Source organism: Rhinopithecus roxellana, chromosome 8 (assembly GCF_007565055.1).
Source record: "Rhinopithecus roxellana isolate Shanxi Qingling chromosome 8, ASM756505v1, whole genome shotgun sequence".
NCBI lineage: Eukaryota > Metazoa > Chordata > Mammalia > Primates > Cercopithecidae > Rhinopithecus > Rhinopithecus roxellana.
In genome coordinates this window covers 15,182,405-15,458,193 of record NC_044556.1, presented here as the reverse complement: position 1 = coordinate 15,458,193, position 275,789 = coordinate 15,182,405, and the positions used below count along the sequence as shown (strand labels likewise).

The following is a 275,789-nucleotide window of genomic DNA, read 5'->3' as shown; positions in this document are numbered from 1 at the left end:
ACCCGGTCTCAAACAAATAAACAAACAAAAACAGAAAAGAAGAAAGAGAAGGAGAGGAGAGGAGAGGAGAGGAGAGGAGAGGAGAGGAAAGGAAAGTGGATCTTGCAATGTTGCTCTGGCTGGTCTCAAACTTCTGGCCTCAAACAGTCCTCCTGCCTCAGCCTCCACAGTAGTTAAGATTATAAGCGTGGGCCGGGCGCGGTGGCTCAAGCCTGTAATCCCAGCACTTTGGGAGGCCGAGACGGGCGGATCATGAGGTCAGGAGATCGAGACCATCCTGGCTAACACGGTGAAACCCCGTCTCTACTAAAAAATACAAAAAACTAGCCGGGCGAGGTGGTGGCGCCTGTAGTCCCAGCTACTCGGGAGGCTGAGGCAGGAGAATGGCGGGAACCCGGGAGGCGGAGCTTGCAGTGAGCTGAGATCCGGCCACTGCACTCCAGCCTGGGTGACAGAGCAAGACTCCGTCTCAAAAAAAAAAAAAAAAAAAAAAAAAAAAAAAAAAAAAAGATTATAAGCGTGAGCCACCACACCCAGCCTCTCAGGCTTTCTTATCTCCCACCTGGGGAGGGAGGGAGTGGGGAGTGGGGAGAGGAAGTGGGGAGAAGAGAGAACAGAGGAGGTAGCAGGGAGAGGTGTGTGGGAGATGGAGAAAATATGGGGGGAGTCAGGGTGAGGGAAGAGAAGATGGAGAAGATGGTGAGGGAAAGGGATGGGGGACCTGGAAGGGGTTGATGGGAAGACAGGAAGAATTAGGGGAAATGGGAGGAAATGGTGGGAGAGACGGGAAGGAGAGATGGGATTGGAAAGTGAAGATGGAGAAGGGGACAGACAGAAAAAGAAAGAGGTCAGGTGTGGTGGCTCACGCCAGCTATCCCAGCACTTTGGCAGGCCAAGACAGAAGGATCACTTCAGTTCAGGAGTTTGAGACCAGCCTGGTGACATGGTGAGATCCCAGCTCTCCTTTAAACATACAAAGTAAATAAAAATAAATTTTAAAAAAGAGGGCGGGGCGCTGTGGCTCACGCCTGTAATCCCAACATTTTGGGAGGCTGAGGCAGGGGGAATCACCTGAGGTCGGGAGTTGAAGACCAGCCTGACCAACATGGAGAAACCCTTTCTCTACTAAAAGTACAAAATTAGCTGGGCATGGTGGTACATGCCTGTGATCCCAGCTACTCCAGAGGCTGAGGCAGGAGAATCGCTTCAACCTGGGAGGCAGACGTTGCAGTGAGCCAAGATCGTGCCATTGCACTCCAGCCTGGGCAACAAAACCAAGACTCCGTCTCAAAAGAAAAAAAAGAAGAAGAAGAAGAAAGAAAGAGACAGGAAGATGGGCCACATGGGAGAAAGAAGCTGAGGAAGGGGCAGCTAGCTACCCAGACCTAAAGGTGTGGCTGGGGGAGTGTCCCGCCTCCTTAGATGATGGGGCGTGGGGGCACCTGGATGCGGTCGGAGTAGTTATCCAGCAGTAGGACCCCCGAGCTCGTCACTTTCTTGGTCTCCACCATGGTCTTCAGGTCAGCCAGGAGGGTCATGTGCTTGGACATGTCCGTGGCCAGCACCTGCGGGCAAGGGGGCGTCACTGGCGCTGCTGACGTCCGCCCACCAGACTGACCCAGGCCTCCGAAGTTTTCACCAGGTAGAAGCCGCCCGCTCTGTCCAGGTTGAGGGTTCCTCTGGGACTCAGACCCACTCCTCCCCAAAGCCCTCGATTCCAAGGCTTCCTTTCCCGCTCCGTCCCGCCCCAGCCCCGCCCACCATATCGATGACCATCTTGCGTAGGCTCTGCCGCTGGCGCTTGCTGAGGTTCTGGAAGATGTCGCAGTTGTCCTCCTGCAGCAGCTTGAAGCCCACGGCCAGGTGGTGATTCTCGAGCACCGACTCATCGTTGTACATGAGCGCCAGCTCCGAATCTGCAGCCCAGCCCGGAGGTCAGGGGAGGGCCAACGTGTGCAGCCCCAACCGCAGGAATGCCAACTCCGCCCCCAACTAGCTAACCCCTCCTCAGCCCGGACAGCCTCGCCTCCAGCCCAGTCAGCTCTACCCCAGCCGGGCCATCACCTTTCCAGTCCAGCAAGCCCCACCCCCAGCCCTGCCAGCACCGCCCCGAGACCCGCCAGCCCCGCCTGCAGCCTAGTCAGTTCCGCCCCAAGCCTGGCCAGCCCCGCCTCCAACTCAGCAAACCCCGCCCCCGGCGAGGGCCACTCACTGGTGTTGATGAGGAACTGGTTGGAGACCCCAGGGTGATCTACATCGTGTATGGCAGCCGCGAAGAGGGCGGCGAGAATCTCCAGGTCCGTGAACACTGCCTGGGAGAGAGAAACGGACGTTAGAATAACAGAGTTGAAGCCATGCATGGTGGTAAGCGCCTGTAGTCTCAGCTACTTAGGAGGCTGAGATGGGAGGATCACTTGAGCCTAGGATTTCAGGGCCAGAAGTTCAAGGCCATCCTGGGCAACTTAGCGAGACCCTGTCTCAAATTTAAATTTTTTTTTTTTGAGACAGAGTTCCGCTCTTGTCGCCCAGGTTGGAATGCAGTGGCATGATCTTGGCTTACTGCAACCTCCCCATCCTGGGTTCAAGCGACTCTCCTGTTTCAGCCTCCCGAGTAGCTGGGATTACAGGCGCCCACCACCACGCCCGGCTAATTTTTAAAATATTTCTTATAGAGACAGGGTTTCACCATGTTGGCCATTTCTGACCTCAGGTGATTCACCTGCACTGGCCTCCCAAAGTGCAGGGATTACAGGTGTGAGCCACCTTGCCTGACCTCCCCAATTTTTTTTTTTTTTTGAGATGGGGTCTCGCTTTGTTGCCCAGGCTGGAGTGCAGTGGCGTGACCTTGGCTCACCGCAACCTGCACCTACTGGGTTCCAGCGATTTCCTGTCTCAGCCTCCGGAGTAGCTGGGATTACAGGTGTGCCCTACCGCGCCCGGCTAATTTTTGTATTTTTAGTAGAGACGGGGTTTCACCATGTTGGTCAGGCTGGTCTTGAACTCCTGACCTCAGGTGATCCACCTATCTTGGCCTCCCAAAGTGCTGGGATTGCAGGTGTAAGCACTGCACCTGGCCTAAAACTTTTTTTTTTTTTAAATAAATAAGATTTTTGGCCAGGCACAGTGGCTCACGCCTGTACTCCCAGCACTTTGGGAGGCCAACGCAGGTCAGGAGTTTGAGACTAGCCTGTCCAACTTGGCGAAACCCTGTCTCCACTAAAAATATTTTTAAAAACTTAGCCAGGCATGGTGGTGGGTGCCTGTAATCCCAGCTACACAGGACTGAGGGAGGAGAATCACTTGAACCCGGGAGACAGAGGTTGCAGTGAGTTGGGATCGTGCCACTGCACTCTAGCCTAGGCGGCAGAGCGAGACTCTGTCTCAAAAAAAAAAAAAAAAAAAAAAAAAAAAAAAGAGAAAGGAACAGGGTCAAAAAGAGATGGAAGTCAGAGAACCAGGGTCAGAGAGACACACAGGAGGCTGAAGAGGCAGTCACAAAGACAGACGGGGACAGGGAGACAGGGCAGTCACTCACATCTAGCGCAGGCGTGGCCAGCAGTACGTGGGTGGACTGCAGTACGTCGGCAGCGTGCAGGCTGTTATGGTAGGCTACGTCAGCGTGGTAGTGATCCTCCAGCGTCAGCATGTATGTCACCATCGTGTCCACAGGGATGCGGAATTTCTTCAGCAGGTCCCGCTCCTGAGAGCAGGCAGGGGCAGGGTGGTGACCTCTGCTGGCCCCCAGCGCCCCACTCTGAGCCTCTCACCTGGGCCCACTCCCAGCTGTCCCCATCACCTGGAATATCATGTACATGATGCAGGTGAGCGAGCGGCCTCCGGCGTAATCTGACACGCAAAAGATGTTCAGGCCCCACTTGTTCAGGTTCTCCAGTTCCTGGTGGAGACGGAGGCCAGAGGTCAGTAGCCTGTAAGACTCAGGGCCCTGGAGAATATTTCCTAGGAGTTTGAAGCCTTGGTCTGAAGGAAGCACCATTATTGCTCACCCAGTGGGTGATAGGTTCAACAGCACAGAATGTACTGCCCTCGTCCTACTGGGCTGCAAAATAACGAAAGCAATCACAGCCACTATCTTTTGAGCACTTATGATCTGCCAAGTATTGCTCTAAGTACTTGATCTCATTTGGCAGGTGAAGGCACCAAGACTCAGAGAAGCAATGTGACTTTTCCAAGATCATGCAGCTCATAAGTGGCAAAGCTAGGATGGGAAGCCAGCACGACTGGCCCCCAGCACAGCTCAACCTCTTAGCTAAGCTGTTCACGAGCCCCAGAGGAGAAAGGAAGAAGGGCTTATTTTCCATGTCTCTCCAGAATCCAGAAAACAGCTAGCACATAGTAGCTGCTTAATAAACACCAGTTGGCCAGGTGCAGTGGCTCACACTTGTAATCCCAGCACTTTGTGAGGCTAAGGCAGGTGGCTCACTTGAGGCCAGGAGTTTGAGACCAGCCTGGTCAACATGGTGAAACCCCATTTCTACTAAAAATACAAAAATTAGCCAGGTGTGGTGGCACATGCCTTTAGTCCCAGCTACTCAGGAGGGTGAGGCAGGAAAAGTGCTTGAACCCAGGGAGGTGGAGGTTGCTGTGAGCCGAGATCATGCTACTGTACTCCAGCCTAGGCGACACAGCAAGCCTCTATCTCAAAATAAATAAATAAAAATAAATAACTAAACGCCAGGTGACTGAATGGAAGATTCACTGGAGGAGGTGGCTCAAAGAGGGTTACAATAAGCCTCAGCTGAGTGAGCCACCAAAGATGGATCACTTCCATTGCCACTGTCTCCTGGAAGAGATAGGAGTGAAACCCGGGTCTGGACCGTTGGGGACACTATGGGGGCGCAGTCTGGATCAGTGTTACTGGTCTGTACACCGATCCCCCTGCAGCTGGGAGTGTTGCCTGCTACGGCTCACAGCTGCCCACTTTTCCAGAAGACTAGTCCCAACAGGAGCTACATGGAAGAGGTGATACGTCCACCCCTGGGGACGGCCCCCAGGCAATGAATGATACAGAGGTACAAAGCGCCAGCATGCTTGCCTCAAGAAGGGCTCAAACCCTCACCCCAGGCTCTGCTTCTAGGAAACCTGGTCTAAGACATAACCCAACGCCCAGTCTTTCTCGGGGTCCCAGGAGACTACCCCCTCCAGCCCTGCCCCTACTGAGCCCCCACCCACTTGGGCCAGGAGCTCTTCTTGATTGGTCTTCACCCCAAATCGGGGAATGTTAGAGTTGTTCAGGCTGTTACTATGCATCAACTTTTTCACCCCTGTGATTTGGGACATGGGCTGTAAGTGTGGTACAGGGGGCGGGGGTGGCTGGGAGGGTCTTGGTCGAGGCGCTTGCTGTTTTTCTCGTTCCTTCATTGTGGGTGATGGGATCTCCACTTCATTCTGTTTGTCTGCAGAAGATGGGAAGCAGGAACAAGTGTGAATACCCCCTCCACCCCTGGAGGCTCCCTTATCCTTCAGCCCTCTACCACGTACCAGGAAGGCTCACCTGAAAGGGCAGAACCCTTCCAGTTGTGATGCCGTTGGCTACTCAGAGTCAGGAAACCAGAGGGGATGTGGGAAATCTTCCGGGAGGTGGTGGGCTGGAGTAGGGGCCCAGGGCTCTGGGATGGCCCCAGTCTGATCATCAGATTTGGATGGAGAGTGGCATGGGAAGTCAGGAAGTGAAGTGGGGATGCCAGGGAGAACTGCTGCCTACCCCGAAAACCCAGGGAACCTTTTTGGGTGGGGAAGACCCTAGCATGGGGGCCAATAGTGCTGACGCAGGGGGTGGCATCACTGGAAAGAGAGAGGGAAGGGTGGTGTCTGGCTCCATGTCCCTGCCCCCCACCGTCCACCTTGGCACCAGTCTGCCTAGGGGACAGCCCCAGGAGCCCTTTTCCTGAGCTCTCAGGGGCTCCCAGAGCTCAGCCAAGGTCACCCATTGTGACCTGGAGCTAGCTGGTCAATGACAGGGCCTAATACGGGTCATTTGCATGCTATGCTCCCATTGGGTGGATCCTCAGAACTCAGAGACACACCCCTCCATCACTGGTGGGAGCACTGGAAACCCCGAACACTTTTTTTCTTGAGACAGAGTCTACCTCTGTCGCCCAGGCTGGAGTGCAGTGGCACGATCTCTGGCTCACTGCAGCCTCCACCTCCCAGGTTCAAGCGATTCTCCTGCCTCAGCCTCCCGAGTAGCTGGGATGACAGGCGCCCGCTACCACGCTCGGCTAATTTTTATATTTTTAGTAGAGATGGGGTTTCATCATGTTGGCCAGACTGGTCTTGAACTCCTGACCTCAAGTGATCCGCCTGCCTCAGCCTCCCAACGTGTTGGGATTACAGGCATGAGCCACCGCGCCCAGCCCCAACACTTTTCTTGAGCTTGTCTGGGCAGTTCCTGAATTTGGGGGCCTTTGGGGTATGGTGATAAACTGTGAGGATTAAATTATCTTGAGTTTGGGGGCACATCTTTAACTTGAGCATTTTGAGGAACCCATGAACTTAAGGGTTCCAGTGAATCTGGGGTATTCTGGTGCATTTGGGGTTCCACTGAATTAGGAATCTTACAGGTGTTCGTTTTTTCGAGACAGGATCTCAGCTCTGTCGCTCAGGCTGGAGTGCAGTGGCACAATCATGTCTCACTGCAGCCTTGAACTCCTGGGCTCAAGTGATCCTCCTGCCTCAGCCTCCCAAGTAGCTGGGACCACAGGCACACACCATGTCCAACTAATTTTTTATTTTATTTATTTATTTATTTATTTATTTATTTTTTGAGACGGAGTCTTGCTGTGTCGCCCAGGCTGGAGTGCAGTGGCGCCATCTCGGCTCACTGCAAGCTCTATCTCCTGGGTTCACGCCATTCTCCTGCCTCAGCCTCTCGAGTGGCTGGGACTACAGGCGCCCGCCACCACGCCTGGCTAATTTTTTGTATTTTTAGTAGAGACGGGGTTTCACCATGTTAGCCAGGATGGTCTCGATCTCCTGACCTCGTGATCTGCCTGCCTCCGCCTCCCAAAGTGCTGGGATTACAGGCGTGAGCCACCGCGCCCAGCCTATTTTATTATTATTATTATTTTAGATGTAGTCTCACTCTGTCACCTAGGCTGGAGTGCACTGATGCAATCTCAGCTCACTGTAGCCTCCACCTCCCAGGTTCAAGCAATTCTCCTGCCTCAGCCTCCTGAGTAGCTGAGATTACAGGCATGCGCCAACACTTCCAGCTAATTTTTGTATTTTTAGTAGAGACAGTGTTTTACCATGTTGGTCAGGCTGTTCTTGAACTCCTGACCTCGTGATCTGCTCACCTTGGCCTTCCAAAATGCTGGGATTACAGGTGTGAGCCACTGCGCCTGGCCTAGTTTTTAATTTTTTTGCAGAGACAGGTTCTCACTATGTTGCCCAGGCTGGTCTTGAACTTCTGGGCTTAAGCGATCCTCTTGCCTCAGCCTCCCAAAGCCCTGGGATTACACGCGTGAGCTGCCTCTTACAGGTTTTTTTTTTGTTGTTTTTTTTTGTTTTTTTGTTTTTTTTGAGACGGAGTCTTGCTCTGTCGCCCGGACTGGAGTGCAGTGGCCGGATCTCAGCTCACTGCAAGCTCTGCCTCCCAGGTTTACGCCATTCTCCTGCTTCAGCCTCTGGAGTAGCTGGGACTACAGGCGCCCGCCACCTCGCCCGGCTAGTTTTTTGTATTTTTAGTAGAGACGGGGTTTCACCGTGTTAGCCAGGATGGTCTCGATCTCCTGACCTCGTGATCCGCCCGTCTCGGCCTCCCAAAGTGCTGGGATTACAGGCTTGAGCCACTGCGCCCGGCCTACAGGTTCTTAAGCTTGATAATCTTCTATGGATTAGGGTTCTAAAATTTTGGGAGTCTACTGAATTGGTGGGGTCATACCAAGTTTGGAGATCCTATTGAATTTGGGGGGTTTTTCAGTTTGGAGGTTTGCTAAAGTTTGGGGGCCTTTTGTGGACTCGGAAGCACAGAACTTCCCTTAAGTTTGAGAACTCTACTGAGTTTGGGCATCTCTCTTGAGTTTGGGCACATCTAGTGAGTGTAGAAGGGAGTTAATCCAAGTTTGGAAATTCTATTGAATTTAGGGTTCTACTCAGTTCGGGAGGCTTTCCAGTTTGGGGGCTTTTTTTTTGTTTAGTTTTTGAGACAGAGTCTCACTCTGTCGCCCAGGCTGGAGTGCAGCAGTGGCGTGATCTTGGCTCACTGCAACCTCTGCCTCCTGGGTTCAAGTGAGTGTCTAAAACAAAGAGGTTTTTGTTTGTTTTGAGATGGAGTCTCACCCTACTGCCCAGGCTGGAATGCAGTGGCATGATCTTGGCTCACTGCAACCTCTTGCCTCCTGGGTTCAAGTGATTCTCTTGCCTCAGCCTCCCAAGTAGCTGAGATTACAGGCACACACCACCATGCCCAGCTAATGTTTTTGTTTGTTTGTTTGTTTGTTTTTGAGACAGAATTTCACTCTTATTGCCTAGGCTAGAGTGCAATGGAATGATCTCGGCTCACTGCAACCTCCACCCGCTGGGTTCAAGTGATTCTCCTGCCTGAGCCTCCTGAGCTGCTGCGATTACAGGCACCCGCCACCATGCCTGGCTAATTTTTTGTATTTTAGTAGAGATGGGGTTTCACCATGTTGGCCAGGTGGGTCTCAAACTGCTGATGTCAAGTGATCCGCCCGCCTCAGCCTCTCAAAGTGTTAGGATAACAGGCTTGAGCCACCGTGCCCGGCGCTTGGAGGCTTTTTAAAGTTTAGAAGGGTTTTCAGCTCACGGATGATTTCAAATATTGGGTTCTATAGAAGTTGGGGGTCTCACAGAGTTTGAAGGCATCAGGAATGTGAGGGCTGTTGGATAGGGTAACTTTGACCTTTGGGGAGTTGAGTCCGAGTCCCTAGGAAAATGTGACCAACAGGACCCAGGGTCAGAGGTAGACCCCTCTCTACCCCAAGTGTCCCCCCTCCAATCCCATGTGCTTCCCCTCACTCACCCAGGAATGTTGTGGAAATGTACTCTGAGACCTGGTTTCCTGACCTGCTCATTTCTGACAGGTGTGTGAGTTCACGGTTCAACATCCTCTTGAACTAAGGTAAAGAAGTCAACAAGGAAGAAATGATGGGGGAAGCACAGTGGTGGGGAGGGTGTCAGTCCTTCCCAAGAATGCTTAAAGACCCCATGAGTCCCTCCTATTTTTCTGCTCAGCCAACAGAGGCCCTATAGACTGCTGGGGGGTGGGGTCAGCCCTTCCTCTTCTCCCAGCTCTGGATGGAGGTCCCCAGGTTTGGGGAATCATGATCAGCATAACCCTCCCTGCCTTAGGAAAGAGGGGCTCCCCTCCCCATTTCCCCCAAGGAGGAGCCACAGGGGCACCTGTGGAAGGGAGGGGCTCCTGCCTAACAGAGAACCAATGGGGAAGCAGGAGAATCCCGTCGCCATGGCGATGGGAGTCTCCTTAGCAACTCCCCCTCCAACCAGCTGCTGAGCTGGGGAAAAGGGGGGCAAGCCGGAGGCCCCTTAACCCTTGCCTTCCCAGAGCTGCCCCCGACCCAAGTCTTCCCAGACATGGACCCCAATCCTGGGGGTCCTGGCTCCTGGCCCCCAGCTCAGTTTGGAAAAAGGGAACGTGGTAACCAAGCTCTGGGGGACAAAAAGGTTTAGCCGGGGCTGGGGAGAATGGTGAGCTGAGGAAATCCCAGTTTGATCACCCAGGGGAGGGGGAGGGGCTTCCCATCCCAGCCCCCTCTCCCCCAACCCCAGAGAGGTAGATAGATGCACGGATGAACAGAGTATACCCAAAATCAGGCTTGGAGGAACCTCCTGGTCCCCCCATGCCACTCTGCACAGGCCTCTGCTGTGACATTGTACACAGAGGAGAAAGGGCATTGGCTCCCCACCCCCAAGCTCTGCCACAGCACCCCAAAAACAGGAGCAGACTCTGTCCAGGGAAGCAGGAGGGACACTTGGCAGGAGGGGTGAGCCTGTATGGCCCATGCTGGGACAGGGAGCTCCCTCCTCCCAGTGCCACCCAGAGACCCTGGGTACAGAGACACACACATCCACACAAGATGGACCCACAAAATATCACACAACCACACACACAATCGCAGGCTTTTGGTCCTACACAGCGTCACACAACCCAGACACACAGATCAAAGGGCATGCAAAATAAGACAGTCACTGACATTTGGGGTCACATGTCCCCAAAATATCAGGCAGCTCTGGGCTCAGACACACAGCCCAACACACAACACCACAGTCAGAGCTAGATTATCTTAGACAGGGCCACACTGTGACCCAGGCAAACAAGCCTGCACTCAGGCAGACACACCATCGCAGACACACACACACATCCAGGCACTGACACAGTCACACCCAGTGAGGGACCTGCAGTCCACCCCCAGGGAGAGTCACACACCCCCAGCTGCCCGCCATCCACGCCCAGCCCTGGGCCACACAGAGACAGTCACAAGGCTTCATCTCCAGGCCACACACGTGCACAGCTTCACACACAAGCCCACACCAGGGGCCCGGTTCGCCAGGATGCCTGCCCACCCACTACCCTGCACTCTCCTACCTGGTCCCACCAGCCCACCAGCCACGGCTTGGAGCAGGTCTCGCAGAAGAAATCCACCAAGGGCATCTTGGAGACTTAGCCCGCCTGGGGCTGCTGCACACAGAGGCTGGGCTTGGGGAGTCCCGGGGTTAAAAACCACCGGGGAAGGGGTGCTGGGCAGGTGGGTAGTGGAAGGGGGAGCCGCGGAGGGGCCTGGGCCGGCCCAGCAGGGCTGGGGGCTCCCTTCCCCTCCGCGCTCCCAGCGGCGGCGCTGGTTACATGGTCCGCTAGCCCTGGGCCCCAATGGGCCCCCCCGTGGCAGTGGGTGGAGGCGGTGAGGGGTCCGTGCCCATGGGAGGGGGGCAGGGCAAGGGTCCCAGGAGGAGGCTGCGGAGCTCAGTGTGTGCACCCGTGTGTGTGCGTGTGTGCTCACTGCAGCACTGGCAGGCTGCATGGGATGTCAGGTGGTGCTGGGGGTGGGGGGGCGTTAAAGGGGCATCAGAGACCATGGGCCTCAGCCAGAACCTAGGTGGGCTGTCCACATCAGGACCTGTCCCCTCCATGGACACACCCAGAGATAGAAACACACACCCACTTTACACTCACAAACGTACAAACACCCTGAGACACACCTTCCAGGGACACCCACACACATCCAGGCACTTGACACTTGAATACACACAGATTACCCAAATGCTTTCTGTTGTACACTTACAGCACACACACACACACACACACACACACACACACACACACACAAACCCGGAGACAATCACAACTGATATCCAACACATATACAGGTGCACAGTTAAGCATATAGCAAACGCCTTCAGACACACCCCATCCAAGGGCACAGACCCACATCCAGACCTACATCCAGACCCACACCTAGGGACAGACACCGAGATGCCAGCCACAATTTATTTATTTATTTTTTTTTTGAGATGGAGTTTCACTCTTGTTGCCCAGGCTGGAGTGCAATGGCACGATCTTGGCTCACTGCAACCTCCGCCTTCCGGGTTCAAGCGATTCTCCTGTCTCAGCCTCTCCAGTAGCTGGGATTACAGGCACCCTCCACCACACCCGGCTAATTCTGTATTTTTAGAAGAGATGGGGTTTTTCCATGTCTCTAACTCCCGACCTCAGGTGATCCACCTGCCTTGGCCTCCCCAGCCAGCCACACTTACAGACATACACTAAACACACCCACAGACACACTTTCCAACCATTGCAAATATCCACTGTCCTTGGACACAAACATAGCCCAACAAATCCATAAGGAAATACACTCACAGATGCAGAAATACACACACACACACACATACACACACACACCATTGCAGAAACACCCTCAGACCCATATCCAGAGACACAGCTACATTTCAGATGCTTGATCCACCCTCAGAGACACAATCGCCCTCGGACTGGTATGTTCCCATACAAGCCTCCACCCACTGCTGTAAGCACCCCCCAACAAAGACACTCCCACCTACAGATCATTTCTTGATAGACACCCGCCCACAAGGGCTGCTACCACTCTCTCCAACTCCAGGAAGCATCATTCACACATACTGCCCGCTTCCTGAACGGTGTCCCTTGCAGTTCTGCAGTGCATGGTCTGCACAACTGTACATGGGAGCCTTGCAGTCACCCCTGCAGCCCTGCAAACACACACACATTCACAAACACATAGAGCCACACATTCAGTTTCCCATCTGGTCCAACTGTCTCCTGCAGACATGCGCACCCCTCTGGCAGAACCCCACACACCTATAGCCCTGCATAATCACCCATGCACACCTATACAACCTCCACAGGTACACACTGGCGTGCCACTCTTCAGAATCTATTGCCAACACACGTGCACTGCAAATGCGTAGCCAATAGACCAGCAGCTACACAGACCTACAGCCACAGATACACCCCTGCAGACCATAAAAGCATAAACCCCCCCAATGGAAACGGTCACCTATTGATATATGTACAACCAGACGGACACACCCCACCCCACAACACACACCAGGCTCTTCCAGCCCTGGGGAAAGTCAGAATCTACAGGAGCTTCAAGCCTTGAAGCTGCCATCCAGGGATTGGCCCCACCCAGGGACTGACCCCATACCATAGGCCCTACCCAGAGATTGGCCCCACCCTCATGAGCCACGCCCAGTAGTAGGCCTCGCCTACAGGCCCAACCTAGTGGTTGGCTCCACCCATAGGGCCCATCTCCACCAGACCCCGCCTAGGGATTGGCCCTGCCCTAATCAGCCACACCCTGTAGCTATCTCCTCCCACAGACACAACCTAGTGGCTGGCTCCATTCGCAGGCCGCACCCACTGCTCGCATTCAGTGGTTGGCTCTACCCACTGGCCCCGCCCCCGCCAGCCCCGCCCAGGGGTTCTGCCCACCACCTGCACACCTTGTGCGAGGCCATCTCGCTGACAGAGCGATAAGTTTGCATGGTCTCCAGCTGCTCCAGACACCAGTCCAGCTCTTCCAGCGTCTCCCGGGCCAACTGCTGACACGTTTCTTCTAAGGAAGGGGCAGCCAGGGTAGTGACTGAGAAGGTCTGTAGGCAGAAGCCCAGAGGCCCCAGCCCGCGGTGAAGGGGTTCGCCAGGTGAGTGGACTGCTGGGTGGGGAAGGGGCTGAGGGACCCCCACTGGGGCAGCAAGAGGGACCCCTTCCCACCCCTCTGGGCTTAGCTACCTGACAGCGTGGCCTTGCAGACAGGCGTGGGGCCGCCCAGCGGGGACCGCCTGCAAAAAAAAAAATGGGGCTGCAAGGTCAGCCTGGGTCCCCCCCACCAGGTCCCTGCCTCCCGCTTTCCATGAACAGTGCCAATTTTCATTTGTCTGAATGCTCACCGTGTCCTAGAGAGGCTGCCATGTACTCTGCCTGCAGCCTCAATGAGCCCCAGAAAAATCCATTGTATAGATGTGGAAACTGAGGCTCAAGGAGGTGAAACAGCTTCTTCAAGACCACGTGGCTGATCTGCTTTAAGATCAGGTCCTGGGTTTCCAAGATCTCTGCTCTCTTGACTAACTCCCTACAAATCCTCCAAGCCCCTAAGGATGTCTCTATCTACCACCCCTAGAAGGACTGGCAGCTCTCAGCCACATCTCTTGCCCTAAAACAATGAAGATCCACTCCTATGTATTCTGCCCTTACGTGCAGGGTAATATTCTAGCACTTTCTAGATATCATCTCCTCTCCTCACAGCAGTTATCTAAAGGAGGCATTGCAATCCCCACTCTTATTTATCTATTTTTTGAACCAGGGTCTTGCTCTGTCACCCAGGTAGAAGTGCAGTAGTGGGAACACGGCTCACTGCAGCCTCAACCTGCTGGGCTCAAAATGATCCTCCTGCCTTAGCTTCCTGTGTAGGTGGGAACCACAGGCACATGCCACCATGCTGGGCTATTTTTTGTTTGTTTGTTTGTTTTTGTAGAGACAGGGTCTTAGTTTGTTTCCCCCAGGCTGGTCTTGAACTCCTGAATTCAAGTGATCCTCCTGCCTTGACCTCCCAAGGTGCTGGGATTATGGGCATGAGCCAACACGCTTGGCTGTGATCATCACTTTACAGAGGGGCAACAGAAGCACCATGGAATGCCATTTGCCCAGCAACTTGGTGTCAAGGCCCAGGGTGGGCCTGGGGACTGTGGCTGTGGCCTCGCCACCGTGCATCCAGACCCCTAAATCTTTATTTATACAAACCTCTGGGCTGGGCCCGGTGGCTCACGCCTGTAATCCTAGCACTTTGGGAGGCTGAGGTGGGTGGATCACCTGAGGTCTGGAGTTTGAGACCAGCCTGACCAACATGGTAAAACCCCAAGTCTACTAAAAGTACAAAAATTAGCCCGGTGTGGTGGTGCATGCCTGTAATCCCAGCTACCCAAGAGGCTGAGGCAGGAAAATCACTTGAACCCGGGAGGCAGAGGTTGCAGTGAGCCGAGGTCACGCCACTGCACTCCAGCCTGGGTGACAGAGTGAGACTTGATCTCAAAACAAACAAACAAACAAACAAAAAACAATAACAACAAAAACACCTGTGTCTTAGGTGCTTGAGCTGCAATGGCTCTCTGGCTCTCTGGGAGCTGTTGTCCGAACAGAGGTTCAGAGAGGTCACCTGCCCACCCGAGGTCACACAGCAGCGCTGAGAGCAAAACCTGGGTATGCTTCACCTTATGATCACAGCTGTTGCAGCCCAGCCTTCACTTACTTGTTATTGGGAACGGGCACATTGGTCAGGAGTGAGAAGTTGCTACGGACGCTCCGGAGGCTGGCCAGCACCTGGGATAGGGAGCGACAGTGAGGACTGGGGTCCCCCCAGAGAGGGAGTAGGGCTGGGCCCTGTCCCCAAGTGTGGCAGAGCATTGGAGCCCCTTCTCTCCTTAACCATTTGGGAAGAGGTCTCACCTGAGCAAACGGTGTTACGATGAGGTCTTCAGCGTGCCTGTGATTGAGGACAGAGGCAGGTCAGGGGTCCGCAGAGTATCAACTCTCTGGGGTAGATGCCCTGTGAGGCTGGACCCAGGGAGGCTGAGCGGGAGGGAGGGGACTCTGTGGGACCTAGGGAAAGAACACTTGTCCTGCATAAGGGTGGACATGTGTCCAGAGCTGATCGTGGAAGAAATGGCAGTCAAGGAGGGTGGCTCAGGTAGGTCGGGGGAGAAGAGACAAAGTGGAAAAGGGCAGAGGGGAGAGGTGAATATGGTTGGGATTTTGTTTTGTTTTGTTTTGTTTTTTAGACAGAGTCTTACTCTGTCACCCAGGCTGGAGTGTGGTGGCGTGATCTCAGCTCATTGCAACCTCCGCCTCCCAGGTTCAAGCGATTCTCCTGTCTCAGCCTCCCAAGAAGCTGAGATCACAGGCATGTGCCATCTTGCCCCACTAATTTTTGTATTTTTAGTAGAGATGGGGTTTCACCATGTTGGCCAGGATGGTCTCCAACTCCTGGCCTGGAACAATCTGCCCACTTTGGCCTCCCAAAGTGCTGGGATTACAGGCATGAGCCACTGTGCCTGACCTTTTTATTTATTTTTTATTTTAAAGAGATGACGGCCAGGCGCGGTGGCTCAAGCCTCTAATCCCAGCACTTTGGGAGGCCGAGACGGGCGGATCACGAGGTCAGGAGATCGAGACCATCCTGGCTAACACAGTGAAACCCTGTCTCTACTAAAAAAAAAAAATACAAAAAACTAGACGGGCGAGGTGGCGGGCGCCTGTAGTCCCAGCTACTCCGGAGGCTGAGGCAGGAGAATGGCATAAACCCGGGAGGCGGAGCTTGCAGTGAGCTGAGATCCGGCCACTGCACTCCAGCCTGGGCGACACAGCGAGACTCCGTCTCAAAAAAAAAAAAAAAACATAATAAATAAAAAAATAAAATAAAGAGATGACATCTTATCCTGGCCAACATGGTGAAACCCTGTCTCTACTAAAAATACAAAAATTAGTTGGGCATGGTGACGCACGCCTGTAGTCTCAGCTACTTGGGAGGCTGAGGCAGAAGAATCACTTGAACCCGGGAGGCAGAGGTTGCAGTGAGCCAAGATTGTGCCACTGCACTCCAGCGTGGTGACAGAGCGAGATTTCATCTCAAAAACAAAAAAAGAGATGAAGTCTTGCCATGTTGGCCAGGCTGGTCTCAGACTCCTGAGCTCAAGCAATCCTTCTGCCTCAGCCTCCAAACGTGCTAGGATTATGAGTGTGAGCTTCCAAGCCTGACCTGAGGTGAATATGTTGCAAGGGCGGGGCTTGATGAGGGAGCAGTGAACAGGAAGGGGACCAAGGGGGCTGAGGTGTGCACAGCAATGGCTGGGGGCAAAGCCTGGAGGAACCCAGTGAGAGAGGAAGAGGCAGAGCAGGTTCAGGGGGAGCTCACACCTCAACAACTGTCACGATAAGAGGGGTTAGCTCAGGAAAACCTGGGGGAAGGGCGGGGGGTGGGTCAGGTGAGATGCACACACTGTGGGAGGACGCAGTGGGTGGGCACTCACACCTTTCTGGCTGGACACGCTATAAAATAACTGAGGGCAGGCGGGGTGGCTCATGCCTGCAATCCCAGCACTTTGGGAGGCTGAGGTGGGAGGATCACTTGAGCCCAGGAGTTTGAGACCAGTCTAGGCAACATAGTGAGACCTGATCACTATTTTAATATATTTTTTAAAAAAGGAACTGAGGCCGGGCGTGGTGGCTCACACCTGTAATCCCAGCACTCTGGGAGGCCGAGGCAGGTGAATCACCTGAGGTCAGGAGTTTGAGACCAGCCTGGCCAACATAGTGGTGAATCACCTGAGGTCAGGAGTTTGAGACCAGCCTGGCCAACATAGTGAAACGCTGTCTCTACTAAAAATACAAAATTAGCCAGGTATGATGGCGGGTGCCTGTAATCCCAGCTACTGGGGAGGCTGAGGCAGGAGAATCACTTGAACCCAGGAGGCGGAGGTTGCAGTGAGCTGAGATCGCACCACTGCACTCCAGCCTGGACAACAGAGCGAGACTCCGTCAAAAAAAAAAAAAAAAAGAGGAACTGAGTCCTTTATAGCAGAGGCAGGGGGCTGCTTACCCTTCACTGGGGAGGACAGGTTGGGGGTGTTGAGCAGGATAGGGGTGGGAAGGGCAGCTTCCAGCAGGATGAGGCCTGGGGGAACTGGCATGTGGGCAGGGGGATGCTCACGCCTCGCTGGTGACTGATGAGTTCCGGGACATGGTCTTGGGTGACATGTCATAGTCGCTGTCTGAGCGGTACAAGAAGGACTCCCGGCGCTGGCTGGTGGCCGCCCCGGCATGTAGCACGAGTCCTGGGCTCGCCTGCGAGTCCAGGGGGCTGCGGCCGGGAGGTGGTGTCGGCCCATTCTCTGCCTCGAAGCTGCAGGGGATAGGTGAGAAGAAGGGTCAGGAAGCTGAAACGCTGTGACGTTTAAGAGGAATGAGGAGGGCAGCCATGGTGGCTCATGCCTCACGCCTGTAATCCCAGCACTTTGGGAGGCCAAGGGGGGCAGATCACTTGAGGTCAGGAGTTCAAGACCAGACTGGCCAACATGATGAAACTCTGTCTCCACTGAAAATACAAAAATTAGCCAGGCATGGTGGCAGGTGTCTGTAATCCCAGTTACTTGGAAGGCTGAGGCATGAGAATCGCTTGAACCTAGGAAGTGGAGGTTGCAGTGAGCCAAGATCGCGCCACTGCACTCCAGCCTGGGTGACAGAGCAAGACACCGTCTCGAAGGAAAAAAAGGAGTGGGAGGGAATGAGGAGACCAAGGGAATTCCTGGCAAAGATTCAGGTGGAGAATTTTTTTTTTTTTTTTTTGAGACATGGTCTCGCTCTGTGGCCCAGGCTGGAGTAGTGCAGTGGCACGATCTTGGCTCACTGCAACCTCCACCTCCTGAATTCAAGTGGTTCTTGTGCCTCAGCCTCCTGAGTAGCTGGGATTACAGACACGCACCACCACGCCTGGCTAATTTTTGTCTTTTTAGTAGAGACGGAGTTCCACCATGTTGGCCAGACTGGTCTCAAACTCCTGGCCTCACGTGATCCTCCCTCCTTGGCCTCCCAAAGTGCTGGAATTACAGGCCTGGGCCATTGCGCCCAACCAAGTGGAGGATGTTAAAGAAAGACAGATACCCCAGCTACTCGGGAGGCTGAGGCAGGAGAATGGCATGAACCCAGGGGGCAGAGCTTGCAGTGAGCCGAGATTGCGCCATGCACTCCAGCCTAGGCGACAGAGTGAGACTCCGTCTCAAAAAAAAAAAAAAAAAAAAGAAGAAAGACTGATACCCTAAAAGAGATGGGAGACACAGAATGGCAAAGATGAAACTTGTTGCGCACCGGCATGCACCGGTGCACCCATCTCCACTGCTGTGGTGGGGACACCCCAAGGTCAAAATTTATGGGATCATTCACTCTTTCCTTTGCACCTCAAATCAGCCTTGCTGCCAAAATCTGTCCAGAATCTGTCTACTTCTCACCCACTCCTTGGCCAGCTCCCCTCATCCCTAGCCAGGACTGGTTGCATTCACCTCTGCCCTGGTACCCACGTCCTGTTTTCAACCCCTAGTCTTTCTTCAATGGCTGCCAGGGGGAGCTTGGAAACACCTGAATGAGGTTAAGTCCTACCTCTGCTAAGAACCTTCTATGGGCCGGGCGCAGTGGCTCAAGCCTGTAATCCCAGCACTTTGGGAGGCCGAGACGGGCGGATCACGAGGTCAGGAGATCAAGACCATCCTGGCTAACACGGTGAAACCCCGTCTCTACTAAAAAAATACAAAAAAAGGCCGGGCGCGGTGGCTCACGCCTGTAATCCCAGCACTTTGGGAGGCCGAGGCGGGCGGATCACAAGGTCAGGTGATCGAGACCACGGTGAAACCCCGTCTCTACTAAAAATACAAAAAAAAAGCCGGGCGCCGTGGCGGGCACCTGTAGTCCCAGCTACTCGGGAGGCTGAGGCAGGAGAATGGCGGGAACCCGGAAGGCGGAGCTTGCAGTGAGCTGAGATAGCGCCACTGCACTCCAGCCTGGTGGACAGAGCCAGACTCCGTCTCAAAAAAAAAAAAAAAAAAAATACAAAAAAAAAAATAGCTGGGCGTGGTGGCGGGCGCCTGTAGTCCCAGCTACTCAGGAGGCTGAGGCAGGAGAATGGCGTGAACCCGGGAGGCGGAGATTGCAGTGAGCTGAGATCGCGCCACTGCACTCCAGCCAGGGCGACAGAGCCAGACTCCGTCTCAAAAAAAAAAAAAAAGAAAAAGAACCTTCTATGGATCCCACCTTACTCTGGGCAAAATCCGAAGTCCTCAATGCAGCTCACAGTTTTTGTTCCATGACTTCCCCTTCCCCCCTCACTAATTCTGCTCCAGCCACAATGGCCTCCTCACTATTCCTTAAAAATCTCACACAGGCCAGGCGAGGTGGCTTACGCCTGTAACCCCAGCACTTTGGGAGGCCGAGGTGGGCGGATCACTAGAGGTCAGGAGTTCTTGACCAGCCTGGCTAACATGGCAAAACCCCATCTCTAATAAAAATACAAAAATTAGCCAGGTGTGGTGGTGGGTGCCTGTAATCCCAGCTACTTGAGAGGCTGAGGCAGGAGAATCGCTTGAGCCCAGGAGGTGGAGGTTGCAGTGAGGGCCGAGATCTCGCCACTGCATTCCAGCCTGGGCAACAGAGCAAGACTCCATCTCAAAAAAAAAAAAAAAAAAAAAAAAAAACTCAGACACAGTCCTGCCTCAGGGCCTTTGCACAGGCTATTTCTCCAGCCCAGATTTGCAGCGGCTCCTCCTTCCCTCCTTCAGGCCTCTGCTCAAATGTCACCACCACAGAGAAGCCTCCCCTGACCAACCCAGCTAAAATTTTAACCATAACATATTTTTTTCTTTTTTTCGAGACAGACTTTCACTCTTGTTGCCCAGGGTGGAGTGCAATGGTGCAATCTCAGCTCACCGCAACCTCCGCCTCCTGGGTTCAAGCGATTCTCTGGCCTCAGCCTCCCTAGTAGCTGGGATTACAGGCATGCGCCACCACACCTGGTTAATTTTGTATTTTTAGTAGAGACGGGGTTTCACCGTGTTGGTCAGGCTGGTCTCGAACTCCTGACTCAGGTGATCCACCCGCCTTGGCCTCCCAAAGTGCTGGGATTACAGGAGTGATCCACGGCGCCCAGCCTATTTTGTGTTTTTAGTAGAGATGGGGTTTCTCCATGTTGGTCAGGCTGGTCTCGAACTCCCAGCCTCAGATGATCCGCCCGCCTCAGCCTCACAAAATGCTGTGATTACAGGTGTGAGCCACCGCGCCTGGCCCAATACTTTCCATTTCTCTTCCTTAAAACACACACACACAAACTAAAATCACACTACTTACTTGACATAAACTATATTTAATTTATCTTTTTTTTTTTTTTGAGACAGTCTTGCTCTGTCACGCAGACTGGAGTGCGGTGGTGGGATCTTGGCTCATTGCAACCTCCACCTCTTGGGTTCAAGCAATTCTCCTGCCTCAGCCTCCCGAGTAGCTGGGATTACAGGCACCTGCCACCACACCTGGCTAATTTTTGTATTTTTAGTAGAGACAGGATTTTACCATGTTCACCAGGCTGGTCTTGAACTCCAGACCTCAAGTAATCCACCCACCTCGGCCTCCCAAAGTGCTGGGGTTACAGGCATGAACCACCGCGCCTAGCCTAGTGTTTTCCTGAGACGAAGTCTTGCTCTATCGCCCAGGCCGGAGTCCTATAGGGCAATCACAGCTCACTGCAGCCTCAATCTCCTGGGCTCAAGCTATCTTCCACCTCAGTCTCCCATGTAGCTGGGACTACAGGTGTATACCAGAAAGCTCAGCTAATTTTTTTTTTTTTTGGTGAGACAGGGTCTCATTCTGTTGCCCAGGCTGGAGTGCAATGGCACAATCTCAGCTCAATGCAACCTCCACCTCCCTGGCTTAAGAGATCCTCCCACCTCAGCCTCCCAAGCAGCTGGGTCTACAGGTACATGCCACCACCCCCAGATAAATTTTGTTATTTTTTGTAGAGATGGGGGTCTCGCCATGTTGTCCAGGTAGGTCTGGAATACCTGGGTTCAAGCAATGCGCTCACCTTGGCCTCCCAAAGTGCTACAATTACAGGTATGAGCCACTGCGCCCAGCCCACGGCTAATTTTTTTGTAGAGACTGGGGGGGTCTCACTATGTTGCCCAGACTGGACTCTAACTCCTGGGCTTGAGGGATCCTCCTGCCTTGGTCTCCCAAAGTGCTGGGAACACAGGCATGAGCCACCATGCCTGGCTAGAGCAGGGATTTTTATCTACTTTGTTCGCTCTGTCCTCAGGGCTGAGGAGATGGCCTGGCACACTGTAAATGCCTAGTAAATGTTTATTAAGCTGGGCACGGTGGCTCACGCCTGTAATCCCAACACTTTGGGAGGCTGAGGTGGGTGGATCACCTGAGGTCAGGAGTTTAAGACCAGCCTGGTCAACTTGGTGAAACCCTACCTCTACTAAAAATACAAAAAATTAGTTGGGCGTGGTGACGCACACCTGTAGTCCCAGCTACTGGGGAGTCTGAGGCAGGAGAATTGCATGAACCTGGGAGGCAGAGGATACAGTCAGCCGAGATCGCACCACTGCACTCCAGCCTGGGCAACAGAGAGGGACTCCGTCTCAGAAAAAATAAAAATAAAAAATATATAAATTAGCCGGGTGCGGTGGCTCACGCCTATAATCCAATCCCAGCACTGTGGGAGGCCGAAGCGGGCAGATTAGGAGGTTAGGAGATCGAGACCATCCTGGCTAACACGGTGAGACCCCGTCTCTACTAAAAATACAAAAAATTAGCACTCGAGATGGCACCACTGCACTCCAGCCTGGGCAACAGAACGAGACTCCATCTCAGAAAAAAAAAAAAACAAAAAAACAGTTCATTGAGTGAATCATTGAACATATGAATAAATGGCTACATGAACTAGATTGCACCATGCTGGGGGCGGGACGGGCCTCTCTGAAGAAGTGACATCTCAGAAAGGCCTGAAGGATGAGAAGGAGCCAGCCACGAGTTAGGAGGTAGGAAGTAGGAAAAATCAAACCAGGCAGAGGGAACTGCAAGTGCAAAGGCCCTGAGGCAGGATATGATTTTTTTGCTGGTGTGGCTGGAATGGAAATACAGTAACAAGAACACAGCTGTAGAGAGGACAGAAACCCTCCCTTTCCAGTTGTTTGTCTCCTGATTATTGAGTTTTAAGGATTCACTACATATTCTGTTTTTTATTTGTTTTATTTATTTATGTTTTAACAGGGAGTCTCCCTCTGTAGCCCAGGCTGGAGTGCAGTGGCGCGATCTTGGCTCACTGCAACCTCTGGTTCCTGGGTTCAAGCGGCTCTCCTGCCTCAGTCTCCCCAAGTAGCTGCGATTACAGGCACACGCCACCATGCCCAACTAATTTTTGTATGTTTAGTAGAGACAGGCTTTCACCATGTTGGCCAGGCTGGTCCTGAGCTCCTGGCCCCAAATTATTCACCTGCCTCGGCCTCCCAAAGCACTGGGATTACAGGCGTGAGCCAGCGCGGCTGGCCCATTATATATTCTGGATACAAATCCCTTATCATGTATTTTTCTCCAAGTTTGCAGCTTATCATTTAGTGATGGCGTCTCATTCTGTTGCCCAGGCTGGAGTGCAGTGGCACCATCATAGCTCATTGCAACCTCCTGGGCTCTAGCAATCCCCCGACCTCAGCCTCCCGAGTAGCTGGGACTATAGGCATGTGCCACCACACCCAGATAATTTTTGAATTTTTTGTAGTAATAGGTAATATGTAATAACAGTAATATGTAATATTACTAATACTACATATATTAGTAATATGTAAAAATAGTAATATGTAATATGTAATATTACTATTACGTATATTAGTAACTTGTAATATGTAATAATAGTAATATTATAATATGTAATAACAGTAATAAGGTAATATGTAATTAGTAATTATAGTAATAAGGTAATATGTAATAAGAGTAATAATAATATGTTGCCCAGGATAGTTTGTAACTCCTGGGCTCAAGAGATCCTCCCGCTTTGGCCTCCCACAGTGCTGGGATTACAGACATGAGACACTATGCCTAACTCAAAACGTGTCTTCTTATACATTTTTGTTTTGCTTTGTGTTGTTTTTGAGACAGGATTTCACTCTGTCGCCCAATCTGGAGTGCAGTGGCGTGATCTCGGTTCACTGCAACCTCTGCCTTCTGGGTTCAAGCGATTCTCCTGCCTCAGCCTCCTGGGTAGCTGGGATTACAGGTATGCACCAGCACGTCTGGCTAATTTTTGTATTTTTAGTAGAGTCAGCGTTTCACTGTGTTGGCCAGGCTGGTTTCAAACTCCTGGTCTCAAGTGATCTGCCCATCTCAGCCTCCCAAAGTGCTGGGATTCTAGGCACCCGGCAGGCCTAAGAGATTTCAAACTTATTTCTTAGTAGAGAGACCATTCCAGTAAAGTCTTATGGTGACTCTCCATAGGCTGACCTAGAAAGGGGAAGCAGGGGGCTCCTATCCTCTCTGCCTCTCCACTTGTACCCAGTCAGAACACAGCCTGAAATCTACCTACCAGTCTAACCCCAGAGACTATGCAATGGGGAAAGAACTCTTTTGAAAACGGTGGTGCTGGGAAAACTGAAGAGTAACATACAGAAATTAACTCAAGGCTGGGCGCAGTGGCTCATCTGTAATCCCAGCATTTTGGGAGGCCGAGGCGGGCGGATCACCTGAGGTCAGGAGTTCAAGACCAACCTGGCTAACATGGTGAAAACTTGTCTCTACTAAAAATTCAAAAATTAGCCAGGCATGGTGGCGGGCCCCTGTAATCCCAGCTACTTAGGAGGCTGAGGCATGAGAATGGTGTGAACCCGGGAGGCAGAGCTTGCAGTGAGCTGAGATAATGCCACTGCACTCCAGCCTGGGCGACAGAGCAAAACTCTGTCTCAAAAAATAATAATAATAAAAATAAATAAATAAAATAATTAGCCGGGCGTGGTGGCTCTCACCACCTGTAATCCCACCTACTAGGAAGCTGAGGTGGGAGAATCACTTAAACCCAGGAGGCAGAGACTGCAGTGAGCCGACATTGTGCCACTGCACACCAGACTGGGCAACAGAGTGAGACCCTGTCTCAAAATAATAAATAATAAATAATTGGACATAATAGACAAAGGACTTAAATAGGCATTTCTGCAGAAAAGATATTCAAACAGTCAATAAGCACATAAAAAAAATCCTTAACATCACTCATCAGGGAAATGCAAATCGAAAGAAAGAGATACGAGCCCGGCGAGGTGGCTCATGCCTGTAATCCCAGCACTTTGGGAGGCAAGGTGAGTGGATCACTTGAGGTCAGGAGTTCGAGACCAGCCTGGCCAACATGCCGAAACCCTGTCTCTACTAGAAATACAAAAATTAGCTGGGTGTGGTGGTGGGTGCCTGTAATCCCAGGTACTCGGGAGGCTGAGGAAGGAGAATTGCTTGAACCCAGGTGACGGAGGCTGCAGTGAACCGAGATTGAGCCACTGCACTCCAGCCTGGGTGACAGAGCAAGACTCCGTCTCAAAAAAGATAAAAAGGAGATACCATGTCACGCCTATTAGGATGGTTCCTGAAGGGACTTTTACTTTTGAAGATCTTGGGGTTCCTCTATCCCCTGCATGCAACGCCAAGGAGGGTATTTTGGGGACAGCTGTGTCCTGAGCCACCTTCTCTCCAGGATGCCACTTGTAACTGGCCTTTACCCGTGTCCTGTTTGCCAATTGCTCTCCCCTCCAGAGAGCTGGTCTCTTCACTCCAAGAGAAGGGACTGTGGAGCCAGGAGGCACTCCTACCTCCATCCACCCCATCACTTAGCCTCTGACCTGCCTCCTGGGCCTCAGATTTGAGTTCCAGAGAGAGACCTTGTTGAAAGCCTGGACTCTTCGCATCCCTGAGGTCACATTGCTTCTTCTCTCACCTGCTGCACTAACCCTTCCGATCAGGTCTCTCTGCTGCTCTGATTCCTCCCCACTCACAAACAATCCATTCCTACCTGCTGTTGAGAGAACCACTGTAACCCCAATCAAAAACAGGTATAATCCCAGCATTTTGGGAGGCCGAGGCGGGCGGATTACCTGAGGTCTGGAGTTCAAGACCAGCCGGGCCAACATGGTGAAACCCCATCTCTACTAAAAATACAAAAATCAGCTGGACATGGTGGCAGGCGCCTGTAGTCCCAGCTACTCAGGAGGCTGAAGCAGGAGAATCGCTTGAACCCTGGAGACAGAGGTTGCAGTGAACCGAGATGGCGCCACTGCACTCCAGCCTGGCCAACGGAGCGAGACTCTGTGTCAAAAACCGACCAACCAAACAAACGAAAAACCCTCAAAACAAACAAACGGGTAGAATCACCACACAACCCAGCAATCCCACTCCTAGGTCTATCCCCAGAAGAATTGAAAGCAGGGATCTCAAGCAGATACATGTACAACCCGTGTTCACAGCAGCATAATTCACCATGGCCAAAAGGTAGAAGTGACTGATGTGTCCATCAACAGATGAATGCATCAACAAAATGTATTATATCCATTCAATGGAATAGAATTCAGCCTTAAAAAGGAAGGGAATTCTGACACAGGCTACAACATGGATGAATCTTGAAAACATGCTCAGTGACCCAGCACTTTGGGACGATGAGGCGGGCAGATCACCTGAGGTTGGGAGTTCGAGACCAGCCTGACCAAACTGGAGAAACCCCATCTCTACTAAAAATACAAAATTAGCTGGGCGTGGTGGCGCATGCCTGTAATCCCAGCTACTCAGGAGGCTGAGGCAGGAGAATGGCTTGAACCTGGGAGGCGGAGGTTGCGGTGAGCCGAGATTGGGCCACTGCACTCCAGTCTGGGCAACAAGCGCGAAACTCTGTCTCAAAAAAAAAAAAAAAAAGAAAAAAAAAAAGAAAACATTATGCTCAGTAAAATAAGCCGGTCAGAAAAAGACAAATAGTGTGCAGGAAATTCCACTTACATGAGGGCCCTGGAGTACTCAAACTCGGAGACAGAAAGTAGAAGAGTGGGCGCCAGGGGCTGGGGAAGTTAGGGAAATGGTGTGTTTGTGCTTAAAGTTTCAGTCTGAGAACATTAAAAATTCCTGGCCAGGTGCGGTGGCTCACGCCTGTAATCCCAGCACTGTGGGAGGCAGAGGCAGGCGGATCACAAGGTCAGGAGAGTGAGACCATCCTGACCAACATGATGAAACCCGGTCTGTAATAAAAATATAAAAATTAGCTGGGTGTGGTGGTGCGTGCCTGTAATCCCAGCTACTTGGGAGGCTGAAGCAGGAGAATCGCTTGAACCTGGGAGGTGAAGTTTACAGTGAGCCAATATTGCGCCACTGCACTCCAGCCTGGGTGACAGAGCGAGACTCAGTCACAAAAAAAAAAAAAGAAAGAAAAAAAAAGTCTTGGAGGCTGGGTGAGGTGGCTCGCACCTGTAATCCAGCACTTTGGAAGGCCCACACAGGAGGATCGCTTGAGCCCAGGAGTTCGACACCAGCCTGGGAAATGTGGCAAGGACCCATCTCTACAAAAAATGAAAAAAATTAGCAAGGCATGATGGTGTGTGCCTGTGGTCCCAGTTCTCAGGAGGCTGAGGTGGGACGATCACCTGAGCCCTGGAGTTTGAGACTGCAGTGAGCAGTGATAGTGCCACTGTATTCCAGTCTGGGAGATAGAGTGAGACCCTGTTTCAAGAAAAAAAAAAAAAAAAGTCCTGGAGATGGACAGTGGTGATGGTTGCACAACAATGTGAATGTAATTAATGCCACTGAACTATACACTCAAAAATGGATAAAATGGGCCAAGCAGGATGGCTCATGCCTAAACTCCCAGCACTTTGAGAAGCTGAGGTGGGAGGATCACTTAAGGCCAGGAGTTTGAGACCAGCCTGGGCAACATAGCAAGACCCTAACTCTACAAAAAATTAAGAAGTTAGCTGAGCATGGTGGTGCATGCTTATAGTCCCAGCTACTCAAGAGGCTGATGCAAGATGATTGCTCGAGACCAGGATTTTGAGGCTGCAGTGAACTGTGATCGTACCACTGCACTCCAGCCTGGGCGATACAGTGAGACCCTATCTCAAAAAAAAAAAAAAAAAAAAGAGGCCAGGCACAGTGGCTCATGTCTGTAATCCCAGCACTTTGGGAGGTCAAGGTGGGCGGATCATGAGGTCAGGAGTTCAAGACCAGTCTGACCAACATGGTGAAATCTCATCTCTACTAAAAATACAAAAATTAGGCGGGCGTGCTGGCGGGAGCCTGTGGTCCCAGCTACTTGGGAGGCTGAGGCACAGGAGAATCGCTTGGACCCAGGAGGCGGAGATTGCAGTGAGCCAAGATTGAGCCACTGCACTCCAGCCTGGGTGACAGAGCGAGTCTCCATCTCAAAAAAACAAAACAATAACAACAACAACAAAAAAACCCACTCTTAAGGTGAGATAATCATAGATCATCAGTTTGGGCCTTTGATGATAATGTCTATTTATTTATTTATTTATTTTTGAGATGGAGTCTCGCTCTCTCGCCCAGGCTGGAGTGCAGTGATGCAATCTCAGCTCACCGCAACCTCTGCCGCCCGGGTCAAGCGATTCTCCTGACTCAGTCTCTCGAGTAGCTGGGATTACAGGCGTGCGCCACTACACCTGGCTAATTTTTGTATTTTTAGTAGAGATGGGTTTCACCATGTTGGCCAGGCTGGTCTTGAACTCCTGAACTCAGGTGATCCACCCACCTCAGCCTCCCAAAGTGCTGGGATTATAGGCGTGAGCCACCACTCCAGCCGATAATGTCCATTTATTGAGCATCTGCTGTGTCCTAGGTGCCAGGTTAGATCCTTTCAGGCATAGAGTAATAATAACAAGACATTTATTGAATGCTTGCTGTGTGCCTGACACTACGAAAGTGCTTTATGGCCGGGCGCAGTGGCTCACGCCTGTAATCCCAGCACTTTGGGAGGCCGAGGCAGGCAGATCACTTGAGGTCAGGAGTTCGAGACCAGCCTGGCCAACATGGGGAAACCCCGTCTCTACTAAAAATACAAAAGTTAGCCAGGTGTGGTGGCGGGGCGCTTGTAATCCCAGCTACTTGGGAGTCTGAGGCAGAAGAATTGCTTGAACCCAGGAGGTGGAGATTGCAGTGAGCTGAGATCGTACCACTGTACTCCAGCCTGGGCGACAGAGTGAGACTCCATCTCAAGAAAGAAAAAAAAAACCAAACTTATGTGAAGGCCACATTCTAGGCATTGTGCTATACTGTAACATGCATTAATGCTCCATTTCCCAGACAAAGAAACTGAGGCCGGGTACGGTGGTTCATGCCTATAATCCTAGCACTTTGGGAGGCCAAGGCGGATGGATCACTTGGGGCCAGGAATTTGAGATCAGCCTGTCCACCAAAGAGAAACCCCGTATCAACTAAATATACAAAAAAATTAGCTGGGCTCTGGTGGCATACACCTGTAATCCCAGCTACTCAGGAGGCTGAGGCTCGAGAATTGCTTGAACCAGGGAGGCAGAGGTTGCAGTGGGCCAACACCGCTCCACTGCACTCCAGTCTGGGTGACAGAGCGAGACCCTGTCAAAAGAAAAGGAAAGAAAGGAAAGAAAGGAAAGGAAAGGAAAGAAGGAAGGAAGGAAGGAAGGAGGAAAAGGAAAGGAAGAAACTGAGGCACAGAAAGGATGAATGCCATGGGTATTAGTAGCAGAGCATGGATTTCTTTTAAAATTTGTTTATTTTATAGAGATGAGGGTGTTGCTATGCTACCCAGGCTGGTCTCGAACTCCTGGGCTCAAGCCATCCTCCCACCTCAGCCTCCCAAAGTGCTGGGATTACAGGCATGAGCCACCACACCCGGCCTAGAACATGGATTTGAACCCAGGCAGCTTAGCTACAAAGCTGCGTCGAGTGTCTTACCCCGGGGCTCACAGAGCAGGCAGGTCTGGTGTCTCCCCTGGCTCCCCGTGCTGTTCCACCTGACTCACTTGTAGGTGGTGCCAGGCAGCCTTTATGGAAAGGCCTGGCATTTGCTTTGTGAAGGTCACACAGAGGTTGAGGGCGGGTACTGGTGTGTGTCTCCCAGGCAGGCGCGTGGTGCCAGGTGACACAGCTGTTTGGGGGGCTGAGTATGTAAGAGTCTGGGGGAGAGGGAGGTCTGTGTGCCCCTGGGCATCGCACGTAGACATCTCTGTGGCATCGCATATCTGCCTGTGTGAGCAGGAGCTGGGTGCTCATGGGTGCCTGTGTGCATCTCTGTGTCTTTATCTGTGTATTTCTCAGTCTGGGTGACTTCATGAGACCATGTTGCACTGATACTGTGACAGTCCCTGACCCTTGTGTGGGCATGAGGTACGTTCCTGTGTGTATCTCGTGCAGGTGGGAGTCCAGCTTGCAGGAACACGTGTGGGCCCTGGGTGTGTATTTTGGTGAGAGTGTGTCTCACTCTCACAGAGAGTTCCTCACTGTGGAGGAACGCAGTGTAGACGAGGATGTGTGAGGGGTGGGCCAGGGTTGCTGTGGTCTGTGTGTCACCTGTGTGCGGCTATGAGTCAACTGCAGGGTCCTCTTGGTGCAGCCAGAAGACCCACACCTAGTACGGTAAACACCAGGCGACCCGGATTGCCCTGTGTGTGGCCCTGTGTGCGTGTCTGTGTTAGAGACAATGAAGCAGGAAAGCAAGAACAAGGCTAGAAACCCACAGCCCCAGCTCAGTCCAGCCTATTTTAAACACCCTCCATGCATCCCAGAATCTCCCCGCCCCACCCCCAACCCAGCTTGGTTTACAGCGGGGCAGCTCCAGCATGAGAGGGGGTGGGGAAGGTAAGGCTGGAGACACTGAGCCAGGCAGGGACTTAGGGACCTGGTTCTAGGCCAGTGGCCTGGGAGTGGAGCCCAGGTGACGCTGGACACCCATATTTGCAGTCAAAGTGAATGCCAGAAGCCCAGGTTTAGGGGCACAAAGAGGGTGATGAGTCCTACCTTGGATAGGCAGGAATGGACCCAGCACCCACTTTGGGGGCCACCATCTTCAAGAAGCCCTCAGCAGCACCCCAGGCCTTTAGGGCCAGGAAAGGGGGTGGGGCCCCAGCCAGATCCTGGAAGCCACTTAGGGGACTCACCCAAGTAGACTCAGCACCCCCACCCCCCCAGCACAGCCAGTGCCCTTCAGTATTAAAAGAGAAGACTGACTGGCCACGGGTCACCCACCTGACAGATCTGCCCTGAGGGTGCCGACGGGTATCCTCATCGCTGAAGGAGAAGTGGGTCAGGGACTCGGGGCCCGTGGGGGGCAGTGCCAGGGCAGGGGGCCGGGGCCGGGCCCGGGGCGCTGCACCGGAGCGCATGGGAGCCAAGCGCTGTCGTCGGGGCGCGCATGGGGACGGCGGCAGGGCGGTGTGGCGCGCGCTGCTGGCCAGGCCCAAGGTGTCTGCGGCCTCCACTGCCGGCACCGCCTCCACGCCTCTGGTGACCCCCCCAGGGACAGCCCCGGGCGGTCGGGCGTTCCCGCGTCTGCACGGGGGAGGGGAGCGCACGGGCGCTCTGTCTGCCTCCCCCTGCAGGGGTTCTGCGGAATCGGACGCACACTTCCCCCCCCCCCCCCCCCCCCCGTCTCCTCCCTCCTAGGCCTCTGGGGTGCCCCGGGGCTCCGGTTTCCCGGCTCCAGGCCCGCCCTCCTGCCACCGCCTCCGGCCCCGCCTTTCCCCCCTCCCCGCCCTGACGTCGAGCTGGGCCCGCTCGAGGTCTCTGATCGCCATGCGCCCCCGGGGAAACGGGACTCGTTCCGAGTGTGGGGCCGGGTGACACAAACCCAGGGGAGGGGAAGGGGCAGCTCAAGTGTGGGGAGGAGAGACTAAACAGAGACAGAAGAGACAGAAGTGGAGACAGAGATGCAGGACGCAGAGAGAGAGACCCGGAGAGAGGGAATGATTTCCCTGCACACACCCTGGGGACCCCACGCGGGGCTCCCAAAGGCCCCGGCCCCTCCTCCTCTTCTGTCCCCGCCCCATTTCGTTCCTGGGGCCAGTCGCTGGACCCGGTCCTGCCCCGCCGTGCCCTCCTTCGGTCTGTGCCTCAATTGCACACGTAAAGTAGGTGGAGGAGCGGGAGGCAGAGGACCCGGAGAAGCCCCCAGGGCCAGCCAGTGCCCAACTCCGGGCTGCCAACTTCTGCCTCCAGGATATAAGGACATTATAAAGCCAGACCGGATGTGGCCTCGGGGCCTGTCACCCCCAGACTTCCCGCCCCCGCAGCCCACCCCGTCTGGCCAGAAAGGGAACTTCCATTTGCCCTCCGTGGCCCGGTACAAGGAGTGACACCGAGCCTCACCAAACGGCCACCCCCAGAGGGCACAACTGGCCCCATTTCACAGGCCAGTAGACTGAGGCTGACAGAACTGAATACATATCCCCAGGATGAACACATGAGCTGGATGGCAGGTCGCCCTCACTCCTCCAAAGCATGACCGCAGCTTCAGGTTTGCACAGGAAGTGGGAGGGATGCAACATTTATTAAACTTCTACTGCATGCCCTATCAGAGGTCTCCACGGCAACCCTCGCGGGCAGGGATGATTTTGATCGCTGCTATGTGACAGAAGAGGAAAGTGAGGCTGTAGAGAGTGAGCCAAGAACCCCAGACCTCGGCGCGCGCCAGGTGGCCAGGGGCGACTTGAACCCACGGCCACCAGCGCTGCACTTACCCAGCCCCAGCCCACGCCTGGCGGCTCAAATCCTGGAAGCTGCGGAGAAGCCGAAGGCGCCTGCGGAAAGTTGGGGACGGGCTGGCGAAGAAGACCGGCGAGGAGGGCGGCGAACGCGGGCGGCGGGGCGCGCGCGGGGCCAGGGGCTCGGGCAGGAACGCTTCGTCCTCAGCCGCCACCGCCACCGGGAAGGCCACCAGCTGCAGCTCCGGGATGCGGCCTAGGCCGCGCGGCCGTGCCATGGCCGCAGGGCGGCCCCCCCTCGGCGGGCGCTGGGGAGCTGCACCGCCCACCCCGCGAGGCCCACGCAGGCCGCCTGCCCAGCCCCGGGCCCGCGGGCCCTACCCCGCCCTATTGCCTCGGCCCTTCCGGCTTCGCGCTGGAGCCGCCCCCAAGGCGGGGCGGGTCTGGGGCGCCCGCACGGCTTTGGCAGGGACTCCCCCGCAGACCCCAAAGCCGCCCGCATTGGCTCTGATGTCCTCACAATCGCCGGACGCGTCCCCACAAACACCAGGGACACCCCCAAATCTCTGGGGACGCTCCTGCAAACTCCCCGTGGTGTTGACAGGACCCACAAGCCCCAGGAGCCACACCACAGTCCCTCAGAATCCCAAGGAGCACCCTCACTGTCCCTGAGACAACCCCACACAAGAAGTCCAGGGGTACCCCCAAATCCCGAGGCTTCTCAGCACAACTTAGAGGTGTTCTGAGACACCCTCATAGACCCTGGGGCACTCTCACAGCTCCCCAGATGCCCCCATAATCCTAGCAGTGTCCTCACTGTTTCTGAGACATGCCGCAAGCCCCAGGAGTGCCCCAAGAATCCCAGGGTGCACCCACAAATGCCAGGGATACCCCCAAATCTCTGGGGGCGCTTCCACAAACTCCCTGACAGTGGTGCTCTGAGAGCCCAGGGAAAACCCTTCAGATCCCAGAACCCTCACCACAGTTCCTCAGATGTGGCAAAATTCCTCCAGAGCTCCCCATCATCCCCAACGCTCATCATCCCATCATGCATAGACCCTCCCCCGAGTACCCCCAGAATCCCCCACACCCACAGAACCATTTTCATAGACCAAATATAGGTTCCCCCCAAATCCTAGAGTCCTCCACAGACCCCAGGAACACCTCCACAGTCCCTTAGATGTCCCTTAATCCCTGAATGGTTCTACAGCATCCCTGAGATGCCCCCACAAGTGCTGAGACCCCAAGACAACCTCGGGAATGCCTTCAGACTCAGGGAATGCCCTAGTAACCATGGAGATGCCAGCAAAATCTGGGGTGCCCCAATAGACCCCAGGGACACAACTAGATTCCTCTCCAGCTCCTAAGACAGTCTCACACCCTAGAACAGAATCCCAAGATGCACCCCGCAGTCCTTGGGGACAACCTAGAATGCCACCCACAGGTCCTGAGATGTGTCTTACAACTTTTTTTTTTTTTTTTTTTTGAGACGGAGTCTCACTCTGTTGCCCAGGCTGGAGTGCAGTGGCACGATCTTGGCTCACTGCAACAAGTGATTCTCCTGCCTCAGCCTCCCGAGTAACTGGGATTACAGGCGTCTGCCTCTGTGCCCGGCTAATTTTTTTTTTTTTTTTTTGTATTTTTAGTACAGACAGGGTTTCACTATCTTGGCCAGGCTGGTCTTGAACTCCCGATCTCGTGATCCACTCGACTCAGCCTCCCAAAGTGCTGGGATTACAGGTGTGAGCCACCTCAACTGGCCGTGTCTTACAACTCTTAAGACACCCCTAGAAGCTGGGCGTGGTGGCTCATGCCTGTAATCCCAGCACTTTGAGAGGTGAAGGCGGGAGGATCACTTGAGCCCAGGAGTTCGAGACCAGCCTGGGTGACATGGCAAGACCTCATCTCTACAAAAAAAAATTACAAAAATTAGCCAGGCATAGTGGGATGAGCCTGTGGTCCCAGCTACTTTGGAGGCTGAGGTGGGAAGATCACCTGAGCCAAAAGGTTGAGGTTGCAGTGAGTTATGATGGCGCCACTGCACCATCTTGAGACAGTGAGACCCTGTCTCAAGAAAAATAAAAATAAAAGGCGGTGCATTTCTATTTTCTTGCTTTCTATCTTTTTTTTTTTTTTGAGACAGTGTTACCCAGACGGGAGTGCAGTGGCACGATCTTGGCTCACTACAACCTCTGCTTCCCAGGTTCAAAGGATTCTCATGCCTCAGCCTCCCAAGTAGCTGGGATTACAGGTGTGTGCCACAATGCCTGGCTAATTTTTTTTTAATTTTTTATTTTTTTGTAGCTTTAGTAGAAATGGGGTTTCACCATGTTGGCCAGGTTGGTCTCGAATTCCTGGCCTCAAGTGATCTACCCGTGTGAGCCACCACACCCCAGCAGTGCATCTCTATTTTCGAGTCCACTTCTGTGAAATATCTTTTTTTCTCTAGTGTTGGCTCTGATGCCATGGGGCCCAGAGTGAGGAGGCCTGGGCTTGCGTGTGGCCTCTGGCACTTATTAGCCATTTGATCTTGGGCTAGTCACTTCATTTCATTGAGCCTCAGTTTCCCCAGTTGTAAAATGGTTATAATACTACACTCACCCCATGAATGGACACATAAAAGGCTCAGAAAAGTGTCTGAACCCAGTAAGCACTCACTTAATATGAGCTACAGTTATTATCATTATTTGACAAATATTTACTGAGGGTTTATAATATGCATGTCACTATACTAGCCAGAGGATATAGACGATGATGATAATGACCATGATGGTGATGATAGCAACTAATCCTTTAGAAAGCTTCCTGCGCATCCAGTGCCTCTAGCTATGATCTCTCTCTCTCCTCTCTCTCTTTTGAGACAGGATCTCACTCTGTCATCCAGGCTGGAATGCAGTGGCGCACTCATAGCTCACTACAGTCTCAACTTCCTGGGGTGAAGTGATCCTTCAACCTCAGCTTCCCAAGTAGCTCAGTAGCTGAGTACCATGTGTGCCACCATGTCCGGCTAATTTTTTTTTTTTTTTTTTTTTTTTTGAGATGCAGTCTTGCTCTTTTTGCCCAGGCTGGAGTGCAATGGCGCGATCTTGGCTTACCACAACCTCCGCCTCCCAGGTTCAACCAATTCTCCTGCCTCAGCCTCCCAAGTAGCTGGGATTACAGGCATGCGCCACCATGCCTGGCTAATTTTATATTTTTTTAGTAGAGACAGGGTTTCTCTGTGTTGGTCAGGCTGGTTTTGAACTCCCGACCTCGGGTGATCCGCCTGCCTCGACCTCACAAAGTTGCTGGGATTACAGGCGTGAGCCACCGCGCCCAGCCATGCCTGGCTAATTTTTTGTATTTTTTCTAGAGATGGGGTTTTCCCATGTTGCCCAGGCTGGTCTTGAGCTCCTGGACTCAGGTGATCTCCTGCCTTGGCCTCCTAAAGTGCTGGGATTACAGACGTGAGCCACCACACCTAGTCTTATGATCCCATTTAATCCCCACAAAATACCCACCAGACACCTAACAGGTGATATTCTTTTTTTTTTTTTTTTGTCAGTGATATGATATTGGCTCACTGCAACCTCCACCTCCCAGGCTCAAATGATCCACCCCTTCTCAGCCTCCCAAAGTGTGTTGGGCATGAGCCACTATGCCGGTCCCAGAAATGCATTTTTGTTCACTGACCAGTTAAGGTTTCAGTGCACTTAGCTTCCCTGAACTGTTTTGCCAATTCATCAGACCAGCCCTTGGGAATACAGTTCTTACTAGGCCCATTTCAGAGACGGGGAAGCCGAGGCCCAGAGAGGAGTGACTTGGCCAGGGTCTCCCAATCTAGAAAGATCAGAGCTGGCTTATGGACCCAGATGTCTGGCCTCAGAGACAGGACTTTTAGCCATGAGGCTACACAAGCGCTTTATGGATGAGTTTCCTTCCAGCCCAATGTTGCCTGTCCCGTCCTAGGAAGCCAGATGTAAACTGAGGCCTAAAGCCAACCTTGATCATGGTCTCATGGTCTATGAGTCCTTACACGAGCTTCCTGTCACCTCACTCCCTTCTTTTCTTCTACTCCCTCCTCGCTCACTCTGCCTCAGACACACTTGCCTCCAACGTATCAGACACACTCCCACCACAGGACCTCTGCATTGGCTCTTCCCTCTGGTTGGCACCCTCTTCCATCAGATACCCATGTAGCAAACTCCCTCAATTTTTTTTTTTTTTTTTTGAGATGGAGTCTTGCTCTGTCACCCAGGCTGGAGTGCAATGGCACGGTCTTGGCTCACTGCAACCTCCACTTCCTGGGTTCAAGCAGTTTTCCTCCCTCAGCCTCCGAGTAGCTGGGATTACAGGCGCCCGCCACCGCGCCTGGCTAATTTTTGTATTTTTAGTAGAGACGGGGTTTCACCATCCTGGCCAGACTGGTGTTGAACTCATGACCTCATGATCCACACACCTCGGCTTCCCAAAGTGCTGGGATTACATTTTATTTGGGTCTCTGTTCAAATGTCATCTCCCCAGAGAGGCCCTCCCTGACCTCAGGATCCCTCTTTTTTCCATATCCTGTGCGCCACTACCACCTGACTAATGTGACCATCTTGAATGATCATACAGCTTTACTTGCTATTTCTTCTTTTTCCTTTTTGAGACAGAGTCTGGCTCTGTCGCCCAGGCTAGAGTGAAGTGGCCCAATCTCGGCTCACTGCAATCTCCGCCTCCTGGGTTCATGCAATCCTCCCACCTCAGCTTCCCAAGTAGCTGGGATTGCAGGCGTGCACCCAGCTAATTTTTGTATTTTTAGTAGAGACAGGGTTTTGCCATGTTTTGGCCAGGCTGGTCTCGAACTCCTGGCCTCAAGTGATCCAACTGCCTCGGCCTCCCAAAGTGCTGGGATTGCAGGCCTGAGCCACTGCGCCCGGCCCTTACTATTTTTGCTTCACCCTCTAGTCTGACAATTTCAGGAAAGCAGGGATTGTGTCTATGGCAAAGGTGTCCAATCTTTTGGCATCCCTGGACCATACTGAAAGAAGAAGAATTGTCTTGGGCCACACATAAATACACTAACACTAACAATAGCTAATGAGCAAAACAAAAACAAACAAAAACAAAAAACAAAAAAAATGAACAAAATAATCTCATTGTTTTAAGAAAGTTTACGAATTTGTGTTGGGCCGAATTCAAAGCCATCTTGGGCCACAGGCTGGACAAACTTGGTCTACAGCATTCTCAGCCACAGTTCTGAAGGCGCTTAGCGTTTGTGGAATGAACGAATCTGCTAGAAATGAGGAGACTGAGGCTCTGACAGGTGAAGGTCACACAGCGAGTACAGGACAAAAGCTGGATTATTTTATTTTATTTTATTTTGTTCTTTTTGTAGAGACAGGGTCTCACTATGTTGCCCAGGCTGGTCTCAAACTCCCAGCCTCAGGCAATCCTCCCATTTCAGCCTCCCAAAGTGCTGGGTGTGAGCCACTTCACCTGGCCAAAAGCAGATTTGAACTCTTTTCTTTCCTTCCCTTCCTTTCTTCCTTCCTTCCTTTTTATTTTGACAGGGTCTCATTCTCTCGCTCAGACTGGAGGGCAGTGGCCCGATCTCAGCTCACCGCAACCTCTGCCTTCCAGGCTCAACCGATTCGATTCTCCTGCCTCAGCCTCCTGAGTAGCTGGGATTACAGCTACTCGGTGTGCGCCACTACCACCTGGCTAATTTTTGTATTTTTAGTAGAGACAGGGTTTCACCATGTTGGTCAGGCTGGTCTCAATCTTCTGACCTCAAATAATCCAACCGCCTCAGTCTCCCAAAGTGCTGGGATTACAGGCGTGAGCCACCGCATCCAGCCAGATTTGAACTCTTTCATACTCCACAATGAAAAGAATGGGCTCAGATGTCCCCACAATTCTGTTCTCACCCTGCCAAACTGTGGCTCTCCCAGGTCCAAAGCCCAAGCTTTCCTAAAGTCATAAGAGCCTGCAGTCAATCTGTTACCACTGAAATATGGGGCACCCTCCCCGCCAGCCGGGCTTGCGGTTTGGGGGACGCCCCCTTTCTCTCTGCTGATGTCATTTGAGGAAGTACTTTCTCAGAACACCAGCTCCTGGCTGCCCAGCACCTACGTCAAACATATCAGCCTCACCACAGCCCTGGGGGTGGACAGTTCTTATTTTTCAGCCCCGTTTGACTGATGAGGAAACTGAGGCTCAGAGAGGCACAATCACTGGCCCCAAGTCACACAGCGAGTCAGCAGGCAGGGCTGCCATGTGAATGTTACTCAGAGGTCTGGAGTCGATGAGATCTGTTTTTTTTTTTGTTTTTTTTTGTTTTGTTTGTTTGTTTGTTTGTTTTGCTTTTTTTTTTTTTGAGACGGAGTCTCGCTCTGTTGCCAGGCTGGAGTGTAGTGGTGCCATCTCGGCTCACTGTAACCTCCGCCTCCCGGTTTCAAGCGATTCTCCTGCCTCAGCCTCCCAAGTAGCTAGGATTACAGACCCGTGCTACCACACCCGGCTAATTTTTGTATTTGTAGTAGAAACGGGGTTTCACCATGTTGGCCAGGATGATCTTGAACTCCTGACCTCGTTCGTGATCCGCCCGCCTCGGTCTCCCAAAGTGCTGAGATTACAGGCGTGAGCCACCGCGCCCGGCCAAGATCTGGTTTTTAAGTCCCATTCTCACCTTCCTCGCTGTGTGACCTTGGATAAGTCCCATGGTCTCTTTTTCCCGGGCAGAAGCGCAGAGCCAAGGATGCTGGAGTTCATCAGCCTGCCGGGCAAGCGAGCGGAGGCGGGACGGGAACTCCACCACTGCAACTTTTCGGCCAGGTTCCTCCCCTGTCCTCCAGGCGGCAGTCCCCGCAGCGTGTGGCTGGGGCTGGCGCATGGGGAAAGCTGCCTGGTCCCAAGACCGGGAGGGCGAGGACCCCACACGCAGCCTGCGGTCAGCCGGCCTGGCGCCCGCTCTCCAGGACGCTCAATAAGCATGAAATAATAATACTGGGCGCCGCGACGGTGACGGCGACTTTGCTTTGCTCCGGGACTGGCGGCGTCCCTGGGGCAGGTCCGCGCTCGGAGTGCACACCGAGGCTGTGCCTTCCTCGTCGTCCGGCAGAGGGCGCGCGGGGAGACCCGCTCTCAACCCACATGCAGGGACTTGGGAGCGCCAGGGACAAGGGGGAGGCGAGGACCGAAGTGGAGACAGAGACCAGCGACCAGACGGAGACCCCAGCTCGGCTGCCTCCACCTGCTCCTGGGGCCACGCTGTGCCCCCACCTTGATGGGGAGTGTTTTAGGGCCCAGGGAGGGAGGACGCGGGGTCTGTATGTTGGCCCCGTCCCCAGTTCAGACAGCTTCCCACCTCCCCCCCACCAAAGTCCTCCTCTTCCTCCCTCTCCATCTGCCTCTTGACAGATTGTGGCTGTGCCGTGACTCAGCCATCTCATACATCCTCAGGGGAGGTTTGGATGACATCTCGGGTTGCGGGGGGCAGTGCCCTCTCTCTGGGGATTCCTTTGACCCAAATGGGGGAGCTCACTGGACTCTTCTTGTGGTAGCTGGATGAACTCCAATGTGGGGAGCACCGAATCCTGTGTGTGCCCTGCTGAAATCCCCTGTTTGAAGAAATGTCCGTTCTAAGCATTGAGGTTGCCATCAGAGACATTTCTCCTTCTCCCTGGGGAGGGGGAAGGACCCTGGCACCGATGCCAGCTACAGCCCACCCATCAAGTCCCAGCTTTGGACCTCAGCACAGACACTGAAGGGTGCACAGGCCCAAAGTGAAACAGAAACTGGAGTCTACGTGGGGATGTGGTTAAGGTTCCTGTTTTTTCTACTTACCCTGGAGAAATGGGATCCACCCAGGTCCCCCCTCCTTAGTCCAGCTCCCTGAATGGAGATCTACTCATTATGTTAAGTCCTTTACACACATTCCCAAGCTCACAGAACCCTCAAACTGACCCCCACACGGCAGTGCCAACAGCAGCCCCACTTTACAGACTGGAAAATTGAGGCTCAGAGAGGGCAAGACACTTATACAAAGATGCACAGGAATCGGGCAGACCCGCGTTGCAATTTCAGCTCCCCCATCTCCCGGTCGTGTGAGCTTGGGTGAGAAAGAGAAAAGGTTTAGCTGGGCGCAGTGGCTCATGCCTGTAATCCCAGCACTTTGGGAGGCTGAGGTGGGCAGATCACCTGAGGTCAGGAGTTTGAGACCAGCCTGGCCAACATGGTGAAACTTCATCTCTACTAAAAATACAAAAATTAGTCGGGTGTGGTGGCGGGCTCCTGTAATCCCAGCTACTCAGGAGGCTGAGGCAGGAGAATCGCTTGAATCCAGGAGGCAGAGGTTGCAGTGAGCCGAGATCACGCCACTGCACTCCAGCCTGGGTGACAGAGCAAGACTCCATCAAAAAAAAAAAAAAAAAAAAAAAGGGGGGGGGAGACAGAAAGCGTTTTGTCTCTAGGCCCCAGTTTCCCCATATGCCAGCAGGAATACCCTGCTGGAATACCCAGGCACTGGGGATGAGGATGCATGGAAAAGTCCCTGGCATGGAGCCTGAGGGTGACCCACTGCGAGATGGATACCCACCAAAATAATGATGATTATTACCGCTCAGCCACTGTCCCCTAAGACTCAGCACCCCAGAGACCAGACCAGGCTAGGAGGAGTCTCTGGAGCCTTGCAAAGAAATGGGGCCCGAGGCCGGGTGCGGTGGCTCAAGCCTGTAATCCCAGCACTTTGGGAGGCCGAGATGGGCGGATCACGAGGTCAGGAGATGGAGACCATCCTGGCTAACACGGTGAAACCCCGTCCCTACTAAAAACTACAAAAAACTAGCCGGGCGAGGTAGCGGCGCCTGTAGTCCCAGCTACCCTGGAGGCTGAGGCAGGAGAATGGCGTGAACCCGGGAGGCAGAGCTTGCAGTGAGCTGAGATCCGGCCACAGCACTCCAGCCCGGGTGACAGAGCAAGACTCCGTCTCAAAAAAAAAAAAAAAAAAAGAAATGGGGCCCGAATCCTACTGCATTTCACTCGCCCCTTGGTGTCTTAGGACAGTGACGTGTGCCAGTTTGGCCCCTTGCCCCCGGTTTTAGCATTTTCTGTTGATTCCAGCTTTCTCTTCCTTCAGCCTCTCTCCAGTTCCCTTTGGGAAATATTAGCCCATATGTACTGGACCCACGACACTTGCTTCCTGGTGGGTACAGGGGTGCAGGGGGACTGGGGCTTGGGGGTGACCAGAACAGAGGTGGGGGTGGCCTGGAGAGCTGCAATGACTGCTGAAGACCCCCAAAGAGACTTAGGAAGAGTAGGGCTACATCTTAGAGGGGCCTCACTCAGGAACTCCAGGGATAAGAAGCCCGAATCTGACTGTCTTGGTGATATCCCCACCAGTGGGGCATCCAGGTAGAGCACACCAGCAAAGCTGTCAGTTGCACACATCGCTGGAGCACACGCAATCAGACCCTGGAGCACGATCAGAGCAGGAACAATAACTAAGAACACCAGGTGGTTAGAGGACACCAGTTCTTAGGATACACCAGGCAGAGGGAACACAGGCCACATGTCAGAGCACCGATGCTCAGACGTGAGCACCTGGCGAAGACTAACACAGCCACGGTGTTTCAATCGCAGTGTCCAAGGAGCACAGACTGTTCCACGAACTCAATCACATTGTTCTCCAAGTGTAAACACCCCAGTGCCACAATCACTGCATGCCAAAAATGACACTGTCACAATCATTGTCCCTAGACCACCGACACCACTGCACAATCACTGTCCTAGGAGCAGAAACAGTCACTCTGTCCCAATCACTGCATCCCATGAGGCCAGTCACCCTGTGACACTCACAGCATTCCTGAAGCATACACAGTCACTGTCACAAACCCTGTCCCAGAAACACACAGTCACACTACCCTGGAAATACAGTCATACTGTCACAATTACACTGTCCCTGGAGGACACATAGTCATTGTGTCACCATCACAAGACCCCAGAAGCTCACGCAGAGCACACAACTGAGGCAGCCACAGCCGGTCATACCCGGACAGTTGGAGCAAACGCAGGTCAGTCGGAGGATACCGTCAGAGAAGACCAAGCTCAACACACACACCCTCACTATGCTGTCACCTCTGCAGTCGGGGACTCCTTCCCTCTGTGCTGGGACTGTGCCCCCCCTCCACTGTTTCCTGCCTCTGAACAGCTACTGAACCCTAACACTCTTGCCCTGAGAGGGAAACTCCAACCTAACACAAGGCTCCCAAAACAGTGTTCCCCCAAGAGGCACCCTCTGGACTTCTGACCCCAGCTGTTGCAGGAAGAGTCCACTAACATCCCCGCAATAGAGTCCTCCACCCCGTAGAACCCTGAGAGCACCCGACCCTGAACTAAAGATCCTGGTCCTAGCAGGCACCCCCTTACAGAGTGCCCCAAAGGTACCCCAAACACTGCGAATCTAGCCCTCAGAATAGTGGCCCCAGGAAGGTCCCTCCAAGTGGTTCCCAGCCTAGCCGGTGTCCTGCACTGTCACTAAGAATACAGACCCCTAAAGGTGCAGCCCCCTTCCCCAACCCAGACCTCGTTAACACCACGCGCAGCATGGCGCCCCCTAAATGGACCCCAGGATGGGCTTCAGCAGGAAGCCGTAGCGCGGGCAACCAGCGGCCAGGTCCTAGACGCCCCCGCAGCCGAACTCCCTCCGCCCCCGCCAGCCAAGCCGACCCCACCCGCATCCTAGCGCCCCCTGCGGCCGGCGGCTCGAGTTGCCTCCTCCCTGCGCGCCCATCGGTTCCGCGCGCATCCGCCAAGGGGAGTCTTACCGCCTGCTGCTGCCTCCGCCCGCGCCGCCGCTGCCGGTGCCAGTGCCATGGAAGGACGAGGGCCAGGACATGCGGGTCGTGCGCAGGCCGGGCCGGTCGCTGGTGTCCATGGCATCGGCGCGCTCTATGGGCCGGTGAGGCGGCCGCTCCGGCTCCGCGCGCTCCGCGCTGTCGGAGTAGCCGCGCTGCTGGATACGGATGGGGGTCCGAGGCTGCCGCCACAGGTGCTGAGGGGGAGGCTTCAGGGTGGCCTGGCCCTCCCGGGGCCCGGGCAGTGACAGAGACAGGCTCCTTTCCGAGGGGACGGTCGGGGGCTCCATGGCGCCGGCCCCCACTTGCGCCCCGGAGGGCCCTGGCCCTTCCAACCTACACCCCCCTCAGCTGCGCTCAAGCCAGCGAGCCCAGGGCCCCGCGGGTGCGCCCGGCCGCGGTAGGGCCATGGCGCCCCGGGGACAGACCCGGGGGCGCTGCGGGCCAATCGCCCCCGGGCCGGGCTCTGCGGCTTCCTCTCGGCGCCTGGAGCTCTGCTCAGTGCCGGGCGGCGCTCTCCGCGCTCCGCGCCCCGCTCGGCGCCAGCCCCGGCTCCTCCGCCCCGTCCCGCCCCTCCCCGCCCCCCGCCCGCAGCGGCTGTCAGCGCCGCCCCACTCCTCCTCCGTCCGGGCCAGTGGGGGGCAGCTACCTAAGGAGGGGGGGCCCTTCCCGCCCACGCAGATCCCCACTCCGGGGTGGGAGGGAGCGCTGAAACTCAGCTCTCTTCAAAGCACCCTGCTTGGCCGCGGCGCGCACGGGCACGAATGAGTTAAACGGTTAATCCGATCTGGAAGAAGACACCGGACTGGTTGCCAGAGTGTCAGTCAGCCGGTCCATCATGGTGAGGGCGGAGTCCGGTGCTGGCGTGTCCTCGCCGCTACCCCTGGCCGGGGGTAGTTTTTGAGGAGTGGTCCTGGTGCCACCGGCGCGGTGCCTGCAGCGGGCGGCGGCAGAGTGTGTGGGATCTCCTGTCTGTGCGTCGGAGGATAGTGATGGTGCGGGCCCGGGGTGGGATGTGCGCGCACGTGGCGTCTTCCAAGGGTTGTCTGTGTTTTCAGTGTTGGCTGGAAGTGTGTGTGCGCACGTGGTTGACTGCTGTTGTCTGCCCGTTTCTCTGGATTTGGCCGTGTGTATAATTGTGTGTGTCTGTGGATGAAGGATGTGTGCGCACATGTGCTACCTATTTGGAGGATGTGCATCCCTACGTGGTCTTTTTTCAGGTGGCCTGGGGACTGTGAATGTGTTCTCAAGCGCTTGGATGCGTCTGTGGTCGGTGTGTGCTTGCGGAGTTGTGCACGCGATTCGGCCTCTGTCGTCTGACTGTAGTGTCGGAGGGCGTCTATGTATGTTAGTGTGTGCGTGTACGTGTGCGTGCGTGTGTGTGTGGTCGGCCTGGGGCCTCTTTGGGGTGTTTCTGGGGTGTGTCCCATTGGTTCCCTTGCGGCTCCAGGAGGACACCCTATGGCGGATACCCCAGCTGCCCGCCCACCGCTCTATACATCGCTGCCTCTTCTAAAGCGCTTCTGCGGGAGGTAAACTGAGGAAGGTCCCAGGGAGCCGCGGAGCGCACCCCCGTGCCCTTTTCAGGCGAGTAAACAGGCGAGCCTCCTCCCTGCGGCCCCCGCCAGCAGAGCCCCCCTTCCGGCACCTAAATCGGGAGTCGCCGTGACTCACGCTCCCGCCTCCCCCAGCGCCGCGCCGCGCCGAGCGAGTGAACAGAGAGCGAGCGGGATCCGAGTGCGCCCCCATCCCCCTCAACCCCCCCAAGGCTGGCTGCTGGGCGGGGGGAGTGCAAGCGCCCGCGTGTCCCACCCCCACCCCCAACGCCGATAAGAGCTTGAACGCGAAACTGCTCTGCTGCGCGACCCAGAGACCAGACCCCTGCCCCCGTGCGCCCCCTCACACGGGCTCCCCAGGGCAGGCGATGCCGTCTGCCACCGCCCTCCCCCCGCGCCCTTCTCTTAATTGAAAAAAAAAAAAAAAAAAAAAAAAAAGACTGTCCGTCTTCAACCCCCACAGCCACTTTTCTCCCCGCCAGAGGGGGCTCCCGAGGTGGGCGAACGCCGAGCAAAAACCGCCCCCCCATCAGCAGCCACGGGGTATCCCAAGGGCCAGAACTGTGTCCCCCACTTCTCTCAGGAACACCCCCCGCCATTACATACTCAAAACGGCTTCTAGGGAATTTGCAGGGGCTGCGAGTTCTCCCCAGATCATATTTGAGAGTCCTGGGCTGGGCCAAATTCTTGGCAGGGGAAAGCTGTAACGTTGGTTAGAGATGTGGAGGGGGGGTGCGTAATGTGAGGTTGGTGGGAATGTCAGGCCACAGCTGGGGTTGCAGAAGAATGAGGAAACGAGGAACGGTGATCCGAGCCGGGGGGATAAACTGATCTGGACCTGAGGCTACTGGGATGGGCGTGGGGAGGTATAATTAAGCAGCTCCAGGGGCGAGTGACAGTCACTTGCTCTCCGTGTCTGGAAATGAACCTTGGACCATGAGGGAAACAGAGACCCTGGAACTCTTCAGTTGAGTAGATGGGGGTGGGGGTAGATTGGAACTACCGAGAACGGTGACCAGAGGAGAGCATGGGGGCAGGGGCCGGCCAGAAGCCAGGACCAGCTCAGCTGTCTGACTTTCCAGCTCATTCTTGAGCCGAGAAGGGGGTTGAGTACTCTGGGAAACTGGTTGGGTACCTGGAAGGTCCCCAGATGAGAACCAGCAAGAGGTGCTGTGTGAACCCAGAGCTCGCAGATATTTCTCACATCTCCCCAGGAGAAAGAAAAATGCCAGTCCAGACCCCTTCCAAGACTCCACCATCCCCTTCAAGGCGGAGAAAAACCTGATCCTCCCAGCTGGGGACACGAAAGCCCGTGCACAGCCGCCTGATCAACCTGCCCCAGCTCTGTGAATATGGGTGCATCTTGGGGGCTGGAGACATGACACCCCTTTCCTCAGTCCTGCCCCTTGCTGACTCAGGCAGCTGGAAAATGAAAGAAGGGTTTCCTAGAGCTTGCGAAGGGTGCCTTGGAGGAGGGGTGTCACAGCCCGCCACAGTACAAGTTGCAGCTAGTTTTGCAAACGACAGGGAGCGTGGAGATCGGGAAGGCCTGGTGGCTGGACCTAGCCCAGTTGGCACTGTGCCTCCCCAACCCAACTCCCACTCTGCTCCCTCTCCTACCTACCTGTCGTTCTCCGCCCTGGTGATGGAAATCCGCGGTGGGATCCGCAGCGGCAGCGTGGTGGGCCGTGGCGGCAGAGGGACCCTAGGGTCCGAGGGCTCAGGCTGGGCCCAGCCCAGGCCAGGACCGGACGAGAGGCGGCGGCGAGGGCGACGCAGGTCGGCCCCCAGCATGTTGGCATGGCTGGATTCGGGGGTCTCCCTCGGCCTCTGGGGAGGGATAAAGTGGAATAGGGGCATGGCCTGGCTGGGAAGCTCTGAGCCCCTCTCCCCAAGAACACCCCTACCTAGCTGTCTAAGGGAGTAGTTAATGGGGGTATAGGCTCCCCTTCACGTGTGAGCCACTCGCTGACCCCTCCCACAAAGGGTGCTCTACCATCTCTTAAGTCTGAGAGTGCCCTTCTCAGCCATAATTTTTGTGGGGTCCCCTCTCGATGCCCCAGCCTTGGGGGTCTGTCACATCTAGACATTCTCTTAAGTGTGAGACCTCTCTAACACATCACCTTTTTAGGGTCTCTTCCCAACCTCCACATCTAAGAGGGCCCCTCTTGGTCTTAATGTCAATGCCCCCCTCCCCTCCCTCACATCTGAGACTCTCAAGACCTTACCACCCCTAGTGCCCCCTCCCACCACCTCGCCAAAATCCTCTCCTCATTTGAGAAGCCTCTGCCTTCTGTCCCTGGGCCGGCTGAGAGCCTCTTAATCTGGGCAGCAGGAGAAAAATGGAATCAAGGAGTAAACTGAGGCACAAGGGGACCAAACTCCTCACAGCTTGGAGGTAGTGAAGCCACGTTCAGGAAATAGCCGTGGTCACTAGAGGGCGCTAGTCTCCCCCAGGGGCGAAGCCCCGCCCCTAACCCAAGCGCCTCTTCTCGCACCTCGTCCCCGGTCCCTGCCACGGACAGGGCACTGCGACTCCTCTTCATCTTGCCAACCTAGCGCGCCGTTGGGGCTGCGGTGGCCATGTTGGCAGGGCCAGGGCCTCCTGCAAGACCAAGTCAAACGCATCTGCCATCAGTGCCCCGGGGCTCCCCCTGCCGGCCGGGCCTAGAACCCGCCCCCGCGCCTTGCCTATTGCCCCTCCTGGGACGTGACGTCAGCGGGTGATTGACGCACCACCAATGGGTGACGTCGCCCGTCCGTTGCCAGGGCGACAGCTGACGCACGGCTGGGCTCCTGACAGCGTCAATGCCCGGGTTGGCCACTGGGGGGCCGAGAGCCTCCGGGCCCGGGTCGCCCCAGCCCCCACCCTTTCTCCCGCGGGGGCTTCCCCGGCTCGGGGATCCCGCAGAAAAAACTGGGAGCTCCCAGAGCTGGCCGCGTGCGGCGCGTGGTCCGAGCCGGGGGCCGGAGGAAGCGTCTCCTCCGAGCTGTTGGGCTTTTAAGCCTTAAACCCGAAATAGCTCCGATGTGCGGGGGCCGGGCGCGGAGAGACGGCGGCTTGGGCACAGATGGGGGACGCACAGGCAGAGGCGCGTGGAGACAGACAGGGACGTGTGGAAATAGAAACAGACAGACAGGGACACAGACGCCGTTCCCGAAGACGGGTGCGCTCTGCAGCCACCGATCCTTATCTGAAATGCTTGGGGGAGGGAGAGGCCGGCTTACTTTACCTTGGCACCCAGGCGCTGAAGATTGTTGCTGTTTGGCCATGGGTCAGTGTCTTAAACTCTGTGAGCCTCAGTTTCTCTTCTGTGAAATGGGATGATATTCTCTATAGGGTCCATGTGAAAATGAAATGAGATCAAATCATATTGAACAGAATAGTGTCTGGCACTCAGTAAATGTTTAATAAATGGTAACATCTGACCCCGTGGGAGCCTGTTAGAACTGGATTCACATCATGATCTTTCTCTACCCAGAGCCCTCAATGGCTCTTACCTCACTCAGAGGAAAAGTCAAAGTCCTCACGTGGCCCACACAGTCCTGCTAGATATGCCCAGTCACCTCCCTGCCCTCAGCTCCAGCCACACTGGTCTAGCTGTCTCTGGACACAGCAAGCATGCTGGTGCCTCAGGCCCTTTGCATTTCCAATTCTCTCCACCTGGAACTCTTCCCCCAAATATCGGCAGGTTGGCTAGGCGTGGTGGCTCAGGCCTGTAATCCCAGCACTATGGAAGGCCAAAGCAGGTGGATCACTTGAGGTTAGGAGTTCGAGACCAGCCCGGCCAACACAGTGAAACCCCATCTCTACTAAAAATATAAAAATCAGCCGGGCATGGTGGCAGGCGCCTGTAATTCCACCTACTCGTGAGGGTGAGGCAGGAGACTCGTTTGAGCCGGGGAGGCGGAGGTTGCAGTGAGCTGAGATCAGGCCACTGCACTCCAGCCTGGGCAACAGATCGAGACTACATCTCAAAAAAAAAAAAAAAAAAAAAATCCGTAGGTTCCTTACCTCTTTTAGGTCTTTGTTTACATCTCATCCTTTCAGGCATTTCTTTCTTTCTTGCTCCACCCCCACTTAAAATTATAATACAACCTCCTAGGACTTCTGGTCCCCCTTTTCCTGCTCTTCCCCCTCATACCACACTATGTAATTTATTTATTACATTTATTGTCTGTGTCTCCTCACACTGGAATATTAATTGCAGGAGGGCACGAAACTTTAATTATGATATTAATAATAATGAAGTATTATTCGTTACTATCTCCCAAGTGTCCTGAACAGAATCCGGAACATAATAGGCTTTTAATAACCTGTTCAGTGTCAGGTTATTATTGAGAACCTGATAGTGTCATGTTCCTGACAGTTCTACTATGTACTAGCTGGTTTGTCACCTACTTTGGTTCTTTTGTTTTTGTTTTTTAAATAGAGACTGGGGTCTCACTATGTTACCCAGGCTGGTCTCAAACTCCTGAGCTCAAACTAAAGCTCAAACTCAAAGTGCTGGAATTACAGGTGGGAGCCACCACACCCAGCCTAGTTCTTATCTCTTTATTTTTAAATATTTACTTATTCATTTGAGACAGGGTCTCACTCTGTTGCCCAGGCTGGAGTGCAGTGGCACCATTGCACAGCTAGCTCACTGCAGCCTTGACCTCCCAGGTTCAAGCTATCCTCCCACCTCAGCCTCCAGATTAGCAGCTGGTACTACAGGCACTTGCCATCATGCCTGGCTAATTTTTATTTTTGTTGTTTTGTAGAGATGGGGTCTTGCCATGTTGTTCAGGCTAGTCTCAAACTCCTGAGCTGAAGCGCTCCTTGCGCCTCAGCCTCCCAAAGTGCTGGGATTACAGGCATGAGCCACTATACCCAGTCTGGTTCTTATTTCTTTTTCTTGCCTTATTGCCTGACTAGCACTTCAGTTCAATGTAAATTAATGGAAATGAATGTAAACATCATTTCTTCAACCTAGCCTTTAGCACCTGGTGGGCCTTCAACAGGCATTTGTTGAACAAATGGATGAATGTATGAAGATAGCTTAAAGGTCACCTCCATTTTTCAGCCAGACTGCTCCAGTCCATGTTCTGTGCCCCCACTGCAGGTTTTTCTACCCCCATTAAAGCACTCACCACTCTGATTGTAACCTGTATTCTCCAGCAAACAGAGCAAGAAATGGTACCCATTCATTGTGGCCCCCAGCCTTGACCTCCTGGGCTAAAGCAATCCTCCCACCTCAGCCTCCTGAGTAGCTGGGATCACAGGCACACACCACCACGCCCGGCTAATTTTTTTGTATTATTAGTAGAGACAGGGTTTCACTATGTTGGTCAGGCTGGTCTCAAATTCCTGACCTCATGATCCACCTGCCTCGACCTCCCAAAGTGCTGGAATTACAGGTGTGAGCCACCACTCCTGGCCTTAATTTTTGTATTTTTTGTAGAGATGGAGTTTCACCATGTTGCCTAGCCTGGTCTGGAACTCCTGGGCTCAAGCAACCTCCCACCTCAACCTCCCAAAGTGCTGGGATTACAAGCATGGGCCACCATGTCCGGCCTAAAAAGTAAACATGTTTTAATAAGAAAAAGAAAAAGAAGCTGCAGCAAGTTACCCAGAAGAGATCTAGCTAAAATTATTGATGAAGGTGGCTACAATCAACAACAAATTGTTCAGTGTAGACAAAATAGTCTTTTTTTCTTTTTTCTTTTCTTTTCTTTTTTTTTTGAGATGGAGTCTCACTCTATCGCCCAGGCTGGAGTGCAGTGTCGTGATCTTGGCTCACTGCAAGCTCTGCCTCCTGTTCTCCTGCCTCAGCCTCCCAAGTAGCTGGGACTACAGGCACCTGCCACCACATCCAGCTAATTTTTTGTATTTTCAGTAGAGACGGGGTTTCACCGTGTTAGTCAGGGTGGTGTTGATCTCCTGACCTCATGATCCACCTGCCTCAGCCCCCCAAAGTGCTGGGATTACAGGTGTGAGCCACCACGCCCGGTTTTTTGTTTTTTGTTTTTTTCTGAGACAGTCAGGGGGATGGGAAGAGCCTGTTGTTAAGGCCGGAGTGCAATGGTGAGATCGTGGCTCACTGCAACCTCCGCCTCCTGGGTCAAGCGAGTTTCATGCCTCAGCCTCCGGAGTAGCTGGATTACAGATGCGTGCCACCATGTCCAAGTAATTTTTTGTATTTTTATAGAGACGGGGTTTCACCATATTGCTCAGTCTGGTCTCGCGCTCCTAGGATTATAGGTGTGAACCACGGCGCCCGCCCAACAAAATAGTCTTCTATTGGAAGTAGACGCCAGCTAGGACTTTCACCCTAGAGAGAAGTGAAGTCAATGACTGGCTTCAAAGGACAGGCTGACTCTTGGTAAGGGCTAATGCAGCTGGTGGCTTTCAGTTGAAACCAATGCTTATTTACTATTCTGAAAATCCTGGAGACCTCAAGAATGATGTTAAGTGTACTAGGCCTCTGTGCTATAAGTAGAACAACAAAGCCTGGGTGACAGCACATCTGTTTACTGAATATTTTAAGCCGACAGCTGAGACTTCCTGTGCAGAAGAAAGGTTCATTTCAAAATATGGCTGCTCATTGTCAATGCAACTGGTCACTCAAGAGCTCTGATGGAGATGTACAGGAGATATATTCATGCCTGCTAACACAACATCCATTCTGCAGCCCATTGATCAAGGAGTACATTTCACTTTCAAGTATTATTATTATTATCTTATTTATTTATTTATTTATTTTAAGACTGAGTCTCTTTTTGTCACTCAGGCTAGAGTGCAATGGTGCCATCTCGGCTCACTGCAACCTCTGCCTCCCGGGTTCGAGAGATTCTCCTGCCTCAGCCTCTCAAGTAGCTGGGATTACAGGTGCCCACCACCACGCTAGGCTAATTTTTGTATTTTTAGTAGAGACGGGGTTTTACCATGTTGGCCAGGCTGATCGTGAACTCCTGACCTCAAGTGATCCACCTGCCTCGGCCTCCCAAAATGTTGGAATTACAGGCATGAGTCACCGTGCCCGACTGTTCTCCTATTTTTAAAAATTGCCACAACCACCCCAACCTTCAGCAACCACCACGCTAATTAGTCAGAAGCCATCAACATTGAGGTAGGCCCCTCCACCAGGAAAAAGATTATGACTTGCCAAAGGCTCAGATGATGGTTAGTGTTTCTTAGAAATAAAGATTTTTTTTGGTTTTGGTTTTGTTTTTTTTTGAAACGGGGTCTCACTCTATCGCCCAGACTGGAGTACAGAGGCGTGATCTCGGCTTACTGCAACGTCCACCTCCTGGGTTTAAACAATTCTCCTGCCTCAGCCTCTGGAGTAGCTGGGACTACAGGTGCGCACCACCACGCCCGGCTAATTTTTGTATTTTTTTGGTAGAGATGGGGTTTCACCGTGTTGGCCAGGCTGGTCTCAAACCCTTGGGCTCAAGTGATCTGCCTGCCTCAGCCAAAGTGCTAGGATTATAAGCGTGAGCCACCACACCTGGGCAGCAATAAAGTTTATTGGTTTTTTTTTGGTGTTTTTTTTTTTTTTTTTTTGAGGCGGAGTCTCGCTCTGTCGCCCGGACTGGAGTGCAGTGGCCGGATCTCAGCTCACTGCAAGCTCCGCCTCCCGGGTTCACGCCATTCTCCTGCCTCAGCCTCCTGAGTAGCTGGGACTACAGGCGCCCGCCACCTCGCCCGGCTAGTTTTTGTATTTTTTAGTAGAGACGGGGTTTCACCGTGTTAGCCAGGATGGTCTCGATCTCCTGACCTCGTGATCCGCCCGTCTCGGCCTCCCAAAGTGCTGGGATTACAGGCTTGAGCCACCGCGCCTGGCCTTTTTTTTTTTTTTTTTTTTTTTTTTTTTTTTTTTTTTTGAGATGGAGTCTCGCTCTGTCGCCAGGCTGGAGTGCAGTGGCGCTATCTTGGCTCACCGCAACCTCCACCTCCTGGGTTCACACCATTCTCCTGCCTCAGCCTCCCAAGTAGCTGGGACTACAGGCACCTGCCATCACGCCTGGCTAATTTGTTGTATTTTCAGAGAGACGGGGTTTCACTGTGTTAGCCAGGATGGTCTCGATCTCCTGACCTCATGATCCGCCCGTCTCGGCCTCCTGAAGTGCTGGGATTATAGGTGTGAGCCACTGCCTGGCCTAGCAATAAAGTTTTTAAGTTTTTTTTTTTTTTTCTGCTTTTGAGACAGGGTCTCACTCTGTTGCACAGGCTGGAGTGCAGTGCTGTGATCATAACACACTGCAGCCTCGTCCTCCTGGGCTCAAGCGATCCTCTCACCTCAGCCTCCCAAGTAGCTGGGACCACAAGTGAGCACCAACATGCCCGGCCAATTTTTAAAAATTTTTTTGTGGGGTCGGGCGCGGTGGCTCAAGCCTGTAATCCCAGCACTTTGGGAGGCCGAGAAGGGCGGATCACGAGGTCAGGAGATCAAGACCATCCTGGCTAACACGGTGAAACCCCGTCTCTACTAAAAACTACAAAAATCTAGCCGGGCGAGGTGGCGGGCGCCTATAGTTCCAGCTACTCCGGAGGCTGAGGCAGGAGAATGGCGGGAACCGGGAGGCGGAGCTTGCAGTGAGCTGAGATCCGGCCACTGCACTCCAGCCCCGGCGATAGAGCGAGACTCCGTCTCAAAAAAAAAAAAAAAAAAAAAAAAAAAAAAAAAAAAATTTGTGGAAACGAGGTCTCACTGTGTTGCCCAAGCTAATAAAGTATTTTATTTTATTTTATTTTATTTTATTTTATTTTATTTTATTTTATTTTTTGAGACAGAGTCTCGCTCTGTCGCCCAGGCTGGAGTGCAGTGGCCAGATCTCAGCTCACTGCAAGCTCCGCCTCCCGGGTTCACGCCATTCTCCTGCCTCAGCCTCCTGAGTAGCTGGGAGTATAGGCGTCCGCCACCTCGCCTGGCTAGTTTTTTGTATTTTTTAGTGGAGACGGGGTTTCACCGTGTTAGCCAGGATGGTCTCGATCTCCTGACCTCGTGATCCGCCCGTCTCGGCCTCCCAAAGTGCTGGGATTACAGGCTTGAGCCACCGCGCCCGGCCTAATAAAGTATTTTAAAATTAAGGTGTATGCATTGCTGTTTTAGACATAATGCTGTTGCATTATGTCTATATTGTATATAGTCTATATTGTCTATAATGTATATATTGCATATGCACATATGGTATAGTGTCAAAATAACTTTTACATGCACTAGGAAGCCAAAAATTCTGTGTATCACTTTATTGTGATACTCGCTTTATTGCGGTAGTCTAGAACTGAACTCACAGTATCTCTCAGCTCTGCCTGTATAATTTTGAGCAAATTACTCAGCCTCTCTGGCCCTCAGTTTTGTCATCTATAAGATAGGAATAATATTCACACCCATCTGATGGGGTTGTTGTGAGGATGAAGTGAAGTAATGCATGTGAATTTATTTCTGTTCCCTTTTTAAAAAAAAATTTGTTTATTGAGACAGTCTCTCTCTGTTGACAGGCTGGACTGCAGTGGCACAATCTCGGCTCACTGCAACCTCCGCCTCCTGAGTTCAAATGATTCTCCTGCCTCAGTCTCCCAAGTAGCTGGGACTACAGGCACACACCACCACACCCAGCTAATTTTTGTACTTTCAGTAGAGACAGGGTTTCACCATGTTGGCCAGGATAGTCTCGATCTCTTGACCTCGTGATCCGCCCACCTCGGCCTCCCAAAATGCTGGGATTACAGGCATGAGCCACAGCGCCCGACCTGTCTTCATTTTGTTAAGAGACAAGGGTCTTACTCTGTTGCCCAGGCTGGAGTGCAGTGACGATATCACTCGTCACTGCAGCCTTGAATGCCTGGGCTCAAGTGATCCTCTGGCCTCGGTCTCCCAAGTAGCTGGGACTACAGGCGAGCACCACCACGCCCAGCTAATTCTTAAATTTTTTGTAGAGTGGGGGTCTTGCCGTGTTGCCCAGGCAGGTCTGGAACTCCCTGGCTCAGGCGATCCTCCCGCTTCAGTCTTCCAAAGTACTGAGACTACAGGCATGAGCCACAATGTCCGGCTGTTCTTCAAACACCTAGAACATATTCAGACCTCAAATATCCTAATGCTCTTCCTATCCCCCGACTCTGCTTGCGTTTTCTTTGCCTTAGACTTATACTTTTTTTTTGAGACGGAGTTTAGCTCTTGTGACCCAGGCTGGAGTGCAATGGCACGATCTTGACTCACTGCAACCTCCGCCTCCAGGGTTCAAATGATTCTCCTGCCTCAGCCTCCTAAGTAGCTGGAATTACAGGCGCCTGCCACTATGCCCAGCTAATTTTTGCATTTTCAGTAGAGACAGGGTTTCACTGTGTTGGCCAGGCTGGTCTCAAACTCCTGGCCTCAAGCAATTCCCCTCCCTTAGCTTCTCAAAGTGTTGGGATTACAGGTGTGAGCCACTGCTCCCGGCCTATTGTTTGTAATTTTGAAGAGGAATCCTGTGTGTGCATTTTCCCTAGGCTCTGCAAATTCTGTTGCCAGCCTCGAGGATTTGTGAAATGAAAAAAGCAATGAAGAAGGCGATGTTGGAGGAGTCCAGCCGGCCAGGCGAGAGAGGCAGAGTCATGCCCCTTACTGCTGTCAGGACACTAGTGCACATTTGCGGCAATCAGCCCTGGCGGCAGCCCAGGCGAGGGAGGCAGGGCCCAGGAGTGCTCAGGGTAGAGGATGCTGCTAAACCTGCCTTCTCCTCCCCTGGACAGCAGGCTGCTGGGGAGGGGGGTCCAGATGGCAGCACAGGCTGCTCTGGACAGCTGGCATCAAGCTCAGGCCGCCAGAGTCCTTTTCCCCCAACCATGTTGTCAGCACCATCAGCTACCAGCCCAGCCTGGGAGCCACTGGCCTGGCCTGGCAGAGGAGAGCTGATGTCACCCAGCATGACATCCTGCCCACTCCCCACTTCCTTCAACAGAAGGATGTGGCGATGTGCAGCGAATAACAGGGAAGTGAGAATAAAAGCCCCTGCCCACGCTGTGGCCCTGAATATTCACGGCTGCCCAAGCTCCATGCTCAAAGCTGACGCAGGTCTTACTTAGAAGGATTGTGAAGGGCTCCAGGCATGTGTGCACGTGTGTGCAAATACATGCATATATGTGCATGAACTTCATACCTGTCTGTGCCTGTGCAACTGGGCTAGTGGAACTTTCTGTGAGTCTAAGTGTTGCGTAGTTGAAACTAAATTGTACCCGCAGGAATCTATGTGTCAGGGCAATACCACATCGGTCTATGTGAATAAGAGGTTGGCTGTGCCTGTGTGACTGTAATATGAATGTGTAGGTGTGTGGGGGTGTCACTGTGTGAAGATGTAGAGGAAAACAATATTTCACAGTGCCTAGAAATGCAGGTTCCGGGGGCTGGGCGCAGTGGCTCACGCCCATATTCCCAGCACTTTGGGAGGCCAAGGCAGGGGAATCACTTGAGGCCAGCAGTTTGAGACCAGCGTGGGCAACATAGCGACACCCCATCTCTTTTCTTTTCTTTTTTGAGGTAGGGTCTCCTGCTGTTGCTCAGGTTGGTATGCAGTGGTGCGATCATAGCTCACTGCAGCCTCCAACTCTCGGAGACCCCATCTTTAAAATAAAATGAAAAAAAAATTAGCCAGGCATGGTGGTAGGTGCCTGTAATACCAGCTACTCAGGAGGCTGAGGCAGGAGGATTGCTTGAGCCCAGGAGTTTGAGGCTGCAAGTGAGCTGCGATTGCCACTGCACTCCAGTCTGGGTGACAGAACAAGATCCTGTCTGTAAAAAGAATGGAAGGCTGGGTACAGTGGCTCATGCCTGTAATCTCAGCACTTTGGGAGGCCAAGGCGGTCGGATCTCCTGAAGCTGGGAGTTCTCGACCAGCCTGGCGAACATGGTGAAACCCCATCTCTACTAAGAACCAGCCTGGCCAACATGGTGAAACCCCATCTCTACTAAGAACACAAAAAATTTGCTGGGTGTGGTGGCACGTGCATGTAATCCCAGCTACTCAGGAGACTGAGGCGGGAGAAGCACTTGAATCTGGGAGGCAGAGGTTGCAGTTAGGCAAGATCGAGCCACTGCACTCCAGCCTGGACTCTGTCTCAATTAAAAAAAAAAGAAAGGCCGGGCGCGGTGGCTCAAGTCTGTAATCCCAGCACTTTGGGAGGCCGAGACGGGCGGATCACGAGGTCAGGAGATCGAGACCATCCTGGCTAACACGGTGAAACCCCGTCTCTACTAAAAAAATACAAAAAATTAGCCAGGCGAGGTGGCAGACGCCTATAGTTCCAGCTACTCGGGAGGCTGAGGCAGAATGGCGTAAACCCGGGAGGCAGAGCTTGCAGTGAGCTGGGATCCGGTCACTGCACTCCAGCCTGGGCGACAGAGCGAGACTCCGTCTCAAAAAAAAAAAAAAAAAAAAAGAAAAAGAAAAAGACAAGAAAAAAAAAAAGAAAGGAAGAAAGAAAAAAGAGTTCATGTCCTTTGCAGGGACATGGATGAAGCTGGAAACCATTATTCTCAGCAAACTAACACAAGAACAGAAAACCAAACACCGCATGTTCTCACTCATAGGTGGGAGTTGAACAATGACAACACATGGACACAGGGAGGGGAACATCACACACCAGGCCCTTTGTTGGGGGCTGGAGGGCTAGGGGAGGTATAACATTAGGAGAAATACCTAATGTAGATGACAGGTTGATGGGTGCCGCAAACCACCGTAGCACGTGTATACATGTGTAACAAACCTGCACGTTCTGTACATGTATCCCAGAACTTAAAGTATAATAAATACATTAATTAGCTAAAAAAAAGGAAGAAAGAAAAAAGAAATGCAAGTTCCAGGTTTAAATCTCTACTCAGCCACTCAGTACCCATGGCCACTTGCCTGTGTTGTGTAGCAGTGGGATTCTGTTTGCCTGGGTTTGAGTGTGTGTGTGCTGAATTCAACTCCCTCCAGGAAGTCTTTCTAAATACCCAAACACGCCCTCTATTTCCATCAGTGTCTTAATCACAATGTGTCATTACATCTTTTTGATCATGTTATTTCATTTCAGTTTCCTCCACTAAATATCAGCTCCACTGGGGCAGGGAGTTTTGTTCTGTTAATCACTGTGTCCCTGGCACCTGGTACATAGTAGGTGCTGAATAAATATTGAATAGATGAAAGCAGTGCTGTGTCTATATGCTATGTGGGGAAGAGTGGGCACTGGCTGGACACCAGGAGTTCCTGGGGTGCCCAGTGCTCAGTTCTGGTCTCTGTCCCAGTTGTTCACAACACTTGTTTTAACCATCTTCTTCTTCTTCTTTTTTTTTTTTTTTTGGTGAGACAGAGTCTCACTCTGTCTCCCAGGCTGAAGTGCAGTGACTTGATCATGGCTCACTGCAGCCTCGACCTCCTGGGCTCAAGCGATCCTCCCACCTCAGCCTCCCAAGTATCTTGGATTATAGATGTGAGCCATTGTGCTGGGCCCGTCTTCAATGTTATAGAAATGTTGGCCGGGCGCGGTGGCTCAAGCCTGTAATCCCAGCACTTTGGGAGGCCGAGACGGGCGGATCACGAAGTCAGAAGATTGAGACCATCCTGGCTAACCCGGTGAAACCCTGTCTCTACTAAAAAATACAAAAAAAAAAAAAAAAAAACTAGCTGGGCGAGGTGGCAGGCACTTGTAGTCCCAGCTACTCAGGAGGCTGAGGCAGGAGAATGGCGTGAACCCGGGAGGCGGAGCTTGCAGTGAGCTGAGATCTGGCCACTGCGCTTCAGCCTGGGTGACAGAGAGAGACACCGTCTCAAAAAAAAAAAAAAAAAAAAAAAAAAAAAGAAATGTTGACATTCTGGGACTCAGTGTCTCCTGTATCAAATTCAAGGGAGTGGGGGTGGACTGGTTTATGCTAAGCCTTCTTCCTAATCTACAGTTCTAGAATCTAGTCTTAATCTAATCCCCTCTTTAATTCATTTAAGTTTTTTTTTTTTTTGAGACAGTTTCGCTCTCCTCACCCAGGCTGGAGTTCAATGGCACTATCTCAGCTCACTGTAACCCCCGCCTCCCGGGTTCAAGCCATTCTCCTGCCTCAGCATCCTGAATAGCTGGGACTACAGGCACGTGCCACCATGCCCAGCTAAGGATTTATTTTTTGTTTTTATTTTTATTTTTTAGAGACGAGTGTTGCTGGGATCCTCCAGCCAGGCTCCCAAGTAGCTGGGACTACAGGCTCACACCAGGGTGCCAGGCTCATTCAACATTTATTGAGCACCTATTGTGTGCCAGCCACTGTTCTAGACCTAATCCTACCCTCATGGAGCTCAGACCCAAGGAGGAAGGCAGGCAGGATCCAGAAGTCTTATTTAATCTGTTTTGTGTTTTTGTTTTTTTTGAGATGGAGTCTCACTCTGTCACCAAGCTGGAGCGCAGTGGTGTGATCTTTGCTCACTGCAACCTCCGCCTCCCGGTTTTAAGCAATTCTCCTGCCTCAGCCTCCGGGGTAGCTGGGATTACAGGCGCCTGCCACCATGCCCAGCTAATTTTTGTATTTTTAGTGGACATGGGGTTTCACCATGTTGGCCAGGCTGGTCTCGAACTCCTGACTTCAAGTGATCCGCCCGCCTCGGCCTCCCAAAGTGCTGGGATTACAGGCGTGAGCCACTGCGCCCAGCTCCCTCATTAATCTTGAGTGCATTTCCCCCTAGGCTCTCTCTGTCCGAGGACAGAATTTTAGTCTTCACAGTAGGAAATCACCCGTGGGGATTTATATGTTTATACAGGACTCCTGCTCCCTCACCAGCGGGGAGCAGGGACCCCTGCTGGGTTGGTTGGTTGCTGCTGCCCCAAAGCCTGGTCACAGTGCCCAACACATGGTAAGTAGACACTTGGTAAAGAGATGTAAAATGAGCTAATAAACAAAACGATGGCGCAAAAGCAGGCTCTGCAAGCACGATTTCGCGGAATCTTACGTGTGTGTCATTACCCACTTTGCAGAGGAGGAAATTGAGACTCAGGAAGGCAAAGCCGCCTGCCGGGCCCCATCGCAGCTCAGTGCTATGTGGTTATGGGATGTAGCAGAAGAAGCAAGCGTAGCCCCAAAAAGCGTTCCCAATTCCCGCAACCCCCCCTACACCACAGGCAGGAGAGACATAGCAGGGTTTGCACCGATGGGGGTGGGGTAGGGACCGGGGACAGAGGGACAGTGCAAAGCAACTTAGGGGTCTCTCTCCTTCTCAGTCCCCAGGGCTGGAGGTGCTGTGCTGGCAGATTAGGAAATGCTTGGCGTTGATGGGGAAGCTTCCGGCGCCCTATCCCCGGTTCTGGAAGCTGAGGCTCCGGGAACGCTGTTTTGCTGAAGCTGGGCAGCTCCAGTCTCCAGAGCCAGAAGAGACCCCCGCGCCGATCCGGGAATCCCTGACATCTCGGATTCTCTCCAAACACCCCCATGCTGATGACCGGGCCGAAGCCTTAAAGGGCATACGGTGGGGGTGGGGGTACGGCTTTCTTGGGGAGCCGGGGAACCCCCTACAGTCCTGGCCCCCTCCCACCATGGCACCAGGACCCCCTCCCCACCGCAGCTCGCAGCCCCAAGCTTACCTTGCGGGGGGCTGGGGAGGGGATGCCCCGCCCTCTCTGGCCTGGGGGCGGGAGGGGACGGGAGTGTCCAGACCCTTTGTTTGCTGGTGTGTGTGTGTGTGCGATTGTGAGAGCCGCCGGGGTGTGGGTCCGTGCGCACGCGTGCCCGGGCCGTGACGGCCACTGATGTGCTGGACTGCCAGGGTAGGGGGGAAGAGGGAGCGGGAGGAGATGGGGACTCCCCCGCCCCTGCCCGCCCACTCGCGGGTTTGAATGAAGCGCGAGGGGGAGGGGCGGCAGCGGGAGGGCGTTTTTGTCCGATGGCCCCGCCCCCTCCATGCACGGGGGAATCCCCCCCAATCTGGAGACTTTCGCTCGCTCTCACCGGGCACCGCCTGCGACGTCAGCTCCAGGGGAGACTGGGAAGAGGCGCCCCTCACCCGAGTGACTGGAGCTCCTCCTATCCAGCCTGACCCCCGACGGAGCACCCTTTAATCTAAGATAATCCTAGCCCGAGACTGCAACACGGCCTATTATCCTGGTATAAAAGCGCGGATTGGGATGCGTGGAAGTGTGAGGCCGGGGCCCTGCATGCTTAGAGTAATGGAGTCCTTAGAGCCCCGGCGGAGGAAGGGTACCCCCAGACAAACGGGGAGGGACTATGCGTGGCCCCAGACTGTGACGACAAGGAAAGCCCCCTTCCTCCGCTCCAAGATTCCCCCACCAAGCGCGGGACCAGGAATACGCGTCGTAGGCTAGACTCTAGCGACACCCAGCGGTCACGCGGGGTGGGGCGCTGAGACCCGTTATGGGGGGTCCGGGTGATTCCAAAGTGTGTGTGTGTGTGTGTGTATGTGCGCGCGCGCGCGAGTCCTTGCTGCTAATGGCCGGAGCTGGAGGACGAGGAGAAGGCTGTTGCCGAGGCGGGGAAACCCCAGGTCCCAAGGCAGAGCCACAATCTCCCCTCCATGTTTAACCCCTCAAGGGGAGGGCCATACCACCCCCGATTTAGACACCCCCAGGACAGGTCCAGTCCTCCTCGGGCTGAGAAAGTCCCAGGAGTCGTCAGGCGCCCCTCTCCAGCGCAGGCTTAGGTCCCCTTTTACGAAGGGCAGAGGGAGGGCCTTCCCGCCGTGTCCCTACCCCTTGCAGACGTCACTGCGGCGTAGATGAGGGGACAGTCCTCTCAGTCTCATCAACCGTCCCCTCCCTGCCACCCCAAACGCCCACCGTGGAGAGGCGGGAGATGAGGGGGGCTAGGAGTTGAAGCGCCCACTCGTATGCCCCCAGGAGACCTAGCGGAGCCCCTGCGTCCGATGAGGTGGAGTCTCTGCGGGAACTCCAGGGGGCTGGAACACTTGCGCAGGGCCCTTTAAGGCAGAATGGGTAGCCCGTGCCGCTGCCGCGGTTACTAGGGATGTGACGTCACGCATGGGCGGGATTTCCCGCACTCGGGCGGAAGCGGAAGGGGCGGGGCTCCGCGCACCAAGTCTCCAGCGCCGCCGCCGTCGCCGCCAACAGAGCCGTAGCGCGCTGGGCCGTCAAGGCAAGATGGTGGACTACAGCGTGTGGGACCACATTGAGGTGTCTGATGATGAAGACGAGACGCACCCCAACATCGACACGGCTAGCCTCTTCCGCTGGCGGCATCAGGTAAGGCGCGCGCGCCCATCCCTTTCCCTACTCCCGGACCCCGCTCCAGAGTTGTGATCCGCGATGCTGCCCAGGGACCCCACTGTTCACACCTAGGATTCTCACCCCCTCAGTCTGGACTTTCAGGAGCCTCTCTTCAACTCCAGGACCCCAGTACCGCTGAGACCCTGAGTCCCTGCTCGGGATCCCCCCCTCACCCCCTGCTCCGATTTTTGCGTGGGATTCCTTATTTACCCTCTAGAACTTCTTCATAGTCTGGACTCCCCTAGACGAGTCTCCCTAATTCTGTTTGGCAGTTAACATTTACACCCAGAACTCTGCCTCAAAGTTTGGACCCCAAATTCTTCTAGGTGATCCCTCATCTATTCGGGTATCCACTCCCTATCTGGGATCTCACGTCGCCCTCCCCCACCTTCGTAGTTTGACCCCCAATACTTTGGTCTGTCCTGGGATCTGCTTTCCGGGATCTTGATCCGGGGTTCCCATTCAGATCCGGAGTCGCCACTCCTTTTCTAAACGGTACAAGGAACTCTGTGCTACTCTGATATTCCTGTCCCTGCCCACACCCAGGACCCCCTTCCTGGAGTGTAGACCCGTCCCCCTTCAGGATCCTTAGTCTCACCGAGGACTTGGGTTTTGGAACCTGGTTCCCCTCTGGATCTAACTACCAGCTCCACCCCGACGGAGCCTCACATTCCAGCCTCTCCTTTGGCCTCCGGTAGACCCATTTCCCATTAGACCAGGAAATCCTGCCCACGTGGCTTCCGGCCCAGCCAGAGCCCCTGCCCCTACTTGGTATTGCAGACCCTGTCACCACCCATCTCCCAGACTGGCTTCCTGTATGAGCCTTGGCCAGCATTGGAAACTCCCATAACTCAAGCCCAGGACCCCAAACCCACCCCACCTTGTGTCCCCAACCTGATAGCTACTCTGTGACCCAAATTGTCCCTGCTCTTATCCAGGGACTCCTGGTCTGATTCTAAATTCACTACCCCTTCTGTCTGACCACAACAGAACCCCCAAATCCAGACACCAGAATCCCAAGTCTGGGTGATCCATGTCCTACCACCCCCTCAGTGCTCACAAGCCAATGGGGGTGACTAAGACTTAAAGGTATAACCTCCTGCTACCCCAAATCAGTGTGCCTGCATCACATATCAGTGTCTGTTGTACTTTTTTTTTTTTTTTTGAGATGGATTGTCGCCCAGGTTGGAGTGCAGTGACACAATCTTGGCTCACTGCAACCTCTGCCTCCCGGGTTCAAGCAATTCTCCTGCCTCAGCCTCCTGAATAGCTGGGATTACAGGCATGCGCCACCACACCTGGCTAATTTTGTATCTTTAGTAGAGATGGGGTTTCTCCATGGTGGTCAGGCTGGTCTCCAACTCCCGACCTCAGGCGATCCACCCGCCTCGGCCTCCCAGAGTGCTGGGATTACAGGTGTGAGCCACTGCACCCAGCCGTGTTGTACTCTTAAACTAAGGGCATATACCTCTCAGAACCTTCTAGTGAGGATCTCTTACCTCACCCTCCCATAGGACAACTCCCCATCGTTTATCCAAAAACAACTAGAAGGTCCCTTCCCTATCATTTCGGAATACTCCGGAATACGGCATTAGTCTCTTTATGTAGCTCCCAGTCCCACCTCCAGACCTATTCCTTAAATCCTGAGTCTCCTGGGTAGTGTACCTGCCAAGCGAGCCACTGGAGTGTGGGAAGAAAGTTCTAGCGCTTCTATTTCTTGCCGTGTGTAACATTTTATTATGAAATATTTAAGACTTCCACAAAGCTCCAAAGACTATTCTTGGGAAGACCTATTTCTGTCACATAAAGAGGTTAATCTTTACTACTGTGGAGAATGGTTTGGTCCTGCCGAGTGGGAGGGCCCCCCTCCTGCAGCGTAGTGTACCTGCCACACCCTCCTCCCTCTGGCACGGAGCTTTTCCTGTCCTACCGCCGAGAACCCGGTGGTTGTAGTGGCATGTAAGGGTGGCAGGGGGCTTCAGCGTCTCCAGCACAGGTTCAAGGACAGGCAAGCTTGCGTTCCAGTCCTAGTCCTGCCTCTTGCTGCTGCTTTCTTTCTTTGATGTGGCAAGACTCAGGCCTCCCTGAGCCCGTATGAAACCTGGGATACTATGATCCCACTTCCCTGAGACCTTTGTAAGAATAAATTAAGACTGGGTCGGGAAAACTTGGGGCAGTTTTGGAAGGAAGCATTGTAGAGGGGAAGGAGAGATCGCTGTGGTTCTGAGCACAGGCCTGACTAGGTTCAAATCTCAGCTGTGTCTGTATCACTCACATGCTGCGTGACTGCCAGGGAATTGTTTGATTGCTGTGTGCCTGAGCACCCAAGAATCTGAATGATGTCCACCCCATAGGGTTGTTGTAAGGGTTACCTTATTCGTTTAATGTTTGTAATCCTTTTGGGGCGGTAGCTATTATCATCATCATTTAAATAATTTTTGTGAATGGTTAAAAAGAAATTCCATAGCCACATGTGATGGCACATGCCTATAGTCCTAGCTACTCAGGAGGCTAAAGCAGAAGGATCATTTGAGCCCAGAAGTTCAAGTCCAGCCTGAGCAACATAGCAAGACCTTGTCTGTCTTTCTTTTTTCTTTTTTTAAATTTTGTTTTGTTTGTTTTTTTGGTTTTTTTTTTTCAAGACAGGGTCTTGCTTTGTCACCCAGGCTGGAGTGCAGTGGTGCCATCTTGGCTCACTACAACTTCTGCCTCCCGGGCTCAAGTGATCCTCCTACTTCTGCCTCCTGAGTAGCTGGGACCACAGGTGCACACCACCATTCCTGGTTGATTTTTGTACTTTTGGTAGAGACAGGGTTTCACCATGTTGCCCAGGCTGGTCTCACACTCCTGAGCTCAGGCGATCCACCCACCTCAGCCTCACAAAGTGCCGGGATTGTAGGTGTGAGCCACCAAGCCTGGCCTAAGACCTTGTCTTTTCAAAAAAAAAAAAAAAAAAAAAATTCCAAAGGTTCCGGAAGGGGACAAATGAATCCCTTTTCCCAGCCCCAGCTCGCCGACTCTCCTGCCCAGAGACAGCTGCTGTTAATGGTTTCTTCTAATGAGTTGTATGACATTGAGATTTCGTGAGCCTCAGTTTCCCTAACTGTAAGGCAGGAGGGTAGTGACACCTGTGGGCCCTGCTTACTGGGGTGGCTTCTCTCCTGCTCAGCCTGCTATAGCCCCTCCCCAATGGGAGGTGTAAAGCCCAGGCTGGGCAGGCTGCTGCCCCCACCAACTCCTAGAGGCCTTTTTTAGCTGCGGCCTCCCTGGCGGCTGTTCAGAGGACACAGGGGAGACTGATGGCTGCCCAGCAGTGGCTTGCAGGGTGGCAGGCAGGCTCCAGGGTGACACAGGCTCATCGTGGAGGAAGGGAGTTGCAGAGGCCACAGCTGCTTTTTTTTTTTCTTTTTTTTAAGACGGAGTCTCACTCTATTGCCCAGACTGGAGTACAGTGGTGCCCTCTCGGCTCACTGCAACCTCCACCTCCTGGGTTCAAGCAATTCTCCTGCCTCAGCCTCCTGAGTAGCTGGGACTACAGGTGCGTGCCACCATGCCTGGCTACTTTTTCTATTTTTTTTAGTAGAGACTGCGTTTCACCATGTTGGCCAGGCTGGTCCCGAACTCCTGACCTCATGATCTGCCCGCCTGGCTTCCCAAAGTGTTGGGATTACAGGCGTGAGCCACCCTGCCCAGCAACTTTTTTTTTTTTTTTTAAAGAGATGGAATCTCACTGTGTTGCTCAGGCTGGTCTCGAATTCCTGAGCTCAAGTGATCCTCCCACCTCGGCCTCCCAAAGTGCTAGGATAATAGGCATGGGCCACTGTGCCAGCCTGCAGCTGCAGTTTATCTCATGAGGTGTAGCTTTTTTTTTTTTTGAGACAGGGTCATGCTCTGTCACCCAGGCTGGAGTGCACTGGCGCAATCTTGGTTCACTGCAACTTCTGCCTCAGGTTCAAGCGATTCTGCCTCAGCCCCTGGAGTAGCTGGGATTGCAGGTGCTTGCCACCACGCCCGGCTACTTTTTGTATTCTTAGTAGAGATGGGGTTTCACCATGTTGGCCAGGCTGGTTTCAAACTCCTGACCTCAGGTGATCCACCCGCCTCAGCCTCCCAAAGTGCTGGGATTACAGGCGTGAGCCACCACGCCCAGCCTGTAGGCCTTCTTGACCCCTTATTCATATGGGGGAATCCGAGGCTCAGGCTGGCTGTGTCAGTCCCGTGGGGTATTAGAATAGGGGCCAGGTCTGCCTGGCCCTGCCCTAGAACCTGGGGACACAGCCTCAGATAAGGCACAGAAATGAGTCAGCAGACCATTCAGGTGGCAGTGACAAGGACGGAGATGGTAACAGTGGGACACGCCTACTGAGAGCTGTTTTGGAAGCATTTTCCGTAGAGTTATTCAGTCCTCACGGTGATCCTGTGAGACTCCGTTTCACAGAGGGGAAGACCAAGGCCGGGAGAGGTTTCAATGACATGGCCAAAGTTCCATCTCCCATCAGTGGCACAGCTGGGTGCTGTGACCATGTAGTAACAACCACTCCCAGTTATTGAGCGTGTGCTCTGGGCCAGAAATTAAACTAAGCATTTGAGGACATTTCCTTTTTAAAGCCCCAGAGTGCTCCTCAGAGAGAGAGAGAGAGATTGTCCCCTGACACAGATGGTAATGACCCTGGCCAGCACAGGAAGGGTGCATGCTGAGGGCCCGCATGGCTTGGGACATTTTACTTTAATCATCTTGTTAGTTTCTTCCGATACGAGCTTGTGCAGTCAGCATTGTTGACTGTTTGACAAGATGAGGAAACTGAGGTTCCAGGAGGTTAGGGGATGGCCCAAGGATACCCAGCCAGTACAAGGTGGCTGTGGGCTAGGACCCAGGGGCCGGTGCCCCAAGGCTGTCCTCCAGCACCCTCACCATGTCATCAGATGGTCACAGGAGGTCCTTTGGGGATCAGTGGTGCCCCAGGCAGGGAACATTGGGGAAGGCTCTGTCGAAGCTGAGTTTTGGGTGCAAAGCAGGTAAGGGAACCGCACATGCAGAGGCCAAGAGGCAAGAGAAAGCCCATGCTTTCCGGGAACCATGAGGGCCAGCATCTGCCTGGGACCCAGGACCAGGATGCCAGGATCAGAAATCCCATCTGAATTCAGACCCCCCAAGACGTGGTAGTGGGGAGGACTCTGGTCACATGGTCAAATGCGTGGGTTTCACTGGCCTCCCTGGCAGCAGCTGTGCCTGGATTGGAGAGGGACAGCAATTGAAGGTGGTGGCATGTTTCCGGGTTTGATCAGCGGCTCTGGATAGAGCAGCCCCCACTGAGGTGCAGGAGGGGTGATGGTGGAGCCATGCAGGGGTCTCCGGAGAGTCCTGAATGATCCGATGGGGACCCAGATGGAGGTCTGAGCGAGGTAGGGAGTGAGGCAGGGACCAGGAGCCTGAGGAGAAAGGAATCAGGAGAAAGGAATGCCTGGGGAGTGACATCTGGGGCTTGGGTGAGCGGGAAGCAGGTAGACACTAAGCTGGGGCTCAGGAGGGCATGCTGGGCTGGAGACAGAGCTAAGGGGGCCTAGGCAGTGATCCTGGAGCAAGGTTATGGGTGGAACAAAGAAACATCTAGAAGGGGCCCTGGTACAGTGGCTCATGCCTGTAATCTCAGTAATTTGGGAGGCCAAGGTGGGTGGATCACTTGAGGTCAGGAGTTCCAGACCAGCCTGACCAACATGGAGAAACCTGGTCTCTACTAAAAATATAAAATTACCCTGGTGTGGTGGCGCATGCCTGTAATCCCAGCTACTCAGAAGGCTGAGGCAGGAAAATCTCTTGAACACGGGAGGCAGAGGTTGCAGTGAGCCAAGATTGTACCACTGCACTCCAGCCTGGGCGACTCCGTCTAAAAAAAAACAAAAAAAAACCAATAGCCGGGCATGGTGGTTTGTGTGCACCTGTAGTCCTAGCTAGTTGGGAGGCTGAGGCAGGAGGATCTCTTGAGCCTGGGAGGTCAAGGCTGCAGTGAACCATGATTGCACCACTGCACTCTAGTCTGCATGACAACAAGACCTTGTTCAAACAAAACCAAACAAAATAAAAACCAAAAAACAAGCATTTGCTGAGCCCCTGCTTTGCGCCAGGCCAAGTTCCTGGTTCTGGAGACAAAATGGCAAACACATTCCCACATTTAGAGAGCCGGGGGGGGGAGGCAGTACCCAAAACGTGATAAATAATTGTCATATGATGTGAGTGGTGGCTGGTGTTGAGGCAGGGAATTCCAGACGGGGGCAGCGGGAGGTTGCCATCATCAGGAAGGTGGTTGGGGAAGGAGTCCTTGCTAAGGCAACATGGAGCCCAGATGGCGCGGGTGCCATAGAGTCAGCTGTGGGGGGATCTGAGGGAAGATCATTCCAAGTAGTTGGAACAGCCAGTGTGAAGGCCTTGAAGTTCAAGAAAAAAGCACGCTCTGCAGAGCACAGTGGCTCCTGCCTGTAGTCCCAGCACTTTGGGAGGCCGAGGCGGAGGAATCACTTGAACCCAGGACTTCAAGACCGGTCTGGGCAACATGGCGAAACCCCATCTTTACTGCAAATACAAAAATTAGCTGGGTGTGGTGGTGCACACCTGTAGTCCCAGCTACTCGGGAGGCGAGGTGGGAGGATTGCCTGAGCCCAGGGAGGTCGAGGCTGCAGTAAGTCGTCATTGGGCCACTGCACTCTGACCTGGGCGACAGAGTGAGACCCTGTTTTGTTTTGTTTTGTTTTCTAAAAGAAAAAAAAATGGTCTCAAGAAAAGGTGAGAAAAGTGAGGGGCCAGTGTGGCTGGAAGGAAGAGTTACCAGGGGAGGTGCTGGGGCAGATTGTGTAGGGCCTACCTAGGCTGTGGTGACAACTTGGGCTCTGCTCTGAGTGAGATGGGAGCCGCCAGGGTTCTCAGCAGAGGACGGAGGGACCTGACCCCACCTGGGTGTGCGCCGGCACCTGTGGGGGCAGGGGCGGAAGCTGGGAGACCAGGGCACGGGAGGTGGAGGCATACTTTTTCCCAGGGCCATCTCTGGTGCGGGGATTGGGTATGGGGCTGGGGGTAAGGGACAGGCCGCTCCCCAGAGTTGATAGGCCGCCCTTGCCCGCAGGCCCGGGTGGAGCGCATGGAGCAGTTCCAGAAGGAGAAGGAGGAACTGGACAGGGGCTGCCGCGAGTGCAAGCGCAAGGTGGCCGAATGCCAGAGGAAGCTGAAGGAGCTGGAGGTGGCTGAGGGCGGCAAAGCAGAGCTGGAGCGGCTGCAGGCTGAGGCACAGCAGCTGCGCAAAGAGGAGCGGAGCTGGGAGCAGAAGCTGGAAGAGATGCGCAAGAAGGAGAAGAGCATGCCCTGGAACGTGGACACGCTCAGCAAAGACGGCTTCAGCAAGGTGTGCGGGGCGGGCGGGGCGGGCAGTGCACTTGCGCAGCCAGCGAGCGTGCAGCCAGGACGCATGCGCACCCAATGCCTGGTCAGGGGAGGACCCGGGCGGTGTAGTTGAAGAGTGTGGTGTGGGGCGGAGAGCTGAGGGACGGACGGGGCCACGTGGGAGGGGGGACAGGCTTGGAGGGGCGGGCCGATGAAACACCCCACCGGTCCCCTCCTCTGATCTGCCCCAAGGCCCATGCCCACGCTCCCGCCACCTTGATGCTCATGGCTTCGTCACCACCTCCGCCGTGGATGGGATGGGCGCTGCGGCCACGGCCCGCCCGGCCGCACTCGAGGCGCTCCGCAGCCTTGCCCCAGCCCACTCCCCCTCTCACCCTACCACAGAGCATGGTCAACACCAAGCCCGAGAAGACAGAGGAGGACTCAGAGGAGGTGAGGGAGCAGAAACACAAGACCTTCGTGGAAAAGTACGAGAAACAGATCAAGCACTTTGGTGAGTGGGGCGTGTGAGGTTATGGGGGGCAAGGTCGGGGCAGGCTCTTTGCCTCCAGGGCCCTCCAGCACCTTGCCAGCATCTTCCCACAGGCATGCTCCGCCGCTGGGATGACAGCCAAAAGTACCTGTCAGACAATGTCCACCTGGTGTGCGAGGAGACGGCCAATTACCTGGTCATCTGGTGCATTGACCTAGAGGTGGAGGAGGTGAGTGGAGCTTTCCCCAGGGCTGTGAAAAGGCACTGCCCTGAGGTCGCCACTTGGTAACGCTGTGCCTGTTCTCCCTGGCAGAAATGTGCACTCATGGAGCAGGTGGCCCACCAGACAATCGTCATGCAGTTTATCCTGGAGCTGGCCAAGAGCCTGAAGGTGGACCCCCGGGCCTGCTTCCGGCAGTTCTTCACTAAGATTAAGGTAGGGTCCCCTGAGCTGCCAGGTGGCTGAAGGCCCCCTCCCCAGGGAACCAGCCCACAATGCTCTGGGTAAGGCCGACTCCTGTCCACTGGGACTCAAGCCCCTCCAATCACCGAATCCTAGATCAGGAGAGGGTGGGGCCAAGGAGGGAGAGAGAAGTGGGCGGATCCTGCCAGACTTTAAAAGTGGAGGTCAGGCCAGGCTTGGTGACTGAGTACTATAGTCCAAGTCTTTTTGGGAGGCTGAAGCAGGAGGATCACTTGAGCTCAGGAATTTGTGAGCTGTGGTGTGCCACTGCACTCCAGCCTGGGTGACAGAGCAAAACTGCATTACAAAAAAAAATGGGACCACTAGGATGTGCTGGAGGTCCCCATGTGGATATGTGAGTAAAGGACAGAGGTGAGGGTGCCTCTAGGGTTCTGGGCTTTTGTTTGTTTTTGAGATAGAGTCTTGCTGTCAGCAAGGCTGGAGTGCAATGGCGTGATCTCAGCTCACTGCAACCCCTGCCTCCTGGGTTCAAGCAATTCTCATGCCTCAGCCTCCCAAGTAGCTGGCATTACAGGCGCCTGCCAGCCTCTAGAGTTTTTTTTTTTTTTTTTTTTTTTTTTTTTGAGACGGAGTCTCACTCTGTCGCCCAGGCTGGAGTGCAGTGGCCGGATCTCAGCTCACTACAAGCTCTGCCTCCCGGGTTCACGCCATTCTCCTGCCTCAGCCTCCCGAGTAGCTGGGACTACAGGCGCCCGCCATCTCGCCCGGCTAATTTTTTGTATTTTTTAGTAGAGACGGGGTTTCACCGTGTTAGCCAGGATGGTCTCGATCTCCTGACCTCGTGATCCGCCCGTCTCGGCCTCCCAAAGTGCTGGGATTACAGGCTTGAGCCACCGTGCCCGGCCGCCTCTAGAGTTTTTAACTTGCGCACCTGGAGGAACAGGGCTACCCTTACCAAGACTGGAGAGACCAAGGACAAGGCAGACTGGGAGGTGGCCGTGTTGAGTTAGAGGTACCCATGCAGGGACACTGAGGACATGAGTGTCTCAGATCTGCAGTAGAGCAGGGCTCCCAAGGAGGTGGTCTTTAGCAAATGCCAGATGAGGTCCCTGGAGGGGGAGCCCAGGCCTTGGGGAGCCCTTTATGTAGGTCAGGAACAGACTTGGGGAGGCCTGGGGCACCTCTGAGGAGCTGTGGCTGGAGGGTCCTGGGCCCCCAGTCCCTCCTGAGCGTTGGGCCAAGTCTAGTGAGCACTGACCGACCCCCATAGACAGCCGATCGCCAGTACATGGAGGGCTTCAACGACGAGCTAGAAGCCTTCAAGGAGCGTGTGCGGGGCCGTGCCAAGCTGCGCATTGAGAAGGCCATGAAGGAGTACGAGGAGGAGGAGCGCAAGAAGCGGCTTGGCCCCGGCGGCCTGGACCCTGTCGAGGTCTACGAGTCTCTCCCCGAGGTGCGGCTCCCCAGCCCAGGCGGACAGCAGGAGGACCCTGAGCGGGACCCCCCTAGGGCACAGGGACCCAGCCCCTGACCCCAGCCCCTCTATACCCTCAGGAACTCCAGAAGTGCTTCGATGTGAAGGACGTGCAGATGCTGCAAGACGCCATCAGCAAGATGGACCCCACCGTGAGTAACCCCTGCGTCCCATGCCTTTCCAGCGGGCCATGTGTCTCCCCCAGCCCTGTGTCCCAAGTCTCTGAAGCCAGTTGGTGAAAGTGTCCCTCCAAGGCTTCTCCAAGGACTAAGGGGGGTCGTGTTACCTTGGCACACATACACATTTATTGAGCACCTACTGTGTCCCAGCATCCAGCAGATAAATACTGAGCTTTAAGCGTATGTCCCTTGTGACTGATAGTCACTGTTACTGTGACTGAGTCCAGCCTCAGTTTCCTTATGCAAACCATATTTTCTCTCAATATCAGCTCACAAAATGTGTGGGGAAGGGAGCTGAGCACATGGCAGGGGCTGGTAAATGCTGGCTGTTAATTGGATTTTGTCTGTCTGTTTTTTTTTTTTTGAGACAGAGTCTCGCTCTGTCGCCCAGGCTGGAGTGCAGTGGTGCTATTTCTGCTCACTGCAAGCTCCGCCTCCCGGGTTTACGCCATTCTCCTGCCTCAGCCTCCCGAGTAGCTGGGACTACAGGCGCCCGCCACCACGCCTGGCTAATTTTTTGTATTTTTTAGTAGAGACAGGGTTTCACCGTGTTACCCAGGATGGTCTCGATCTCCTGACCTCGTGATCTGCCCGCCTCGGCCTCCCAGAGTGCTGGGATTACAGGTGTGAGCCACCACACCCGGCCGTCTGTTTTTTTTTTTGACAGGCAGGGTCTTCCTCTCTCACCCAGGCTACAGCCTCCACCTCCCAGGCTCAAGTGATCCTCTCACCTCGGCCTCCCCAAGTAGCTGGGATTATAGGCTGACACCATGACATCTCACTAATTTTTTTTCTAAAAATTATGTTTTTATAAAGAAGGTCTCACTGGCTGTATTTTTGGAAGTGGCAATAGACGTTGAATCTAAGTAGGACACGATTGACCCTATTCCTACCGCTCACTGGTTGGTCACACTGATTTTCTCGTCTGTAAAATGAGTCTAGCTGCAGGACTGGCCCTGAGTTTCTAGAAGCTTCTATAGGCATAGCCATCTAGACCATGTTCTGCAAACCGCAGCTCCCAGACTCACTGCCTGTCTTTATAATAAAGTTTTATTGGAACAAAGAAGCCACGCTCAATTGTTTCACTGTCATCTACAACCGATCTTGCTCTGCCACAGAGTTGAGTCGTGACGGAGACCATATGGCTTGCGGAACTAGAAATATTTAGTCAGTCCCTTTACCAAAAAAATTTGCTGGCTTTTGTTCTAGATTGCACTATCTAAATTTAAATTAAAGTTAAATAAAATTTAAAGTTCCAGCTGAGTACGGTGGCTCACGCCTGTAATCTCAGTGCTTTGGGAGGCCAAGGCAAGCAGATCACCTGAGGTCAGGAGTTTGAGACCAGCCTGGCCAACATGGCAAAATCCTATCTCTACTAAAAGTAAAAAAATCAGCCAGGCATGGTGACAGGCATCTGTAACCCCAGCTACTTGGGAGGCTGAGGCACTTGAACCTGGGAGGTGGAGGTTGCAGTGAGCCGAGATTGCATCATTGCACTCCAGCCTGGGTGACAGAGTGGGACTCCATCTCAAATAAATTGGTTAAATATCAATAGGCAGGAAGCCAGCTTGGGGATGTGCAGGGGATAATGGGGACCCCTGGGTGGTAGCCCCACCTCATCTGCCTGCCCTTCTCCTCACAGGACGCGAAGTACCACATGCAACGCTGCATTGACTCCGGCCTCTGGGTCCCCAACTCTAAGGCCAGTGAGGCCAAGGAGGGAGAGGAGGCAGGTCCTGGGGACCCGCTGCTGGAAGCTGTTCCCAAGACAGGAGATGAGAAGGATGTCAGTGTGTGACCTGCCCCAGCTACCACCGCCACCTGCTTCGAGGCCCCTATGTGCCCCTTTTCAGAAAACAGATAGATGCCATCTCGCCCGCTCCTGGCTTCCTCCACTTGCGCTGCTCGGCCCAGCCCGGGGGGCCTGCCCAGCCCCCCCTGGCCTCTCCACTGTCCCCACTCTCCAGCGCCCATTCAAGTCTCTGCTTTGAGTCAAGGGGCTTCACTGCCTGCAGCCCCCCATCAGCATTATGCCAAAGGCCCGGGGGTCCGGGGAGGGGCAGAGGTTGCCAGGCTGGTCCACCAGGTAGTAGGGGAGGGTCCCCAGCCAAGGGGCCAGCTGTGGTCACTGGGCTCTGTTTTCACTGTTCGTCTGCTGTCTGTGTCTTCTATTTGGCAAACAGCAATGATGTTCCAATAAAGAGTTTCAGATGCTCTCTGGGCTGCTGGAGGGCCGTTCAGGCAGCTCATCTCTTGTAGGTGGGAGGGAAACCTGGTGGAATATTGGGGACTGAGCCTGTGCTTCTCTGGTCCTTTACCCACCAGCCATCGTGGGTCCTTGCCTCACACATGCTGTTCCACCACTTGGAACAGTCTTCCTCCAGAGGCGTCAAAAGCCCCCAGCCTTCAGTTCTCACCTACCCACTCCCCTGTCCCTACTTGGACCTCCAGAAGGCAGGGTTGCCCAAGCTGCTCACCACCAGAGGGCAGTAGTGATCTGCAAACCAAGTCAACGTTCCCTAGGGTTTTGTGGATCTTGCCCACCTGCCCGCAGACCCCCGCCCTTCCAACTTCCTTACCACCTTTTGGAGCAGCATCCTGGACTATATCTCCCCACCCTATGGCCAGCACTGGCCCCAAACAGATGTGTTTTGTTTTTTTGGTTTTTTTTTTTTTGAGAGTCTAGCTGTCGCCCGGGCTGGAGTACAGTGGTGGAATCTCGGATCACTGCAACCTCTGCCTCCTGGATTCAAGCGATTCTCCTGCCTCGGTCTCCTGGGATTGCAGGTGCCCACTACCACGCCTGGCTAATTTTTTGTGTTTTAGTAGACGCGGAGTTTCACCATGTTGGCCACACTGGTCTCGAACTCCTGACCTCAGGTGATCTGCCCACCTTGGGCTCCCACAGTGCTTGGATTACAGGTGTGAGCCACCACACCTGGCCCCCAGCAAACATCTTGATTCTGACCACTGCCTTTTGTCCCTATGGCCTCCAGGCCCCCATCCCTTCTGGCTCTAATTCCTGCCCCAGCCTCCTTCCCATTCACCACTCCAAGCTAGCCCCCCAACAGGCAGCAGCCAGAGGGCATCTGTGAACACCACGGTCGGGGCATGTCCCACCTCTGCTCAAAAGCCTCTCAGGACTCCCCTCCCTGGAACAGAAGCCAAAGTCCTCCCTACAACTGACCAGGCCCCAGCACCATCTGCCTGTTACCTCCCTGCCCTGTTGTCCCCAACTCCATGCTGGCCCTTGAGCACTTAGAATTTCTCTTAGTGTGGGCTTAGGTGATGTGCTGAGCCTCAGTGTCCCTGCTCTTAGGGCTAACATTGTCGCACTAGTGCCCTCAGGCTGTAGTGATGGGGACAAGTGAAGTAATGGTTCAGACAACTGGCACCTGGCACTCATTCTCTGAACGGGGACCTTGGCACTTGCTGGCTCTCTGCAAAAGTCACAAAATATTTCTGCCACAGGAAAAGTCTTAGAGTGCACAGCCAGGCGTGGCTCACACCTGTAATCCCAACACTTTGGGAGGCCAAGGCGGGAGGATCACTTGAGCCCAGGAGTTCAAGACCAGCCTGGCTAACGTGGTGAAATGCAGTCTGCACTAAAACAAAAATTACCCAGGCATGGTGGCGTGTGCCTGTAGTCCCAGCTACTCAGGAAGCTGAGGCAGGAGAATTGCTTGAACCTGGGAGGTGGAGGTTGCAGTGAGCCAAGATCACGCCACTGCACTCCAGCCTGGGCAACAAAGACTCTTAGCTAAAAAAAAAAAAAACAACAAAACAAAAACCAGGTGCAGTGCTGGGCGCAGTGGTGCGCACCTGTAGTCACAGATACTTGGGAGGCTAAGGCAAAAGGATTGCTTGAGCCCGGGAGGTCAAGGCTGCAGTGAGCTAAGATCAAAGTACAATAAACACCCAGGTACACATCAGCTTCAGACATGAAATACCTTCAATCCAGTAGAGACTTCTACCCACCTCTCCCGGGGGACATCACCTGAGGGGACTGCTTGTCCCTCAGACCACAGATCAATGCCACTTCTCTGAGGCCCTCCTTGACCTACTTTAATTGCCCTCTTGCTCGGCCACCAAACCTGCCTCACATGCCCTTCTTCACACACAACTGTGTATTGTCACCTCCCATGTACTGTGGGTGCCACCAGAGCACGGAGTTTTTCTTGCAACATCCACAGTGCCAGAAAGTGGACCTTCAGGAAACATTTGTAAAAGCATTGGATAAAAACCCCTGGAATGCTGTTGTGCCTAAGCCGATCACCACCAGGGGGCAGGAGTGAGCTGCAAATCCAGTCACTTTCCTTAGTGCTTTGTATATGAGTGAGAACAGCAAGTGCGGGCTGCAGGGGATTCCTGGAGCCCTGAATGAGCCTCGCACATCTTCCAAGATCTATTTATTTATTTATTTATTTTTCAGAGACAGGGTTCTCTCTATGTTGCTCAGACTGGATTTGAACTGAGCTCAAGCAATCTGCCTGCCTCGGCCTCCCAAGATGTTGGGACTAGAGACCAATGTGCCCTGCCGAGTTAAAATTTTCATTTTTCTTTGGGAGGCCGAGGCGGGAGGATCACGAGGTCAGGAAATCAAGACCATCCTGGCTAACACGGTGAAACCCCACCTCTACTAAAAATACAAAAAATTAGCCGGGCGTGGTGGCAGGCGCCTGTACTCCCAGCTACTCGGGAGGCTGAGTCAGGAGAATGGCGTAAACCCGGGAGGCGGAGCTTGCAGTGAGCCGAGATTGCGCCACTGCACTCCAGCCTGGGCGACAGGGCAAGACTCCGTCTCAAAAAAAAAAAAAAAAAAAAAAAAAAAAATTAATTTTTGAGCCGGGCGCGGTGGCTCACGCCTGTAATTCCAGCACTTTGGGAGGCCGAGAAGGGCAGGTTACAAGGTCAGGAGTCCGTGACCAGCCTGACCAACATGGTGAAACCCCATCTCTGCTAAAACTACAAAAATTAGCCAGCCGTGGTGGCGCGTGCCTGTAATCCCAGCTACTCCGTAGGCTGAGGCAGGAGAATCGCTTCAATCCAGGAGGTGGAGGTTGCAGTGAGCTGAGATCACGCCTCCAGCCTGGGCAACAGAGTGAGACTCCGTTTCAAAAAAAAATAATAATTTTTGTTCATCATAGACATTTTGGTGTTAATTTCAGTTTTTCAAAATACTGCATTCCTTGTTATTGAAGGTTTTGTTTGTATTTTGTGAGACGGAATCTCACTCTGTCGCCCAGGCTGGAGTGCAGTGGCAAGATCTCAGCTCACTGCAAGCACCGCCTCCCGGGTTCTCGCCATTCTCCTGCCTCAGCCTCCTGAGTAGCTGGGACTACAGGTGCCCATCATCACGCCTGGCTAATTTTTTTGTATTTTTAGTAGAGACGGGGTTTCACTGTGTTAGCCAGGATGGTCTCAAATCTCCTGACCTCGTGATCTGCCTGCCTTGGCCTCCCAAAGTACTAGGATTACAGGTGTGAGCCACTGTGCCCGGCCTAATTTTTGTATTTTTTGTAGACACGCGGTTTCACTATGTTGGCCAGGTTGGTCTCAAACTTCTGACCTCAAGTGAACTGCCCGCCTTGGCCTTCCGAAGTGCTGGGATTACACGTGTGAGCCACTGTGCCTGCCCCCCCCTCCTTTTTTTTTTAAGAGATGGGATCTGGCTCTGTCACCCAGGCTGGAGTGCAGTGGCGCAATCCATAGCTCACTGCAGCCTCTAACCTCTGGGCTCAAGTGATTCTCCTGCCTCAACCTCCTGAGGAGCTCAAATGACAGCCAAGAGACACACACTGCATCTGGCTATCCACCACCAGTCCTTTTTTTTGTTTGTTTTTTGAGACCGAATCTTGCTCTGTTGCCCAGGCTAAAGTGCAGTGGTGCGATCGCAGCTCACTGCAAGCTCTGCCTCCCAGGTTCAAGCGATTCTCCTGCCTCAGCCTCCTGTACAGGCATGCACCACCACACCTGGCTAATGAAGTGTATTCACTCATTTGATGCCCCTGACATGCCTCTGGGTTTGGGACTAAATAGTCACATCTTGCAGAGGAGGAAACTGAGGCACACTGAGATTAAGGGACCACCTAGGATCACGCAGTGATGGAGCTGGGACTTGAACTCAGCCCATCTGGTGCCAGCCTTCATATGTGTAAGTTACTCTTCTGTATCCTCTCAGGCCAGCACCGAGTGTCCCATTTGGGGCTGCTCCTGAGAATTTTCTAGAGAACACAGGTTCACACTCATGTCCAAAGGAGTGTAGAATTTTTGTGGAAAGATTCCCAGGAGGCTGGGTGCGGTGGCTCATGCCTGTAATTCTCAGCACTTTGGGAGGCCGAGGCGGGTGGATCACCTGAGGTCAGGAGTTGGAGACTAGCCTGGCCAAGACGGTGAAACCCTGTCTCTACAAAGAATACAAAAATTAGCTGGGCATGGTGGCAGGTGCCTATAATCCCAGTTACTCAGGAGGCTGAGGCAGGAGAATCCCTTGAACGAAGGAGGCAGAGGTTGCAGTGAGCCAAGATCGTGCCATTGCACTCCAGCCTGGGCAACAAGAGTGAAAAGTTCTGTCTCAAAAAAAAAAAAGATTTCCCAGGAAACCCATCTCGTTGTTTTGCGGAGGAGACTGGCTGTTACCTGAACTCCCCTATTCATGAAAACACAAAGGTATTTTACTTTCAATGCATCAACTCTTGGCTTTTCCCAGGTACCAGTGGGCTATGAGGAGTCCCCTCCCTGCAGCCCTCGCAGAGCCAGGGGAAGCCCCCAGCTTTTGTTCCTTCCGGAAAACCCACTGTAGTGGCGTGGCCAACTGCCCTGGCTTGCCCAGGACTGTCCCAGTTTTAGCATGGAAAGCCCCCCCTTGGGGAACCCCCTCAGTCCTGGGAAACCCCGGCCTGTTAGTCACGTGTCGGGTCTGGGGCCTCCCTTATGGACCAGGTCTGAGTTTGGGCAGGAGGCCCCAGACCTTGGCAAAACAGCCTCCTTAGCCTCTTTTCTTCAATTGTCAAGTGGGGGTGCTGATACCACTCGCAAAGAAACAGAAGAGGCTGGGCGCAGTGGCTCACGCCTGTAATCCCAGCACTTTGGGAGGCCGAGGCGGGTGGATCATGAGGTCAGGAGATCGAGACCATCCTGGCTAACACTGTGAAACCCCGTCTCTACTAAAAATGCAAAAATTAGCCGGGCGTGGTGGTGGGTGCCTGTAGTCCCAGCTACTTGGGAGGCTGAGGCAGAAGAATGGCGTGAACCCGGGAGGTGGAGCTTGCAGTGAGCCGAGATCGCGCCACTGCACTCCAGCCTGGGCGACGGAGCAAGACTCCGTCTCAAAAAAAAAAAAAAAAAAAAAAAAAAAAACAGAAACTGAGAAGACCCAGGGATGGCTAAATACCCACCCTCGGCCCAGTGTCCAGGCTGGGAAAATGTCAGCTATTTAATTAAATAATTTATTTATAGGCCGGGCGCGGTGGCTCAAGCCTGTAATCCCAGCACTTTGGGAGGCCGAGACGGGCGGATCACGAGGTCAGGAGGTTGAGACCATCCTGGCTAACACGGTGAAACCCGGTCTCTACTAAAAAAAATACAAAAAACTAGCTGGGCGAGGTGGCGGGCACCTGTAGTCCCAGCTACTCGGGAGGCTGAGGCAGGAGAATTGCGTAAACCTGGGAGGCGGAGCTTGCAGTGAACTGAGATCCGGCCACTGCACTCCAGCCCCGGCGAGAGAGCAAGACTCCGTCTCAAAAAAAATAATAATAATAAAATAAATAAATAAATAATTTATTTATTTGACAGAGTCTTGCTCGATTGCCCAGGCAGGAGTGCAGTGGGGCAATCACAGCTCACTGCAACCTCCCACAGTGCTGGGATTACAGGCATGAGCCACCACGCCCGGTCACGATCACTACCAGCTTTTTCTTTTTCTTTCTTTTTCTTTTTCTTTTTCCTTCCTTCCTTCCTTCCTTCTTTCTTTCTTTCTTTTTTTTCTTTCTTTCTTTTTTTTTTTTTTTTGACAGAGTTTAGCTCTTGTTTCCCAGGCTGAAGGGCAATGGTGTGATCTTGGCTCACTGCAACTTCCGCCTCCCAGGTTCAAGCGATTCTCCTGCCTCAGCCTCCTGAGTAGCTGGGATTACAGGTGCCTGCCACCATGCCCAGATAATTTTTGTATTTTTAGTAGAGACGGGGTTTCACCATGTTGACCAGGCTGGTCTCGAACTCCTGACCTCAGATGATCCGCCTCCCAAAGTGCTGGGATTACAGGCATGAAAGAGACCATGCCTGGTCTCTTTCAGCATTTTCATACTGAATGTCCACAGCTGCTCTGTGAGGTTTTCCCCCCATATTTTCTGATTCAGAGAGAAGAAGCCACATGTCCCTTGGCCATGACAGTTAAGATGAACTCCATGGAGCTGGGTATCTTTTTTTTTTTTTTTTTTTTTTGAGACAGAGTCTCGCTCTGTCGCCCAGGCTGGAGTGCAGTGGCGGGATCTCAGCTCACTGCAAGCTCCACCTCCCGGGTTCCCGCTATTCTCCTGCCTCAGCCTCCCAAGTAGCTGGGACTACAGGCACCCGCCACCTCGCCCGGCTAGTTTTTTTGTATTTTTAGTAGAGACGGGGTTTCACCATGTTAGCCAGGATGGTCTCGATCTCCTGACCTCGTGATCCGCCCGTCTCGGCCTCCCAAAGTGCTGGGATTACAGGCTTGAGCCACCGCGCCCGGCCGGAGCTGGGTATCTTAGCTCACATCTGTAATCCCACCACTTTGGAGGGCCAAGGCAGGACGATCACTTGAGGCCAGAAGTTCAAGACCAACCTGGGCAACATAGCCAGACCCCATCTCTACAAAAATTGAAAACTTAGCCACAAAATTTAAAAATTAACAAAAATTTAAAACTTAGCCACAAAATTTAACCATTAACAACAAAAGGGCTGGGCACAGTGGCTCATGCCTGTAATCCCAGCACTTTGGGAGAGTGGATCACGAGGTTACGAGTTCGAGTCCAGCCTGGCCAAGATGGTGAAACCCCGTCTCTACTAAAAATACAAAAATTAGCCGAGTGTGGTGGCGGGCGCCTGTAACTCCAGCTACCCGGGAGGCTGAGGCAGGAGAATCGCTTGAACCCGGGAGGCGGAGATTGCAGTGAGCTGAGATCACGGCATTGCACTGCAGCCTGGGCAAAAAGAGCGAAAGTCCGTCGTAAAATAAACAAATAAATAACAACAAAAGGTGGAAGATGAGGAACTTGATCAGATATCAAGGATGAGCGGATGACTTAATAGGATTCTTTGCTAAGACTTGGCTGGGCAGGTGAAAGACAAAGTCGAGGACTGGTTATGGCGTGGCACAGAAGAAGGGTCAGAGGACGGTCTTTGCTACCTCTCCAAGCCTGAGTTTCTTCCTCTGTGAAATGGGGATAATAAGAGCCGCCATACAGGGAGCTGCTGCTAGGATCAAATGAGATAATGTATGTGAAACGCTCAGGCTGTTGACTTCTCAGCAAATGGGCACGCCTTGCGGAGTGGGGATTTGAATTCACAACTGGTGGGACGTCCAAGCTGCTACCCTGACCGCTAGGGAGCTTCAGGGGACAGGGCTGCAGGTGATCAGGAAGAGGACAGGAGCAGGTGGGCGAGGAATGCCTCCAGGCAGTGAAGGAGGGGGAATTCCAGCCAGCAGGGCGGAGTCGGCCAGGTAGAAACGAGGGAAAGGAGATAGGACAGGATGGAACGGGGAAGCCACAGGGCAGGGCGTCGGAGGGTTGAATGCTGCCTGGTGCAGCTTTGAACACCGAGGTGAGGACATGTAGCTGTGCCCTAGGGTCAGGACCGCACACGCCTGACACAAGGCCACAACAGAGGGGAACTCAAAGATCCGGCCGCGCTGCCAACACACTTCACTCTCCATCCCGCCTCTCGCAAGCCCCTCCCACGTCTCCGTCCACCATGTGCCAGCGAATAGCAGAAGCGACAGCGCATCTGGGTGCCGACTCAGCCAATCGCTGCTGAGCGACGAGTGAGTCCCAGGACCAATCAGAGTGCCGATGCCATGGCCAAAAAAAAAAAAAACTTCCAAAGGTGACGTGCGAGGAGAACAGACCAGCTGCCAATGGGCGTGCGCGTTTCAGGCGGCCAATGGGAGGAGGCGTCTCGGCGGGGGACGTAGAGGCTGCCCGCGGGGGCGGGGCGGGGTCTGGGTTCGAGCTCGTGTCCCCCGGGAAAGGTGAGTCTGGACGCGGGCGCGGAAGGGGCGCGGAAGGGGCGCGGAAGGGGCGCGGAAGGGGCGCGGAAGGGGCGCGGCCGGAGGTCCTCAGGAAGGAGGCGCGGGGACTGGCTGCGCTAGACAGGCTGCACTTGGATGGGAGCACCTGGTACCTCGGCACTGCCCCGACGCCGGATGGGTGCACATTCCAGTTCCCGCCCTTGCTGGCCGGGTTTAGAGGTTTTGAGGTGAGGACATGGGGGCGTGCAGCCTTCCCAGTTGCAAACCTCACCCCGACCCCGTCTTCAAAGCTGGTTCCGGGTCCAGGGGGGACGAGAAAGGAGGAAGGAGGAAGTAGGCTCTCCGAAAGCCCCATCCCCAGCATCTCATCTATAACATGAATAGGTATTAATGGCAAACGCTGATTAAGCGCTTACTGTATACCAGACACTTTCTCTGCCTCCTCGCGTTGAATCCTCCCAGCAACCCTTTGAGGTAGACACTCTTACGTGCCCATTTTCCAGATGAAGAAACCAGCAACATGGGTGGAACTAACAGTCCCTTCACTTCTATACTGGCGCCCTCAGGAGGCTCAGGCCCTGGATTGGGGGGATGGAGCTGGACATAAATTCTCCTAGGCTTTGGGGAGTCAACAGGGATTGAGGTCACCCATGGGGGTACGTGTGGGAGAGCAGAATTGTCACCTGAAAGAGAAAGACCATCACCGCGAGGAAACTAATAACAATGATGTTATTCTTGTTTTAGTCATATTTGTTATTTTTGTGTGTGCCTGTATCAGGGTCTGTGCTGAATGTGTAATATGCGGAACTATATTGAAACATTACAACCATCTTTTGATGGCAACACCCTGAGGACGTCCCTTTTCCAGATGGGGAAACTGAGGTCCAGAATTGCCAAGTGGCTTGCTTGAGTTGACACAGGGAGCTCCAGGACTCGCCTTCAGGTCTGTTTGACCACACCTGCCCGTCTGGTTATTTTGGGGAGGTGTGTTAAGAGCAGATTTTTATTTTATGTATTTATTTATTTATTTGTATTTTAGTAGAGGTGGGGTTTCACCATGTTGGTCAAGATGGTTTCAATCTCTGGACCTTGTGATCTGCCCGCCTCGGCCTCCCAAAGTGCTGGGATTACAGACATGAGCCACCGCGCCTGGCCCTTTTTGTATATTTTTATGTATTTATGTATTTATTTATTTATATTTTTAGAGTAAGTGTCTCACTCTGTCACCTAGGCTGGAATGCAGTGGTGTGATCACTGCTCACTGCAGCCTCCAACTCCTGGGCTCAGGAGATCCTCCCACTTCGGCCTCCTGAGTAGCTTGGACTACAGATGTGTGCCCCTACACTTGGCTAAATTTAAAAAATTTCTTGTACAGTCTAGGCACAGGGGCTCACACCTGTAATCCCAGCACTTTGGGAGGCCAAGGCAGGTGGATCATCTGAGGTCAGAGGTTCAAGACCAGTCTGGCCAACATGGCAAAACTCCGTCTCTACTAAAAATCCAAAAATTAGCCTGGTGTGGTGGTGGGCGCCAGCTACTCAGGAGGCTGAGGCAGGAGAATCAATTAAACCCAGGAGGCGGAGGTTGTAGTGAGCTGAGATCGCACCATTGCACTGCAACCTGGGCAACAAGAGTGAAACTCTGTCTCAAAATAAAGTAAAATAAAATAAAATGCCTTGTAGAAACAGGGTCTTGCTATATGGCCTAGGCTGGTCTCGAGCTCCTGGGCTCAAGCGATCGTCTTGCCTCAGCCACCCAAAGTCCTGGGATTAGAGGCGTGAGCCACTGTACCTGGCCAGAGGAGATTTTTATATTGGTGTCAATTTGTGTAAAGAGAGGAGAGTTCAGTGTTATCGTTGATGAGAGATCTAGGTGGGGATGCATACCCCAACCCTGTCCAATAAATGTGGAAAACGAGGCTCAGAGAGGGAATCAGGTCTCTAATGTCATGCCAAGATGGGAGCCCAGGATCTTCCCCTTGGGCCTCAGCTGGGGTGGGTGGAAGGTTGAGGAGCTAACGGGGGTCTCTAGGCTGAGACTTGGGAGCTGATAGATTGTCCCCTTTGCAGCCGAGCCACCTGCTGGGAGCATGCCTTTGCGCCATCGGGGGACGACCAGGGGCAGCAAGCCCGTTGGGGATGGAGCCCAGCCCATGGCTGCCATGGGAGGCCTGAAGGTGCTTCTGCACTGGGCTGGTCCAGGCGGCGGAGAGCCCTGGGTCACTTTCAGCGAGTCATCACTGACAGCTGAGGAAGTCTGCATCCACATCGCACATAAAGTCGGTGAGTCTGGGGCGTTGGCACCATGGGGACTGGGGTGGCTGTGCGAGCAGCAGCTGGGCCCCATCCATCCATCCGTCCACCCATCCATCCACCCACCCGTCCACCCACCTAATCACCCATCCGTCCACCCACCCGCCCATCCATCCACCCACACATCCATCCATCCTTCCATTCACCCACCCACCCACCCATCCATTCATCCATTCATTCATCCATCCGCCCACCCACCCATCCGCCCACCCACCCACTCATCCACCCACCCACTCAACCATTCATCCATCTATCCATCCACCCACCCAGCCACAGCAGCCAGCCAGGCACCCCCCATCCAGCCACCCCCACAGCCGGCAGCCCCAACCCACCCACCCACACCCAGCCAGCCACCCACCACAACCACACCAGCCAGCCAGACCCAGCCATCCAGCCAGCCATGCACCCAGCCATCCACCCAACCACCAGCCGGCCAGCGAGCCACACACCATCCACCCACCCACCCACGCAGCCACCCACGCACCCAACCAGCACGAGCAGCGACCCACCACACCAGCTACCAAGCAGCAAGCACCCATCACCCAGCCACCACCCACACAGCCAGCAGCCCAGCACCACCCACCAGCCACCCAGCCAGCAGGCAGCCACCACCCACCTATTATCCTTATCACAATCCACCACCCACCACCCACTCCTCCACCCACCCAACCATTCATCTATCGATCCATCCACCACCCATCCACCATCTATCCAATCATCCATTCACCTACCCACCCACCCACCCACCATCTACATCCACCCACCCACCCACCCATCCATCCATCCATCCATCCACCTATCCACCCATCCATCCACCCACCTACCCACCCATCCATCCACCCACGTACCCATCCATCCACTCACCCATTCATCATCTGTCCACCCACCCACCCATCCACCCATCCATCTACCCAGCCACCCAACCATCCATCCATCCATCCATCCGTCTACCCACCCACCTACCCATCCATCCATCCATCCACCCACCCACCCACTCACCCATCCACGCATCTACCCATCCACCCATCCACCCACCCACCCACCCATTCATCCACCCACCCACCCACCCATTCATCCATCCATCCACCCACCCATCCATCCACTCACCCATCCACCCATCCACCCACCCATCCACCCTCCACCCATGCATCCACCCATCCACCCACCCATCCACCCTTCACCCATCCATCCATCCACCCACCCACCCACCCACCCACCTATCCACCCACCCACCCATCTATCCACCCATCCATCCACCCACCTATCCACCCACCCATCCAGCCAGCCACCCATTCATCCATCCATCCATCCATCCATCCACTCATCCACCCACCCACCCACCCACCCACCCATTCACCCACCCATTCATCCATCCATCCACCCACCCATCCATCCACTCACCCATCTACCCATCCACCCACCCATCCATCCACCTTCCACCCATCCATCCATCCATCCACCCACCCACCCACCCACCTATCCACCCATCCATCCACCCACCCACCCATCCATCCACCCACCCATCCATCCAGCCACCCATTCATCCAGCCACACATTCATCCATCCATCCATCCATCCATCCATCCATCCATCCACCCGTTCATTCGGTGAACATTTTGTAAGCATCTACTGTGTGGCAGCTGCAAATCACTGCCTTTGTAGAGCTGAAATTTTAGTAGGGAAGACAGGAAGAAATAGAATAAATCAGAAAACTTGGCCAGGTGCAGTAGCTGACACATGTAATCCCAGTACTTGAGGAGGCCCAGGCAGGAGGATTGCTTGAGGCCAGTAGTTGGAGACCAGCCTGGGCAACATAGGGAGACCTTGTCGCAACAAAACATTTTAGACATGGTGGTGCATGCCTGTAGTCCCAGCGACTTGAGAGGCTGAGGCAACAGAATCGCTTGAGCCCAGGAGTTCAAGCCTGCAATGAAGTATGGTGGCATCACTGCACTCCAGCCTGGGTGACAGAGTGAGACCTTGTGTCATTAAAAAAAGAAAGTCGGGCTGGCGCGGTGGCTCACGCCTGCAATCCCAGCACTTTGGGAGACTGAGGGTAGTGGATCACTTGAAGTCAGAAGTTTGAGACCAGCCTGGCCAACATGGCAAAACTCCAGCTCTACTGAAAACACAAAAACTAGCCGGGTGTGGTGGTGCGCGCCTGTAATCCCAGCTACTCAGGCGACTGAGGCAGGAGAGTGGCTTGAACCTGGGACATAGAGGTTGCAGTGAGCTGAGATCACACCACTGCACTCCAGCCTGGGTGACAGAGTGAGACCCTGTGTCATTAAAAAAAGAAAGTCGAGCCAGGCACGGTGGCTCACACCTATAATCCCAGCACTTTGGAAGGCCGAGGTGGGAGGATCACGAGGTCAGGAGATCGAGACCATCCTGGCTAACATGGTGAAACCCCGTCTCTACTAAAAAATACAAAAAACTAGCCGGGCGAGGTGGCGGGCGCCTGTAGTCCCAGCTACTCGGGAGGCTGAGGCAGGAGAATGGCATGAACCCGGGAGGCGGAGCTTGCAGTGAGCTGAGATCTGGCCAGTGCACTCCAGCTTGGGTGACAGAGCGAGACTCCGTCTCAAAAAAAAAAAAAAAAAAAAACACACAAAAAAACTAGCCGGGCATGGTGGCACACGCCTGTAGTCCCCAGCTCCTCGGGAGGCTGAGGCCACAGAATCGCTTGAACCCGGGAGGTGGAGGTTGCAGTGAGCTGAGATCGCGCCACTACACTTCAGCCTGGGACAGAGTGAGACTCCGTCTCAAAAGAAAAAGAAAAAAAAAAATTCTGTAGTAGATATATTTGGAAATGCAATTTCCTCTGGAGGAGGGAAGGACTTTCTTTTCTTTTTTTTTTTGAGATGGAGTTTTGCTCTTGTTGCCCAGGCTGGAGTGTAATGGCACGATCTCAGTTCACTGCAACCTCCGCCTCCCAGGTTCAAGCAATTCTCCTGCCTCAGCCTCCCGAGTAGCTGGGATTGCAGGCACCTGCCACCATGCCTGGTTAAATTTTGTATTTTTAGTAGAGACATGGTTTCACTACATTGGCCGGGCTTGTCTTGAACTCCTGACCTCAGGTGATCTGCCTGCCTCAGCCTCTGAAAGTGTTGGGATTACAGGCGTGAGCCACTACACCCGGACTTTTTTTTTTTTTTTGAAATGGAGTCTCGCTCTGTCACCCAGCCTGGAGTGCAGTAGTGTGATCTCGGCTCACTGCAACCTCCACGTCCCAGGTTCAAGCCATTCTCCTGCCTCAGCCACCTGAGTAACAGGGGATTACAGGCGTGCACTACCACGCCCAGCTAGTTTTTGTATTTTTAGTAGAAACTGGGTTTCACCGTGTTGGCCAGGCTGGTCTCGAACTCCTGACCTCAAGTGATCCACTTGCGTCAGCCTCCCAAAGTGCTGGGATTACAGGCACGAGCCACCATGCCCAGCCAAGGGAAGGCCCTTCTAAGGTGGCTTTGGTTACATATACCTTCCTCCAGAAACTCCTCTTACCTCCCCGATTCCTAGCTTCCATGACTGGATAGGAGCATTGTAATCAATTTCTATAACACTTCCTACTTCCCCATTGATGGCTGAGTCTTTTATTTTTTTTCTCTTTTTTTTTTTTTTTTTTTTTTTTTTTTTTTTTTTTTTTTTTTTGAGACGGAGTCTCGCTCTGTCGCCCGAGCTGGAGTGCAGTGGCCAGATCTCAGCTCACTGCAAGCTCCGCCTCCCGGGTTTACGCCATTCTCCTGCCTCGGCCTCCCGAGTAGCTGGGACTACAGGCGCCAGCCACCTCGCCCGGCTAGCTTTTTGTATTTTTTAGTAGAGACGGGGTTTCACCGTGTTAGCCAGGATGGTCTCGAACTCCTGACCTCGTGATCCGCCCGTCTCGGCCTCCCAAAGTGCAGGGATTACAGGCTTGAGCCACCGCGCCCGGCCTTTTTTTCTCTTTTGTAGAGACAAAGTCTCTCTCTGTTGCCCAGGCTGAAATGCAGTGGTGCAGTCATGATGCATTGCAGCCTCTACCTGCCAGGCTCAAGTAATTCTCCTGCCTCAGCCTCCTGAATAACTAGGGCTACAGGCACACATCACCACGCCCAGCTAATTTTTGTATTTTTTGTAGCGATGGGGCCTCACCATGTTGCCCCATGCTGGTCTCAAACTCCTGGGCTCAAGCGATCCGCCCACCTTGGCTTCCCAAAGTGTTGGGAGGCACAAGCCATTGCAGCGGGTCATGACTGATTTTTTTTTTTTTTTTTTTTTTGAGACGGAGTCTCGCTCTGTCCCCTAAGCTGGAGTACAATGGCACAATCTCGGCTCACTGCAACCTCCGCCTCCCGGGTTCTAGCTATCCTCCTGCCTCAGCCTCCTGAGTAGCTGGGATTACAGGCGCCCACCACCACACCCAGCTAATTTTTGTATTTTCAGTAGAGACTGAGGTTTCACCATGTTGGCCAGGCTGGTCTCGAACTACTGACCTCAAGTGATCCACCCGCCTCGGACTCCCAAAGTGTTGGGATTACAGGTGTGCGCCCTCGAGCCCAGTCATGCCAGATTCTTTGTTTTGTTTTGTTTTGTTTGAGACAGAGTCTCGCTCTGTTGCCCAGACTGGAGTGCAGTGGCTCGATCTCCGCTCACTGCAAGCTCTGCCTCCCAGGTTCACGCCATTCTCCTGCCTCAGCCTCCCGAGTAGCTGGGACTACAGGTGAGTAGCTGGGACTACAGGCGCCCACCACCACGCCCAGCTAATTTTTTGTATTTTTAGTAGAGACAGGGTTTCACTGTGCTAGCCAGGATGGTCTCGATCTCCTGACCTCGTGATCTGCCCACCTCAGCCTCCCAACGTGCTGGGATTGCAGGCGTGAGCCACCGCGCCGCCTGGCCCCATGATTCTTAAAGGACTCAGACAGGTGTGTGGGGTGACGTGAAACACGCTCGGCAGAGGGAACAGCATGCGTGGAGGCCTGGGGAGTTTGATCTGTTTGAGGAAGCAAAAGACCTTCAGGGTGACTGGGGTATCAATTTTAAGAGTTTGGAAGGGGAAGTAACAATTGAAACTGGGGCATAGCAGGCAAAAGCCAGGGTGGGGGTACTCAGAATCAAGAGGTTGGGCATTCTCCGGGAGCAGTGGGGAGCCATGGAAGGTTTAAGCCAGAGAGTGAAGCAGTCTAACTAGTTCTTTTATTTTTTATTTTTTATTTTATTTGTATTTTTGACTGGTTCTTTAAGAAGTTGTCTCAAGCCAGGCACAGTGGGTCATGCCTGTAATCCCAGCACTTTGGGAGGCTGAGGCGGGCAGATCACTTGAGGTTAGGAGTTTGAGACCAGCCTGGCCAACATGGTGAAACCCTGTCTCTACTAAAAATACAAAAATTAGCTGGGCATAGTGGCGCACATCTGTAATCCCAGCTATTTGGGAGGCTGAGGCAGGAGAATCGCTTGAACCCAGGAGGTGGCTAGTTTTTTGTATTTTTTTAGTAGAGACGGGGTTTCACCGTGTTAGCCAGGATGGTCTCGATCTCCTGACCTCGTGATCCGCCCATCTCGGCCTCCCAAAGTGCTGGGATTATAGGCTTGAGCCACCACGCCCGGCCTTTTTTTTTTTTTTTAAGCAGAGACGGGGTTTCACCATGCTGGCCAGGCTGGTCTAGAACTCCTGACTTCGTGACCCGCCTGCCTCGGGCTCCCAGAGTGCTGGGATTACAGGGGTGAGCCACTGCACTTGGCCTAATTTTTGTGTTTTTAGTAGAGACGGGGGTTTCACTGTGTTGGCCAGGCCGGTCTGGAACTCCTGACCTCAGGTGGTGTGTCCACCTCAGCTTCCCAAAGTGCTGGGATTACAGGCATAAGCCACCATGCCCACACCACAGATACAATTTTGTTTTTTCTTTTTTTTTTTTGAGATGGAGTCTCACTCTGTCATCCAGGCTGGAATGCAGTGGTGCATCTCGGCTCACTGCAACCTCTGCCTCCCACGTTCAAGCATTTCTCCTGCCTCAGCCTCCTGAGTAGCTGGGACTACAGGCACGCACCACCACGCTCGGCTAATTTTTGTATTTTTTAGTAGAGATGTTGTTTCACCATATTGGCCAGGCTGGTCTTGAAGTCCTGACCTTGTGATCCGCCCGCCTCACCCTCCCAAAGTGCTGGGATTACAGGCATGAACCACCACACCCGGCTGACAGATACAATTTTTTTTTTTTTTTTTTTTTCCGAGACGGAGTCTCGCTCTGTCGCCCAGGCTGGAGTGCAGTGGCGCAATCTTGGCTCACTGCAAGCTCTACCTCCTGGGTTCACACCATTCTCCTGCTTCATCCTCCCGAGTAGCTGAGACTACAGGCGCCCGCCACCATGCCCGGCTAATTTTTTGTGTTTTTTAGTAGAGACGGGGTTTCACTGTCTTAGCCAGGATGGTCTCGATCTCCTGACCTTGTGATCCGCCCACCTCAGCCTCTGAAAGTGCTGAGATTACAGGCGTGAGCTGCTGCGCCCGGCCAACAGATACAATTTTTAAATGATATCAATAGAAAGAAAGATGCCCTGGGTAGCTGGTGTGGGAAATTACAGCAAGTCTGGAGACTGGATTGGGGTTGAGGTTTGCATTTGAAGGTGGTAGATAGATCCCCAGGACATGGAGAGTGCAGGAAGAGCAGGTCTTGGTAACCGATACGTTGTGGAGTTGGTGGGAGAGGCTGAAGATACGGACCAAGTTCCTGGTTTGAAGAACTGGGTAGAAGCCACACACACTGGCTCATACCCATAATCCCATCAACTCCAGAGACTGAGGTGGAGGATCGCTTGAGCACTGGAGGTTGAGGCTGCAGTGAGCTAGGATTGCACCACTGCACTGCAGCCTGGGTGGCAAGGGAAGACCCTGACCCTTAAAAAATAAAATAAGATAAAATAATTGGGCAGAGGAGGGGAGGGTTGGAGTTTGCCGACCACAGGTAAGATGTGTTGTTTGGAACAAAGCATATGTAAGTGGGGGCCTGTGATGTCCAGGGGGAGACAGCCAGGAAGTGACTGAATGTTTCTCCAGCCAGGAAGGGGCTGGAGTTCAGGGAGATGCCAGACAATTGCAGCAGTTTGTAGAGTTATGTGGTTCAGGCTAGGATTAGTTTTGCTGCAGGAATAAGCAATCCCCCTAAATCTTAAGACAATCAAGGTTTACCTAAAATCAGCTGAGCATGGTGGCTCAGGCCTGTAATCCCAGCACTTTGGGAGGCCAAGGTGTGTGGATCACCTGAGGTCAGGAGTTTGAGAACAGTCTGGCCAACATGGTGAAACCTCGTCTCTTCTAAAAATACAAAAAGTAGCCCTAGCCGGGTGTGGTGGCACACACCTGTATTCCCAGCCACTCGGGAGGCTGAGACAGGGGAATCACTTGAACCCAGGAGGTGGAGGTTGCAGTGAGCTGAGATTGCACCACTGCTCTCCAGGCTGGGCGACAGCAAGACTCCATCTCAAAAAAAAAAAAAGGGTTTACCTAAAATCAAGTACAGGTTGGATGGTTTGCCTCTATCTTACAGCTTCACCATCTGGCACAAGAAGCCTTCAACATACCTCAGGTGGTGAAGGTGACAAGAGGATTTATTTCCAGGCTTGGAAATATGCCCATCCCTTTGGCCAGAAACCAGTGCAATTGGCCCCATCCTAGCTGCAAGGGAGGCTGGGAAATGTAGTCCTCCTGTGAGGCCACAGCATGATCAACATATGCACTGTCCTCTGCCCAGGGGCAACGTGAGACTGAAGCTGCAGGTGGCGGAGGGGGCCTCAGAGGGAGTGTGAAGGCAGATATTGGGTCTGCGGGGTCTTCGGGTCTGACGGTAGCACATGACGTGACTCCTGACCTCATTTCTCCCCTGGTCCAGGTATCACTCCTCCTTGTTTCAATCTCTTCGCCCTCTTCGATGCTCAGGCCCAAGTCTGGTTGCCCCCAAACTACATCCTAGAGATCCCCAGGGATGCAAGCCTGATGCTGTATTTCCGCATGAGGTGGGTGGAGACCTCTTTGCAAAGCTCGTCCCCTCCTGTGCTGAAGCTGGTCCGACTCTGTGCTAAGCCCCAGCTGCGTCCCTCCCATCCTGCAGGTTTTATTTCCGGAACTGGCATGGCATGAATCCTCAGGAGCCGGCTGTGTACCGTTGTGGGCCCCCAGGAACCGAGGCATCCTCAGATCAGACAGCACAGGGGATGCAACTCCTGGACCCAGCCTCATTTGAGTACCTCTTTGAGCAGGTATGAGCAGGGCTGCAGGGGGCAAGACTATTTGTGGGAGATTTAGGGGCAGTTAAGGAGCCCCCATTTCCCTCCCTGATTCATTATAGCTAATGGGTTTCAACTCATGCCATCTGGGGATTTTTTTTTTTTTTTTTGAAACGGAGTCTCGCTCTGTCGACCAGGTTGGAGTGCAGTGGCGTGATCTCAGCTCACTGCAACCTCCACCTCCCAGGTTGAAGCGATTCTCCCACCTCAGCCTCCCAAGTAGCTGAGATTACAGGTGTCCGCCACCACCCCCAGCTAATTTTTCTATTTGTAGTAAAGCCGGGGTTTCACCATGTTGGCCATGCTGGTTTCAAATTCCTGACCTCAAGTGATTCACCTGCCTCAGCCTCCCAAAGTGTGGGATACAGGTGTGAGCCACTATGCCCAGCTAAGAGTTCAGGTTGAAGGGGAAAGAGTGCTGTGATGGATTAGTAATGTCTGTCACAGGCACAAGATTGACAAGAGGAGGGGTGTATGCTGCATATTTGGCCTTTCCAGTAAATGGCGGTCTCTCCCCTCAAGGTGGTGAGATGCAGGAAATTAGAGTTCTCTGGCTAGAGCAAGCTTGTCCAACCCCTGACCTGCGGACTGCATGCTGTCCAGGACAGCTTTGAATGAAGCCTGACATAAATTCCTAAACTATCTTAAAATATTCTGAGATTTTGCTGCAATTTTTTTTTTTTTTTTTTTTGAGATGGAGTTTCGTTCTTGTTGCCCAGGCTGGAGTGCAATATCACAATCTCGGCTCACTGCAACCTCCACCTCCCGGGTTCAGGTGATTCTCCTGCCTCAGCTTCCTGAGTAGCTGGGATTACAGGCAGGTGCCACCATGCCCGGCCAATTTTGTATTTTTAGTAGAAGTGGGGTTTCTCTATGTTGGTCAGGCTGGTCTCAAACTCCTGACCTCAGGTGATGCGCCCGCCTCGGCCTCCCAAAGTGCTGGGATTATAGGCGTGAGCCACTGTGCCCGGCCTGTGATTTTTTTTTCTTTTTCTTTTTTTTTTTTTTAGTTCATCAGCTATCGTTAGTGTTACTGTATTTTATGTGTGGCCCAAGACAGTTCTTCTTCCAGTGTGGTCCAGGGTAGCCAAAAGATTGGATACCTCTGGGCTAGAGAGTGAACGCATTCTCACACCTCCCTTTCTGCTCAATTTCCTGTTCCCAGGGCAAGCACGAGTTTGTGAATGACGTGGCATCACTGTGGGAGCTGTCGAGCGAGGAGGAGATCCACCACTTTAAGAATGAGAGCCTAGGCATGGCCTTTCTGCACCTCTGTCACCTTGCTCTCCGCCGTGGTGTCCCCCTGGAGGAGGTGGCCAAGAAGACCAGGTGTCTGGGAACGGGGTGGGGATGCTGTGTAGGCAGGGGGAAGTGTCCTGAGCATTTGGGAGCCAGGGTAGACTTCACATATTGCCGTGCCTCTACTTTTTTTTTTGAGCCAGAGTCTCACTCTGTCACTCAGGCTGGAGTGCAGTGGCGCAATCTCAGCTCACTGCAACCTCTGCGTCCCAGGTTCAAGAGATTCTCCTTCGTCAGCCTCCTGAGTAGCTGGGATTACAGGTGCCCGCCATCATGCCCAGCTAAATTTTGTTTTTTTTTTTGTTTGTTTGTTTGTTTTTTTTGAGACGGAGTCTCGCTCTGTCGCCCGGGCTGGAGTGCAGTGGCCGGATCTCAGCTCACTGCAAGCTCCACCTCCCGGGTTCACGCCATTCTCCTGCCTCAGCCTCCGGAGTAGCTGGGACTACAGGCGCCCGCCACCTCGCCCGGCTAGTTTTTTGTATTTTTTAGTAGAGACGGGGTTTCACCGTGTTAGCCAGGATGGACTCGATCTCCTGACCTCGTGATCCGCCCGTCTCGGCCTCCCAAAGTGCTGGGATTACAGGCTTGAGCCACCGCGCCCGGCCTAAATTTTGTATTTTTAGTAGAGACAGATCGAGTTTCTTCATGTTGGCCAGGCTAGTCTCCAACTTCTGACCTCAAGTGATCCTTCCGCCTTGGCCTTCCAAGTAGCTGAGACTACAGGCTCAATTCACCACACCTGGCTAGTGTGCCTGTTATCTAGATGAGGCAGCTGAGGCTCAAAGAGGTTAAGCCACTTGCCCTGTGTCACCCAGCTGGGTCTGCAACCCAGGTCCCTGACCAGCCCCTCCCTGTGCTCCCCCCAGCTTCAAGGACTGTATCCCGCTCTCCTTCCGTCGGCAGATCCGGCAGCACAGCGCCCTGACCCGGCTGCGCCTTCGGAACGTCTTCCGCAGGTTCCTGCAGGACTTCCAGCCAGACAGACTCTCCCAGCAGATGGTCATGGTCAAATACCTGGCCACACTTGAACGGCTGGCACCCCGCTTTGGCACAGAGCGTGTGCCTGTGTGCCACCTGAGGCTGCTGGCCCAGGCAGAGGGGGAGCCCTGCTACATCCGGGACAGTGGGGAGGCCCCTACAGACCCTGGCCCCGAGTCTGCTGCTGGACCCCCAACCCATGAGGTGCTGGTGACAGGCACTGGTGGCATCCAGTGGTGGCCAGTACAGGAGGAGGTGAACAAGGAGGAGGTGAGCAAGGCGCCTCTTCCGCCCTGGAGGTTCAGGTTGGGCTGGGGTGGGGGTCTCTCTTCATCCTTGGCCCTAGCCTCTGAGGGTGGCTGACCTGAGCCCTCTCCCCACATGGCTCTGGGGCACCTGTCTGCTGGGGCCAGTTTCTTGGAGAAGGTCCTCCATCTGCTTACCCCTTGGGGACCTTATTTCTGGAGTCTGCACCTCCAGGGAACCCCTTCATCTGGGGACTGGCACCTTCATCTGGGGAACCCCTTCATCTGGTGAGGGGGTCAGGATTCCGCTCTCTGCTGTCCCTAAGGGTCCGGCTTCCAGCATGTGTATGTTATGGGGTGGGTCCCCATCCCGCCTGTGACACTGGGACTTGGGAGGTCAACCTAGGTTGGTGCCTGGCCCTTCTGGCTCCAGTCTCCCCCCAGGGGAAAGTGCAGAAGTATAAATGGGCATTGCCCTCTCCATCCTCTGCCCCACTTGCTGGGTGTTCAGGGTTCTAGTGGCGGCAGCGGCAGGAACCCCCAAGCCAGCCTGTCTGGGAAGAAGGCCAAGGCTCACAAGGCAATCGGCCAGCCGGTGGACAGGCTGCGGGAGCCACTGTGGGCCTACTTCTGCGACTTCCGGGACATCACCCACGTGGTGCTGAAAGAGCGCTGTGTCAGCATCCACCGGCAGGACAACAAGTGCCTGGTGAGGCCCGGGGTGGGTGCCGGGCTAGGGGCCGCCATGGCCTGGGAGGACACTCGCCTGATGCGCCCCTGGCTGGCAGGAGCTGAGCCTGCCTTCCCGGGCTGCGGCGCTGTCCTTCGTGTCACTGGTGGACGGCTATTTCCGCCTGACGGCCGACTCCAGCCACTACCTGTGCCACGAGGTGGCTCCCCCACGGCTGGTGATGAGCATCCAGGATGGGATCCATGGACCCCTGCTGTGAGTGCTGGGTGTGGGGAGGCACTGGGGGCCACTGCCAAGGCTGCCAACTAGACTGTGAGCCCTAGGGGCTGTGCAGGGTGTGCGTGTGGGTGCACGTCTTTGTCGCTTAAGCTGGAGTGCAGTGGCGTGATCTCAGCTCACTGCAGCCTCCGCCTCCCGGGTTCAAGTGGTTCTCCTGCCTCAGCCTCCCAACCGATTACCTGGGACTACAGGCGCTCGCCACCATGCCAGGCTAATTTTTGTATTTTTGTAGAGGTGGGGTTTCATCGTATTGGCCAGGCTAGTCTCAAACTCCTGACCTCAGGTGATCTACCTGCCTCCACCTCCCAAAGTGCTGGGATTACAGGCGTGAGCCACCACGCCCTGCCGTGACTGTCATTGTGTGTTGAGGTTGTCATTGCACAGAACTGGTGAGTTTCACGGGACTGTCGTTACCCTGGTGCTGGTGATCATTCAGCAGTACGTTGGATGCTTCCGCCTCTGCAGGCGGCTGCCCATGCTGGTAACTTGTGAGTCACCGTCTCAGCGGTCCTGTGTGTGACTTGTGGGCCTGAGGGCGTGAAGTTGCCAGTACTTATGTCATCATCAGGTGCAGGGGCGTCTGTGGCTGTCCTTTGTGCTGCCAAGTCGTGATTTGTGACTGTCTCCTTGTCGGGTCACTGCCCCTGTGACTCTGACCCTTGTCCTACTTGTGATGCCAGGGGAGGGGGAAGTGGGCATTTCACCTTGTGAGGCCTGTGGCTGTGACTGCTGTTAAGGCTATATGTGTGCCGCCCCTGTACAGACAGGTGTTAGGGACCACGTGTGTCAGCCACTGCACATGTAGGTGTCTGGGCCTATGTAGCCATGACACTTTATAGTACATGTTTGTGTCACCTCTGTGTCTGGGATGCCCCGGCCCCTGTGTTGCCTTGTCACACTGGGTGATTAGGTGTGTCTGGGATTGTTGTCCTTTGCTTGTGTGATTAGCCATCTATCGTGTGTCACCCTTGTGAGTGGCGGTGGCCGTGGCTGGGTGTGCGCCCATCCGGCTCCTGATGGCTGTTTCCTGTCTTGGAGTGTGTGTCACCTTGTCAGGGCCCGTCTGGCGTCAAGTACAAGAGCAGGAGTAGGCTGGCTGTGGTGGCTCACGCCTGTAATCTCAGCGCTTTAGGAGGCCGAGGTGGGAGAATCACTTGAGCCCAGGAGTTCAAGAGCAGCCTGGGCAACATAGCAAGGTCTTGTAACTGCTGAAAATACAAAAATTAGCTGGGCACACCTATAATCCTGGCTCTTCGGGAGGCTGAGGTGGGAGAATCGCTTGAGCCTGAGAGGCTTAGGCTGAAGAGAGCCGAGATCATGCCGTGGCACCCCAGCCTGGGCAACAGAGCAAGACCCTGTCTCAAAAAAAAAAAAAAAAAAAAAAAAAAGAGCAGGTAGCCAGGCACGGTGGCTCATGCCTATAATCCCAGCACTTTGGGAGGCTAAGGCTGGCAGATCACCTGAGGTCAGGAGTTTGAGACCAGGATGGCTAACATGGTGAAACCCCCTCTCTTTTTTTTTTTTTTGAGGCGGAGTCTTGCTCTGTCGCCCAGGCTGGAGTGCAGTGACAGGATCTTGGCTCACTGCAAGCTCCGCCTCCCGGGTTCACACCATTCTCCTGCCTCAGCCTCCTGAGTAGCTGGGACTACAGGCGCCTGGCACCACGCCCGGCTAATTTTTTGTATTTTTAGTAGAGATGGAGTTTCACTGTGTTAGCCAGGATGGTTTAGATCTCCTGACCTCATGATCCACCCACCTCAGCCTCCCAAAGTGCTGGGATTACAAGCGTGAGCCACCACGCCTGGCCCCCCCTCCACTAAAAATATAAAAATTAGCTGGGCATGGTGGCAGGCACCTGTAATCCCAGCTACTCGGGAGGCTGAGGCAAGAGAATTGCTTGAACCCAGGTGGGTGGAGGTTGCAGTGAGCTGAGATCGCGCCATTGCACTCCAGCCTGGGTGACGAGCAAAACTCTGTCTCAAAAAAACAAACAAAAAAGCAGGTGTGTGCCTGCTGCTGCGCTGTGTCTCCATGTAAGGGGCTGTGTGTGTCCAGAGTTAGTGTCCTCACAAGAGTGGCTGTGTCTGACACTTGTCCTAGCTGTGTGTGTGACCTCTAAGCAGGTAATGAGTGTCATTGTTCCCGGGTATGGGTCCAGCAGTGGCCCAGGTGGCCTGATAGTCCCCCTGGACCCCCTTACAGGGAGCCGTTTGTGCAGGCCAAGCTGCGGCCCGAGGACGGCCTGTACCTCATTCATTGGAGCACCAGCCACCCCTACCGCTTGATCCTCACAGTGGCCCAGCGTAGCCAGGTGGGCCCAGGGCTGGGGGCTGGGGCTGGGGCTGGGGCTGGACACGGACACGCTCCCTGCCTGGTCCCTTGCTCACCGCTACCATCTCTGCCACCTCCCGCCAGGCACCAGACGGCACACAGAGCTTGCGGCTCCGGAAGTTCCCCATTGAGCAGCAGGCTGGGGCCTTTGTGCTGGAGGGCTGGGGCCGGTCCTTCCCCAGCATTCGGGAACTTGGGGCCGCCTTGCAGGGCTGCTTGCTGAGGGCCGGGGACGACTGCTTCTCTCTGCGTCGCTGTTGCCTGCCCCAACCAGGAGGTATGACGATGGGGGGACCTCTGGGTGGGATGTGGCATCTCTCCCCCAGGCCCACCCTCCATGACTTCACACCTGCCTCCAGAAACCTCCAACCTCATCATCATGCGGGGGGCTCGGGCCAGCACCAGGACACTCAACCTCAGCCAGCTCAGCTTCCACCGGGTTGACCAGAAGGAGATCACCCAGGTGGGTGCAGGGAAGGGGCCCGGGGCAAGGGCAGGGCCCCTGGGGATGTGGGTGCTGGGGGCCTTGGGAGATCAGCTGCGAACTCTCACCACGGCGGTGTTCTGTGCCGCATGGTTCCGCAGCTGTCCCACTTGGGCCAGGGCACAAGGACCAACGTGTACGAGGGCCGCCTGCGAGTAGAGGGCAGTGGGGACCCTGAGGAGGGCAAGATGGACGACGAGGACCCCCTCGTCCCTGGCAGGGACCGTGGGCAGGAGCTACGAGTGGTGCTCAAAGTGCTGGACCCGAGTCACCATGACATTGCCCTGGTGAGCGGCAGGGCCAGGCCTGGGGGGTCTGGAGGAGGTGGGATGGGAGGGGTGTGTCTGGAGGAGGTGGGATGGGAGGGGTGTGTCTGGAGGAGGAGGTGGGGTGGGATGGGACGGGTCGGCTTTGCAGCCGCCTGACCTGCCCGGCCCCCACAGGCCTTCTATGAGACAGCCAGCCTCATGAGCCAGGTCTCCCACGTGCACCTGGCCTTCGTGCACGGCATCTGTGTGCGCGGCCCTGAAAGTGAGTGGGTCCCGCCATACCCATCCCCCTTTGGCAGGCCACCTCTGTCTTACACCCACTCCCTGATCTGTACCCCAACCCTCGACCTACACCCCAACCTATCCCTATTTCTCAACTCTCACCTGTACTCTGATCCCGGGCTATACCTTGACCTTCAACCTAGACCCCAACCCCTGACAATATTCCAGCCTATAAACTTATATCCCAACACCTCACCTGCCCTCAGTCTCAGCGTCCACCCTGATTCCCAGCTACATCCCCATTTCCATCTACCTCCCAAACAACCTCTACAATCCAGCACCCATCTGCCCCTGGCCCCATCAGCACTATGGCCTCAGGCAGACTCCAGCGCTGATGTGTCCTGACCTCCTAGACCTCAGCCCCTGCACATCCAACCCTGCCTAACCCCACCTCTTCCTTTCCTCTGCAGGTAGCTCGAAACTCCTTGTATAGGCTACATGTGGTGGCTCACACCTATCCCAGCACTTTAGGAGGCTGAGGTGGGAGGATCACTTAAACCCAGGAGTTCAAGACCAGCCTGGGTAACATGGCCAGACCCTATCTTTACAAAAAATTTAAAAATTGGTCAGGTGCGGTGGCTCACGCCTGTAATCCCAGCATTTTGGGAGGCCAAGATGGGCGGATCACAAGGTCAGGAGATCGAGACCATCCTGGCTAACACGGTGAAACCCCTTCTCTACTGAAAATACAAAAAATCAGCCAGGCGTGGTGGCGGGCGCCTGTAGTCCCAGCTACTTGGGAGGCTGAGGCAGGAGAATGGCAGGAACCCGGGAGGCGGAGCTTGCAGTGAGACGAGATCGCGCCACTGCACTCCAGCCTGGGCCACAGAGCGAGACTCTGTCTCAAAAAAAAAAAAAAAAAAAAAAAAAATTTAAAAATTAGGGCCAGGCATGGTGACATATGCCTGTAGTCCTAGCTACTTGGGAGGCTGAAATGGGAGGATCACTTGAGCCCAGGAGTTCAAGGCTGCAGTAAGCCATGATTGTACCACTACACGCCAGCCTGGGCGACAGGGAGAGACTCTGTCTCAAAAAAAATAATAAATAAATAAATAATAAAGCCCTTGTACAGAACAACCCTAGACCTGCCCATCCCTCAACCCCCTGTGTGTGTGTGCATCTTCCCCACTTTCCCCTGGACCCTGGCTGATGCCCTGAGCCACAGCCCCCTGACTACTCTGGTACCCAAACATCACTTAAACCCCAACCTCAAGCCCCCACCGTCTGCTTATCCACGCCCATCCCCCCATCCCTAGTTGCTTACTTTGTAGGCTCACCTTTATCTCCTTTTTTGTGAGACATGGTCTCCCTCTGTTGCCCAGGCTGCAATGCATGGCTCACTGAAGCTTCAACCTCCTGGACTCAAGCGAACCTCCCGCCTCAGCTTCTTGAGCACCTGGGATCACAGGCATATGCTGTGGAGTAGGTGGGACACCCGGCTGATTTTTAAACATTTTTTGTAGAGATGGGGGTCTCACTATATTGCCTAGGCTGGTCTCAAACTCCTGGGCTCAAGGGATCTTCCCGCCTCAGCCTCCCAAGTTTTTTTGTTTTTTTTGGTTTTGTTTTGTTTTTTGAGACGGAATCTCACTCTGTCGCCCAGGCTGGAGTGCAGTGGCGCGATCTCGGCTCACTGCAAGCTCCGCCTCCCAGATTCATACCATTCTCCTGCCTCAGCCTCCCGAATAGCTGGAACTACAGGCGCCCGCCACTACGCTCAGCTAATTTTTTTGTATTTTTAGTAGAGACAGGGTTTCACCGTAATTTTCTGTATCTTTAGTAGAGATGGGGTTTCAACATATTGGCCAGGCTGGTCTTGAACTCCTGAACTTGTGATCTGCCCGCTTCGGCCTCCCAGAATGCTGGGATTACAGGCGTGAGCCACCACGTCGGCTGTATTTTTTTTTTTTTTTTTAGTAGCAATGGGGTTTCATCATGTTGGGCAGGCTGCCCTCATACTCCTGACCTCAGGTGATCCACCCACCTCAGCCTCTCAAAGTGCTGGGATTACAGGCGTGAACCACTATGCCCAGCCCACCTTTCTCTCTTGAACTTCAATTTCCTCCATGCCGCACACCACCTGGACCCCAATGCCCTCATCCACCACTGCCTTTGCTGCATTCCGCATTTCTTCTCTCCCCAAACTCACTTTCAACCCTGACCAAACTCCACCCACACCTCTGCCCTGACACCTCCCCAGCCACATGCACCCAGCCACATGCCAAGTCCCTCCCTGGCCTCTTCCCCCAATTCCCTGCCATCCAGAGGGCAGAAGCAGGCAGGTCGCCCCAGAGCAGCTGTGTCTTTGCAGATATCATGGTGACAGAGTACATGGAGCACGGACCCCTGGACGTGTGGCTACGGAGGGAGCGGGGCCATGTGCCCATGGCTTGGAAGATGGTGGTGGCCCAGCAGCTGGCCAGCGCCCTCAGCTACCTGGTGTGTGGCCTGTGTCAGTCAGGGAGGGCCAGGAGCCCAGGAGATTGAGACGGGCGAGACCCCGTCTTTTTTTTTTTTTTTTTAGATGGAGTTTCACCCTGTCGCCCAGGCTAGAGTACAATGGCATGATCTCGGCTTACTGCAACCTTTGCCTCCCGGGTTCAAATGATTCTCCCGCCTCAGCCTCCGGAGTAGCTGGGATTACAGGTGCCTGCCACCACGCCCAGCTAATTTTCATATTTTTAGTAGAAATGGAGTTTCACCATGTTGGTCAGGCTGGTCTCGAACTTCTGACCTCGTGATCCACCCGCCTCAGCCTCCCAAAGTGCTGGGATTCTAGGCGTAAGCCACCACGCCCAGCTGGCCCCGTCTTTAAAAAATAAACAAATAGCCAGGCATGGTGGCTCACACCTGTAATCCCAGCAGTTTGGGAGGCCAAGACAGGTGGATCACCTGGGGTCAGGAGTTTGAGACCAGCCTGGCCAATATGGTGAAACCTTGCCTCTGCTAAAAATACAAAAAAAAATTAGCCAATGTGAGGCAGGGCGCGGTGGCTCATGCCTGTAATCCCAGCACTTGGGGAGGCCGAGGCAGGCAAATCATGAGGTCAGGAGTTCAAGACCAGCCTGACCAATATGGTGAAACCCCATCTCTACTAAAAATACAAAAATTAGCCGGGTGTGGTGGTGCACGCCTATAATCCCAGCTACTCGGGAGGCCGAGGAAGTAGAATCGCTTGAACTTGGGAGGCAGAGGTTGCAGTGAGCCGAGATCGTGCCACTGCACTTCGGCCTGGGTGACAGAGTGAGACTCTGTCTCAAAAAAAAAAAAAAAAAATTAGCCGATGTGGTAACTTGCACCTGTAGGCCCAGGTACTCGGGAAGCTGAGGTGGGAGGATCACCTGGGCCCAGGAATTTGAGGCCATAGTAAGCTATGATCACACCACTGCACCCCAGCCTGGACAGCAGCATAGCTAGACCCCATCTCTACCAAAAATTTAAGAATTAGCCAGCCATGGTGGTGTGCACCTGTAATTCTAGCTACTTGGAAGACTTGAGCCCTGGCATTTGAGGCTGCAGTGAGCTATGTTCATGCCACTATACTCCAGCCTGAGAGACAGAATGAGACCCTGTCTCAAAAAAACAAAAGAAAAAGAAAACCCCCTCAAAAAACAAAAAGAAACCCAGTGATGGTCACAGTTTTCCTTTTCACATTGACTGTCCCTATGGGGTCCAGGTTTGGGGTTGGCATCTGTGCCCCTCCTGAGTGGCCACACCCCCTCTCCTGCCCACCTCAGGAGAACAAGAACCTGGTACATGGTAATGTGTGTGGCCGGAACATCCTGCTGGCTCGGCTGGGGCTGGCAGAGGGCACGAGCCCCTTCATCAAGCTGAGTGATCCCGGCGTGGGCCTGGGTGCCCTGTCCAGGGAGGGTGAGTACCCGAGGGGACCTGGGCACAGTGGGGGGCTTCCCCGCTCCTTTCACCCTTGGTGACCTCTGACCTTGGCCTCCCAGAGCGGGTGGAGCGGATCCCCTGGATGGCCCCCGAATGCCTCCCAGGTGGGCCCAACAGCCTAAGTATTGCCATGGACAAGTGGGGGTTTGGTGCCACCCTCCTGGAGATCTGCTTTGATGGAGAGGCCCCTCTGCAGAGCCTCAGCTCCTCCGAGGTATGTCTGGGAGACCCTTGGGCCCTCCCCACGATGGGGGCCCCTCCAAGGAATCCAGAGGACAGAATCAGAGCTCAAAGCTGCCTCCCCTCTGGCCTCGTGACTTCAAGTCTGTCTGGGCCACCAGCAAGTGGTCCACTCGTTGGTGCTCAATGTAGTCCTAGCCTTTTTAGGTCCTTGTGGAAGTCACTTGTGCCTGGTACACACAAGCCAAGTAAGAGACTTGATTTCAGTTTTAGGCAGAGTGACCAGGGCAGGGATGGGAGAGGCCCAGGCTGCGGAGTGGGGAAGAGGGGTGGAGGACGTGCCTCAGCCAGCAGCAGGGTCAGACAAGGCTTCCCAGAGGAGGTTTGTGTGTGGTGTTTTTTTTTTTGTTTGTTTTTTTTTTTTTTTTTTTTTTTGAGACGGAGTCTCGCTCTGTGACCCAGGCTGGAGTGCAGTGGCCAGATCTCAGCTCACTGCAAGCTCCGCCTCCCGGGTTTACGCCATTCTCCTGCCTCAGCCTCCCAAGTAGCTGGGACTACAGGCGCCCGCCAACTCGCCCGGCTAGTTTTTTGTATTTTTTAGTAGAGACGGGGTTTCGCCGTGTTAGCTAGGTTGGTCTCGATCTCCTGACCTCGCGATCCACCCGTCTCGGCCTCCCAAAGTGCTGGGATTACAGGCTTGAGCCACCGCGCCCGGCCTTTGTTTTTTGTTTTTTGTTTTTGAGACGGAGTCCCGCTCTGTCGCCCAGGCTGGAGTGCAGTGGCGCGATCTCAGCTCACTGCAAGCTCCCCCTTCCAGGTTCACGCCATTCTCCTGCCTCAGCCTCCCAAGTAGCTGGGACTACAGGCACCCATCACCTCGCCCGGCTAATTTTTTTGTATTTTTTAGTAGAGATGGGGTTTCGCCGTGTTAGCCAGGATGGTCTCGATCTCCTGACCTCGTGATCCGCCCGTCTCGGCCTCCCAAAGTGCTGGGATTACAGGCTTGAGCCACCGCGCCCGGCCTTTTTTTTTTGTTTTTTTTTAAGACGAAGTTTCGCCTTGTTGCCCAGGCTGAAATGCAATGGCATGATTTCGGCTCACTGCAACCTTCGCCTTCCGGGTTCAAGTGATTCTTCTGTCTCAGCCTCCCGAGTAGAGGGGATTATAGGCACATGCCACCACGCCTGGCTAATTTTTGTGTTTTTTGTAGAGACAGGGTTTCAGCATATTGTTCAGGCTGGTCTTGAACTCCTGACCTCAGGTGATCTGCCCACCTCGGCCTCCCAAAGTGCTGGGATTACAGGCATGAGCCATAGTGCCCGGTCCCAGAAAAGGTTTTATCTAAGTGTAGAATTATGCCAACAAGTCCAGCTAAGAAGGGCAGCCTAGGCAGAGTGCATGGCCTGTGCAAAGGCTGAGGCTTCAGTGTATTGAGGAGCTGAGGTCTACAGGAGGGGTGGGAGGGGACCTCTGGGCCAGAGGCTGTCTGTGACACTCCAGCTCTGCATAATCACTGGACCTGGGTCCTAGGCCTGGCTCTGCGGCTGTGAGCACGTCCTCCCACTTTGTGGAGCCTCAGTTGCCTCATCTGTATAATGGGACTGATAAGAGTGGGCACCTGGCGGTCCACTGTGGGGGCTTGACTCTGCCTCTTGGGGAAGGGGTGGGGGCGAGGGGAGGATGTTGACTCCTCTGAGTCCCTTCCCCAACAGAAGGAGCATTTCTACCAGAGGCAGCACCGGCTGCCCGAGCCCTCCTGCCCAGAGCTGGCCACACTCACCAGCCAGTGTCTGACCTATGAGCCAACCCAGAGGCCTTCATTCCGCACCATCCTGCGTGACCTCACCCGGCTGCAGCCCCACAGTGAGCTCCATCCCAGTGCTGGGACCCTGGGGAAGTGGGACGGGGCTGGGATCCCTGCTGTATGCCTACAGCGCACGAGAGGTGTCTGCACAGTGGTTCAGGGTGTGTGCGAATGTCTTGCAGTGGCATTCATAAGCATGCCCTGCCTGGCTGCCCTGAGCTCTCCTTTATTTATTATTAATTAATTAATTTATTTATTTTGCGATGGAATCTTGCTCTGTCACCCAGCCTGGAGCACAGTGACGCGATCTTGGCTCACTGCAACCTCCACCTCCTGGGTTCAAGCAATCCTCCCACCTCAGCCTCCCAAGTAGCTAGGATTACAAGCACGTGCCACTATGCCCGGCTAATTTTTGTATTTTTAGTACAGGTGGGGTTTTGCCATGTTGGCCAGGCTGGTCTCAAACTCTAGACCTCAAACTATCTATCCGCCTCAGCCTCCCAAATTGCTGGGATTACAGGTGTGAGCCACTGCGCCTGGCCTCCTTAATGTTTTGTCTGGGGAGAGACACAACTTCTTTGGTTTAGGGATGTAGACCCTTGCAGTTTTTTTTAATTTTTGTATTGTTTTCTTTAAAAAATTAATACGTTATTTTATTTCTTTTTTTTTGTTTTGAAACGGAGTCTCACTCTGTCGCCAGGGTGGAGTGCAGTGGTGCAATCTTGGGTCACTGCAACCTCCACCTCCTGGGTTCAAGTAATTGTCCTGCCTCAGCCTCTCGAGTAGCTGGTACTACAGGCGCCCGCCACCACGCCTGGCTAATTTTTTTATTTTTAGTAGAGACGGGAATTCACCATGTTGGCCAGGATGGTCTCGATCTCTTGACCTCGTGATCCACCCGCCTCAGCCTCCCAAAGTGCTGGGATTACAGGCGTGAGCCACTGCGCCTGGCCTATTTTCTTTTTCTTTCCTTCTTTCTTTCTTTCTTTTTTTTTTTTTTTAGATGGAGTTTTGCTCTTGTTGCCCAGGCTAGAGTGCAATAGCGTGATCTCAGCCCACTGCAACTTCCGCCTCCCGGGTTGAGCAATTCTCCTGCCTCAGCCTCCCGAGTAGCTGGGATTACAGGCGTCCACCACCATGCCCAGCTAATTTTTGTATTTTTAGTGGAGACGGGGTTTCACTATGTTGGCTAGGCTGGTCTCAAACTCCTGACCTCAGGTGATCCACTCTCCTCAGCCTCCCAAAGTGCTGGGATTACAGGCATGAGCTACTGTGCCCAGCCTCATATGCCATTTTCAACTGGTCATATCATATTTTTCTTTCTCTTTTTTGTTTTAAAAACTAGGTCTTGCTATATTGTCCAGGCAGGAGTGTGGTGGCTATTCACAGACACGATCATGGCTCACTGCCGCCTGGAACTCCTGAGCTCTAGGGATCCTCCTGCCTCAGCCTCCCAAAGTGCTGGGATTACAGGTGTCAGCCACCATACCTGACCAGTTTTTCTCTTTTCTCTATGAAATATCTGTGCCTTCTATCCAGTCTCAGAACTTCCAGATGTCAGGTTTTTCTGTTTTTTCTCTTTCTTTTCTCTTTCTTTCTTTCTTTTCTTTCTTTTCTTTCTTTTCTTTCTTTCTTTCCAGACAGTCTCTCTCTGTAGCCCAGATTCACTCCAGCCTCAAAACTCCTGGGCTCAAACGATCCTCCTACCTCAGCCTCCTGAGTAGCTGGGACCACAGGCACGCGCTGCCACACCTGGCTGATTTTATTTTATTTTATTTTTAACTTTTTTTGTAGAGATGGGGTTTCACCATGTTGTCCAGGCTGGTCTCGAACTCCTGGGCTCAAGTGATCCTCCCGCCTCAGCCTCCCAAACAGATGTCAGTTTTGATGCAGCCAACTCTGCATCATTTTGGACAGTAAGTGGACTCTTTCAGCTGTTGCAGGAAAAAGTTTTCTTACCTCTGGGATCGGATCCTGGGGTAGCTGTGGCTGGCTTTGTGACTCCCAAGTGTGTGCCTGCTGGGGAAAGGATCGGGGTCAGGCCTTTACGAACCGCAGCTCTTCCAGATCTTGCTGACGTCTTGATTGTGAACCCGGACTCATCGGCGTCAGACCCTACGGTTTTCCACAAGCGCTATTTGAAAAAGATCCGAGATCTGGGCGAGGTGAGGGAGGGGCCCGGGCTGCTAAAAGGCCCACCTGGTCGGGGAGGAGTTTGGGAGTTGAGGATAAATACCTGCCTAAGGTGATTCTCAGGAGATGTGGGTGGGACCCTCCCTGGCCTAGGTGCCACGGAGTCTTAATAGCGCGGAGTGGGCTGGGCCTGGGGTATTCCGAAAGGATCTGCCTGGAGGAGTGGCCTGGGAAATCAGGGGTTGGGGAAGTGGTGCAGGGATTGGGGAGGTGGAGCTGACCCTGGTGCGCTCCCGACCAGGGTCACTTCGGCAAGGTCAGTTTGTACTGCTACGATCCGACCAACGACGGCACTGGCGAGATGGTGGCGGTGAAAGCCCTTAAGGCAGACTGCGGCCCCCAGCACCGCTCGGGCTGGAAGCAGGAGATTGAGATTCTGCGTACGCTCTATCACGAGCACATCGTCAAGTACAAGGGCTGCTGCGAGGACCAAGGTGGGCGGGGCCCGGCGAGCCCTAGATACTCGAGGGGGGGTGATTAGAGCGTGGGGGGGTGTGGCCTTGTGGGCGGGGCCAGTCTGGCCTAGCCAATTAGACACTCTCAACCCCAGGCTGCAGGACGCGATTCTTGGCAGCTGGGTGAGCGTGGTCAGGCTGCCTCCTTCCTATCTGGGGGGTGTTACCTGCTGGGGCCAGGATGGACGGGAGCCACCAGCAGCTCCCTCAAGTGAGAATGGGGTTCTGGATGGGTCCATCCCACCTGAGGACTGGGTCTGGTGTGCGCGGGTCTTGGCCTTCCCTCCCGACCTTGGAGGGGCTCTGCTGGGCTCAGGGTAGGCGGTCCCCGGCCCGCCCTTTATCGTCCCCCACCGGGGCCGCCCCTCTCCGCGGCAGGCGAGAAGTCGCTGCAGCTGGTCATGGAGTACGTGCCCCTGGGCAGCCTCCGAGACTACCTGCCCCGGCACAGCGTGGGGCTGGCCCAGCTGCTGCTCTTCGCCCAGCAGATCTGCGAGGTGGGTCGGCCCCGCCCCTGCTTCTGGAGCTTGCCCCTTCCTCTTCATCTTGGGCTGGCCTCAGCTGTCGGGTGCAGTCTGCTCTCACGCTCCGCCCCTGCTTATTTGCCCAGGCCCTCTTGTCCTTGCGCTGACCTCCGAATTGGTCGGCTCGCTCAGCCACACCCCCTCCCCCAAGGGACCATGCACTGCAGGCTTGGCGCCTCCCAACTCGCCCTCCTGCCCAGAGTTGCTAGTCTAGCCCCGTCCCTGCTTTCTGGCTTAACCTCCTTTTGCTTGGTGCCACATGCCATCCAGCCCTCTCCAGCGGCCGGGTAGCCACAGGCCTGACCTGACTGTCCCCCAGCCTTCCTGGCTGCTCAGGTCCTGCAGTCGCCCCCGGCCGAAACCCGCCCTATTGAAACTGACGAGCCCTGCCCCGCCCCCAGGGCATGGCCTATCTGCACGCGCAGCACTACATCCACCGAGACCTAGCCGCGCGCAACGTGCTGCTGGACAACGACAAGCTGGTCAAGATCGGGGACTTTGGCCTAGCCAAGGCCGTGCCCGAAGGCCACGAGTACTACCGCGTGCGCGAGGATGGGGACAGCCCCGTGTTCTGGTGACCAGGCGGGGTGCAGTCTGAGGGGGTGCTGGGGTCACTTGGAACAGGCAGGGTGGAGTGGACGGATGCTGAGTCTCATGACGGCATGGTCTCGGTGAAGTGCGTGTGGGGGTGGGGCCTATGGAGGCAAGGGGCTGTGTATAGAGTGCAACTTGGCCTTGTGAGCAGGGTTAACCCGGCCTAGCCAATGAACACCTCACCCCGCTCAGGCTGCGCTCTTTAGGGTGGGTCCCAACTGAGCCCAGAGGGTCCTTCAGTCTCAGGTGAGGGCTTCAGCCTGGTCTGATCCCCCAACCCTCAGTGCAGCCCCCCGAGGCCTGAGTGCCCCCCTTCCCCTAGGTATGCCCCAGAGTGCCTGAAGGAGTATAAGTTCTACTATGCGTCCGATGTCTGGTCCTTCGGGGTGACCCTGTATGAGCTGCTGACGCACTGTGACTCCAGCCAGAGCCCCCCCACGGTGAGAGCCAGGCCCGCAGCCCCACCGGGAGTTTGCTAGAGCAATTAGAAAACCATGTAGGGCCGGGCACGGTGGCTCAAGCCTGTAATCCCAGCACTTTGGGAGGCCAAGACGGGCGGATCACGAGGTCAGGAGATCAAGACCATCCGGGCTAACCCGGTGAAACCCCGTCTCTACTAAAAAATACAAAAAACTAGCCGGGCGAGGTGGCGGGTGCCTGTAGTCCCAGCTACTCGGGAGGCTGAGGCAGGAGAATGGCGTGAACCTAGGAGGCGGAGCTTGCAGTGAGCTGAGATGGCGCCACTGTACTCCAGCCTGGGCGACAGAGTGAGACCATGTAGTTAGGCCGGGCGCGGTGTGGCTCACACCTGTAATCTAGCACTTTGGGAGGCCGAGACGGGCGGATCACTTGAGGTCAGGAGTTCAAAACCAGCTTGGCCATCATGGTGAAACCCCGTCTCTACTAAAAATACAAAAAAATTAGCTGGGCATGGTGGTGTGTGCCTGTAATCCCTGCTACTCGAGAGGCTGAGGCAGGAGAATCGCTTGAACCCGGAGACCGAGGTTACAGGGAGCCCGAGATCATGCCACCACACTCCAGCCTAGGTGACAAGAGGGAGACTCCATCTCAAAAAAAAAAAAAAAAAAAAAAAAAAAAAAAAAAAAAAAAAAGGCATGCAAGTCCATAGCAAGTGTTAAAAACAAACCTGCCAAGCGTGGTTGCTCATGCCTGTAATCACAACACTTTGGGAGGCCGAGGAGGGGGGATCACTTGAGGTAAGTAGTTCGAGACCAGCCTGGGCAATATGGTGAAGGCCCGTCTTTACTAAAAATACAAAAATTAGCCGGGCGTGGTGGCAGGCGCCTGTAATCCCAGCTACTGGGGAGGCTGAGGCAGGAGAGTAACTTGAACCCGGGAGGCAAAGGTTGCAGTGAGCCAAGACCGCACCACGGCACTCCAGCCTGGGCAACAAATGTGAAACTCCATTAAAAAAAAAAATGAAAAGCATGCGTTCACATCCCGGCTCCTCACTCTCGCCAGTACTCACCCACAAGAGCTCACAGTATTGATCTGTAAAATGGCCCACCTACAGTGCAGGGAGCCACAAATTGTGACAGAAACTCTCAAACGGAGGCAGGCAAAATAGGAACAATTTATTCTGCTATTTGCAAACTTCATGGATGGGGGAGCCAGGGACTTCATCCTGGACCCTCGGATCTCATCAGGAATCCTGTTCTCCATCTCTCAGATCTACTGTTCTTTGTGGTAGCATCTGTCAGGCAAGATTTCTCTCTGTGTGGTGGTAATAATACCCCCTAGCCCTCAGGGAACCCATACCTCTGTCTCAGGGTCCTAGTGGTCCTTTTTTCTGCTTAATTCTCAGGACTTGGTCTGATTGGTTCAGCTTGGTTCATGTGTGCACTCCCAGGGCTATCAATGCGTAGTCATGGGCCACAGGGATTGGCCAGCCCTGACTTTGGGGGAGGAGCCAAGGGTGTGTTAGGGGCTTATTCCAGAGTGCTTTTATGAGAATAAAAAGGCTAGCGCGGTGGCTCACTCCTGTAATCTCAACACTGGGAGTTCGGGGGCAAAAGCACCGCTTGAACCCAGGAGTTCGAGACCAGCCTGGGCAATGTAGTGAGACCTTGCATCTTCTTTTTTTTCTTTTTCTTTTTTTAGATGGAGTCTTGCTCTGTCGCCCAGGCTGGAGTGCAGTGGCGCGATCTCGGCTAACTGCAAGCTCTGCCTCCCGGGTTCACGCCATTCTCCTGCCTCAGCCTCCCGAGTAGCTGAGACTACAGGCGCCTGCCACCACGGCCGGCTAATTTTTTTTGTTTTTGTTTTTTTTTTTTTTTTTTTTGAGACGGAGTCTCGCTCTGTCTCCCGGGCTGGAGTGCAGTGGCCGGATCTCAGCTCACTGCAAGCTCCGCCTCCCGGGTTCCCGCCATTCTCCTGCCTCAGCCTCCCGAGTAGCTGGAACTACAGGCGCCCGCCACCTCGCCCGGCTAGTTTGTTGTATTTTTAGTAGAGACGGGGTTTCACCGTGTTAGCCAGGATGGTCTCGATCTCCTGACCTCGTGATCCGCCCGTCTTGGCCTCCCAAAGTGCTGGGATTACAGGCTTGAGCCACCGCGCCCGGCCATTTTTTTTGTATTTTAAGTAGAGACGGGGCTTCACCGTGTTAGTCAGGATGGTCTCGATTTCCTGACCTTTTGATCCGCCCGCCTTGGCCTCCCAAAATACTGGGATTACAGGTGTGAGCCACTGCGCCCGGCCTTTTTTTTTTTTTTTAAAGACAGTCTCGCTCTGTCGCCCAGGCTGGAGAGCAGGGGCGTGATCTCTGCTTACTGCAACCTCCACCTCCCTCCACCTTCATTAAATGTGAAACTTTAATGGAGTTTCATATTTGTTGCCCAAGTGATTCTCGTGCCTCAGACTCCCAAGACCGTGTATCTGGGAAAAAAAAAAAAAAAAAAAAAAAAAAAGCTGGGAGTGGTGGCTCATGCCTGTAATCCCAGCACTTTGGGAGGCCGAGGTGGGTGGATCACCTGAGGTCAGGAGTTCAAGACCAGCCTGGCCAACATGGCGAAACCCCGTCTCTACTAAAAGTACAAAAATTAGCCGGGCGTGGTGGCAGGTGCCTGTAATCCCAGCTACTCAGGAGGCTGAGGCAGGGAGAATTGCTTGAACCCAGGAGGCGGAGGTTGCAGTGAGTCCAGATCATGCCATTGTACTCCAGCCTGGGTGAAAGAGCGAGAGACTGTGTCAAAAAAAATTTCTGGATGATAAGAACAACCTGCTGTGAGGCTTAATAATAACAGCAAACACCTGACTCAGGCTTACTCTATGAATATTAGTTTAACGTTCACAGTAATCCCTGGTGGCAGATGTTATTATCCTATTTTACGGATGAGAAAACTGAGGCCCAGAGAAGTGAAATCAAATTCAAAGTCACACAGCTGAGAAGTGTAAGAGGTGGGATTAGAACCCATGCAGTCGATTTCACGAAGTTGCAGAGTGATTTCTTTTTTCTTTTTTCTGTGACAGAGTTTCTCACTTGTAGCCCAGGCTGGAGTGCAATGGCACAATATCAGCTCACTGCAACGTCCACCTCCCAGGTTCAAGCGATCCTCCTGCCTCAGCCTCCCAAGTAGCTGGGATTATAGGCGCCTGCCACCACGCCCAGCTAATTTTTGTATTTTTAGTAGAGATGGGGTTTCACCATGTTGGCCAGGCTGGTCTTGAACTCCTGACTTCAGGTGATTCACCCGCCTCAGCTTCCCAAAGTGCTGGGATTATAGGCATGAGCCACTGCGCCCGGCTTTCATTGCCTCTTGAAAAGAGCTTGCCTTGTTTCTCCTGTAGAAATTCCTTGAGCTCATAGGCATCACCCAGGGTCAGATGACAGTTCTGAGACTCACCGAGTTGCTGGAACGAGGGGAGAGGCTGCCACGACCCGATAAATGTCCCTGTGAGGTGAGACTTCCTTTGTCTTTCCCTGACCCCACCATCCTGCTGTGGAGAGGGCAGCCCCCACGAGCCCTGGTTTTTCCTTCTAGGTCTATCATCTCATGAAGAACTGCTGGGAGACAGAGGCGTCCTTCCGCCCAACCTTCGAGAACCTCATACCCATCCTGAAGACAGTCCATGAGAAGTACCGAGGCCAGGCCCCTTCCGTGTTCAGTGTGTGCTGAGGCACGATGGCAGCCCTGCCTGGGAGGATTGAACCAGGCAGTGGCTGCAGACAGGGCCTTCTGCTCCCTGCCCCAGGATGAAACCAAGAGGGGGACGTCAACCTCACCCACACCCTGTGCCTTACTCCTGTCCGGAGACCCCACCTCTGTGAACTTACTTTTCTTCCATGGCCGTGAACCTGACCATGATTTTGAGGGACCTACGATGTGTAGGGTCACTAATCCGGCCCTTGAACCCCCAGCTTTCAAACTTGAGGCCCACCATTTCCACCATCTGGTAATAAACTCCTGTTTCCTCTGCTGGAGCCCATGATTCTTGGAGCCCTCTTTCAGAAAGGTGGGTTAGCTGGGGGTCTGGTCTCCTGTGGACAGCAGCTAGCATGAGACAGCGCAGAGGTAGCTGGATTCAACTGTTTAACATTTTTATTTTTTTGGACAGGGTCTGGTTCTATCACCCAGGCTGGAGTGCAGTGGCTCAATCTCAGCTCACTGCAACCTCCACCTCTTGGGCTCAAGTGATCCTCTGGCCTCAACCTCCCCAGTAGCTGGGACCACAGGCCTACATCACCACACCAGGCTAATTGGTTTTTTTGGTACTTTTTGTAGAGACTGGGTTTTGCCATGTTGTCCAGGCTGATCTCAAAATCCTGAGCTCAAGCAATGCATCCATCTTGGTGTCTCAAACCTCTAGGATTACATGGTGGTGAGCCACCACACCAGGCCTCAACTTTTTTTTTTTTTTTTTTTTTGAGATGGAGTCTTTTTTCGTTTTCAGATGGAGTCTCCCTTTGTCGCCCAGGCTGGAGTGCACTGGCATGATCTTGGCTCACTGCAACCTCCGCCTCCCGGGTTCAAGCAATTTTCCTGCCTTCCTGAGTAGCTGGGATTACAGGCATGTGCTACCACACCCAGCTAAGTTTTTTGTTTTTGTTTTTGTTTTTGTTTTTGTTTACGTTTCGAGACGGAGTCTCACTCTGTCACCCAGGCTGGAGTGCAGTGGCATGATCTCGGCTCACTGCAAGCCCTACCTCCCAGGTTCACGCCATTCTCCTGCCTTAGCCTCCCGAGTAGCTGGGACTACAGGCGACCACCACCACGCCCGGCTAAATTTTTGTATTTTTAGTAGAGATGAGGGTTCCCATATTGGCCAGGTTGGTCTTGAACTCGTGACCTCAGGTGATCCACTTGCCTCCACCTCCCAAAGTGCTGGGATTACAGGCATGAGCCATTGCACCTGGCCAATAACTACTCACTTGCTATCTCACAGGACTCATGTAAAGAGCTCATGAGGTGGTGTCTGTGAAATGCTTAGCAGAAAGACATGCAAACAAGTGCTTAATAAATATACAATATTATTGTTGGCTGGGTACAGTGGCTCATTGCCTGTAACCCCAGCACTTTGGGAGGCTGAAACAGGAGGATCCCTTGAGTCCAGGAGTTCGAGACCAGCCTGGGCAACATAGGGAGACCCTGTGCATTTATTTTATTTATTTATTTATTTATTTATTTATTTATTTATTTATTTGACAGAGTTTTGCTCTTGTTCTCCAGGTTGGAGTGCAATGGTGCTATCTCAGCTCATTGCAACCTTCCGCTTCTGGGTTCAAGCGATTCTCCTGCCTCAGCCTCCTGAGTAGCTGGGATTACAGGCATATATCACCACATCTGGCTAATTTTGTATTTTTTGTAGAGACGGGGTTTCACCACGTTGGGCAGGCTGGTGTCAAACTCCTGACCTCAGGTGATCTGCCTGCTCTGGCCTCCCAAAGTGCTGGGATTTCAGGCGTGAGCCACTACGCCTGGCCTATATTATTTTTAAATAAAAATTTAAAAAGTGAAGTTGGCTGGGTACAGTGGCTCACGCCTGTAATCCCAGCACAGCACTTGGAAAGGCCGAGGCAGGCAGATCAGTTGAGGTCAGGAGTTTGAGACCAGCCTGCCCAACATGGCAAAACCCCGTCTCTACTAAAAATACAAAAATTAGCTGGGCATTGTGGCAGGCGCCTGTAATCCCAGCTACTTGGGAGGCTGAGGCAGGAGAATCACTTGAACCTAGGAGGCAGAGGTTGCAGTAAGCCAAGATCGAGCCATTGCACTCCAGCCCGGGTGACAAGAGCAAAACTCTGTCTCAAAAAAAATAAAGACACATGCACACATATGTTTATTGTGGCACTATTCACAATAGCAAAGACTTGGAACCAACCCAGATGTCCATCAATGGTAGACTGGATTAAGAAAATGTGGCACATATACACCATGGAATACTATGCAGCCATAAAAAAAGGATGAGTTTATATCCTTTGCAGGGACATGGATGAAGCTGGAAACCATCATTCTCAGCAAACTATCACAAGAACAGAAAACCAAACACTGCATGTTCTCATTCATAGGTGGGAATTGAACAATGAGAACACCTGGACACAGGGTAGGGAACATCACATACCCACACCGCGGCCTGTTGTGGGGTAGGGGCCTGCGGGAGGGATAGCATTAGGAGAAATACCTAATGTAAGTGAGAGTTAATGGGTGCAGCAAACCAACATGTCACATGTATACCTATGTAACAAACCTGCACATTGTGCACATGTACCCTAGAACTTAAAAAAAAATGAGTCTGAAACATGAACAATCTTGGTTATTTATCAAGTTTGTTCTTGTTGAGGAAACAAAATAAAATTAAGATTTGAGAGAAAAAAAGACAAAAATTAGCCAGGTGTGGTGGCACACGCCTGTAATCTCAGCTACTCTAGAGGCTGAGGCAGGAGAATCACTTGAACTGGAAGGCAGAGTGCATTGAGCTGAGATCGCACCACTGCACTCTAGCCTGAGCGATAGAGCAAGACTGGAAAAAAAAAAGAAAAAATGTATTATTGTTATTCTGGTGTTCGGCAAAGTGTTTCTACTTAACCTGTGTGACTTGAGATGGTGAGATAGATTATGAGTCAGACACATTTGTGAAAGGCAGTTAAATATCCCCAAAAGGACTTTTTTGTGGGGGTGGGGACTGGGTCTCGCTCTGTCACCCACACTGGAGTGTAGTGGTGCTATTACAGCTCACTGCAACCTTGACCTCCCAGGCTCAAGTGATCCTCCCACCTCAGCCTCCGTAGGAGCTGGGACTATAGGCTCCTGCCACGTCACCTGGCTAATTTTTTATTTTTTATTTTATTTATTTTTTTTTTGGAGAAGGAGTCTCACTATGTCACCCAGGCTGGAGTGCAATAGCATGGTCTTAGCTCAGTGCAACCTCCACCTCCTGAGTTCAAGTGATTCTCCTGCCTCAGCCTCCCCAGTAGTGGGATTACAGGCACCTGCCACCATGCCCAGCTAATTTTTGTATTTTTAGTAGAGACAGGGTTTCACCATGTTGGCCACACTGGTCTCGAACTCCTGACCTCAGGTGATATGCCCACCTCAGCCTCCAAAAGTGCTGAGATTACAGGTGTGAGCCACCACACCTGGCCATCTGGCTAATTTTAAAATTTTTTGTAGACACAGCGTCTTACTCTGCTGCCCAGCCTGGTCTCAAACTCCTGGGCTCAAGTGATCCTCCCACCTTAGCCTCTTGAGTAATACGATAACAGCTCAATTTGTTTAGAGCAGTTTTAGGTTTACAGCAAAGTTGAGTGGAAAATACAGAGTTCTCCTATGCCCCCTCCCCACCCCCCCGCACAACCTCCCTTGCTGTCCACATCCTGTACCACAGTGATACATTTGTTAGAATCTATGAACTTCGGCAGACACTGTGGTTCATGCCTGTAATCCCAGCACTTTGGGAGGTCAGGAGTTCAAGACCAGCCTGGGCAACATGGTGAAACCCCATCTCTACTAAAAATACAAAAACTAGCCATGCATGGTGGTGGGCACCTGTACTCCCAGCTACTCAGGAGGCTGAGGCAGGAGAATTGCTTGAACCCGGGAGGTGGAGGTGGAGGTTGCAGTGAGCCAAGATTGTGCTACTGCACTCCAGCCTGGGCGGCAGAGCGACACTCTATCTGAAAAATAAAAAAAAAAACAACAACAAAAAAAACTATGAACCTCCACTGACATATCATTTTCTCCTGAAGTCTATACTTTATATGAGGGTTCACTCTTGCTGTTGTACGTTCTGTGGGGTTGGACAAACGTGTAAGGCATGAACCCATCAATATAGTATCACATGGAGTAGTCTCCCTGCGCTAAGTCATTCATGCACTGCCTATTCATCCCTCTCTTCTCACTAACCCCTGGCAACTGCTGATCTGTTATTTACTGTCCCCATAGTTTTGAGACAGAGTCTTGCTCTGTCATCCAGGCTGGAGTGCAGTGGCGCAATCTCTGCTCACTGCAACCTCCCCCTCCCACGCTCAAGTTAATTTCTGTTTTTTGTTTTTTCTTTTTTTTGAGACGGAGTCTCGCTCTGTCACCCAGGCTGGAGTGCAGAGGCCGGATCTCAGCTCACTGCAAGCTCCGCCTCCCGGGTTCACGCCATTCTCCTGCCTCAGCCTCCGGGTAGCTGGGACTACAGGCGCCCGCCACCTCGCCCGGCTAGTTTTTTGTATTTTTCTTTTTAATAGAGACGGGTTTTCACCGTGTTAGCCAGGGTGGTCTCGATCTCCTGACCTCGTGATCCTCCCGTCTCGGCCTCCCAAAGTGCTGGGATTACAGGCTTGAGCCACCGCGCCCGGCCAATTTCTGTATTTTTTGTAGAGCCGAACTTTCACCATGTTATCCAGGTTGGTGAAGTCCCGGGCTTGAATGATCCCCCTACCTCAGCCTCCCAAAGTGCTAGGCTTTCAGGCATGAGCCACCACACCTGCCCAATAGATCATTTATTTTTAGTTCTGAATAAATAAATAAAAATACAAACAAGGTCCCCAATTGCATTTGGTTGAGGCTAGTTTTCTGTAAGTCTCTTTTAGTTCTGGAAAAATAAAAAATAAAAATACAGGGCCAGGCACAGTGGCTCACGCCTGTAATCCCAGCACTTTGGTTGGCCAAGGCAGGCAGACCACCTGAGGTCAGGAGAGACCAACATGGCCAACATGGCAAAACCCCGTCTCTACTAAAAATACAAAAATTAGCTGGGTGCGGTGCCATGCGCCTATAATCCCAGCTACTCAGGAGGGAGAGGCAGGAGAAATGCTTGAACCCAGGAGGCGGAGGTTGCAGTGAGCCGAGCTTGCGCCATTGCACTCCAGCCTGGGCAACAAGAGTGAAACTCCATCTCAAAAAATAAAATTAAACAAAAATACAAACAAGGTCCCCAACTGCATTTGGTCGAGGCCAGTTTTCTATAAGTCTCTTTTGGTCTGTGGGTTCCTCTTTCTGTCTTTTGCCCCCTTGCAACATATTTGTGGATGAAACTAGGTGGTTTGTCTTGTTGACTTTTTTTTTTTTTTGAGATGTAGCCTTGTTCTGTCACCCAGGCAGGAGTGCAATGACACGATCTTGGCTCACTGCAACCTCTGCCTCCCGGGTCCAAGCGATTCTCCTGCCTCAGTCTCCTGAGTAGCTGGGATTACAGGCCTGGGGCCAGTACGCCTGAGTAATTTTTGTATTTTTAGTAGAGATGGGGTTTCGCCATGTTGGCCAGGCTGGTCTCGAACTCCTAACCTCAAGTGATCCGCTCACCTCGGCCTCCCAAAGTGCTGGAATTACAGTCATGAGCCACTGCGCCTGGTGGCCTATTTTTTTTTTTTTTTTTTCTTTTTCTGCATTGCTATTAAAGATTTTGGCTGGGGCTGGGCACGGTGGCTCATGCCTGTAATCCCAACTCTGTGTGGGAGGCCAAAGCAAGTGAATCACCTGAGGTCAGGAGTTCAAGACAAGCCTGGCCAACATGGTGAAACCCCATTTCTACTAAAAATACAAAAATTAGCTGGGTGTGGTGGCAGGCGCCTATTATCTCAGCTACTTGGGTAGCTGAGGCAGGAGAATCACTTGAACCTGGGAGTTGGAGGTTGTAGCGAGCCAAGGTCATACCACCGCACTCCAGCCTGAGCAACAGAGCAAGACTTTATCTCAAAAAAAAAAAAAGATTGTTTCCTCATAATCGTAAAGCCGTTATACTCAGTGCAGGCACAGCTAGTACATTTTGCTCAACCCCACAGGCTCTGTTCCCTTTACGAGGTATTTATTTATATTTTTGCGACAGAGTCTCGCTCTGTCATCCTGGCTGGAGTGCAGTGGCACGATCTTGGCTCACTGCAACCTCTGCCTCCAGGGCTCAGTCGGTTCTTGTGCCTCAGTCTTCCAAGTATCTGGGAGTAGAGGCATGCACTACCACGTGCGGTGAATTTTTTCTATTTTTAGTAGCCATGTTGGCCAGGCTTTTACTAGCTATTTATAATATGCTTGAATCACTCACAGGAATGAAATACTGTCAGTATCAATAGTTAGCAGCCCTTTCAAAATACATTTTGTTGCTTCTATAGAAACCTTAACTGTTCTATTAGTCCAGTAAATCCAAATGGTCTTATTCTTTCTTGGGTTTTTTGTTTGTTTTTTGTTTTTGTTTTTTTTGAGACATTGTTTCTCTCTTGTTGCCCAAGCTGGAGTGCAATGGTGCAACCTCGGCTCACTGCAAACTCCTCCTCTGAGGTTCAAGTGATTCTCCTGCCTCAGCCTCCCAAGCAGCTGGGATTACAGGCACGAGCCACCATGCCTGGCTAATTTTTTGAATTTTTATTTTTATTTATTTTTTTAATTTTTATTTATTTATTTATTTTTTTTTTTTTTGAGACGGAGTCTCGCTCTGCCGCCCAGGCTGGAGTGCAATGGCCGGATCTCAGCTCACTGCAAGCCCCGCCTCCTGGGTTTACGCCATTCTCCTGCCTCAGCCTCCCGAGTAGCTGGGACTACAGGCGCCCACCACGTCGCCCGGCTAGTTTTTTTGTATTTTTTTTTTAGTAGAGACGGGGTTTCACCGTGTTAGCCAGGATGGTCTCGATCTCCTGACCTCGTGATCCGCCCGTCTCGGCCTCCCAAAGTGCTGGGATTACAGGCTTGAGCCACCGCGCCCGGCCTGAATTTTTAGTAGAGACCGGGTTTCATCATGTTAGCCAGGCTGATCTTGAACTCCTGACCTCAGGTAATCCATCCACTTCAGCCTCCCAAAGTCCCGGAATTATAGGCGTGAGCCACTGCACCTGGCTGATCTTATTATTTCTATACATAATATATGATCTTTTGACTGGACACAGCAGATTACGCTTGTAATCACAGCACTTTGGGAGGCCAAGGCAGGTGGATCACCTGAGGTCGGTGGATCACCTGAGGTCAGCAGATCGAGACCAGCTTGGCCAACATGGCAAAACCCCATTTCTACTACAAATACAAAAATTAGCCAGGTGTGGTGGCACACACCTGTAATCGCAGCTAGTCTGGAGGCTGAGGCAGGAGAATTGCTTGAACCCGGAAGGTGGAGGTTGCAGTGAGCTGAGGTCGCGGCACTGTACTCCAGCCTGGGAGACAGAGTGAGACTCCATCTCAAAAAACAATAACAACAACAAACAAAAACAAAAACAACAACAAAAAGGCCAGGCATGGTGGCTTATGCCTGTAATCCCAGCACTTTCAGAGGCTAGGCAGGCAGATCCAAGGTCAATATTGAGACCATCGTGGTCAAGATGGTGAAACCCTGACTCTACTAAAAATACAAAAATTAGCTGGGTGTGGTGGCACACGCCTGTAGGCCCAGCTACTTGGGAGGCTGATGCAGGAGAATTGCTTGAACCCGGGAGGCAGAGGTTTTAGTGAGCCAATATCGTGCCACTGCACTCCAACCTGGTGACAGAGCAAGACTCAGTTGCAAAGGAAAAAAAAAAAGTTTATTTATGGAATAGGTCCCATGTTTTTATTGAAGATTCCCAAAAGGCTTTTAGAGGGTTTTTAATTTTTTCTTTAATTTTTTTTTTTTTTAATAATAGAGATGGGGGTCTCCCTATGTTGCCCAGGCTGGTCTCAAACTCCTGGCCTCAAGCAATCCTCCCACCTCACTCTCCTAAAGTGCTGGGATTACAGATATGAGCCACCATGCCCAGCCAAGTTTAGCTTTTTCACAATAAAGGAAAGGAACAGTGTCAATCCATGATTATCAGAACAGCAATTTAGTAAGATCATCTTCAGCTGCGCACGGTGGCTCACGCCTGTAATCCCAGCACTTTGGGAGGCCGAGGCAGGTGGATCACCTGAGGTCAGGAGTTCGAGACCAGCCTGGCCAACAGGGTGAAACACCTGTCTCTACTAAAAATAGAAAAATTAGCCAGATGTGGTGGCAGGTGCCTGTCATTCCAGCTACTTGGGAGGCTGAGGCAGGAGAATCGCTTGAACTTGGAAGGCAGAGGTTGCAGTGAGCCAAGATTGAACCACTGCATTCCAGCCTGGGCAACAAAGTGAGAATTCATCTGAAAAAATACTGATAATAATAAGATCATCTTCAGAACTCAGTTCCTGGTGCATGAAGAGATTCCATACAGCCCCCTCACTTTCAGTTCTTAGAAAGAAGAATATGCCAGCCTGACCAACATGGTGAAACCCCCGTCTCTAATAAAAATACAAAAATTAGCTGGGTGTGGTGGCGTGCGCCTGTAATGCCAGCTACTCAGGAGGCTGAGGCAGGAGAATCACTTGAACCCGGGAGGTGGAGGTTGTAGTGAGCCCAGCCTGGGCGACAGAGTGAGACTCATTCCCACCACCACCCCCCCCCAAAAAAAAGAAGAAGAAGAATATGAAAGAGATAGGATCAATAACTACCTTCATTGTTTAATAGCCTAAGAGTGAAAACCAAGCACAGTGGCTCACTCCTGTAATCCCAGCACTTTGGGAGGTTGGGGTGGGAGGATCGCTTGAGCCCAGGGGTTCGAGATCAGCCTGGGCAATATGTCAAAAGCTCATCTCTAGAAAAAATACAAAAATGAGCCAAGTGTAGTGGCACCTACCTATAGTCCCAGTTACTAAGGAGGGTGAAGTGGGAGGATCACCTGAGCCTGGGAGGTCAAGGTTGCAGTGAGCCATGATTAAGCCACTGTATTCCAGCTTGGGCGGCACAGCCAGACCCTGTCTCAGGAAAAAAAAAAAAAAAAAGCCAAATCTTTTCATCCCAGGATGTCTGAAAATGACAGAGTTTATGGAGTATGGATGCAGAAAAGTAGTTATTCCTACCAGAAAAAAAAAAAAAAAATGAAATGTGGACACAGCCACTCAAGATCAGAGACTCAGGCAGTGAAAGCAGTTAGCTTCAATTTCATTGTCACCAGGAGGGCACACACCAGAGAACCTGGGAGAAAGCCTGGGCTAGAGCCCTTAGCATTCTCAGTGTTACTGGTGCTGTGGTTCAACAACCTTTGTGGGAATGAGGAGAACCAGAGACCATCACCATCACTCCTAAAAAGGGTACTATAGCAGCAATGTGGCTGTCAAAAATCAGCTGGAGGCCAGTTGTGGTAGCTCACACCTGTAATCCTAGCACTTTGGGAGGCCAAGGCAGGCGGATCACCTGAGGTCAGGAGTACGAGACTAGCCTGGTCAACATGGTGAAACCCTGTCTTTACTAAAAATACAAAAAATTAGCCGGGTGTGGTGGTGCGTGCCTGTAATCCCAGCTACTCAGGAAGCTGAGGTGGGATAATCACTTGAACCTGGGAGGCAGAGGTTGCAGTGAGCCCCAGACTGTGCCACTGCACTCCAGCCTGGGTGACAGTCAGACCCTGTCTCAAAAAAAAAAAAAAAAAAAAAAACCAGCTGGAGTTTAATTTGTACACTGTTTGCAATCCAGACTGTACTTGCTTTCTTGTCAATGGCTTGAGATATGTGCAGGAGCTCCTTAAACATCTGTAGGTGACCTTTCTTTTGTCACCTAGACTGGAGTGCAGGGGCACAATCTCAGCTAACTGCAACCTCCACTTCCCGGACTCGAGCAATCCTCCCTCTGTAGCCTCCTGAGTAGCTGGGACTACAGGTGTGTGCCATCAAGCTTGGCTGATTTTTTGTATTTTTAGTAGAGACAGGGTTTTGGCATGCTGCCCAGGCTGGTCTGGAACTCCCGACCTCAAGGGATCCACCCATCTTGACCTCCCAAAGTGCTAGGATTGCAGGTGTGAGCCACCATGCCTGGCCCAGAAATACTTCTTTATCAGAAATATTACTGGAGGGTGTAGAAGGGTACGCCTATAATCCCGGCACTTTGGGAGGTCAAGGCAGTCAGATCCCCAAGCTTAGGAGTTCAAGACCAACCTGGGCAATGTGATGAAAGCCGTCTCTACAAAAAATTAGCCAGGCACGGTGGTGTGCACCTGTGGTCCCAGATCCTAGGGAGGCTGAGGTGGGAGGATCGCTTGAACCCAGGAGGCTGAGATTGCAGTTAGCTGAGATTGCGCCCCTGCACTCCAGCCTGGGTGACACAGTGAGACTCTTTCAAAAAACAAAAAAGAAATATTACTTATTTACAAATATTTCCTTCTTTTTTATTTTTAGAGACGGGGTCTCACTATTACATAATTATTATGAATTGTATCTATAATATATCTATTATATATCTATTATATATAATATAGTAGATATAATAGATGTATATTATATATCTATTTTATATATATATATATATATATATATGTATTTTTGAGACGGAGTCTTGCTCTGTCACCCAGGCTGTAGTGCAGTGGCACAATCTCCGCTCACTACAACCTCTGCCTCCCGAGTTCAGCTGATTCTCCTGCCTCAGCCTCCCAAGTAGCTGGGACTATAGGCGCCCCCCACAATGTCCAGCTAATTTTTTATATTTTTGGTGGAGACGGGGTTTCACTGTGTTAGCCAGGACGGTCTCGATTTCCTGACCTCGTGATCCACCCACCTCAGCGTCCCAAAGTTCTGCTGGAATTACAGACTTGAGCCACTAAGTCTGGCATCTTTTTTATTTTATTATTATTATTTTTGAAACAGGGTCTCACTGTGTCGCCTAGGCTGGAGTGCAGGGGCACAATCTCAGCTCACTGCAACTTTGATCTCCCAGGCTCAAGCGATCCTCTCACCTCAGCCTTCCAAGGAGCTGGGACTACAGGCACCAGGTCCATGCTACTGGGCCCTGCTATTTACAAATACACTAGACTTGGGTTTTAGCTGCTCTCTCAACACTAGGTGGGAAATGAATTGTTCGGAAGGCAGAGGAATAGAGGAGGGACCTAATTAGGTAGGTGGGGGTGCTCCAGATGAGAGAGGAGGTGCTGTGACCTCAAGGTCTGGGAAAAGTGGGTGAATGCAGGGCCCCATCAAGGCCCTCAACAAGGTCCCTCTCTGGTGCTCAGATGTTAGGCCCAGAAGACAGGTCAGAGGCCTGAGGTCAGCGGCAGGTCAAAGGTGGGAGTCCCCCCTGGGTCCCCTTGGTGCCTTCCCTTGGAATGAAGTGACCAGCTGCCTGGAAAGGTGGGCAAGGGGGCAACAGGATGAGGTAAAGGCCAGTTACAAGTAGAATCCTGGAAGGTCGGGCGAGGTGGGTTATGCCTGTAATCCCAGCACTTTGGGAGGCCAAGGCAGGCGACTCACTTGAGGTCAGAAGTTTGAGACCAGCTTGGCCAACATGGTGAAACCCTGTCTCTACCAAAAAGTACAAAAATTAGCCGGGCGTGATGGCACATGCCTGTAATCCCAGCTACTCGGGAGGCTGAGGCAGGAGAATTGTTTGAACCAGGGAGGTGGAGGCTACAGTGAGCCGAGATCCCACAACTGCACTCCAGCCTGGGCAACAGAGTGAGACCCTGTCTCAAAACAAAACAAAAGCCAAGTCGAATCCTGGAGAGACAGTGGCTCAGGGACTCAGCTGTCCCCAAATCACCTGCCTTAGCTCTTTGTGCATGGGAGGGGGGATCCCCAAGATCTTCAAAGATAGGGAGGTGTCCTCAAGATCTTCAAAGGTGGCCAGTGTTGTGGCTCACGCCTGTAACCACAACACTTTGGGAGGTCAAGATGGGAGGAGGCCATCTCATAGGCCAGGAGTTCAAGACCAGTCGGGGCAACATAGCAAGACTCTGCTTCTGTTTTTTTTTTTTTTTTTTTTTTTAATGTTTCCTTGAAATCCCACCTTAGCATCTAAACAGTGGTGCCTACAGGTTTCCCCATTAACTTCCTCTCTGGGAACAGAATATTCCCCTCCCCACCTAAGTTCAGCCGGAAGGAGATGCCTCATACCCCCACACCCAGGCTTCCCAGTGCTGAGAACAAAGGAAGCCAGTTTAGTTAGCATTTCCTGGCTAGGAACTGGGGGCCAGCAGTGCAACTGAGACCAGCCCTGTCCCTGGGGGAGACTCAGCAGTGCTGGCCACTTTGCAGAGCCCCGTCTGGGTTCCCCATTCTAGCCCCCCAGGGCCACAGCATCCCCTTCTCCCCACAGGCCTGGGTAAGGTGCAGTCCCCAGACTTCTGCAATCTTAACCGCTGTGCTTCCGTCTCAGTGGGAGGCCCCGCCTTTCCCCCTGCCTGCCCTTTGGGCACCTCAGGAAGGCACCTTCCTCTGTCAGAATGGCCACCATAGTACCATCCGTATCGTGGCCCGGGGCCTGCTGGACTCTGCTGGTCTGCTGTCTGCTGACCCCAGGTGAGGCTGGTCAAGCCCAGGAGGGCTGGAGAGGGCTGGGTTTTGGGGATCAGTAGAAGGTGGAGGAAGAGAACGGAACACTCTTCGCATCCTGCCACACTGCGACCTGGCTGCTGACCCCGTATCCTCGGGAGAAAGTTCTGGTTCCTTAGTTCTGCCTTCAGGTGGTCAGGCCCCAGCATACGGCTTGTACGCCATCCCTCTTCCCCAACACACACACACACACACACACACACCCCTCACGTTTCCTGCTCCATCTGAACTCTTGAAATTTGCCCTTTGCGTATGTGGTTCCCTCTGCCAGGATCACCTGTCCCTTTCACTTGCTAACTCCTACTTAGCCTTCAGTTTCAGGCTGGAATGGTCCCCTCTTCCGGGAAGCCTTCCCTGACTCACCTCCTCCTATGCTGGATCAGAGCCTCTTCTGGCCTCCTTCTGAGTTCTCCCTGGTGTCTGATGGATTCTACCTTTCCCACTGGACCATGAGGGCAGGAACCCTTCTATCTTGGCACAAGGAAAGAGGTGTTAAATGGTGGGGCCTGCTGATAAGTGGGTTGGGGGGCAACAAAACAAACACCAGGATTTCTTCATGTTCCTGAAGGTGCCCAGGGGCAGGAATTCCTGCTGCGAGTGGAGCCCCAGAACCCTGTGTTTCCTGCTGGAGGGTCCCTGTTGGTGAACTGCAGTACTGATTGCCCCAGCTCTAAGAAAATCATCTTGGAGACGTCCCTATCAAAGGAGCTGGTGGACAATGGCACGGGCTGGGCAGCCTTCCAGCTCAGCGATGTGACTGGCAACAGTCGGATCCTCTGCTCAGGGTATTGCAATGGCTCCCAGATAACAGGCTTCTCTGACATCACCGTGTACAGTGAGTCGATATGTCCGGAGGTGGGACTGGTGTTGGGTAGTGGTGCGGGCAGGTGGCCAATGGCTCAGGAAAGTGGAGACCCTCAGTTTGCAAAGAATGGACCAGGGTTCTGACCCAGAGCTCAGACCTGGACATTTGTGTGTGTGAGATACAAAGACATAGAGACACATCTCAATCTCATCCCAAGGCAGCAGTTGTGAAATCAATTAACTTGGGCCCCAACCAGCATTTTTTTTTTTTTTTTTTTTTGATACAGAGTTTCGCTCTTTTTGCCCAGGCTGGAGTGCAATGGCGCAATCTCGGCTCACTGCAACCTTCGCCTCCTGAGTTCAAGTGATTCTCCTGCCTCAGCCTCCCGAGTGGCTGGGATTACACATGCACGCCACCACACCCGGGTAATTTTGTATTTTTAGTGGAGATGGCATTTCATCATGTTGGCCAGTCTGGTCTTGAACTCCTGACCTCAGGTGATCCGCCTGCCTTGGTCTCCCGAAGTGCTGGGATTACAGGCATGAGCCACTGCGCCCAGCCCCAACAAGCCTTTCTTTTTTTTTTTTTTTTTTTTTTTTGTGATGAAGTCTGTCGCTCTGTAGCCCAGACTGGAGTGCAGTGGTGCGATCTTGGCTCACCACGACCTCTGTCTCCCAGGTCCCAGTTCAAGCAGTTCTCCTGCCTCAGACTCCCAAGTAGCTGGGATTATAGGTGTGCGCCACCATGCCCAGCTAATTTTTGTATTTTTCTTTTTTTGAGACAGAGTCTCGCTCTGTCACCCAGGCTGGAGTACTGTGGCAGGATCTCAGCTCACTGCAAGCTCCGCCTCCCGGGTTCACGCCATTCTCCTGCCTCAGCCTCCCAGGTAGCTGGGACTACAGGCGCCGCCACCTCGCCCGGCTAGTTTTTTTGTAGTTTTTAGTAGAGACGGGGTTTCACTGTGTTAACCAGGATGGTCTCGATCTCCTGACCTCGCGATCCGCCCGTCTCGGCCTCCCAAAGTGCTAGGATTACAGGCTTGAGTCACCGCGCCCGGCCTGTATTTTTCATAGAAATGGGGTTTCACCATGTTAGCCAGGCTGGTCTTTAACTCCTGACCTTGTGATCCGCCCACCTTGGCCTCTCGAAATGCTGGGATTACAGGCGTGAGCCACAGCGCCTGACCCCAACAATAATCTCAACGCTTTGGGAGGCCAAGGCAGGAGGATTGCTTGAGTCCGGAAATTTAAGACCAGGCTGAGCAACATAGGGACACCTCATCTCTACAAAAATAAATAAAAAATATTAGCTGAGGCCAGGTGTGGTGGCTCACGCCTGTAATCCCAGCACTTTGGGAGGCCAAGGTGGGTGGATCACGAGGTCAGGAGATCGAGACCATCCTGGCGAACACGGTGAAACCCTGTCTCTACTGAAAATACAAAAAAATTAGCCGAGCGTGGTGGTGGGCGCCTGTAGTCCCAGCTTCTAGGGAGGCTGAGGCAGGAGAATGGCGTTAACCTGGGAGGCGACGGAGCTTGCAGTGAGCGGAGATCGCGCCACTGCATTCCAGCCTGGGCGACAGAGCGAGACTCCGTCTCAAAAAAAAAAAAAAAAAAATTAGCTGGGCATGGTGATACATGCCTGAAGTCCCAGCTACTTGGGGGGCCGAGGTGGGAGAATCGCTTGAGCCCAGGAGTTCAAGGCTGTAGTGAGCTATAATTGCACCACTGCACTCCAGCCTGTGCGAAAAAGTAAGACCCTGTCTCTTAAGCAAAAAAAAAAGGGGGTACCCCTTTCAGTTAGCAGTAGGTGAATGAAAGTTTTATATTTACACTTTTTTATACTTTTATTTTAGAGACAGGCTCTCCCTATATTGCCCAGGTTGGTGTCAAACTCCTGGGCTCAGGCAATCCTCTTCAGTCTCTCCAGTAGCTGGGATTGCAGGCCTGAGCCACTGTACCTGGCTACTTTTTTTTCTTTTTTTTTTGAGACGGAATCTTGCTCTGTCGTCCAGGCTGGAGTGTAGGGGCACAATCGCGGCTCACTGCAACCTCTGCCTCCTGGGTTCAAGCGATTCTCCTGCCTCAGCCTCCTGAGTAGCTGCGATTACAGGCGCACGCTAACACGCCTGGCTCATTTTTGTATTTTTAGTAGAGACAAGGTTTCAACATGTTGGTCAAGCTGGTCTCGAACTTCTGACCTCATGATCCACCTGCCTCGACCTCCCAAAGTGCTGGGATTACAGACGTAAGCCACCACGCCTGGCCTTTTCTTCTCCTTCTTCTTTTTTTTTTTTTGGAGATGGAGTCTCACTCTGTTGCCCAGGCTGGAGTGCAGTGGCACGATCTCAGCTCACTGCAACCTCCACCTCCCAAGTTCAAGAGATTCTCTTGCCTCAGCCTGCTGAGTAGCTGGGACTACAGGTGTGCACCACCACGCCCAGCTAATTTTTGTATTTTTAGTAGAGACAGGATTTCACCATGTTGCCCAGGCTGGTCTCAAACTCTCAGCCTCAAGTGCCTTGGCCTCCCAAAGTGCTGGGATTACAAGTGTGAGCCACCATGCCTGGCCTACTTTTTGATTTTGTTTTTTTTATCCTTTGAGATGGAGTCTTGCTCTTGTCCCCCAGGCTGGAGTGCAATGGTGCGATGTCAGCTCACTGCAAACTCTGCCTCCTGGGTTCAAGTGATTCTCTTGTCTCAGCCTCCTTAGTAACTGGGATCACAGGTATGTGCCACCACGCCTGGCTAATTTTTGTATTTATTTATTTATTTATTTATTTATTTATTTATTTTGAGATGGAGTCTCACTCTGTCACCCAGGCTGGAGTGCTGTGGCCAGATCTCAGCTCACTGCAAGTTCCGCCTCCCAGGTTCACGCCATTCTCCCGCCTCAGCCTCCCGGGTAGCTGGGACTACAGGCGCCCGCCACCACGCCCGGCTAGTTTTTTGTAGTTTTTAGTAGAGACGGGGTTTCACTGTGTTAGCCAGGATGGTCTCGATCTCCTGACCTCGTGATCCGCCCGTCTCGGCCTCCCAAAGTGCTGGGATTACAGGCTTGAGCCACCGCGCCCAGCCTTTTGTATTTATTTTTAGTAGAGACAGGGTTTTGCCAAGTTGGCCAGGTTGGTCTCAAACTCCTGACCTCAAGTGATCCGCCTCCCTCGGCCTCCCAAAGTGGTGGGATTACAGGCGTGAGTCACCTTGCCCAGTTTTTTTTTTTGACATAGAGTCTCGCTCTCTTGCCAGGCTGGAGTGCAATGGCACTATCTCAGCTCACTGCAACCTTTGCCTCCTGGGTTCAAGTGATTCTCGTGCCTCAGCCTCCTGAGTAGCTGGGATTACAGGCACGTGCTACCACACCTGGCTAATTTTTGTATTTTTAGTAGAGACAAGGTTTCACCATGTTGGCAAGGCTGGTCTTGAACTCCTGGTCTCAGGTGATCCGCCCATCTTGGCCTCCCAAAGTGCTGGGATTACAGACATGAGCCACAGTGCCCGCCCTGAGGCCCAGGGTTTTGTAGGTGTACCTGGGAGGGCACCCAGCCTGGGAGTGTCAAGTCTCCTGTGACTGTACCAGAGCATCTTGAGAGGCTGCCACAGGGCTGGTGAACCAGGAAAGCCCTGAGTGTCTGAACCTGATTGGAGAGAACTGAACTAATCTCTGGTAGAGGCCAAAGCAGGTGTTCAGGCCAGAAGCTAGGAGAAGGGGCCAACAGAGTCCCTAGACATGATATCCAGGAGGCACCTCTGCTACTTACCGTTTGTGCATCCTTAAGTAATTCACCTCCCCTTTCTGGGCTATATATTTCTCCATCCATAAAAGAGAAAAAGGCCAGGCGCGGTGGCTCACACCTGTAATCCCAACACTTTGGGAGGCTGAGGTGGGTGAATCACTTGAGGCCAGGAGTTCAAGATCAGCCTGGCCAACATGGTGAAATCCCGTCTACTAAAAATACAAAAATAGGCTGGGCATGGTGGCTCACACCGGTAATTCCAGCACTTTGGGAGGCCAAGGCGGGTGGCTCACCTGAGGTCAGGAGTTCGAGACCAGCCTGACCAACATGGTGAAACCACGTCGCTACTAAAAAAAAAAAAATACAAAATTAGCCAGGCATGGTGGTGGGCACCTGTAATCCTAGCTACTTGGGAGACTGAGGTGGGAGAATCGCTTGAACCCAGGAGGCGGAGGTTGCAGTGAGCCGAGATCCTGCCACTGCACTCCAGCCTGGGCGACAAAAGCAAGACCCTGTCTCAAAAAAAAAAAAAAAAAAAAAAAAGAGAGAGAGAGAGAAAGGGCCGGGAACGGTGGCTCATGCCTGTAATTCCAGCACTTTGGGAGGCCAAGGTGGTCAGATCACCTGAGCTCAGGAGTTCAAGAGCAGCCTAGACAACATGGCTAAACTCTGTCTCTACTAAAAATGCAAAAAAAATTAGCCTGGCATGGTGGCATGCTCCTGTAGTCCCAGCTACTCAGGAGGCTGAGACAAGAGAATTGCATGAACCCGGGTGGCGGAGGTTGCAGTGAGCCGAGATCACACCACTGCACTTCAGCCTGGGCGACAGAGCAAGACTCCATCTCAGGGAAAAAAAAATAGTTACTGTTTATTAATATCTTTCCTTAATATCTTTCCTTAGACCTTCAAGAGGTCATCCACCTTCATGCACACAACAACCTAATGAAGTCTGCTCTATTCTTCTCTTTTTTTTTTTTTTTTTTTGAGACGGAGTCTCACTCTGTCGCCGGGGCTGGAGTGCAGTGGCAGGATCTCAGCTCACTGCAAGCTCCGCCTCCTGGGTTTACGCCATTCTCCTGTCTCAGCCTCCCCAGTAGCTGGGACTACAGGCGCCCGCCACTTCACCCGGCTAGTTTTTTTGTATTTTTTTAGTAGAGACAGGGTTTCACCGTGTTAGCCAGGATGGTCTCGATCTCCTGACCTCGTGATCCGCCCGTCTCGGCCTCCCAAAGTGCTGGGATTACAGGCTTGAGCCACCGTGCCTGGCCTCCTTTTTTCTTTTTTTTGAGACAGAGTCTTGTCGTTGGAGTGCCGTGGTGCGATCTCGGCTCACTGCCACTTCTGCCTCCCGGGTTCAAGCGATTCTCCTGCCTCAGCCTCCCAAGTAGCTGGGATTACAGGCACACACCACCACACCCAACTAATTTTTGTATTTTTAGTAGAGACAGTGTTTCACCATATTGGCCAGGCTGGTCTCGAACTCCTGACCTCATGATCCACCCATCTCAGCCTCCCAAAGCTCTAGGATTATAGGCGTGGGCCACAGTGCCTGGCCATAAACAGGAATTTGTAATATTCATATCAAATAGTCATAAATGTTCATCCCTTCCTTCCTCTTTGTTAATTTTTTTTTATTGTGCCATCCTGGAGAACAGAAAATTTTGTTTAGCGCCTCGCAAGGTGTCTGACAACACAGGAAATGATAATCACTGCACTAATGATAATAGCAAAGGCTTTGGCCCAGTTCTAAGCCCTCTAAGTTTATTAACTCAAAGCTCACAGTTCTCGGCAGGACCGCCCTGTCTCCTCCCCAGTCCCTGGGGTGGGTGGGTGGGGTTGCAGGACCTGCTAAGTGCCATACTCCCTTCCTCTCTCAGGCCTCCCGGAGCGCGTGGAGCTGGCACCCCTGCCTTCTTGGCAGCCGGTGGGCCAGAACTTGACCCTGCGCTGCCAAGTGGAAGGTGGGTCGCCCCGGACCAGCCTCTCGGTGGTGCTGCTCCGCCGGGAGGAGGAGCTGAGCCGGCAGCCCGCAGTGGGGGAGCCAGCAGAGGTCACTGCCACTGTGCCGACCAGCAGAAAGGACCACGGAGCCCATTTCTCATGCCGCACAGAACTGGACATGAAGCCCCAGGGGCTGGGAGTCTTCTGGAACACCTCAGCCTCCCGCCAACTCCGAACCTTTGGTGAGAGAAGGGGCTTCAGACAGTGGGTGATGAGCTGAGTCAGGGTAGAGGGTGCCCTGGCCTTGGGGTTCATGAGAGTGGGGTGCCCCGGACCTCACAGGCTTCTGGGAAGTAAAGCCCCAGGCCACTGGGCAGGGTGGTCGCAGAAGGGAGGCCCAAGCCGTGGGATCTTTGGAAAAGGCCGTTTTCATGGCCGTGTGTGTCCTGGGAAGAAGGGTGACGCAGTCAGCAAGAATTCCTGATTGGGCGGGGGATGAAGGTGTCCTGGGGAAGGCACGGTCCTGGGGGTTGTGTTCATGCCCACCTTTCTCCCCAGCCCTGCCTGTGACCCCCCCGCGCCTCGTGGCCCCCCGGTTCTTGGAGGTGGAAAAGTCGTCGCCGGTGAACTGCATTCTAGACGGGCTTTTTCCGGCCTCAGAGGCCCGGGTCTACCTGGCGCTGGGGGACCAGATGCTGAATGTGACAGTCACGAACCACGGGGACAGGCTAACGGCCACAGCCACAGCGCGCGCAGATCAGGAGGGTGCGCGGGAGATCGTCTGCATCGTGATCCTAGGGGGCGAGAGACTGGAGGCGCGGGAGAACTTGACGGTCTTTAGTAAGAGGAGGCGTGGGAAGGGGGCGCGGCCTCAGCAGTCTGGGGGCGTGGCAGAGGGGGCGGAGACTAGCCAAAAAGGTGGGGCCTGAGTTGCCCCAATAGTAGTTGCAACGTGGGCTGGGCCTGAGTGCCCGAAGTTGGACAAAGCCCAGAAAGAGGGCGAGGCTTGAACGCCGAAAGCGTGGCCCGGATATCCCGAGACGAAAGGGGAGGGCGGAGGGAGCGGCTTGACCTACAGGAAGGTCTCGTTCATTAAGCTCCTGGTCAATACCCCGCCTTTAGGCTTCCTAGGACCCATTCTGAACCTGAGCGACCTCAGCGCCCCCGAGGGGTCCACAGTGACCGTGAGTTGCATGGCTGGGGCTCGAGTCCAGGTCACGCTGGACGGAGTTGCAACCGCAGCCCCGGGGCAGCCAGCTCAACTTCAGTTAAATGCTACCGAGAGTGACGACGGACGCAGCTTCTTCTGCAGTGCCACTCTCGAGGTGGACGGCGAGTTCTTGTACAGGAACAGTAGCGTCCAGCTGCGTGTCCTGTGTGAGTCAGTCACCCTGACCTTTAATCCCTTCACCCCTGCCCTGGAAAGATTAGACACTCCTCTTCATCACCGTGCCTCGGGTGTGTTGGGTGTCTGATCACACATGGTGGTTCCACAGATGGTCCCAAAATTGACCGAGCCACATGCCCCCAGCACTTGAAGTGGAAAGACAAAACGAGACACGTCCTGCAGTGCCAAGCCAGGGGCAACCCGTACCCCCAGCTGCGGTGTTTGAAGGAAGGCTCCAACCGGGAGGTGCCGGTGGGGATCCCGTTCTTCGTCAATGTAACACATAATGGCACTTATCAATGCCAAGCGTCCAGCTCACGAGGCAAATACACCCTGCTCGTGGTGATGGATATTGAGGGTGAGCTAACACTGGGCCGCGGGTCTGGACCGGCAAGCCGCGGGGGACGGGGGGGTTGGAGACAGGGGGGACGCATATTGACTTAGGGCTTTCTCTGCACAGCTCCGAACTCCCCCTCTGTCCCTGTCGTCTTGGCGGTGTTAGTGATCGTGGGCGTGGTGACGGTCGTAGTGGCCTTAATGTACGTCTTCAGGGAGCATAAACGGAGCGGCAGGTACCATGTGAGGCAGGAGAGCACCTCTCTGCCCCTCACGTCTATGCAGCCGACAGAGGCAATGGGGGAAGAACTGTCCAGAGCTGAGTGAGGCTGGGATCCGGGGTCAAAGTTGGCGGGGGCTTGGCTGTGCCCTCAGATTCCGCACCAATAAAGCCTTCAAACTCCCTAATCTGTGGTTTGATTCCACCCGCGCTGCAAGGCTCTCCCACCCAGGTGCACATCCACTGAGGAGCGTCGCGGCGACGGAAGGGGGCGGGGTCTGTGGCGCGCAGACGCAGCTTGAACTCTTGAGAGGCGGGCTGGGGCTTAGCCAATGGGATAAGGGGGGAGGGAACGAGGTGGGGCTTCTTTCAGCCAATCGACGGGCGCGCCTTCGTTGCCGCTCTATGCCGCTCCGCCCCGGCTCGCTGGTCCCAGAAGGCGCCGGGTTTCCCAAGATGGCGGCGGACGTGTCCGTTACTCACCGGCCCCCGCTGAGCCCGAAGTCTGGGGCCGAGGTCGAAGCCGGCGATGCCGCGGAGCGCCGGGCGCCCGAAGAAGAGCTGCCGCCTCTAGATCCAGAAGAGATCCGGAAACGCCTGGAACACACCGAGCGCCAGTTCCGTAACCGCCGCAAGATACTGATCCGGGGCCTCCCGGGGGACGTGACCAACCAGGTATTGGGGGGGGGGGCGGTGTAGGAGCGTGGCGGGAAATACCACGGTGCGCGTGCGCGGGGGGAACTGGGCGACACCAACGCTGAGGTGCGCGGGGGTCGTTGGCGGGGGCGTCCAAGCACTGGATCCACGCGGGATCGAGAGAGACCAAGAGCGGGATGTTGGGGGGCGGTGATGAAAGAGGAAACCGGCTGTGAAGTGAGAGAGGGCGTTGCTAGGGGCGACCACAGGCTTGGTCGACACCAAGTGATGGAAGGGGGCGGACAGCTTTGGTCCTGTTGGGGAATTGTGAATGGGCTGGTACACTGGACCACCAGTTGCCCCCTGCTTGGATGATGCTTTTCTCCACCCACTCTACCACAGGGTAGTGGGACCTCAAATCCAGAAGTTTCAGGACTGCGGAGAGTATGCCCCTCCATCTCACACGTTTATTCACTGCTCTCAGGGATAAATCCGGAAGTAACAGCAGCCCCTGAGTCTCAGCCCCCAAAACCTAAGGATTAATTTGGGAAAATGGGGACTCCTGCCACCAGCCTACAGACCTACAGGAAGGAAGCGGGGCCTGTGTTCTATGGATCCCCTCGTGGCTAATCTTCCTGCTAGGAGTGCCCTTCTCATGGGGCCAGCATGGGGCAGTGCTTCCCAATGCTCTTTGGACCCGGGGAAATGGCATCTATACTGCCCTGCCCTACGGCGGTGAAACAGGTTCTCGCTTCCTTCTGTTGAGAATCCCTGTTCTCTGGCCCACCAGCACACCTGCCACTGGCCCTCCCTGCCCATGGGTGGGCACCTGGCTAGTGGGACCCCAGGGATGTTGGGAGGGGCTGAATTTAGGGACAGATCGGGGCAGGCATCATTAAGGATGGTCAGGTTTGTTTCTGGGTCTTCCTCTCAGTGTCTGCAGTCTCTAAGCAGGAAACACATTGTTTCTCCTGCAAGATGCATAGTGTATCTGGCCCCAGCAGGCCCCAGCACTTTGCCTTCAAAGCTGGCTTGAGGCTGGGCACGGTGGCTCATCCCTTTAATCCCAGCACTTTGAGAGACTGAGGTAAGAGGCTGTCTTGAGCCCAAGGGTTCAAGACTAACCTGGGCAGCATAGTGAAACCCCCATCTCTAAAAAAATTTTAAATAATTAGGCATGGTGGTGTGTGCCTGTAGTCCCAGCTACTCAGGAGGCTGTGGTGGGAGGATCACTTGAGCCTAGGAGGTTGAGGCTGCAGTGAGCTATGATCGTGCTACTGCACTCTAGCCTAGGTGACAGAGCAAGACCCTGTCTCTAAAAAAAAAAGAAAATAAATGAGCTGGCTTGCAAGAGGGCAGCCTTATCAGGAGGAGGAAATTGGGAGGCATGTGAACCCACAGAATGTGGGGCTTACTAGTAGGTGGGCTTCCCAGTCAGGTACCCGTGGGTGGCCGTGCCGCCCGACTGCATGGCCTCCAGCCGATCTCTTCACTTCTCCTAGCCTAGGTTTTCTCATGTACAACATGAGTTTGTTAATACTTCGCTTACAGAGTTGTTGGAAACAGTGAATCTTGCAAAAGGAGGTTCGTGGAGGTTAAATGACTTCCCTAAAGGCATACTCCTTTTTTTAGATGGAGTCTTACTCTGTAGCCAGGCTAGAGTGCAGTGGCTTGATCTCTGCTCACTGCAACCTTCACCTCCCAGGTTCAAGCGATTGTCCTGCCTCAGTCTTCCAAGTAGCTAGGGCGACAGGCGCACTCCACTACATCCAGCTGTGTTTTTGTATTTTTAGTAGAGACGGGGTTTCTCCTTGTTGGCCAGGATGGTTTCGATCTCTTGATCTTGTGATCCGCCCGCCTCGGCCTCCAAAGTGCTGGAATTACAGGCATGAGTCCGGCTTTTTTTTTTTTTTTTTTTTTTTTTGAGACAGTGTCTCCCTTTGTCGCCCAGGCTGGAGTGCAATGGCACACTGCAACCTCTACCTTCTGGGTTCAAGCAATTCTCCTACCTCAGCCTCCCAAGTAGCTAGGATTATAGGTGTGCGCCACCTATAACCAGTGGCGCCACCAGTAGCCACTCCTGGCTAATTTTTGTATTTTTAGTAGAGACAAGGTTTCACCATGTTGGCCAGGCTGGTCTCGAACTCCTGACCTCAGGTGATCCACCCGCCTCGGCCTCCCAAAGTGCTGGGATTATAAGCATGAGCCACCCCACCCAGCAAGCTAAAGATAAACCCTTTAAGAGCATGTTGCCTGGGTAATAGCACAGTCTGCAGCCAGATTCTGAATCCCAGCTCTGCCAGGTATGAGCAGAATGACCTTGACCAAATTACTGCATCAAGCCTCAGTTTCCTCAGTGGTAAAATGGGGGGTGGTAATTGACCTGCCTTCATAGCTGGTGGCAGCTATGAGGGCGGCACCGGGTTGCCCCCTTCCATCTCCAGTAACTCCCTGTCTTTTGTCTTGTATCTCCACAGGAAGTACATGACCTGCTCAGTGACTATGAGCTCAAATACTGTTTTGTGGACAAATACAAAGGGACAGGTTTGTGGGGCCATGGGGTGGGCCAGGGCAGGGAATGACCGTCCCTGAAAATGGGAGGGCCCTGGCTCACTGTCTGCTGCTCTGAACTTCAGGCCCAGTATTGCCCCCCAGGCCAAAATGGCAGGTTGCCCCAATCTGCCTGTCATCCTGTCATCTTGGGACAGCCTTCATGTTCTCTTTGAAGAACATTGGGCATTGGGCTGATTCTCTTCCTACTCCACTCGCTTGGCATTGAGCTAATTCTTGACAACGTTTGGCCATGGATTCATTCTCTTCCTACCCCTCTTGCCTCTTCCTTACCCATGCTTGTGTGTTTTTGTTTTGTTTTGTTTTTTGGTTTTTTGAGATGGAGTCTTGCTCTGTCGCCAGGCTGGAGTGCAGTGGTGTGATCTTGGTTTGCTACAACCTCTGCCTCCTGGGTTCAGCCCATTCCTCTGCCTCAGCCTCCCAAGTAGCTGGGATTATAGACATGTGCCACCACACCCGGCTAATTTTTGTATTTTTAGTAGAGACAGGGTTTCTACCTGTGTGGGTCCAGGTTAGCCAGGTGAGGAGGTGGGGCTCAGTGTTCCATACTCAGGGAATAGCAACTGCGAAGGCTCCTCTGGAGCGTGCCTGGTGTGGTCCAGATAGCAGTGGTGAGATGGGAGGGGAGGTCAGCGAGCCCACGTAGGCTGCACTGCACCCTGCAGCTAGAAGCCACCAGATGGATGTGGCGTGATCTGGTTATCATTTTGAACAAAGCTTCCTGTGGCCTCTGGGTGGATTGCAAATCTGGGGCAGCATGTGGCAGCAGGGTTCAGGGCACTGGTGGCCTGGAAAGGTGGCAGGGGTGGGCAGTGTGTAGAGTGGGGCTCTGGAGTCCAGCTGCCTGGGTTCAAGTCTAGGCTCCCCTACTTGGGCACAGGGGTGCTGCTCTGGGCCCGTTTCCTCACTGGCAAAATGTTGGTTGTGATGATTAAGTTATAACCATTTGACAGATGAGGAAACTGATACCCCCAAAGCCACCTGGGGCTTGGGGCTTAACTCTGGGCCCCAGTGAGCATGGGCTTAACCACTGCCCTTGGTATCATCCGAGTGACCCACGGCGTTCTAGGACAGAGCCAGGTCCACAGTTGGTGGGCGCTGCTATGGGTGTGGGTGGACACAGGGCTGGGAGAGGGAGTGGGCTTCGTGGAGCCTGGAGTCAATGGCAGGCGCGCTCACCTGTGTGAGTCGCCAACAACCGTTCAGACCGGCAGGCACCTGAAATGCCCAGCATTTGGAGGTCCCACCTGCTTGGCAGGGTGGCAGCGTGGAGGGGCAGGCCCTCGGGGCCCAGCTGACCTCGCGCTGCCCTCCTCCCACCGCAGCCTTCGTGACCCTGCTGAATGGGGAGCAGGCCGAGGCCGCAATCAACGCTTTTCACCAGAGCTGCTTACGGGAGCGCGAGCTGTCGGTGCAGCTGCAGCCCACGGATGCCCTGCTGTGCGTGGCCAACCTGCCCCCCAGCCTCACACAGCAGCAGTTCGAGGAGTTGGTGCGGCCCTTCGGCAGCCTGGAGCGCTGCTTCCTGGTCTACAGTGAGCGCACTGGCCACTCCAAGGGGTATGGCTTTGCCGAGTACATGAAGAAGGACTCGGCTGCCCGTGCCAAGTCGGACCTGCTGGGCAAGCCGCTGGGACCGCGCACCCTCTACGTGCACTGGACGGATGCTGGGCAACTGACGCCTGCCCTTCTCCACTCCCGCTGCCTCTGTGTGGACCGCCTACCACCTGGCTTCAACGATGTGGACGCTCTGTGCCGGGCGCTGTCAGCTGTCCATAGCCCCACCTTCTGCCAGGTGAGCCTTGTGGAGAGCACTGGGGAGCAGGTACCAGGCCCGGAGCACCTGAGGGAGTCTTTGGAGTCATCTACCTTTTCTTTTTTTTTGAGACCGAGTATCACTTTGTCAACCATGCTGGAGTGCAGTGATGCAGTCTCAGCTCACTGCAACCTCTGCCTCCTGGGTTCAAGCGATTCTCCTGCCTTAACCTCCAGAGTAGCTGGGACTATAGGTGCCCCGCCACCACGCCTGGATAGTTTTTATATTTTTAGTAGAGGTGGGGTATTGCCATGTTGGCCAGGCTGATCTTGAACTCCTGGCTTCAGGTGATCCACCCACATTAGCCTCCCAATGTGCTGGGATTACAGGCGTGAGCCACTGCGCCCGGCCAGAGGATTTGAATCCCTGTGCAACTTCAGGCCTCACTGTTGCTCTGTCAGATGCAGGTGAGACCACTCTTGTAACTGGATCTCGAGGTTTGCTCACCGCTCACCTCCTCATTCGCTGGTACCTTCATCAAACCTCCCATGGGGTCCCAGACCCTGGCCAGGCATTCAGGAGGCTGCAGAGGAGCCCACAGTCTATTTGAACCTTGAGGTCAGAGACTGAGGCTTCGCTAGATCCCAGCCCCACCCTCGAGCTCGGGCCAGTCACTGGCTCTCTGATCTACAGTTTCCCTCTTCCGTAAGCAGGGACTTAATACTTGCACAATGGGTTGGCAAAACAATCCCTTGTTCATTCAGACCACATGTGCCAGGCACTTCTGTGTGTGTGCCTCACCCTGTGACAGGTGCAGTGGGGCGAGAATAGGCCAGACTCACTCTCTAAGAGCCCCCAGAAGGTCTTGATCCCCAGAGATCCTGAAGGGGATTCCTCCAGCACTCGCTGTGGACTCAGTACATAACCTTTAGTTGCTTCATCCTGTAGCAACCCTGAGAGACAGGTATTACTCCCATTTTCAGGTGAGGATACCAAGGCACACAGGGGTCAAGTAACTTGCCCAGAGTTAAACAGCCAGGGTCTGGCAGAGCTGGGATCAGAATACCGCAGCCTAGCTCCAGAGCTTGGACCACTGAGAGAAGGCCAGTGCAGAGGCTTAGAAGGGGTAGGCCTGGCCAGGCGCAGTGACTCACACCCGTAACCCCAACACTTTGGGAGGCTGAGGTGGGCAGATCCTTTGAGCCTAGGAGTTTGAGACCAGCCTGGGCAATATGGTGAAATCCTCTCTATACAAAAATTAGACAGGTATGGTGGTGTGCCTGTAGTCCCAGCTACTCAGGAGGCTGAGGTGGCAGGATCGCTTGATCCTGGGAGTCTGAGGCTGCAGTGAGCCTTGATCGCACCACAGCACAATGACACTACAGCCTGGGCAATGGAGCTAGACCCCCATCTCAAAAAAAAAAAGACAGTCCTGGGCTCAGACCCCCAGCTCTGTGGCTTTGAGTGGGTCCCTCTCGTGTAAGTGGGGTATTGGTGCCCCATTTAAACCAGGTGTCTGTTGGGAGGCAGAGGCAGGAGGATCACTTGAGACCAGGAGTTCAAGATGAGCCTGGGTGAGATAGCGGGACACCATCTCTATATTTAAAACAAGAAACAGGCTGGGTGAGATGGCTCATGCATGTAATCCCAGCACTTTGAGAGGCCGAGGCAGGTGGATCACTTGAGGTCAAGAGTTCAAGACCAGCCTGGCCAAAATGGTGAAACCCTGTGTCTACTAAAAATATAAAAAAATTAGCCAGGTATAGTGGCACAGGGCTGTAATCCCAGCTACTCAGGAGGCTGAGGCAGGAGAATCGCTTGTACCTGGGAGGCAGAGTTTGCAGTGAGCCAAGATTGTGCCACTGCACTCCAGCCTGGGTGACAGAGCAACACTCCATCTCAAAAAAAAAAAAAAAAAAAAAGGGCCACACGCAGTGGCTCACGCTTATAAAGCTTTGGGAGGCTGAGACGGATCACCTGAGGTCAGCAGTTTGAGACCAGCCTGACCAACATGGAGAAACCCCATCTCTACTAAAAATACAACAAAAAAGTAGCCAGGCATGGCGGTGTGTGCCTGTAATCTCAGCTACTTGAGAGGCTGAGACAGAAGAATTGCTTGAACCCGCTAGGCTGAGGTTGCGGTGAGTGGAGATCGCGCCACCGCACTCCAGCCTGGGTGACAGAGCGAGACTCCATCTCAAAGAAACAAAAAAAAACAACAAAAGCTGAGTATCCATGAGCCATGGGGACCCCTCTCTGTTTACTCATCATTCATTCATTCATTCTGCCGCCTTCTCTTGGACACCTGCTACGTTCCAGGCTGCCTGTGCGGGCTCAGGACAGAAGATAAGTTAGCACAATGGCCTCATCTTTTTATTTATTTTTTATTTTTGTTTTTTTAAGACAGAATCTTGCTGTGTCACCCAGTCTGGAGTACAGAGGCGCAATCTTGGCTCACTGCATCCTCCGCCTCCCGGGTTCAGGTGATTCTCCAGCCTCAGCCTCCCAAGTAGCTGGGATTACAGGCGCCCGCCACCACACCCAATTTTTGTATTTTTAGTAGAGATGGGGTTTCGCCATGTTGGCCCAGCTGGTCTCGAACCCCTAACTTCAAGTGATCCGCTCACCTCGGCCTCCCAAAGTGCTGAGATTACAGGCATGAACCACTGTGCTGGCCTGGCCTTACCTTCTTATGTGGAGATCAAAGGTCACAGGGTCATGACCAACTACAGGTAGTCTTCTAGCCTGTTTCCCCATCTCAAAACAGGGTTGTCAGTGCTTTATGATCAGGTTATTGTGAACAGCTGCCCATTCATTTCTCCACTGGAACATTCACTAAATTTTTTTCTTTTTTTTTTTTTTTGAGACGGAGTCTTGCTCTGTCGCCCAGGCTGGAGTGCAGTCACGTGATCTCAGCTCACTGCAAGCTCCGCCTCCCAGGTTCACACCATTCTCCTGCCTCAGCCTCCCGAGTAGCTGGGACTACAGGTGTGAGCCACCGTGCCTGGCCTTATTTATTTATTTATTTTTTTTGAGACAGGTTCTCACTCTATCACCCAGGCTAGAGGAGCCCAGGCTGGGGGAGTGCACTCCAGCCTCAATCTCCAGGGTTCAAGAGATCCTCCTGCCTTGGCTTCCCATGTAAGCTGGAACTACAGGAATGCATCAGCATGCCCAGTTGATTTTTAAAATTTTACATAGAGGCTGGGTGCAGTGGCTCATGCCTGTAACCCCAGATCACTTGAGGTCAGGAGTTCGAAACCAGCCTGGTCAACATGGTAAAACCCTGTCTCATGGCTGGGCACAGTGGCTCAAGCCTCCAGCACTTTGGGAGGCCGAGGCGGGCAGATCACGAGGTCAGGAGATCAAGACCATCCTGGCTAATATGGTGAAACCCTGTCTCTACTAAAAATACAAAACAAAGTTAGCCGGGTGTGGTGGCATGTGCCTGTGGTCCCAGCTACTTGGGAGGCTGAGGCAGAAGAATCGCCTAAAACTGGGAGGCAGAGGTTGTGGTGAGCCAAGATCCCGCCACTGCACTCCAGCCTGGGTGGCAGAGTGAAACTCCGTCTCAAAAACAAACAAACAAAAAACAGAAAAAAAAACCCTGTCTCTACTAAAAATACAAAAAAAATTAGCCAGGCTTGGTGGTGGGTGCAAAATTATGTGAAGATGGGATCTCCCTATGTTGCCCAGACTGGTCTGAAACTCCTGTGCTCAAACGATCCTCCTGCCTCGGCCTCCCAAAGTGCTGGGATTATAGATTCGAGCCACTGGGCCTGATCTCACCAAACATTTGTTGAGCATCTGATGAGTACCAGGCATTGAGGTGACGTCCTCCAAGGAGCTCACCTTTAACGTTAGGTGACCCGTTTGATTGGAGGATGGGCTTGACAGTGGGGCAGCTTGAGGTTCACACATCAGTCCCCTTACTTAGGAATTGTGTGGCCTTGATCACTCTGTGACCCCTCTAAGTCTCTCTCTGCTCATCCCTGAGATGGGTGTGATTATGGCTGGGCACAGTGGCTCGTGCCTGTAACCCAGCACTTTGGGAGGCCAAGGCGAGCAGATTGCTTGAGGTCAGGAGTTCGAGACCAGCCTGGCCAACACGGTGAAACCCCGTCTCTACTAAAAATACAAAAAATTAGCCTGGTGCGGTGGCGGGCGCCTGTAGTCCCAGCTACATGGAAGGCTGAGGCAGGAGAATGGCGTGAACCCGGGAGGCGGAGGTTGCAGTGAGCCGAGATCGCACCACTGTATTCCAGCCTGGGCGACAGAGTGAGATTCCGTCTCAAAAAAAAAAAAAAAAAAAAAATTAGCTGGGCGTGGTGGTGCACGCCTGTAATCCCAGCTACGGGGAGGCTGAGGCACGAGAATCACTTGAACCCAGGAGGTGGAGGTTACAGTAAGCTGAGTTCACATCACTGCACTCCGGGGCGACAGAGCAAGACTCCGTCTCAAAGAAAACAAAACAAAACGATGGGTGTGATTATGGGAGATCTGTGCCCAGACCTTGGCACAGGGCATGGGCCAAGGTGAAGGGCTGCTACCTGCACCTTTGCTGCCCGGGCATTCAGCAAGTGCTGGGGCCCAGGTCCAGCCACTTCCCTTAGCATTGCTACCTGGCTTGGCCACTGTCCGGAACGAGAGCCCTTCCTTCCCCACCACTTGCTGATTTATCTTTTTTTTTTTTTTTGAGACGGAGTTTCGCTCTTGTTGCCCAGGCTGGAGTGCAATGGCGCGATCTCAGCTCACCGCAACCTCCGCCTCTGAGGTTCAAGCGATTCTCTTGCTTCAGCCTCCGTAGTAGCTAGAATTACAGGCATGAGCCACCACTCCTGGCTAATTTTGTATTTTTAGCAGAGACGGGGTTTCTCCATGTTAGTCAGGCTGGTCCTGACCTCAGGTGATCCGCCCACCTTGGCCTCCCAAAGCGCTGGGATTACAGGCATGAGCCACCGTGCCTGGCCTCTTTTTCTTTGTTTTTAAGCAACAGGGTCTTGCTGTCCTTGGAGTACAGTGGCTCAATCATAGCTCACTGTAATCTTGAATTCCCGGGCTTAAGCGGTATTCCCCCCACAGCTGGGACCATAGCCCGGTACCACCACATCCTGCTGCAGCACTGTTTCTTGGGACAGCCATCACCAGTACCCTGATGTGGCTGGTCCCATGAAGGCTGTCAGCCTGGCCTTGTCTGTGCTCTAGACTGTGACCTGGACAAGGGACTGTCCCTCTCTGAGCCTGAGTTTTCCCACCTACAAAGTAAGGGCGCTGACAGTGCCTGCCTTTTTTTCTTTTCTTTTTTTTTTGAGACGGAGTCTCGCTCTGTCGCCCAGGCTGGAGTGCAGTGGCCAGATCTCAGCTCACTGCAAGCTCCGCCTCCTGGGTTCACGCCATTCTCCTGCCTCAGCCTCTCTAGTAGCTGGGACTACAGGCGCCCGCCACCTCGCCCGGCTAGTTTTTTGTAGTTTTTAGTAGAGACAGGGTTTCACCGTGTTAGCCAGGATGGTCTCGATCTCCTGACCTCGTGATCCACCCGCCTCGGCCTCCCAAAGTGCTGGGATTACAGGCTTAAGCCACTGCGCCCAGCTGCCTTTTTTTCTTTTCTTTTTTCCTTTTTTTTTTTTTTTTTTTTTAGACGGAGTCTTACTCTGTCGCCCAGGCTGGAGTGCAGTGGTGTGATCTCGGCTCGCTGCAACCTCTGCTTCCCGTGTTGAAGTGATTCTCGTGCCTCGGCCTCCCAAGTAGCTGGGATTACAGACATGCGCCACCATGCCCAGCTAATTTTGTATTTTTAGTAGAGATGGGATTTCGCCATGTTGGTCAGGCTGGTCTCGAACTCGACCTCAAATGATGCGCCCACCTCAGCCTCCCAAAGTGTTGGGATTATAGGCGTGAGCCACTTTGCCCAGCCTCTCTGCTTTTCTAATGTCCAAAACTTCTCAGTCCTGGAACACATCTGGCCCCAGGGTTCTGGGTTGGGGGCTGTGGTCTGGAAGAACTAAGTGGCTGATGTCACGGGAGACGGAGAGACCTCCCTGGCTTGGCCGTGCCTCTGTGCTTGCTGCTCCCTGGCTGTGTGACCTGTGCATCTGGTACCAGCAGCCTGGAACCCAAGCTTGGAAGCCACCTGCCTCACCCACGAGCTGGGCACCCCTCCCAGCCCCAGCTACAGTGTCCTTGGCCTGAGGCTGGTGGTTGGGTGACACCCCAAAGCCACGTGCCTCTTTCCCCACTTTGCATTTTGGTGTACTTTGACATCCCCCAAGTCCCTCTGTGGCCCTTTTTTTTTTTTTTTTGAGACAGAGTCTCACTCTGTTACCCAGGCTGGAGTGCAGTGGTGCGATTCTTCTGCCTCAGCCTCCCAAGTAGCTGGGACTATAGGCACGTGCCACCATGCCGGCTAATTTTTTGTATTTTTAGTAGAGACGGGGTTTCACTGTGTTAGCCAGGATGGTCTCGATCTCCTGACCTCGTGATCCATCTGCCTCAGCCTCCCAGAGTGCTGGTATTACATGTGTGAGCCACTGCGTCCGGCCGTGGCCTTGGCTTTGGTGGTGAGGCGGCTCCCAGCTCCATCCTCCCTCCAGCTGCGTGGCCTTGAGTGCGCTGACCTCTCCGTGCCTCAGTTGCCTTCTCTGATAAATGGGTATGATGCAGCCGCCCAGGGTCATTGGGAAGATCAGAGGAGCTGATGCAGGAGCGAGGCACAGGGCAGTGAAGGCCTGGTGTGGAATTCACCCTCATGGGGCAGCAGAGTCTGGTTACGGTTGTCACTTCCCGGGGTGGTGCAGTCACTGCTGCCCAGGTGCTCATGACTGCCTGCCTTCCTCCGGCAGCTGGCGTGCGGCCAGGACGGGCAGCTGAAGGGTTTTGCGGTGCTGGAGTATGAGACAGCTGAGATGGCGGAGGAGGCACAGCAGCAGGCGGACGGTCTGGCCCTGGGGGGCAGCCACCTGCGAGTCTCCTTCTGCGCCCCTGGGCCCCCCGGCCGCAGTATGCTGGCCGCTCTCATCGCTGCCCAGGCCACGGTGAGCCTGTGTGGGCAGGGGTGGAGGGGTGGGGATGGGAGCCTCATGGCGATATCAGGGCCCCGGTGGCGCTCTGAGCTGCTCTGTTCCTGCAGGCCCTCAATCGGGGGAAGGGACTCCTCCCTGAGCCCAACATCCTGCAGCTGCTCAACAACCTGGGCCCGTCTGCCTCCCTCCAGCTGCTGCTCAACCCCCTGCTCCATGGCAGTGCCGGGGGGAAGCAGGGTAAGGTGGGGCTGGGCGGGGGCCCCCACTGTGCAGAACGGGCTGCAGCACTGTCCCCGGCACTCCCCGAAACTGCTCATCTTGGCCACAGTGACAGGAGCCCAGGAGTAGGGCTGAGGGGGTTGTGGAGTCATAGGGGGAGCTGCTGTTGTCCACAACTCGGGGCCGGGACCAGGGCCACACAGTGGCCTGCAGTGAGCTGGGGTGCTGGCAAGAGGGGCCTGGCCTTCACTGGACTAGCCTCTGCTCCTTCTAGGCCCTTGCTTTGGGCAAGTCCACTGCCCACCCCCCAGCCCTAGAGCATCAGTTTCCTGCCCCTTCAATGGGTTCAGGGCAGTGTTTCATGAGGCGGGGCAGGGAGGACACAGGGACCCCCACCCATCCTCCTGTGTCTCCCTGCAGGCCTCCTGGGTGCTCCCCCAGCCATGCCGCTGCTCAGTGGGCCAGCCCTGTCCACGGCGCTGCTGCAGCTCGCCCTGCAGACCCAGGGCCAGAAGGTAACACACGCGTCCCCCTCACCCACCGCTCTGCAGCCCCTCCTTGCTCTTTTCAACACAGTTGGCGCGATTGGTGGGGTGGGGGGACCTCTGGCTGTGCCCTGGGGGCCCAGAACCTGGGTGAGGCTGACTCCCCCCAGCAACTGCCTTTCCCACCCACATCCCCATCCCCCTCCGGCAATCGCTCATGACATGTCTTTCCCTCCATTCTGGAGAGGGCCCCTGGACTTGGTGCCTGGGGTGGGGTCGGGACCTGGACACGCCCATTTACAGCCTGAAACTGGGTGTGGGCTGGGATCGCGGCTGCTGGGCACCACTTTGTGAATAGACTGCTCGGAAGCTCCCCTGTGGAAGAGCCACCTGGGGAAGAAACCAGGTCTATCCCCTCAGTGCGCGCGCACATACACAAACGCACACACACAACTCACACCTAGAAACACGGGTATACATGCAGACTCACACATACAAAGATGCAGATATACACACACACAGACAGACATAGACATAAGTCAAAGACACACATAGACACAAGACTCACACACGCAGAAACAAAGACAGATGCGCGCGCACTCATGCACACGCACACACACACACACAGACATCCACCCATGCTCCGTCCTGTCTGGTGTGGTTCCCTGGATTCTAAGTCAGTAGTGTCAGTCTGTCTGTCTGGTGGTAACTGACAGAGTACGTGAGCCTGTGGGTCTGGTCTTCTGTGACTGAAAGTGGCTGAAACACTGTATGGCTGTCCCATTCCATGTGGCTGCAGTTGATACTGTGCTGTAATCATTGGCCAGGGAACTGGGGCCTGGCGCTCAGGAGACCCTCGGTCACCATGGCTAATGGGACGAATGATGGGGTTGGAGTGTGGCGGGCGCTGGAGAACCCCATGCCTGTCTGCCCAGGACCGGCCGAGCCCTGGAGTCGGGGTGTGTCTGCCAAGACTCTGGGCCACACCTGTCTGCTTCCCTGGGCCACCCTGCCGCCATCTGCAACTGTCTGCTCTGTCCCTAGAAGCCCGGCATCCTGGGAGACTCACCTCTGGGCGCCCTCCAGCCTGGGGCCCAGCCGGCCAACCCCCTCCTCGGGGAGCTGCCTGCAGGTAACGCAGACCCCGCCCACACGGTGTCCCCAGCCACTTCCGCTTCCTTCCTTGCTACGTGGCCTTGGGCGAGTGACCCAACCTCTGTGGGTCCCCGCGCCCTGGTCCATCAGTTGGGTGTCCCCCCCAGGGCCCAGGCATGAGCTCTGCTCAGTGGCCAGCATGGATTTGTCTCTTGACCACTGAGCCCTGGTCCAGGTGGGAGTTGGAGGGCCCTGGGGAGAGGGGTCCTGTGAGCCTGGGCCACTGAAATCCTCCTTCCCTCCCTAGGAGGGGGCCTGCCCCCGGAGCTGCCACCCCGGCGAGGAAAGCCACCACCCCTGCTGCCATCCGTGCTTGGCCCTGCTGGGGGTGACCGGGAGGCCCTGGGCTTGGGTCCCCCAGCGGCCCAGCTCACTCCTCCCCCCGCCCCTGTGGGGCTCCGAGGCTCTGGCCTCAGAGGCCTCCAGAAAGACAGTGGGCCTCTGCCGACGCCCCCTGGGGTAAGGCCCTGCCCTGCGCGCGGCACCACACCAGCCTCCTGTTCCACAGAGTCCCCTTTCCTGGGGGCCCTCGCGAATCTGGCCCTCCTGCCACAGGTCTCACTGCTGGGGGAGCCCCCCAAGGACTACCGGATTCCCCTGAATCCCTACCTGAACCTACACAGCCTGCTCCCGGCCAGCAACCTGGCGGGTAAGGAGGCCCGGGGCTGGGGAGGCGCCGGGAGAAGCCGCCGCCCAGCTGAGGGCCCCCCACCTAACCCCCCAGCCCCTGGAGGTGGCAGCAGCAGCAGCAAAGCCTTCCAGCTCAAGTCCCGCCTGCTCAGCCCCCTCAGCAGCGCCCGCCTGCCCCCCGAACCAGGGCTGTCTGACAGCTACGGCTTCGACTACCCTTCGGTGAGTGCCTGGCTGCAGCTCTCTGTCCCCTGAGGCCAAATCATTCTCCAAACTGATATTTCTCTAGGATGGACTATGCCAGGCCATGTGCTAGGGAGGCGACAGGGAACGTGCCAGATATGGTCTCTGCTTTTTTTTCTTTTTTTTTTAGAGACGGTCCCCCTATGTTGCCCTGGCTGGAGGGCAGTGGTGCTATCATAGCTCACTGCAGCCTCAACCTCCTGGGCTCAAGCGATCCTCACACCTCAGCCTCCCGAGGAGCTGGGACCACAGACATGCGCCTCCATGCCCAACTAATTTTTAAATTTTTGGTAGAGACAGAGTCTTATTGTGTTGTCCAGGCTGGTCTCAAACTCCTGACCTCAAGTGAGCCGCCCACCTCAGCCTCCCAAAGTGCTGGGATTACAGGCAAGAGCCACCACGCCCGGCCTCATGCCCTTAAAGTTTCCTGTCTCTCTGCACATCACCCCCTGCTTCCCGGTCCACCTGCCTGTCTGTCCATTCCCAAGACCTGGAGGATCTTGCGTCTCAGTCTGTCATCCTGATTCTGTCTTTCTCTCCCAAGAGGACTTACGCCACACTGTCTCTCCTCAGAGACAGGGCTTACCTTTTCTGTCCCGCTCTCTCACCTTTGATTCCTGTTTGTGCTCCTGGATATTTGGTCCTTCTATGACGCCAAACTCCTTGGCAGGTCAGAAATTACAAACTGGACCAGGTGCGGTGGCTCACACCTGTAATCCCAGCACTTTGGGAGGCCGAGGCGGGCGGATCACCTGAGGTCGGGAGTTCAAGACCAGCCTGACCAACATGGAGAAACCCTGTTGCTACTAAAAATATAAAATTAGCTGGGCGTGGTGGCACATGCCTGTAATCCCAGCTACTAGGGAGGCTGAGGCAGGAGAATTGCTTGAACCCGGGAGGTGAAGGTTGCGGTGAGCCGAGATTGCGCCATTGCACTCCAGCCTGGGCAACAAGAGCGAAACTCCGTCTCAAAAAAAAAAAAAGAAATTGCAAACTGGCCGCCCATAGGTCACCTGGGTGATGTTTGGCCCCCTCTGGATTTCAAACAAATAACAACGGAAATTAATGCCAACACAGGAAAACTACAAGAGTCCACATAGTTCGAATTCCCAGCTTGCCTGGGAAACTCCAAACACTTAGACCCATGGGGGCACCCCCTTCACAGCAGCCATCCCTGGGGCCGAGCTGCATCCAGCCCCCAATTTGCCTCTTCCTGGTCCCAGAGTGGTGGGGGCTGTCTTCCCTGATGACAGCTCTGCCAGCGGAGTTCAGCCAGGGGTGAGGCTGGGACAGACTCCAACCCATTGTGCTTCTCCCACTTTGATTCAGGACGTGGGACCACGGCGGCTCTTCTCCCACCCACGGGAACCAGCCCTTGGGCCTCACGGACCCAGCCGACACAAGGTAAGAGCCACCTGGTATGGTGTGTGTAGCAATCAGCTTTTATTACATGACAGGCTGTGCCATGACTTAGTAGCCTAGAATAAGCAGACCTTGTATTTTGTGTGTTCTTTGTGGGGTTTTTTGAGATAGGATCTCACTGTGTTGCCCAGGCTGGAGTGCAGTGGCTCCATCATAGCTCACTGCGGCCTCAAACTCCTGGGCTCAAGCCATCCTCCTACCTCAGCCTCCTGAGTAGCTGGGACCATAGGCACTCACCACCGTGATGGTTAATTTTTGTACTTTTTGTGGAGACGAAGTCTCCCTATGTTGCCCAGGCTGGTCTGGACCTCCTAGGCTCAAGCAATCCTCCCACCTTGGCCTCCAAAAGTGCTAGGATCACAGGCGTGAGCCACCATGCCGTGCCAGGCATTGTATTACTTCTTGCCACTCTGTGGGGCAGTGGGCGGTCCCTGGCACTCACCTGGGCCTCAGTGAGCTACATGGCCTCACATATTTGGCCTCCATAAACTGGGACAGTTTCTCTGTGTCCCTTCGTGCAGTGATGATCCCCGGATTCCTGGAGGAGGAAGAGGAGGCGGGGACCCACATGCCAGCTCTCCTCAGTCCTATTAGCCACAGCTAGTCTTTGCAAAACCCAGAATTGCTGGGCACGGTGGCTCACGCCTGTAATCCCAGCACTTTGGGAGGCCAAGGCGGGTGGATCACCTGAGGTCACGAGTTTGAGACCAGTCTGACCAACATAGAGAAACCCCATCTCTACTAAAATACAAAAAATTAGCTGGGCATGGTGGCACATGCCTGTAATCCCAGCTACTTGGGAGGCTGAGGCAAAAGAATCGCTGGAACCTGGGAGGCAGAGGTTGTAGTGAGCGAGATCATGCCATTGTACTGCAGCCTGGGCAACAAGAGCGAAACTCCATCTCAAAAAAAAAAAAGCCCAGAATCATTTTGGAGGATCATATACATAGGGCTGGGTACTACAATTGTCCGCTTCACTCCACCAACCCTTCTTCCACAGATGTCCCCCCCGCCCAGTGGCTTCGGTGAACGGAGCAGCGGTGGGAGTGGCGGGGGCCCCCTCTCTCACTTCTATTCAGGCTCGCCCACTTCCTACTTCACCAGCGGCCTGCAGGCTGGCCTCAAGCAGAGCCACCTCAGCAAGGTGAGGAGCCTCTCTGGCTGAACACAGGCACCCTGGGACAGCTGCGATTCGGGGGTGCCTGCCACCAGGGCTCTGTGACCCTTGGTACCCAGGCCAAAGCTGGGGTGGTGGCAGAGGTTGGTCGTGCTCAGGGTGGAGTAGCAACAGCCTGTTGTCCTCTATCCACCCTGTGCATCAAGCACCTAGCACTGCCAGCCTTCCAGGCTTTCTGTCACTTCCTCCCTCTACAGCCCAGGCTGTGGGTGCTACTTGACCCCATTTGACAGATGAGAAAACTGAGGCTCAAACAAAATGGAGCAATTGGCCCCCAGGTCTCATGGCTAGAAAGTAGCAGAAGCAAGATTTGAACCTGAAACCTGAAACCCTTCGTGTGTGGGGACAGGGAGGGCGGGGAGGGCGGGGGCGGGGGGCGGGAGGGGTGCTTCCTCTGGGCCCGGGGAGTAACCTGTTCTACCTCTCCATTTCTTCCAGGCAATCGGCTCTTCCCCACTGGGCTCTGGAGAAGGGCTCCTGGGCCTCAGCCCCGGGCCTAATGGTCACAGCCACCTGCTGAAGGTACAGGCAGGGGGTGGGGACATGCAGGGCTGGGGAGCCCCGGCCCCCCAGCGGCCCCTGACCTGCCCCACCCTGCCCTCTGTCTCCAGACCCCACTGGGCGGCCAGAAACGCAGCTTTGCCCACCTACTGCCCTCGCCCGAGCCCAGCCCAGAAGGCAGCTATGTGGGCCAGCACTCCCAGGGCCTCGGCGGGCACTACGCGGACTCCTACCTGAAGCGGAAGAGGATTTTCTAAGTGGCTGGCGCCAGAGATAACTCAAGGGCCTGCACCAAATCGCTTTTGGGTTTTCTGGTGTTTTGTTTTGTGTTTTTTTAAACCATTTTCTCTCTTTCGGTAATAGAAAAATCTCTGAAAGACTTTACTGACCAATCAGCTGGAGCCCCAGGAGCCCAAGGGGTGTGGGGGAGTCTGGAGGCCTCATTGCACCTCTGGCTTGCTTCCCACAACGAAACCCTGCAGCCTTAAGAGAGAGGGGCCCCGGCCTGCTCTCCCTCCCTCCCCCATCTCCTCTTCCGATGTGCCCGTCTCTCCGGAGCCCTCCTGCCTCGTTGATCCTGTAATTTTGGCCTTTCGAGTGCCTTGGAGGTTTCCCTGACCTCCCGTGAGGATACAGAGACTGTCTCCTTTTTTTTTAACTTTGACAACTGACTTCTGTTTCCTTTTCTAATTTTTATTTTTAAAACCACCGCGGACAACCCCCAGCTGTGATTCCTTCAAGGTCCGGCCTGTCCGGGCCACCATTCCACACTTTGCAGTTTGAAATAGCTCTTTTTCCCACATCTGCTGCAGGCATGGCTGTCTCCTGCCCCTGCCTGCTCATCTGGCCAATACCCTAGCCCCGGGGCCCGGGGTCCCTGCCGCAGCCCCCTCCCCTTCTGATGCCTTAAAAGCTGAGCCCCAGGCCCTGCTGGCCAGAGCCACAGATGCCAAGCTCTGGGAGCTTGACTATGGACCAAACAGCTCTGGCCTAGGGATTGGGCCACCCTACCTAGGATCTCCACCCTGGGGACAGTAGAAGGGTAAAGCCTTCATCTTGGCGAACCAGCCCCACCACCCCCTCCTGCCTGGGCCTCGGTGCAGAGATGGGCTTTCTCTGCCAATCCCCTGCTGGCTGTCTGTGGGAGTCGGACATTATGCCCATCTCCCAGAGCCTCTGCTTTCACTCCCTTGTTGAAGATGAATTATTGAATTCTGCCTGCCCACCCCAGGCCAGATCCTGGGAGCTGGCCTCCTTTCAGCCCAGTGCCAGAAACCAGCACTCCATGAAGATAAGCTCTGGGCCCGCCCACCAGCAGGACCTGTCCACCTGAGGTGACCCTGGGCCTTGCCCCCAGCCAACTGGGCCACCAGCTTCCCTCCCTTGACTCTGGGGGTCCACATCCACTCCAAGGGGACTATTCCCCAGACCCCACCCCAATCTCCCCACACGGACCTTTGCTGAATTAAAGTTTGTAAGTAAATGGTTTTAAAGAAATCAGAGTTGGCTGGTTCTTGGGACAAACAGTGGGACTGAGTAGGAGGTCTGGGATGGCCCCGCGGGTTTACCTGAGCTGGATCCCGCCCTGCTCTTCCCTCCGTGTCACCGCAGGCCCTAAGCAAACATCTGCGCTTCTGTTCCAGTGATTATGGGCCCTTCCCTCGCGTCCCTGGTGCGGCGCATGCTCAGTCGGTGGGTCACGTGATGCATGTCATGGCTGCCTCCATGGCCCGGGGCGGCGTGAGTGCCAGGGTTCTGCTGCAGACTGCCAGGGGCACCTGGTGGAACCGAACTGGGGGCACTTCGGGGTCGGGGGAGGGGATGGCGCCGGGGACAACCAGGAAGTTTCAAGCGACAGGTACCTGAAGCGCCCGGGGCGGGCAGCGTTAACCCGTCAGATGCCGGCGGGGCGGGGCTCGGCGCAGCCGCTCACCCAACCGTGTTTTCCAGGCTCGCGCCCGACAGGAAAGGAGGAGACTGGCGGCCCCGAGCAGCCCGGGGACGTGTGAGTGCAGGGGGCCAAGTCCCCCATTCCTCATCCCACGGAATTCCTCTGGTCCCCATCTTGACCTGTAGTTTCATCTCGCGGTCCCCTTTCTGCTTTGCCCTGTTCAGCACCTGTGCGTCAAGCCTCAATCCCTACTTCCTAACCCTAGATTCTACCCGGGCCCTGAGCCCATCATCCAGTTCGGCATTCGCACCTCCATCTGTCCCCAGGGTGAACGTGGTGTTCGTAGACCGCTCAGGCCAGCGGATCCCAGTGAGCGGCAGAGTCGGGGACAATGTTCTCCACCTGGCACAGCGCCACGGGGTGGACCTGGAAGGTAGGAACTGGGCACAGGGAGTTAAGGAGGTCCTTATCCATTTGTCCAAAACAAAAACAAATCAGGTGTGTTTCTTGACGACTTTTCCCACCAAATATGGACTAAAAATCCAAACCCCTTACCACGGCCTCATCTGTTGCCAAGCTCTTATTTATTAAACATTTATTAGAGATCACTAGGACTCCTGACTCCCAGGATTTTGTGTTCTCTTTCCCCTTCCTCCCTGTATTCTAGCCACATTGACTTTCTTTTTGTTGTTGTTTTGAGATGGAGTTTCACTCTTGTTGCCCAGGCTGGAGTGCAATGGCTTACTGCACCTCAGCTCACTGCAACCTCCACCTCCCGGGTTCAAGCGATTCTCCTGCCCCAGCTGCCAGACTAGCTGGGATTACAGGCGCCCACCACCAAGCCCGGCTAATTTTTGTATTTTTAGTAGAGACGGGGTTTCACCACGTTAGCCAGGCTGGTCTCAAACTCCTGACAGGCAATCCACCCACTCAGCCTCCTGAAATGCTGGGATTACAGGCGTGAGCCACCACACCCAGCCCACACTGGCTTTCTTGTGGTTCCTCAAACAGTCCAGCTCATTCCTTCCTGCCTCGGATCCATTGCATTTGCTGTTCCCTCTGTCTGAAGTGCTTGCCCTGCAAACATTCTGGCTCTTTCTCATCCTTCAGACCTCAATGTAAATGTCATGTCCCTAACAATCCCATTCCCCTCAGCCCAACTGAAGTACCCATGCCCTAGTTACTCTGTCTTATCAGTTTGTGATATGATATATAGCACTTCTCACTTTTTTGTCTTTTCAAGAGACACAGCCTTGCTGTGTCGCCAATGCTGGAGTGCCATGATGCAATCATACCTCACTGCAGCCTTGAACTCCTGGGTTCAAGTGATCCTCCCACCTCAGCCTCCCAAGTAGCTGGGATTATAGGCACAGGCCACGATGCCAGGCTGTTTGTTTCCTACTTTGTCATCTGTTCCCCAGTGAGACTGGAGACCCATGTTCTTATTCATGCTTATCTGTTGCTTTGCCTGTCAGGATGTAATAGGTGTTTGATAATTTGTTGAGAGAAAAATAATAATAGAAATTTCTTGTCCAGGCGCAGTGGCTCACGCCTGTAATCCCAACACTTTGGGAGGCCGAGGCAGGTGAATCACTTGAGGACAGGAGTTTGAGACCAGCCTGGCCAACATGGTGAAACCCTGTCTTTACAAGAAACACAAAAATTAGCGGGGTGTGGTGGCACATGCATATAATCCTAGCTACTTGGGAGGCTGAGGCACAAGAATCACTTGAACTTGGGAGCAGAGGTTGCAGTGAGCCAAGATGGCACCACTGTACTCCAGGCTGGATGGCAGAGCGAGACTGTCTCAAAAGAAAAAAAAAATACATATATATATATGTCTTTAACTATGTTAATACATATTCACTGACTGAATCTTCATGACAACTTGAGTAGTAGAGACTGTTATTCCATATTACAGATGAGGAAACTAAACCCCAGGTTAAGTAGACCTGGTCTAAGGTCAAGTGGGTGACAATACTAGACTCACCAGTCCATTTTAGCCACTAATCTGTGTTGCCTTTTTATAAATACCTATTGTCGTCAGGCAGCAATATACAAAACACATAAGGCCTCTGTCATTTCACACCCATTTCGGCCTAATAGGGACAATAATCCCACAGGTAAATATATAATTATGTCATGAGCAACTTGGGAAAGGTTGTCTGGAAGAAAATATACAGGGTTTGCTTTTGGAATGAATATATCAGGGATCCTGATTTTATCATTAAAGGGGAAGATATGTTGGGAAGGGTTATGAAAGGCCTACTTAAAGTTCTGTTCTGGAATCCAGCAGCCAGTAGTCTAGGACAGAGATTGGAATGTGAAATAGATTGATTTTTTTTTTTTTTTTGAGACGGAGTCTTGCTCTGTCGCCCAGGCTGGAGTACAGTGGCCAGATCTCAGTTCACTGCAAGCTCCGCCTCCCGGATTTACGCCATTCTCCTGCCTCAGCCTCCCGAGTAGCTGGGACTACAGGCACCCGCCACCACGCCTGGCTAGATTTTTTGCATTTTTTTTTAGTAGAGATGGGGTTTCACTGTGTTAGCCAGGATGGTCTCGATCTCCTGACCTCGTGATCCGCCCGTCTTGGCCTCCCAAAGTGCTGGGATTACAGGCTTGAGCCACCGCGCCCGGCCTCATTTGTTTATTTATTTATTTATTTGAGGCAGAGTCTCGCTCTATCACCCAGGCTGGAGTGCAATGGCGTGATCTTGGCTTACTGCAACCTCCGCCTCCAGGGTTCAAGTGATTCTCCTGCCTTAGCCTCCCGAGTAGCTGGGATTACAGGCGCCTGCCACCATGCCCAGCTAAATTTTTGTATTTTTAATAGAGATGAGGTTTCGACATGTTGGGCAGGGTGGTCTCAAACTCCTGACCACAGTTGATCTACCTGCCTCGGCCTCCCAAAGTGCTGGGATTACAGACATGGGCCACTGCGCTGGGCCAGTAGAGGTCAGTGGCCTGGCAAGGTGTAGTGGTTCACGCCTGTAATCCCAGCACTTTGGGAGGCCCAAGCGAGCGGATCACGACATCAGGAGATCGAGACCATCCTGGCTAACAGGGTGAAACCCCTTCTCTACTAAAAATACAAAAACAAAATCAGCCAGGCATGGTGGCGGCCGCCTGTAGTCCCAGCTACTCTGGGAGGCTGAGGCAGGAGAATGGCGTGAATCTGGGAGGCAGAGCTTGCAGTGAGCCGAGATCACGCTACTGCACTTCAGCCTGGGCAACAGAGTAGGACTCCATCTCTAAAAAAAAATTACAGGCCAGGCGCAGTGGCTCCCGCCTGTAATCCCAGCACTATGGGAGGTTGAGGCGGGCAGATCACGAGGTTAGGAGATCAAGACCATCCTGGCTAACATGGTGAAACGTGGTCTCTACTAAAAAAAAAAAAAAGAAAACAAAGGAATGGTCGCGCATGGTGGCTCAAGCCTGTAATCCCAGCACTTTGGGAGGCCAAGGCGGGTGGATCACAAGGTCAATAGATCGAGACCATCCTGGCCAACATGGTGAACCCCTGTCTCTACTAAAAAAGTTAGCCGGGCATGGTGGCACGTGCCTGTAATCTCAGCTACTCAGGAGGCTGAGGTAGGAGAATCGCTTGAACCTGGGAGGCGGAGGTTGCAGGGAGCCGAGATAACACCATTGCACTCCAGCCTGGGCAAGGAGAGCGAAACTCTGCCTCAAAAAAAAAACAAAAACAAAAGCAAAAAAAATTAGCTAGGTGTGGTGGTGTGCACCTGTAGTCCCAGCTACTTGGGAGGCTTGGATGGGAGTATCACTTAAGCCAGGAGGTTGAGGCAGTAAGCTATGACTGAGCCATGGCACTCCAGGCCGGGCAACAGAGTGAGACCCTATCTCAAAAAAAAAAAAAAAAAAAAAAAAAAGGCAGGGCGCCATGGCTCAAGCCTGTAATCCCAGCACTTTGGGAGGCCGAGACGGGAGGATCACGAGGTTAGGAGATCGAGACCATCCTGGCTAACACGGTGAAACCCCGTCTCTACTAAAAATATACAAAAATCTAGCCGGGCGAGGTGGCGGGCGCCTGTAGTCCCAGCTACTCGGGAGGCTGAGGCAGGAGAATGGCGTAAACCCGGGAGGCGGAGCTTGCAGTGAGCTGAGATCCGGCCACTGCACTCCAGCCCGGGCAACAGAGCGAGACTCCGTCTCAAAAAAAAAAAAAAAAAAAAATCGTATCCCTCATTCCTTCCCCCACCACACTGACTACTGAGTCAGCTAGTCCATCCTCCAAGAGCAGCAGAGAGGTGGGGACACATTTGCCCAGCACCGTGATAGGGTCACAGCAAGGGCTCACAGGCTGCAGGGAGCCTGCCTGGCCTTTCCTCTCTTAGCTACCTGGCAACCTAGTCCATGCTCTTTAATGGTTCTGCATCTCAGCCTGCTAGGGAGTCCCTGGGAAATGGGGTCTCCCGGATGTCCCTTTGTAAACCCTACACACTGGGGAACAGCCAGCTAAGGACATTGAGGACATGACACAGTGCCTGGTGCACACAGTGGGGCTGCAGGCCCAGGAGGGAGACGTGAGGCACGTGGTGGAAGAGAGATCTACTCTTCTACGCCCTTCGCAGAGTGGCCCCTTCCTGACTCTGCCACTCACCTGTGCCCACTTCACTTCCTGCCCCTAAGGGGCCTGTGAAGCCTCCCTGGCCTGCTCCACCTGCCATGTGTACGTGAGTGAAGACCACCTGGATCTCCTGCCTCCTCCCGAGGAGAGGTGAGTGGGGTAGCCCTGCCTAGCTGGGAGCTTCACCCTGAAGCACTGAACAGCCCCCACCATCCTCCCCACTTCCAGTTCCTGGAAGGGGAGCTGCCTCCCCCCACACTACCCCCTGTGCTCAGTCAGCTTCCTCCCTCCCCTGCCTCTGGCCCCTCACCCACCCAGCTAGCTTGCCCTTGGCTAACACTGCCCGTGTCACCACCCCAGGGAAGACGACATGCTAGACATGGCCCCCCTCCTCCAGGAGAACTCGCGGCTGGGCTGCCAGATCGTACTGACGCCGGAGCTGGAAGGAGCGGAATTCACCCTGCCCAAGATCACCAGGAACTTCTACGTGGACGGCCATGTCCCCAAGCCCCACTGACGTGGACACCTGGACTGTTAAAAATTGCCATGACCCCAGGGCCCAGACTGAGGGAATAGCCAAGTGCCAGCCCTGCCCAGAGAGCGGACAGGCCTGGGAGAGACGTGGAAGCCCCTGCGAATGACAACACCCCTGCTTGGGAGAGATTCCCGTGTCCAGGCTTCGGCAGGGCCCAGGCCCCTAGTGGGGTGGCCTTCCCCAAGTCCCTGAGAATCGGTGTGAGTAGGAGTGGACTCAGATTGGAGCTGCAATAAATCAGTATCACAGGCTCCAGCATGTTGAGTGTCCTTGGGGGACAGATCTGGGGTCTACACGTGGCTCACACCTGTAATCCCAGCACTTTGGGAGGCCAAGATGGGAGAATCACTTGAGGCCAGGAGCTTAAGACCATCCTGGGCAACATGGCGAGACCTTGTCACTATAAAACAGTAAAAATTAGCGTAGAGTGGTGGTAAGTGCCTGTGGTCCCAGCTACTCGGGAGACTGAGGTGGGAGGATCACTTGAGCCCGGGAGATTTAGGCTGCAGTGGAACGGTGATCAGGCCATTCCACTCCAGCCGGGGTGACAGAATGAGGCCCTGTCTCAAAAAAAAAAAAAACAAAAAAAACCTGCATCTGCTGTGCTGGGCCCCCGACTCTCTTCTCCCTCTGGGATCTAAGATCCCGCTGGGGATCCGAAGCAGAGGCCTGGGAGCCCCCATTTCCGAGGGGTAGGGCCAGCATGGAAGGCCCCGCCCCGCAGCTGCGGAAGGATTTGGTGGGGTCCAGGCCGCCCTTGGCACGCAGGGGTGCGCAGATGACCTGAAAAGAGCCAGAAAGAGGAAAGGCGCCGCCGTGGCTGGTCGCTCTCAGCTGAGGCTCATCGCATCCTTGGCCAGGAGCGCTCCCACCCCACAGGTCCCGCCCCCTCCAGGTGGGTTTCATCGGGTGGGTCCAGCGGGGCAGGGCCGGGTGAAATTAGGGAGGGGGCTGGGCTGGGGCGCAATGGAGGCCAAGCCAGCCCCGGACTCCACGATGCCAGCAAAGCTGCTGGCGCCGCCCTGTCTGGACCTGGAGCCGCTGGGAGGATCCCCCTCCCAGGAGAAGCCGAGGACCCCAGGATGCTGCAGAATCAGTGGGAGGTGCGTAAGGCCAAACCCCTTCCCCAGACCCCGCTAGCACTTCACCAGCTGGTTCAGTGATCAGGGGGTCGTGACCTCTCGTTCCTGGGGTTATCGAGAAGTGGCAATTTTATAATAGTTACTGAAACTTACAAAGAGGTTCTGGTCCCCAGAGACACTTGGGGTCATCTAGGGATCAGAGGCCATGCAATTCCATGTCTCTGGGGCTGATGTAGGCACTCCCCAGGGATCATCCAGGGGTTAGGGAGGGCAACTCAATAATAATGAAAATGATAAAAATCGTAATCATATTATGGCAAGCCAGCGGCGTGGTGGCGCGCGCCTGTAAGTCCCAGCTACTTGGGAGGCTGAGGCGGAAGGATCGCTGGAGCCCAGGAGTTCTAGGCTGCACTGAGGCCTGATCACGCCCCTGCACTCCAGGCGGGGGTACAGAGTGAGGCTCCGTCTCTAAAAGAAACACAAAGAAAAAAAGTAACCTTTTTCTCGATCCTGCAGCCAGAGGCTTGAAATCCTGCCTCGGTCACCTAGGGCGGTCCCTGCCTGGGTGATCTACGGGTGCCGTAAAGGGTTGATTGATGTGGAGGGCTGAGAGTGTGCCTGGGAGGCCCACGCTGGGCGAGGTGAGCTGCAATTACTTTGCAACTCTTAAACCTTCCACCCAGAGTTAGAAATGACTGAACCTCAGGTGGAGTGTGTAGCCTGCCCCAGGGTACACAAAGAGCCGGCCCAAGTTGGAACCCCCTGGCCGGCTAAACCCAGGAGTCACCCAAGAAAAAGTGACCCCACTGCCCTTCTCCCCAGGTCCCTCTGGCCTGCATGCCAGGACTCGGTCACCGCCCTGCGCTTCCTCCAAGAGACAGTGGAGAGGCTGGGTCAGTCCCCTACCCAGGACACCCCGGTCCTGGGGCCTTGCTGGGACCCGATGGCTCTGGGGACTCAGGGCCGCCTGCTGCTGGACAGGGATTCCAAGGACACACAGACCCGGATCAGCCAAAAGGGCCACCGCCTGCAGCCCCCGGGGACTCCCCCTGCCTCACCCCAGAGAAGGCCCCGGAAACAGCCGAACCCCTGCCGGGGCACTGAGAAACTGGACCCTGGGTTCGAAGGGGTGACTCTGAAGTTTCAGATAAAGCCAGACTCCAGCCTGCAGATCATCCCCACGTACAGGTAGGGGCCGGCTCGGGCCAGGGCGCCCTTTCTCCCAGTAACAACGCAGACACCAATGTGGGAGGTAGGGGTGCTCCCTGGCGTCAGTGTGGACCCTCACACGTGCCCTACGTTACGCGTGGCCCAGTCTCTGGTTGACAACTTGAGCTGGTGCCAGATCCAGTCCTGCCCCTCCTGACTCAGTCGCTCCCCACTCCCAGTGTGAGACCTGGTCTCTTATGAATCAGGCCTGGCCCTGCTTAGGCTGCAGTTTAGGCTGCAGCTGCGGCTGCAGTGATTTTTCCCAATAATGTTAACAGCTACTATTTGTTGGTAGCAACAACAATAAGAGGTTAACAGGCAGTATTTGATGTGTATGGGCTCATTCAAAAGCCTGGGGAGGCCGGGCACAGTGGCTCACGCCTATAATCCCACCAGTTTGGGAGGCCAAGGCGGGCGGATCACCTGAAGACAGGAGTTCAAGGCCTGGCCAGGCTGTGTGTGGTGGCTCACACCGGTAATCCCAGCACTTTGGGAGGCCGAGGTGGGTGGATCACGAGGTCTGGGGTTCGAGACCAGCCTGACCAACATGGTGAAATCCCATCTCTACTAAAAATACAAAAATTAGCTGGGCCTGGTGGCAAGCGCCTGTAATCCCAGCTACTCAGGAGTCTGAGGTAGGAGAATTGCTTAAACCGGGGAGGCAGAGGTTGCAGTGAACCGAGATCGCACCACTGCACTCTAGCCTGGGGGACAGAGTGAGACTCTGTCTCAAAAAAAAAAAAAAAAAAGATTAGCCTAGCCAACATAGTGAAACCCCATCTCTACTAAAAATACAAAAAATTAGCTGGGCATTGTAGCAGGTGCCTGTAATCCCAGCTACTCAGGAGGCTGTGGCAGGAGAATCGCTTGAACTCAGGAGGCAAAGGCTTCAGTAAGCTAAGCTGAGATAGCGCCACTGCACTCCAGCCTGGGCCATAGAGCAGGACCCAGTCTCAAAAAAAAAAAAAAAAAAACTAGCCACGAGTGGTGACAGGCACCTGTAATCCCAGCTACTTGGGAGGCTGAGGCAGGAGAATCACTTGAACCCAGGAGGTGGAGGTTGCAGTGAGCAGAGACGACACCACTGCACTCCAGCCTGGGCGACAGACCAAGACTCCGACCCCTTAAAAAAAAAAAAAAAAAAAAAAAAGCTTTGGGAAGCTGGGCCTGGTGGCTCACACCTGTAATCCTAGCCCTTTGGGAGGCCAAGGTGGGAGGATTGCATGAGCCCAGGAGTTCAAGACCAGCCTGGGCAACATAGTAAGACCCCCATCTCTAATTTTTACTTATTTATTGTTATTATAAAAATTATAATTATAACTTATGCTGCCAAAACAATAATTTTTTTTTTTTGAGATGGAGTTGCACTCTGTTGTTCAGGCTGGAGTGCAATGACATGATCTCGGCTCACTGCAACCTCTGCCTCCTGGATTCAAACGACTCTCCTGCCTCAGCCTCTGGAGTAGCTGGGATTACAGGTTCCCACTACCAGCCTGGCTAATTTTTGTATTTTTAGTAGAGATGGAGTTTCACCATGTTGGCCAGGATGGCCTCGATCTGTTGACCTCAGGTGATCCACCTACCTTGGCCTCCCAAAGTGTCGGGATTACAGGCGTGAGCCACCATGCCTGCCCACTTTTTTTTTTCTTTTTTTTTGAGACGGAGTCTCGCTCTGTTGCCCGGACTGGAGGGCAGTGGCCGGATCTCAGCTCACTGCAAGCTCCGCCTCCCGGGTTTACGCCATTCTCCTGCCTCAGCCTCCCGAGTAGCTGGGACTACAGGCGCCCGCCACCTCGCCTGGCTAGTTTTTTGTATTTTTTAGTAGAGACAGGGTTTCACCGTGTTAGCCAGGATGGTCTCGATCTCCTGACCTCGTGATCTGCCTGTCTCGGCCTCCCAAAGTGCTGGGATTACAGGCTTGAGCCACTGCGCCTAGACTTTTTTTTTTTTTTTGAGACAGGGTCTTGCTCTGTCACCCAGGCTGGAGTGCAGTGGCACAATCATGGCTCACTGCAGCCTCGACCTCCCAGGCCCAAGCCATCCTTCTTCCTCAGCCTCCCAAGTAGGTGGGAGCGCAGGCCTGCACCACCACTCCTGGCTAATTTTTTTATGTTTCTAGAGACGGGATCTCCCTATATTACCCAGATTCCCATCTCTTTTTAAAAATCAATAAATAAAATTTGCAAAGAAAAAAAAAACTGTTGTGTTGGGAAGCCCATTTTACAGATGAGGAAACTGAGGCACAGAGTAGGAGATAATGTGTCCAGGCTCATACAGCAAGGACGTGGAGAACTGGGATTGGAACCTGGCAGGCTGTCCCTGTGCTTACTGTTTTTCAAATAATAATAATTGGCTGGGCCCGGTGGCTCACACCTGTAATCCCAGCACTTTGGGAGACCGAGGTGGGTGGATCACGAGGTCAGGAGATTGAGACCATCCTGGCTAACATGGTGAAACCCCGTCTCTACTACAAATACAAAAAAAAGTAGCCGGGCGTGGCGGCAGGCGCCTGTAGTCCCAGCTACTCAGGAGGCTGAGGCAGGAGAATGGCGTGAACCTGGGAGGCGGAGCTTGCAGTGAGCTGAGATTGCGCCACTGCACTCTAGCCTGGGCAACAGAGTGAGACTCCGTCTCAAAAAAAAAAAAAAATAATAATAATAATAATAATAATAATTAGGTCAGGCACGGTAGCTCATATCTGTAATCCCTGCATTTTGGGAGGCCAAGGCAGGTGGATCACTTGAGGTCAGGAGTTCGAGACCAGCCTGACCAACATGGTGAAACCCCATCTCTATAAAAATATAAAAATTAGCTGGGCATGGTGTTGTGCACCTGTAGTCCCAGCTGCTCGGGAGGCTGAGGCACAAGAATTGCTTGAACCCAGGAGGCAGAGGTTGCAGTGAGCTGAGATGGCACCACTATACTCCAGCCTGGGCGACAGAGCGAGACTCCATCTGCAAAAATAATCACATTATTATTACTAATGAGAGGCAAAGCCAGGCCATTCAGGTATCAGTTGCCTCCTTGGGGGATGCCTGATACCTTGATACTAAATCCTCATTTTGGGGGGCTACTGGGGACAAGCTACGGATCCCCTCCAATGCTAATACCTTGTCTGCCCCGCAGCCTGCCCTGTAGTAGCCGCTCTCAGGAATCCCCTGCAGATGCTGTTGGGGGCCCTGCAGCCCACCCAAGAGGCACTGAGGCCCACTCAGCAGGCAGCGAGGCCCTGGGTGAGTCCTGAAAACCCAAGAGCTATAAATATTTTGGGGGCCAATTTCCTGTCTTCCCTGCCTTTCGCCCTGCCCCCCCTCTCCATCTTGCTTCCCCATTTAGACCCTCCGGGAGGAGATGCACCACCCCCTCCACTTGGGCTGAGTCACCCCCACCCCCAGCTTCCTCCTCTGCGGAATGCTGCCATCTGTCTCCCTTCCTGACTTTGCTGTGGCTTAGAGCTGGCAACTCCCAGGGCTGGTCCAGAGCCAGGTGGGGCCTTTACTGAGACCCCCACAAAATGCCCGACCCCGCACAGGCATCCTGAGCTCATCTGTGTGGCTTCTGACCCCTGCCCTTTGACCTCTGACCCTTCAGAGCCCAGGCGCTGTGCTTCCTGTCAGACCCAGAGGACACCGCTCTGGAGAGACGCTGAAGATGGGACCCCTCTCTGCAACGCCTGTGGGATCAGGTCCTTAGAATGGAGGAGGGAATTGAGGTGGGGGTCCCCAAATCAGTCCATGTGTAACCAGTGTGGCGTATGGGGAAAGCAAAAAGCAAAACACCTACCTCTTAGGAAAAGTGGTTTCCTTGTGGCAGTTTCTGGGCCCCCACTGCATCCTAAATGGCAGTTTCTTGTCCCCCAACCCTAGGTACAAGAAATATGGCACTCGCTGCTCCAGCTGCTGGCTGGTGCCCAGGAAAAATGTCCAGCCCAAGAGGCTATGTGGCAGATGTGGAGTGTCCCTGGAACCCACTCAGGAAGGTTAAACCCACCTTCACCCTGCTGAACTGCTGCTTCTGCCTCCATTTCACCAGTGGGAGAATGGGCAGAAGCAGCTCTGCTAGGAGGATCGGGGAAAGAGCCAGCTTGCCTCCTCTCTGCCATCTCCAGATTCAAGGATCCTGGGGGAAGACCCGTGCCTCAGGTGGCAGAGCCTGCTAGGGGTCACTGGCTCCTTCTCCAGGCAGCCTTGGCTGAGGCCCCCTCAGGAGACATTCTCAGGAAGGATGAGCATTGCTACAGCAGGGACAATAAAGTGCAGAGATACTCGGAGAGGAAAAGCCTGTGATTTGGGATCCCCTCTCCTGTGCCCCTCTGCCAGCCCGGGAAGGTGGACAGGTGCTTTCTCGTTGGGGTTGTGAGGGGCATGTGCACACATGTACATGCACAGAGACACAGTCTTATCCACAAGCAGCAGCCCCCACACAGGGAATTAGCCACATTTACCACAATATCCCATGCATGGAAACAGCCACTACCCGCAGACACACACAACAGACGCAGAAAAACACACACAAGCTGGGTTCAGTGACTCACGCCTGTAATCCTAACACTTTAGGAGGCTGAGGCAGGAGGATTGCTTGAGGCCAAGAGTTTGAGACCAGCCTGGGCAACATAGTGAGACCCTGTTATCTACAGAAGGAAAAAAAAAAGGACACATGTCTGGCTGGGCACAGTGGCTCATTCCTGTAATCCCAGCACTTGGGGAGGCTGATGCAGGTGGATCCAGAGTTCGAGACCAGCCTGGCCAACATGGTGAAATGCTGTCTCTACTAAATATACAAAAATTAGTCAGGCGTGGTGGCATGTGCCTGTAATCCGAGCTACTTGGGAGGCTGAGGCAGGACAATCGCTTGAACCCAGGAGGTAGAGGTTGCAATGAGCCGAGATGGTGCCACTGCACTCCAGACTGGGTGACAGTGAGACTCCGTCTCAAAAAAGACGCATGCAAGACAGCCGTGCATGCTGACGGACATATCAGCAGACACACATCGACAGGGATGTGCTGACACGTAGCTGAGTCACAGATACAGCCCACACAGGACACATGCACAAGACACACATAAAACACACAAGTAGATGGCACACACTGGCAGCATATACCAATGGATCCTTCATCTGTCACCCAACCCATGCCTGCAGTGTGTCACTCTCCTTACCCCCTGCTGTGTCCCCTACCCATTTCAAGATCTCCTTAACCCAGCCAAAGGGTGTCTCCCAGGTCTGAAGTCAAAAGCCACAAGTCAGAGGCAGCCTTCAGCAGGCGTGACACACAGGCCACCAGCACTCACTGGGAGGGAGGGAGGAGGGAGAGTCAAGACTGGGTGGTGGGCTGGGTGTGGTGCCTCATGCCTGTAATCCCAACACTTTAGAAGGCCAAGGTGGGAGAATCACTTGAGCCCAGGAGTTCAAGACCAGCCTGGGTAACATAGTGAAACCCCGTGTCTACCAAAAAAATCAAAAAATGAGCCAAGGGTGGTGGTGCACACCTGTACTGCCAGCTACTCGGGACACTGAGGTGGGAGGATCGCTTGAGCCCCTGGAGGTCAAGACTGCAGTGAACCGCGATTATGCCACTGTGCTCCAGCCTGGGTAATAGAGGGAGACTCGGGGGGGGGAAAAAAAAAGTGGGTAGGGTGGGGCATGGTCCCTGTGTGGGCATGAGTGAGCCACAAAGCCACACACTTTTTTTTTTTTTTTTTTTTTTTTTGAGACGGAGTCTCACTCTGTCACCCAGGCTGGAGTGCAGTGGCCGGATCTCAGCTCACTGCAAGCTCCGCCTCCTGGGTTTACGCCATTCTCCTGCCTCAGCCTCCTGAGTAGCTGGGACTACAGGCGCCCGCCACCTCGCCCAGCTAGTTTTTTGTATTTTTTAGTAGAGACGGGGTTTCACCATGTTAGCCAGGATGGTCTCGATCTCCTGACATCATGATCCGCCCGTCTCGGCCTCCCAAAGTGCTGGGACTACAGGCTTGAGCCACCGCGCCCGGACCCATACACTCATGAGATCCTCTTTATCTCTCCTGGGCAGCCCTGAATGGGTGAACTGGAGTCCAGATTCCTCTGCCCTCAGATCCCTGAATGATTTTATCTTACCCTTCCTTGGCCTGGAACACCCCTCCTTCCACATCTCCCCATAGCTGACACCTTCTAATCACTTGCGGAGGCCTGGCCCAAACATCACCTCTTCAGAGAAGCTTTTCTTGACTGCTCAGTCTAAAATAGACACCTCCCACCACTCAGGCTGGGCATGGTGGCTCACACCTGTAATTCCAGCACTTCGGGAGGCCCAGGCAGGCAGTCACCTGAGGTCAGGAGTTAGAGACTGGCTAACATGGTGAAAACCCACCTCTACTAAAAAAACAAAAAATAGCCGGGCATGGTGGCAGGCGCTTGTAGTACCAGCTACTTGGGAGGCTGAGGGAGGAGAATCGCTTGTTATCTACAGAAAGAAAAAAACAAGATGTATGCCCAACCAGGCACAGTGGCTCATTCCTGTAATCCCGGCACTTTGGGAAACCGAGGCAGGCGCATCACCGGAGGTCAGAAGTTTGAGACCAGCCTGGCCAACATGGGGAAACCCTGTCTCTACTAAAGATACAAAAATTACCAAATTACCCAGGCGTGGCATGTGCCTGTAATCCCAGCTACTTGGGAGGCAGAGTTTACAGTGAGCGGAGATCGTGCCACTGCACTTCAGCCTTGGAGACAGAGACTCCATCCCAAACAAAAACAAAAACAAAAACAAAAAATTAATTAAAAAATAAAATAGGTCAGGCACGGTGGCTCACGCCTGTAATCCCAGCACTTTGGGAGGCCGAGGCGGGTGGATCGTGAGGTGAGGAGATCGAGACCATCCTGGCTAACGTGGTGAAACCCCGACTCTACTAAAAAATACAAAAAATTAGCCAGGCATGGTGGTGGGCGCCTGTAGTCCCAGCTTCTTGGAAGCCTGAGGCAGGAGAATGGTGTGAACCTGGGAGGCGGAGCTTGCAGTGAGCCGAGATTGTGCCGCTGCACTCCAGCCTGGGCGACAGAGCAAGACTCCGTCTCAAAATAAAATAAATTAAAATAAATAAATAAATAAAATAGGCCAGGTGTGGCTCACAGGCTCACACCTGTAATCCAAGCACTTTGGGAGCCCAAGGCAGCGAGATCACCTGAACCCAGGAGTTCAAGACCAGCCTGGGCAACATGGTGAAACCCTGTTTCTACCAAAAATGTAAAAATTAGCCAGATGTGGTGGCATGCACCTATAGTCCCAGCTGCTTGGAAGGCTGAGGTGGGAGGATCACTTGAGCCTGGGAAGTTGAGGCTGCAGTGAGCCATGATCGCGCCACTGTACTGCAGCCTGAGCAACAGAGTGAGACCCTGTCTCCAAAAAATAAAATAGACATTCCCACTCTCACCCTGTGGTGAGGTGGGTGAATCCCTTGAGGTCAGGAGTTCGAGGCTAGCGTGGCTAATGTGATGAAACCCCCTGTCTACCAAAAATACAAAAATTAGGCAGGCGGGGTGGCGTGTGCCTGTAATCCCAGTTACTCAGGAGGCTAAGGTGGAAGAATCGCTTGAACCCGGGAGGCGGAGGCTGCAGTGAGATCCTGCTTTTGCACTCCAGCCTGGGTGTCAAAGTGAGACTCTGTCTCAAAAAAAAAAAAAAAAAAAAAGGTCAGGCACCGTGGCTCATGCCTGCCTGTAATCCCAGCACTTTGGGAAGCCAAGGTGGGTGGATCAGGAATTCGAGACCAGGCTGGCAAACATGGTGAAACCTCATCTCTGCTAAAGATACAAAAATTAGCCGAGCATAGTGGTGGGTGCCTGTAATCCCATCGGGAGGCTGAGGCAGGAGAGAATTGCTTAAACTTGGGAGGCAGAGGCTGCAGTGAGCTGAGATCGCACCACTGCACTCCACCCTGGGTCACAGACTGAGACTCCGTCTCAAAAAAAAAAAAAAAAAAGAAAAAGAAAAAGAAAAAAGAAAAAGTAATTGCAGTTTTTGCCATTACTCTTTTTTTTTTTTTTCTCGAGACAGTCTCACTCTGTGGCCCAGGCTGGAGTGCAGTGGCATGATCTTGGCTCACTGCAGCCTCCACTTCAGGGTTCAAGCAATTCTTCTGCCTCAGCTTCCCAAGCAGCTGAGACTACAGGGATGTGCCACCATGTCTGGCTAATTTTTTTTGTATTGTTAGTAGAGACAGGGTTTCACCATGTTAGCCAGACTGGTCTTGAACTCCTGACCTCGTGATCTGCCCACCTCGGCTTCCCAAAGTGCTGGGATTACAGGCATGAGCCACCATGCCCGGCCTTTGCCATTACTTTCAATGGCAAAAACAGCAATTACTTTTGCACCAACCTACTAAAATAAATATCTCATCTGAAGGCTCTGAAAGAGACTTTGAGGTCAGTAGGAGTGGAGAGCGATCATTCAGCAGGGAGGGCACAGGCAGAAAAGGTGAGGTGGTGTGAGTGGCCGGGGCTACCCCTGGCTGGTGCCTTTTTGGGTTTTGTACCTGGCCCCTGGCTCACCACCGAGCACGGGCCTGCCCTCTCGTGCCATTTCCCCGTCTTATCTTTGCTCATTACGTGTTTGCATGGGGTTGGCTTCCTTCTCTAGGGCTCCGTGTTCCTACTTTTGAGGGAGGAGGGGCAGAGGAGGAGGCTGTGGGGAGGAGGCCCAGCTGTTGTGCCTTATGCTGTTGGGGATGAGGGGGGAAGGTGCCGTGTAATGGGGGTTGCAGCTGATACCCTGTGTGTGTCTGTTCTGAATCATGATGGGCTGAGTGGAAAGGTAAGGTGGGGATAAACTGAGGCACTATGGATGGACACAGGATGAAGGAGGCATTGAGGGTGGGGCAGGGGTGCACCCTTTAACAGGCGGGACATGCTGAGGGCTGACACCCATAGCATCAGCCAGTGCCTGCCCAGGAAGGTCTCACCCGGGTCTCAGGGCAGAGGTGCGATGGAGAGGGCCTCCACCCATCCTGGCAAGGCGGCCTCAGCTCTGCCAGTAATCAGGCCTGGGGGAAGCACCTAGCTCCCACCTCCAAGAGTGACCCGGATCAGAGGGCAGTGCTGGACGGAAGAGATAAGTAGGAGAAAGGAGTGAGGCCCCCACCCCTGCCTAAGGGTGTGAAGAGAGCTGAAAACAGGCACTGAGAGAGGACGAGCTCTAGGTCACACTGAGAAAAGACAGCTGGCTGGGTGCAGTGGCTCATGCCTGTAATTCCAGCACTTTGGGAGACCGAGGTGGGTAAATCATGAGGTCAGGAGTTTGAGACTAGCCTGACCAACATGGTGAAACCCCGTCAGATTGTGCCTGACACATAGTAGATGTTCAAAAAAAGTTTTTGGATTTTTTTGTTGTTTGTTTTTAGAGACAGGGTCTTGTTCTGTCACCTGGGCTGGAGCACAATGACAATATCATAGCTGGAAGTGGCCTTGACCTCCTGGGCTCAAAGGATCCTCCTGCCTCAGCCTCCCAAGTAGCTGGGACTAAGGCATGCACCACCAAGTCTGGCTAATTTTTGAAAAATAGGCCAGGCGCGGTGGCTCACAGCTGTAATCCCAGCACTTTGTGAGACCAAGGCGGGTGGATCGCCTGAGGTCAGAAGTTCGAGACCAGCCTGGCCAACATGGTGAAACCCCCATCTCTACTAAATTAGCTGGGCTAATTTAGCATCTCTACTAAATCTCTACAAAAATTAGCTGGGCATAGTGGTACATGCCTATAGTCCCAGCTATTCAGGAGGCCAAGGCAGGAGAATTGCTTGAACCCAGGAGGCAGAGGTTGCAGTGAGCCGAGATCACACCACAGCACTCCAGCCTGGGTAACAGAGCAAGACTCCATTTCAAAAAAGAATTTTTTTTGGAAACTTTTTTTTTTTTTTTTTTTTTTTTTTTTTGAGACAGAGTTTCGCTCTGCCACCCAGGCTGGAGTGCAGTGGCCGGATCTCAGCTCACTGCAAGCTCCGCCTCCCGAGTTCATGCCATTCTCCTGCCTCAGCCTCCCGAGTAGCTGGGACTACAGGTGCCCGCCACGTCGCCCGGCTAGTTTTTTGTATTTTTAGTAGAGACAGGGTTTCACCATGTTAGCCAGGATGGTCTCGATCTCCTGACCTCGTGATCCGCCCGTCTCGGCCTCCCAAAGTGCTGGGATTACAGGCTTGAGCCACCGCGCCCGGCCGGAAACGTATTTTTTGTAGGGTCTCACTATGTTGCCCAGGCTGGTCTGAAACTCGTGGGTGCAAGGGATCCTCCCACCTGGGCCTCCCAAGAGTCCTGAGATTAGAGGCCTGAGCCACCATGCCCAGCCCCCTCAAAAAACACTTTTTTTTTTTTGGAGGCAGAGTCTAGTTCTGTTGCCAAGACTGGAGTGTAATGGCAATATCTCCACCTCCTGTGTTCTAGCAATTCTCCTGCCTCAGCCTCACGAGTAGCTGGGACTACAGGGCAGGTGCCACTACAGCCCAGCTAATTTTTTTTTTTTTTTTTTTTTTTTTTTTTTTGAGACAGAGTCTCGCTCGGTTGCCCAGGTTGGAGTGCAGTGGTGCGATCTCAGCTCTCTGCAACCTCTGCCTCTGGGCTTAAAGCAATTCTCCTGCCTCAGCCTCCCAAGTAGCTAGGACTACAGGCATGTGCCACCACACCCAGCTAATTTTTTGTATTTTTAGTAGAGACGGTGTTTCACTGTGTTAGCCAGGATGGTCTCTATCTCCTGACCTCATGATCCGCCTGCCTCAGCCTCCCAAAGTGCTGGGATTACAGACGTGAGCCACTGCGCCTGGCCTTAATTTTTTGTGTTTTTAGGAGAGAACGAGTTTCACCCTGTTGGCCAGTGTGGTCTCGAACTCCTGACCTCAAGTGACCCACCTGCCTTAGCTTCCCAAAGTGCTGGGATTACAAGCGAGAGCCACCGTGCCCGGCCCTGTCTAATATATATATATATTAGACACTGCACCTCGGTTCACTGCAACCTCTGCCTCTGGGGTTAAAGCGATTCTCCTGCCTCAGCCTGCCGAGTAGCTGGGATTACAGGCGTGTGCCACCACTCCCAGCTAATTTTTTGTATTTTTAGTAGAGACGGGGTTTCACCATATTGGCCAGGATGGTCTAGATCTCATGACCTCGTGATCTGCCCGCCTCGGCCTTCCAAAATCCTGGGATGACAGGCGTGAGCCACCGCGACCTGCCCTGTCCAATTTTTGAAAAAAATATTATTTTGTAGAATCTCCCTATGTTGCCCAGGCTGGTCTGAAACTCTTGGGTGCAAGGGATCCTCCCACCTGGGCTTCCCACAAGTCCTGAGATTACAGGCTGAGCCATCATCCCCGGCCCCCTCATTCCAAAAACCGCTTTTGGAATGAATAACCCGGGAGGTCACGATTGGAACCCTGGGCTTGTTCCACCTTGCAGAAACAGAGGCGGAGACCGGGAGTTCCTTTATAAAAACTTTATTGGGGGAATGGGTAGAAAATGGGGGTGACACCCTTGGAGTTGAAATACATAAATAAATGAATAAGTAAATAAATAAAGCAATAAATAAGCCCCCGTGTGCGTCTGGGGGGCATCCCCCGGCCCGCGGGGAGAGGGGAACCGGCTCACGCCGAGGTCAGCTGAATGGCGAAGACCTCGCCCTCCGCCGGCGACTCGGCCGCGCCCCCCGCCGCCTCGGGTCCGCCCTCCGCGCCCGCCGCCCCGCCAGCGCCGCCGCCCGCGCCGTTGAGACACACGGCCTCGCCCGAGCTCTCGGCCTCCTGCACGTTGTACTCGCCCTTCTTGCAGGCGGTGGACTGCACGTAGAAGGCCAGGCCGGCCCCCGCGGCCAGCAGCGCCGCGCCCCCCGCCGCGCCTCCCACGGCGACCCACAGCCACGGACCTGCGGGGTGGAGACCCTCGCGGAGGGTGGCCAAGCTCCCGGGGGCTTCCCCCACCGTCCCCCGCGCCCTCACAGGCACGAGGTCAGTCCTCATGCCCTGGGGAGCTCACTGTCTGGCCTTGGGAGAAGGGAGAGACCCCACGCAGGAAGGCCACTCCCAGTGCCAGGGCGACCCAAGACTCAATTTGCATCGCACTTCAGCCCATGGTGACATAAACCCGTGACCACACTTAGCCCTCTAGCGACAAGTCAACTCTCCCCATCCCCCAGAAAATGAGGACTGGCAGGACCAGGTCAGGTTCTCCCCACCCCAGAGAGAATCCAGCCCCAGGAGCTTCAGGAAGTGAGAGAAGGCGATCTTGACCCCTCCCTCCATCATCCAATGACTTTGGTCCCTCCCCAATCTTCCCCACAGTGGAGGGTGAATTGGGTCAAGTATCCACCACGCAGAATCCACTCCAAGTTTTTAAGTCCTTTCCTGCAGTACTGACAGCCCTGGAGGGTCCCTCCCCTTGAATTCAGTCCCCCGGCCACCTCCATCTCCCACCCCTCAAAGTGTGATCAACAGCCCCACCCGCCCAGACACCCTTGACTTCTACTCTGCCCCACTTATGTCTCATCTACCTGGACTGAGAGGGAGGCAGGCGGGGTCGGCCGCCCCAGGTCCCAGGTCACGCCCCCTCGCAGATACCTCGCCCCGCCCCTCCCCAGCTGCCACTTACCTGCCACGCGCACCGTGATGCGCCGCGCGTGGCGCCCATGCGCGTTGGTGGCTGCGCACTCGTACTCGCCGCCGTGGCTTCCCATGGCGCCTGCCACGCTCAGTGTGCTGTTGTTGCTCGACAGGCCGATGTTGAGGGCACCCGGAGGCGCGCGCCAGCTGATCTGGGCTGGAGGCCAGGCCTCCGCGCGGCAGGTCAAGGTGAAGTTTCCGCCTGGGCGCACGCCTCCAGGGGGCGAGGCAGCAAGTTCGGCCACCACCGGCCGGTCTGAAGGGCACAGAAGGTGAAGTGGGGCTTAGCGCCGGCCCAGCCACTGATCAAATGCCCTGCTCCGGCCCACCACGATCGATGTGAGGCCACCGCGCCTCTGATGGGCACAAAAGGATCCTGCCTCCTATCAGAGCCTCCTTCCCCGACAATCAGGCTGCTGTTGCGGCTAAAATTCCTCGCCCTTCTTCACTGAATGGAAGGAGGTGAAGCCCAGGCCAGTGTTCTAATCCAGGATTGAGGAGGGCCGTGCTCCTATTCCCTAGAATTTTCTTTTGTTTTTTTCTAAGAAAGAGTCTCACTCTGTCTCCCAGGCTGGAGTACAGTGGAGGGATCTCGGCTCCCTGCAACCTCCGCCTCCCAGGCTCAAGCGATTCTCCTGCCTCAGTCTCCCAAGTAGCTGGGACTACAGACACCCACCACCACGACTGGATTTTTGTAGAGAGGGGTTTTCGCCATGTTGGCCAGGCTGGTCTCGAACTCCTGGCCTCAAGTGATTCATCCGCCTCAACCTTCCAAAGTGTTGGGATTACAGGCCTGAGGCACCGCGCCTGGCTAGAATTTTCATTACCCCCTGGTTTAGGCTGGAATTCCCTGTCCCCTAGAATGGGACTGGGAGAGGTGCCCTTGAATGCTCCCACTGCTGCGAGTCATTCTTCTGAGGCCGTGTCCCCTCCATCCAGTGCTGCCCCCACTCACATTCCACGCCCACGGTGACGGTCCGGGAGTCCGTGCCATGCGCATTGGTGGCCACACAGTGGTAAATGCCCGCGTCCTCTCGGGACACGCGCTGCTGCTCAGGCCACGGGGTGCCTTCCCGAGAGCAGAGCACTCCTGGGGAAGGGCGACCCCGGGCGGTGCAGGCCAGCGCCGAAGCCTCAGTCCCTTCCAGCCAAGTCTGGTGACTTGGGCAGGTGGATTCATCCATCTCCGGTGGCGCTGCAAAGCAGCCATGGGGGATGTCAGAGAGTGCCCGGACCATGGGGCACCCCCGCTCCCCACCCGCCTGGGCCTCGCTCACACTCCGCGCTCACGACGACTGTTTTGGCCACGGAGCCGTGGCGGTTGGTGGCGTTGCAGACGTAGATACCGGGTGCCAGGGCTCTAGGGATTCTGGGAGCTCTGGAACTAGGGTCTGGGGGTGCCAGCGGCAGCAGCACCCCCTCAGTGGCGTCCCCGGAGCCCACGCACTTCACGCTTGGCTGTGGCTTCCCATCGACCTCACAGGGAAACAGGTGCCCAGATCCTTCAACCCATGTCCAATTGCTGGGGCAGCTCGGCTCCTCAAACCTGGGGCCATCTGGGAAACAGGATTGCAGGGGTTCACACGGGGGCCAGGAAGTCCAGCCGGGGTTGTCCCACAGATCCTGCCTCACTCCGCGGTGCCCCTACTCACATTCCACCGTGATAGCCACATTTTTGGCCGCAGAGCCCCGAGGGTTGGTGGCTTCGCAGCGGTAAGTGCCTGCATGCTCCCGGGTCACACGCAACAGCCCCTCGATGACTGCAGCGAGCTCTCCAGAGCGCACGCAGATCACATCAGGAGGCGGTACCCCGTGCGCCACACAGCTCAGCGAGGCTTCTGTTCCCTCCAGCCAAGTAATGCGTTCTGGGCAGCCCACACTGTCCAGCGCTGGTGCGTCTGGAGGAGGGAGCGTATTGTTGGCTTTGGGGTTTGGGGGCAAGTCTGACGTCCCTAGATCTTCCTTGGCCTTTCAAAGTTTCCACTAAGGGTTGTTCCTGCACAACCCTTGGACGCCAATCCAAAGGGATGTCACGCTAGTCGATCCATGCACTCTGTCTGGGAGCTCCCTGAGCCACCAGGGGCGCCTTTTTCGGTCTAAAAATTTTAACACTCTGGACCTCCCGCCTTTCCAAGACTCCGCCCACGTACCACGCCCTGGGCTAGGGACACGCCCGCCCGGTCTCTTCCATCCTCCAAGATCTATTCCCAACCCCACTAACCAGCCTCTTCCCTTTCCCCAAACCCCACCCAAAGGGACACCTCATACCCTACTCCTACTCTTCCCTGGAGGCTGGCCACCCTCCAGATTCTGAACCAGATAGAGATGCACCCTGCGCACCCCCACTCACACTCCACCGTCAGCGTCACGTCCTTGACCGCCTCGCCCTGATCATTGGCCGCCTTGCAGCGGTAAGTGCCTGAGAGCGCCCGAGTGATCGGACCCAGCAGGCCCAGAGCCAGCACGGCCCCGCCGTCGGAGCGCGCACAGTGCACTGAGGGTTCTGGGTTCCCGCGGGCCTCGCAGCGCAGCGTCTGCTCTGGGCCCTCGGGCCACGTCCAGCTCCTGGGGCAGTCCGAATCGTCCAGCCGGGGGGCGTCTGCGGGCAGGGCGTGGGGTTACAGAGGCTTAGACGTGGACCGTGAGAAATGGCCCCGCCTCCACGACATGGCCAGGGAGCAGGCGGGTCCTTGGAAATCACCAGGAGGTGTGGGGCGAGGGGTTATCAACAACTCACATAGGACGCGAAGCTCTGCGCTCCTGTTCTTGATCAGGGTCTCCCCGTCCACGTCTAGGGTGGCGTCGCAGAAGAAGTTGCGCCTGTCGTCGTTCTCGGTGGCATTTAGCTGAAGTTGGGCGGGCTGCCCCGGGACCGCGGCTGGAACTCCCTCCAGTGTGACCAGGGCTTGGGCCACGGCTGCACAGGTTACTGTCACCATCTGCCCCTCGGAGACGCTAGGTTCGCTCAGGGTCAGGAGTGGTGCCGGGAAGCCTGGGGGCGGAGCGTTTAGTCGGAGTATACTGACCACGTCCCACCCGCCGGTCAAGGCCCGCCCCTTATCTGCCTGAATCCTGGGGTGTTGAGATGGAACTAGGGTACCGCGCCCCGCCTCTCAGGCTGTACAGGCTCCTCCTCCCCAGTGATTACGTCTCCGCCCCCACCTGCCCCGCCCCCTCGGGACACTGGGGCCTCGCCTGTTCCGGTACTGAGGTCCGCCCACTCTTCGCCCCGCCTTCGCGTTCCTCTGGTCCCACCTCCGAGCCGCGGAGACCCGCCTCCCTTCTTACTGTAGATGGTCACGTTCTCCCGGGTCTCCCGGTCTTCGCCCCCCAGGCTGACGTTGCAGACCAGCTGCCTGGCACCCTCCTGCTCTGCACTAGCTGTGGCTGTGGCAGTGGCCACGAGTGCGTCCCCGTCGAGGGTGACATCAGGACTCAGATTCTGGTCCCCCAGTGCGAGGTAGACCCTGGCCTCTGAGGCTGGAAACAGTCCGTCCAGAGCGCAGCTCACCGGCCTTTCCGAGCCAACTTCCAAGAGCCGGGGAGCAGTGAGGCGCGGGGGATCCGGAGACAGGGCTAGGGTTCGAAGAACCAAGTTTGAACGAACTGTGTTCCGAGCACTCAATATGTCCTAAGCACTTGACATGCACTATCTTATCGTATTATCATCCTCAAGGCACGGAGGGGGCAACAGCTCAGCCCGTGAGGGTTGAAGTCAGGACCAGCATTCAGATGTATCTGCCTCTAAACCTCCTAAACACCGACCCGACCCCACTTGGTTCCCATCTCCTCCCCACACCCACTCACAGAAGGTTCGGAGCTCTCTGGGGGCCGAGCTGTTTTCAAACAGTCCCAGGCCGTGAGGTCGCAGGTCCAGCTCCGCGCGACACGAGAAATTGGCCCCATGATCCTCCCTCCGAGCCAGTACCGTGGCTGTGAGCACCGCGCCCCGCGCTCGGGGTGGTTCGCCGGCGAAACTGCGGCGGATCAGTTCCTGGGCGCCCCGCAGCAGGGTCAGAGTGAGGCTCGCACGGGGCCCGGCGCCGGGAACCCTACAACTCAGGGTGAAGTTCTCGCCCACCGGCTGCCAGGGAGGCAGCGGCATCAGCTCTACGCGATCTGGTCGCTCTGCAAGGGGGAAGAGCCCGCCGCTCTTGGAACGCCGGAACTTGGAACCCAGGGGAGGGGGTGGGATACAGAAGGTGGGGCATGAAGGGGAGGACCCTGGGACCCAGGGGGCTGGGCCTGGGAGGGAGGGAAAGTAGTGGAGTACGCGCGTGGCCACCCAGAACTCACGGAAAGTGCGAATGAGCCCACGCGCCTGTAGTGTGCGCCGCGCGCAGCGGAAGAAGCAGACGGGCTGGGTCTCCGGCTCGCGAATGTCCACCAGCTGCCGCGCCAACCAACGCAAACCCCTCTGGGTCCCGTTTCGGCGCAGCGAGGTCTCCAGTCCACCGCGCTCCGGCCGAGGGCAGTTGGTGCTGCAATTCAGCCACAGCGAGCCCCCGCGCTCCACGAACGCCACGCGGGGCTGCAGGTCCGCCCAGAAGGGCTCCTGCGAGACCGCTGCCCAGGGAAACGCGGGCTCAGCCTGGGGAGCCAACTCCCTGACATCTTAGCGCCCCTATGTCGAGTCAAGGATTCTCGGAGGGCGGGGAGGAGGAGGAGAGGCTGCAGCCGGGGAAAGAACCCAAGCGTCCCGCGTCCTGCCCAGGCCTCCTGTTTAAAGGCGCGCTTCCAGAGTCTAAACCTCGAGGGTGTCTCTGGGACGTGGTAGCAGAGAGCCCTGGTCTCCAAAGCGCCGATGGAGCGGCGGGAAAGCATGGGGGAGGGGGTAGAGGAGAGGAAAGGTGGGGTCTCCGATGAACACAGCAAGGCTGAGAGAAGGGGACCCCGGGTGAGGGATGGGAGATGAACAGATTCTCAGGGTCCTGGCAGAATGCCGGGATACGAGGAGAGTGCGTTTGCGGCAAGAGCAAAGGAGAGACGAGGCTGGGTCAAGGATCAGGAAGGACCCTACACCTGGTGAAGAACACGGAGTCGGGACGCAGGGCTGGGCTCATGGAAGGAACCGCGGGAACAGCTGAGGGACCCGGTTGCCAGGGCTCTGGGTGGAGCGGGAACAGCGCCTCTGAGTCACGGTAGTTGGAGAGATGGAGTCTTCGCGGACCGCGAGTGGGGAAGATGCCAGTTCGTGGACCATGGTGCACAGCAGAGCGTGAGAAGGTACCCGGGGAGGGGACAGGAGAGACACTGGGTCTCCAGGGCGAAGGGTTGGGTGAGGAAGAACACCTAGGATCTCGAAGCGGGTAGGGGCGATCGAGGAGTCGGGAAGCTGGGGCTCGGGTGTGTGTTGGGGAGGAGGGGGAAGGGGAGAAGACTCAGGCTCGAGGTGGGGGCAGAGGCGTGAGAGCGAGGCGAGGGCGGAGCTGGGAGGGACAGGAGGCTGCTTCCCAGGTCCAGGGACTCCGCCCCCGCCCTGTCCACCCCGAGCCAGAGGGGGACTCTTACCTGAGAGGCCGAAGAGCCCCAGGCCCAGAGCAGCCCAGAGGCAGAGTAGCGCCCGGCGCAGCCCTGGCGAAGGCCCTGGCATCGCCGCGGCGGGGAAAGCACAGGAGGCGAGGGGAGCGCGAGCCGAGGAGCTGGGCTAGAGGACGGCTCCGCGCGGCGCGGCGGGTGGGGTGTGGGGGAGGCAGAGTTGCGCTCGGGGATTGGTTTAACGTTGGTAACTTGGTTTCCAAGGAGGGGGCGGCGGCAGAGGCGGTGGGGGGGCGGGAGGCGAGCTTGCGTTAAGCTGCAGGCCTTAGTGAAGGCCAGCTGGCAGGAGCGAGCGACCCCCGGGGTCTACGTGGAGGCCGGCATGATGGCCCGGAGCCTTCCGGGGGCGACCACGCTCTCCCGCGTCATCCCCGGCCGCGACTCTGGGATCGGGGGATGCTGGGTTGCCCTTTCCAAACCGCTACCCCAGCCCTGGCTGAGATGCCATGATAATGAGTTGGACTCCGAGCTCCGCCCCCACATGTAGCTCCTCCCACCAGCCCCCCTTAGGGCGGGGATGCATTTGGGGACTCAGAGAGATTTGGGAGGCACTGGATGGGGAAAGGACAGTTCTGGGGGAGGGTGTGGGGATGTCTCTCTCACCGATCCTTCTCCTTTTGACCCCGCGGAGCCACACCCCTAAACCCCCCTCCAGGTCAGCCCCGGCAGGCGACGGAGGGGGCGGGACGAAAGTGCCAGCGAGCCGAGGACACGTGTGCGTGCGCGCAGCGTTCGCGGGCGTCTAAATTAGAATCCTCTCGGCTCCGGATCTGTATTTACCCAGGGTGCAGCGGGCACGTGTCTACTCAGCGTGTGTGAGCTCAAGCCACCCTGGAGCGCCCCTGAGTCCGCCTTCTGCTCGGTGGGCGGGGGCCCTGGACCTCCATGCAAGAACGGGGGACCAAGGGTGAAACTTTTGACTCCGCATCCGGGCCCCAAGCTTTGACACCCCCCCCAACTCCACGTGCTCATCTGGCCGGGTGACTACCAGGACATCTTCAGAATTCGAGTTTGTGATATTCCATGTGGACATCTGATCACTCCTTCCCGGCTGCCACTACATGGATACCTCTTCTGCGTATTCATGTCCTTCAATATGTCCATGGGACCCTCCCCTCCCGACCATTCGTGGTGTCACCCCAGCGTGGTAAGTTATTTTGGAGATGAGTTCTCGCTCCACAGTTGTTTGGCCTCCAGGAAAGCACAGGGTCTGAAGGTGGGGCTAGGATAGGAAACTTAACATCCGATCAGAGCTGCCGCGTGGTGGCGGCGGGGCCAATCAGGAAAGCCATACCATGAACCCCACTCTGCCCCTGCCCGTGGCCCTCCTGGACCGACGCTGATCCCACTTGATGATGCCAGCAGAAGGAGAGGTTTCTGTGACACCTGCTAGGGATACACAAAGTCTGGGGCTTCGGGACCCCAGGTGGGCCCTGAGTGAGGAAACCTCAGGTGCCCCCAGGGAGACGAGGAACTTGGAGAAAGTGATAGGAAAAAAAAAAAAAAAAGGTTCCCCCGAAGAATGGCAGTAATGTGGACCCCTAGGTCACAGGACAGAGGCTGGTTAAGGAAGTCTTTATTGATTCTGGAGGGTTCCCCCGCCAATATTTATTTTTATTTTTATTTTATTTTTGGAGATAGGGTCTTGCTCTGTACCCCAGGCTGGAGTGCAGTGGTACCATCAAGGCTCACTGCAACCTCGACTTTCAGGGCTCAAGCGATCCTCCCAACTCAGCCTCCCGGGTAGCTGGGACCACAGGTGCTGGCCACCACACCCGGCTAATTTTTGTATTTTTTGCGTAGACGGGGTCTCACTATGTTGTCCAGGCTGGTCTCGAACTCCTGGGCTCAAGCGATTCTCCTGCCTCGGCCTCCCAAAGTGCTGGGATTGCAGGCGTCAGCCACCATGTCGGGCCGATTCCCCAAATGGTTCCATATTCCTCTTTTGTCTTGCTCAGCCGGCTTAGAACATCCCCCTTTATGCCTGGGATTTCATAGATAGGCACTTGCACAGGTACACAGAGCCCACAGCGAGGAGGATTCCCACAAGGGCAGCGATGGAAACGGAGGCCAAAGCTGTGGGCGCGGGGCTCCAAGCTGGGAGCAGGAGGCGAGAATTAGGAACGGAACACAGGGAGGTCTGTCGACCCGCGTGGAGCTCACGCCTGGTCTGTGCACCCTCTCGGGGTCATAACTCTCTCTGCCCCCTTCCTCCTAGCCCCCAGGGTTACAGAGGTGCCTCACCGAGCATCAGTGTAATGGGTGCCGAGCTGTTGCGGACCACCAGGCCTTCGAGATTGAGGCGCGTGTGGCAGATCACGGGCTTCCAGAAGTCGCGGGGTCCAGCAGGAAACTCGTAGGTCAGGGTCACGTTGGCCAGATCCTGGTGGGTGTAGCGCTCCAGGCTTTCGGAATAGATGACCCGGCCGCCAAGCCTCAGGGTCACCACCAAGTGGCCCACCGGGAACACGTGCGTCACGTGGCAGCGCAAAGTGTATTTCCTGCCCTTTAAGACCGGAGGCTCCAAAATCACTCTGTGGGGCGGTTCTAAGGCAAGGGGGAGCCTCTGCGTGAGGTCCGCGGGCGCTCCCTAAAGAGCTGACTGCCAACTACCCTCCCCCCACCTCTTCCAGCCCCCTCCCCTCACCCCAGCCGGGACCAAGCCCCTGTCCCTCACTGTAGGCGGTGATCCTGGTGATGGCCCAGCGTGTTTTTCCTGCGCAGGTGACGAGGCAGTGCGCTTGGGAGCTCCAGGCCCTCACGTCGAGCAGCTGGTAATACACCCAACCCGGCCCTCTGAGCGTCTTGCCCTGCCGCAGCCGAGTGCGGAGGCTGGAATTCTGCGGCTGGGGACAGCTGTTGCTGCAATTGAGCCACACTTCCCTCCCCGGCGGCACAGCCACAAATTCCGGGCTCATGCGCACCCAGAAGGGCACTGAGGTCCCCGAGGGCGCGAGAGGGCTACCCTTGGGGCCTTGCGCCCGCTTAATCCGGCGTCCCAGCGCACACCCAACTCCCGGGTAGGCGGCCGCCAAAAAAAGCAGCAGCGACAGGGGGAACAGCGACCCCATGGCAAAAAGCCCGGACTAACGGGCCGCGCGCCAGAGAGCCAGGGCCGGCTCTAGAGATAAGGAGGCCCGCAGCCCCGCCTCCTGGACTCCACCCTAGAGAGAGACAAGAGGCCCCAACGGAGGGCCAGGGAGTCCTGCAAAAATTCCCCTCCCCGGGTCAAGAATGAGATTCCAGGCCTCATTGGAAACCAAATGTTTTTTTCTGGAGAGGAGTCTTTAGTTTTCACTAGAGACCAGAAGGTCATAGAAAGTCCCAGATTTGGACCAGAACCTAAGGGTATGGCCATCAACCCACAATGTTTTCTTGGGGGAGGAAGTGGGAGGATCTGGCTGTGGCTGCTTAGAAAGGACTCCAGCTGGATGTGACACCTCCCCTCAACTCACATAAGGCTGAGGCAGATGAGAAAGCTTTATTAACACAAAGGAAGTCTGGGCAATGTTGCGAGACCCTGTCTCTTAAAAAAAAAAAAATCAAATTTGCCTTGTATGGTGGTGTGAGCCTATGGTCCCAGCTACTCAGGAGGCTGAGATGGGAGGATCACTTGAGCCCAGGAGGTCAAGGCTGCAGTGAACTATGATTGCACCACTGCACTCCAGCCTGGGTTGACAGAGGGAGATTTTGTCTACACACACATACACACACACACACGCATGAGGCTTCCAAAGCTGGGAGAGAGTCCTCCAATACCTTGGCCCCCTTCCCCACTGCTTGCAGGACCCTCATCACTGCAGGAAACTGGAGCTGCATAGTGCAAGCTCCCAGTGAAATGCAAACAGGACAAGAGGACAAGGCATAGGTTGGGCATAGTCCCCGGGCACTCATGTCCAGGAATGACCACTGAGTGTCATTGTGAACACTGGCAGAAATGTATGTGGGTGGGGAGGTGGCTAACAAAGTTGTCAGTTTTGGGGGGAAGGGAGGAATAAGGCCTTACTGGGTAATCCCTGAACCTGTAACCACTACTAGTCTATACAGTGCTTTTGTGCGGATAGAAAAATCACTCCTTCTGGGGAAAGGCAGGTTGGCCAATGAGAAGTCCCAGCCCCATTTGATCTTTTTGCCAGGCACCCTTCTGCAGTGTACAACCTGTACAACTGTACCTGGTGACCCTGAATGTGATTAGGACTGGGAGCTCCCTGAGGCCAGAGACCTATGTTCATTTAGCCTACATAAAAGACACTCAATAAATAGCTGGTAAAATAACAAATGAATAAATACATATCATCAAGGGTTGGGGTCAGTAGACAGCAGTGCCCAAGCTGGCATCCATCAGGAAGTGTGGGCCTTTGTGTTTTGATGCTACACGTCTGTGGAGGGTCACTTCTTCCGTAAGTCTGTGGGGTCTCAGCATACCCAATAGGCAGCAAGTTTCAGCATTTCCCAGCTGTATGTCCTCATGGTGGGGGTATGTCTCCCCCACTACTTCCCCTCTCGTCAGGCTAGACTTTGATATCCATCCATCAGGTCTTGAGTCTTGCTCCTTTCTCTTGGCTTAGTCATGTGACTACAGATCAGATGCATGGCCTAGTGTTTTAGGTGTGCAGGTACCATGGCCCCAAATGCTGTCTGCATCTGACTGAGCACAATGCCCTGTCCTCTGGCATCCCAGGGCCAGTGGGTGTAGCTGCATGGCATACTCTGTTCAGTGTGGCACCACTGCCACCGATATGGGAGGACCGAGGAAGAGGCGCTGTCCTGGGATAGGTTCAGGGAGGCGTGGCTTGCGTGTTTGGTTTCATGGGGGTGCCGTTTTGAACCTGCTGTAGTCTGTATTTCCTGATCTTCCGCTGGCGGTTATAGAGGTACGTGGCGAAGCCTGCAATACCCAGGATGACTGCGGCTGCTACCACAATGATGATGACCATTTCATACTGGGGGGCTGTGGGGAGGATACAACGGGGGGTGAGGATTGCATTGGGTTCATGGCCCCTTCCCCCACCCAGCTCTGCACGCCGGCTCACTCACAGAGCACATTCACGGTCACCTCGCGGGTCACCTCCCCTCGAGAGCTCCTGGCCTGACAGAGGTAGGTGCCCTCAAGATCCCGAGTGACAGTCACTGATTTCCCAATGGGCAATGGGAAAGTGCCATCCTTTAGACACTTGAGCTGGGGCAAGGGGTTCCCCCAAGCCTGGCACATTGGAGTCTGCTGGGAATTTTCTGGCCACGTCCAGTTTCCTGGACAATCCTTCTCGTCCAGTCGGGGTCCATCTGGAAAAACACAACAAGATGACATGGAGGTGGGTAGGGACAGGACTTGGAGGGCAAGACCTGATGGGACTTCAGGGATTGGGCCTTGGGGGATAGGGGTCATTGACCAGCAGCCCCACTCACACAGGACACGGAGCTCCCGGGTCTGGTTCTTGTGTACAAGCTGGCCGGCCACCTCCAGGGTTGCAGAGCAGGAGAAGCTGCGCCCGTTGTCCTCTGGGGTGGCTTTCAGCAGGAACTCGGCCCTCGGGCCCGGTGGCTGGGCTGGAACCCCATTCAGCGTCACCTTGGCTGTAGAGTGGGCCTCACACTTCACTATCACCTCAGTCCCTTCTGAGACCTCTGGCTCAGTCAGAATCACGTTGGGTGCCGGAAAGCCTGGGATGAGCACACAGTGAGCCCCGCCCTGGGTTCAGGTCACACCCCCGAGAAGCCCCGCTCCGCCCCTGCCCCTTCTTACTGTAGATGGTCACTGTCTGCCGTGTCTCCTGGGTCTGGGTCCCCAGCATTACTGAACACAACAGCCGCTGGGTGCCCTCCTCCTCTGCGGTCACCTTGACTGAGGCCTTGGCCGAGAGGGAGTTGTTGCCATAGGTGACTGTGGGGTTCAACTTCTGGTCCCCCAGTGCCAGGTAGACCCGAGCCTCTGAGACTGGGAACAGCCCATCCAGGGAACAGACCACGGTCTCCTGCGTGTCCACCTCTAGGACCTGGGGGCTGACAAGTTGTGGGGGAGTGGCTGGCAGGTCTAGGGAGAGAGGAAAGGTGTGAGCAGACAGGGATGGACATCCTGAAGCCCTTCTCTGGAGCATTTCATTCCCCCTCCTGCGAGATCCTCTTCCAGGGTGACTCAGCAGCCTAGGTTACATATGCCTAGAACACATGCCTCCCTTAGCCGGGGCCACACCCGTCTCAAAAGATCCTGTGGCCACAGGCACCCCATCGCAGGATACCCCACCTCCACCCTCTCCCTGCTGGCTTCTTCAATCCTCACCAAAGGTTTGGAGCTGGTGAGGAGCCGAGGTGTTCTCAAACAGCCCCAGCCCACAGGGCCGAAGGTCCAGTTCAGTGCGGCACGAGAAATTGGCTCCGTGGTCATCTCTGCTCACAGGCACCATGGTCGTGACCTCGGCGGGCTCCCCCACCGCTGACTGCCGACTCAGCTCCTTCTCTCCATGGAGCAGCACCACAGTGAGCTTGGCCCTGGGTGCTCCACCCTCCACCTGGCAGCGTAGGGTAAGGTTCTTGCCCACCGGCTGCCAAAAGGGAAGGGGTGCCAGTTCCACCCGTTCTGGAGTCCCTGCAGGAAAACAGAGGTGGGGGTGTCTGGTGAACTGGACCTTGCTGCCTGCCTAACAGACAAACCGCACCTGCCTGGGAGCCCCACCTCTTCGGTATCTCCCCCAAACACTCCCAGACACCTAAGCAGATAGGAATGTCAAGATCTTCAGTGAAAGCTGGTAAGAGGGACCCGAGTGTTTGTGAAGGGGATCAAAAAATTCCTTATTCATGACAGCAGCATCTTAGAGTGAAAAGTGGAAAAGAACTTCAAAGTCAATTGCTAGGTGTCTGGTCAAATAAATTCAGCAGCTCAATGCTCTAGACTGGGCAAACAGTAGCTCGATCTCGGCTCACTGCAACCTCCACCTCTGGGGTTCAGGCAATTCTCCTGCTTCAGCCTCCTGAGTAGCTTAGATTTACAGGCACATACCACCATACCTGGTTAATTTTTGTATTTTTATTTTTAATCAATCAATTAATTTTTTAAACTGGGTCTCCTTCTGTCGCCCAGGCTGGAGGGTGATAGCGCAATCTTGGCTCACTACAACCTCTGCCTCCTGAGTTCAAGCGATTCTCCTGCCTCAGCCTCCTGAGTAGCTGGGATTACAGGCATGCACCACCACACCCAGCTAATTTTTGTATTTTTAGTAGAAACGGGGTTTCAGCATGTTGCCCAGGCTGGTCTCCAATTCCTGACCTCAAGTGATCTGCCCACCCTGGACTCCCAAAGTGCTGGGATTACAGGTGAGAGCAAATACACTTGGCCTAGACATTATTTAAAACAAAACAAAACAAAAAACCTGTTAGCCAGGTGTGGTGGCTCAGGCCGTAATCCTAGCACTTTGTGAGGCCAAGGCAAGAGGCTCACTTGAGGCCAGGAGTTCAAGACAAGCCTGGGCAACATAGGGAGACCCCTATCTCAAAGAAAAATAAAAAATAAACAGGTTGGCAGGGCGCGTTGGCTCATGCCTTTAATCCCAGAATTTTGGGAGGCCAAGGCGGGTGGATCACGAGGCCAGGAGTTCGAGACCAGACTGACCAACATAGTGAAACCCCATCTCTACTAAAAATACACAAATTAGCCAGGCATGGTGGTACATGCCTGTAGTCTCAGCTACTCGGGAGGCTGAGGCAGGAGAATCGCTTGAACCTGGGAGGTGGACGTTGCAGTGAGCTGAGATTGTGCCACTGCACTCCAGCCTAGGTGACAGAGCGAGACTCCATCTCAAAATAAATGAATGAATGAATGGTTAACTGGGTGTGGTGGTACACACCTGTAGTCCCTGCTACTTGGGAGGCTGAGGCAGGAAGCTCACTTGAGCCCAGGAGTTTAAGGCTACAGTGAGCTGTGATCATGCCACTGTACTTTAGCCTAGGAAAGAAAAACCCCATTTCTATTAAAAAAAAAAAAAAAAAAAGTCATGAATGACAGAGCCTAACAACAAAAAGGCTGTGCGTGGCGGCTCATGCCTATAATCTCAACACTTTGGGAGACCGAGGCAGGCGATCACCTGAGGTCAGGAGTTCAAGACCAGCCTGGCCAACATGGTGAAACCCCGTCTCTACTAAAAATACAAAAATTAGCCAGGGGTGGTGTTGTGTGCCTGTAATCCCAGCTACCTGGGAGGCTGAGGTGAAAGGATCACTTGAGCCCAGGAGGAAGAGATTGCAGTGAACCAAGATCGCGCCACTGCACTTTGGACTGGGTGACACAGTGAGATTCTCTTTCAGAGAAAAAAAAAAAGCATCAGGACCCGGGGGTCCTGCATTTGATATCCAGTCTTGCTTCTTTGCTGTGGGTAAGTGACTTTGTCTCTCTGAACCTCAGTTTCCTTAACTGTAAAATAGGGTTATTAGAGGTGGGAGTATTATGAATTCACTTAAGAGGTAGACAGAGTCGCTGTATATAAGCAGGAGGTTTCATTTTTAGAGTGATGGAAATATTTTAAAATTAGATTGTAGTCATGGTTGTTTGTATAAAAGTCATTGAATTGTATGCTTAAAAGGGATGAATTTTATGGTATTCTAAATCATATCTCAAGAAAGCAAGGCTGGAGCATGGTGGCTCACACCTGTAATCCCAGTACTTTGGGAGGCCAAGGCGGGATCATTTGAGGCCAGGAGTTCAAGGCTAGCTTGGGCAACATTGCAAGACCTCATTTCTCAAAAAAAATAAAAAATAAAAAACAAGCTGTGCTTCAGCCAGGCTTGGTGGCTCATGCCTGTAATCCCAGCACTTTGGGAGGCCGGAGAGGATGGATCACCTGAAGTCAGGAGTTCAAGACCAGCCTGGCCAGGCCAGGCGTGGTAGCTCACACCTGTAATCCCAACTCTTTGGGAGGCCAAGGTGGGCGGATCACGAGGTCAGGAGATCAAGACCATCCTGGCTAACACGGTGAAACCCCATCTCTACTAAAAATACAAAAAATTAGCTGGGCATGGTGGTGGGCGCCTGTAGTCCCAGCTACTCGGGAGGCTGAGACAGGAGAATGGCGTGAAGCCGGGAGGCAGAGCTTGCAGTGAGCTGAGATCACGCCACTGTACTCCAGCCTGGGCGACAGAGCGAGACTCCGTCTCAAAAAAAAAAAAAAAAAAAAAGGTCACACAGTGGCTCATGCCTGTAATCCCAGCACTTTGGGAGGCCGAGGCGGGTGGATCACCTGAGGTTGGGAGTTTGAGACCAGCCTGACCAAAATGGAGAAACCCCATCTCTACTAAAACTACAAAGTTAGCCTTGCGTGGTGGCGCATGCCTGTAATCCCAGCTACTCAGGAGGCTGAGGCAGGAGAATTGCTTGAACCTGGGGGGCGGAGGTTGTGGTGAGCCAAGATCGTGGCATTGGACTCCAGCCTGGGCAACAAGGGCGAAACTCCATCTCAAAACAAACACCAAAAAAAAAAAAAAAAAAAAAAAACAAGCTGGGCTTTCTGGTGGCCCACACCTGTAGTCCCAGCTACTCAGGAGGCTAAGGGTGGGAGGAGAATTTCTTGAACCTGGGAGTTGGAGGCTGCAGTCAGCTATGATGGTACCACTGCACTCCGGCCTGGGTGACAAAGTGAGACCCTGTGTCTAAAAATAAAACAGAAAGCTGTTAAGCTGTTAAAATATATATATATATGGTCAAGGAAACTCTGACCTCCAGCTCTTCTTTCTTACCACCTCCTACAGACTCTTACAGAACTTGAGGTACCCTCAAACCTCAGCCCCTAGAGAAACCCAGCTCAGCTGCCTGGTGCAGAGGAGAGGGAGTCTCTCCTGCTCTCACCTCTCTTGACTCTGACCTTCAGTCCTTTTTTTTTTTTTTTTTGAGATAGAGTCTTGCTCTGTGGCCTGGGCTGGAGTGCAGTGGCCGGATCTCAGCTCACTGCAAGCTCTGCCTCCCGGGTTCACGCCATTCTCCTGCCTCAGCCTCCCGAGTAGCTGGAACTACAGGTGCCCGCCACCTCGCCCGGCTAGTTTTTTGTATTTTTTTTTTTAGTAGAGACGGGGTTTCACCGTGTTAGCCAGGATGGTCTCGATCTCCTGACCTCGTGATCCGCCCGCCTTGGCCTCCCAAAGTGTTGGGATTACAGGCTTGAGCCACCGGGCCCGGCCGACCTTCAGTCCTTTACCAAATCCTGGTCACTGAAGTATTCAAATATTTGTCTGTCCTTCCCTTCTTGGATACGGTCACTGCCCACAACATGGGCCACATGGACAAGGACCATAGCCAACTGCTGTTTGGCTTCCGGTAAATCCAGCCTTCAGCTATCTAATCCCTGGCCTGCTCACAAACCCTCCAAGACTCCCTATCACCCCGAGAAGGAAAGTCCCAGCTCCTCCACCTGGCATTGAAGGCACTGCCAACCTCACCCCTCCTCCCATCAATCAACTTTTTTTTTTTAGGGGTAGGGTCTCTCTCTGTCATCCGGGCTGGAATGCAGTGGCGCAATCACAGCTGACTGTAACCTCACATTCCTGGGCTTGACCAGGCTCAGTGGCTCACACCTGTAATCCCAGCACTTTGGGAAGCCGAGGCAGGAGGATCACTTGAGGTCAGGCGTTCAAGACTAGCCTGGCTAACATGGTAAAACCCTATCTCTGCTAAAAATACAAAAAAATTAGCTGGGCATGATGGTGGGCACCTGTAATCCCAGCAACTTGGGAGGCTGAGGCAGGAGAATCGGTTGAACCCAGGAGGCAGAGGCTGCAGTGAGCCAAGATGGCACCATTGCACTCCAGCCTGGGCCACAGAGAGAGACTCCATCTCAAAAAAAGAAAAACAAAAAAATACGTGGGCTCAAATGATCCTCCCACTTGAGCCTCCAGAGTAGTTGTGAGTACAAGCATATGCCACTGTACCCTGCTAAATTTTTTATTTTTTCTTAGAGATAGGGTCTCGCTATGTTGCCCAGGCTGGTCTCGAACTCCTGGGCTCAATCAGTCCTCTTGCTTTGGCCTCCCAAAGCGCTGGGATTACAGGTGTGAGCCACTGCACCTGGCCCACACTAACCTACCTCCTCCTCCTCCTGCCCCCATCAAGATTCCTCCCTGCTCCAAACTTTTGCCCAGGCTGTTCCCCCTGCCCAGAATGCCTGTCTTTATGAACTCCTACACATCCTTCAAAGCCCAGCTAGTGGTCACCTCCTCTAGGAATTACACCTCTAACCTTTTTGGAGAAGATTGAGCCATCCAGGGAGGCTTCTTTATGTTTACACCACGGATGGCGCAAGACTAAGCTAGAGTCTCTCTCAGGTAACACCCTCCCACACACCTTTTACTCCTTTGCTACCTGTGCCAGCCATCTGCTCCATTTCACAGAGGTAAAAACTCAGGCAAAGCGGGGCACTCACAGTCATAGAGGGAGAAATGTGGCAGAGCCAGGTCTCAAACCTGGAATTCTACGCTCTCAGCTATCAGGCAGAGGCGGGAGCGGTGGCTCAAGACTGTAATCCCAGCACTTTGGGAGGCTGAGGCGGGTGGATCACCAGAGATCTGGAATTCGAGACCAGTCTGGTCAACTTGGTGAAACTCTGTCTCTACTAAAAATACAAAAATTAGCCAGGCATGGTGGCGGGTGCCTGTAATCCCAGCTACTAGAGAGGATGAGGCAGGAGAATTGTTTGAACCTGGGAGATGGAGGTTGCAGTGATCCAGCTTGGACAACAGAGCAAGACTCTGTCTCAAAAAAAAAAAAAAAAAAAAAAAAAAACCACCTATCAGGCAGAGGTGCAGAAAAGACCTTCAAAGAGGTTTCCCTGGGGTTTCAGAAGCTGCTTGGAATGTTCAGGGACTTCCCTCACCTGGGAAGGTCAGCATCTGCTCACCCACCCTCCAAATCAGAAGCAAAGCTGATCATTTACCCAGAGGCTTCCTTGTCCTGACACAATGATAGGAGAACGTCCTTTGTCCCTCACCGTGTCATTTTACCCATCAGAGGAGGTCTCACCTGACTGCGAGGTAAACACAGAAGCCACGTCCTCCATAGTGTTAAAGGCCTTGCTAGGACTGGAACCCAAGGCGAATCCCAAAGCCACTTGGCCAGTTTTTATTTTTTAGAGACAGGGTCTCTCTCAGTCACCCAGGCTGGAGTGCAGTGGTGTCATCACGGCTCACTGCAGCCTGGACATCCTAGGCTCAGGCGATCCTCCCACCTCAGCTTCCTGAGTATCTGGGACTACAAGTATGCCACCCACGCTTGGCTAGGTTTTTTATTTTTTGTAGATATGGGGTCTTGCTGTGTTGCCCAGGCTGGTGTCCAACTCCTGGCCTCCAAGCGATCCTCCTACTTCAGCCTCCTAAATCGCTGGGATTATAGGCATATAGAGCCACTGTGCCTGGCCTGCCCAGTGCTCTTCTGTTTTTTCTTCTTTGATTTTGTTTTGTTTTCATTTGAATTCCTTATTTTGGCCTTGGTAACTCATTCCCACCATTCAAAGTCCCCAAAGTAGGAAGAACGCAAAGAGAATTCTCAGCTGGGCGCGGTGGCTCACGCCTGTAATCCCAGCCTTTGGGAGGCCGAGGCGGGCAGATCACAAGGTCAGGAGATCAAGACCAGCCTGGCCAACATGATGAAACCCCGTCTCTACTAAAAATCCAAAAATTAGCCGGGCGTGGTTGTGGGCGCCTGTAATTCCAGCTACTTGGGAGGCTGAGGCAGGAGAATCACTTGAACCCGGGAGGGAAAGGTTGCAGTGAGCCGAGATCCCGTCATTGCCCTCCAGGCTGGGGACACGGCAAGACTCCGTCTCAAAAAGACAACAACAAAAGAGAATTCTCAGTCGGGCGCGGCGGTTCACGCTGTGATCCCGGCGCTTTGGGAGGCCGAGGCGGGCGGATCACCTGAGGTTGGGGTTCGAGACCAGCCTGATCAACATGGAGAAACCCTGTCTCTACTAAAAATACAAAATTTGCCGGGCATGGTGGCTTGTGCCTATAATCCCAGCTACTCGGGAGGCTGGGGCAGGAGAATCACTTAAACTCGGGAGTTGGGGGTTGCAGTGAGCAGAGATCGTGCCATTGCACTCCAGTCTGGGCAACGAGAGTGAAACTCTATCTCAAAAAAAAAAAAAAAAATGGAATTCTCCACACCCAAGCCCTCTCCCACAGCCTCCCAGCCTCTCTTCTCACAGCCAACTAATACTGTCATTTCTCCCACTTCCTTTTAGGACTATTTTATACATAAATACAGCCTCCCCGAAACTGCCCCTCTGCCACTCCCTAATGTGAGGGTGGCATGCCATTCATATTCAACATACCTTCTTTCATTTCTTTTCTTTTCTTTTTTTTTTTTTTTTGAGACGGAGTTTCGGTCTTCTTGCCCAAGCTGGAGTGCAATGGCGCAATCTCAGCTCACCACAACCTCTGCCTCCCAGGTTCAAGAGATTCTCCTGCCTCAGTCTCCCAAGTAGCTGGGATTACAGGTATGCGCCACCATGCCTGGCTAATTTTTTTTTGTATTTTTAGTAGAGACAGGGTTTCTCCATGTTGGTCAGGCTGGTCTCGAACTACTGACCTCAGGTGATCCGCCCATCTCAGCCTCCCAGAGTGCTGGGATAACAGGCATGAGCCACTGCGCCCAGCCACCTTCTTTCATTTTGACTTTACAATACACCCCAGAGCTGCTTCTTTTTCAGTTCACAGGAACTTCCTGATTCTTCTGCACGGTCGGTCGCATGCTATTCTGTGGTATGGCCAAGCCACGCTTTGTCTCTCTAGCCTTTCCCATTTGCCCTTTGTACAAAGTGGCAGTGAATAATGCCATAACTCCTACCACTTCCCTTGTAGGTAGGGACACCTATAGACCTCTTTCCGGGACTGGGTGTTTTTTTTTTTTTTTTTTTTTTTTTTTTGCTGTTTTTTTGTTTTTGTTTTTGAGACAGGGTCTCACTCTGTCTTCCATGCTGTTGTGCAGTGGCATGATCATAGCTCACTGCAGCCTCTATCTCTCTGGGCTCAGGTGATCCTCCCACCTCAGCCTCATGAGTACCTGAGATTAGACTTATGCCACCATGCCTAGCTAATTTTTTTTTTTTTTTTTTTTTTTTGAGACACAGTCTTACTCTGTCACCCAGGCTGGAGTGCAGTGGCATGATCTCGGCTCACTGCAACCTCCGCCTCCTGGGTTCAAGTGATTCTCCTGCTTCAGCCTCCCAGGTATGGACTATAGGCACACTCCACCATGCCTGGCTAATTTTTGTTTTGTTTTGTTTTGAGACGGAGTTTCGCTCTGTCGCCCAGGCTGGAGTGCAGCGGCCGGATCTCGGCTCACTGCAAGCTCTGCCTCCCGGGTTTACGCCTTTCTCCTGCCTCAGCCTCCCGAGTAGCTGGGACTATAGGCACCCGCCACTTTGCCCAGCTAGTTTTTTTGTATTTTTTTTTTGTAGAGATGGGGTTTCACTGTGTTAGCCAGGATGGTCTCGATCTCCTAACCTCGTGATCCGCCCGTCTCGGCCTCCCAAAGTGCTGGGATTACAGGCTTGAGCCACCGCGCCCGCTCTAATTTTTGTATTTTTAGTAGAGATGGGGTTTTGCCATGTTGGCCAGGCTGGTCTCGAACTCCTGACCTCAGGTGATCCGCCTGCCTTGGCTTCCGAAAGTGTTGGGATTACAGGCATGAGCCACTGCGCCCAGCCCATGACGTTTTGAGAACTGATGCCCAATTTCCCGCCACAGGGTTGGGCTTATTTATGCTCCCAATAGTACTGTCCTAGGACTGCCTATGTTCCCATAGCCTTGCCAGCACAGCTGTTATCAATTCTTTCAGTTGTTGCCAGTATGTGAAAAATGCCATCCCAGGGCTAGTTTTAACTGTTTTTTTTTTTTTTTTTTTTTTTTTTTTTTTTTTTTTTTTTTTTTTTAATAAAAATGGGGTTTTGCTATGTTGTCCAGGCTGGATTCGAACTCCTAGGATGCGAACCCCTGGGTTCAAGCAATCCTCCCACCACAGCCTCAGGAGCAGCTGGGATTACAGGTGCACACCACGAGGCCCAGCAAAATTATTTACTTTTTTTTTTTCCTGGTAGAAACAGGGTCTCAGCTGGGCTCGGTGGCTCACACCTGTAATCCCAGCACTTTAGAAGGCCGAGATAGGCAGATCACGAGGTCAGGAGATCAAGACCATCCTAGTTAACATAGTGAAACCCCGTCTCTACTAAAAATACAAAAAAATTAGCCAGGCACGGTGGCGGGCGCCTGTAGTCCCAGCTACACAGGAGGCTGAGGCAGAATGGTGTGAACTCGGGAGGCGAGCTTGCAGTGAGCCAAGATCGCGCCACTGCACTCCAGCCTGGGCGACAGAGCGAGACTCTGTCTCAAAAAAAAAAAAAAAAAACCGGGTCTCACTATGTTTCCCAGGCCGGTCTCAAACTCCTGGGCTCAAACCATCCTTCTGCCTCAGCCTCTGGAGTAGCTGGGATTATAGGTACAAGCCACCACACTTGGCTTAATTCGTATCTTATATTAAAGTTTCTGATGCAGGACCTTGTCATATGTTCAAAGAGTGAGGCATAGAGAGATGGCATTATTGAATGCTCAAATGTGCTGAATTCCTGTTGATACCTTTTTTTTTGAAATGGAATCTTGCTCTGTCATCCGGACTGGAGTGCAGTGGCTCAGTTGCGGCTCACTGCAATCTCTGCCTCTCTGGTTCAAGCAATTCTCCTGTGTCAGCCTCCCGAGTAGCTGGGATTACAGGCACATGCCACTATGCCCAGCTGATTTTTGTATTTTTAGTAGAGACAGGGTTTTGCCATGTTGGCGAAACTTAAACTCTCGGTCTTAAACTCCTGATCTCAAGATGATCCGCCAGCCTCAGCCTCCCAAAGTGCTGGGATTACAGGAATGAGCCACCATGCCCAGCCTGTAGATACTTTAATTGTACCAAAAAAAATTCACAAAGGGACTTTCTTTCTTTCTTTCTTTCTTTTTTGAGAAGGAGTCTCGCTCTGTCGCCCGGGCTGGAGTGCAGTGGCCGGATCTCAGGTCACTGCAAGCTCCGCCTCCCGGGTTTACGCCATTCTCCTGCCTCAGCCTCCCGAGTAGCTGGGACTACAGGCGCCCGCCACCTTGCCCCGCTAGTTTTTTGTATTTTTAGTAGAGACGGGGTTTCACCGTGTTAGCCAGGATGGTCTCGATCTCCTGACCTCGTGATCCGCCCGTCTCGGCCTCCCAAAGTGCTGGGATTACAGGCTTGAGCCACAGCGCCCGGCCTTTTTTTTTTTTTTTTTTTTTTTAAGATGGAGTCTCGCTCTGCTGCCCAGGCTGGAGGTGCAGTGGCCGGATCTCAGGTCACTGCAAGCTCCGCCTCCCGGGTTTACACCATTCTCCTGCCTCAGCCTCCCGAGTAGCTGGGACTACAGGCGCCTGCCACCACGCCTGGCTAATTTTTGGTATTTTTTAAGTAGAGACAGGCTTTCACCATGTTAGCCAGGATGGTCTCGATCTCATGACCTTGTGATCCACCCGCCTCGGCCTCCCAAAGTGCTGGGATTACAGGCGTGAGCCACCGCACCCGGCCTAAAGGGACTTTCTAAGGATGTCCCCACCTGCCCTTCAAGGAGCCCCTCCTTGACCCTACCAGCAAGTGATAAAGATCCCCCCAGGCCACTGCAGGTGCCCCTCTACGTCTCTCCCACTCTGGTCTGCCTAGTCCAGCCCTCTGGGCTCAGTTACTCACAGTACACGGTGAGGAAGGTTTTAGCTGATGACTGCCCATCAGGGCAGTTTGAATAGCACATTGGTTGACTATCTTCCTGCACATTGCTCAGTTCATACATCTTCCAGTTGTTTCCACCTGGGAGTATCTCCTTTTTAGGCAACGGAGTCTCCATGCCCAGCAAGATGGGCTGGTCACAGGAGGCACTGCAATTCACTACCACGGAGCCTCCCCGGGGCAGGATGACTTCTTGGGGGAACACAGATGTCTGAGCATTGCCAGGTCCTAGAAGAAACGAGGGAAGAGGTGACAGGCATTACAAATCAGGTTCATCAATGGGAATGTGCGCCCAGCCTGCGCTGGGTGCTGGAGGCACAGCCTTAACAGGACAATACTTTGCCTTCGATGTGGAAGTTAAAGAGAAAATTCATGAGCAGGCCAGGCATGGTGGCTCATGCCTGTAATCCCAGCACTTTGGGAGCCAAGGCAGGCAGATCACTTGAGGTCAAGAATTTGAGATCAGCCTAGCCAACATGGCGAAACCTCGTCTCCACTAAAAATACAAAAATTAGCCGGTCATGGTGGGATGTGCCTGTAGTCCCAGCTATTTGGGAGGCTGAGGCACAAGAATCACTTGAACCCGGGAGGCGGAGGTTACAGTGAGCCAAGATTGTGCCACTGTACTCCAGCCTGAGCAACAGAACGAGGCTCTGTCTCAAAAAAAAAAAAAAAAAAAAAAAAAAAAAAATTCTGAGCAAACAAGATAATTAATAACTGATGTTAATACGAGCTTTGACAAAAACAAAACAGGGTGATAGAATAGACAGTGCCTTGGTGACAGGGTAATGTCTCAGCAGAGATCTAAATGATGAGGAAGGGCTGGCTGTCCTGAGAAAACGGAAGTAAGTTCTACGCAAGTCCAGATGTCCTCGGGCAGGGTGGCTGGAGCTGAGTGAGCAAGGATGAAGCGCGGGAGATCAATTAAGGAAGATCCCATGAGCACTGAAGGCCGTGCTAAAGATGTGTGCTTTTATTTATTATTATTATTATTTTTGAGATGGAGTCTCGCTTTGTCACTCAGACTGGAGTGCAGTGGCGCGATATCAGCTCGCTGCAACCTCCGCCTCCGAAGTTCAAGTGATTCTCCTGCCTCAGCCTCCAGAGAATCTGGGACTAAGGCAAGCACCACCACACCCGGCTAATTTTTGTATTTTTAGTAGAGACGGGGTTTCGCCACGTTGGCCAGGCTGCTTTCAAACTCCTGGCCTCAAGTGATCTACCCACCGCAGCCTCCCAAAGTGCCGGGATTACAGGCATGAGCCACAGTGCCCAGTCACATGTGTTCTTTATACTTAGGGCAATAGGGAGCCATGGGAGGATTTTAGCCATTGGTTTTTTTTGTTTTTTGTTTTTTTAACAGGTCTCCCTCTGTCACCCAGGCTGGAATATACAGTGGTACAATCATAGCTCACTGTAACCTTGAACTTCTGGGCTCAAGTGATCCTCCCACCTCAGCCTCCCAAGTAGCTGGGACTACAGGACACCACCATACCTGACTAATATTTGAAAAACATTTTTGTAGACATGGGGTCTCACTATGTTGCTAAGGCTGATCTCAAAGTCTTGGCCTCAAGCGATCCTCCCACCTAAGCCTCCCAAAATGCCAGGATTACAGGTGTGAGTCACTGTGTCCAACCAGATTTTAACGTGAAGTTGGTGCCCTCCTCCCTCCAAAGAAGTAAGATGGAGAGAGTCAGCCCTCCAGGAATCAGACTGGCTCCTCACTCCCTGAGACACGCAGCTTCCCTCTTTGGGCCTCAATTTCCCCATCTGTAAGGTGGGTGAGTATAGCCACCCTGTTCCTTGCTAATACAAGTAATTCAGCACAGGGCGGGTAGCAACTGGCTACCTTGCAGGTAAGTGCAGGTAAGAAAGGGGCTGCCGGGCGCGGTGGCTCACACCTGTAATCCCAGCACTTTGGGAGGCCGAGGCGGGCGGATCACGAGGTCAGGAGATCGAGGCCATCCTAGCTAACACGGTGAAACCCTGTCTCTGCTAAAAATACAAAAAAATTAGCCGGGCGTGGTGGCAGGCACCTGTAGTCCCAGCTACTCGGGAGGCTGAGACAGGAGAATGGCGTGAACCCAGGAGGTGGAGCTTGCAGTGAGCCGAGATCTCGCCACTGCACTCCAGCCTGCGCGATGAGCAAGGCTCCATCTAAGAAAGGAAGGAAGGAAGGAAGGAAGGAAGGAAGGAAGGAAGGAAGGAAGGAAGGAAGGAAGGAAGGAAGGAAGGAAGGAAGGAAGGAAGGAAGGAAGGAAGGAAAGAAAGAAAGAAAGAAAGAAGGGGCTTACAGGGTGGGCACTGTGGCTCATGCATGTAATCCCAGCACTTTGGGAGGCTGAGGTGGGCAGATCACGAGGTCAGGAGATCGAGACCATCCTGGCTAACACAGTGATTAGCCAGGCGTGGGGGCACACGCCTGTAGTCCCAGCTACTCAGGGAGGCTGAGGCAGAAGAATCGCTTGAACCTGAGAGGTAGAGGTTGCAGTGAGTCCGGATCGCGCCACTGCACTCCAGCCTAGGCGACAGACTGAGACTCCCTCTCAAAAAAAGGAAGGAAGGAAGGGATGGAGGGAGGGAGGGAGGGCGGGCGAGCCTATTTGGATTAGGTCCCTCAGATTTTGCTGCCTCCGAAGGTGGGAAAAAATATCTGAGCCCAGCACTGCCCCACTTCAAAGATTCCTGTCTCGGATTTGTTCTATCTTGGATGGGGGTGTGAGAACACTGACTCCATATATTTTCCAGTGGAGATTCTGGGACCATTCCCATTTCATAAAGGGAAATGGTTACTCAGTTAGAAAGCAGTGCGATCTGGGTCTGAGTCTGGATCAGAACGCTTTGTTTTTTGAGACCGAATCTCTCTATGTCTCCCAGGCTGGAGTGCAGTGGCATCATCTCAGCTCACTGCAACCTCCGCCTCGTAGGTTTAAGGGATTTTCCTGCCTCAGCTTCCCGAGTAGCTGGGATCACGGGTGCCCACCGCCATGCCAGCTAATTTTTGTATTTTTAGTAGAGACGGGCTTTTGCCATGTTGGCCAGGCTTGTCTCCAACTCCTGACCTTAAGGGGTTCACCCGTCTGGGCCTCCTGAAGTGTCGGGATTACAGGCATGAACCACCACGCTGGCCTGGATCCGAGGCTTTGTTGAGCTGTTAACCAAGCTGTCAATCTCCCACCCTCCAGGTTCCCCAAACTCACACCACCATGAAAGACCCTCTGACCTCTTCCCTCTGCCCTAGCTAGGCTGGAGCTGGGGAAGGGTGTGCTGGCGCCTCCCACTTCTCAGCTTTGGGCCACGGATAAGTCAGCTCTGGAATTCCCCTGAGTAGAAGCAGCCCTGGACTTCCCCAGGGTCAGAGAGGATGAGGAACAGAATATACATCTTGAAGTGGGTGGGGTCCCTTAAGCTTTGTTGGGTGGGCGCACAGCCAAGTTCCCAAACCATCATGATTGAGTCCTGGGGCCAGGTGCTGTGCTGACCCAGATACCCTGCCAGGTGGCTGTAAAACGTTTCTCCTTTTACAGCTGAGAAACGGAAGTTTCAGAGACCCAATCTAGCCAAGCAAGGCAGTGGCTCACACTAGAGCCCAGGAGTTCAAGACCGGCCTGGGCAACAAAGCGAGGTCCACCCCTCCCCTCCATCTCCAACCCCCTTTTTCAAAGCTGCAATGTATAGCCCAAGGCCACACTTGGAGGTGATGCAGGGTCTGGATTCGAACCCACTGACTGTTGCCTTTCAATCGCTGTCTCTAGCCCGCCTTCCCATAAACAGCTACCTAAGTATGCATGACCTGACCTGGTAGCCGGTCCTCCCGGGGTTTTGGGGAGCTGGCCCGACAGCAATCCCCACCCCTGACTCACCTGGGAGCAGAGCCCCGAGCAGGACCAGGAGTGTGAGCAGCGCGGGCTGGGGGCCGCTGGGAGCCATAGCGAGGCCGAGGTTGCAGCTCTGAGTAGCAGACGAGCTCAGCGTCGAGTGGGACGCCGTGGGGCGCGCGGTCCTTTATAGCGCTAGCCACCTGGGGGCTAAGGGGCGGTGCTGCTTTCCCGGAAACCTCGCGCCTTCCCCTCCGGAACAAATGCTGCTGTATTTCCGGACTGAGAGGGTGCCAGGGCCGAGCAGGGTCGTCCTCCCTCTCTGGCCGCTGCAGCTCCGGAATTTCCAAGCTAAAGCAATCGGGCGGCGGTGGCGGGGCGATGACCTCGGGAGCTGCTCCCGGTCCACACTCCTCCCGTTCCCCGGCCAGGCTAAGCTTGAATCACGGTCTACACCGCGCTAAGCGGTTTATTAAGTACTGTTAAATACTGCCAGCTACCCCGGAGAGTGGGGACTGTTATTGTGTCCATTTCACAAAGCAGTAAACTGAGATTCGAGGCTGAGAAGGGATCCGAACTCAAGTCCTCTCTCTCCAGTTTACGCAGGCCTCTTTAATCGAGTGGATGAGCCCCTTGCCTGGGTGGGGGACTAGGAATCCTCCCCGGGCTCCCTCCACTGAGGGGTGCCCCTCCCCCTAGGGTCATGTCCCCACCCAGCTGACACGGGCATTTCTTAAGAAGCGGCCAGAGCAGAGCCAGGCACCTCCCGGCTACCGCGAACCGTGGGAGTGACGATGCGCGGTCTCATCACGTCCGGGGAAATCGGTGTCCTCTCTCTACGCCCGAGGGCACTCACACCCCCGCGGCCTCCTCGCTTCCCCTTTCGGCCTTGGCCGCGGGAGCGTCTTTACAGCTCCCAGAAAAAGGAAGGAAGCTGCGTGATCCCCACCGCCAAGCCCCTCCGCTGGCGTCCCAGGCTCCGCGGGGAAACTGAGGCAGCTAGCTTGGATCTTGACGAGGGAGGAGAGGGGGGCGCTCGAAACCCCTGCCTGTCGCTGGGAAACTGAGGCAGCAGCCCCCAGGCGCCGAGGCGAGGCAGGGAGAAGAGGCGCTCGAACCCCTTGCTGCAGCTGGGAAGCTAAGGCAGCCCCCAGGCTCCGAGGTGAGACAGTGAGAGGGGGCGCTCGAACCCCTGCCCTCCGCGCGAGGCTCGGGCAACCCAGGCGCGCGCACTAAATATGAGCGGGTGTTTGCTTGGCCACCGCCTGTGCGTGTGACCCCAAGACTCGACATCCACCACGTCGAGGCTGGGGACTCTGAAGTCTCCAAGCGCCGAGCCGCGCCGCCTAAGGCTTTCCTGTTGTGGGGCGCGCACGGCGTCGCCGTGGAGATCTCAGAGGGGCCAGGGAGGTCGCGCAGCAGAAGGGGAAGCGAAGGGGCCCGGGACGCGCAGGCCCTTCCTATCGGGGAAGGGGGCTGCGAGTCACTGGCCATCCAAAGACGCATATTTTCCCCGCCTCGGTCATTCCCAAGGAATTTCCACGGGGATATTTTTTTCTTGGGGGGCTGAGGGGTACTGAATTCCCGCCCCGGAACGGCCTGAGCAAAGTCACGGAGTGGGACCGGGGACGTCCCTGGTCCTCAGACGGCCTGGGAAAATCCTGCGCCACGGGTTCTTCCTCGGGCGGGTTCCACGGACTCTCGCCCTGGCCCGAGGTGCGCGGGCGGCGAGCTCCCCCGCGCGGCCCAAGTCCCACTTGCAGCCACAATGGCGCCGTTCTTTTCTCAACATGTGGCTCAATGTTTATTAAGCGCCTACTGTGTGCTTGGCATCCTTTCAGGTACTGGGGACGCAAGAATGAACAGAGTCAGACAAAAATCCGGCTGGGCACGGTGGCTCCCGCCTGTAATCCCAGCCTTTTGGGAGGCCGAGATGGGAGGATCCCTTGAGCCCAGGAGTTCAAGACCAGCCTGGGCAACATAGGGAGACCCTATCTTTACACAAAATACAAAAATTAGCCGAGTGTGGTGGTGCACCCCTGTAATTCCACCTACTTGGGAGGCTGAGGTAGGAGAATCTCTTGAACCCGGCAGGCGGAGGTTGCAGTAAGCCAAGATCCATGCACTGCACTCCAGCCTGGGTGACAGAGTGAGACTCTGCCTCAAAAAAAAAAAAAAAAAAAAAAGGAACATCCAGGAGACAAGTGTGGCTGGAGCAGGCTTAGCAAAGGAAGAGATTGGAGGAGAGGGGCAGGCAGGGAGATGACAGGGCAGATAGGTGAAAGTGCCTGTCACCTGGGGAGGACTTTGTTGTTTTGTCTGTTTCTGAACCCCAGTCTCATTCTGTCACCCAGGCTGGAGCACAGTGGTGTGATCTCGGCTCACTGCAACGTCTGCCTCCCAGGTTCAAGAGATTCTCCCTCCTCAGCCTACCGAGTAGCTGGTACTACAGGGGTGCGTCACCATGCCTAATTTTTGTATTTTTAGTAGAGACGAGGTTTCACCAGGTTGGTCTCTAGCTCCTGACCTCTGGTGATCCGCCCACCTTGGCCTCCCAAAGTGCTGGGATAACAGACTTGAGCCACCATGCCCGGCCAGGACTTTGGTTTTTATGCCCAGTGAGGTGGGAGCTATGGAGGGTTGTGAGCGGAGGAAGGACTTGCCCTGACTCAAGTGTTCACAGGGGCTCAGTTGAGGCTTCAAGAGCTGCAGCTAGGAAATGGGAGAGGTGGTGACTGTTGTAGTCCAGATGAATGATAATGGGGCCTGGACTGGGCAGTGTCCTTGGAGAAAGGGCTGAATTTGACATCCGTTTTGGAGACTGGGCCAACTGGAGGTGCTGGGACAAGGGGAATGACTCCTTGATCAGGGTCCAAGCGTTTTGGAGGATGGCGGGCCACTTTCTGACATGGGAGTGGGATGGCCATGGTGGGGGGCAGGCTGGCAGAGGGAGGAGGCACCTACCAGTCCTCTGCTCCTTTAAGCATTTTCTCAGGGAAAAGGGAAGCAGATATTCCCCAGACCTTTGCTTCTATCTCCAGGAAGGGCAGGGCTTCCTCCCGGGTGCCAGGCAGTCTCAGGCAGGCCAAAGAATGGCCTCAGACCAGAGGCTGCCCACCGAGGGCAGAAGCCATCCCATGGTGTCCCATGCAACCGCCTTGCATTTCCCTCAGCCTGTAATGCTCTTCCCTTCATCCCCAACAAGGCTGGCTCCTCCTGTCTTGTGGCCTGAGCTTTCTGCTAAAAGGATGTCCCCCTACTCCATCCTGAGCCACATCCTGGGCATTCCTTTACACTCACCTTAATATTCGAATTGCTGAACTCATCACTTGCTGAATTTCTTTTTTATTTTTTTGAGACAGAGTCTTGCTCTGTCACCCTGGCTAGAGTGCAGTGACATGATCTTGGCTTGCCACAACCCCTGCCTCCTAGGTTTAAGTGATTCTCCTGCCTCAGCCTCCCGAGTAGCTGGGATTACAGGCGTATGCCACCAGGCCTGGCTAATTTTTGTGTTTTTAGTAGAGACAGGGTTATACCATGTTGGCCAGCCTGGTCTCGAACTCCTCACTGCAAGCGATCCATCCACCTTGGCCTCCCAAAGGGCTGGGCTGGGATTACAGGCATGAGTCACTGCTCCCGGCCTATTTAGATTTTTTTTTTCTCTTTTTCTTTTCTTTCTTTTTTTTTTTTTTAGACAAAGTCTTGCTCTGTTGCCCAGACTGGAGTGCAGAGGTGTGATCTCGGCTCAGCTCACTGCAACCTCCCAGGTTCGAGAAATTCTTCTGCCTCAGCCTTCCAAGGAGCTGGGATTACAGGTGCCCACCACCATGCCTGGCTAATTTTTGTATTTTTTTTTTTTCTTCCGAGATGGAGTCTTGCTCTGGGACCCAGGCTGTAGTGCAGTGGCACGATCTCGGCTCACTGCAATCTCCACCTCCCAGGTTCAAGTGATTCTCCTGCCTTAGCCTCCCAAGTAGCTGGGACTACAGGCGCGTGTCACCATGCACAGCTAATTTTTTGTATTTTTAGTAGAGACAGAGTTTCACCGTGTTAGCCAGGATGGTCTTGATCTTCTGATCTCATGATTCGCCTGCCTCAGCCTCCCAAAGTGCTGGGATTACAGGTGTGAGTCACCGCACCCAACCAACTTTTGTATTTTTATTTTACTTTTTATTTTATTTATGTATATTTTTGCGACGCAGTCTTGCTCTGTCTGTCGCCCAGGCTGGAGTGCGGTGGTGTAATCTTGGCTCACTGCAACCTCCATTTCCCAGGTTCAAGCAATTCTTTTGCCTCAGCCTCCCAGGTAGCTGAGATTACAGGTATGCGCCACCACAACCAGCTAATTTTTGTATTTTTAGTAGAGACGAAGTTTTACCATGTTGGCCTCGCAGGTCTAGAACTCCTGACCTCAGGTGATCCGCCCGCCTTGGCCTCCACAAGGCGTGAGAGCCACTGTGCCTGGCAGACCTTATCTTTGATTACAGATTTCTTCTGGGGAATAGCTTAGTTTGTGGTTTTGTTTTTCAAAACTCTGCTTCAGCAAAGATGTGGGGGAAAAAAAAGGCTACGTAAACTCATCTGATTCCGGTTATAATGATGGAAGACAGCCACCAGGAAACTCTCCCGGAAGAATGGGCCGGATCAATAATCTGAGTGGTCCCAGTCCTCCTCCAATGGCCGATGAATGAGGGAGGTAAATATCTGTTCTAAGAAGCAGACAACTGGACATGCACATTCACAGCAGAGGGAAACCATTAAGAAGTAGAGGGAAGGTGGGGTGCAGTGGCTCACCCCTGTAATCCCAGCCTTTTGGGAGACCGAGGTGGGAAGATTACTTGAGGTCAGGAGTTCAAGACCAGCCTGGGCAACACAGTGAGAGCCCATCTGTACAAAAAAATAAATAAATAAAAAATAAAATAAAATTTAAGGCCGGGTGCAGTGGCTCACACCTGTAATCCCAGCACTTTGGGAGGCCAAAGCAGGCGAATCACCTGAGGTCAGGAGTTCGAGACCAACCCAGCCAACATGGTGAAACCCCGTCTCTACTAAAAATACAAAAATTAGCTGGGCATGGGGACGCACACCTGTAATCCCAGCTACTCGGGAAGCTGAGGCAGGAGAATTGCTTGAACCTGGGAAGCAGAGGTTTCAGTGAGTCAAAATCACGCCACTGGACTCCAACCTGGGCAACAGAGTGAGACTCTTGTCTCAAAAAAAAAAAAAAAAAAAAGAAAAATTAAAAAGTGGAGGGCTGATCATGCTGGACAAGCAGATAAAATGTGTATGTCTAAATAACAGTTGCTGACCAGGCAGCTGTCATCCCAGCACTTTGGGAGGCCGAGGTGGGTGGATCACTTGAGGTCAGGAGTTTGAGACCAGCCTGCCCAAACTGGTGAAACCTCATCTCTAGTAAAAATACAAAAATTAGCTGGTCATGGAGGCACAAGCCTGTAATCTCAGCTACTTGGGAGGCTGGGGCATGAGAATCTCTTGAACCCAGAGGTGGCAGAGAGCTGAGATCATGCCATTGTACTCCAGTCTGGGCAACAGAGCGAGATCCATCTCAAACAAATAAAACACACAAGGATTGCTCTGTCTTCACAAATGAATGAGGTCATGCTGGAAATTCCCTCTGCAGGGACTGGCCTGACACACATTCAGTTCTCTAAATAAATGCACACACTACAAAAAACTAGCCGGGCGAGGTGGCGGCGCCTGTAGTCCCAGCTACCCTGGAGGCTGAGGCAGGAGAATGGCGTGAACCCGGGAGGCGGAGCTTGCAGTGAGCTGAGATCCGGCCACAGCACTCCAGCTTGGGTGACAGAGCGAGACTCCGTCTCAAAAAAAAAAAAAAAATAAATAAATAAATAAATAAATAAATGCACACTTATCTCATTATAATTTTCGTGTAGTTAAGCATTAACAGTTTGTTGTTGTTGTTGTTGTTTTGTTTTGTTTTGAGATGAAGTCTCGGTCTGTCACCCAGGCTGGAGTGCAGTGGCGCAATCTTGGCTCACTGCAGCCTCCGCCTCCTGGGTTCACGCCATTCTCCTGCCTCAGCCTCCCGAGTAGCTGGGACTACAGGCGCCCGCCACCACGCCTGGCTAATTTTTTGTATTTTTAGTGCAGACGGAGCTTCAATATGTTAGACAGGATGGTCTTGATCTCCTGACCTCGTGATCCGCCCACCTCGGCCTCCCAAAGTGCTGGGATTACAGGCATGAGCCACCGTGCCCGGCCAACATTAACATAGTTTTAATAAATATTTTTTGGAGCCAGGCTCGGTGGCTCATGCCTGTAATCCCAGCACTTTGGGAGGCCGAGGTGGGTGGATCATGAGGTCAAGAGTTTGAGATCAGCCTGACCAACATGGTGAAACCCTGTCTTTACTAAAAATACAAAAATTAGCCGGGAGTGGTGGCGCGCGCCTATGATCCCAGCTACTCGGGAGGTTGAGGCAGGAGACGTGCTTGAACCGGGGAGGCAGAGATTGCAGTGAGCCGAGATTGCACCACTGCACTGCAGCCTGGGTGACAGAGCGAGACTCTGTCTCAAAACAACAACAACAACAAAAACAGGAAAACAAACAAACAAACAAAAGCTGTGTATTCTGTACTCTTCGTGTCACCTTCTCCAAATTCTGAAATACAGCTTCTTCTTTATTTATTTACTTATTTAGAGATGGAGTCTTGCTCGGTCGCCCAGGCTGGAATGCAGTGGCGCGATCTCACCTCGCTGCAACCTCCGCCTCCAGGGTTTAAGCGATTCTCCTGTCTCAGCCTCCCGTAGCTGAGATTACAGGCACCCGGCACCACGCCCAGCTAATTCTTTTGTATTTTTAGTAGAGCTGGGGTTTCACTGTGCTGGTCAGGCTGGTCTCAAACTCTTGACCTCAAGTGTTCCACCTGCCTCGGCCTTCCAAAGTGCTGGGATTACAGGCGTGAGCCACTGCTCCGAGCCACAAAAAAAGATTTTAAAAATAGAAAGGAGAGGGCCAGGCTCAGTGGCTCATGCCTGTAATCTCAGCACTTTGGGAGGCTGAGGCGGGTGGATCACCTGAGGTCAGGAATCCGAGACCAGCCTGACCAACAAACCCCATCTCTGCTAACAATACGAAATTAGCGAGGTATTGTGGTGCATGCCTGTAATCCCTGCTACTCCGGAGGCTGAGGCAGGAGAATTGCCTGAACCTGGGAGGCAGAGGTTGCGATTAGCCAAGATTGCGCCATTGCACTCCAGCCTGGGCAAGAAGAGCAAAACTCTGTCTGAAAAAAAAAAAAAAAAAAAATGAAAAAATAGGCCAGGTTCGGTGGCTCACGCTTGTAATCCCAGCACTTTGGGGGGCCAGAGTGGGTGGATCACCTGAGGTCAGGAGTTCGAGACCAGCCTGACCAATATGGTGAAACCTTGTCTCTACTAAAAACACAAAAATTAGCCAGGTGTAGTGGTGGGTGCCTGTAATCCCAGCTACTCTGGAGGCTGAGGCAGGAGAATCACTTGAACCCAGGAGGCGGAAGTTGCAAATGTGCTGAGTTCGAGCCACTGCACTCCAGCCTGGGCAAGAGAGTGAGACTCTGTCTGAAAAAAATAAAAAAATAAAAATAAATAAAAGAAAAAATGAAAAAAAAAAAAAGGAGAAATTTGGACACAGAAACAGACACATACCTACAGGGACAACATCATGTAAAGATGAAGGTGGAGACTGAAGCAGTGTGGCTACAAGCCAAGGAATGTCAAAGATTGTCAGCAAAGCAAACCGCCAGAAGCTAGGAGAGAGATCTGGAACAGACTCCCTTAGAAGGAGCTAACACTGTTCTTCATCTTGGATTTCCAACCTCCAGAAACAGGAGAGAATAAATTTCTGTTGACTAACCCCCTGCAACCGCCACAGTTTGTGGCACTCCTACAGCAGCCCTAACAAACTCGTATACCCCACCTATTTAATTAACTAACTAATTCATTAATTCCTTCATTCATTATTTATTTTTTTTCGAGATCAAGTCTTGCTCTGTCACCCAGGCTTGAGGGCAGTGGTGTGACCTCGGCTCACTGCAACCTTCGCATCCCAGGTTCAAGTGATTCTCCTGCCTCAGCCTCCCAAGTAGCTGGGATTATAGACACCTGCCACCATATCCCACCAATTTTTGTATTTTTAGTAGAGATGGGGTTTCACCATATTGGCCAGGCCTGTCTTGAACTCCTGTCCTCTAGTGATCCACCTGCTTTGGCCTCCCAAAGTGCTGGGATTACAGGCATGAGCCACTGCTCCCGGCCTATTTTTTATAGAGACGAGGTCTTGCTGTGTTGCCCAGGCTGGTCTCAAACTCCTGGCCACAGCCTTCCAAGTAGCTGGGACTGCAGGTGCATGCCACCATGTCCAACTATGCCAATTATTTTAAAGCACATTCTAGGCAGTGTATGATAGTTTTCTTTTTTCTTTTCTTTTCTTTTCTTTCTTCTTTTTTTTGAGACAGGGTCTTGATCTGTTGCCCAGGCTAGATTGCAGTGGTACGATCTCAGCTCACTGCAGCCTCCACCCCCAGGGCTCAAGCGATCCTCCTGCCTCAGCCTCCAAAGTAGCTGGGACCACAGGCACACCACCATACCCAGCTAACTGTTCTATTTTTAGTAGAGATAGGGTCTCACTATGTTGCTCAGGCTGGTCTCAAACTCCTGTGCTCAAGCGATCCTCCCGCCTCAACCTCCTAAAGTGCTGGGTTTACAGGCATGAGCCACCAGGCCCGTCTGTATCATTTTTTTCCTGATGCCTGTTTTTATCCTCAATCTGGCTGAGGGATTCCGGTGTGGGGGAATACGTTCTGACCCATTTCTTTTGAAAATCTGTCTGGGCAGCAGTTGGTCTCACCATGTTTCCTGACAGGTATGACGCAGACTGAACCACATTTATACTCCTGGCTGCAACTCTCCAGGCTGGACCAGGCACTGTCAGGCCAACAGCTGGGTGTTACTCTAGGCCTTGATGCCCCAACAAGACTGGCAAGAGGAACAGTAGTGAGGCGGCATTTTCTGCTGAGCTTTGGCATGCCTTTAACTGTGTGTGTGTGTGTGCTTTTTTTTTTTTTTAGACAGAGTCTTGCTCTGTCGCCAGGCTGGAGTGCGGTGGTGCGGTCTTGGCTCCTGCAACCTCCGCCTCCTGGGTTCAAGTGATTCTCCTGCCTCAGCCTCCTGAGTAGCTGGGACTACAGGCACCTGCCACCACGCCCAGCTAATGTTTTGTATTTTTAGTAGAGACTGGGTTTCACCATGTTGGCCAGGATGGTCTTGATCTCTTGACCTCGTGATCCACCCACCTAGGCCTCCCAAAGCGCTGGGATTATAGGCGTGAGCCACTGCACCTGGCCTTAACTGTTGTTGTTTTTTTTTGTTGTTGTTGTTTTTGAGACTGAGTCTCACTCTGTCGCCCAGGCTGGAGTGTAGTGGCGCGATCTTGGCTCACTGCAAGCTCTGCCTCCCGGGTTCACGCCATTCTCCTGCCTCAACCTCCTGAGTAGCTGGGACTACAGGTGCCCGCCACCACGACCGGCTAATTTTTTGTATTTTTAGTACAGACAGGGTTTTACCATGTTAGCCGGGATGGTCTCGATCTCCTGACCTCGTGATCCACCAGCCTCAGTCTCCAACGGGTTTTAATAGCTTTTTCTTTTTTATTTAGTCAAATCTGCTGCTTCAAGGATGAAAGTCTATGTCCGCTAAGGGTGTTTGGAGAATGTGTTGCAACCTCTGAAGGCGATCCCAAGAGAGCCATTCCAGAGATGTTTTCAGCCAGGGGTGGCCCAGCAGGTAGGGATGGTTGTGTGGCTGCTTCGCCTGGCCAGGCCCACACAGGCAGAAGGCAGTCCTGATTGACTTTATTTTCTTTATTTATAGATGGAGTCTTGCTCTGTCGTCCAGGCTGGAGCACAGTGGCGCTATCTTGGCTCACTGCAACCTCTGCCTCCTGGATTCAAGTAATTCTCCTGCCTCAGCCTCCTGAGTAGCTGGGATTACAGGCGCCCGCCACCACTCCCGGCTTGGCCAGGGTGGTCTCAAACTCCTGACCTCCGGTGATCTGCCTGGCTCAGCCTCCCAAAGTTCTGGGATTATAGGCATGAGTCACCGCACCCAGCTGGTTGACTTTAAATAAATCGATCACATTGTCTACATTATAGTCTGTTAAGAAAAATTAACTTGGCAGGCAAACAACCTCAGCAAAATCAAAAATTGGGATGCTGTGTTTTTTTTTTAAGACAGTGTCTCACTTTGTCACCCATGCTGGAGTGTGGTGGCTCAATCTCTGCTCACTGCAACCTCTGCTTCCTGGGCTCAGGTTATCCTCCCACCTCAGCCTCCCAAGTAGCTGGGACCACAGGTAGACACCAACATGCCCACTTAATTTTTGTATTTTTTGCAGAGACAGGGTTTCACCATGTTGCCCAGGCTGGTCTGGAACCCCTGGGCTCAAGCGATCCTCCCACCTTGACCTCCCAAAGTGCTAAAAGTTACAGGTGCGAGTCACCACGCCCAGCTGGTGTTTTTAAACATGTGCTTATCTGCTCACTTACAGCGAGACATTTACTTTTCTGACTGTGCTTACAGGAAATCACTCTGAAAACTCAGGTTTACACATGACATCTACTTGTATAATCAAGCACACACTCTCAGGCTGCATGAAGTACTGTTGCAGACAGGACTGCAAACACTCTCAGGGGTGGGAATGGCTGGCAGCAGTGCTCAGGAGAAGGATGTGGCGGGAGTCAGCTCCTAGGCAGTGCCGGCGCCCACGCACCTGTGAGCTCCGGGAGTCTCACTCACTGGGTAAGTGAATTCTTGTAATTTCCACAAACAGCCCTGGGGTTCCCTTAAACCAGATTGCGAGCCTCTTGAGATGGCGGATCCTCAGCGGTGCCCAGAACCCGGGAAGGAGCCCAATGTGCCCAATGCAGTTATTAAAAATGACACTGAGAAGTAGTTATCTGTTTATCCTCCTTGATTCAAAAATACAATTTATTTTAAAAACAAAAAGAGAGAATGGCTGCAGGAGCCCGTCTGGGCTCTCTGTGGAGTCGCCCCTTCCCAATGGCGATGGCCGCTCCCTGTGGCCTCAGCTTCCTCCCTGGAATGAGGGGGTCCAGGTGGCACCGTCCTCGAAGGGTGGGCGTGGGCCTGAGGCTCCCAAGTCAGCCACGGGCTCTGCCTGGCTCAGAAGAGGTGCTTCACATCACGAGTGGTACGGGGTGGCCACCGGGCCCTGCGTAGCGTGGGGTGGGGGTCAGGGGAAGTTGCTGTAGGGCAGGCTGAAGGGGTAGAGGGGTTTGTAACGCGAGTCCTGCCAGAGCAGCTTGTCCTCCAGGAAGGCGATGGTGGGCAGCGTCAGGACCAGGGTCTGGTGCTTGAGCATGCTGTGCACATTTAGGCCTGGGGACGGGGTGGGGGACGGTCAGGGTGGGGCTGCCTCTCTCCTCATCCCCCCCACATCAGAGTCCCTTTGTGCTTACAGAAAAGAGACCTTCACTGTGGTCTAGTGTGACTTTGTGAGCCCAGCAGCCCGGGGCCAGACCCTGCCCGGCCGCTTGTTGCCTGTAAGCCTCTGGCCAAGGAGCTGCTCCCAGATCATCTGCTGGCGAGTCCCTCGGAATGCCAGGCTTGGCCCTGTGCCTAGCTGGACTCCTGGCTCCCATTCCGGTGAGGGAGACCCAGGGCAAACGACGGGAGGGCAGGGAAGTGACGGGGCGGGTCATGCAGGGCCTGATGTGCCTGAGGACTTGGGCTTTCATCCTGAGAGAGGTGGGAAAGCCGGCGAGGGCTGTGGGTTGAGGGACAGGACCTGACTCAGGCTCACGTCGCCATCTGGTGGCTGTGAAAGGAACAGACTGTGGCTTTGGCAGAGGTGACCTTGGAGCCTTTTTTTTTTTTTTTTTTTTTTTTTTTGAGGCAAGAGTCTCGCTCTCTCCCCCAGGTTTGGGTGCAGTGGTGCGATCATGACTCACAGAAGCCTCGGCCCCCTGAGCTCAAGCTATCCGCCTAGCTCAGCCCCCTGAGTAGCTGGGACTACAGGTGCACACCACCATGCCTAACTTTTTTATTTTTAGTACAGGTGGGAGCCTCACTATATTGGCCAGACTGCCTTGGCCTCCCAAAGTACTGGGATTACAAGCGTGAGCCACCATCCCCAGCCAAGCACTTCTTTAGGAAAGATTATTGCTTTGGGCAAGCTGAGGGTTGGGTCGGGGCGCGTGGTCACTGCCCAAGGCCACTCAGCGACCAGAGGCAGGATTTGAACCGCTGTGATTCTAACAGTGGAGACTGCACGTGCACACTCTGAGGGCCTGGGCCTTTGCTCACCAACAGCCGGGATCAGGTTGAAGGTCTTGAGCCTAGAGGTGGCCTCCACGATGCTCTGTGGCATCTCCTCGTATGTCCTGTAAGAGAGGACAGGGAGCGGGGGTTGAACCCTCAGAGTACAGAGCTCACGCCCCCTGCCCCTGCTCTGCCCTGTGTCCTCACAAGTCCACGAGGAGCACGGAGTCCCCCCAGCGGCGGTAGCGCGCCAGCTCTGTCAGGTACTGTGGGTCTCCGGTGGGCAGCTCTAGGGAGTCCATAATATGCAGGTCATCCTGGTGAAAGGAAAGGATGGTTTGAGCCTTGGGTCCAGAGCAGCCCCACCTCTAGCAGCTGTCTGGGCCCCCCATGGCTATACCTGGGCCAGTTTGACGCTCAGTGCCACTTTGAGGCCCAGGGCCCGCACCTTCATGGGCAGCATGTAGTAGTAACTCGTGGGGCCCCGGGGGCCATGGGCAACACCTCCTGTGGGGACAGAGGCGTGTGAGCAGGTAGGGGCCACTGCAGAGCCTGGAGGTCAGCAATCTGCTGCAGTGGCTGGCATGGGGTGACAGAAGAGAGGGGGCACTGCCAGGAATCAGGCAGAGAGGGTGGGGCCTCAGGGGAGGCTGGATCAGGGACAGCATGGGACCAGTGACTTTGCTTCACTGGGCTTCAGTTTCCCCAGCTGTCACACTCTGCGACAGGGCTGGCGAAGGTGGCTCACACCAGCACTTTGGGAGGCTGAGGACAGAGATCAGGAGCTCAAGGCTGCAGTGAGCTATGATTGTGCCACTGCACTACAGCCTGGGCAATACAGTGAGATCCTGCCTCAAAAGCAAACAATAGAAAAAACAAACCACCTTTAGATCGGACAGTTCCTGCCTCATAGGCCACCAGGAGTTACGGTGTGGATTCCGTAGAGTGGCTAGAGGGTGAACTTAACTCAAGCACAGCTGTTAATGCTGAAATTATCAGGAGGTTTGAACTTTCAGGTCTAGGGGGAGAGGGAGGCATCAGGCACACTTTCCAGTGGAGCAAGCAGTATGATTTCGGAGCAATAACAGTTGGGGAGACCCCTGCAAGCACCATGTGTTGGTGTCCGCCCTCGCCTGGGCCTTGGAAATGCAGCAGAGAAGACGACAGACATGGTCCCTGCCCTCACGCCATTCACATTCCGGCAGGGCAGAAAAGAGGCTCAGCTGTAGAAGAAATCAGGGTAGCCCCGGGGGATGTGGAAGGAAAGGACATCAAGGGGGGCTTCCTAGAGGAGGTGTGGCCCAGAACCCTGAAAGGTGAGGACAGCTGGCCGGGTAAACAGGTGACGGGGTGGCTGGCACCACCCTGAATCATCTTGTTAGCATCCAAGAAAATAAAAAGTTAAAAACAAACCAACAACTACAACCAAAAAAAAAAGAGTCATCTCTGCCTGGTCAGAGAGGGAAAGGAGGGGATGAGGGGGCAAGGTGTGCAGCCACCAGGGCCCACGATGACAAGGTCAGGAGTTCAGGTTCCACGCAAAGGCTGAGGGAGGTGGGAGATTTAGGAAGAGCTCTCCGGGTGCTGTGGGAAGTGTGAGTCAGGAGAGGGTGACGGGAGGTAGGGTCAAGAGGGGCTGTGGCCACGGGCTGAAGAGGGAGGGCATGCGAGAAGGAGGAGTGGATGGCTCCCAGATCTCTGTCCCCCAACATGGGTAGTGAGGTCCAAGGACCTCAGTTCCAATGTCACCAGCCCAGTGGTCCCATGAGGTGGAGGGAACAGGGCTGACACAATACCACGCCAGATGTGTGCAGCTGTGTGTGAGTAAACACCCAGGTCCCTCCCTGCCCCCCTACCCCTCCCCGCCCCCTCCACCCTGTCCCCAGTTACCTCCTCGCCAGAGTGGAGAGCGGATGCTGCCATGCCGGGCCCGCCCGGTGCCTTTCTGTGGCCAAGGCTTCCGGCCACCACCTCGTACCTCGGCCCTCGTCTTGGTCTTGGCATAGCTCTGGAGGCACAAAGTGAGGAGGGGGTCAGGTCCACGAGGCAAGGGTCAGGGAGCCGGGCAGATCAGTCCTGCCATGGGGAAGTCAGGCAGGAGGCACCATGATGATGGGCTCTCTCAGGCCAAGCACAAGCAAGGGGGAGGGTAAAGAAGTCAGAGCTCCGGCCGGGCGCGGTGGCTCAAGCCTGTAATCCCAGCACTTTGGGAGGCCGAGACGGGCGGATCACGAGGTCAGGAGATCGAGACCATCCTGGCTAACACGGTGAAACCCCGTCTCTACTAAAAATACAAAAACTAGCCGGGCGAAGTGGCGGGCGCCTGTAGTCCCAGCTACTCGGGAGGCTGAGGCAGGAGAATGGCGTAAACTCGGGAGGCGGAGCTTGCAGTGAGCTGAGATCTGGCCACTGCACTCCAGTCCGGGCGACAGAGCGAGACTCCGCCTCAAAAAAAAAAAAAAAAAAAAAAAAAAAAAAAAAGAAGTCAGAGCTCCTGCCCCATGCCATCCTCACAAAGGCAGGGGCTCTGCCACCGGGCATGCAGGGGGTGCTCGGTATTTTCTGAACTATTGATTTTTTTTTTTTTTTTGAGACAGTCTCACTCTGTCACCCAGGCTGTGGAGTGCAAGTGGTGCGACCTCGGCTCACTGCAACCTCTGATTTCTGGATTCAAGCGATTCTCCGGCCTCAGCCTCCCAAGTAGCTGAGATTACAGGTGCCCGTCACCATGCCAGGCTAATTTTTTTTTTTGAGATGGAGTCTTGCTGTGTCACCCAGGCCGGAGTGCAGTGGTGTGATCTCGGCTCACTGCAATCTCCGCTTCCTGGGTTTAAGCAATTCTGTCTCAGCCTCCAGAGTAGCTCGGACGACAGGCGCCCGCCACCACGCCCAACTAATATTTGTATTTTTAGTTATTAGTAAATACTAATATTTAGTATTTTTAGTAGAGATGGGGTTTCACCATATTGATCAGGCTGGTCTCGAACTCCTGACCTTGTGATCTGCCCGCCTCGGTCTCCCAAAGTACTGGGATTACAGGTGTGAGCCACCATGCCTGCCCCCGGCTAATTTTTTGTATTTTCTGTAGAGATGGGGTTTTGCCACATTGACTAGGCTGTTCTGGAACTCCCGGCCTCAACTGATCCACCTGCCTTGGCCTCCCAAAGTGCTGGGATTACAGGTGTGAGCCACTGTGCCGGCCTATTTTTTGAACAATTTTAATGTGGTTGTAGCTGCAAGGAGGGAGTAACACAGACAGGGAGAATCAGGAAAGTGGAGCAGGGCAAGGAAATGAGGAAGAGCTTGGAATAGCAGACTGATGACTTTATTCCTAGGGTGATGGGGAGCCAGGGAAGGTGTGAACAGGGGAAGGACTGGCCAGACCTCTGGGGTGGATGGATGAGACCCCAACTGGTAATGGATTCTTCAATGTTCTTGGCATAAAACCCAGACTCCTCCCCACTGCTCCCACTGGCCTCTGTGGCAACACTGGGTTCCTTGTGGTCCCTGCCACGGGGCCTTTGCACGCCCCGTTCCTGTTATCTCCACCCTAGCCCCACTGACTCTTTGATCTGGTTAGCTTCTACAGTAGACCCAAGGTTGAACATCCCGTTCTCTGGGACATGCTCATAATTACACATTATGTATGAACATCCGACTCACCTTCACTTCTCCCATGACACTGTGACCTTCATTAGAATAGGAACTTCGCCCATCTTTTTTTGGGGGGTTGTGGGGGAAGGGGTAGAGACTGGGTCTTGCTGTTTCCCAGGCTGGTCTTTCCTGGTCCCAAGCAACCCACCCACCTCAGCCTCCACTGCTGGGATTACAGGCCTGAGCCACTGGACCCAGCCCAACCTTGCCTATTTTGTCCTTGTGGTCCCTGCTATATCCTCTCACCCACCACAATGCCCACATCAGTGAGTGATCAGAAAACAACTGAAAATGAGCTGGGCATGGCGGCTCACACCCGTAATCCCAGCACTTTGGGAGGCTGAGGCAGGTACGTTCCTTGAGGTCAGGAGTTTGAGACCAGCCTGGCCAACATGGTGAAACTCCGTCTCTACTAAAAATACAAAAATTAGCCCACATGGTGGCACACACCTGTAATCCCAGCTACTCAGGAGGCAGAGGCAGGGGAATCACTTGAACCCAGGAAGCGGAGGTTGCAGTGAACTGAGATCGTGCCACTGCACTCCAGCCTGGGTGACATAGTGAGACTCCATCTCCATCTCAAAAAAAAAAAAAAAAAAAAGAGAACTAAAAATGGACCCATCAGTGAGTGGCTCAGGAAACAGATGAGGCCCCAGCCGAGCAGTCCGGAGAAAACCCAGCGATGGGCTTCCTCTGGGTCCCGTCCCCAGCCTCCCCCAGGAAGCTCCTCCTTCCTGCCACCTTGCTCCATTTAGGCACTCACAATTCTTTTGAAGTTCTTCTGCCACATGGCAACCTGGTGGAGGATGTCCAGCCTGCAGGGAGGAAGGACACATGAGAAGCCCAGTTCTGCTTCCAAAGCCCCCACCTCCAATATAGGAAAACCCAGGATTCTCCCTTCCGCCTCCAGGGCCCTGTGTGATTGGCTTCTGGCCCTCACTGACCCCATCTTGAAATCCTGCCTCAAGGCCTTGGCACTTGCTCTTCCCTCTGTCTGAAACATTCTTCTGGATGGTTCCTTCTCAGCCTACAGGTGTCAGCCCTGATAACTGCTGAGAGGTGCCTCCTAAAGAAAGAGCCACCCTGACCAGGTGCAGTGGCTCATGCCTGTAATCCTGGCACTTTGGGAGGCCAAGGCAGGTGGATCACTTGTGGCCATGAGTTTAAGACCAGCCTGGGCAACATGGAGAAGCAATGTCTCTCCAAAATATACAAAAATTAGCTGGGCACAGTGGTACATATCTGTCATTCCAGCTACTTGGGAGGCTGAGGCATGAGAATTACTAGAACCCAGGAGGCAGAGGTTGAAGTGAGCCGAGAGCGAGCGTGCCACTGCACTCCAGCCTGGGCGACAAGAACCAAACTTTGTCTCAAAAAAAAAACAAAAAAACAAAAAAACAAAAAAACACGCCACCCCTTCTTCCTTGTTTTTCCTACCATTACTTTTTTCCTGCTATTACAGTTGACTTATTGCCACCTTCTTTGGGGACTGGTTTGCCTCTCTAGTTCTATACCATTCCATACAGTCACCTACTCAACATCTGAAACGTGCCCAGTGCTCCTTGCTAAAATGTGATTTTGACATAGTTTTAAATACAGGTATTTAAATGTATTTACATTATTGAAATCAATTTCACCTTTTTTTTTTTTTTTTTTTTTTTTTAGACGGAGTCTCGCTCTATCGCAGGGGCTGGAGTGCAGTGGTGCAGTGGCCGGATCTCAGCTCACTGCAAGCTCCGCCTCCCGGGTTCCCGCCACTCGCCTGCCTCAGCCTCCGGAGTAGCTGGGACTACAGGCGCCCGCCGCCTCACCTGACTAGATTTTTGTATTTTTTTGGTAGAGACGGGGTTTCACCGTGTTAGCCAGGATGGTCTCGATCTCCTGACCTCGTGATCCGCCGGTCTTGGCCTCCCAAAGTGCTGGGATTACAGGCTTGAGCCACCGCGCCCGGCCCACCTGTTTTTTGTTTATATTTTTGTTTTGTTTTTTTTTTGAGATGGAGTCCATCTCTGTTGCCCAAGCTGGAGAGCAGTGGTATGATCTCGGCTCACTGCAACCTCCATCTCCCCGGGGCCCAAGTGATTCTCATGCCTCAGCCTCCCGAGTAGCTGGGACTACAGGCTTGCACTACCATGTCAGGCTAATGTTTGTATTTTTAGTAGAGACGGGCTTTCACCATATTGGCCAGGCTGGTCTCCAACTCCTGGCTTCAAGTGATCCGCCCGCCTCGGCCTCCCAATGTGCTGGGATCACAGATGTGAGCCACAGGCAGCCCCTACATTTTTTCCTTTTTCTTTTTGAGACGGAGTCTCGCTTTGTCGTCCAGGATGGAGTGCAGTGGCACGACCTTGGCTCACTGCAAGCTCCGCCTCCGGGTTCACGCCATTTTCCTGCCTCAGTCTCCCGAGTAGCTGGCACTACAGGTGACCGCCACCACACCCGGCTAATTTCTTTTTTGTATTTTTAGTAGAGACAGGGTTTCACCGTGTTAGCCAGGATGGTCTCGATCTCCTGACCTCGTGATCCGCCCGTCTCGGCCTCCTAAAGTGCTAGAATTACAGGCGTGAGCCACCGCGCCCAGCATGGCCCCTACATTTTCTTAGAGATGTTATGAACAGCAGGTTAACTTAAAATGCAAACAGCCTCTTCCAGGCACCTAGGAATGGTTTAGTCTCTTTAGTGCTCTTATTTGCAAAAAACAGTTAACAAAGATTATCAGCATTTCTATAAAACTTATTATGTGCCAGAATTAAGTCATTTACTCATCACAGCAACCTCCCGAGCGCTGACAAAATAGGGACACTGAGGCACAAGAAGTGAAGGCAGGATTTGAACCTAATACGTCGGGCTCCAGAGTTCTGTCTCCCTAACCCTTAGAAGATGTCACCTCTCAGGCTTCAATCTCACACAGCGCTACAGAAGGGGAAACTGTCATCATCCCCATTTGACAGGTGAAGAAAAGGAGGCTGTAGAAATCCAGCACTTTTCCAACGGTACAAGCCCAAAGTCATCCTGACTCCTGAACTTCCGCTCTTCATCCCTCCGCCACTCAGTTCACCATTACAGTCCTCGCTCACCTGGGCGCGGTGGCGAAAACATCGGGGTGCAGGTCAGCCAGGCCCACGCGCTCCTGCTCGAAGCCTCGCAAGGACTCGACCCAGGCCTGCACCGGGCGTCGATGAGCGGGTACTGGGAGCTCGACTTTGCGCAGCACGGGCTCCGGGAGACCTGGAGCGACGGCGGGGGTCAGGGGTTAGGGTCAAGGGTCACACCTCTCTGTCGCTGCCCCTCCTGGAGCCACCCCGCTTGCCTTACCCTCGCTCGCCACCTGCTCCGGGTTCTCGGTAGGATGCGCTGCCTCTTCCGCCAGCGAACTCAAGCCCTGCAAGGGGTGGACGAAAGTGAGAGACGACCCCTGGACACCCCCAAATTTCATCCTTCGACCATGCCTCCAGCCCCTGGCCTCACCCTGCAGCCCGTAGGCCGAAGCCAGGCGCGCGCCCCGGCCCGGACCAACTGCAACATCGCCTCGCAGCCTCCCACGCCGCGGGAGGTCAAGGCCACTGGAGCCTCGCGCGGCGCCGATGGATGACGTCACACACGCGACGCCGCCCGACCCCCCGCGGCTCACCCCTGGAAAGCGGGGTGTGCAAAACCGAAGATGGAGGGGGTCCGACCTGGCGTGCTCAGACCTCCACCCCAGGACTAATCCCCAGACCCAATTTTCACTCTTGCCTCAAGGACCCCCCCACAACACTAGGTAACCGGACCTCACAGCAAGAAGCCCCAGCTTCCGTAGGCCTCGCCTACTTTGGGGCCCGCCTCCTACGAGCGGTGCAGGAATTCAGCCAATGAGACCTTTCTGGCCCAATTCAGCCAATGACCGCTAAGCCTGAAGGAGCGGCCCCCGCCCATAAGTGGGCAGTTCTGGAGTGAGCAACTAAAGAATACAACCAATAACGCTTAAGCTTTTACTGTTGGTCCCGCCCACCGGGCCACGCCTTCATTCCGCCTCCAAGGCTCTTGGAGATGGTTTTTACTTTATCCAGTTAATGTCGTTTTTTTAAAATTTGTTTAAAGGAAGAAGGTTTGGGCCTGCCAGACCATGCCTCCCAGTTTAGATTCCCCACGGCAGGGCTATGTCCCCCCGAAACCCCTCAGATTAGTTATTTGTGTCCCCTACCCCCTAGACCAGGGTCCTGTACACTCTCAGACTTTCTAGGGCTCTCCAAGGACAGAACAAAAGTGGGGAGTCCACAGATCCTGGACTGCCTCCCTTGTCACCACCTAACAAATCCGAATGTTCATTTTTAGTTTCTTTGTTTTGGTTTTTAGAGACAAGGTCTTGCTCTGTCGCCCAGGCTGGAGTGCAATGGGCGAGAACATGGCTCACTGAAGCCTGGACCTGCAGAGCTCAAGGGATCCTCCTGCCTCAGTCTCCCGAGTAGCTGGTCTACAGGTGCGCACGCCCGGCTAATTTTTGTACTGTATTTTTTTTTATTTTGTATTTGTATTTTGAGACGGAGTATCGCTCTGTCGCCCAGGACGGAGTGCAGTGGTGCGATCTCTGCCTCCCGGGTTCAAGCGATTCCCTGCCTCAGCTTACGGAGTAGCTGAGACTCCGGGCGCCCGTCACCACGCCCGGCTAATTTTTTGTATTTTTAGTAGAGATGGGGTTTCACCGTGTTAACCAGGATGGTTTCATTCTCCTGACCTTATGATCCGCCCGCCTTGGCCTCCCAAAGTGCTGGGATTACAGGCGTGAGCGCCCGGCCCTAATTTTCGTATTTTTATTAGAGACAGGGTTGCACCATGTTGGCCAGGCCGGTCTTGAACTCCTGACCTCAGGTGATCCAACCGCCTCGGCCTCCCAAAGTGCTGGGATTACAGGCCTGAGCCACCGCGCCCGGCCTAATTTGTGTGTGTGTGTGTGTGTGTGTGTGTGTGTGTGTGTGTGTGTTTGTAGAGATGGCGGGGGGTGGGTCTCCCAATGTTGCCCAGGCACGTCTTGAACTCCTGGGCTCAAGCAATTCTCCCGCATTGGTCCCCCAAAGTGCTGGGATTACAGGCATGAGCTACCGCCGTGGCCCACCCATTTTCAGATTCTTTTTTTTTTTTTTTTTTTTTTTTGGCATGAGCCACCGCACCTGGTCTCTACCAAAAATTTAAAAATTAGCTAGGTGTGATGGTATATGCCTGTGGTCCCAGCTAATGAGGAGGCTAAGGCAGAAGGATCACCTGAACCCAAGAGATTTAGGCTGCAGTGAGCCATGTTCATGCCACTGTACTCCAACCAGAGTGATGGAGTAAGATCCTGTCTCAAAAAAAAAAAAAAAAAAAAATGTGGCTGGGTGCGGTGGCTCACGCCTGTAATCCCAGCACTTTGGGAGGCCAAGGTGGGCGAATCACGAGGTCAGGAGTTCGAGACCAGCCTGGCCAACATGGTGAAACCTTGTCTCTACTAAAAATACAAAAAATTAGCTGGGCGTAGTGGCGAGCGCCTGTAATCCCAGCTACTCAGGAAGCTGACTCAGGAGAATCACTTGAACCCGGGAGGCAGAGGTTGCAGTGGGCCGAGATCCCGCACCGCACTCCAGCCGTGTGATGTGAGCCACCGCTCCTGGCCAGTATAGTGTATTTCATTGTGTATTTTATCCCTGCAAAAATAACTGAATACAGCTGGGTGTGGTGGCTCACGCCTGTAATCCCAGCACTTTGGGAGGCCGAGGTGGGTGGATCACCTGAGGTCAGGGGTTCGAAAACCATCCTGGCCAATATGGCAAAACCCCATCTCTACTAAAAATACAAAATTAGCCGAGCATGGTGGCGTGTGCCTGTAATCCCAGCTACTTGGGAGGCTGAGGCAAGAGAATTGCTTGAACTTGGGAGGCGGAGGTTGCAGTGAGCTGATATCGCACCATTGCACTCCAGCCTGGGCAGCAAGAGTGAAACTCCGTCTCAAAATAAATAAATAAATAACTGTGGATGCATGTTTAAGACTCTATGTATTTTGCAATTTTAAAGGGTCTTTTAATCCTTTATTTTGTTGCTGTTGTTTTTGAGACAGGATCTCACCCAGTTACCAGTCTGTAGTGCAGTGTAACAATTATAGTTCACTGTAGTCTTGAATTCCTGGCCTCAGATGACCCTCTGCTGCAGCCACCTAAGTAGCTGAGGCTACAGGCGTGTGCCACCATGCCCAGATTTTTTTTTTTTTTTTTTTTTTTTTTTGTAGAGATGGAGGTCTTGCTTTGTTGTCCAGGCTAGTCTTGAACTCCTGTTCTCAAGTGATGCTCCCTAACTGGCTAATGTTTGTATTTTCAGTAGAGACGAGGTTTCACCATGTGGGTCAGGCTGGCCTCGGACTCCTGACCTCAGGTGATCCACCCGCCCCAACCTCCCAAAGTGCTGGGATTACAGGCATGAGCCACCACACCTGGCCTATTGTATATTTTCATTGGTCTTTCATATACCTGATAGAGAAAATTTCAAAAACTACAAAAAGATTACTAGGGTGAAAATTCTGTCTACTCTTATCTGTGCCCCCTACCCCCAGTTCTTCTCCCAGAAGCCACCACTACAATCAACCTCCTGTGTGTCTACTCCAAAATCCGGTGCATGATTTTACAGGCAGCTTTGCAAGTCTGTTCCACACCAGAGAGCTTAGATTTTACATGGCAAAGGATGGAACAGTACTTAGTTTTTTCTTTTATCTTGTTTCAGAGACAGGGTCTCGCCATGTTGCCCAGGCAGATCTCAGACTTCTGGGCTCAAGCGATCTGCCTGCCTTGGCCTCCCAAAGTGCCATGATTATGGGTGTGAGTCACCTTGCCTGGCTTTTTTTTTTTTTTGAGATGGAGTCTCGCTCTGTCGCCCAGGCTGGAGTGCATGGCATGATCTCGGCTCACTGCAAGCTCCGCCTCCCAGGTTCACACCATTCTTCCACCTCAGCCTCCGGAGTAGCTGGGACTACAGGTGCCTGCCACCACGCCCAGCTAATTTTTGTATTTTTAGTAGAGACAGGGTTTCACCATGTTAGCCAGGATGGTCTCGAACTCCTGACCTTGTTACTCCACCCCTCATCCCCCACAACAGATCTGTATCATTCATCCATGCCCTGTACGTTTTTTTGTTTTTGAGTCAGAGTCTCGTTCTGTCACCCAGGGTAGAGTGCAGTGGTGCAATCCCAGCTCACTGTAACCTCCTCCACCTCCTGGGTTCAAGCAATTCTCCTGCCTCAACCTCCTGAGCAGCTGGGATTACAAGCGGATGTCAGCACGCCCAGCTAATTTTTGTATTTTTAGTAGAGACGGGGTTTTGCCATGTTGGCCAGGCTGGTCTTGAACTCCTGACCTCAAGTGATCCCTCTGCCTCAGCCTCCCAAAGTGCTGGGATTACAGGCATGAGCCACCGCACTAGGCCGCGTGGTTTAGTTTCTTAGTGATTTATTAGGCACCTACTGTGCACCACTGGTACACCAGTAAATCCAGCAAACACTTTTGAGATATTCACAGTCTAATGCAGAGGCCTGAATGATCAGCGTTCAGGAGGGGAGTCTACAGGGTTTGTGGGTGTCCATGGGAGGAATTCCCAACCACGGGGACAGGGTCTTGGGGTGGTCTTATGAAGCTGTAGCCTGAGAGCTAAGGGTTGAGGATTTTGTCCAGAGGAGAAAGTGTGTTTCAGGTTGAGAGAACAGCAGTCGCAGAAGCCAGGACTAAGGAAAGACTGACGGGGGACAGAGGTGGCTGAACCTTTCTGACTACCCACTGCGTGCTTCCTTTGTTTTTGTTGTTGTTGTTTTTTGAGACAAGGTCTTACTCTGTCCCACAGGCTGGAGTGCAGTGGTGTGATCTCAGCTCACTGAAACCTCTGCTGGTGTGCGACTGTTGTCCCAGCTTCTCAGGAGCCTAAGATGGGAGGATAGCTTGAATCCGGGAGGTGGAGTTTGCAGTGAGCCGAGATTGCTCCACTGCACTCCAGCCCAGGTGACAGATCGAGATGCCGTCTGAAAAAAATAAAAAATGAAAAAGCAAATCTTCACTCCTGACCCTTCTGACCCTTTCTCTTGCCCTATATTAATACTTATCTTCTTCTTCTTCTTCTTCTTTTTTTTTTTTTTTTTTGAGACAGTGTTCCACTCTGCCACCCAGGCTGGAGTGCAATGTCAAGATCTCAGTTCACTGCAACCTCTGCCTCCGGGGCTCAAGTGATCCTCCCACCTCGGCCTTTTGAGTAGCTGGGACTACACGCCTGTGCTACCACACTCGGCTATTAAAGAAAAAAAAATATATATATATATTTTATTTTTATATATATATAAAATAATATATATATATATATATTTTCTTTTGAGATGGAGTCTCGCTCTGTCGCCCGGGCTGGAGTGCAGTGGCCGGATCTCCCGAGTAGCTGGGACTACAGGCGCCCGCCACCTCGCCGGCTAGTTTTTTTGTATTTTTTAGTAGAGACAGGGTTTCACAGTGTTAGCCAGGATGGTCTCGATCTCCTGACCTCATGATCCACCCGTCTCGGCCTCCCAAAGTGCTGGGATTACAGGCTTGAGCCACCGGGCCCGGCCTAAAAAATATATATTTTTTGTAGACACGAGATCTCACCACATTGCTCAGGCTGGTCTCAGACTCCTCAGCTCCAGCAGTCCTCCTGCCTTAGCCTCCCAAAGTGCTGGGATTACAGACGTGAGTCACCACATCTGGCCTAATGGTTATCTTCTTCTTCTTCTTCTTTTGAAATGGAGTCTCACTCTGTCGCCCAAGCTGGAGTGCAGTGGCACGATATCCACTTACTGCAAGCTCTGCCTCCTGGGTTCACGCCATTCTCCTGCCTCAGCCTCCCCGAGTAGCTGGGACTACAGGCACCCACCACCACACCTGGCTAATTTTTTTGTATTTTTTAGTAGAGACAGGGTTTCACCATGTTAGCCAGGATGGTCTGGATCTCCTGACCTCGTGATCCTCCTGTCTCGGCCTCCCAAAGTGCTGGGATTACAGGCTTGAGCCACTGTGCCTGGCCTTTTTTTTCCTTTTAGACAGAGTTTTGCTTTTATTGCCCAGGCTGGAGTGCAATGGCGCAATCTCAGTTCACTTCAACCTCCGGCTCCCGGGTTCAAGCGATTCTCCTGCCTTAGCCTCCAAGTAGCTGGGATTACAGGCACCTGCCACCATACTTGGCTAATTTTTTGTATTTTTAATAGAGACAGAGTTTCACCATGTTGGCCAGGCTGATCTCAAACTCCTGACCTTGTGATCTGCCCACCTCGGCGTCCCAAAGTGCTGGGATTACAGGCGTGAGCCACTGCGCCTGGCTAAAAATGCTTTTTGTCTGCCTCTCCCATTAGAGTGTAAACTCCCCCAAGGCTGGAATTTTCCTCTATCCTATTACCTGCTGTAGCCTCAGCACTCGGCATAGTGCCTGGACCACAGTACATGCTCGATAAATGTTTCTTTAGTTCTTTTGTTTTTCTTTTTAGAGACAGGGTCTCACTCTGTCACTTAGGCTGGTGTGCAGTGGCATGATCATAGTTCACTGCAGGCTCCAACTCCTGGGCTCAAGTAATCCTCCTGCCTCAGCCTCCCGAGTAACTGGGACCACAGGCTTGCACCACCACACCCAGCTAATAAATGTTTCCTGAGTGAATTTCTTCATTCATCCTATTGCGGGGGTATTGCTAACAACAGAGGACTTTCTCTTTATGTCCCTGGGTCTCAAGTCTCTGTCCACCTGAGGTCACTGGGCACATAAGGTGCCCATACATGATTATTCATTCAGTAACACTGGTTTGAATCCAGGCATTGCCACTAATTGGCTGGATGACCTTGGTCAAGTGGCGAGCTCTTTTGGAGCTGTGGCCTCCTAATCTGTAAGTGAAATACACACAAACCCTCCCTACAGGGCTGTGTTGAGAATGAATTCTTCCTTCCACCTTCACTCTTCATCACCTGTTACCCATCCCCTAGAGGTAGGCTGTAAACATCTGAGTCAGGTCACTTCCCTTTTCTGCTCAGAACCCTCAGTGCCTTCATTTCACTTAGCGCTAAAACCAAAGTCCTCATGCAACCCTCAAGTCCCCGTGGGACCTGCCCTCACTTCCATTCTGTTCCATTCCTCCATGGCTTTGGCTGCCCTGGCCTCCTCACCGGAACCCAGAACCCACCAATCACATTCCATTTCCCCCTTAATACCTATTTTTGTTTCTTTTATTATTTTATTATTTTAAAAAAACATGATGAGGGCCAGGCGTAGTGGCTCACGCCTGTAATCCCAGCACTTAGAGAGGCTGAGGTGGGCAGATGACTTGAGGTCAGGAGTTTGAGACCAGCCTGGCCAACATGGTGAAACCTTGTCTCTCTAAAAATACAAAGATTAGGCCGGGTGCGGTGGCTCAAACCTGTAATCCCAGCACTTTGGGAGGCTGAGACTGGCGGATCACGAGGTCAGGAGATCGAGACCATCCTGGCTAACATGGTGAAACCCCGTCTCTACTAAAAAAATACAAAAAAAAAAAAAAAAAAAAAAAAAAAAACTAGCCAGGCGAGGTGGCGGGTGCCTGTAGTCAGTCCCAGCTACTCAGGAGGCTGAGGCAGGAGAATGGCGTAAACCCAGGAGGCGGAACTTGCTATGAGCCGAGATCTGGCCACTGCACTCCAGCCTGGGCGACAGAGCGAGACTCCGTCTCAAAACAAAAAAAAAAAAATTAGCCAGGTATAGTGGCAGGTGCCTGTAATCCCAGCTACTTGGGAGGCTGAGGCAGGAGAATTGCTTGAACCTGGGAGGCGGAGGTTGTAGCGAGCTGTGATTGTGCCACTGCATTCTAGCCTGGGTGACAGTGAGACCCTGTCTCAAACAAAACAAAACATGATGGAGTCTCACTATGCTGCCCAGGCTGGTCTCCAACTCCTGGCCTCTAGTGACTCACCACTTTAGCCTCTCAAAGTTCTGGGATTACAGGCTTGAGCCACCATGCCCAGCCTCCCTGAATATCTGTACGTCTCACTCTTTCATCTCCTTTGGCTCTTTACTGAAATGCCACCTTCTCAGGTGACAGTGCATCTAAACTTATCCTTCCGTTCCTACTCCAGCTTTTGTTTTTTTATCTTTTAGAGGCAGAGCCTCCCTCTGTTGCCCAGGCTGGAGTGCAGTGGCAGGATCATAGGTCATTGCAGCCTTTACCCCCTGGGCTCAAGTCATCCTCACACTCAGCCTCCTGAGTAGCTGGGACTACGGGCACATGCCACCACACTGGGCTAACTTTTTTTATTTTTGGTAGAGACAGAGACCCACTATGCTGGCCAGGCTAGTCTCAAATTCCTGGCCTCAAGCTGTCCTCCAGCCTCGGTCTCCCAAAATGCTGGAATTACAGGCATGAGCCACCGCACCCGGTTCCTACCCCAGTTTACACAGCATTCCCCAACAACTGGCATATTGACTATGAGTCTTTTTTTTTTTTTTTTTTGAGGTGGAGTTTCACTCTTGTTGCCCAGGCTGGAGTGCAATGGCATGATCTCTGCTCACTGCAACCTCCGCCTCCCGGGTTCAAGTGATTCTCCTACCTCAGTCTCCTGAGTAGCTGGGACTACAGATGCACGCCACCATGCCCAGCTAATTTTTGTATTTTTAGTAGAGACGGGGTTTCACCATGTTGGCCAGGATGGTCTCGATCTCTTGAACTTACGATCCTCCCACCTCGGCCTCCCAAAGTGCTGGGATTACAGGTGCGAGCTACTGCACCCTGCCTTTTTGTATTTTCAGTAGAGACAGGGTTTCACCATGTTGTACAGGCTGGTCTCGAACACCTGGCCTCAAGTGATCTGCCTGCCTTGGCCTCCCTAAGTGCTGGGATTACAAGCGTGAGCCACCATGTCCAGCCCCCAATTATGAGTCTTAATGAAAGGGCAGTAACGACCAGGAGATCTGCATACCAAAAGGCTCAAAGTTTGACTATTTTGAGCCAAGCCTGGGGAGAGGTCAAAGGTCAATGCAACCAGCCCTCTCCCGTGGATCAAAGGCTCAACTGCAGGTGACCTCTGTTCTTGGTAGTGTGGGACCAGCATCAACTCTGCAATCCAGAGAGGGTCTTTGCTGGCCATGGGTATCACAGCAATTTAGGGGGCACACATTAGATGTGGGAGGGCCCCCCAATATCTGGCCTCAACTTTTCCTCCATTACTAAACAAGGATTCTCACAAAGGCCAGGGGTCAGGGCTGCAATACTGGGGGGGCAGCTCCCCAAAAAGAAGGTACAGGGCCTGAGGTCGGTGGCTCAAGTGATCCGCCGATCTCAGCCTCCCAAAGTGTAGGGATTATAGGCGTGAGCCACCGCACCCAGTCAATTTTCCTCATCTTTAAAATGGGATTGGCTGGGAGTAATGGCTCACGCCTGTAATCCCAGCACTCTGGGAGGCCAAGAAGGGTGGATCATTTAAGGTCAGGAGTCGGAGACCAACCTGGCCAACATGATGAAACCCCGTCTCTACTAAAAAGACAAAAATTGGGCCGGGCGCGGTGGCTCAAGCCTGTAATCCCAGCACTTTGGGAGGCCGAGACGGGCGGATCGCGAGGTCAGGAGATCGAGACCATCCTGGCTAACACGGTGAAACCCCATCTCTACTAAAAAAATACAAAAAACTAGCCGGGCGAGGTGGCGGGCGCCTGTAGTCCCAGCTACCCGGAGGCTGAGGCAGGAGAATGGCGTAACCTGGGAGGCGGAGCTTGCAGTGAGCTGAGATCCGGCCACTGCATTCCAGCCTGGGCGACAGCACCAGACTCCGTCTCAAAAAAAAAAAAAAAAAAGACAAAAATTAGCCAGGCACGGTGGTGGGCGCCTGTAATTCCAGCTACTTAGGAGGCTGAGGCACGAGAATCGCTTGAGCCCGGGAGGCAGAGGTTGCAGTGAGCCAAGATCGCGCCACTGCACTCCAGCCTGGGTGTCAGAGCAAGACTCCATCTCAAAAAAAAAAAAAAAAAGAAAACGGTACAGGTCATGGATGGATGATACAGATCTGTTGGTGGGGGGTGAGAGGTGGTCTCGTACACTGGGGAAAACTGCCTAAAGCGCCCCTCCCCCATCCACTGTCCAAACATCTGCTGTTTGTTTTCAGCTCAGCTTGTGTGTAACTGCCAAACCCCGTGAGGGGACAGAGCCTCCCACGGAGGGCCTCCCCACAGTGGGACTGATTTGCATGGATATTTTCATTCCCTTCACTTCCCTGAGCAACCAGGACAGGGGTGAAGGGTAGAAAAAAGCCACAGAACTAGCCCTCCAGGCAGGTGTTGGCGAGAACCAGAGAGTCCGACCTCCTTGAGGGCCTGAGACCCTGGGCGCGTCACATTGGCTCTCCAGACCTCAGTTTCCTCCTCTGTAAAATGGGGGTATAGTCGCCCCTACCCACATGGTTTGTGCAGGGCTTAAGCCTGCATGCTCTGGCATCATCTGGTCCCTGTGCTGTTCTCCCTGCATGGCTCAGGGCCGACCTCTCACAGGACATCTCCCTTGCCCGCTGGCTTCTGGACACATTTAGCCAATGGGAGGCACTGGGGGCAGATTGTCCAAGAGGAAGGCGGGAGAAGCCGAAGCCAAGATATTTCTTTTCTTTCCTTTTCTTTTTTTGTTTTTTGAAAAGGAGTTTTGCTCTTGTCGCCCAGGCTGGAGTGCAATGGCATAATCTCAGCTCACTGCAACCTCCACCTCCTGGGTTCAAGCGATTCTTCTGCCTCAGCCTCCCAAGTAGCTGAGATTACAGGCACACACCACCATTTCCGGCTAATTTGGTATTTTTGGTAGAGACTGGGTTTCATCATGTTGGTCAGACTGGTCTTGAACTCCTGACCTCAGGTAATTCACCCACCTCAGCTGCCCAAAGTGCTGGGATTACAGGCGTGAGTCACCGCGCCTGGCCTCTTTTTTTTCCAGGGATAGGGTCTTACTCTGTCACCCAGGCTGTAGTGCAATGTCACAATTGTAGCTCACTGCAGCCTCGACCTCCTGGACTGACGTGATCCTTCTGCCTCAACCTCCTGAGTAGCTGGAACCACAGGTGCATGCCACCATACATGGATTTTTTTTTTTTTTTTTTAAGGATTTTAAAAATAGAGATGGGGTCTCCCATATTACCCAGGCTGGTCTCAAACCCATGGCTTCAAGCGATCCTCCCACCTTCGCCTCTCAAAGTGCTGGGATTACAGTCCTGAACCACTGCACCCAGCCCAAGATATTTCTCCCCATATGCCTCTGGTAGCACCTCCCATTAGACATCATCTTCCTATATGGTAATTTCTTTTTTTTTTTTTTTTTTTTTTTTTTTTTTTTTTTTTTTTTTTTTTTTGAGACAGAGTCTCGCTCTGTCGCCCAGGCTGGAGTGCAGTGGCCGGATCTCAGCTCACTGCAAGCTCCGCCTCCCGGGTTTACGCCATTCTCCTGCCTCAGCCTCCCGAGTAGCTGGGACTACAGGCGCCCGCCACCTCGCCCGGCTAGTTTTTGTATTTTTAGTAGAGACGGGGTTTCACCGTGTTAGCCAGGATGGTCTCGATCTCCTGACCTCGTGATCCGCCCGTCTCGGCCTCCCAAAGTGCTGGGATTACAGGCTTGAGCCACCGCGCCCGGCCATCTATATGGTAATTTCTATTTAAATTTTTTACAAGGTCTGCCATATCCTTTATTTTTATTATTTTATTTTTAAGAGATGAGGTTTGGCTATGTTGCCCAGGCTGGAGTCCAACTCCTGGGCTCAAACGATCCTCCTGCTTCAGCCTCCCAAGTGGCTGGGACTACAGGCATACACCACCATGCTTGGTTTATGCTAATTTTTTTTTTTTGGAAATGGAGTTTCGCTCTTGTTGCCCAGGCTGGAGTGCAATGGCGCGATCTCGGCTCATCGCAACCTCCGTCTCCCAGGTTCAAGCGATTCTCCTGCCTCAGCCTCCCTAGTAGCTGGGATTACAAGCATGTGCCAGCACGCCCGGCTAATTTTGTACTTTTAGTAGAGAGGGGATTTCTCCATGTTGATCAGCTAGTCTCGAACTCCCAACCTCAGGTGATCCACCCGCCTCAGCCTCCCAAAGTGCTGGGATTACAGGCGTGAGCCACTGCGCCCGGCCTATGCTAAGTTTAAAATAATCTGTCCATCCTTTTTGTTTTGTTTTAGAAAAGCATTACTCTTTCGCCCAGGCTGGAGTGCAGTGGCGCAATCTCAGCTCACTGCAACCTCCGCCTCCCGGGTTCAGGCAATTCTCCTGCCTCAGCCTCCCAAGTAGCTGGGATTACAGGCTCCCGCCACTACGCCCAGTTAATTTTTTGTATTTTTAGTAGAGACAGGGTTTCACCATGTTGGCTGGGCTGGTCTTGAACTCCTGACCTCGTGATTTGTCCGCCTTGGCCTCCCAAAGTGCTGGAATTACAGGCATGTGCCACCGCGCCTGGCTGTCCTTTGATTTTTTATCTTTGTGTTAAATTGACCCATATATTAAATTCCCTCTATTGGAGATACTTCTGTTTCCTGGTTAGACCCTCACTGATGTAAAGCTACTGTTAGGAGGCCAGGCAGAGTGGTTCACACTTGTAATCTCAGTGCCCTTGGGAGACCAAGGTGGGAGGACTGCTTGAGCCCAGGAGTTCAAGTCCAGCCCGGGCAACATAGTGAGACCAACCTAATCCTCTACAAAAAAATTAAAAGTTAGCTAGGCATGGTGACTTGGGCCTGTAGTCCCAGCTACTGGGTAGGCTGAAGTGGGCAGATTGTTTGCGCTCACGAGCTTGAGACTACAGTGAGCTATAATTGCGCCACTGCACTCCAGCCTGGGTGACAGAGCAAGACCTTATCTCCAAAAAGATAAAAAATAAAAATAAATAAATTGCTTCTCGGCCTTTTGGCCAAGATGAAGAAAACAAACAAACACACAAACAAATAATAAGGCTGGTGTGAGGATTTTTTAAACAGAAGTATTGCTTTTTTTGTGCAATTTAGATACAATAAAAATCTTCCTGGTTGGGCGTGGTGGCTCATGCCTGTGATCCCAGAACTTTGGGAGGCTGAGGTGGGTGGATCATAAGGTCACGAGTTCAAGACCAGCCTGGCCAAGATGGTGACACCCCCATCTCTACTAAAAATACAAAAATTAGCCAGGCGTGGTGGTGGTGGACACCTGTAATCCCAGCTACTCAGGAGACTGAGGCAGAAGAATCGCTTGAACCCGGGAGGCAGAGGTTGCTTTGGATCGCGTCACTGCACACTAGCCTGGGCAACAGAGCAAGACTCCGTCTCAAAAAAAAAGAAGAAAATCTTCCCTTTTTAGCATACAGTTGTGCACATTTCAACAAACATATGTAGTCACATAACCAAAACCACAATCAAGATGCAGAATGGTTCCATTGCCCTCCCCGCAAAAAAATAATTCCCCCATCCCCCCCAACTTTTTTTTTTTTTTTTTTTAAGACATGGTCTCACTCTGTTGCTCAGGCTGGAGTGCAGTGGTGCGATCATAGGTGACAGTAGTGTCAAACTGCTGGGCTCAGGCAATCCTTCTGCTTCAGCCTCCAGAATAGCTAGCACAGGCACGTGCCACTGTACCTGGCTGTTTTTTTTCTTTTTTTTTTTTTTGTAGAGACTGGGTTTCGCTCTGTAGCCCAGGATGGTGTTGAACTCCTGCATTCAAGTGATTCTCTCACCTCAGCCTCTGAAAGTGCTGGGATTACAGACATGAGCCACTGCACCCGGCCCCACCATGCCCTTTTGCAGTCAACCTCTCCTGTCCCAATATTTCACCGTCCCTATAGTTTTTCTTTTCCTAGAACATTATGGAAATAGAGTCATACAGTATTCGACCTTTGCGTTGAACTTCTTTCCCTCATCCTAATGCATTTGAGAGTTCTCCATGTGAGTGGCTCCAGTGGCGCAATCGGTTAGCGCGCGGTACTTATAAGAGAGTTCTCCATGTGGCTAGGTATCACTAATTCCTTATTTCTGACTTTTTTTTTTTGAGATGGAGTTTCATATGTTCTTGTCACCCAGTCTGGAGTGCAGTGGTGCAATCTTGGCTCACTGCAACCTCCACCTCCTGGGTTCAAACAATTCTCCTGCCTCAGCCTTCTGAGTAGCTGAGATTACAGGTGCGTACCACCACACCCAGCTAATTTTTTCATTTTTAGTAGAGATGGGGTTTCGCCATGTTGGCCAGGCTAGTCTTGAACTCCTGACCTCAGGTGACCCACCTGCCTCAGCCTCCCAAAGTGCTGAGATTACAGGCATGGTCTTCCTTTGTGAGGACAGACTGCAGTTTCTCTCTCCTTTCTCTAGCTGAGGGAAATGCTGTGAGCTATTGAGGGTGAGTCAATATTTGTAAAACACTTAGGGCAGTAACTGGCACATTATACACATGTCAGCTGTCATGAGCTTGCTGGGGTGGGAGGGTCTTGCTGAGAAGTTAGCCGTTTTGAGGTTCCCCTTTCCCCTAATTGTTCATCCTGCCTTCAGCGGGAAGAGAGCCCACTCCTTCCCCCAGTTTGAAGGGCCAAGACTGCTTCTGGTGCAGACGTGGCAGAGGCTGGCCTCCAGTGGGAGCCTCCCCACCCCATCACTGAAGCTGAAAGTGGGCTCTGAGCCCATGGAGGAGATGAGGCTGCCGCAATTCCCTTGCCTGCCAAGATCAGCATCTGGGAAGCTTCTCTGTAGCCTGGGGCCCCTTCCCCCAGCGCTGGGGTGATGATGAGAAAGTTGGGATCCATCTCAGACACTTCCCAGGCAGTTCCTCCTGCCAGAGATGAGAGCCAGGGGGGTGGGGGGACAGTGGAGGCCCAGGGAGGATGGAGAACAGGCCTGGGCCTCATGTATTTCAGGGCCATGATGGGCAACCACAAGATCTGGTGTCAAGGGCTTGGGCCTCCTGGATTTGGGGGAGTTCACAATATCTGGGGTGAAGGTGGGAATGGGGGTCAGAGGGCATCCCTTCTCCTGGATTATGGAGAACATTCCACATCTCACTGTTGACCAGTGTAGTCCTGGGTGGTAACCATTGCCTGTTTGTTCCTACCTGCTGGGGCAGAGATGGGGATGGTGGCATAGGAGTGGGGTGGAGACTCCGAATGAACAAGAGGACAGAGAACCAGGGCTGCTGGATTTAGAGGAGCTGGATGGCTCTAGTTCAAATCTCACCTCTCCTGTGTGCCTCAGTTTTCTTCTTTTCTTTTTTTTTTTTTTTTGAAACAGAGTCTCACTCTGTCACCCAGGCTGGAGTACAGTGGCATAATCTTGGCTCAGTGCAACCTCTGCCTCCCAGGTTCAAGCGGTTCTTGTGCCTCAGCCTCTCAAGTAGCTGGGGTTACATGCGCGCATCACCATACCTGGCTAATTTTTGTATTTTTAGTTAGAGATGGGGTTTTCCCATGTCGGCCAGACTGGTCTTCAACTCCTGACCTCAGGTGATCCGCCTACCTTGGTCTCCCAAAGTGCTGGGATTACAGGCGTTCGCCACCACGCCCAGTCAACTTTCCTCATCTTTAAAATGGGATTGGCCGGGCGCAGTGGCTCACACCTGTAAGAGCGTGAGCCACTTTGGGAGGCTGAGGCTGTCACTTCAGGTCAGGAGTTTGAGATCAGCCTGGCCAATTTTAGTGGTAAAATCCCGTCTCCACTAAAAATATAAAAATTAGCTAGGCATGGTGGCGCGCTCCTATAATCCCAGCTACTTGGGAGGCTGAGGCAGGAGGATCGCTTGAACCCAGGAGGCAGAGGTTGCAGTGAGCCAAGATCATGCCACTGCCACTCCAGCCTGGGTGACAGAACAAGACTCCATCTCAAAAAAAAAAAAAAAAAAAAAAAAAGACCAGGCACAGGCACGGTGGCTTACGCCTGTAATCCCAGCACTTTGGGAGGCCGAGGTGGGCAGATCAGCTGAGGTCAGGAGTTCTAGAGCAGCCTGGCTAACAGTGAAACCCCGTTTCTACTAAAAATACAAAAAATTACTCAGGCGTGGTGGTGAGCGCCTGTAATCCCAGCTACTCAGGAGGCTAAAGCAGGAGAATCCCTTGAACCTGGAAGGTGGAGGTTGCAGTGAGCCGAGATCGTGCCACTGCACTCCAGCCTGAGTGATAGAGCGAGATTCCATCTCAAAAAACAAACAAAAAAATGATGATTATCATAGTACCCACTTCCTTGGGTTGTGAGGACTCACAGCACCACATCTAGCACACAGTCGGTGGCTATGTGTGTTAGCCATTATTGTCACTGACCCTATAATTAGTGGAAGCTAGTTCAAGCCTCTTCCTTCTCCTCTATTTCCCCTGCTGGGAGTTCTGCAAGAAAAGGGCCCTGTTTCCTTCCTCCTCCACTGTTCTCTCACTCAGGCCTCCCCCACCACCGGGGTCGGCCAAGCTCTCCTCCTGACCCCCGCAAGACCATCAGGAAGTCCAGGCCTCCAGCGTTTTCCAGTCCTCTGTACCGCTCCCTTGGCTGACCTGGCGAAGACATTGTGTTGAACCAGAAGTGGGAGGGAGGCGGAAGTTGCATGTCGGTGTGTCTGTGTGTCCCCGGGGACATCACCTTTGTCTGGGAGCCACAGTTCCCCTGGCAGACGGCCACACATGTCTGCATCCTTTACATCACCCCCATGCCCCAACCCCCCAGGTCCCAGGGGAGACTGCAAATTGCTGAGCCAGCCCAGGCATATGAGGGCGGTCACTTCCTCCCCAGTCTTCAGGTCCCCACGCAAGACTGAGATTTCCGCTCTGATAGCTCTCAGACGAGGAGAAAACCTAATTTTCTTCATGCTTCCTCCTCTGCGGGTTGAACACCTGGTTTCTAGAGTGTTCAGGCAACACTTCTCACTTGGGAGAGGAGGCAGTGAGGTTTTGCTAAGGTCCCAGTAGACCCCAAGATATGGCCCAGAAGCCGGTAGACCCTGAAATCGAGCTCAGGAAAGGGAGCAAAGTCTAGAATTGACTAGTCACTTTCTGACTTTCTTTGTATCCCCCCTTCAAAGCCCCATCACCCTGTGTTAGAATTGTCTGGTTTCGGCCAGGCACAGTGCCTCTCCTGTAATCCCAGCACTTTGGGAGGCCGAGGCGGGTGGATAGCCTGAAGTCAGGAGGAGTTCAAGACCAGCCTGGCCAACATGGTGAAACCCCGTCTCTAATAAAAATACAAAACTTAGCCGGTCGTGGTGGTGTGCAGCTGTAATCCCAGATACTTGGGAGGCTGAGGCAGGAGAATTGCTTGAACCTGGGAGTCAGAAGTTGCAGTGAGCCGAGATCTTGCCAGTGCACTCCAGTCTGGGCGATAGAAGGAGACTCTGTCTCAAAATAAATAAATAAATAAATAAATAAATAAATAAATAAATAAAAATAATTGTCTGGTTTCTTCTCTGTCTCCTCCATCAGACTGTCAGCTTTGGATGGCAGCGACCAATTAGGCATCACCAGGCTTAGCATAGAGCCATTACATGTTGTGTTACACACAGACATATGTGGCATGCCTATATATAACATTAATATGTTGATTTTTTTTTTTTTTTTTTTTTTTTGAGATGGGCTCTTACTATATTGCCTGGGCTGGTCTCAAATTCCTGGCCTCAAGCAATCCTCCTGCCTCTGCCTCCCAAAGTGCTAGGATTACAGTTGTGAGTTATCGTGCTTGGCCTGTTGATTTTTTTTTTTTTTCCAGACAGTGTCTTGCTCTGTCAACTAGGCTGGAGTGCAGCAGTGTGATTTCAGCTAACTTCAGCCTCCACCTCCCAGGCTCAAGTGATCCTCGCACCCCAGCCTCATGAGTAGCTGGAACTACAGGCACACACAACCATGCTTGGCTATGTTTAATTTTTTGTTTTTTCTTTTGTAGAGACGAAGTCTCACTATATTGCACAGGCTAATCTCAAGCTCCTGGGCACAACTGGTCTTCCTGCCTTGGCCTCTCAAAGTGCTGGGATTATAGACATGAGCCACTAGGCATGACTGATTTTTAAAATTTATATATATATATATATATATATATATATTTTTTTTTTTTTCAGACGGAGTCTCGGTCTGTTGCCCAGGCTGGAGTACAGTGGCACGATCTCGGCTCACTGCAAGCTCTGCCTACTGGGTTCACAACATTCTCCTGCCTCACCCTCCTGAGTAGCTGGGACTACAGGCGCCCGCTACGACGCCCGGCTAATTTTTTGTATTTTTAGTAGAGACAGGATTTCACCATGCTAGCCAGGATGGTCTCGATCTCCTGACCTTGTGATCCGCCTGCCTCGGCCTCCCAAAATGCTAGGATTACAGGTGTTAGCCACTGTGCCTGGCCAATTTTTTTAACATACTTTTTGAGATGGAGTTTCACTCTGTTGCCCAGGCTGGAGTGCAGTGGCACGATCTTGGCTCACTGTAACCTCCACCTCCCAGATTCAAGCAATTCTCCTGCCCCAGCCTCCAGAGTGGCTGTGACTATAGGCACCTGCCACTACACCTGGTTCATTTTTTTTTTTTTTTTTTTTTTGAGATGCAGTCTCGCTCTATTGCCCAGACTGGAATGCAGCGGCAGGATCTTGGCTCACCGCAACCTCTGCCTCTTGGGTTCAAGTGATTCTACTGCCTCGGCCTCCCAAGTAGTTGGGACTACGGGTGTGCACCATTGCTCCCAGTTAAATTTTGTATTTATTTATTTATTTTTTGAGATGGAGTCTCGCTCTGTCACCCAGGCTAGAGTGCAGTGGCGTGATCTCGGCTCACTGCAAGCTCCGCCTCCCGGGTTCACGCCATTCTCCTGCCTCAGCCTCCCGAGTAACTGGGACTACAGGCGCCCGCCACCTCGCCCAGCTAGTTTTTTTGTATTTTTTTAGTAGAGACGGGGTTTCACCGTGTTAGCCAGGATGGTCTCGATCTCCTGACCTCGTGATCCGCCCATCTCGGCCTCCCAAAGTGCTGGGATTACAGGCTTGAGCCACCGCGCCCGGCCAGTTTTTTGTGTTTTTAATAGAGACGGGATTTTACCGTGTTAGCCAGGATGGTCTCATCTCCTGACCTCATGATCTGCCCGACTCGGCCTCCCAAAGTGCTGGAATTACAGGTGTGAGCCACCGCACTCAGCCAATTTTTGTATTTTTAATACAGAATGGATTTCACCATGTTGGCCAGGCTGGTCTTGAACTCCTGACCTCGTGATCCGCCTGCCTTGGCCTCCCAATAATTTTTCTATTTTTAATAGAGATGGGGTTTCACCATATTGGTCAGCCTGGTTTTGAACTGCTGAACTCAGGTGATTCCCTTGCCTCGACCTCTTTGTACATTTTTTTGAATTGCTATTAGAAGCTAAAGATTTCAAACAGCCGGCTGGGCACAGTGGTTTAGGCCTGTAATCCCAGCACTTTGGGAGTCTGAGGCAGGCGGATCACTTGAGATCAGGAGTTTGAGACCAGCCTGGCCAACATGGAGATACCTCGTCTCAAAAACAAACAAACAAACAAACAAAAACAGCCCTCCAGGGTATATCATGAAAAGCTGTTTCTTCTTACCTCATTTCCCTACCCACAGTTCCTCTCCCTAAGAGTAACTGTTGTGACTAGGGTCTGGTGCCTTCTGCCAGAGACAGAGTGTGTGTCACAGGCAAATGTGTGTGTATTTATATAGTTCTTATAAATACACCCAGAAATGCAATTCATACTGGTCTACACTGTACTTTTTCAACTTAATATGTGGAAGACCATTTCCCATCAGTACACACAAGACTACTCCATTTATTTATTTAGTTTTATTTATTTATTTAAAATGGAATATTGCTCTGTCACCCAGGCTGGAGTGCAATAGCATGATCTCGGCGCACTGCCACCTCTATCTCCAGGGTTCAAGCAATTCTCCTGCCTTAGTCTCCCAAGTAGCTGGGACTCCAGGCACACACTACCATTCCTGGCTAATTTTCGTACTTTTATTAGAGATGGGGTTTGCCATGTTGGCCAGCCTGGTCTTGAACTGCTGACCTCAGGTGATCCACCTGCCTTTGCCTCCCAAAGTGCTGGGATTACAGGTATAAGCCATCGCACCCAGCCTCTTTATTTTTATTTTATTTTATTTTATTTTATTTTTTGAGATGGAGTCCTGCTCTGTTGCCCAAGCTGAAGTCCAATGGAGCCATCTTGGCTCACTGCAACCTCTGTCTCCCGGGTTCAAGCAATTTTCCTGCCTCAGCCTCCTGAGTAGCTGGGATTACAGGTGCCCGCCACCATGCCTGACTAATTTTCTGTATTTTTAGTAGAGAAGGGGTTTTGCCATATTGGCCAGACTGGTCTCGAACTTCTGACCTCAAATGATCCACCCACATTGGAGTCCCAGAATGCTGGGATTACAGGCGTGAGCCACCAGGGCCAGTCAATTTTTGTATTTTTTGTAGAGATGGGGTTTCACCATGTTGCCCAGGCTGATCTAGAACTCCTGGGCTCAAGCAATTCACCCATCTTGGCTTCCCAAAGTGTTGGGATTACAGTCGTGAGCCACCGTGCCTGGCCAGATTATGTTTATAACATATAATGTGTACATTTTCACAAATGGTACCCTCATAAAAAGCCAAATCTCCCACCTGAACATAAGATCCATTGGGTTGGCTGGGCACGGTTGCTCATGCCTGTAATCCCAGCACTTTGGGAGGCTGAGGTGGGCAGACCACAAGTTCAGGAGATCGAGACCATCCTGGCCAACATGGTGAACCCCTATCTCTACTAAAAATACAAAAAGTGGCCGGGCGCGGTGGCTCAAACCTGTAATCCCAGCACTTTGGGAGGCCGAGACGGGTGGATCACGAGGTCAGGAGATCGAGACCATCCTGGCTAACCCGGTGAAACCCCGTCTCTACTAAAAAAATACAAAAAAACTAGCTGGGCGAGGTGGCGGGCGCCTGTAGTCCCAGTTACTTTGGAGGCTGAGGCAGGAGAATGGCGTAAACCCGGGAGGCGGAGCTTGCAGTGAGCTGAGATCCGGCCACTGCACTCCAGCCTGGGCGACAGAGCGAGACTCCGTCTCAAAAAAAAAAAAAAAAGAAAAATACAAAAATTAGCTGGGCATGGTGGCACATGCCTGTAATCCCAGCTAGCTACTCAAGAGGCTGAGGCAGGAGAATCTCGTGAACCCAGAAGGCAGAGGCTTCAGTGAGCTGAGATAGTGCCACTGCACTCCAGCCTGGCGACAGAGCTAGACTCTGTCTCAAAAAAAAAAAAAAAAAATCCATTGGATGAGTTTTTCCTTTTTTTTTTTGTTCACTGCTGTGCCCAGTAGGTGCATAAAAAATATTTGTTGCTGGGTGCTGTGGTTTACACCTGTAATCCCAGCACTTGGGGAGGTCGAGGCAGGTGGATCACTTGAAGTCAAGAGTTTGAGACCAGCCTGGTCAATGTGGTAAAACCCTGTCTTTACTAAAAATACAAAAAATCAGCTGGGCGTGGTGGCACGCGCCTGTATTTCCAGCTACTCGAGAGGCTGAGGCACAGGAATAGCTTCAACCTGGGAGGCAGAGGCTGCAGTGAGCTGAGATGACACCACTGCACTCCAGCCTGGGAGACAAAGGGAGACTCTGTCTCAAACAAAAAAATTTGTTGAGGGAATGAGGGGCTCTCCTTTCCTGTTGTCAAACTGCTGGTTACACACACACACACATGTACACAAACATCATTCGATGAAGGTGTAGTGTGCATCATTTCTACAGTCAGGCACACAGAAACGCCCAGGAATGAGTGAAAATTGGAAAACTGGATAGAAGACTGGGCCGGATGCCGGAAGGCAGGCACAAACTGGGCCTTGCTGGTGCCCCCTGCCAGAGGGGACAGTGATCTACAGAAGCAGGAAAGACTGTGGAGTGTCCCGGGTCCCCCAGGGGAGAGAGGGCAGCACCTGAATTCTGGAGTCCTATCAAGGGAGAGACTGGCCGGGCTCAGTGGCTCGCACCTGTCATTCCAGCACTTTGGGAGGCCGAGGCAGGAGGATTGCTTGAACGCAACAGTTCAAGACCAGCTTGGGCAACATAGCGAGACCCCCACCTCTACAAAAAACTGCAAAAAATTAGCCAGGTGTGATGGCGTACCTGTAGTCCCAGCTACTCTGGAGGCTGAGGCAGGAGGTTGAGGCTCCCGTGAGCTATGATTGAGCCACTGCACTATGGCCTGGGTGACAGAGCGAGACCCTGTCTCAAAAAAGAAAAAAAAAAAAAAAAAGGAGAGACCAATTTTGTCTTTGGGACAAGACATCGCACTTAGTAGGAATTTCATTATTTGTTGGGTGGACATACAGTAGGCACTTAATGCCTATTTGCCGCGTTGACAACTAGTAGGTACTTCCAAGGCTCTTTGTTGAGTAAATAAAGGTGACTTCGTGTTTTCTTCTAAGTCCAGGGTCCCAGGGGTGAGCCCAGAGGTAACCTGGAGTTGAAGACAGCTGTTTCAGGTTGAGGCCACCTGGCCGAGAGTACTGTGACGTCACTAGGCTGCGTGACGTTTCCCGCCAGCCGGTTCTCACGGGTGGGGGCTGGGAGGGGCAAAGGGAGAGGTGGGGGGGCGGACAAAGGGGCCCTCCGTGCAGCTCCTGTCGGCCCCAGCATGCGTCCCGGCCAGCCAGCAGGCCACATCTGGAATTCATTGCAGCCGCCGCCGGAAAGGGGAGGAGAGGAGGGCGGGGCGAGCGGGGGGCAGAGGCGGCGGCGGCTCACCCCGCCCCCCCACTGTCCCTCGTCCCAGCCCCGGGACGTAGCCGAGCCCGGCGGGCAACCCCAGCCCCAGCCGCGGCCGCCCTGGGGACGCAGACGCCAAGGCCCCTCCGGCCAGGGCCGGGAGCCGGGCCGGCCTAGCCAGGTGAGCGCGCGTGAAGACAAGGAAACAGAAAGGGCGGGCCCTGGTCCCCTGAGGTCTCGGGATCCGAGCTAGGGGGCCTCGATCGGGGGGCTGGGGCGCGCACGCGCCGCCTGGGTTCCTGCTGCACGAAGCGGGTGGTCACCGTGCGCCCTCTCCAAGAGTCCAGGCAGCCCCCACTGCCTCGGCCGCGAACCCCCAGACTGTGCTCCCCGCCTTTCTCAGCGGCAGGAAGTTGGCGCCGGGGAGAAGGCGGAATCCGAGTGCTTTCGACTGGAGTCTTTGGGGGAGGCAGGACGCTGTGCCCGGGAACCAGGGTCTTGGGGAGTGTGTTTGGGGGAGGGGTGCAGCACCCCTCCTGGCTCAGCAGAGCGAGGGCAAAAGGATGTGCGCGCCGTGGAGCCTCCAAGCCAAGGGGCGGCACCCATGGGGAGGGCGATCGCACGTCGGGCTTTCTGCCTCGGTTTCCCCAAGTTGTTTGCCTCCTCCGGTTCCCCCGCGGGGGCGTGGCTTTGTTTTGAAAGGAAAGAAAAAGTGACTGCTTGGCTCAAGCGCCTCCTCTTTCAACTCCGGCTCAGGGATGGGTCGTGGGTGAAGGCGCGCGTGGCGCGGACCCCGCGTGGCCCCTGGCCGGGCGGAGCATCGGAACTCGCCCCCTTCTCCGGCACGGGTTGACTCACCCGGGGATTTCCACCCCCTCTGTCTCTGTCCTTGTCAGATGCTCCGGGCGCCACGCGCTGAGCCCACCGTCCCCCGCGTGGGGCGATTCGGGCAGGCGCGGAACTCGCGGTGCAGCTGCTGCTACGATCTGGTCCCCCACCCCCAGTCTTCCCAGAATCTCGAGGCGGGACCCCTGGCGGGATGGAGAGGAGTCCTTCCAGTCCCGTTTGGAGAGGTTGGGGTGGTCTCGTAGCGGTGGCGGGGCGGGGGGGGGGGGGGGGGCGGGAGAGGAGGCGTGGCTCCAGCGCAAGCGAGTGTGGATACCGCGCATTCCTAGGCCAGATAAGGAAGCCGAGAGTGCGGGTCAGCGCGGGGGCGGGTCCTGCTGCCATCTCCATGGAGACACGCTGGGCTTTGCCTGGTTGATGGTGGGCGGTGGGGGCGCTGCCCGGGGACCAGAGGTGTCTCCAGGCTCCTTCGTTGCTGTTTGGGTCTGGGCTGAACTTAGGAGATTCCACCCTTGGGAACCCACTAGGGTCTCCTTTGTTCGTTGGTTCATTCATTCATTCATTTGCCCATTCCACACGTTTTCTGAGTGTTTTCTTTGTGCCAGGCATCCCTGTAGGGGCTGATAGCTGACTTGCTCCCTGGCCTTACCCATTGACTGTCTAGGTGGAAGCCAGACAGAAAAGGAGAAATATCATGATAGTTTCCCATAGTGGCAAGCGCTGCGCAGATAATAAAACAAGATTCTGTGATTAGAAAAGGCTTGGAGACAGCTGCTATTGTAGACTGGAGGTCAGGGGAGTCCCCTCTGAGGAAGTGACCTTTAAATAGAAACCCGAAAGATGGGGAGACAGTCATTCGAAGATTTGGGGAAAGGCCAGACGCGGTGGCTCACGCCTGTAATCCCAGCAGTTTCGGAGGCTTTGGCAGGTGGATCACCTGAAGTCAGAAGTTCCAGACCAGCCTGGCCAACATGGTGAAACCCCATCTCTACTAAAAATACAAAAATTAGCTGGGTGTGATGGTGGGTGCCTATAACCCCAGCTACTCAGGAGGCTGAGGCAGAAGGATCGCTTGAACTCAGGAGGCAGAGGTTGCGGTGAGCTGAGATCACACCACTGCACTCCAGCCTGGGCAACAGACTTGAGTGTCTGTCTCAAAAAGAATTGAGGGAAAGTGTGCCCCAAAAAGAACAGCAGGGGCAAAGGCTTGCAGGTAGGGGTGGGGGTAGCATGGAGGAGGCTTAGTATGGTTGGAGTGGAATGGCCCTGGGGGAGAGTGGGAGGAGGTTTGTGGGCAAGGGCCACGCTACTTGGGCTATAGGGAGCCATGGGAGGATTTGGAGTTGGAGAGTGACATGGAGTTATGAGTTTAAAAGCTCCCCCTGGCTGCTTGGTAGAGAATGGCAGGGTAGAGGGTCCTGACAACCACAGGGAAACCAAAAAGTAGGGTGGCTACCATGGGCTCCATGGGTGACCAGGGGGAACTGCAACCACAGGGCCTGCCTCTCTGGAACTGGGAGTGGGTGGAGAGGAGCTTAGAAGCCCTTGAGGCTTCCTCCATCCTTCCCCTCTCCTAATCTCCAGCCAAACAGTCATCTGAGTCTATCTCTCTTCCCTTCCTTCCAAACCCCATCACTTGTCCCTCCTGTTCCATTTCAGGCCTGGACATTCTATGTGAGCCCAGTGGCCTCTTTCTGAGCTTCTGAGAGGGAGTCAGGAAGGACTTGGCGAAGGTGACTAGGAGGCTCTGTGTCCTTCTCAAAACCTGGTAACCTAACGCAGGCAGGGGACACAGGCTAGGCCACAATCCACCGAGGGGGTGACTCTTCCGCCAGCCCCAACCTCAGTGCCCTGCTTCCTCTTTCTGGGAGGTGTCAACCACCTAAGTGCTCGCCTCAGTAAAGTCCTAGTGGTTAAGATGAGGCTTGGATAGAATGTGGGCCTCAGTTTCCCCTTCTCTAGGAGAGCTGCCTCTCCCTCTGTGAACGCCTTAACCTCCCTGGGCTGCAGAAGGTGAGAGTGCAGAGCCCCCAGTCTTCCTCTCAGGGAAGAAGAAAGACTGTAAAACAGGTCAGTCCCTGGGATGCAAGGGCTGAACACATTTCATTTCATTTTGTTTTGAGACAGAGTCTTGCTCTGTCACCCAGGCTGGAGTGCAATGGCTGTGATCTCGGCTCACTGCAACCTCTGCCTCCCGGGTTCACGTGATTTTCCTGCTTCAGTCACCCGAGTAGCTGGGATTATAGGCGCGCACCACCACGCCCGGCTAATTTATTTTTTGTGTGTTTTGAATAGAGTGGGGCGTTTCACCATATTGGCCAGGCTGGTCTCGAACTCATGACCTCAGGTGATAGGCCTGCCTTGGCTTCCCAGAGTGCTGGGATTACAGGAATGAGCCACCACACCCAGCCTGAATATATTTCTTATTTCTCCAGGAAGCCACAGTAAATCTCTTGGTGAGCAGCAGAGGGGGCGGCTGCACTGCACAGTGTTCTTCCCAGGCCTGGAAAGGGACCTTGATTCTCACTTATGAACCCCAGGAGGGGCCCAGCAGGCCAGGGCAGCCTGGGGGCGTCTGGTCGGGGTGACCCAGCGGTCAGGCTGCGGTTCAAACTCCCCCTAGGGACGTCCACATAGCATTAACTCTATCCTTGGAAAGCCCGAGCTCCCGTCGCCTGTAAAGGATCCCATCAGTAGAGCTGGCCATAGAGCGCCCCCAACTGGACCAATCAGAGGCTGAAGATGGAAAGCGCGGGCCAATAGGCAAATCGCTCAGTGCCCTTGGATTGAAAATGAGCCAATCAGGGCGTGGACTGTTGCTGGCCCGTCAGCTGTGTGTGATCCTGCCGCAGCCTGGGCCCAAGCCTGCCTGGGACTGGCTGCAGCGTGCAGAGGGCATCAAGATGCCTGGGGCTCCGTCCAGCAAAGGAACAAGGGGCCTCTGTGTGGCTATCTGGGAGGGGCAGCAGTCCCCGGGGACGTGCACAAGCCCTTGTCTGTTCCCAAACTAGGACGGATGTCCCTCCGCCCTGGGGGAGCAGCTGCCTCTGTCCAGCCAGGGGTCAGGATGCCCCTTGGAGGGGGTGGCCAGGGACTGAGATGGCTGGGTGACTCCGGAAGCCTCCATCACTCCTGGGCTCAGGAGAACTGGCCTAACCAGACTTTTCTGGAACGGTGCACACAGTCTTTGCCAGACGTGTTTCTAGGGACCTGGGGAGGACTCCCCCTTACTCTCCCCGCTTCCTCCCGTTTGGCTACGGGCTGGAACTTCCTCTCCCTTCATGAAAGGCATACACTGCACTGGCTCCTCTGACACCCCCCTAACCCTACCCCCAAGCTGGGGGAAGGCCATGGTGTCTGCCTCTCATCCTCTCTGCCCAAGAGCGCCTCTCCCCGCCCCCTCCCCCCACGGGTCAGTTTTCCTTGGTGGGTGGCGGTTCTGCCCCCTCCCCCCACGGCTCAGTTTTCCTTGGTGGGTGGCGGTGGGGGGGGATGGGAGGGGTTGGGGTGGAGGGATGGGAGGGGGTGGGGGGGTGACTCAGGCTTTCATGGAACAAATGCCTTACCCCCTCCCGGCGGGGCTGCACACCCCTCCACGACTCACATGACTTCAGCAAAGCTGCCCCATCCTCCCAGCCAGGACCTCCCAGATGGGGTCTCTCCCATCCTGACTCCCCCCACATCCCGCCTTCCTCACACCGGATGTGACTGCAGAGTGAGGACTCCACCCTGTTTGTTCCAGGGGCCTCACATCTGGATTTCATCCTGGCTGGGGAGGGGGTGCCAGCGCCCTGCCCATCCCCGCAGGACCTTCTGTCCCAGGGCAGAGCTAGATGGTGCTGATGAGAACAGGCTGTTGGCCATCTCCTCTGGTTGGCTTATATCCCTTCCCCTCCCAAAGGATTGGAGGAAAGAGGGGAGCTAATAACATTCGGCGGTATTTGTTGAGTGCTTACTATGAGCTAAACGTGCCTCATGCGTCATTTAAAAGGATTTTCCCATCACCCCCATGAAGTGGGCTTTCTTCTCTCCATTGCACAGATAAGGAGGTTCAGGCTGAGACAGCGTCTAGGAACTTGCCCAGTGTTTCAGAGGTGGAATGGGAGCAAACTCTGGATTGCCTCCAAGGTCTGTGTCCTTGAAGATGGTGTGACCTCTGCGATGTTTGAACCTCAGGGCTGCCTTGGTGTCTCCCCAAGACCTTATCTTGGGAACACTCGTGGCCTCAAGACTTAGACCCAGCCTGAAATCCAGCGTTAGTGCGTGGTAATGAATGAGCAGGGCATGGAGCTATCAGTGGTGAGATTCTCCCTGACCCAGGTCAGCATGAGGCCTCAGGCGCCTTTGTGTTCCAGAAAAGAGACAAAACCTCCAGGGCTTGCTCTCTGGGCAGGTGGACAAGGTTTCTGGAAGTCCACATTCTATTTTTCATGCTCTTTGGGGGAGCTTCTGTCCCTTTGAAAGCGTGTAGCTACTCAGGAGGCTGAAGTAGGAGGATCACTAGAGCCCAGGAGTTGAGTCGACTATGAGCTATGATCATGCCACTGCACTCCAGCCTGGGTGGCAGAGCAAGACCCTATCTCTAGAAACTAATAATGAAAATTAAAATAGGCAAGATGTCATGGTTCATGCCTGTAATCTCATTGCTTTGAGAGGCCAAGGAGAATTGCTTGAGGCCAGAAGTTCAGGACCAGCCTAGACAACACAGTGAGACCCAATCTCTACAAAAAAAAAAAAAAATTAGCCAGGCAGCCAGGCCCAGTGGCTCACACTGGTAATCCCAGCACTTTGAGAGGCCGAGGCAGGCGGATCACGAGGTCAAAAATTCGAGACCATCCTGGCCAACATGGTGAAACCCCGTTTCTATTAAAAATAAAAATAAAAAAAATTAGCTGGGTGTGGTGTGGTAGGTGCCTGTAATCCCAGCTACTCGGGAAGCTGAGGCAGGAGAATCACTTGAACCCAGGAGGAGGAGGTTGCAGTGAGCCAAGTGCGCCACAGCACTCCAGCCTGGGCAACAGAGCGAGACTCTGTCTCAAAAAAAAAAAAAAAAAATTAGCCAGGCATGGTGGCATGTGCTTGTAGCTGAAGCTGAGGTGGGAGGCTGAGGTGGGAGGATCACTTGAGCCCCGGAGTTCAAGGCAGCTGGGAGCTATGATTACGCCACTGCACTCCAGCCTGAATGACAGAGCAAGACCTTGTCTTTAAAATATAGATAAATAAAATAAATAAGAAAGAGTGTAGCCTAGGGCTTATAAGAGGCCGCAGAGCCAGTCTCTCTGGCCCTGCCGCTGGTTAAATTTGAGACTTTAGGAAAGTGAATTAACCTCTCTGGGTTTCCTATCTGTAAACGGGGATGATGATGATTCTGAATTCATGTGGCCCTTCCTCGAAGAGTAACAGAGCAAGAAATTGAATCTCAGCCCATCCGAGGCCAGAGCCCAGGTAGCAGCCATAGCTCTGACCTATTGTCTGTCTGTCTGTCTTCTCTGCAGTTCTGACAGCCCCATGGCCCCAGCAGGCCTCTGAGCCCCACCATGGGCAGCTTGTACTCGGAGTACCTGAACCCCAACAAGGTCCAGGAACACTATAATTATACCAAAGAGACGCTGGAAACACAGGAGACGACCTCCCGCCAGGTGGCCTCGGCCTTCATCGTCATTCTCTGTTGCGCCATCGTGGTGGAAAACCTTCTGGTACTCATTGCGGTAGCTCGAAACAGCAAGTTCCACTCGGCAATGTACCTGTTTCTGGGTAACCTGGCTGCCTCCGATCTGCTGGCAGGCATGGCCTTCGTAGCCAATACCTTGCTCTCCGGCTCTGTCACGCTGAGGCTGACGCCCGTGCAGTGGTTTGCCCGGGAGGGCTCTGCCTTCATCACGCTCTCCGCCTCTGTCTTCAGCCTCCTGGCCATCGCCATCGAGCGCCATGTGGCCATTGCCAAGGTCAAGCTGTACGGCAGCGACAAGAGCTGCCGCATGCTCCTGCTCATCGGGGCCTCGTGGCTCATCTCTCTGGTCCTCGGTGGCCTGCCCATCCTTGGCTGGAACTGCCTGGGCCATCTTGAGGCCTGCTCCACTGTCCTGCCTCTCTACGCGAAGCATTATGTGCTGTGCGTGGTGACCATCTTCTCCATCATCCTGTTGGCCATCGTGGCCCTGTACATACGCATCTACTGCGTGGTCCGCTCAAGCCACGCTGACGTGGCTGGCCCGCAGACCCTAGCCCTGCTCAAGACGGTCACCATCGTGCTAGGTGTCTTTATCGTCTGCTGGCTGCCCGCCTTCAGCATCCTCCTTCTGGACTATGCCTGTCCCGTCCACTCCTGCCCGATCCTCTACAAAGCCCACTACTTTTTCGCCTTCGCCACCCTGAATTCGCTGCTCAACCCCGTCATCTATACGTGGCGCAGCCGGGACTTGCGTCGGGAGGTGCTTCGGCCGCTGCAGTGCTGGCGGCCGGGGGTGGGGGTCCAAGGACGGAGGCGGGACGGGACCCCGGGCCACCACCTCCTGCCACTCCGCAGCTCCAGCTCCCTGGAGAGGGGCACGCACATGCCCACGTCGCCCACATTTCTGGAGGGCAACACGGTGGTCTGAGGTGGGGGTGGACCAACAACCAGGCCAAGGCAGAGGGGTTCATGGAGAGGCCACTGGGTGACCCCAGACAGAGACGTGGGGCTGCCGAGCCAGATGCCCCCGCCCCACAGACCTGGGTGATGTTGCAAATATTTCGCACCTGGAAAGGCCAGATAAGGCACTGACTAGTCACATAGCAGTGTTGCAGAGGGGTCCTGAGGGCCAGTCTGGTGGCTGGTGTGACCCCTTTAGAACTGGATCCTGGGGAGTCCAGGGCAGGGGACCTGTGAAGAGCCAGGGTGAGGGCAGGCAGCATTTAAGGGGAGGTCAGGGGAGGAGCGCTTTACTACCTGGTACAAAGAATTTTTTTTTTTTTTTTTTGAGACGGAGCCTTGCACTGTTTCCCAGGCTGGAGTACAGTGGCATGATCTCGGCTCACTGCAAGCTCTGCCTCCTGGGTTCACGCCATTCTCCTGCCTCAGCCTCCCAAGTAGCTGGGACTACAGGTGCCCGCCACCACACCTGGCTAATTTTTTGCACTTTTGGTAGAGACGGGGTTTCACCGTGTTAGCCAGGATGGTCTCAATCTCCTGACCTCGTGATCCACCTGCCTCAGCCTCCCAAAGTGCTGGGATTACAGGCGTGAGCCACCGTGTCCGGCCTTTTTCTTTTTCTTTTTTTTTTTTTTTTTTTTTTTTGAGGCAGAGTCTCGCTTTGTCGCCCGGACTGGAGTGCAGTGGCCAGATCTCAGCTCACTGCAAGCTCCGCCTCCCGAGTTTACGCCATTCTCCTGCCTCAGCCTCCCGAGTAGCTGGGACTACAGGCGCCCGCCACTTCGCCCGGCTAGTTTTTTTGTATTTTTAGTAGAGACGGGGTTTCACCGTGTTAGCCAGGATGGTCTTGATCTCCTGACCTCGTGATCCGCCCGTCTCGGCCTCCCAAAGTGCTGGGATTACAGGCTTGAGCCACCGCGCCCGGCCCTTTTTTTTTTTTTTTTTTTTGAGGTGAAGTCTCGCTCTGTTGCCCAGGCTAGAGTGCGGTGGTGCAGTCTCAGCTCACCACAACCTCCACCTCCGGGGTTCAAGCGATTCTCCTGCCTGAGCCTCCTGAATAGCTGGGATTACAGGTGCCTACCACCACACCCGGTTAATTTTTTTTTTTTTTGTATTTTTAGTAGAGACGGGGTTTCACCATGTGGGCCAGGCTGGTCTCGAACTCCTGACCTCATGATCCACCCGCCTTGGCCTCCCGAAGTGTGGGATTACAGGTGTGAGCCACCGCCCCTAGTGGTACAAAGAATTTCTACATTTTCTTCCCTGGCCTCCAGTCCTGCACCGATTTCTCCTTTTCGAATGTATTCCTCCTGCCACCTTCTCTGGGCAACTTCGTGCCACTTCGGAACCACTGTCCCAAGGAGCTAGAGGCCTCCTCTCTGACCCTCCAGAGCCCAAATCCACAGCTTCCCCAAATTTTATCAGCTGCCACTTGATGACTTCTCCTCTTCTCTCTGAGGCCCGGAAACCACGGCTGGAGGTGGGGAGGGGATAGCGACTGAGGTCCATTCCTCATTCTCAGACCTCATTGGTCAATTGCACTATTTGGGGCACAGAGGAATCACCAAAAGTGGGAAAAACCAGTGTGGGTGGCTGGGGAGGGCTTTGGGACTCTTGATGTGGGGTAGGGCGCAACTTGAGAAAAGTCTGGGGGCGATGTTTGCACAGACACCCTCCTTTCAAAAACAGCCACCCCCAGGCTATTTTTGGGTCCACACCTGCAGCCCCAGCTAAAGTACCAGGTCTCCTGAGCAAGGCAGAGAGAAGCCTTGAGCCTGAACCCTGCTGTGTCTTCTTTCAAATTTTTTTTTTTTTTTGACATGGTTTCAAGATTTTTGTTTTGTTTTGTTTTTGAGACAGAGTCTACTCTGTCACCCAGACTGGAGTGGCAGTGGTTCAATCTCCGTTTGCTGCCACCTCCACCTCCTGGGTTCAAGCACTTCTCCTGCTTTAGCCTCCTGAGTAGCTGGGACTACAGGCGCCTGCCACCACGCCTGGGTAATTTTTGTATTTTTAGTAGAGACAGGGTTTCACTATGTTGGCCAGGCTGGTTTCAAACTCCTGACCTCAAGTGATCTGCCCGCCTCGCCCTCCCAGAGTGCTGGGATTACAGGTATGAGCCACTGTGCCCGGCCTTCTTCTTTCAAGTTATATTGAATGGAGCATGGGGGTGGCAGTGGCTAGGGACATTTCTTGGGCACACTCTCCCCTAACCTGCCCCAGAAGGATTTCACAAAAACCTGTGGATAATGGAAGGGATGTTACGGTACAAACGTATATTTATGTGTGTGTGTGTGTGTGTGCGCGCGCGCGCATAGGCGTGATGTCTGTGACCCCCCTCTCCCCATTGTATTTCCCCAGAATGAATGCTGTCCTGTCTTCTCATGTCTGTGTTGAAGCTGCCAAAGTTGGGGAGCTCTGGGCCTGCCCAGACCCCTTTGGAATTGCTGGCCCATCCCCCCACTGGAGAGCTGGGGTGCAGCTCACCTTGAGGAAGGAAACCTCATGCCTCAGAGTAATTTCTTGTGAATGCGAAGCCTGGGGGAGCAGGTCTTTGGGGGGCAAGGAGCCAGTCAGGGGCTTGTTTCCTCTCATAGAGCTCCCCAGACGTGCCCCCGCAATGCCTGAAACCCAGACCTAGGCCAATAAACGGTTCAGTTTCTCTTTCTGGTGGTTGGTGTGTCTTTTCAGGGAGCACTTTCCCCCAGGAGCGCCCCATGGCTGGGCTGGATGGAACGGGAGGGGGGCTGCTGCCTGAGTTACTCATCCTTTGCCAACCTTCCCATTCTGTGCCCCTGACACCCTTAACCCGGCCTGAGCCAGGAGAAAACAGAGGTCAACTGGGATCTTTCTCAGGGGCAACTCTCCTGCCCCTCCCGGGGATTAACTAGGCCTGGGATCTCCCTGCTTTCCCTGAAAGAGACAGCCTGGTGGGTGGTGGGAGGCTCCTATATCCTTCCAATTGTATGTGCCTCCCCGGGAGCTGGAGAGATGGTTTGAGGAGGGTACAAAGAACCCAGATACCTACTCTTAGACTCGGTGTTCCCAAAAGTAATGGCTGATCTCCACGAAGCACTTTCCAGGCATAAAGACTTGACTGCTCAAGAGGTAGAAGTTACTATAAACTCTTATGGAGGTGTGAGTTCAGAGAGATCAAGCAAACTGCTCAGAGACACAGCACTAGTCGGGGTAGCGCCTGTCTGGGTTTGAACCCAAGCAGACTGACTCCAGACCACACTGGATCCACCACTGGGCTAGAGAGAGGCCACTCAGCTGAGTGCAGTGGCTCACTCCTATAATTCCAGCACTTCGGGAGGCTGAGGTGGGTGGATCACTTGAGATCAGGAGTTTGAGACCAGCCTGGCCAACATGGTGAAATCCCGGATCTGCAAAAAATACAAAAATTAGCTGGGTGTGGTGGCGGGCGCCTGTAGTCCCAGCTACTCGGGAGGCTGAGGCAAGAGAATTGCTTGAACCCGGGAGGTGGAGGTTGCAGTGAGCCGAGATCACGGCACTGCACTCCAGCCTGGGCAACAGAGCGGAACAAAAAAAGAGAGAGAGAGGCCACTCAGCCCCCTCTTTGCCATGGAAGGAGGAGTCACGAAGTTCATCAAGAACCAGGAGAAGCCAAGACAGGATGCAGCCTGGAGTGGGTCCCTCGGTGGGCTCACTGGTGACATCCTCTTTTGTCTGCAGGCAGCTGGCTCAGTGACTCCTTTGAAGACAGGTCTAGAGTTTTTGTTTTTTTTTTTTTTTTTTTTTTTTTTTTTTGAGGCGGAGTCTCGCTCTGTCACCCGGACTGGAGTGTAGTGGCCAGATCTCAGCTCACTGCAAGCTCCGCCTCCTGGGTTTACGCCATTCTCCTGCCTCAGCCTCCCGAGTAGCTGGGACTACAGGCGCCCGCCACCTCGCCCGGCTAGTTTTTGTATTTTTAGTAGAGACGGGGTTTCACCGTGTTAGCCAGGATGGTCTCGATCTCCTGACCTCGTGATCCGCCCGTCTCGGCCTCCCAAAGTGCTGGGATTACAGGCTTGAGCCACCGCGCCCGGCCTGTTTTTATTTTTGAGACAAGGTCTTGCTCTGTTGCCTAGGCTGTAGTGCAGTTGGTGTCACCATGGTTCACTTCAGCCTCCCAAGTAGCTGGCACCACAGACATGCACCATCATGCCTGGCTAATTTTTGAATTTTTATTTATTTATTTTTGTAGAGGGGGGTCTCCCTATATTGCCCAGGCTGGTCTGGAAATCCTGGGCAAGCGATCCTCCTGCCTCCACCTTGGCCTCCCAAAGTGCTGGGATTTCAGGCATGAACAGATGGGGGACCCTAGGCCCCCAAGCTGGAGCCCCACACGGCAACACCAGCTCAAAGACTAGGACAGCCAGTGAGAAAGAAGGCAGACCGCAGAGGCTGAGGGCCTGCAACCCCCATCGGAATTCCCCTTCTCTAGCAGTTGAGACAACAACCTCTGTTTGGAAACCTGAACCCTAGATGGGATTGGGGGTGGGGTGGGGGAAAAAGGCACAGGCCAGGCCAGAGCCAATAGATTTTCCCCAGGTACCCACAGGGTTCTCTATCTCCCCCTTCAGAACTCTGCTCAAATGCCACCTCCTCAGAGAGGCCCTCCCTAGCTACCTCCTTCCTCCTCACTTGGTTATCACCTGGCAGTATATGATTAAGTTGGTGCAAAAGTCATTGTGGTGTTTGCCATTACCTTTAATGGCAAAAATTGCCATGGCTTTTGCCATTTCTTTTAATGGCAAAAGTCGCAATGACTTTTTTTTTTTTTGAGACGGAGTCTCGCTCTGTCGTCCAGGCTGGAGTGCAGTGGCGCGATCTCGGCTCACTGCAAACTCCGCCTCCTGGGTTCATGCCATTCTCCTGCCTCAGCCTCCTGAGTAGCTGGGACTACAGGTACCCGCCAGCACGTCCAGCTCATTTTTTTGTAGTTTTTAGCAGAGACGGGGTTTCACCGTGTTAGCCAGGATGGTCTCTATCTCCTGACTTCGTGATCCAGCCGCCTCGGCCTCTCAAAGTGCTGGGATTACAGGCTTGAGCCACTGCGCCCGGCCTATGCAATGACTTTTAATGGCAAAAACTGCAATGACTTTAGCACCAACCCAATATATATCAATTTATCTATGTCTACCCCCATTAAAATACAAGCACCATGAATATAAGACTGCACCTGCCTTATTTACTAATGTATCTCCAGCGTTTTTCTTTTCTTTTTTTTTTTTTGAGACAGAGTCTCGCTCTGTCGCCCAGGCTGGAGTGCAGTGGCCGGATCTCAGCTCACTGCAAGCTCCGCCTCCCGGGTTTACGCCATTCTCCTGCCTCAGCCTCCCTAGTAGCTGGGACTACAGGCATCTGCCACCATGCCCGGCTAGTTTTTTGTATTTTTTTAGTAGAGACGGAGTTTCACCGTGTTAGTCAGGATGGTCTCGATCTCCTAACCTCATGATCCGCCCGTCTCGGCCTCCCAAAGTGCTGGGATTACAGGCTTGAGCCACCGCGCCCAGCGCGTTTTGTTTTTTTTTGAGACAAGGTCTCACTCTGTTACCCAGGCTTGAGTGCAGCGGTGCAATCACAGCTCACTGCAGCCTCAACCTCATGGGTTCATGGGCTCAGATGATCCTTCCACCTCAGCCTTCCTAGTAGCTGGCATTATAAGCCTGCTAATTTTCTTGTTTTGTAGAGACATGGTTCTGCCGTGTTGCCCAGGCTGGTCTTGAACTCCTGGGCTTAAGAGATCCGCCCACCTCAACCTCCCAAAGTGCTGAGATTACAGGTGTGAACCTCCTTGCCTGGCAATTTATAGCTCTCTAGCATCTTTTTTTTTTTTTTTTTTTTTTTTTTTTTTTTTTTTTTTTTGATACAGGGTCTGGCTCTGTCGCTCAGGCTGGAGTGCAGTGGCGTAATCACAGCTCACTGTAGCCTTGCCCTCCTGGGCTCAAGCCATCCTCCCACCTCAATCTCCCAAAGAGGTGGAACCATACGTATGTGCCAACACACTGGCCTACTTTTTTGTATTGTTTGTAGAGACAGGGTTTCACCATGTTGCCCAGGTTGGTCTCAAATTCCTGGGCTCAGTGCTCCGCCCACCTCAGCCTTCCAAAGTGCTGGGATTACAGGCACATGAGTCACCATGCCCGGCTATCTCTAACATCTTAAACACTACTTGGCATGTTCCCACCCCAGGGCCTTTGCACCTGCTGTTCCCGCTGCCTGGAATGCCTACACACAGTAGGTCCTCAATAAATGCTTGTTGAATAAATAAAGCAAAAGCAAATGATGGTCATGTCAGTGAGTGTTAAGTGCTAGGAAGAAAATAAAATAGGGCCAGACACGGTGGCTCATGCCTATAATTCCAGCATTTTGGGAGGCTGAGGCGGGCGGATCACTTGAGGTCAGGAGTTTGAAACCAGCCTGGCCAGCATGGTGAAACCTCATCTCTACTAAAAATACAAAATTAGCCAGGTGTGGCAGTGGGCATCTGTAATCCCAGCGACTCCAGAGGCTGAGGCTGGAGAATTGCTTGAACCTGGGCGCTGGAGTTTGCAGTGAGCCAAGATCACGCTTTTGCACTCCAGCCTGGGCAACAAAAGTGAAACCCAGTCTAACAAAAAAAGAAAAGAATTAAAATAAAATAAATAGGGCCAGGCCTGGTGGCTCACGCCTGTAATCCCAGCACTTTGGGAGGCCGAGGCGGGCAGATCACCTGAGGTCAGGAGTTTTTTGTTTGTTTGTTTGTTTGTTTGTTTGAGACAGAGTCTTGTTCTGTCACCCAGGCTGGAGTGCAATGATGTGATCTCAACTCACCGCAACCTCCACCTCCTGAGTTCAAGCAATTCTCCTGCCTCAGCCTCCTGAGTAGCTGACATTGCAGGCATGTGCCACCAAGTCTGGCTAATTTTTGTATTTGTAGTAGAGACGGGGTTTTCACCATTTTGGTCAGGCTGGTGTCAAACTCCCGGCCTCAAGTGATCCACTAGCCCTGGCCTCCCGAAGTGCTGCGATTACAGGCGTGAGCCACTGTGCCCAGCCAAGGTCAAGAGTTTGAAACCAGCCTGGCCAGCATGGTGAAACCCTCTCTCTACCAAAAATACAAAATTAGGCCATGTGCCTAATTTTGGGATTATGCCTATAATTCCAGCACTTTGAGAGGCCAGGGCAGGTGGATCATGAAGTCAGGAGTTCAAGACCAGCCTGGCCAACATGGTGAAACCCTGTCTGTACTAAAAATACAAAAATTAGCCGGGCGTGGTGGCGTGCGCCTATAGTCCCAGCTACTTGGGAGGCTGAGGCAGGAGAATTGCTTGAACCTGGGAGGCGGAGGTTGCAGTGAGCCAAGATCGTGCCACTGCACTCCAGCCTGGGCAACAGAGTGAGACTCTGTCACAAAAAAAAACTTAGCCGGGTGTGGTGGTGGGTGCCTGTAATCACAGCTAGCCTGGAGGTTGAGGCTGGAGAATTGCTTGAACCCGGGAGTCGGAGGTTGCAGTGAGCCAAGATCACGCCTTTGCACTCCAGCCTAGGCAACAGGAGCGAAACTCCATCCCCCCCCCCCAAAAAAGGTGGCATTTGTCCCCCGGACAGAACTGCTGCTGCTGTCACCATCTCTGACTAATATTGCCCAGGTCTCACCACCCCCACCAGGCCTTGGGGAAGCCGCAGCGCAGCTGCAGCTGACAGGCCAGCCAGACCCCCACCCGTGCTGCCCCACAGCCCCTGCAGATGGGGCCCTGTGCCTACAAGATCAGGCAGTTCCTGGACTGTCCGACCACTGAGAGTGACCTGTCCCTGTGTGAGGGCTTCACTGAGGCCCCGAAGCAGTGCAAGTACAACCATGGTCTAAGCTCCCTGCCCTGAAGATGTCGGTGCAGACTCGGGGGCCAGCCCTGCACCCACCTCTACCCCTTGCCCACAGCCGGACCACAACAACAGATTGTACCTGGATAGCTGGGATTGGAAGTGAGGAGGAGGTTTCTCACCCCACAGATAACCCAAGACACAAATGTGCAATTAAAAGAGTTTATTTTAGACCACGAAAACAAATGAAAACAAAACAAACAAACAAAAAACAAAGAAAAAAAAAGAAAATAGTGCCAGGTGCTGTAGCTCACACCCATAATCCCCGCACTTTGGAATGCTGAGGTGAGTGGATCACCTGAGGTCAGGAGTTTGAAACCAGCCTGGCCACATGGCGAAACCCCATCTCTACTAAAAATACAAAATTAGCCAGGCGTGGTGGTGGGCCCCTGTAATCCCAGCTACTTGGGAGGCTGAGGCAGGAGAATTGCTTGAACCCGGGAGGTGGAGGTTGCAGTGAGCCGAGATCACACCATTGCACTCCAGTTCAGCCTGGGCAACAAAAGTGAAACTCCGTCTCAAAAAAAAAGAAAAGAAAAAGAAATAGGCGGGTGCGGTGGCTCATGCCTGTAATCCCAGAACTTTGGTAGGCCGAGACGGGCGAATCACGAGATCAGGAGATCGAGACCGTCCTGGCTAACACTGTGAAACCCCGTCTCTACTAAAAATACAAAAAATTAGCCGGGCGTGGTGGCGGGCGCCTGTAGTCCCAGCTGCTCAGAAGGCTGAGGCAGGAGAATGGGGTGAACCTGGGAGGTGGAGCTTGCAGTGAGCTGAGATTGTGCCACTGCACTCCAGCCTGGGTGACAGGACCAGACTCCGTCTCAAAAGAAAAAAAAAAAGAGAAGGAAATAAAATAGGGCCAGGCATGGTGACTCATGCCTGTAATCCCAGCCCTTTGGAGGGCCAAGGCAGGAGGCTCACTTGGGGCCAGGAGTTTGAGATGAGTCTGGGCAACATAGTGAGACCCCATCTGTAAAAATAAGTAAATAAATACATATATACCCTGGTGTGGTGGTATGTGTCTATAGTCCTGGCCACTCTGGAGGCGGAGGTGGGAGGATTCTTTGAGCCCAGGCGACTGAGGCTGCAGTGAGCTATGGGCATGCCACTGCACTCCAGCCTGGGCAACAGAGTGAGACCCTGTCTCAAAAAATAAAATTTAACGTGTGCTCGTGTGCTGGGCACTGTTAGAATCATTTGACATCTGCAAACTTCTGGAATCCTCACAATAATCCTATAGAGTAGGTGCTATTAATGGCTTTTTGACAGATAAAGAAACCGAGGCACAGAGAGGTTAAGTAATTCACCCAAGGTCAAGTAGCATGGGAGTCAAGGGGCCAGGATTGGAACCCAGGCAGTCACTGAAGACCACAATCATATCTTTTTGTTTGTTTGTTTTTGAGACAGTCTGGCTCTGTCACCCAGGCTGGAGTGCAGTGGCGCGATCTTGGCTCACTGCAAGCTCCGCCTCCTGGGTTCATGTCATTCTCCTGCCTCAGCCTCCCGAGTAGCTGGGACTACAGGCGCCCACCACCACGCCTGGCTAATTTTTTTGTATTTTTAGTAGAGACGGGGTTTCACCATGTTAGCCAGGATGGTCTCAATCTCTTGACTTCATGATCCGCCTGCCTTGGCCTCCCAAAGTGGTGGGATTACAGACGTGAGCCACGGCGCCTGGCCCACAATCATATCTTTTAAAAAAATTTTTCAGGCCGGGCGCGGTGGCTCAAGCCTGTAATCCCAGCACTTTGGGAGGCCGAGACGGGCAGATCACAAGGTCAGGAGATCGAGACCATCCTGGCTAACACGGTAAAACCCAGTCTCTACTAAAAAATACAAAAAAACTAGCCGGGCGAGGTGGCGGGCGCTTGTAGTCCCAGCTACTCGGGAGGCTGAGGCAGGAGAATGGCGTAAACCCGGGAGGCGGAGCTTGCAGTGAGCTGAGATCCGGCCGCTGCACTCCAGCCTGGGCAACAGAGCGAGACTCCGTCTCAAAAAAAAAAAAAAAAATTTTTCAGCCTGGCATGGTGGCTCATACCTGTAATCCCAGCAGTTTGGGAGGCTGAGGCGGGCAAATCACCTGAGATTGGGAGTTCGAGACCACACTGACCAACATGGAGAAACCCCATCTTTACTAAAAATACAAAATTAGCTGGCACATGCCTGTAATCCCAGCTACTCGGGAGGCTGAGGCAGGAGAATCGCTTGAACCCAGGAGGCGGAGGTTGCAGTGAGCTGGAGATCGCACCATTGCACTCTAGCCGGGGCAACAAGAGTGAAACTCCATCTCAAAAAAAAAAATTATGTGTTTATTTATTTTTGGAGATGGAGTCTCACTCTGTTGCCCAGGCTGGAGTGCAGTGGCGAAATCTCAGCTCACTGCAACCTCCACCTCCTAGGTTCAAGAGTCTCTCCTGCCTCAGTTTCTCTAGTAGCAGCGATTACAGGCACGTGCCACCACGCCTAGCTAATTTTTTTTTTTTTTTTTGAGACAGAGTTTCACTCTTGTCACCCAGGCTGGAGTACAGTGGCACAGTCTTGGCTCACTGCAACCTCTGCCTCCCAGGTTCAAGCGCTTCTCCCACGTCAGCCTTCCGAGTAGCTGGGATTACAGGCGTGCACCACCGCACCCAGTACACTGGGTGCACACTCACACCCAGTGCTTGCACTGTTGCCCAGGCTGGAGTGAAATAGCCTGATCTCAGCTCACTGCAACCTTCGCCTCCCAGGTTCAAGAGATTCTCCTTGTCTCAGCCTCTCAAGTAGCTGGGATTACAGGCGCCCGCAACCACGCCTGGCTATTTTTTTTTTTATTTATTTTATTTTTTTTATTTTTAGTAGAGACAGGGTTTCACCATGTTGGCCAGGCTGGTCTCGAACTCCTGACCTCATGATACACCCGCCTCAGCCTCCCAAAGTGCTGGGATTACAGGCATAAGCCACCGCGCCTGGCCCATGATCATATCTGATCCTCCTCAATATCCGGATCTGAAGATCCTGTTTGTTGATAGCTCTCAAATCTTGGGGCCCAAATTAAAGTGGTCCTTCCAGCAGGAAACACAAGATGACTTTCACCTCCTTTTTTCCTCAATAGGGACCAACAAAGGAATGACCTGGAAGAACCTGCTTAATTGCAAATTCTCAACCTCTGCGGTCAGAGATTCTGACAAAACAGGTCTGGAATGTGTGTTTTTTTTTTACCAGGAACCCCTGGTAATTTAAAAATATGTAGTCCTTGGCCGGGCACAGTGGCTCATGCCTGTAATCCCAGCACTCTAGGAAGCTGTGGCGGGTGGATCACCTGAGGTCGGGAGTTCGAGACCAGCCTGACCGACATGGAGAAACCCTGTCTCTACTAAAAATACAAAAGTACAAAATATAAAATACAAAATACACACACAAAAAATACAAAATACAAAAAAGGTTGTGGTGAGCTGAGATCCCGCCATTGCACTCCAGCCTGGGCAACAAGAGCGAAACTCCATCTCAAAAAATAAAAATAAAAAGTAGGCCTTGCATTATATTCTGTTTTATTGTTGTTTTGGAGACAGGATCTTACTCTGTCACCCAGGCTGGAGTGCAGTGGTGCCATCTCGGCTCACCGCAGCCTCAACGTCCCAGGCTCAAGTGATTCTCCTGCCTCAGCCTCCCGAGAAGCTGGGACTGTAGGCACTTGCCACCAAGCTTGGCTACTTTTTAAATTTTTTATTTGTAGACATGGGCTTTTGCCGTGTTCCCTAAGCTGGACTCAAACTCCTGGGCTCAAGCGATCCTCCCACCTTGGCTTCCCAAAGTGCTGGGATTACAGGTGTGAGTCACTGTGCTTGGCCCTTGCACCATATTTTTTTTTTTTTTTTTTTTGAGACGGAGTCTCGCTCTGTCGCCCAGGCTGGAGTGCAGTGGCCAGATCTCAGCTCACTGCAAGCTCCGCCTCCCGGGTTTACGCCATTCTCCTGCCTCAGCCTCCCGAGTAGCTGGGACTACAGGCGCCTGCCACCTCGCCCGGCTAGTTTTTTGTATTTTTTAGTAGAGACGGGGTTTCACCGTGTTAGCCAGGATGGTCTCGATCTCCTGACCTTGTGATCCGCCCGTCTCGGCCTCCCAAAGTGCTGGGATTACAGGCTTGAGCCACCGCGCCCGGCCCTTGCACCATATTCTAAGAAGCATTCTTGGCTCCATAATTCGGAGCAGCACTGCCATCAGCATTACAAATAGGACTACTGTGAGGCAGGCAGGGACTGAATTTTACATATTATTGAATTTTAATTAACAGAAATCATTAGCTATAATATTGGACAGCATAATTCTGGGTTTCATATTTCTAGTTTCTGCAACCTCTGAGCAACTGAGCTCTTTTGATTTTTGATTACTATCTCAACAATTTTTCTTTCCTTTTTTTTTTTTTTTTTGAGATGGTGTCTCACACTGTCGCCTGGGTTGGAGTGCAATGGCAGATCTCAGCTCACTGCAACCTCTGCCTCCCGGATTCAAGTGATTCTCCTGCCTCAGCCTCCCAAGTAGCTGGGATTACAGGTGCCCACCAGGCCCGGCTAACTTTTTTTTTTTTTTTGTATTTTTAGTAGAGATGGGGTTTCACTATGTTGGCCAGACTGGTCTTGAACTCCTGACTTTGTGATTTGTCCGTCTTGGCCTCCCAAAGTGCCGGGATTACAGGCATGAGCCACCACGCCCAGCCCATCTCAACAATTTTTTTTTTTTTTTTTAGACAGAGTTTCACTCTTGTTGCCCAGGTTGGAATGTAATGGTACAGGCTTGGCTCACTGCAACCTCCACCTCCTGGGTTCAGGTGATTCTCCTGACTCAGCCTCCCAAGTAGCTGGGATTACAGGCGCATGCCACAGTTTTGTATTTCTAGTAGAGACAGGGTTTCACCACGTTGGCTAGAGTGATCTCGAACTCCTGACCTCAGGGGATCCGCCTGCCTCAGCCTCCCAAAGTGCTGGGATTACAGGCGTGAGCCACTGCACCTGGCCAGAACAAGGCATTCTCTAACATAACCTCAGTAAAATGATCAAAAGTAGGAAATCTGCAAACCTAATTAGATTTCCCCATTGTCACATCACTGACCTTTATAGCAAAAGAAAATCCCAGATCACTTGTTGTTTCCAGTTGTCTTTTTAGTTTCTTTCACTGAGATCAATTTCTGAGCCTTTTTGTCTTTTGTGACCTTGACGTTTTAACAAAGTGTAGGTCAGTTATTAGGCAGAATGTCTTTCAACTTGGGTTTGTCTGCTGTTTCCTTATGATTAGATTCAGGTTGTGCCTTTTTGGCAGGAAGACCCCAGCCTGCCATCAATTGGTCCCATTACTGGTGATGTTAATTTTGACCACTTGGCTAAGTGGTATCTGCCAGGTGTCTCTGCTACAAAGTTACTGCTTTCCGATTTGTAATTATTAAGTTTCTTGTGGGGAGGTACTCTGAGATTCTATAAATATCCTGTTATTCATCAGACTTTCACTCTTTCAGGATTCATTCTTGCCTGAATCAATTATTATTCAATGGGTTGTTGTTTTTTTTTTTGTTTGTTTTGTTTTTTTTGAGACAGTGTCTCACTCTGTCACCCAGGCTAGAGTGCAGTGGTGTGATCACAGCTCCCTACAGCCTCAACTTCCCAGGCCCAAGCAATCCTCCTGCCTGAGCCTCTCAAGTAGCTGGGGCTACAGGTGCAAGCCGCCATGTCTGGCTAATTTTTGTAAAGAAGGGTTGGTTTCGCCATGTTGCCTAGGCTGGTCTCCAATTCTTGGGCTCAAGTAAGCCACCTACCTTGGCCTCCCCAAATTATGGGATTATAGGTGTCAGCCACCACACCCAGCCAGCCTCACCGGATATTTTGAAGCAAATCTGAGACCTCAAATCATTTCATTTGTAAATACTACATTTTTTATCTCTAAAAGGTAGCAACACTTTTTAAAAAAATGTTGCAATACCTTTTTTTGGGTAGGGCGTGGTGGCTCACTCCTGTAATCCCAGCACTTTGGGTGGCTGAGGTGGACAAATAGCTTGAGCACAGAGGTTGGAGGCCAGTCTGGGCAACATGGTGAAACCCTGTGTCTACAAAACAAACAAACAACAACAAAAAAAAGCTGGGCATGCTGGGCATGGTGGCATGTGCCTGTAGTCCCAGCTGCTCAGAAGGCTGAGTGGGGAGGATTGCTTGAGCCCAGGAGGTGGAGGCTGCAGTGAGCAGAGATTGCATCCCTGCACTCCAGCCTGGGTGACAGAGTGAGAACCCCATCTCAAAAGCAAAGCAAAACAAAAACCAAAAAACCTTTCTGTAGAACCGAGGTCCCACTATGTTGCCCAGGCTTGTCTGGAGCTCCTGGGCTCAAGCGATCCTCCTGCCTCAGCCTCCCAAAGTGCTAGGATTACAGGCATGAGTCACTGTGCCTGGCCTGTCTTTCCACTTTTCACTGATAACTAAGAATGATCCAGGGGTTCGGATGCCATCCGCCTGACCCTGCCTTTGTAAATTCCCCATCTGGCATTTCCCTAAAGGTTTGATCACCCATGGATAACCATTGCCTGGAAGTGTTGTTTCATTAGCAGTCTTCAAAGGGTTTCTGGCTGGGCGTGGTGTGGCCCATGTCTGTAATTCCAGCGCTCTAGGATGCTCAGGCGGGAAGATCGCTTGAGGCCAGGAATTCAAGACTAGCCTGGGCAACACAGTGAGACACCCCCAGCTCTACAAAAAAAATCTTAAAAATTAGTTGGGCATGGTAGCATGCACCTATAGTCCCAGCTACTCAGGAGGGCGAAGCAGGAGAATCGCTTGAACCCAGGAGCTGGAGGATGCAGTGAGCTATGATTGCACCACTGCACTCCAGCCTGGGCAACAGAGTGAGACTGCCTCTCTAAAAACAAACAAACAAACAAACAAACAAAAAACCTACAAACAGTTTCTTTTCTTTTCTTTTTTTATTTTTTTGAGCAGGAGTCTCGCTCTGTCGCCCAGGCTGGAGTGCAGTGGCGCAATCTCAGCTCACTGCAAGCTCCGCCTCCTGGGTTCATGCCATTCTCCTGCCTCAGCCTCCCGAGTAGCTGGAACCACAAGCGCCCAACACCACACCCAGCTAATTTTTTGTATTTTTTTAGTAGAGACAGGATTTCACCGTGTTAGCCAGGATGGTCTCGATCTCCTGACCTCATGATCTGCCCGCCTCCCAAAGTGCTGGGATTTTGTGAGCCACTGTGCCTACAAACAGTTTCTAAACCATGTCTCCATCCTCATATCTAGCCATTTTTTCCCATTTGTCTACAAAGCTGATATACTTGCCCAAAATTTGGACACCCAATACTGCCACCTTCCCCCTTTTATTGGACAGATTTAACTATTCTCGGATAAGACATTCAAAGAAACCAATGCCACCACCCTTCCTTGAATGTCTCATCCAGGAATAGTCAAGTCTGTCCACAAAAAGGGAAATGAAGTGGGTCGGATGTGATTCATTTTTGTTGGCAATTGTGGCAGCATAGCTGTTAAAAGTGCATACTATCAAGTTAGGAAAAGCAGATTTGAATCTCACATCCAACACTCAACAACCCAAGTAGACTTTGGGGATGGCACATGACAACTGTCAGCTGGCCTCATCTGTTAAATAAGTATGTTACTTTTTTTTTTTTTTTTTTTCGAGATGGAGTCTCACTCTGTCTCCCAGGCTAGAGTGCAGTGGTGCGATCTCGGCTCACTGCAACCTCCGCCTCCCAGGTTCAAGCGATTCTCCAGCCTCTGCCTCCCCAGGAGCTGCGATTACAGGTGCCCACCACCACGTCCAGCTATTTTTTGTATTTTTAGTAGAGACGGGGTTTCATCATGTAGCCATGCTGGTCTCAAACTCCTGGCTTCAAGTGATTCACCTGCCTCGTGATCCACCTGCCTTCGCCTCCCAAAGTGCTGAGATTACAGGCATGAGCCACTGCACCCGGCTCATTACTTTAATAGCAAAGATCGCAATTACTTCTGCACCAACTAATGATCCCCAACTTGCCAATTGCCTCTGGAGAATCAGCTGTGGTTAATTGGGGGTCTTTTTTTCCAGAAAGGGGTCTCCTCACGTGACATCCCTCTGGCTTAATTTAAGGCCAGGGCAGGCCTAACTTTTATTCCTGCTCACCGCGGTGTAGAGAGGGAAACTTTCTTTGCAGTTCAGGAGCAGACACTGTGTGTTTTCACATCATTCTCCAGGAGGTGGGCAAGTCTCTGGCCTGTGACTGGCATTTTTTTTCTCTAGGGCTTGTGGCTGTCATGGACAATGGCAGGCTGAAGGGGGCTGGGAAGAGTTGAGGGAGGAAGGCAGGGTGTAAGTAAGTGGCCTGGAAAGAAGGAAGGAAGCCTAAGTTTGAAGTGGGTGAGAAAAATGAAGATAAGTGCCTTGGTAATTTCTATAAACAGAATTGCACAGTATGTACTCTTCTATGACTGGTTTCTTTCATGCAATGTAATGTTTTTGAAATTCACATTTGTTTGTTTGTTTTTTTCTGAGATAGGGTCTTGCTGTGTTGCCCAGGCTGGAGTACAGTGGCATAATCATAGCTCACCGCAGCCTTTATCTCCAGGGCTCAAGCATTCCTCCCACGTCAGCTTCCCAAGTAACTGAGATCACAGGCATGTGCCACCATGCCCAGCTAACTTAAATTTTGATTTCTATTTTTTGCTGGGCGCAGTGGCTCATTTCTGTAATCTCAACACTTTGAGATTACCAAAAAAAAAAAAAAAAAATTAGCTGGGTGTGGTGGTGCATGCCTGTAATCTCAGCTACTACTTGGGAGCCTGAGGCAGGAGGATTGCTTGAGCCTGGAGGTTGAGGCTGCGGTGAGCTACGACCACACCCCTGCACACCAGCCTGGGTGTGAGAACAAGACCTTGCCTTTAAAAAAGAAAGTTTATGACCCCTGTGTATAATATTCCATGTGAATAAGTAACTCTCTGTTCTATTGTTGATCAAGTGGTCTTCAGCTTTTGGCTACTGTGAGTAAACTACTATGAACATTTCTTGTTCATGTCAATTGGTGGATATATACACTCATTCCAGGCATTGGATTGGTGGGTCCTGGTCAGCAGTAGACATGGCTTTAGCAAATGTTGCCAAATCATTTTCCAAAGTGGCCATACCATTTGAGACTTCCTCCAGCAACATAGAAGAGTTCTGGTTTTGCCAACCCTGGGAAAAAAATTTTTTTTTCATTTGTGTGTGCGTGTGAGGGTGATACTGTATTGAGGTTTGAGTTTGCATTTCCCTGATGACTAATGAAGTTGAGCGGCTTCCCACGTTAGCCTTGGCCATCTGGGCATCCTCTTTTGTGAAGTGCCTGTTTAGCTCTTTTAGCCACTAAGTAAAAAAGTGATTGTCTGTCATTAAATTGAAGGAGTTCTATATGTATTATAGGTATGACATATGTCTGTGACTTTTATTTATTTTTTTTGAGATGGAGTCTTGCTCTGTCACCCAGGCTGGAGTGCAATGGCGCAATCTCAGCTCACTGCAACCTCCGCCTCCTGGGTCAAGCAATTCTCCCGCCTCAGCCTCCCAAGCAGCTGGGATTACTGGCACCCGCTACTGTGCCTGGCTAATTTTTATATTTTTAGTAGAGGCAGGGTTTCACCATGTTGGCCAGGCTGGTCTCGAACTCTTGACCTCATGATCCACCCGCCTCGGCCTCCCAAAGTGCTGTGATTACAGGCGTAAGCCACCATGCCTGGCTGTCTGTGGCTTCCTTTTCAAAGGCATCTTTTGATGAACCAAAACTCATCTTCAGCTGGGAGTGGTGGCTCACACCTGTTATCCCAGCACTTTGGGAGGCCAAGGTGGAAGAGTCACTTGAGGCCAGGAGGTCGAGACCTGCCTGGGCAACATAGTGAGACCCTGTGTCGACAAAAAAAAAAAAAAAAGAAAAAAAATTAGCCGGGTGTGGTGGTGCATACCTATAGCCCCAGCTACTGCTACTCTGGAGGCTGAGGTGAGAGGATCACTTGAGCCCATGAGTTCAAGATTGCAGTAAGCTGTGACTGTACCACTACACTCCAACCTGGGAGACAGTGAGACCCTCTCTCAAAACAAAACCCAAAAACTCCTTTTCAAAGAGTCCAGCATAGTTTCTTTTATGACTAATGTACTTCGTGTCCTGCTGAAGAAACACTTGCCTGTCCCCAAGTCACATAGCTGTTCTGTGTTTTATTTCAAAAGCTTTCTTGACTTTGCTTTCGTATTTAGATATGCAAGGTGTCTGAGTTGTGTGTTTTGTTTTTGTTTGAGACAGGGTCTTACTGTCACCCAGGTGGGAGCACAGTGGTGTGATCACGGCTCATTGCAGCCTCAACCTCTTTGGGCTCAGGTGATCCTCCCACCTCAGCCTCCAGAGTAGCTGGGACTACAGGTGTCTGCCACCATGTCCAGCTAATTTTTTTTTTTTTTTTTTGGAGGGAGTTTTGCTCTTGTTGCCCAGGCTGGAGTGCAATGGTGTGATCTCAGATCTCAGCTCACTGCAACCTCTGCCTCTCAGGTTCAAGCGATTCTCCTACCTCAGCCTCCCAAGTAGCTGGGATTACAGGCATGCGCCACCATGCCCGGCTGATTTTGTATTTTTAGTGGAGAAGGGGTTTCACCATGTTGGTCGGGCTGGTCTTGAACTCCTGACCTCAGGCGATCTACCTGGTCTAATTTTTGTATATTTTTGTAGAGATGGAGTCTTGTCATGTTGCCCAGGCTGGTCTTGAACTCCTGGACTCAAGGAAATCCACCTGCCTCATCCTCCCGGATTGCTAGGATTACAGGTGTGAGCCACTGCCCAGCCTGTTGGTAATTTTGATGGATATTTGTAAACTGAGCATTTAATGTGGGGAGAACAGGCGTCATACCCTCTCTCATCTGTGTAGGGCCCCATAATGCTTTATTGGGTGCTAACTACATCCTGGGTGCTTTGCTAGGCACTGGGCATCGGTGGGGGTATGGCTGACATAAATCTCAAAATATATGATCAACAGCTGGGGTAAAGGCTCTGAAGGAAAGGGCTTGGCTTCTAAAAGACTATGGAACAGAGACCTGAAAGGGCTAGAGGAAGTTAGGAAAGGCTCCTTGAGGGAGGTCATGGTTGAGCCACAATAGGGAGAATAGTTGTAGATTATCCAAGCAGGAGAACTGGGCATGTAGAATAGTACTTTCCAAGCTAAGGAAACAGCACACGCAGAAGCCTTGCAATACATATCTCTGGCTGCATTAACAACAAGCCTCAAACCTCAGTGGCTCAGAACAACACTCAGGCATTATATCCTGTGGTTTCTGTGGGCTGGGAATTTGGGAGCAGCTCTCTTAGGGGTCTCTCCTGAGGTTACAGTCAGATATCATCCAGGGTTCCACTCATCTGCAGGTCTGATGGGGGCTGGAGTGCAGCTACTTCCAATATGGCTTACTCACCTGGCTGATAAATTGGTTTCTCTTCCTATGGGCCTCCCTGCAGGGCTGCTTGAGCATCCTTACAATATGGCAGCTGGTTTCCCAGGGAATGAAAGGTGGTGCTACAATGCCTTTTATGATCTAGCCTTGGAAGTCACTCACCTCTTGGCCACATAAACTGACTGTGACTATGGAAGAAGGCTTGGCAGGGTATGAATACCAAGAGGCAAGAGACATCAAGGGCCTTCTTGGAGGCTGGCCACCACAGGTCTTAGGCAGAAAGAGGCTGGGGCTGTCCGTAATGTGGCTCAACTGGAGTGGGTTAATAGGTGGGTGGCAGGAGATGAAAGGACAGGACAGGGCTGGGTACTGAGGCCTTGTGGACTGCAGTGGAGAGGGTGGGGTTGGGTTTATCCTAAGAGCCCTGAGAAGTCATTCAGGGGCATTCAGTGAGGTAGGGAGGAGCTAACATGATCAGATTTGGATTCTGACGAACTTCCTCCATGGTGAATGGATGGTGAAGGGGCCAAGTAGCAGCCCAGGAACGAGGCTGGGCAGGCATCCAGGAGAAAGGTGAGGGTGACCTGGGCCAGGGGCCCAGGAGGAGCAGATCAGTTGACTCAAGGGCTCTTTGAAGGAAAAACCCGCAGGGCTTGGCAGCAAGCCTCTTGTGATCCCAACAGAGAGCTGTCCGCCTGCTCAAAGGCCCCATGAGGAGTAGGTGGCTCTACCCAGCACACACTATAGGACTTGGGTTTCTGCAGATCTGATTCCTGGCTTGGGCAAGTCACTTGAGCCTGGAGAGAGTACTTCTGAGGCCCTTCAGGGGTGAGGGTGGTAAAGTGTCCCCATTGTTACTGAGTGCTGCTGTTCCTGCCCAGGGCCTCTGATGGGCCTAGCACTGAGCACGGTATCTGGGATGACTCAGCTTCAGCCTTCTTACTGACCGTGGCTCAGGACATGTGGCCAGCTCTCCACCAGCCCTTGTGCTCGGGGCTGCCTGGACCTCGGTTAGACTGATCTCTGGGCCTCTCCTAGCCTCCCTGGAATGTGGCCTGGGAAGCAAGGAGCTATGACCTGGCAGATCTTTCCTTTTCATTTAATTTTTTTCTTTTTGGTGGGGACAGAGTCTTGTTCTGTCGCCCAAGGTGGAGTGCAGTGGCCTGATCTTGGCTCACTGCAACCTCTACCTCCCAGGTTCAAGCGATTCTTGTGCCTCAGCCTCCCAAGTAGCTGGAATTACAGGCGCCTGCTACCACGCCCAGCTAATTTTTGTATTTTTAGTACACATGAGGTTTCACCATGGTGGCCAGGCTGGTCTCGAACACCTGACCTCAAGTGATCTACTTGCGTCGGCCTCCCAAAGTGCTGGGATTATAGGCGTGAGCCACCATGACCGGCCTAGATTTCTTTTTGTTTTTTAGAGACGTGGTCTTGCTCTGTTGCCCAGGCTGGAGTGCAGTAACACGATTATAGCTCACTGCAGCCTCAGACTCCTGTCCTTAAGCAATCCTGTCTCAGCTTCCCAAAGTGCTGGGATCACAGGCATGAAGCACCATGCCTGGCCTGGCAAGTCTGTCTTGTGGCATGTTAGTGAATGTGACTTTGGAGGCTGAGAGGTGGAGGCAGAGTGAATGCCCACAAAATCAGTACCTGTTTTCTTCTAGAGGTTCCACTTCCTTCTCTCAGGTAAGGCGTGAGCCACTGTAACCGGCCTTTGTTTGGTCTTTTTCTTTTCTCCTTCCTTTCTTTTTTCTTTCTTTCTCTCTTTCTTTCTTTCTCTGAGATCTTTCTCTCTCTGAGATCTTTCTTTCTTTCCTTGAGATCTCTTTTTCTCTTTCTGTTTTTCTTTCTCTCTTCTCTTTTTCTGTCTCTCTCTCTCTCTCTCTCTCTTTCTCTGTCTTTCTTTCTCTTTCTCTTTCTTTCTTTCTCTGTCTCTATCTCTCTCTGTCTCTGTCTCTGTTTCTCTCTCTGTGTCTCTCTCTGTTTCTCTCTGTCTCTCTGTCTCTCTGTCTCTCTCTCTGTCTCTCTCTCTGTCTCTCTCTCTGTCTCTCTCTCTGTCTCTTACTGTCTCTGTCTCTTTCTCTCTGTCTCTCTCTTTCTCTCTGTGTCTCTCTTTCTCTCTGTGTGTCTCTCTGTGTGTGTCTCTGTCTCTGTGTGTGTCTCTGTCTCTGTGTGCGTCTCTGTCTCTGTGTGCGTCTCTCTCCCTCTGTGTGTGTCTCTCTCTCTCTGTCTCTCTCTCTGTGTCTCTGTCTCTCTTTGTGTCTCTGTGTCTCTCTCTCTTTCTCTCTCTCTCTCTCGATGGAGTTTCACTTTGTTGCCCAGGCTGGAGTACAGTGGCACAATCTCAGCTCACTGCAACCTCTGCCTCCCGAGTTCAAGCGATTCTCCTGCCTCAGCCTCCCAAGTAGCTGGGATTACAGGTGTGAGCCACCACACCCAATTTTCATATTTTTCACAGAGATGAGGTTTAATCATTTTGGCCAGGCTGGTCTCAAACTCTTGACCTCAATTGATCCACCTGCCTCGTCCTCCCAAAGTGCTGGGTTTACAGCCGTGAGCCACTGCGCCTGATCCTTTGTTTGAGATTTCTAATGTTCAAGTGAACAAAGCAAATGATCCAGGAATTGGAGACAAACCTAGGTTTGTAATTTGATCTGGTTTGGGTTTCTGTTTGTAAAATGGAAATGACACTGTTGTTGGGGGGAAAACAACTTTACTTTTTTTGTTTTGAGACAGGGTCTCGCTCTGTCGCCCAGGTTGGAGTACAGTGATGTGATCTCGGCTCACTGCAACCTCCGCCTCCCAGGTTATGACAATATGCCTGGCTAATTTTTGAGGTTTTTTTTTTTTTTTTTAAGACAGAGTTTCCCTCTGTCGCCCACACTGGAGTGCAGTGGCATGATCTTGGCTCACTGCAACCTCCGCCTCCTGGGTTCAATCAATTTTCCTGCCTCAGCCTTGTGGGTAGCTGGGACTACAGGTGCATGCCACCATGCCCGGCTAATTTTCATATTTTTAGTAGAGACAGGGTTTCACCATGTTGGCCGGGCTGTTCTTGACGGCTAACCTCAGGTGATATGTCCACCTCAGCCTCCCAAAGTGCTGGGATTACAGGTGTGAACCACCGTGCCTGGCCTAATTTTTGTGTTTTTAGTAGAGATGGAGTTTCACCATGTTGGCCAGGCTGGTCTCGAACTCCTGACCTCAGGTGATCCATCTGTCTTGGCCTCACAAACTGCTGGGATTACAGGTGTCAAGCCACCACGCCTGGCTTCGTGTTCTATATGTTAATTCAACCTATATTTGCATTCCTCTGGAGCTTGTAGTCTGCGGATGGGTCAGCACACTAAGGCCTGAAGGCCAAATCTGGCTGGCCATCTGTTTTTTTTTTTTTTTTTTTTTTTTTTTTTTTTTTTGAGACGGAGTCTAGCTCTGTTGCCCAGGCTGGAGTGCAGTGGCCGGATCTCAGCTCACTGCAAGCTCCACCTCCCGGGTTTACACCATTCTCCTGCCTCAGCCTCCCGAGTAGCTGGGACTACAGGCGCCCGCCACCTCGCCGGGCTAGTTTTTTGTATTTTTTTTTCACTAGAGACGGGGTTTCACCATATTAGCCAGGATGGTCTCGATCTCCTGACCTCGTGATCCGCCCGTCTCGGCCTCCCAAAGTGCTGGGATTACAGGCTTGAGCCACCGCGACCGGCCCCGTCTGTTTTTATAAATAAAGTTTTACTGGAACACAGTCATACCTACTCATTTACATATTGATGATGGCTGTTTCTGCACTTTGATGATGGCAGGGTTGAGTAGTTGGGGCATAGAATGTGTAGCTCATGAAACCTGAAATATTTATCTGGTTCTTTACAGAAAACATGTGCCAACCCCTGCTTTGTTCTTATGGGACAGATTACGATAGATAGTAAATAAGAAAATCTCAGGCTGGGCACAGTGGCTCACGCCTGTAATCCCAACACTATGGGAAGTGGAGGCGGGCGGATCACCTGAGGTCAGGAGTTCGAGACCTGCCTGACCAACATGGTGAAACCCTGTCTCTACTAAAAAAATACAAAAAGTTAGCCAGCTGTGGTGGTGGGCACCTGTAGTCCCAGCTACTCTGGAGGCGAGGCAGGAGAATCGCTTGAACCTGGAAGATAGAGGTCACAGTGAGCCAAGATTGCGCCACTGCACTCCAGCCTGGGTGATAGAGCAAGACTCTAAGGAGAAAAAAAAAAAAAAAGGGCCGGGCGCGGTGGCTCAAGCCTGTAATCCCAGCACTTTGGGAGGCCGAGACGGGCGGATCACGAGGTCAGGAGATCGAGACCATCCTGGCTAACATGATGAAACCCCGTCTCTACTAAAAAATACAAAAAACTAGCCGGGCGACGTGGCGGGCGCCTGTAGTCCCAGCTGCTTGGGAGGCTGAGGCAGGAGAATGGCGTAAACCCAGGAGGCGGAGCTTGCAGTGAGCTGAGACCCGGCCACTGCACTCCAGCCTGGGCGGCAGAGCGAGACTCCGTCTCAAAAAAAAAAAAAAAAAAAAAAAAAGAAGAATCTTTGACAGTGGTAAATGCTACGAAGAAACAGTAATAGTAAAGCATGACTTGGTGGGTAAAGGTTACTTCCCAGTGGTCTGGGGAAGCCTCTCTTTTGAGGCAATGTTGAGCTGTGTGAATCTTCCAGAAGGCTGATTTGGGCAGAAGTAGCAGCAAAAACAAAGGCGTTGGGGTACTTAAGAACTTGAGAGGCCAGGGGCAGTGGCTCATACTTGTAATCCCAACACTTTGGGAGGCTGAGGCAGGAGAATTGCTTGAGCCCGGGAGTTCAAGACCAGGCTGGGCAACATAGTATCTCTACCAAAAACAAAAACAAACAAGAAAAACTAGTCAGACTTGGTGATGTGTACCTGTAGTCCCAGCTACTTGGGAGGCTGAGGGGGGATGATTGCTTGAGCCCAGGAGTTGGAGGCTGCAGTGAGCTGTGATTGCACCACTACACTCCAGCATGGGCAACAGAGTGAGACCCTGTCTCAAAAATACAAAATTAAAATAAAGCATTATTAAAATAAATGCAGCTGCTCTCCTGCAGTGGCTCATGCCTGTAATCCTAGCACTTTGGGAGGCCGAGGTAGGCGGATCACTTGAGGTTAGGAGTTCGAGATCAGCCTGGCTAACATGGTAAAACTCTGTCTCCACTAAAAATACAAAAATTAACTGGGCATAGTGGTACGTGCCTGTAATCCCAGCTACTTGGGAGTCTGGGGTAGGAGAATTGCTGGAACCCGGTAGGCAGAGGCTGCAGTGAGCCGAGATGACACCACTGCATTCCAGCCTAGGGAAGAACAGTAAAACGCCATCTCAATTACAACAACAAAAAAAACCCCCCCCAAAACTGGTGCTCAGTGAAGGGAGGAATAAAACTCACCAAGCAGGACCCCATAACAATAATAAAATGCTTAGATTTTATTTCAAGAACAATGGAAAGTTCTGGAAGGTTTTAGTAGCAAAGAAGGGGATGGCATGTTCCAGTTTATTTTTGTAAACATTTCTCAGGGCCAGGTATAGGGGCTCATGCCTGTAATTCCCAGTGCTTTGGGAGGCTAAGGTGGGAGGATTGCTTGAGCCCAGGAGTTTGAGGCTGTAGTGAGCTATGATTGTGTCACTGTACTCCAGCCTGCGGTGACAGTGAGACCCCAGCTGGGTGGTGGTTGTTGTTTTTTTAAAAAAGGCAGGACACATAGCTCACGCCTGTAATTCCAGCACTTTGGGAGGCTGAGGCGGGTGGATCACTTGAGGTCAGGTGTTTGAGACCAGCCTGGCCAACATGGTGAAACCCCATCTCTACTAAAAATACAAAAAATTAGCTGGACGTGGTGGCTCGTTGCTGTAGTCCCAGCTAGTTGGAAGGCTGAGGCAGGAGAATTGCTTGAACCTGGGAGATGGAGGTCACAGTGAGCCAAGATTGCACCATTACACTCCAGCCTGGGCAACAGAGTGAGACTCCATCTCAAAAAAAAAAAAAAAAGGCCTGGTGGGGTGGCTTACACCTGTAATCCCAGCACTTTGAGAGGCCAAGGTGGGTGTATCACAGGTCAGGAGTTGGCCTGGCTAACATGGTGAAACCCTGTATTAACTAAAAATACAAAAATCAGCCAGGCGTGGTGGCGAGTGCCTGTAATCCCAGCTACTAGGGAGGCTGAGGCAGGAGAACTGCTTGAATCCGAGAGGCAGAGGTTGTAGTGGGTTGAGATTGTGCCACTGCACTCCAGCCTGGGCGACAGAATAAGACTCCGTCTCAAAAAAAAAAATAATAAAAATAAATAAATATATAAAATAAAGCTTTCTAGCTGAAGCATTTGGAAGGGATTCTCCGGGGCAGCTGGGAGGTCAGGAGGCTTCTAGAATGAAGTCCAGGTGCGTGATGATGGCAGTTTGGGCTAGGGTAGCAGGAGCGTGGATAAGTAGAAAGACTTGGCTTGTATTCCAGAGGAAGAACCAGCAGAGTTGGCTCATGTTTAGCATCTGAGGCGAGGAAAGGCATGAAAGGAGATGCCTGGATTTTTAGCCCAAACAACTTGGAAGCAAATTCCAACTTGCAGGGTGCCCTTAAGGCAAATCGTTTCCATATCTCTGTGCTTTTTTACCCGTATCTGGAAGATGGGTCAAGCCATCTCTTCCTGACAAGGTTGACAATGCTGTTACAAAGGAAATCTAGCTTAGAGGAAGTCCCCAATAAATGCAGCTGCTCTCCTTGCCTTGAAGTCCCTGAGTAGGAGGTCTGTTTATCTGTCCCTCTTCTATCTCCTCCCCTGGCTCTAAGGTGGGTTAGGGGTCCTGATCACAGGTTCTGACAGGTTTATGGGCCTAAGGTCCACTCTGGTAAGAATGACTTCTGTCATTCCCTTTCTGATCCTATCCTAGTCCAGCTTCCTTCAAGTGCTATCTCTTTGGTCTCCCATGGCCTGGAGAGCTGGCCATCCCCTGGGGCCACTGTTTTGCCCTCAGGTTCTGGATGAAAGACAGCTGGATTCATGGTCCTTACTGCTGAGTGAGTCTATGATCTTGGGTAAGTGGTGTCTGAGAGTCCTATGTGACTAATATTTCAGGCCTTGGCAAGCAGGGTCCTGCTACCTACCTTTATGGTTGTTAAGGATTAAATTAAATAATTCCCAGCCTGGGCAACATGGGACACTCTGTCTCTACAAAAATATATTAAAAAAATTAGCCAAGCCCGGTCGTGTGTCCCTGTGGGTCCCAGCTACTTGGGAAGCTGAGATGAGAGGATTGCTTGAGCCTGGGAGGCTGAGGTTGCAGTGAATGGTGATCGTGCCACTGCATTCCAGCCTGGGTGACAGAGTGAGATGCTGTCTCAAAATAAAAGAAGGCTGGGCACAGTAGCTCAGGCCTGTAATTGCAGCACTTTGGGAGGCCGAGGCAGGAGGATCGCTTGAGTTCAGGAGTTAGAGACCAGCCTGGGCAACATGGCAAAACCTCGTCTCTACAAAAAAATACAAAAATTAACCAGGCGTGGTGGTGTGTGCCTGTATTCCTGGCTACTCGGGAGGCCGAGGCAAGAGAATTGCTTGAGCCTGGGAGGTGGAGGTGGTAGTGAGCTGAGATTGCACACCATTCCATTCCAGTTTGAGACGGAAGTGAAACCCTGCCTCAAAAAGACAAAACAAAACGGCCTGGCACGGTGGCTCACACCTGTAATCCCAGGACTTTGGGAGGCTGAGGTGGGCAGATCACGAGGTCAGGAGTTTGAGACCAGTCTGGCCAACATAGTGAAACCCTGTCTCTACTAAAAATACACAAAAAAATTAGCTAATTAGGTAGGCGTGGTGGTGT

General features: G+C 53.3%; 12 protein-coding genes and 1 long non-coding RNA gene across 22 annotated transcripts in view; 8 read left to right on the top strand and 5 right to left on the bottom strand.

Annotated features, from left to right (window-relative positions):
- Positions 1-43,139, bottom strand: part of PDE4A (phosphodiesterase 4A) — a 50,335-nt gene extending 7,196 nt beyond the window's left edge. Inside the window, exons 1-13 of one of the 4 annotated variants that reach the window (XM_030935556.1) lie at positions 42,561-43,139; positions 17,244-17,435; positions 14,984-15,020; positions 14,787-14,857; positions 13,274-13,323; positions 12,985-13,097; positions 9,005-9,098; positions 5,191-5,414; positions 3,797-3,895; positions 3,536-3,700; positions 2,213-2,312; positions 1,762-1,916; positions 1,443-1,565 (exon numbers count right to left, since the gene is read on the bottom strand). In XM_030935556.1, the coding sequence (XP_030791416.1) occupies positions 1,443-1,565; positions 1,762-1,916; positions 2,213-2,312; positions 3,536-3,700; positions 3,797-3,895; positions 5,191-5,414; positions 9,005-9,098; positions 12,985-13,097; positions 13,274-13,323; positions 14,787-14,857; positions 14,984-15,020; positions 17,244-17,435; positions 42,561-42,880 (1,743 nt within the window). In that variant the 5' untranslated portion in view covers positions 42,881-43,139. Of the gene's footprint in view, positions 1-1,442; positions 1,566-1,761; positions 1,917-2,212; positions 2,313-3,535; positions 3,701-3,796; positions 3,896-5,190; positions 5,415-9,004; positions 9,099-12,984; positions 13,098-13,273; positions 13,324-14,786; positions 14,858-14,983; positions 15,021-17,243; positions 17,436-30,319; positions 30,665-31,809; positions 32,137-38,425; positions 38,840-42,560 lie in introns of those variants that run through there. The other 3 variants (XM_030935557.1, XM_030935558.1, XM_010373769.2) reach the window with 3 other exon arrangements.
- Positions 43,140-61,145: 18,006 nt separating this feature from the next.
- CDC37 (cell division cycle 37) lies at positions 61,146-73,524 on the top strand. Of its 2 annotated transcripts, none has more exons than XM_030936655.1 (8): positions 61,146-61,340; positions 68,480-68,755; positions 68,986-69,247; positions 69,340-69,455; positions 69,540-69,662; positions 70,921-71,103; positions 71,205-71,276; positions 72,946-73,524. In XM_030936655.1, exons 1-8 carry the CDS (start codon positions 61,239-61,241, stop codon positions 73,099-73,101), a joined length of 1,290 nt encoding a protein of 429 aa, XP_030792515.1. In that variant the 5' UTR covers positions 61,146-61,238; the 3' UTR covers positions 73,102-73,524. The 2 variants fall into 2 exon arrangements, with proteins under 2 accessions (XP_030792515.1, XP_010372072.1); XM_010373770.2 differs by having other exon boundaries at positions 61,149-61,340; positions 69,139-69,247.
- A 7,922-nt stretch (positions 73,525-81,446) lies between these two features.
- Positions 81,447-113,039, top strand: TYK2 (tyrosine kinase 2). 4 transcript variants are annotated; one of them, XM_030935084.1, is made up of 25 exons: positions 81,447-81,522; positions 82,301-82,465; positions 83,592-83,804; positions 91,700-91,823; positions 91,919-92,066; positions 93,259-93,422; positions 94,259-94,640; positions 95,127-95,324; positions 95,404-95,561; positions 97,788-97,896; positions 98,001-98,193; positions 98,276-98,379; positions 98,502-98,687; positions 98,844-98,931; positions 101,263-101,390; positions 102,689-102,824; positions 102,908-103,062; positions 104,741-104,891; positions 106,891-106,997; positions 107,267-107,459; positions 107,859-107,977; positions 108,406-108,578; positions 108,921-109,038; positions 112,406-112,516; positions 112,600-113,039. In XM_030935084.1, exons 3-25 carry the CDS (start codon positions 83,612-83,614, stop codon positions 112,732-112,734), a joined length of 3,573 nt encoding a protein of 1,190 aa, XP_030790944.1. In that variant the 5' UTR covers positions 81,447-81,522; positions 82,301-82,465; positions 83,592-83,611; the 3' UTR covers positions 112,735-113,039. The 4 variants fall into 4 exon arrangements, with proteins under 4 accessions (XP_030790944.1, XP_030790945.1, XP_030790946.1 ...); XM_030935085.1 differs by lacking the exon at positions 81,447-81,522 and adding an exon at positions 81,616-81,749; XM_030935086.1 differs by lacking the exons at positions 81,447-81,522; positions 82,301-82,465 and having other exon boundaries at positions 83,612-83,804; positions 106,900-106,997; positions 112,600-113,034.
- An 11,971-nt stretch (positions 113,040-125,010) lies between these two features.
- Positions 125,011-133,947, top strand: ICAM3 (intercellular adhesion molecule 3). Its single transcript, XM_010373773.2, has 7 exons — positions 125,011-125,301; positions 125,903-126,169; positions 131,753-132,058; positions 132,375-132,656; positions 132,939-133,193; positions 133,313-133,561; positions 133,664-133,947. Exons 1-7 carry the CDS (start codon positions 125,226-125,228, stop codon positions 133,864-133,866), a joined length of 1,638 nt encoding a protein of 545 aa, XP_010372075.1. The 5' UTR covers positions 125,011-125,225; the 3' UTR covers positions 133,867-133,947.
- A 143-nt stretch (positions 133,948-134,090) lies between these two features.
- RAVER1 (ribonucleoprotein, PTB binding 1) lies at positions 134,091-153,070 on the top strand. Of its 2 annotated transcripts, XM_030935082.1 has the most exons (14): positions 134,091-134,434; positions 136,873-136,939; positions 138,292-138,761; positions 145,562-145,753; positions 145,849-145,978; positions 146,381-146,475; positions 147,490-147,577; positions 147,848-148,059; positions 148,156-148,249; positions 148,325-148,452; positions 149,803-149,877; positions 150,896-151,039; positions 151,511-151,594; positions 151,684-153,070. In XM_030935082.1, exons 1-14 carry the CDS (start codon positions 134,165-134,167, stop codon positions 151,828-151,830), a joined length of 2,196 nt encoding a protein of 731 aa, XP_030790942.1. In that variant the 5' UTR covers positions 134,091-134,164; the 3' UTR covers positions 151,831-153,070. The 2 variants fall into 2 exon arrangements, with proteins under 2 accessions (XP_030790942.1, XP_010372077.1); XM_010373775.2 differs by having other exon boundaries at positions 148,156-148,452.
- Positions 153,071-153,262: 192 nt separating this feature from the next.
- FDX2 (ferredoxin 2) lies at positions 153,263-158,842 on the top strand. Its single transcript, XM_010373776.2, has 5 exons — positions 153,263-153,431; positions 153,524-153,578; positions 153,791-153,897; positions 158,115-158,202; positions 158,413-158,842. Exons 1-5 carry the CDS (start codon positions 153,278-153,280, stop codon positions 158,567-158,569), a joined length of 561 nt encoding a protein of 186 aa, XP_010372078.1. The 5' UTR covers positions 153,263-153,277; the 3' UTR covers positions 158,570-158,842.
- A 1,518-nt stretch (positions 158,843-160,360) lies between these two features.
- Positions 160,361-165,151, top strand: ZGLP1 (zinc finger GATA like protein 1). Its single transcript, XM_010373777.2, has 4 exons — positions 160,361-160,857; positions 164,005-164,111; positions 164,470-164,563; positions 164,745-165,151. Exons 1-4 carry the CDS (start codon positions 160,361-160,363, stop codon positions 164,860-164,862), a joined length of 816 nt encoding a protein of 271 aa, XP_010372079.1. The 3' UTR covers positions 164,863-165,151.
- Positions 165,152-172,310: 7,159 nt separating this feature from the next.
- On the bottom strand, positions 172,311-179,077 carry ICAM5 (intercellular adhesion molecule 5). Its single transcript, XM_030935089.1, has 11 exons — positions 178,996-179,077; positions 177,781-178,050; positions 177,292-177,612; positions 176,773-177,060; positions 176,222-176,476; positions 175,835-176,083; positions 175,137-175,382; positions 174,762-175,040; positions 174,440-174,679; positions 173,474-173,740; positions 172,311-172,751 (listed from the first exon to the last, which is right to left on the bottom strand). The coding sequence occupies exons 1-11, from the start codon at positions 179,075-179,077 to the stop codon at positions 172,474-172,476; spliced, it is 2,775 nt and encodes a 924-aa protein (XP_030790949.1). The 3' UTR covers positions 172,311-172,473.
- Positions 179,078-180,583: 1,506 nt separating this feature from the next.
- On the bottom strand, positions 180,584-182,242 carry ICAM4 (intercellular adhesion molecule 4 (Landsteiner-Wiener blood group)). The gene is made up of 3 exons (XM_010373778.2): positions 181,700-182,242; positions 181,267-181,569; positions 180,584-181,119 (listed from the first exon to the last, which is right to left on the bottom strand). The coding sequence occupies exons 1-3, from the start codon at positions 182,091-182,093 to the stop codon at positions 181,001-181,003; spliced, it is 816 nt and encodes a 271-aa protein (XP_010372080.1). The 5' UTR covers positions 182,094-182,242; the 3' UTR covers positions 180,584-181,000.
- Positions 182,243-182,487: 245 nt separating this feature from the next.
- Positions 182,488-199,898, bottom strand: ICAM1 (intercellular adhesion molecule 1). Its single transcript, XM_010373779.2, has 7 exons — positions 199,645-199,898; positions 195,743-196,006; positions 185,300-185,605; positions 184,766-185,053; positions 184,429-184,683; positions 184,060-184,305; positions 182,488-183,973 (listed from the first exon to the last, which is right to left on the bottom strand). Exons 1-7 carry the CDS (start codon positions 199,709-199,711, stop codon positions 183,801-183,803), a joined length of 1,599 nt encoding a protein of 532 aa, XP_010372081.2. The 5' UTR covers positions 199,712-199,898; the 3' UTR covers positions 182,488-183,800.
- A 476-nt stretch (positions 199,899-200,374) lies between these two features.
- LOC115899109 lies at positions 200,375-210,569 on the top strand. 2 transcript variants are annotated; one of them, XR_004058760.1, is made up of 3 exons: positions 200,375-200,761; positions 209,276-209,403; positions 210,199-210,569. It is a non-coding gene; the product is annotated as an uncharacterized LOC115899109 (long non-coding RNA). The 2 variants fall into 2 exon arrangements; XR_004058759.1 differs by lacking the exon at positions 210,199-210,569 and adding an exon at positions 209,491-209,547.
- Positions 210,570-210,578: 9 nt separating this feature from the next.
- On the bottom strand, positions 210,579-219,328 carry MRPL4 (mitochondrial ribosomal protein L4). The gene is made up of 9 exons (XM_010373780.2): positions 219,022-219,328; positions 218,869-218,935; positions 218,631-218,781; positions 216,317-216,368; positions 213,790-213,907; positions 212,300-212,406; positions 212,107-212,216; positions 211,945-212,021; positions 210,579-211,017 (listed from the first exon to the last, which is right to left on the bottom strand). Exons 1-9 carry the CDS (start codon positions 219,076-219,078, stop codon positions 210,872-210,874), a joined length of 885 nt encoding a protein of 294 aa, XP_010372082.1. The 5' UTR covers positions 219,079-219,328; the 3' UTR covers positions 210,579-210,871.
- A 21,914-nt stretch (positions 219,329-241,242) lies between these two features.
- On the top strand, positions 241,243-249,025 carry S1PR2 (sphingosine-1-phosphate receptor 2). The gene is made up of 2 exons (XM_030935926.1): positions 241,243-241,368; positions 247,529-249,025. The coding sequence occupies exon 2, from the start codon at positions 247,571-247,573 to the stop codon at positions 248,630-248,632; it is 1,062 nt and encodes a 353-aa protein (XP_030791786.1). The 5' UTR covers positions 241,243-241,368; positions 247,529-247,570; the 3' UTR covers positions 248,633-249,025.
- Positions 249,026-275,789: the final 26,764 nt, after the last annotated feature.

Excerpts from the sequence above, each read along its gene's own strand:
- RAVER1 (XM_010373775.2), top strand. The coding sequence starts at position 134,165 with ATGCCGCTCCGCCCCGGCTCGCTGGTCCCAGAAGGCGCCGGGTTTCCC. Across the intron at positions 145,754-145,848 it reads TCATCGCTGCCCAGGCCACG|GCCCTCAATCGGGGGAAGGG; the intron begins GTGAGCCTGTGT and ends CTGTTCCTGCAG. Across the intron at positions 146,476-147,489 it reads TGCAGACCCAGGGCCAGAAG|AAGCCCGGCATCCTGGGAGA; the intron begins GTAACACACGCG and ends CTCTGTCCCTAG.
- FDX2 (XM_010373776.2), top strand. The coding sequence starts at position 153,278 with ATGCATGTCATGGCTGCCTCCATGGCCCGGGGCGGCGTGAGTGCCAGG. Across the intron at positions 153,432-153,523 it reads CAGGAAGTTTCAAGCGACAG|GCTCGCGCCCGACAGGAAAG; the intron begins GTACCTGAAGCG and ends CGTGTTTTCCAG. Across the intron at positions 158,203-158,412 it reads CTGCCTCCTCCCGAGGAGAG|GGAAGACGACATGCTAGACA; the intron begins GTGAGTGGGGTA and ends TCACCACCCCAG.
- CDC37 (XM_030936655.1), top strand. The coding sequence starts at position 61,239 with ATGGTGGACTACAGCGTGTGGGACCACATTGAGGTGTCTGATGATGAA. Across the intron at positions 69,456-69,539 it reads TTGACCTAGAGGTGGAGGAG|AAATGTGCACTCATGGAGCA; the intron begins GTGAGTGGAGCT and ends TCTCCCTGGCAG. Across the intron at positions 71,104-71,204 it reads TCTACGAGTCTCTCCCCGAG|GAACTCCAGAAGTGCTTCGA; the intron begins GTGCGGCTCCCC and ends CTATACCCTCAG.
- ICAM3 (XM_010373773.2), top strand. The coding sequence starts at position 125,226 with ATGGCCACCATAGTACCATCCGTATCGTGGCCCGGGGCCTGCTGGACT. Across the intron at positions 125,302-125,902 it reads CTGCTGTCTGCTGACCCCAG|GTGCCCAGGGGCAGGAATTC; the intron begins GTGAGGCTGGTC and ends ATGTTCCTGAAG. Across the intron at positions 133,562-133,663 it reads CGTGGTGATGGATATTGAGG|CTCCGAACTCCCCCTCTGTC; the intron begins GTGAGCTAACAC and ends TTCTCTGCACAG.
- S1PR2 (XM_030935926.1), top strand. The coding sequence starts at position 247,571 with ATGGGCAGCTTGTACTCGGAGTACCTGAACCCCAACAAGGTCCAGGAA.
- MRPL4 (XM_010373780.2), bottom strand. The coding sequence starts at position 219,078 with ATGTTGCAGTTGGTCCGGGCCGGGGCGCGCGCCTGGCTTCGGCCTACG. Across the intron at positions 218,936-219,021 it reads TTCGGCCTACGGGCTGCAGG|GGCTTGAGTTCGCTGGCGGA; the intron begins GTGAGGCCAGGG and ends CACCCCTTGCAG. Across the intron at positions 218,782-218,868 it reads GGAGCAGGTGGCGAGCGAGG|GTCTCCCGGAGCCCGTGCTG; the intron begins GTAAGGCAAGCG and ends CCGTCGCTCCAG.
- ICAM1 (XM_010373779.2), bottom strand. The coding sequence starts at position 199,711 with ATGGCTCCCAGCGGCCCCCAGCCCGCGCTGCTCACACTCCTGGTCCTG. Across the intron at positions 184,306-184,428 it reads CCGGGAGCTCCGTGTCCTGT|ATGGACCCCGACTGGACGAG; the intron begins GTGAGTGGGGCT and ends GTGTTTTTCCAG. Across the intron at positions 183,974-184,059 it reads GGTGACCGTGAATGTGCTCT|CCCCCCAGTATGAAATGGTC; the intron begins GTGAGTGAGCCG and ends TCCTCCCCACAG.
- ZGLP1 (XM_010373777.2), top strand. The coding sequence starts at position 160,361 with ATGACTGAACCTCAGGTGGAGTGTGTAGCCTGCCCCAGGGTACACAAA. Across the intron at positions 164,112-164,469 it reads AGCAGGCAGCGAGGCCCTGG|AGCCCAGGCGCTGTGCTTCC; the intron begins GTGAGTCCTGAA and ends CTGACCCTTCAG. Across the intron at positions 164,564-164,744 it reads TGCAACGCCTGTGGGATCAG|GTACAAGAAATATGGCACTC; the intron begins GTCCTTAGAATG and ends CCCCAACCCTAG.
- ICAM4 (XM_010373778.2), bottom strand. The coding sequence starts at position 182,093 with ATGGGGTCGCTGTTCCCCCTGTCGCTGCTGCTTTTTTTGGCGGCCGCC. Across the intron at positions 181,570-181,699 it reads CACCAGGATCACCGCCTACA|AACCGCCCCACAGAGTGATT; the intron begins GTGAGGGACAGG and ends CCCTTGCCTTAG. Across the intron at positions 181,120-181,266 it reads ACCCATTACACTGATGCTCG|CTTGGAGCCCCGCGCCCACA; the intron begins GTGAGGCACCTC and ends TCCTGCTCCCAG.
- ICAM5 (XM_030935089.1), bottom strand. The coding sequence starts at position 179,077 with ATGCCAGGGCCTTCGCCAGGGCTGCGCCGGGCGCTACTCTGCCTCTGG. Across the intron at positions 176,084-176,221 it reads CGCAGAGCTTCGCGTCCTAT|ACGCCCCCCGGCTGGACGAT; the intron begins GTGAGTTGTTGA and ends CCCTGCCCGCAG. Across the intron at positions 175,041-175,136 it reads TGTGGCTATCACGGTGGAAT|ATGGCCCCAGGTTTGAGGAG; the intron begins GTGAGTAGGGGC and ends CCTGTTTCCCAG.
- TYK2 (XM_030935084.1), top strand. The coding sequence starts at position 83,612 with ATGCCTTTGCGCCATCGGGGGACGACCAGGGGCAGCAAGCCCGTTGGG. Across the intron at positions 92,067-93,258 it reads TTGAGTACCTCTTTGAGCAG|GGCAAGCACGAGTTTGTGAA; the intron begins GTATGAGCAGGG and ends TCCTGTTCCCAG. Across the intron at positions 98,380-98,501 it reads ACCAGAAGGAGATCACCCAG|CTGTCCCACTTGGGCCAGGG; the intron begins GTGGGTGCAGGG and ends ATGGTTCCGCAG.